Source organism: Peromyscus leucopus, chromosome 8b (assembly GCF_004664715.2).
Source record: "Peromyscus leucopus breed LL Stock chromosome 8b, UCI_PerLeu_2.1, whole genome shotgun sequence".
Lineage (NCBI taxonomy): Eukaryota > Metazoa > Chordata > Mammalia > Rodentia > Cricetidae > Peromyscus > Peromyscus leucopus.
In genome coordinates this window covers 7,555,232-7,784,189 of record NC_051086.1, presented here as the reverse complement: position 1 = coordinate 7,784,189, position 228,958 = coordinate 7,555,232, and the positions used below count along the sequence as shown (strand labels likewise).

General features: G+C 47.9%; 12 protein-coding genes across 23 annotated transcripts; 5 read left to right on the top strand and 7 right to left on the bottom strand.

The window, feature by feature from the left end:
* Positions 1–16,299: 16,299 nt before the first annotated feature.
* Positions 16,300–26,676, top strand: Pgap6 (post-glycosylphosphatidylinositol attachment to proteins 6). 2 transcript variants are annotated; one of them, XM_028893358.2, is made up of 13 exons: positions 16,300–16,433; positions 19,596–19,770; positions 19,846–20,053; positions 20,260–20,387; positions 20,597–20,865; positions 20,960–21,279; positions 21,690–21,780; positions 21,861–21,984; positions 22,212–22,348; positions 23,499–23,677; positions 23,753–23,899; positions 24,948–25,120; positions 25,394–25,485. In XM_028893358.2, exons 1-12 carry the CDS (start codon positions 16,316–16,318, stop codon positions 25,074–25,076), a joined length of 2,025 nt encoding a protein of 674 aa, XP_028749191.1. In that variant the 5' UTR covers positions 16,300–16,315; the 3' UTR covers positions 25,077–25,120; positions 25,394–25,485. The 2 variants fall into 2 exon arrangements, with proteins under 2 accessions (XP_028749191.1, XP_028749190.1); XM_028893357.2 differs by having other exon boundaries at positions 16,301–16,433; positions 25,004–25,120; positions 25,394–26,676.
* Positions 26,677–26,929: 253 nt separating this feature from the next.
* On the top strand, positions 26,930–29,907 carry Mrpl28 (mitochondrial ribosomal protein L28). Its single transcript, XM_028893359.2, has 5 exons — positions 26,930–27,281; positions 28,069–28,221; positions 28,612–28,746; positions 28,831–28,917; positions 29,509–29,907. The coding sequence occupies exons 1-5, from the start codon at positions 26,994–26,996 to the stop codon at positions 29,617–29,619; spliced, it is 774 nt and encodes a 257-aa protein (XP_028749192.1). The 5' UTR covers positions 26,930–26,993; the 3' UTR covers positions 29,620–29,907.
* Positions 29,908–40,929: 11,022 nt separating this feature from the next.
* Positions 40,930–99,651, top strand: Axin1 (axin 1). Of its 2 annotated transcripts, XM_028893317.2 has the most exons (11): positions 40,930–41,280; positions 44,891–45,849; positions 78,693–78,833; positions 85,602–85,698; positions 87,760–87,897; positions 92,693–93,210; positions 93,548–93,718; positions 94,445–94,690; positions 96,581–96,688; positions 98,000–98,167; positions 98,797–99,651. In XM_028893317.2, the coding sequence occupies exons 2-11, from the start codon at positions 44,972–44,974 to the stop codon at positions 98,921–98,923; spliced, it is 2,592 nt and encodes an 863-aa protein (XP_028749150.1). In that variant the 5' UTR covers positions 40,930–41,280; positions 44,891–44,971; the 3' UTR covers positions 98,924–99,651. The 2 variants fall into 2 exon arrangements, with proteins under 2 accessions (XP_028749150.1, XP_028749152.1); XM_028893319.1 differs by lacking the exon at positions 96,581–96,688 and having other exon boundaries at positions 40,931–41,280.
* A 213-nt stretch (positions 99,652–99,864) lies between these two features.
* On the bottom strand, positions 99,865–103,172 carry Pdia2 (protein disulfide isomerase family A member 2). The gene is made up of 11 exons (XM_028893325.2): positions 102,786–103,172; positions 101,948–102,154; positions 101,706–101,839; positions 101,486–101,623; positions 101,302–101,418; positions 101,048–101,173; positions 100,780–100,977; positions 100,570–100,690; positions 100,302–100,483; positions 100,086–100,193; positions 99,865–99,992 (listed from the first exon to the last, which is right to left on the bottom strand). Exons 1-11 carry the CDS (start codon positions 103,156–103,158, stop codon positions 99,948–99,950), a joined length of 1,749 nt encoding a protein of 582 aa, XP_028749158.1. The 5' UTR covers positions 103,159–103,172; the 3' UTR covers positions 99,865–99,947.
* Arhgdig (Rho GDP dissociation inhibitor gamma) lies at positions 103,141–105,299 on the bottom strand. The gene is made up of 6 exons (XM_028893324.1): positions 105,026–105,299; positions 104,154–104,333; positions 103,978–104,061; positions 103,706–103,782; positions 103,566–103,629; positions 103,141–103,492 (listed from the first exon to the last, which is right to left on the bottom strand). Exons 1-6 carry the CDS (start codon positions 105,096–105,098, stop codon positions 103,293–103,295), a joined length of 678 nt encoding a protein of 225 aa, XP_028749157.1. The 5' UTR covers positions 105,099–105,299; the 3' UTR covers positions 103,141–103,292.
* Positions 105,300–106,963: 1,664 nt separating this feature from the next.
* On the top strand, positions 106,964–114,776 carry Rgs11 (regulator of G protein signaling 11). Its single transcript, XM_028893321.2, has 17 exons — positions 106,964–107,042; positions 107,288–107,384; positions 107,455–107,505; positions 107,579–107,685; positions 108,233–108,284; positions 108,394–108,452; positions 108,817–108,893; positions 109,107–109,188; positions 109,766–109,834; positions 110,561–110,584; positions 110,659–110,720; positions 110,817–110,930; positions 111,020–111,135; positions 111,257–111,344; positions 111,426–111,564; positions 113,774–113,856; positions 113,941–114,776. The coding sequence occupies exons 1-17, from the start codon at positions 106,974–106,976 to the stop codon at positions 114,053–114,055; spliced, it is 1,404 nt and encodes a 467-aa protein (XP_028749154.1). The 5' UTR covers positions 106,964–106,973; the 3' UTR covers positions 114,056–114,776.
* A 1,377-nt stretch (positions 114,777–116,153) lies between these two features.
* On the bottom strand, positions 116,154–149,440 carry Fam234a (family with sequence similarity 234 member A). 5 transcript variants are annotated; one of them, XM_037200721.1, is made up of 14 exons: positions 149,242–149,440; positions 130,171–130,278; positions 126,644–126,759; positions 124,193–124,492; positions 121,547–121,663; positions 121,039–121,230; positions 120,187–120,317; positions 119,613–119,745; positions 119,231–119,360; positions 118,671–118,811; positions 118,280–118,355; positions 117,917–118,072; positions 117,358–117,460; positions 116,154–117,275 (listed from the first exon to the last, which is right to left on the bottom strand). In XM_037200721.1, the coding sequence occupies exons 4-14, from the start codon at positions 124,458–124,460 to the stop codon at positions 117,064–117,066; spliced, it is 1,659 nt and encodes a 552-aa protein (XP_037056616.1). In that variant the 5' UTR covers positions 124,461–124,492; positions 126,644–126,759; positions 130,171–130,278; positions 149,242–149,440; the 3' UTR covers positions 116,154–117,063. The 5 variants fall into 5 exon arrangements, with proteins under 5 accessions (XP_037056616.1, XP_028749177.1, XP_028749176.1 ...); XM_028893344.2 differs by lacking the exon at positions 126,644–126,759 and having other exon boundaries at positions 149,226–149,440; XM_028893343.2 differs by lacking the exon at positions 126,644–126,759.
* A 6,380-nt stretch (positions 149,441–155,820) lies between these two features.
* On the top strand, positions 155,821–190,608 carry Luc7l (LUC7 like). Of its 4 annotated transcripts, XM_028893372.2 has the most exons (11): positions 155,923–156,015; positions 156,892–156,962; positions 157,940–158,034; positions 163,920–164,018; positions 173,507–173,617; positions 174,599–174,742; positions 180,514–180,690; positions 182,222–182,310; positions 183,944–183,973; positions 184,564–184,731; positions 186,140–190,608. In XM_028893372.2, exons 4-11 carry the CDS (start codon positions 163,923–163,925, stop codon positions 186,279–186,281), a joined length of 957 nt encoding a protein of 318 aa, XP_028749205.1. In that variant the 5' UTR covers positions 155,923–156,015; positions 156,892–156,962; positions 157,940–158,034; positions 163,920–163,922; the 3' UTR covers positions 186,282–190,608. The 4 variants fall into 4 exon arrangements, with proteins under 4 accessions (XP_028749204.1, XP_028749202.1, XP_028749205.1 ...); XM_028893369.2 differs by lacking the exon at positions 156,892–156,962 and having other exon boundaries at positions 155,823–156,015; XM_028893370.2 differs by lacking the exon at positions 155,923–156,015 and adding an exon at positions 156,410–156,501 and having other exon boundaries at positions 156,892–158,034.
* Positions 190,609–196,739: 6,131 nt separating this feature from the next.
* Positions 196,740–201,982, bottom strand: Hbq1 (hemoglobin subunit theta 1). Of its 3 annotated transcripts, none has more exons than XM_037201276.1 (4): positions 201,820–201,982; positions 201,506–201,710; positions 201,258–201,398; positions 196,740–197,022 (listed from the first exon to the last, which is right to left on the bottom strand). In XM_037201276.1, exons 1-3 carry the CDS (start codon positions 201,912–201,914, stop codon positions 201,270–201,272), a joined length of 429 nt encoding a protein of 142 aa, XP_037057171.1. In that variant the 5' UTR covers positions 201,915–201,982; the 3' UTR covers positions 196,740–197,022; positions 201,258–201,269. The 3 variants fall into 3 exon arrangements, with proteins under 3 accessions (XP_037057171.1, XP_037057172.1, XP_028749207.1); XM_037201277.1 differs by having other exon boundaries at positions 197,006–197,022; positions 201,266–201,398; XM_028893374.2 differs by lacking the exon at positions 196,740–197,022 and having other exon boundaries at positions 201,179–201,398.
* A 2,845-nt stretch (positions 201,983–204,827) lies between these two features.
* Positions 204,828–205,713, bottom strand: LOC114709502 (hemoglobin subunit alpha). The gene is made up of 3 exons (XM_028893375.2): positions 205,554–205,713; positions 205,226–205,430; positions 204,828–205,063 (listed from the first exon to the last, which is right to left on the bottom strand). The coding sequence occupies exons 1-3, from the start codon at positions 205,646–205,648 to the stop codon at positions 204,935–204,937; spliced, it is 429 nt and encodes a 142-aa protein (XP_028749208.1). The 5' UTR covers positions 205,649–205,713; the 3' UTR covers positions 204,828–204,934.
* A 4,600-nt stretch (positions 205,714–210,313) lies between these two features.
* LOC114709493 (hemoglobin subunit alpha) lies at positions 210,314–211,189 on the bottom strand. Its single transcript, XM_028893361.2, has 3 exons — positions 211,037–211,189; positions 210,709–210,913; positions 210,314–210,549 (listed from the first exon to the last, which is right to left on the bottom strand). The coding sequence occupies exons 1-3, from the start codon at positions 211,129–211,131 to the stop codon at positions 210,421–210,423; spliced, it is 429 nt and encodes a 142-aa protein (XP_028749194.1). The 5' UTR covers positions 211,132–211,189; the 3' UTR covers positions 210,314–210,420.
* Positions 211,190–216,443: 5,254 nt separating this feature from the next.
* Hbz (hemoglobin subunit zeta) lies at positions 216,444–218,114 on the bottom strand. Its single transcript, XM_028893342.2, has 3 exons — positions 217,939–218,114; positions 216,790–216,994; positions 216,444–216,680 (listed from the first exon to the last, which is right to left on the bottom strand). The coding sequence occupies exons 1-3, from the start codon at positions 218,031–218,033 to the stop codon at positions 216,552–216,554; spliced, it is 429 nt and encodes a 142-aa protein (XP_028749175.1). The 5' UTR covers positions 218,034–218,114; the 3' UTR covers positions 216,444–216,551.
* Positions 218,115–228,958: the final 10,844 nt, after the last annotated feature.

Below are 228,958 nucleotides of genomic sequence, written 5' to 3'. Positions count from 1 at the left end.
TTCTTCTTGTCGGGCCCAGGTCTCTTCAGTGTCAGGGATAGGCCCAGGCCCACATGTCTTCTTGTAGGGCCCAGGCCGCTTCAGGTTCAGGGGCAGGCCCAGGCCCACATATATCCTAGTTCGGGCCCAGGCATCTTCAGGGTCAGGCATAGGCCCAGGCCCACATGTCTTCTTGTAGGGCCCAGGACTCTTCAGGGTCTGGGGTAGGCCCAGGCCCACATCTATCCTTGTTCGGGCCCAGGCCCACATGTCTTCTTGTTGTGCCCAGGCCGATTCAGCGTCAGGGATAGACCTAGGCCCACATTTCTTCTTGTTGGGCCCAGGCCTCTTCAGGGTCAGGGATAGGCCCAGGCCCACATCTCTTCTTGTAGGGCCCAGGCCTCTTCAGGGTCAGGGATAGGCCCAGGCCCATATCTCTTTTATTGGCCTGGGCCTGTTTAAGTTTATAGATAGGTCTAGGCCCAGATTTCTTCTTCTTTTGGTTTGTGATTCTTCAGCATCAGGGGTAGGCTCAGGCTCACATCTCTCTTCATTTTGTACCTGGGCCAAATACAGCAATATACTTCATGGTGAGGAATCAACTTATCACCACATTGCTTTTTGCATTCTGCTTGGCCTTTCTGGTTCCGGCTCAGGGCTACTCACACTATTTTTTTTAAGTTCCCAAGGCCTCTTTCATATGTGCCGCTGGGACATGTCTATGTATCTTCGCATTTAGGGTCTGGCCATCCTCAGGGTCAAACACACCAGTTTCTTTACAGCTGGTGTAGAGGATAATTCTGAGTTCTTGTATGTCAAAACCTAAGTTTACATTAGTGTTCATATATGGTCATCATTTCTGAAAAAAAGAGAAAAAACAAAACAATAAATAGACTTGTGGATAATTGTAGAGGATAATTTGGTGTTCTTTCTTTCATGGCATGTCATTGACCTGTCCTCAGGGAAACATGCACAGACACAGACATCCAGCCCACCATCCAGATGATACAAATTTACATTATATAAATAGAAAGATGAAATATATAGGGAAGAAAGAGAGTTAGAAAAGACCTTCATGTTGCACAGCTCACTGGCCATGTGGTGGAGATTGCCCATGAACTCATATGGAATGTTTGGTGCTTCTAAGTTGTGAGACCCTCAAGTGAGCCCCATCAAGATATCATGCTGTATTTTCTTCCTGTGGTATTCTTCCATGAAGGAATATTACAGGGCGTTACAATAGAGGCTAGTCCTCTGTGTGTCTTGAGGATGCCTTGCTATTGGAGGCTGTGCAGATCTTCACAAGGTCTCTTTCTCTGATTTGGATATGGTGTCTTGTCCCTGTATGTCATGCATGGCCATGCTCTGTGAGGATCTCTTTCTAGTTCTTGAATCGCATATTTTCTGAAGATCACATCTGTCTTGTCCACCAAAAACCCCTCAGGACTTGGGAGGCAGAGGCAGGCGGATCTCTGTGAGTTAGAGGCCAGCCTGGTCTACAGAGCAAGATCCAGGACAGGCACCAAAACTACACAGAGAAACACTGTCTTGAAAAACCAACCTCCCTCCCCCAAAAAAACAACAACCAAACTAAATCAAACAAAACTCCCAAAACAAAACAAAACAAACAAGACAAAACACCCTCAGACACTGAATTGTGCCTTCAAACCCCCTTTCCAGAAATCCCCCTGCCTACTACATCACTGGTGTGAGGTCACTTTTTCACCTAAAGAATTTTCTGCAGTCACTCACCTGAAATGCATCCCTCCCATATTCTTCTTGGTTCAAATCCCTGCCTACTCTGATTCTGCTGCCCTTAGATATAGGGCGCATGTTTAACCATGACAGTGAACCCTGTGTGAGGTCACAGAGGCCAGGCCTCACTGGGAAATCTCAAAGGCTGTCCAGGCACATGGGTATATTTTGGGCTAGTACTTATGGGAAGTATCTGAAGGCATCTTTTATGACCATTTCATGGGAAGAAGCTCAGACCCATGCCTCCTCTTTCTCTAGGGAATTTTACCCCTGGGAAGAGCAAGTCCATTGGGGATGAGGTGTGCACACTCAGCCCCGATGTGCAAAGTGTAATTCTTGGTTTATCATTTCTGATGCCCTGGTTTTCAGCAAGTTTCTCTCATCATGAAACTTGGAGTGTGCCGTCTCCTGGGCCCTGGGTACCAAACTGATTGATAAATTGTCCTGCAACCTGTTCTCTCGCCACCATTAAACCCAGCTTGAAGTAGGATTGCCCAGAAAGCAGGGTGTCATGAAATTTCTGTACCTGGACGTGCAATGGTAGTCGATGACTTCTGAGAGCGTCACTCACTGGAGAACAGCACAACTGCAGAACTTCATCCTGTCCCAGTCTGCAGCACAGGCTGGGGGTGGCCGTCCCTGGGCCTCATCGTCCCATGAGTTGTGGGTGTCATTCCCTTATTTTGACAATTTCTTGGCACACATCCCACTGATACTGCAACTTTTTTTTACTGCTATAGCACAGGTCCTGTTAGAGGTCACCTCGAGGACCACATTGTGCCCCACACATTACATCCTCCCACTTTTCAGTATATCACACTGTTAATTAGGTCTTCATTCCAGGAATCCTGTATGTATTTTTCCCACCACATAGCCCAAACCTCACTGCACACCTGCAAGCAACTCTTTCTGAATCCCGGCCCACCCCAGTAGACACTGACTTCCCTCACATCAACACCACAGCCTTTACCTTGGCAATGAGCAATTATTATATGAGGTAACAGAGGCTTGACCACACCTCTGTCCAGCTTATTCCTCTGTGCCTGAGTGCAGCATGAGGAACAGCCATGGTTTCCCAAACTGTGCTGAGCACTCTGTCCCAGCACTGTGGAAGGCATTCCCTGTGGTGAGTTCATCTTATGAACAAAGCCTGAATGTAGTGGGTAGCCATTCCAGCTTTGATCTGGAAGTTCCAACCCCCATTGAGGCTTCGGTAACTGTCACGCCTACATGGTGGGGCCGAGAGAGGACCCTGAAGACCCATGATCCGGATGCGCCGGCTTTCTTGGTTCCTGGGCCCTGGACGCTGGAGGTAGACTGAGCAGAGTTCTCCAGAGAACACCGCCGGACTGCGCTACACCTTTCCCAGATCCTGTAAACTATCCCTTCACTTGTGAGTTACCCCACAAAATAAACCTCCCTTTTAACCGCGTGGAGTTGCCTTAATAATTTCACCAATACCTGAACATAAAGTTATCCCGTCTCATATGACAATGTGTATATTGGTAGGGAAGACACGTGACAGCATTCCGTGTCCCCTGTAAGCACTTTCCCACGTATGACATGGACCTGCAGACAGAGCACACACAGGAGCACACACACAAAGTGCAAGTGTCCGTAATCACAGAACTGGAGGGCAGAGTGCTCTCGTGGTGTGTCCTCTGATGGTGACGTTGATGTTTGTTTCCATATTGTGACAGCTGAGGACAAATGAAAACATTGCCACTGCAGGGACTGGAGTCCTCGAGGAAGAGCAGACGACAGTCCCCCTGGTGCTTTTCCTACCTTCCCTGGAGAAGCCATGCATGCTGATCTAATGTGGCCATTCAAACAGGAATGGATCCTTCTTCGTTACCTATGCTGGGTGCTGAGTCCTGGCCTAGAGACACCTGTGCAGCTTCATCTTAAGGCCTCTCTGCCCGGTGAGATGAGGGGTGTCTCTCCCCGTGGTCTTGAGGGACCAGTCCCACTGCTATAAGATGTCTGACCCCTGATCTTTCTAGTTCTTAGGATGAGCTGTCCTCAGGCAGGAACATTTCAATGACCTATGTTTCATTCTCCCCATTTAAGGCCTCAATGAAGAAGTGCCCCACACTGACTGAGTCAGTCACATGATGAATTTCAGGTAGCGTCCATCCCAGAAAACAGCCCAAACTTACCCAGAGACTTGGGCCTGCTTCGAATCCCAGCCCTCCTTGGTGGACTCTGTGTTGCCCTCAGGCAAAGAACACTGATGTTTCTGCAGCAGAGATTTACCTGTGAGGTCACAGAGGCCTCACCTCACTTCATTCTGAGAATCCCAAAGGGCATCCTGGCCTCAGTTACCTCCCAGCTTGGCCCATCCTTAGTCTCTCCCAAACTGTGTCAAGCATCCTTGGAAACACATAGATTGGGAAAGTAGCTGGAAGTGTTTCACGGAGACACCTCCATGGGAATCACTTCCATGCATCTTGTGGCAGCCCTCAATCTCTTCTGAGGTCACTGCATCCTTGAGAGGAGACACACAGTTGACAGTGCTGCTTCCTCATCTCAAATGTCTGAACTCACCCTCCTCTGTCTCAGCATCTCAGATTCTCCACAGGCATCATGGTTTATTGCTGGCACTCACCTGCAAGGTGCCATCTTCTGCGTCTGGCATCTGGCTCCAAATGTAACCATACCTCGTCTCCTATTTTCCCTCTGCACTACTAATCTTTTAGCTTGTGGTGGGTTATTAGCTGAGTGTTTGGCTGCAAGGCCAGTGGCCCTTAGTTTTAGAGGGAACACTATGAAAATATATAGATCAGTAGTGAATAAATACACAGCATTCACGAGCCACAATAGAATGAGTTGCAGACAGAGCCCAGAATGAGGTGTGAGAATCCTGGGAGCACATGCTTTCACTTGTCCTATCCTCAGTGGACCTTCCACCCGAATAACTGTATTTGTGAATAATCATCCTGTCTAGATATGTCTCACACCACTGTCCACATGCACTTGCACTTTATGCAGTGTTGGGAGCCCGTTCTGTTATCCTGCTCTTTCCTGGGACTCTGTCAAGTCCATGCTTCCCCTGTGCAGGGGCTACAGTCTCTCAACCACCAGATTTCCAGTGTTTCTCATGACGGGGTGGTGGGTTTAAAACATGACTGACACCCAACACTGGGGATTGCTGGGCACACATGGCCATGGGGCCACTGTGCATTCTCTGTAGTTATTCAGAATGTGGAAAGTTCAGTGGATAAGTGTGAAATCCTCTGCCTGAATTATGCTGGCTCTCCGTGTGGAGACCAAGTGTCCAGCTTCTGGCATGAGGATGTTTTCGGGGAGTTGCACTGTGTTTTTGCATTCAGATAGGCTCCTATGTTACATGACTCACGAGCATGAGGACCCTGTGAGTGTCATTTGGAGACTGTGGGAAGTCAGAGTGTCTGATGGAAGGACCTCCCTCCCTTCCTCCCCCGCCCCCCGAACCTCTGGAGGAGCATTCCAGGACTGATCAAATACAGTGCATGTGTTGTCTGCTGCCATTCCATTGACCAGAAATTTGTCATGTGTCCTTGGGATCCACCACCAGAAAGGCTGAGATGGAGTCTTGATCTCAAGGGCTTTCTATGTCTCCAACTCCATATTGAAAGTTCTATTTGTTTTTCTTCTGACACATAGTAATTGGACATATTTATAGGGTACAATGTGATACTTCCATTCATGTATGTATTGTATAATGATCAAATCAAGGTAATTAATGTCCATCACTATTAATATCTCAGAACTACTCATGGCTTAAGTTTAGTATCTTAAACTTTTACCCTTTCTTTGTTGTGAGAACTTTGAAAGTTCTTTCCTCTAACTATCTGAAATACAGTGTGTTACTGTTAACTATAGTCATCATGCTGTTGGAGCTCCCAGATGAATGAGGTCACACAGTGTTTGTCTTTTACATATGTATTTATATATTATTACTGCATGTGAGTGTGTATGCTGTGGAATGTCATTCTGTATGCTGTGAATATATGCTGCTCTGATAAATTGGTTGATAAATAAAGCTGGCCAATGGTGAGGCAGAATAAGATTAGGCAGTACATTCCAACTAGAGAGAGAGGAAGGAGAGAGGCAGAGCAGAGGAGACGCTGCCAGCCACTGCCAGAAGAAGCAAGATGTAAAGGTATCAATAAGTCACAAGCCACGTGGCAAAGTATAGATTTAGAGAAATGGGTTAATTTAAGATACAAGATATATAAACCTGCCATGGCCATAGTTTAAAATAATATAAGCCTCTGTGTGTTTACTTGGGTCTGAATGGCTGCAGGACCGCAGGGCCTCAGGAGCTGGGAGGAACACAGAAAAACTTTCAGCTACAGGGCATCCTCTCTGGTGGAATTCTCTATGCTTAGAAGGAAAAACATGCCGGGCAGTGGTGGCACACACCTTTAATCCCAGCACTCAGGAGGCAGAGGCAGGCGGATCTCTGTGAGTTCAAGGCCAGCCTGGTCTACAGAGTGAGATCCAGGACAGGCACCAAAACTACACAGAGAAACCCTGTCTTGAAAAAAAAAAAAAAGAAGAAGGAAAAGCTAGCTCAGTGGTTAAGTGTTGGCTGTGCAACTAAGAGGACCTGAGTTTGTATCCTACCATCCACATACCAGGCCCACTAGAACGTGATGTGTGCCTGTACCCCCAGTGTTCTCTGAAGGTTGCTGGCTGCCAGTGGAGAAATAGAGAATAGGATCATTGAGGGACCCCCCTCCCAACACACACCACAGGAGACTAAATCAGAGAGGGATAGAGTAGAGAACACCCACACCCTTCCCTGTCCTCCACGCTGCCACACAGGTTCATATACCTGCACACAAGCACATATAACATATACACTAACAGGAATTAAGGGGAGAAAGCAATTTTCTTTTTTTTGGTATTTTTTTTCGAGACAGGGATTCTCTATGTAGCTTTGCACCTTTCCTGGAACTCGCTTTGTAGACTAGGCTGGCCTCGAACTCACAGAGATCCACCTGCCTCTGCCTCCGGAGTGCTGGGATTAAAGGCGTGCGCCACCACCGCCTGGCAAGAAAGCAATTTCTAAAAGAAAAAATAATCCGGGGTCAGTGAGCTGACTTGACAGGTGTAGACACTTGCCCCGCAAGCCTGAGTTTGGTCCTCTGACCTTGCACAAAAGTAGAAGAAGAGAACCATCTCCACAGAGTTGTCCTCTGATTGCCGCAGGGACTCCAAGGTACACTCACCCCATCCATGGTGCACATACGCCATATGAGATGATTTTTAAATCAGTTTCGTCATTTGAGCGTATGTGTGTCTGCATCTCTGTGTGTGGGTATGTGTGTGTCAATGCAGATGCCATGGGAGACCAGAGGAGTCTGAGCTCCATGGAACTGGAGTCACAGGCAGTTGTGAGCTGCCCAATGTGAGTTCTGGGAATCGAACTCTGGTCCTCTACAACAGCAGTATGGAGCCATCTCTCCAACCCATAATAAATAATTTTTAAAGTCTGCTTTATTCATCATTATAATGCAAAATATGTACTTCATATTTTCTTGTCAGAAAATGGTCTTTTCTTTATGAAATAATAGACAGTAATTGAGTTTGGAAGAATAAATTTGTTTTAGTAAAATTAAGATTCAGAATTTTGTTTTGTTTTGGAAATCAAGTCTCACACTTATAGCCCAGGCTGGTCTTGAATTCTCAGCAATTCTGCCTCAGCCTCTTGCGTACTATAGTTACAGGCATGAACCAGTACGCCCAGCAAGACTCGGAACTCTTATGCTGGTGAAGTAGAAAAGGCAAAAACGATCAACTACTAGATACTGATTTATTGACATATTTAGTGATGTACTTAAGACACTACTTGCACCACGCATTTGCTAACCTCACTTGCTCTCTGGAACAGGATGACCTGGAGAAAGAGCAAGAGCTGAAACTATGGGTTGTTGCTCTTAACAACTTGCTGAATGCCATCCATGCTTCTATAAAAACATCTCTTGCTAGCCCGCCCTACCTTGTGGCTTTAGAATATAAAATGAGAGTGGAAACTGGACATGGGACCGAGGCCTTCCAGGAGCTGACCCGGCTTCCATCCACCAGTGACATCATCTCTCCTACTCCATAGGTGCTAGGGTGCTTATTCCAGAGATTCCTGGGACACTGAAGAAATTGTTTCTCTTTATGAAACCTAAAGGTCTGGGCAGCCCTGGTATAATTCTAACTCATACTAACAAGTTGGGATACTGTGGAGGGAGACAGAGAAATATCTGCCTCCCCTCCTTCCTTCCGGGTCACCCAGAATAAGCCTGGTGGCCGAGAATATCCCCTGGTCCCCTCACAGGGGCAGTTGGGAGAAAAGCCCCTTCAATTTATTTCCCTCTACAGGGCAGGTTCAGGAGCTGGGAGTCTGCCCTAAAATCAAAGCTCCACAATGCTTCCTCTTGTTATTTGGTTCAAGCCAAACCAGAGAGGTTCTTCTATCCACCCCCTCTCCCTCCTCCCCTCCTTCCCTCCCTCCTCCCTCCTCCCTTCTTTCCTCTCCCTTGATACTGGGGGTTTTGTGCATCCAAAGGAGGAACATTATAACCGAGCTACTTCGTAGCTCTGGATAGGAATCTTTTGTTGTTAAGTTTTTGAAATTTGTACCCAAAGTATAGGTAGTCAGACTGAAGAGCACATTGTCTGGGAAAACAGATACTGTGCTAGGGAGGAGGATCTGAGGGTTTCTAGTCAGCCTGGAAGTAGGGCAAATTCATGTTTTTCAGCAACCAGATCCTCACAATGTAGCAATTATTCCTCTAAAAGATCCATAGATAGAACTAAGAGTTTCATAGAAATTCAGAACATGCCAGGTGTGTGGTGCATACCTATAACCATGTAATTAATGTGGGTATGAGCCTAGGGTCCAGGGTTTGAGCTGAGGGTCTTCTGTCTATGGTTCAGAGTCTTTCCCTGGGGTCTTCTGTCTAGGGGTCTGGGCTCTCTCCCTAGGGTCTTCTGTCAAGGGATTCAGGCTTTTTCCAAGAGGTGAACAGACAACTGCCCACTCCAGAACAGAAGAAGCAAGGACTCAGACAAAGCAAAAGTCAGTGACTGAAGCAAACAGTGAACACTCTTGGGGGGCGGGGGTGTCTCTGGAGCCAAGGGGTCCCTGGGCGGGACTTTCTGTAGAGCCCTGGGCCTCCCCTTTCCTCATTCTCCCTACTTCATTCTCACTTCCCTTTGCCTCTCCCCTCGATCGCTTCATTTCCTCTGCCTGGATGGAGGTGTCAGGGACAGACAACTGAGTTCCAACTGCTCTGTGAGGATGTCCTTACACCTCTGACCTCTTCTTTAACACCCTATTCCCTGCTAATGCCTCACAGTCTCCTCTCTCAGGGTAAGGTTAGACTTGTATCTGAAGGTAAAAGGGCAGTGACTGATCTGTCATCTTCAGGCTGTGTGTGTTGGAATTAGGGGAGGATGGCAGATAAAAGTCCAGGGGCATGGTCATAGTTCCATGTGGACCACCATTTGGTAGTTTAATGACCTCAAAATGCTGAGAGATGAACCTGGTACCACAGCTGAGGACACAAGAACAGAAAATGAGGGCCTTGAAGAGTATAATCAGAAGTCTTAGGAGAGAAGCTGGGCAGTGGTGGCACATGCCTTTAATCCCAGCACTTGGGAGGTAGAGGCAGGCAGATCTCTATGAGAGCCCCCTCCCTGGTCTATAAAGCAAATTCCAGGACTGCCATAGAGAAACCCTGTCTTGAAAGAAAAGAGAAAAGAAAGAAAGAAAGAAAGAAAGAAAGAAAGAAAGAAAGAAAGAAAGAAAGAAAGAAAGAAAACAAAACAAAACAAACAAACAAATAAACCAAAGCATGCAATCCAGGGTCATCAATTCCAGAGTTAGTTACAGATTTGAGAGCAGAGATTGGGAACTAAACCTTGATCATATAGCCACTTAACTTTCATAGAATGATTTGGGTTCTGGTTTCTACTTGTTGGGTGGTATTGTCATACACAGCAGGCACCATTGAGAACTGTCCAGATCCCAACCTTCTTTAGTGAGACTCCAGTTGAGAATCTAACCACGCCAGCCAAGGGAATTAAAGACTGTTAGAGGCTTCCCTGATTCTAAAGCTGTTATGTGTTGTAATTGGACCGTGGTATAGCTATTATTCCATACATTAGTTCTACACTCCCCAAGAACCACCTTCAGGGCTGTGGTTCCTGTTAGAAATAAGTTCTGGGGCTGGAGATATGGCTCAGTGGTTAAGCGCACTAGCTGCCCTTCCAGAGGTCCTGAGTTCAATTCCCAGCACTCACATGGTGGCTCACAACCATCTGTAACGAGATCTGATGCCCTCTTCTGGCCTGCAGGCAAACATGCAGGCAGAACACTGTATACACAATAAATAATCTTAAAAAAAAAAAAAAACCAAAACAAACAAACTAAGTAAGTTCTGGTTGCAAAGAGAAAGTGTCTGGACAAGGCAAACTTTACTCTTGAACCAGAGGGTGTGCTCAGCCAGGTGTTGAGGTGGAGGTGACACACGCCTTAATCCTAGTGGTGGAGGCCAAGGCAAGCTGATCTCTGAGTCGAGACCAGGCCTACAGAGAGGGTTTCAAGACAGCTAGGTCACAGGAAATGAAGGAAGGGGGAAAGGGTCATTGCTCCAAGCCCTCAAGTTCCTGGAATACAGCAGTGGACCCTTATGTAAACAAAGGTTTTATGCGGGGGTGGATTAAAACATTTACACAAAGTCTTACAGAGTGGTGGAAATCAACTGATTTGAATTCCTTATCCTAAGCGCAAGTTTTATAGTATTTGATAGAAAAAACTCTTATTTGATATTTCTTAGGGTTCCCACTATGGTAAGGGTAACAGGCTCTTTTTCTCTTCTTTTCTTTTTTTTTTTCAAGACAGAGTTTTTCTGTGTAGCCCTGGGTGTCATGGTCAAGGACAGCCTCAGACTTGAACTCAGAGATTCATCTGCCTCTGCCAGGATTATAGGGCTGAGATTATAAGCATTCACCACCACCTTGAAGCATCAGGCTCCTTCTTTGACTTCTTGACATAGCTGATTTTTGGGGTTAATCTTCGTGAGGAGATTCCCATGTGGTGTGATAAGGCCCAAGTTGGATCAGACCCCATCAGCCAAAGCAGAGAGGTCCAAACACTGTAACCCAGCACTCAGGAAGTTGAGGCGGGAACAAGAATTTCAAGCCAGCCTGGTTTACATAGTGTTTTGTTTTATATATTGATTTATTTTATATGTATGGGTGTTTTGCATGCATGCAGGTTTGTACACTATGCGTGTATAGTGCCAGATGAGGCCGGAAGGGGGTCAGATCCCCTAGGACTGGATTACAGGTTATGAGTAGCCATGCGGATGCTGAGGATCAAACCAGGTCCTCTGCAAGAGCAGACAGTGCTCTTAACCACCGAGGCACTAAATCTCTCAAGACCCTTACATAATGGTTTTGATAACAATTTGGGCTATAATAGTGAAATTGTCTTTAAAAAAAGGAAAAGAAAGAAAAGATTACAATACATCTCTATTACATCTCTTGGGTCTTTGTAACAGCAGATACTTCTGAGTTTTCTACCTCCTTAGCTCCTGGAGTTTTCTACCACATCTAAGTGTTAGCACATTAATTTTCAAGGGCTGAAGGCTGTAAGAGGCACTTAAAAGCTGTTTAAAAGCTGTTTTTTGCTAAAAAGCATCGATCCCTCCCTTGGACCACAAGGTAACTTAAAAAAAAAAAAAAAAGATGAGAAATCTGGTACTTTTGGCTTTCATTCTGTTTCATTGACCTTGGATTGGATTCTGGTTTCATTACACAGACAGGGTCATCCCTAAACTGTCTCCCTATTTCTTTCCTCTTCAAGGTCAAAGGCCAAAAGAATCATTGTCCTAAGCCTGTAGTCACCTTAGATTCAGACACAGCAAGGCTTTGCTGGCAAGACAGACATCCATTTCTGGATCCTCTTCCCGGTTGTGTATATTGAGGGGGAATTCCTGTTAGAGAATTAAGGGCCACCTGCTGAAGATGAGTACGGGAGTGCCGTCTCAAGACAAGGACAGTTATTTATAACGAAGAAGCTGCATTCTGAGCAGATAATTTTGTTGAGACCGGATTGGTTCCTTTAGGTGAAGATGGTGACTAACAGACCAGACAGTGATTAACAACTTCAAAAATCATCTGAATTTTTAATTACACGTGGCTCACAAATGCCAGTGGAAACAAGAAGAAAGGGTTGGCTGGGGTTACAGGCAATTGTGAGCCACCCAGTATAGGTGCTGGGAACTGAAACTGTGTCCTTTGCAAGAGCGGTACATATCTTAAACATCAGGGCTGACTGTTTCTCCAGCCCCAATGAGCAACTTATCAGAACACATTTCTGTACTAAGATGGCTTAATTATGGACATCTCTTGGTCCCAGTTTGAATTCTTCTATTTATTCCTAAAGTTCATACCAGCACCCTGAAAAATGACCCTGTGGTCACTGGATCCCTTCACCCATTCTATTTAAATTGTCTCTGCTTTTCTTTTTCTTTCTTTCTCTTCTTCTTCTTCTTCTTCTTTTTTTTTTTTTAGGATTTATTTATTTATTATGTATACAGTGTTCTGCCTGCATGTATGCCTGCACATCAGAAGAGGGCACCAGATCTCATTAGGGATAGTTGTGAGTCACCATGTGGTTGCTGGAAATTGAACTCAGGACCTCTGGAAGGGCAGCCAGTGCTCTTAACCTCTGAGCCATCTCTCCAGCCCATCTCTGCTTTTCACCATTATATTATTGTTGTTGTTATTTTGATATAAAGTCTCATTGTGTAGCCCTGGCTGGCCTGAAACTTGCTTTGTAGACCAGGCTAGCCTTGAACTTATGGAGAACTGCTTGCCTTTGTCTCAAGAGTGAGAGGATTAAAGGGATATATCACCATGACCAGCCTTCATCTTTTTTTTTTTTAAGACTTTTTTATTTTATTTTATGTGTATGGCTGTTTTGTCTGGGTGCATGTATGTGTACCAGGTATATGTAGTGTCCAAAGAGGCCAGAAGGCTGTGTCAAATCCTCTGAAACTGGAGTGACAGATGGTTGTGAGCTGACATGTGGGTACTAGAAACTGAACCCAGGACCTCTGCAAGAGCATGAAGCACTTTTAACTTCTGAGTCGTTTCACCGGCTCAATGGCTCGTCTTTTTAAGCTGCTGGAACCAGGGCTTTTGCCTTAAAGTCCTGGTCACAAGGAAGTTCACAGCTCTGCAGAAAACTGCAGTGTGTGTTGACAGAGTACATTTTTGCATTTACGGTTCCCTAACCACAAGTGCAATAGCGCTACATTTCCTGGTAGAGTTCCACCCATTGCTCAGCTGTTACTCAGCAGAGGCCCTTAGACTCCAGTCCAGGGCTGAGCATCCACCCCCAACTCTATAGCCCTTACATGGGCACTGGAGGAAGTTCTGCTGCCTGTTTTCCACCTGTAGTAAGTAAGGCAAAGCAACTCTCCTCCACAGTGACACACTCAGGGAGGGCTTTGGAGTGCACAGAGAGAGATGAGGGGGTTCTGAGCCCAGTCTGGGACAGCCAACAGAACTGACCATATCTGCTGCCCATGAGGACTCTGGGTAACTTCAGCAGGCACTGAGCAGCACACTAAAAACACAGCTCAGCAAAAGTCCCAAGTGACCCCTGTCCCTTTAAACTGAGAGCTGCCTGGGAGTCCCCTGCAGCTGACCTTAGGAGGAACCAGCCTGGATTCCAGAGCAACAAAGGGTCTCCTTGGCTTTGCACAGTGCTTCCTTCCTCTGTGACCAAACCCTTCACCTGCCCTTCTCTGGCATTCAGTGCCTTGCTGCTGGCAGGCGTAGCTCTCCCTTCCCCCTTACTAAGTCAAACATTCAAAAGATAAAAGCAGGTATGGTCCAGTCTTCTGTCCCTAGCCACCTGTTTCCCCTCCCCACGTGCCCAGCAGGGTGGCCAGACGCCAACTCCTTTCACAGACATTCCATAATCTTTGATACATAGACATGAAACATTTTTTAAATTTTTATTTATATGAGAGTGGCCAAAGAGGCCAGGAGGTATCTGATTCCCTGGAGCTGGTTATGAGCCACTCGATGTGGGTGCTGGGCTCTTAACCCATGGCTATCTTTCCAACCCAAGATATGAATTTCCCCACACAATTATTTTTTCCTCCGAGACAAAGCTTTTCTGTGTAGCCTTGCCTATCCTAGAGCTCACCCTGTTGACCAGGCTGGCCTTAAACTCAGAGATTAGCCTGCCTCTGCCTCCTGCTGGGACTTAAAGTATGAGCTACAATGGACCTCCTCCCCCAACCCAGTTTTTACAAAAACAGCTTTCCCACACTGTTCTGCCTCCTTTTGCTAAGCTGAGCTTCTGTATGTGGTAGCCCATTCCCAATCATCACACAGCACTTTACAGTTTTCTTTTTTTTTTCTTTTTTTTTTTGTGGGAGGGGGTTTGTTGAGACAGGCTATCTCTTTGTATCCTTGGCTGTCCTGGAACTCCCTCTGTAAACCAGACTGACCTTGAACTCAGAGATTAGCTAGCCTTCCTACTGCTGGGAAAAGGTGTGGTCCAAGACACCTGGCCATTTCTCATGGAACCACAGTCTACCACAGTTGCATCTGCTGTGGATACTTCAAGATTCTATGTCCGAACTCTAATGACCAATTATAGGTACCAGAATTATAGGTGGGTACGTGACAGCAAACAAACACAGGCAGGACAAACAGAAGAAAGAGAGTCTGGCTGCAGGCAGGCCTTGGCTATTTTCGGAGTCCAGAGGCTCCCTGGAGACATCCCTAATCTGGGCCCCATCTTCCCTGAAAGATCAAGCTTTTTGATCTTTGATTTGTTTGGCAAAAGGATAAAAAAGGCCTCACTGTTTAACACAAGAGGAGGTCTTGTTCTTCTGATTGCATAATGTTTTAGGAATCCTGTAGCACCTTGACCTTTATCATTTTCTGTGAGGAGGCTGGTGATACTGATGTTGGGAGCACCGTTCTATTCCTGGCTGGCTTTGAACCCACAGCAATTTTCTTGTTTCAGCCTGGCCAGTGCTGGGATTTCAGTAGAGAACCGCCACACTCAGCCAGCTTTCATGATTGCCCTTTGAAGAACTGGCTGCAACCTGCCCTGCATAATTTGTAAAAGTATACATATTATATAAATATATATTGTAAATGTTTATATAGATGTTACAAATATTAATTGATATTTATGTATAATGTATACTTATATATATGAATTTTTTCCCCCTAGACAGGGTTTTTTTGTGTAGCCCTGGCTTTCCTGGTACTCTCTCTGTAGATCAGGCTGGCCTTGAACTCACAGAGATCTGCCTGCCTCTGCCTCCCGAGTGCTGAGATTAAAGGCGTGCGCCACCACCAGCTTGTATATATTCTTTAATGCAGTTTTACTTGCTTCATTGGATGCCTACTTAGAAAAGCCTTCTCTTCCTCATGACTACTTCCCTAAGTTCTCTTGTAGGGCTTTTAGTTTGTAACTGTATCTGCAATTTGTTTGGAATATATCCCTTTGCTACCCAGAGTTGTTTGTCCAACACTGACATGAAACTTATTCAATTCTCAGAGGTGCGGAGAGCACCTTCTCTCTTCCATTTAGTCATTTATACTTGTGCGGCAGTGTGTGGTTATGGTGTATGGGGGGGCCTCTGGGCAGCTGGAGATTCGGTTGGGTTCCTCAAGGCAAGGTCAGCGCACATTTTCCTGGGATGCTAATTCTGGCCTACATAGTGTTGGGCTTTATAGTACCCACCCCCATCCCCCCCCCCCCCCCGGTTTAAACATCCTACAGGTTCCAGTTTGCACCTACGCTACTCTGTGTTTCTTCGTTTTGCGTGGCCCCTCTGCTCTGTCCCCATGTCTTAAGTGATTCTGTCTCCTATCCCCAAATGAGTCCCATGTAACTCTTCTGCGTGTCGTCGTCGTTCCCCCCTCCCCGCCCCGCCTTCGACAAGACTACTTTATTCATGAGTCTCATGGTACCTCCTCTACGACCGTTTTCCCCCACCCTCCAATGCCTTGGGACTCCAGTCCGGTGCCCTCTCCTGTCCCGGAAGACCCCTCTGCCCTGAATCCACCCGGGTCCCGTGTGATCCCTCTGCTCAGCATCCCATCTGTGTCCCGCATGACCCTTTTGCCCCGCGTGACCATGACCTGGTATCCCACCTCACCCTGTGCCTCCCACGTGACATCTGCCATCTGTACCCGAAAGTATTCCACAGGACCCTCCATCCTGTGCTTCTCATCCCCTTAAGGTGCGTGATCGGCCATGAATCCGTGTCCCCTCCAAATGCGGCCTTCCTGAGCCCCTGGTGTCCAACTCCCCTCTGGCCAAGGTGACGCGGTCCCGCACCCTTGGGGACCTAGACCGCAGGCCGGCTCCCTGCGGGGCGGGGCGGGGCCTCGGAGGCGGAAGTGCCCGGGGCGCTGTCTGCAGGTCTGGCCGAGCCATGGGAGCTCCGGGCAGAGGCAGCGGCGGTGGCCGCAGAGGCGGCGGGGGCTGCCCAGGCGGGGGCGAGCGGCGCGGGACGCGGGCGGGGTAGCGCGGGCCGAGCGCGGAGCCATGGGCCGGCTTGGGGCCGGGGGCACGGCGCAGGCGGCAGCGGCTGGGCCGCTGCTGTTGCTGCTGCTGCTCCTCGCTCGGCCCCCGCCTGCCGCCGCCGGCGACAGCAAGAAGAGCGGTGAGCCCGCACTGGCCTAAGGCGCCATCCGAGGCGTGGGCCGGGGCCAGGGGGCGGGCGGGGGGTGGGCGCGGGGCGGATTGTGACTCACGAGGGGCACCTGTGTGCTCACCTGGCGCGGCGATGTAGCTGTGTTCTCACTCTTGGTTGCGCCCCCTGCGGGGCGTCCGGGGCTAAAAAATCCCCACGCCCGCTTTTCTGTGCCCGGGCCCGCTGAGTTCGCTCACTTGGAGTGTACCCGTCTGGCCCCTCTCCCCTGTGCTTGGGGGCGCGATTGTGGCACTTAAGAGCTGGGAGGTAGAGGAACTTATCAACGAATAGCTATCGTTTGTTCGGGTAGAAGGGTAGAGCTGGAGAAAGTTGGCCAGACTCTGGACGAGGGGGTCTAGCCAGCATTATATTCCTATTCCAATCCTAGGAAGGTCACTCTTGATTACTGGCTTTGCTTCTCACCGGCTGTACTGCTAGCTGGCCCTAAAGAAGCTTGCTGACCAGAATGAATGTAACGCAAGGGTCCTTCCTCTAGGGGAGTTTTCCAGTTGCTCTTTGCATTTCTGCTCTCTAAGCCGGGACATCTTAGACTGTGGTTTGCTAGACCTTTGGCCATCTTGGCTCTGCTTCAGGCAGGACAGGGATTGACAGTGAAATTGACAGTGAGACGAGACATTTGGACATGGGAAAGATGAGTACCTTTCCTTGTCCAATATTGCCTGAAATTCTCCAGTTCTTTGTGCCACTTGGTGTTCCTTAGACAGTTTCTGACACTGACTCTTTCCACTTCCCGTTTCCAGCCTCCACCCTCCCAACCCCCCACTTCTCTGGATGTTGTTCCTCGGAGCTCTCGTTGCTTTGAGGGCTGTTTCTTCTGGTTTCTGAACTTGGCACAGCTTGAAATGAAAGGCAACGTTCCCTAAAGACCTTCTGATAGATTGTTCCATACCACATCCTGTTTGTTCCTCTTCCATCCCTGTGATTAAGCCTAAGAGAGGGTCATTGGCTAGGTGAGGGCAAGTGGCTCTGTGGCCATGGCTGCTGCTGCTTTTTTTCGAGACAGAGTTCCTCTATGTAACAGTCCCGGCTGTCCTGGAACTCACTTTGTGGACCAGGCTAGCCTCGGAACTCAGAGATCCACCTGCTTCTGCCCACCCACCCACCCCCACAGCCGCCACGACTGCTTCTATCTGTGGGTGGGCAGTATCTCTGACACTTGCTAGGGTTTGGAAAGTGCGGGGCAGGGTGCCTCCACTCAGGTTCCCAGGGAAATCTCAGGGACTTTCTTTTCCCACTCTCTACCCAACTTATGCCCATGGGGGAGGTGTCTGGAGCAGGCAGGAGCTTGTTCATCTGGCCCTCCCCATCCACTGCTTGGGGCTCACCCTGTCATGCCCATTGTCCAGGTCTGATACATTCAACAAAATAACTGGGTGTTTCATCAAGGAAGCCTGGAGGGGTTGTTTAGACATGAGAGTTTGGTACCTGGTCTTAAGGCAACCTTGAGTAGGTCTCGTCTAAGTATCCAAACATCACAGATGTCAGCTCTGTTCCAAGTGTCCTTCCTCACAAAGGCCTTATTCAGGGCAACCCAAGGGCTTTTCCCTTAGCAGGCCAAGTTGCACACTGTAGGGTGACCTCTCTCACCTGGCTTTCTCAGAGGTCACAGTCCTAGGGATGAGGAATCTGCTCTGCCTCAGCTCAGAGAGCAATATTCTGCCTCACAGTTTTTTGTTTTTGTTTTTGTTTTTTTTCTGCTCCGTTATCCTTAGGGCATTTAGCAGCTCCTGGCATTCAGGCCTCAACCTGGGGAATGGGACCTGCAGAGCTTGGAATTCACTGAGGGAGCCTCACTCTGCCCTGCCCCCATGCCAGGCTCCTTTGCAGCTCCCTTAGCCTCCTTCCAGCAGGCTGCTATGTTTTCTCCAGGTGCCTCTGTTGGGAGGAGTCACATGACTGGCGAGAAAGCCAGCTGCTCACCTGACTCCCTCTACCCCCCTCCTGGGGGAACCAGGCAGGCACCATGTTCACGGTGGGGCAAAAGGAGGCTTCCTGAGCGGGAAGGATGCCAACAGTACTGTGTTTCTCTTACAGCACTTTATCACTCATTAACCACAAAGGGACAAGCAGGCTACCTTAGCCTATCCATAGGGACACAGGCATCTAGAGAGGTAAGGGACACCCAAGACCATACAGGCGCAAAGCCTGAGCTGGCACTAGGTATGGGGCAGGAGCTTGTAAGCTGAGGCAGGGCCTGGGCCACGTGGTGCCCTAGTCTGGGGGCTCTGAGTAGTTTATCTGCCTGGTCCTCTGCTTTGTCTTTGTACCACCATGCATGGGTGTGTGCCCCGAGGGCAATTGGAGGTCTCGCCCATTTAGTGGAATAGAGAGGCCACCTGCCCCTTGGTTTTTGTTGTAGTTTTGTTTTGTTTTTTTAGAGACAGGATTTCTCTGTGTAGCCCTAACTGTCCTGAACCTTGCTTTGTAGGCCAGGCTGGCCTCGAACTCACAGGGATCCACCTGCCTCTGCTTCCCAAGCTCTGGAATTAAAGGTGTGCTCCCATCTGTCCCTTGATTCTTATGACTGGGTTCTGGACAGAAGCCCCTCATCATGGTCTTTTTCTGGGTAGGGATCTGGCTGTGTCCTAAGTCATAACAGGTTGGAGAGGCAGCTACCTTCAGGACCAAGCCTCCCTATCTGCCCATGTAGTTAGGAGCCGGTCACAGGTGAGGTGGGAGGGAGGAGCCTTTGCCATGGTCCAGTGGTCAAGGCAGATATCTGCAGGGGTGGGATCTCCTTCCCGACTGCCACAGAGAGAGAGCTCATTGGCCCTGGGTGGGTCCATGTGAAGGTGGTGGGTGCTGGGGGCCACTGGCTTCATTGTTTGCAAGTTGCTGTAGTGTGAGAAGGCAAAGTCCCTGCTGGTGAGTAGGCAGTGGCCATCTAGGGAGAGGAGGCCGTGGGATGACTGCTCATCATTAGGAGAAACTTCTGATTACTGCAGACAATGTCTAGGTGCCGGAAGGCATTTTCCACCTTGGCTAAGATCAAAGTCCGAGTGATGACGTCTAGAGTGGGTCTAAGACTTGATATCTAAGCAGCTTCTGTCTCCTGGGGCCTCATTCTTCCTCTCTGTCCCACCTAGCTGACTTGTTACCTTTTCCTTCTAGAGGCTGGACTGGTGTCTGAGCACTTCTCACAGGCCCCGCAGAAGCTGTCCTTTTACAGCTGGTATGGCAGCACCCGGCTCTTCCACTTCCGAGTGCCCCCAGACACAGTGCTGCTTCGCTGGCTGCTCCATGTGTCCCAGGGCGGTCCCTCATGCACCGACGTAGAAATCACAGTGTAGGTACCCAATATACCCGAGCACCCATGCCTGGCTGAAACCCCATCCCTGACCCTTGACCTGATCTCTTCCAGGCATTTCCGCTATGGCGCCCCTCCTGTCATCAACCCGCTGGGCACTAGCTTTCCCGACAACACCTTGAGCCAGGCCTCTTTCCACATCAGGACATTGTTGAGTACCATGCTACTGGGCAACACCTCTGTCAACATCTCCCACCCGGCCCCTGGGGACTGGTTCGTGGTTGCTCACCTCCCCCCCTCGTCCCAGAAGATCGAGGTGAAGGTGAGGGGCTGACCTCCCGGGATGAAGGCCAAACCCCTTGGTGCATGGAGGACCACCAGACTCTTGTCCACCTCGGGGGCAGACCTTGCTGTGCTCTCAGCTACCTGACTCTGGATTCAACTCTGTCCCCCCATCAAAGATCTTCTCCTTTGGCCTACGTCCCGCATTCTCTGACCCCTATCACCCTCTGCCTTGTTCTCTCCCAGGGCTCTGTTCCTACCTGTGCCTACACCTTCCAGCCGGATATGCTGGCCCTGAGGGTGGTGGAAGTCTCCATCCTAGAGCCCGATGTTCCCCTCTCACAGACACTGCTCTCCCACCCCAGCTACCTCAAGTGAGTGGAGATGGGGAAGTCCAGTCTGTCCTGTAGCCCCAACCTTTGGGTTCAGAGTGGGTGGTGCCGCTATCTCATCCTGCAGGTGAGAAGGCTGGGCCTTAGAGACAGGCTGGGAAGAAAGGCCGGAGACCTTCCTTCCCTAAGCAGATTAGAGGAAGTGAGTTCACAGTATGAGCTAGTGAGTCTGAGTCACCACCTTGCCACAGGATCTTTGTCCCTGAATACACCCAGGAGCTTCGGTTGGAACTGCAGGGCTGTGTGTCCAGTGTGAGCCCCGGCTGCCCAGTGCGTCTCACAGTGGGTGCATCCACCCTGCCTAGAAACTTCCAAAAGGTGCTGAGTTGCACTGGCCTCACTCCAGCCTGCCATTTGCTACTGTCCTCACCACCCTGGGGCCGGTGGCTACAAGTGACAGTTGAGAGCCTGGCAGGACCTCATGTGTCAGTGGTCTTCACTGCTAAAGCCGCCTTTACAGGTGGGCCGCTTGGGAGGGAGGGGTGGACTGGTCCTGCCTAGCTCCCCCAAAACTCCAGGCTTTCCTCTGGCTGAGCCCCTTGTCCTCTTGACAGTGTGCAGGCCATGGAGTGTGACCTTCCATCGTCTTATGCAAAACAACCCAAACCAGAGCTACGACACCTCTGTGGGCCGGCTGCCCCAAAGCCCTGCCCACTGGGGACTGGGCAGGAGTGGAGGGGCAGGCAGTGGCCCCTTCTGTCTTCTGAACTATCCAGTCATGAGAGAAGACACGGACGTGGTGTCTGTACACTTCCAGCCCCTGAATGGGGCCTCCGTGCTGGTGCATTCCAACATACCTTCTGTAATGCAGCTCCGTCTTGACACAGGCATGGACAGCGGGGGCTCTCTCATCATAATCCTGAGGGCTAACCAGGTATCCTCTGGAAGCCCACTGAAGCAGTCTACAGTTGCTTGTGACCTGGGCTTAACTCAGGGTACAGAGTAATTCAGCATTGAGACTGGGGTGGGGTGGCCCTTTCAGTCCATAGAGTGATACCATCAGCATCGGCCAGAAGGGGACCCATGGGAGGATAGAAGGTTTCCTCTAGGGCAGCGCTGCCCCTGTCAGAAGTTATTGTAATTATATCTGTGCAAATAGGCAGGGGACTGGCTAGAACCAGAGACAGCTGAAGGGAAGTCAGGCCGTGATGAACCTTGGGCCAGCAGGAGTCCTCCCACCCCAGCAAAAAATACCCAGCATAACTGAGCTAAAATCCAAGGTGGGCAGGTGAGATCCCTTTTTAGGGGGTGGCGATGGCTAACCTGCCCTATTTCTCCTTCCAGACAGAGGTCACAAATGGCGCCTTGGTAGCAGCTTGTGTGAATGCTGCCTCTCCCTTCCTCGGCTTCAACACCTCACTCAACTGCACCACAGGTATTCTGGGTAGACGGTTTTGGTGGAGAGACTGCCTGGCCCCTCTAGCCACCTCTGACAGGCCCTCCCACCCCACGCAGCCTTCTTCCAGGGCTATCCCATGTTTATGAGTGCCTCCTCTCACGTGGCCAACCTCATCATTCCCTATCCGGAGACAGACAACTGGTACCTCTCCTTGCAGCTTGTGTGCCCTGCGAGTTCTGAGTATGTAGCCTGGGCAACATGCCATGGGCTGGTAGCAATGAAGGGAAGCATCTGTGTGTTTGGAGGGGTTCTCCCTTTCTACCTGCCCGCACCTCACCACAGCACTAGTGGGGAGTGAGTGTTTCAGCTGGTGGAGCCTGGAGGCTGAGCTCTGGGCTTGGGGGTCCTAGTGGTGGGAGTGACCAGCAGAGCTCCACGATCAGCCTTCTCAGGCCCTTCCTTTGCAGGGACTGTGAACAGGCTAAAGCTCATGTGGAGACCATCTTGTATCTGGTGCCCTGTTTGAATGACTGTGGGCCTTATGGCCAGTGCCTCCTGCTCCGCAGATATGGTTATCTGTATGCAGGCTGCAGCTGTAAAGCAGGTGAGAACCATCCTGCAGAGCAGAGCGCCCTCCTGCTCCTCCCCGTGCTCCCCATGCTCCTCATGCTCCCTCCTACTCCTCCTCGTGCTCCCCATGTTCCCTCCTACTCCTCCCCGTGCTCCCCATGCTCCCTCCTTCTCGTGCTCTCCATGCTCCCTCCTACTCCTCCCCATGCTCCCCATGCTCCCTCCTACTCCTCCCCATGCTCCCCATGCTCCCTCCTGCTCCTCCCCGTGCTCCCCATGCTCCCTCTACTCCTCCCCGTGCTCCCCATGCTCCCTCTACTCCTCCCCATGCTCCCCATGCTCCCTCTTACTCCTCCCCATGCTCCCCATGCTTCTCGTGACCTCCCCACACACCCCTCCAAGCATACAGGCACTGAGGCATTTGCAGAGGAGGCCCTGCTGCCTGGCCCTGCCATTGCTTACACCCTGCCTGCCCTTGCTTGACTGCCCATACCCACACAGCCCTACAACTGTTTCCCTTGCCCGGACTTGTCCATGCCTATGCCCAACTGTTCACACTTTCTTTTCATGACTGCATGCTGATCCACATTTTTCATGGCAGTTTCTACATAGTCACACTTGGTCTCATCTGTCCATCCTTCCACATCTGTCCCTACATGTCCGCGTATCTCCATATCTGTCCCTACATGTCCACGTATCTCCATATCTGTCCCTACCAACTCATATCTATTCATCCCTGCCCCTACCTATACATACTTGTTCACATACCTTTCTCCAAGCTCATGCCCGCTCACAGCAGGGTATACTTGCCCACACGTGCCCATATCTACGCACACCTGTCCACCCCTGTTTCCCACTGCCCGTGACTGCCCACACCAGCTGTGCTTATCCTTACCCTCCACACCTGCCCACACCTGCTGTGAGTGCCCGTACTTGACCAGACTTACCCATGTCTACATGCTTCTTCCACATTGGTCCCAACCTGCCCACAGCTGCCCCCCCTTGCCCCTGCCTGCCCACCACTTACCTGTGCCAGTTTCTATCAGAACCAACTTCCTCCTACCACTCCTGCGGATTCCATTAGGCTCGTCTATACAGCCTCCCTCTGGGTGAGGGAGGGGCCGGCAGGTTCAGAAGCCTCCCCTCGGCCTCCAGCACACAGTAGGTGTTGTGTGGCCCCCTAGGCTGGCGCGGGTGGAGCTGTACGGACAACAGCACAGCGCAGACGGTGGCCCAGCAGAAGGCCGCAGCACTGCTGCTCACGCTCAGCAACCTCATGTTCCTGGCCCCCATCGCGGTGTCTGTACAGCGCGCCTTCCTGGTCGAGGCCTCCGTCTACTTTTACACCATGTTCTTCTCCACGGTAGGGCTGGCCCTGATCCCTTCGGGAACCTTGGGTGGGGAGGTCAGGGCTGCTGCTCACTGCTTCGCCTCACAGTTCTACCACGCCTGTGACCAGCCGGGGGAGGCAGTGTTGTGCATCCTCAGCTATGACACGCTTCAGTACTGCGACTTTCTGGGCTCTGGGGCGTCCACCTGGGTGACGATTCTTTGCATGGCCCGTCTGAAGACAATCCTGAAACAGGTGAGTGGCCTCCAATGCCAAGCCTGGGCTCCAGGGAAGCAGAGGCCCTCACATGCAGAATGTGGAGTGGCAAAGAGGGATAAAACAGAAAGGGGCGGGTATCGGGGCTGGAGAGACGGCTCAGTGGTTAAGGGTACTGGCTGCTCTTCCAGATGATCCTGAGTTCAATTCCCAGCACCCACATGGTGGCTCACAACCATCTGTAATGAGATCTGGTGCCCTCTTCTGGCCTGAGGGCATACGTGCAGGCAGAACACTGTATACATAATAAATGAATAAATCTTTAAAAAAAAAACAAACAGAAAGGGGCGGGTATCAAATCTTACATGATAACTAGCCATTCTTGGAGGAAGTCATAGGAAGCTAGGAAGGAAAGGTGTGGTCATCCGAGGGCTCCAGGAAGGCAGATGGGGGTCCAGGACCCTAATCTTAATGAGGAGCCAGACCAGGCCTCCTGAGAAGCCACAACTACGCCCCTGGGTTCCTTGTCCTAGGGCACTCTGGGGACTTACACAGCAGTTGGACAGTGGAGATGACTCTTTGGTGCTTGTGAACTATGTCCTCTGTCTACAGGCTGGGTACTACTTATTAGGGGCATGTTTAGAATCTCTATGATCATATAAAAAAGTAGGCGAGGAAAATTCCAGAGAATCCTGTGGGCTGAACGTTAAGGGTATGAACTTGCAGGCTGTGGGGAGATGTGCTGATGGAGACTCGGGGTATGGGATCCCCTTCAAGGCAGCATCCAAGGCCATCCTGATGGGAGACCCTGGAAGGCTTGGTGTGCAGGGTCATGTGGATGTGTACAACACTGCCCATTAGAAGTGGGTATCATCACCTAGTCCTTAAGGTTCTTCTGTGTTCACCTTCAGACACAGTTAAGGGACTAGAGGGAGGACACTGCCCTCCCAGGTAATTGAGCAGGAATGGTCAAAATCTGCCAATAATTCCAAGAGGAGCTGGCAGATGTGCCAGAATCGTGGGAAACTGATAATGGGTACCTAGCATACCTGGCCACCAGTACCTGTTATGTCTTGTGCCATCACAGGTGATTCTAGCCAAAGGCTCCCATGACCCCACAAACCATCCCTGTGTCTCTGCCAGATCCTGTTTGTCCTGGGCACACTGGTCATCGCCATGTCCTTGCAGATGGATCGCAGAGGCATCTGGAACTTGATGGGGCCCTGCCTCTTTGCCTTTGTGATCATGGCCTCCATGTGGGTAAGGAACAGAGCACATAGGTTCTCCTGTTCAGACTCAGGGAGAAGAGAGCCAGCCCCTTAATTCTGGTTGTGATCCCAGTTTTGCTGGAAGGGCTCCAAAACTCCACATCCGCTCAGAGTCAGTAGAGCCAACCATAGACCCCCAGTATAGCCATGTGCCTGGGGTCTTGGCCATGAGTCCATATGTTGCCTAGATCTAGTTCCCCTTAGCCCCGGGGGAACTGTAGTTGCACTTGGCTGGCGCTGACATTCATGTGGCTGTCCACTCCAGATGTACCGCTGTGGGCACCGGCGTCAGTGTTACCCTACCTCGTGGCAGCGCTGGGTCTTCTACCTCCTGCCTGGCATCTCCATGGCTGCTGTAGGCATCACCATCTATACTTCCATGATGACCAGTGAAAATTACTACTACACGCACAGCATTTGGCACATCCTATTGGCTGGTAGTGCGGCTTTCCTTCTGCCACCACGAGAGGAGCAGGCCGAGTCCTGGCCCTGCTTGCAGAAGTTCCCCTGTCAGTACCAGATCTGCAGGAATGATCGGGATGAGTTGTACACAGTGACATGATGTGGCTGCCTCAAGGACACCGGAGACTCTGATGACCTCTTCGTCTAGCCCCAGCCAGGTTTCCATCTGAATAAAATTGTCCTGCGACCCTTGGCTTCTTTCTCCAGAGGAGAGGACCCCACCCCAAAATCTTTGTGGCTGCTGCCCGTGTCCTCTGTAGGTCTCAGCTGCTTCTACCTGGAGACCATGGGTACCATGTGTGGACAGATCGATATGTTATGGTTGAAGATAGAGATAAGGGATCCCTGTTTTCCCATTCGTTTGTGAAGCTGTGATTTGAGACTTACAAGGCATGGAATCCTGAGTCCACAGAGCCCACTGTCCCTGACAGCATGTACCATCCTGCCTTGGCATGGGGATGCCTTGTTGCTGCAGTTACTGTGGTAGAGTTCAAAAGCTGCTAAGAACCTGGGGTGCCAGGCATTATCCCTCATTCTCTGTTGGAGTCACAGATCGTGGGAAGAGCCCGGAGTAGCAGTCTGCTCAGCTATATGAGGTGTGGCCCCAGAAGGCACACACTGCCCTATAGATGTGCCCTCCTCATCCTAAAGGTCCTAGGCCCTAGTCTAGTGAGCAGTCTTTGTGTTGGCTCTAGGCCCTAGGATGCTGACACCACCCCACCCCCCACCCCCCCCCCCCACCCCCCGACCAGCTGAGGCTTGAGGTGGCTTCTGGAGCCCAATCTTCCTGGTGCCTCCTGGGAGCTCTGAGCTGATTGGTGCAGTGGTGCCCTGTCCCACTATGAGGCCCAACTGCTCTGTGGCCTGGGAGCCTTTTTCTTGGTTTTGTCCAGGATTTGGGCTTTCTGGGCCACTCCCCCAGCTACTGACGCCCTTTATTTGGCCACCAAAGCACACTTCAGCCCCTGAAAGGGGAAACATGTATATACTGTTGGGGGGAGGTGATAAAATGTTAAACTGTTCTATGAAGGCATATTTTTATGTAATTGATGAATTTAATATTCTACAATGATTTTTCAAACCAAATGAGTGTTTTATTTATTTATTTTTTTCTTGCGTCTCTGGAGGGAAAGAGAGTCTAGACTAAGGTTGGTTGTCCCTAACAGGCCTATCAAAGCTTCTGGGGAACCCCTGGGCTGTACTTGGTAGACGGTGCCTTGAACCATTGCATTCTCAGATAATTTTCCACGGTCCCTAAAGAAGGCGGAGTCAAGGGGATTGTTTTAGACGGATAGGCGTTGCTACCAATCGGAAGTGAGCAAAGGTGCACCTTTCGGCGACGCCTTCTGGTTCCGGTTCCGGCAGGCGCGGGCGCACAACTCCGAGAGTTAGAGCGTTGCGAGATGCCTCTGCACAAGTACCCTGTGTACCTGTGGCAGAAGCTGCGGCTGCGGCAAGGCATCTACGCGCGTTTGCCCGCCCACTTCTTGCGCTCGCTGGAAGAAGAACGAACGCCGAGCCCGGTACACTACAAACCTCACGGGGTCAAATTCAAGATCAACCCCAAGAACGGGCAGCGCGAGCGCGTTGAGGATGTACCCATTCCAATTTACTACCCTCCAGAGTCCCAGCAGGGGCTCTGGGGTGGAGAGGGCCTGATTTTGGGCTACAGATATGCCAACAACGACAAGGTGGGTGCGGGCCATCTCGGCGGTTCTGCATGCTCTATTGGGCAGGCTCTGCTCTGGGCGCCGCGGACCGACTGCGTGGTTGACACAAGCGTTCGGTTTACGAAGTATGCTAACAAGTGGAGCAGCGAGGATCTGGAAAACTCCAATGGCAAAGTCTAGTGGGGTCCTGGTCAGGTAGTCATCAAAAGTAAGAATGAAGTGGGGCTGTGATGGAGCAGGGTGATAGAGTGCTTTCCTAGCTTATTTAAGATCTTGGGTTCAAATCCCTAGCACCACAGAGAAAAGAAAGGAAGGATAGATTTGAGGCTCGTGCTGAAGAGGAGGGAGAGGTGAAATCTGGTTGTCACCTGCCAGTTTCTATAAGCCTTTGCCTAATTCTTGTGACAGGACCTTTGCTCCTCCCACATAAAACTGATAAAGGCTGAGATGACGCTTGGATTCAGGCAGCTTCCAAGGTGCAGAGCCTGGAATCGATCATTCTGGTGGAACGCTGCTCCTAGCCAAGCGTTGTGGGAGGAGAGTGTTTCAGGCCTTCCAGGATGCCACTCTCTTGCCTGTGGCTGCTGGGTTTCAGTTGTACCAGCATCTGGAACACATGCCGGCAACATGAGGGCTAGCCTGAGAGAAGCAGACACCTCTGTGGGCATCCAGGTCCAGCGTCCGTGGAGCCTCTGAGGAAGGAAGAGGGCAAACCTCACATAGCCCAGCTCTCAGGAAGATGCTTTGGGGGCCACTTGATCTGTAGGGACATACCCCAGCAGTCAACAGGTCTCTCTTGCACACTCAGCTCTCGGCGAGAGTGAAGAAGGTGTGGAGGCCTCAGCTGTTTACTCGGGAGCTTTACAGTGAAATCCTGGACAAGAAGTTCACTGTGACTGTGACCATGAGGACCCTGGATCTCATTGATGAGGCCTACGGGTTTGACTTCTATATTCTCAAGGCAAGCAGGGGTTAGTGCACTACAGGGTCTTGTCAATCAAGGGAGGTGCAAAACAGCTCTTCATGGGGCGGGGGTGGGAGGGGTGGGGGGAGGCAGTATGTAACACCCAGGGTAGCCATTACAAGGCTTAGCAAAACACAGTGGGACTGAGTGCTCTTTGGTCCAGCCCCAGTGGAAGCTTTTTGCCTTCAGGAGGGTCACTTGTCGTAGCCACTGATTACCCTTCCCTTGGGCTTGACCCACATAGACTTGTATGCTGGTGCTGATCCCAATGCCTGGTCTGCTCTGGTCTCGAATAGGGGTACCAGTTGAAGAGGAACCTACAGGGTCAGCTGAGGGGGTGGGTGGGACCCTGCTGTGGCACCCGGCCCTATGTGAATCTTCTGCCAGACCCCAAAGGAAGACCTGTGTTCCAAGTTTGGCATGGACCTGAAGCGAGGGATGCTTCTGAGGCTTGCTCGCCAGGACCCCCAGCTGCATCCTGATGACCCTGAACGGAGAGCAGCCATCTATGACAAGTACAAGGTGAGAGTTTTCCCCATCCCGCTTGCTGCTGGAGGCTTCTGGCCTGGTCCTGTACCTCACCGAGGCTTTCTGCTGCTTGCTCAGAGTTTTGTCATCCCGGAGGCCGAGGCTGAGTGGGTTGGCCTGACGCTGGAGGAGGCTGTGGAGAAACAGAGACTTCTGGAGGAAAAGGTGAGCACCTGTGAACTGGCCACTGAGGTTGAGTAACGGGGGGCTGCTTTGGAGAGAGACGAGCATTTGGGGACTGCCACACCTAAATACTGCTATACATTTGGTTCCTGCCACTTTGAAGATGCATGGCATTTTTCCTCTCTTGAGGTCCTTCCCTCTTCCCCTGAATGCTTAGGGACCTTTGGCACTAGGTGTTTACTTGGCCACCCAGCATCCCCTAGGATCTTTCTTTTGTGTCTGTGTCCCAGAATAGTCTAGAGCCTGTAGTGGCCGCCAGTATAGGGAAGCCAGAGGAAGGCGTTGTGACTCTTGGTGTCCAAGAGAAAACAATCCTGTTCTGGTGGGTAGGTTCTGCCCTCCGGGATGCCAAGCAGTCTTTTTTTGTTTTTGTTTTGTTTTTGTTTTTCCAAGACTGGGTTTCTCTGTGTAGCCCTGGCTGTCCTGGAACGTAGTCTTATGTGAGTCTGCCCATCCCTGGCTCTTCCAAACCCCGTTTTCTCTCCATGTTTAGCTAGAAACAGCTGGCTACCACCCTCCCTAGAGCTCCATCTCTGGGCTACATTGAGCCTTACCATGACCTCTCCCCTTCAGGACCCTGTACCCCTGTTCAAGGTCTACGTAGAGGAGCTGGTCCAGCGGCTTCAGGAGCAGGCTCTGTCCAGCCCAGCAGTGGTGCAGAAGAGAGCTGGTGACCGCGCCTGACCACCGGGCTCAGCCTCCCCTGTGGGCTTTTAGCACTGTGGACACAGTTGGGGTGGGCACAAGGACACCTGTGGGCAGTGGGCCAACCCTGCTTTGTGTGTGCTGACCACACAGCTCCTGTCGTAGACTTTTCAGAGAACCTTTCTGTGCCAGGACTCTTGGAGGTCTGGAGCAGAGCAGATGCCTGTCCAAGCTGGTCAAGTACTTACAGCATTATAGTTCTTGGGCTGGAATAAGTAAAGTCCGAGGCAGTCTGAGCCACAGTAAAGTGTACTGGTTTGCCTGGGAGTCTGCAATCCTTCTGCGTGTTCTTGGCCTGGTCATTCCCCTGTCACAGAAACCCAGGTGAACGATTTGCACTGTCCAGCTGTAGCCGCCGGCCCTGCTGAGCTGTGGAGGCTGATGTCCCCTTTGTTACTTAACTTCCTTAGAGAAGAGGTCCCTCATGGTTGAGGCATCAAGGGTACAGCAAGATGGAGCATCTTCTCTGCCAGTGTACATTCCTGTTTGTTGTGGAATGTTCTCCAGGGCAGAGGAAGGGAGCCTGGGGCCTGGCTCAGGTCTGTGTAGTATGCCCTGCGGGGCTAAAGCAGAAAAGCTTCCTGAGTCTAGGGCTTCTATCAGCATCTGCCCTGCGATGGGGCCACACGGACTTAAAGGCCATGACTTCAGCACCCCCATCCCTAACTGCTCCCCTCTGCCTTGTGGTTAGGGCCTTGGGGCCTCTTTTGCCCCGAGAGCTAGTGTCTCCGAGGCATCAGCACTGAAACCGATTCCTCTCTCTGGAGAGGACAGGGAGCGTCTCCCTAGCTGTGTGTGGAGGAAGATGAGGTGGTAGTGGGAGCTGAGTTCCCAGAGCCCCACACCTGGCTGGTGTAAAAGGGAACATTAGCTACCTGCTTGACTGGGAACTGGCCTGGCCACAGAGTGTAGGACAGTGGGGTCCTCTGAGGGGGAGCCATAGGAGTGCGCATGCTTGGTTGTGTTTATGATGGCCAATCCCAAGCTGCACAGAGCCATTCTGCCAGCGTGGCAGGGCTCACCCAGATCCCTGAGGATGGGGGCTTGCCTCGGGTGTTCCTCAGGCCTCTCTGTCTGGTCTGGCCTCTCTGCCCCTGCAGGGCATGCGCTGCTCCCGCACTGTGTATAGTTCTTAGGTTCACAATTTTAAATGACTTCTATTCAGTGTGCATGTGTGCTTGCACGTGCCGTGGCATCCGTGTGGAGGTCAGGGGACAACTTGTGGGAGCTGATTCTTTTCCTCTTACCACGTAGGGTCCAGGGATCAAAGTCAGGACAGTAAGCTTAATGGCAAGTGTCTTGACTGGCTCAGCCATCTCGATGACTGTAATTTAAAAAATTTTTTACCAGCCGGGCAGTGGTGGCGCATGCTTTTAATCCCAGCACTTGGGAGGCAGTGGCAGGCGGATCTCTGAGTTCAAGGCCAGCCTGGTCTACAGATCTAGTTCCAGGACAGCCAGGGCTACACAGAGAAACCCTGTCTCAAAAAAATAAATAAATAAATAAATAAATAAATAAATAAATAAATAAATAAATAAATAATTTTTTTTTTTTTAACCTAAAGCAAACAATACTCGGTCATCTATTGCCTTGGTGGACTCACAAGGCTTTGCCTAGTAGTTTAAATCATAGGGTTCCCACATTACTGGCTTTAAATTCGAGTCTTAAATTTAAACCAATCTCTTCCAGGTAGATCCTCGGACCTTATTGGGATGTGTAATAGTTATCCTGACTGTCTGGCTTGGTTCAGCTAGCTACCTGTTTGATTATCTCCTTTCTCACTGCCAAGGCGTGGGTCAAGCAGGACCTGTGCAGAGGTTTTTGTTGTTGTTGTTGCTTATTCTTTTGGAGATGAGGTCCCACTACATAGCCTCGGCTGGCCTTAACCTCCAGATCCTCATGTCCTGTCTCTCCCAAGGTCTGGGATTATAAATGTACACCCTTAGGCTTGGCTAGGTCCTGTAGGATTTCTTGTGTCAGTTTCTTGGGGCCTCAAGAGACCTGTGGCTGCCTGGAGGGTTACAGTCAGAACAGGGCAGGTTGTGGTTCTGGACCAGGGATTGAGGGTTACTGAGAAATTGCTCAGGGTGGCCATTGGTGTGGCTGCCAGTGACAGGTGCTGAGAATGGCCTGAGCAAGTCACTGCTAGTCACTACTGCTGAAATCTGAGGTGGCTTCATTTTCCAGTAGAAGGCCAGGCAGAACTGAGGTATACTCTGGTGTGGCCCTGGCCTCGGTTCACAGAATAGCCCCGTTCTAGTGGAATGTGGTATTTGGTTCTTTGTTCCATCTTCACAAATACAATTTGTTTTTTGTTTTTCGTTTTGGTTTTGGTTTTTTGTTTTTGTTTTGAGACAGGGTCTCACTTTAGCCCAGGAAGGCTTTGAACTTGAGGCAAGCTTAATGCCTCACCCTCTTGAGTTTTGGGATTATAGATGTTAGATGTGAGCCACACCCAACTTCAGAAACATTTTGAGTCAGGAAACTGTGATATTCCATAGTAAATGATTAGCTTATCTCCTCCCCCAGTAAAATGACTCAGGTCAGAGGTAGATCCCAAACAGACCATCCATACACTGTGCTGTCTTCTGGGTATGGTGAGGGGGTCCCAGCTTACAGAGTGGGGGTGGGGTAACACTGAGTGTCTCTGCTCACGCATGCATGCACATACACACTGAGGCAAGCCTGTGTTAATAATCCACACCACACAAGGCATAGGAACTGAGGTGCAAGCTGTGGGCACCTGTCTGGGACATCACTCTCTGCCTGTTTCCTTGCCTGCCGTGAGTCCTAAGCCTCAGTCCACTTCAGCTGCCTTAGCCAGCCTCCCTAGTTCTTTCTGGGCCCCGTGAACCAACCTGTCCATCTGCTGTGTGTCTCAGAGCCTGCACTGGGGGTGTGTACTAAGATCAACCTGCAGAAGGCAGAAAGAACTCCCCGTTTTATGACATTGGTCTGAGGTCAGCCTTAATGTCAGAAGGACTGTCGCCGGCTGTGGTGACAAGGGTGGCAGGCTGTGTCGTTGCTGCTGTGATTCCTCATGGCTGCTCTTCCTGCACACTGGGGCTGGGCAGTGGAGACCTGAGAAGCTGTGACTTCATCATTCCATTTAGAAGTGAGACCAAGGCCCGAACGGGTCTCTGCCACTCACAGGGGAGGTGACATGAGATGGCTTGTAGGCCCAGCCCAGAGCTCTACCTGACTTGTCTGAGAGGCTCACCTATATGCTGAATCCTAAATATAGAGGTATTTAGGGAGGTAGGGTGGGTGGGCAGGCCCTGAGGGGTTGCGCAGGCACCTTTGATCCTGTTCTGAGCTCAGGGAGCCACTAGAGGTCAGCTCTCAGCTCACCCCTCCCTGCACCTGGCAGTCTACCTGCCCTGGTCTGTGCTAACTCCGTGGGGTCCTGGCAGTTTGAACCCTTCCTGCTAACAGAGGTCACCCAGGTCTTCTGTCCATTCTGAGCCATCCTAAGCTGGACCCCTGGGCTGGAAGAGCTCAGCCAGCCGGAGGAGCTCCACGTCCCATCCCCCCTCCAGCTCTCCGGCTACAGCTCACTCCAACCTCTCTAAGTTCACACTGTGCTCTAGAATGGCCCAGGCTGCCATTCCCACCCATACCCTGCCCATGGATGAGACTTGTCCACTGGTGGTCTCCAACATGGTAAGGCGACCCTTCAAGTTGAGGTGCCGTCCTGTGTCAGCAGCTCGGGAGGCACTAGGCCTGGCTAGTGTGAAGCAGTTGAGCCATACTGGGACTGGTCACTGAGTCACCATTTCAAGCTCGAATCCCTGAGACCAGCCTGCTTATTCTCACCTGCTTCTTTGGATGTAAGGACCCCCGGAGCATGTTTCAGGTTCTCTTGGCTCTGTGGTCCCTCTCGTCTTGGCAAGGCACTCTTCATTGGCCACTTAGGTTCCTGGGACATGCCAGGCTCTGGCCTTCTCTAAGGACCTAGAGAATCATACCTGTTCCTGGAAGCCCTGAGGGTGCTTATCAAGACATTATGTCCAGCAGGTGTGCTCTGGTCTGGTCTTTGGAAGGGAGATGCTGTCTGGAACTCTCAGGCCTTTGCAGGGTTCTTGACCAGGCAGTGCTGTTCCCAGGGGCATTTGAACAGACTGGGCTGTTTCTGAATGTCACAGAACTGGGATGTTGGTGGCTTCAAGGTTGCTCAAAGGCCTGTAACCAGGAGGGGCAGTTCATGGAGAGATGACCCATCATACTCTTTTGCTGAGACTCCCTGTTCTTGGTGTATCCTGGAATGTCTTGCTGGGGACTAATGTTAGTTGGCTCTGAAGGTACAGTGTTTTCCAGAAGGCGCTGTACCCAGAGAAGGGTTCCAGAGTTTTGCCAAGTTGGGGACCCAAGTTTCACAGAGAACAGGGCCATACTCAGGGCCATGGGAGGTTCCTGGCATCGAGGACATTACAGTGAGAATGTAGAGTGCTTTGTGAGCAGAGACAATGTTGACGAACTTCCATCCGAGGTAGGCTGAAAGCTTGGCTCTTCTGGCTTGGGGTTGGGTGGGGTTTCTCCCTGTTCTTTCCCCCACTGCCCACCATTCCTCCCTACTCACTGTTTGTCACCAGTGTAGGCCTGGCCTTCAGCCCCTGGGGCAAGCCTGACCTGAAGTCCTTTTTTCAGCAGGGGCTCCAAAGATCATTATTTCTACCTTAGCCAGGAAATCAAGTAGGACATGTTACATCTCAGGAAAGGCCACGAGGTGGACAGAGACCCCCTCACATGGGACATGTATGAAACATACAACAAAAATGTCTAATAGCTAGTGTGGGGCTGGTTACTGTGTAGCCACTGCCAATGCCCCTCCGAAGGGACACTGGCATGGGGCCACGGGCAGCACTGCCTGCGCCCTCCGCAGATAGGAGTGGCTTGGGGGGTGGCGGTGTCTAAAGGGGCTGGTTGCCATGGCTACCATAGGGTTCTGAGGCCCGTCATCTGGTCCCTGCCTCAGCCAATAGGCGGCAGGAGCCAGAGCTGCAGCCTAGAGTCACGCTTCTGCCTCCCAGCCACACAGTGGCCAAGAGCAGGGACCCGCTTCCTGGAGTGGCTGAAAGTGCTCGGACGGACAGCCAAGCCCATCATGGCGGACAGCGGGACAGTGGGGCGCGATCAGGCACTTGGAGCCAGGCAGGTGAGGTAAGCCAGGCGGGTGGCCAGATGGGTGGAAGAATGGGTGGACAGGTGGATGTAGGTGGTCCTTGTAGCCCATTGTTCTTGTGGTTGTGGCCGTGCCCTCAGCCCACCCCACCCTCAGCACACACACACTCTCCCCGCTGAACCTTCACTTTGGATCCTCACCCCACATGGTCCGTAGAAGGGTCAAGGGAGGAGACAAAAGAAAGACTATGAACAGAATGGAGCCACACCACACCACCACGGGCACGAAAACCGCCTTGGTTGGTCTCTCATGTCAGATTCTACACAGAGGCGGCTTCAAAGACCCCCTGACTAGCCCAGGCCCTTGGTGTCCTGACCACCGTGCCTGGGCTCGGCGACAAGCTGCCTCAAGTCGGCACGGTTTAAGGAGCATTTTTTTTTTTTTTTTCAATAAGGGGGGAAAAAAGAAGCAACAGAGAAAAAAAAATGTCCACCTATAACAGGGGGAGCAGCCAGCCCAGATAGATCAGAAGCGCCAAATCCCATTACTCGGGACTTCAGAGCACAGCCCTGCACAGGCAGCTGCGATTAAGAGCTTGTCAATGGAGTCCCCTTCGGAGATCAAAGGGGCATGCCTGTGAGAGTGTGTGTGTGTGTGTGTGTGTGTGTGTACATGTGTGTGCATATGTGTGTGGGAGCACATGCTGTGGGATGACAGAGGAGGGGCCGTGTGCCACAGCACAGAAGAGCCTGGTGTATCACCTGCCTCCTGTGGCCACCCTCCATGTTGCTTCTGTCCTTGCTGCTATGTGTGACATGCGTGGATGCATTGGGGGCCAGGCTGGGCACAGGAGAGGGCTGGTCCCCAATACATCCTCCGGAAGGCAGTCCTGGCTAGATCTAGTTCCCATTTCTGGGCCACCTCCACCCTTTACTTGCATCCTGTCCCTTCCCCAGAGTCCACCCCGAGGAGCCTGTAGGAGCTGGGAAGGCATACTGGGCCATGGGCAACGCTGGGTGTGAGGATGGGCTGTGTCTGGGTATATAACTACTGCAACCAGGTCCCGCTGTCCATAGGCCATGAGCTCTCAGCTGGCCTGGTAAATGCATCCTGGGGGTTGAAAGCTGCTGTCGATGTGATTGGTAGGTTGTTAGGTAAACTCTGAGAAGCAAATCTTTTAATCCACTGTGGCTAATCCAGTGCACTTTTGTTTGCCAAGACAGATTCTGCAGCAACAAAGGGGCTGGAGGGACCCCAGCATACATAATCACATACTTAGAACTTGGCCGCGGCTGCCCACAGGGTTCCTAGGCAGCAGAGAGAGACATCTCAGGACAGCAGTGGAGAGGGTGGGGAGTTGGAGGAGGGGCCTACGTGGGTTGAAGGTGTGGGCCAGTAGCCTCCCTAGGTGACACCTTTTCACCTGTCAGGATGTGCCCTGGCCACCGGCTGGATGGGTGGCTGTCAGTCACTGGAACTGTGCAAGTTTGAGGGGGACAAACTTGAGCTGAGTCAGACAGAAGAAAACCCAGTACCCAATGCAGGGTGCAAGAGTGCCTGGGACACAGGGAGGCTTGTGAAGATGTAATGGGAAGCTCAGAGGGATGACACGTGACATGGGGAGGGAACAGAAGGAGGAAGGTGACGGGGCAGCCGGAGGGCAGGTGTGCCCAGTATAGGAAGAGGAAGTGGCCTGAGGCTGTGTGAGGAAGTATGAATGAACACCTGCAGAGTATCTTCAGGGCCTGGCACACTCACGAGGGAGAACATTACCTCGTCTGGGAAAATGATGCTGAGGTTAGGGAGCACCAGGCTCCTTCCTCTTTCTAAGATGTATACTAGGTCATAGCTGTGGACTTTCTCCAGCTGCCCAGTTTTGTCCATGCAGACTTGTGCATGGAGCACTGAGGGGTCCTCACTTTGTCAAGGACATTCTACTCAGACACAGCAGGTAATCAAGTCGCCAGAGTGACTGGTGTCAATTCCCTCTTGTTCCTGAAGTTCCCTGGTTGGGGGAGGTTTCGGGCTTGGTGGCAGGCTGCCTTCCCCTACTGGGTCCTAGGGCTGGGATATCAAGAAGAGCTAACTCAGACTTCCCACCGTCCATGCCTGACTGCTGACCTTAATCTACTTGCCTGTTACCTTGGTGTCTACATTCCCCCTTTCCCCAGATGCCCCCAGACAAGTCCTGAGGGCTAGAGCCCTTCAGAACAGCAGTGTGATGACACCCCTTTAAACAGTAGGGAGTCAGATCCCAATAGGATGTGGATAGTATCCTGGGAGGGGTTTACTTGTTGGGGTCCACTTGTGTGAAGAGCTGGCCCAGCACCACCTTCATGCCTGTTTACACTACTTTCCTGCCTTCCTGGTTCTTGACTCCTGGAAGCTGCCAGGGAAATGGTGTGCTGGGCCAGGTCTGCTGGATGGAGGACATGGCTGTGGGTACCTCTGGAGTCTTAACCCAGAGGGCACAAGCAGTGACCACATTGTCCATCTCTGAAGAGACCATGCTAGCAAGGCAGAGTAATTCATTCTCTACTCCTCTGGGGATGGGTGCTCCTTACCTGGGAGGGGAGGGCAGATATTCAGCTGACACAGCATTCTGAGCAGGAGCCATCAGAACCTTCCATTGCAGTGGTGGCTGGCATTTAACCCATTATTTAGTGTGTCAACAGTGGTTAACACTGAAGCCACGTCGAACCATATCATTTAGGACATTTGTGCTCCTGTTGGGCAAAATGCAAACAACAAGAGTAAGGCTACATGCTAGCTCAGAACTCTCATCACCCGGACTGATGCAAGGGGAGGAAGAACTTGGGGCCAGGAAAATGGCTCAGCAGGTAAAGGAGCTTGCTGCTGACACTGATGGCCAGAGTTCAATTCCCAGGACCCACATGTGGAAGAAGAAAACCCAAAGTTGCACTTTGACTTCTACCTATGGGCCCTGTCCATCTTATGCATACACACCATAAACAAACAAACAAACAAACAAACAAACATGTCAAGGGTCATGCCAGTGCTAAGGTACAGAGTTCAGGCCTCCTGAGGCCCTGGACTAGAATGAGCACGGGAGCACACAGCTAATGCTGCCCATGAGCAGTTGCATCCTCCAGGGGCTCCCTGGGCAATTATGTTGTTCCTATGGCTTATTATACATTGATGTCAACGGGAAGCTGGCAGCCACTGCAGAGTTGAGGCTTCCATGTGATTGTAATGGTAATGTGACTGTAGCACATCCATGAAGAATAAAGAATGAAGTAAAACTCCTGCTGGGCAACTGGCACCTTCACTCCTGTGTTTCTAGCACTGGGAAAGCTTGGCCAGGAGGATCACAGGTTCAAGGCCAGCCTGAGCTATACAGTGAAACTCCGTTTTGGACGGGATATGGGAGGAACCCTTTGATAATTCAGCTTCCTACCAGGGGCCTGTTTGATTCCTCTTCGATAGGCTCTTATTCCTCCTGCCTTCATAGACACGTTATGTGACACAAACATTAGCATCTGTATTTGTGGCTTTGTGGCTTTGGTCCTCATGGCTGTGTCTCAAACTCCTTGTCCTCCATTAGGCAGAGAGGCCCTGGCCACCCCACCTCTACCCTCAGGCTCCCAACCCCATTCTTAGAAATGGTGGGAAAAGAAGATGTGTGGGATGCGGCAGAGGCCGGGACTGGGCTTATGGCAGGAAAGCCGCTGGCCAACAGAGGGAGGGAACTGGGCCACCCAAGTTCTGAGTATTCTGAGCCACTTTGGGTATAGATGCCTTGTTCCGACCTGGAAACAAACCATTTAAGACCACAAGTCTTCACTCTCTCTACTGAGAACTCAGGTGCCACCCACCACTACCTGCCATACCTTTGCACTGGGTGGCGGGAGGGGGGACAACCAGCCAGAAACTAGCTGAGCCTGAAACTCCCCTCTTCCCCCAGAACTGGGGGTGGTCCCTTCTTGTCCTCTTCCTGAGCTGGGGCATGGACAGTGGCTGTTCATTTCTGTAGCTGGCCTTGTGCTGTGGATTTTCCTAGGTGTCCCACTGGGCCAGACCCTCTGAAACACACACATGCCGGGGTGCCGGATGACCGACTTGATCGCTTTTCATGAATGAACTTCCTCAGCCACAGGGACAAATAAAGGCTGCAAAAAACACTTATGTCAAAGTATTTTTATGTCCATATTGAAGAAAATGATTTCTGTTTATGAGTTTGTTTATTTTAAACCCTTTTGGTTCCTGGGAAGAAGCCCAAGCAAATGCCATGGAAGTCAAGCTGCTAGTGGCGATTCTGGGTGAAGCAAAGCGCGGCACTGCTGTTGTATTTTAAGGCCCCGTGCAGAGGAGGGTACCTGTCTCTCAGAAGCAAGGTTCCCAAGTGCTGTCCTTTCCCCTCACTGCAGGATTCCCCCAAGATCTCTATAATTTAGCCCTTGGTGGAGTTCCCTCCTCTGGTCTGCCCTCCCCGGGTTCCACCCCCTATTTGGATTCTTCCCCCATGGCCACCCCACAGCCCACCTTAGCAGGCTGTTGCATTTCCTCCAGGCTTCCTGATTCCCTTCCTGTCCCTGCAGGGCAGGGGCCCCGAGGAGCTGGAGGCCCGAGGGTCCTATTCTGGTCCCAGGGCTTGGGGATACCCACCACCGTGGGCTAGCAGGAGGATGGACGTGGACTTGATCCCGAGAGCCTGGCCTGGCCGCAGCAGCAGCTCTACAGAATCAAGGCAAGCGTTGGGGCCCCGGTTTGGGAGTGGGGAGGCACTCCAATGGCAAGGCTATCTATGCTCAATCAGTGCCCATAATTGTTTCTTCTAATGATATGAGGCTGAATGGTCTGGGACGGGCTGCAAGGGAGTTTCCAGTGTCCGGGGGCCTTGGGCCCTGGGACTGTTTTAATTGAGTATGTGTGAACATGAAACCTGCTGCTGGGATTTGAATGGGGCTATGTTAGCTTAGCAGTACCACATTGTCTATACCCCAGCTCCCTGCTGGGAGGTTGGGTGATGGGTCTAGGATGGGAAATGGTAGGCTAGGTCACCCTAGTAGCTATAGTTTAAGTGGCCCCTTCTCTACACATAGCAGCACTGAGCATCAGCACTGTGCTAAGTCCTCCCAGAGGCAGGTGGCAGGGTTAGGGTCACCTCAGGCAACTGGTCAGGAAGATGGTCTGTGGGTTCAGAAGTCCTAGGCAAATACAACTGCTTTTGCCTGGGATAAAGGATAAAGGGCCAGGCAACGAGGGTGAACAATGTCCAGGAGAAAGCATGGTGGTGGCATTAGTAACTGGGCAACTGCAGATGCAGGCAGGATAGGGTGGTATGGGGTGACAACAGACGGAGAGGTTCTGAAAGAATGTGGGTACTAGGAGTCCTCGGGCCAGGCTGAGCCCTGGGTGGGTGTGTGCTGAGCCTGGGTTGCAACCACTTGTCAGCAATGGACTGCCTGAGAGATGTGGGGGGCTATGCTGGAGCCCTGATCTACATGGTAGATGACATTCGAGAGGGCAGTAATTCCTTGTGTTCGAATCATTCTCCTTGGGGAGTGGCTGACAGAAGGTTGAGTCGTGAACAATGCCTTTCAATGTGCTGGGCATCTCCGTGCCTGATGCTGTTGTCTTTGTGTCCTGAAGCCTGTGGTGAGGCAACATGGATTTGGCCTGTTGGGCTTGCAGACTCAGGTCCGTAACCTCAGCGAGGGAAGTCTTGGAGACAGCATGTCTGTGTGTTTTGTGTGTGTGGAGGGCATCCGGATACCCAGAAACCTTCAGGACGGCGTCTGCGACCAGGCCTGTCAGTTCAGGCTTGGGCACTCTGTCCTCGGTGCACTGGTCCAGGGCTCGGTGATGGCAGTAGTTGTTGAGCGCGCCCGGGACCAAGTTTCCCAAGCCACCTTTCGGGACAAGCTGTAGTCACCGCCCCATTGGGCGTCCTCCCAGACTAAGTCCCAGCAGCGCTCCAAGCCCGCACCCCGCCTCTACCACAGCAAGACACTGCCTGGCTCCTGTTTCCGACTCGGACTACGGCTGCAGCTCCTCCTCCCAATCAAGATCCCGCCCCTTACTCGTCTTGTCCTCTGCTTCCCGCCCCGTGTTAGAAGCCCCGCCCCACACCGCGGCCCCGCCCACACACCGAGACTCCGCCCACACACCCTCTCCGCCCCACACCGCGGCCCCGCCCCCGCACTTCCGGGCGGCGCCGGCGGGGGCGCTCGGGCCTGGGCTTCAGCGCTCTGGGCTCGGGCTCCCGTCTCAGGGAAGCGCTTGCGGCCGTTGCGGCCGCCGCCGCAGGAGCCCGCTGGGGTCGGGCTGGAGCCTCTTTCCAGAGCGGGCTGGTGAGAGTGAGCAGCCGGGGCTGGCGGCGCTCTGCGGCCTGCCTCGCGCCTTCTCCGGGCCACGGGTTGCTGAGCCGCCGCGATGGGGGTCCCCCAGGGCCGCGCCCCCGCCGTGGCCCGCCCGCCGAGCCGCCGCTGAGCGCATGGGCCTCGCCGGGCCAGGAGCCAGGCCCCGGGCCGCGCCTCCACAGCCGCCGCGCGCTGGTGAGTAGTGGGAGCCGGCGGGCGCGCTCCTGTGGCGCGGAGGCCTGCTGCCCGGGGCTGCGGGAGTAGGCCGCGCTAGGCCGGCGGACCCGGACCCGGAAGAGAGGGGCGCGCGGGTTGCGGGCGGGAGGCGTGTCGGAACGCGGCCCGCGATGTGCGAGGTTGTGCACTGCGCGGGGAGACCAGAGCTCCAAGGGGAAGCTGAGCAGGAGAGATGCAGGCTCCGCAGTATGTGTAGAGGCGTGGGGGCTGCGAGGTATGCTAGGCATATGGGGTGAAGGGCTTTAGAGGCCGGTCTGCCAGGGAAGGGGTGGTAGTAGGGCATGGGGAAGGTAAAGGCCTATGTGAACAGGACGAGGGAGTAAGGAAGTCCAAGGATTCTAAGAGTGATCCTCAGTTGGATGTGTGTCTGCTGAGTGTGGTGTGCTTGCAGTTGTTCATGGGTCTGGGGCACATTTAGGATGTGGGTGAGTTGGTGCTGAGGAGGTGCTGGTGCTAGACTGTGTGTGTCCTCCGAGCGAGATGAGTGAGTGTGTGTGTGTGTGTGTGTGTGTGTGTGTGTGTGTCTCCGTCCTCCCTTTGCGTCATCCCCCAACCGCTGCGAAAAAGTAAAGGAAAGTAGGGATGAGTAAGAGCAAGGAGGGCACTCTGTGACTATGCTGTGGTTTGGCTTGCCAGATACCCGGTTGTCCAGGTGTCCATTTCTTGTCCGGTTGATGCCTTACTTACCCACCTCCCAAACCAAACCAAAACAATCCCCCAAAACCAAAACCCAGAGCTGCACATTTTTAGTTGGCCATGAAGACAATAGAGAGAAAAGAAATCCACCAGCCTTGAGTTTTTCTCAACTCATCTGCAGGGTAATTCTAAGGGTTCTCATTATGTGTGCGCTCCTCCCTTTACTCTCACATGTTCCCTTTACTCAGACTGTTGGAGAACATGGAGTCTAACTTCACCTGAGAGAGCAGTACTAGCTGGTTTCAGTTTTAGTACTTCACTTCAGCGATGAAAAAGTGTATGAAGCACAGGGATTTTGTTTGATTTTTCAGCAGGTGTTGACTTGTCCTACATCTTTCAGAGAAACAAAGTGGGTTATATTGGCTGTTAAAACTTTATGTGATGGGGGACTGTAATGGGTATGAAATGATAGTCCTGACCTTTCAAGAATTTAATCAATGGATAGTTGGTAAAATGCTAGTCATGTTATTGCTTCCACATTCAATCTAAATCATAAGTTTGGAAGTTATGCTTGAGTATAATAAATACATACACACATACCCAGGGCTGTTTGTTTTGACAGTGTCAAAGGGAATTTTAAATATATCAGACTTACATATTACCTTAATGGAGTCACTTTATAGGTGGTAGTTATAGATTTGAGGCCAGATTTGGTGCTATGGGCATTGGACCCTTACTGAATTTTCATAGCCACTTTATGTGTGGTATTTCTGTGTGTGCCTTAAATGCTAGGTATCTTCTGTGAGAGCCCAGGGATTATTGGAAATTGGACTGTTTCAGTGTTAGTTGTGGGAATATTCATGTACTTCCAGGGACAGGTGGCCAGGGATGCAGCCCTTTTTCCTGTGGTGATATCCTAGATAAGAGCATGGTAGACATGATGGCCTGGTGTGCTGCTTCAGACATCCAAGGTCCTTACTTCATGGAGACAGAGCTCCCAGAAAGTGACTGAGGTTAAAGAGGTGTGGGGAAGTCTATGAGCAGCAGGAGACCACAGTCACAGAGGCTGTGACCTTAAGAAACAGGCTGGTCCTGCTGAGGCTGAGATTATAACCTACCTAAGAAGTCATTAGTTGCAGAAATGTCATAATTGTGACCCACCTTTTATTTGTACATGCCTCTTCCTTCTAGCCATTAGTAATCTAGCCATCAGCATTGTGAGCAGGTAGTGTGTATTGTGTGAGAATGAGCATGGGATGGATTTCATGGAAGCCAGAGAAGCACTGTAGAGTGGTGACCAGGGAGAGCCACTCCCTTATTTTTGGTTGTAGATGTACATTGTGTGTTTTTGTTTTGTGACAGGGTTCCTTGTAGCCCAGACTGGTCTGCAACTCTTACGTAGCCAAGAATAACTTTGAATTCCTGATCTCCTGCCTCTCCCTTGGGTCAAAGATGTGCACTACCACTCTCAGTTTTATGCAGTATTGGGGATCTGGGGATGGAACCCAGGCCTTAATCTTGCTAAGGCAACACTACCATCTGAGCTGCATCCCCAGCCCATGACCTTGAATTCTTGATCAAGGTCTTGAACTCTTCCTCACCTTCAAGTGCTGGGATTACCGATCTGTGCCAGTACACTGGCTTTATTTATTTATTGAGACAGGTTCTCATTTTGTAACCTAGGCTAGCTTTGATACCAGATGATCCTTCTGCCTCAGCTTCCTGAGTGCTGGGATTACAGGCATGAACCACCATGCCTGGCTTTTGTTTTAAGGATTTATTTTGTGCCCTGTGGCTTGTTTAGTGTTCTAGACATCCGACTCTGTCATATTCCTCTCTCCAGCTCTCTGTGGGTCCATTTGGGACAAGGCAGGCTGTGTTGCTATCTCCTTTGAATAAGTTGAGAGGCATTGCTAGAGCTCAGGGACTCTGTAAGTTCCCATGGGATGTAACAGAAAGGACCAAAGATCATAGCAGAGGTTCCTATCCAAATATAAACTGGTTTGGTTCCTTTTGCGCATCATACACAGCAACAAAAACTGTAATTCCCTAATCTCTAAGAGTGTAGGTGGTATGGTTTTTATCTGGTAGAGCTAAACCATATTTCCTGTAAGCTTCTTTAGCTAAAAAGCTAAAGTAGTTGTAATTCACTTTTTTCCGTACCTTTTCTGCCTAAGTTCCTAGTCACCATTTGCTATCAGTAAGGGAATCTCCTTCTAAGAGAGAAATTAGCAGCCAAGCACAACTTTCTGGATCTCTGAGGTTGTCTGTGTTGATGATGCACAGATGCCTCTGCATGTGGACTGTGTCTTTCCATTACTGGTCCATGGTATGGAAGGTGTCCCATCAGTTGATCTCTTAGCTGTTGAGAGCTGGAAGGACATCTTGCTATGTGGTTGCTCATGTTAAGAGGCATGTCAAGTATGAGAAGTGATAGAGCAGACAGGTAATACAGAGACTGTTATACTTGAATATGCCCATCCACCTGAGGATCTGTAGTGTGCCTCTTTGTTTCTGAATCTCACAAGGGCAAGTTGAGATAATTGTCTTCATGTGTGAGAGACCAGCTCACTGATGCTGGCAAATGGGAACAGAGACACCTTTCCTTCTTCCAGCTTTCCTGTCCATCGGACAGTCATTTCTTTAGCCAGGATGGGTGATCTTTAGGCCTGACCACTGAAGACATCCCTTGAAGGAGAGATGCCCTCCATGATCCAGGCTTTCACGTAGTGTGAGAGGCATTGTAAAAATTTCCAGAAATTGTCTTAATGATAGAGCAAAACTTCTGGCCAAAATATGTCTCTGCTGGAAGTCTGCACTTAGTCTCTGCTCCAAGTGGGAGTGGGAGGGCATCACTGCACATCTCAAGAGAACCTCTGGTGTTTCCATGGACCACCTTTCCTAATCCTTGTCCTCTTAATGGTTTCAACAGGACAGATTGATTCCCTTGGGAGCTCTAAGTACTGAGGTATTAGGGTGCAGCGCTCATTGTTCACTGACGCAGAGTCCCAAAATGAATGTCCAGGAGCAGGGTTTCCCCTTGGACCTCGGAACAAGTTTCACCGAAGATGCCCCCCGGCCCCCAGTGCCTGGAGAAGAGGGAGAACTGGTATCTACTGATTCAAGGCCTGTCAACCACAATTACTGCTCTGGGAAAAGTGCCAGCACTAAAAGTGAGACCTCGACAGCTACCCCAAGACGTTCAGATCTGGATCTGGGATATGAGCCCGAGGGCAGTGCCTCCCCCACCCCACCATACTTGAGGTGGGCTGAGTCACTGCATTCCTTACTGGATGACCAAGATGGGATCAGCCTGTTCAGGACCTTCCTGAAGCAGGAGGGCTGTGCTGACCTGCTGGACTTCTGGTTTGCCTGCAGTGGCTTCAGGAAGCTTGAGCCCTGTGACTCAAATGAGGAGAAGAGGTTGAAGCTGGCAAGAGCCATCTACCGAAAGTACATCCTGGATAGCAATGGTATTGTGTCCAGACAAACTAAGCCAGCCACTAAGAGCTTCATAAAGGACTGTGTCATGAAGCAGCAGATCGATCCTGCCATGTTTGACCAGGCACAGACAGAAATCCAGTCCACCATGGAAGAGAATACCTACCCTTCCTTCCTTAAGTCTGACATTTATTTGGAATACACAAGGACAGGCTCAGAGAGTCCGAAGGTTTGCAGTGACCAGAGCTCAGGGTCTGGGACAGGGAAGGGCATGTCTGGATATCTGCCCACTTTGAATGAAGATGAAGAATGGAAATGTGACCAAGATGCAGATGAGGATGATGGCCGAGACTCGGTCCCCCCCAGCAGGCTCACCCAGAAGCTGCTATTGGAGACTGCTGCCCCGAGGGCCCCCTCAAGTAGACGGTACAGCGAAGGCAGAGAGCTCAGGTGAGTTCGGCACAAGGTGTCCATTTTCTATACACACCTCGGAGACCTGGCAAAGGAGCAAGGGAAAGGTGGTAACAGGTGGCCTTGTTTTCAACCCCAACTGAAATTTCTGCTGCTGCTGTTGTTGAATTACGGTTCTATTTCCTACTTAGATGCCTTCATACCTGTCATTAGAAACCTTTTTATATTTGCAGAATTGAAAATGCAGTGAACAAGACTTGCTAGGTGTAATCCCACCTACTTGGGAAACTGAGGCAGGAGGATCAAAAATTGTATGTCAGTCTGGGCAACTTTTAAAGACTCAAAATGAAAGGGTGTGGAGGCTTATCAGAGTTCCTTCATAGCATGCTGGAAACCCTCCTTTAGTTCTCTCCTTAGTAACACATGTACTACTAAGCATAGGGCTTGGTGAATTATTAGAAGCATGGAGATTCTTAGAAGTCATACTGTTCAAACTTGACCCTTGAGCACAAAATTCATGTCTTGTTGCATAGAAGGACCTGATCGAAGACAGGGACCCTAACCATTAATAGTGGAAGGGAAATACATTCAAATGCATAGAAAATTTTAATTGCTCTCTTTTTAACTTTGAACTTATTTATTTTATTTTATGTGTATGAGTGTTATATCTATGTATGTATACCATATGTGTGCCTGGTGCCCACAGAAGTCAGAAGAGGGCTTCAGATTCCTTGAGACTGGCATTAACAGACACTTGCAAGCCAGGATGTGGGTACTGGGATTCAAACCCAGGCCCTCTAGGAGAGCAACAAGTGCTCTTAACTGCTAACCCATCTCTCCAAATCCCACTTTCCCACACCTTGCTATTTTAATCAATCTTGGATTCTTCCTGAAGGATGACATCATAGTAGGGAAGTTTCTGTATAGTCAGTTGTTGGAGGGCTCAGAAACTTGTGATGTCTGCTTAGAATTCCAGAATTGGACATTTTCCTTTGTGGTGTGGTCAGCGAATGTCAGCCCAAGGGTGAACTTGAGGAGCAGCAACAGGGCTTTCAAGTGACTGTAGCGTTGAAACTTGTTTCTTCACCTTCCTGTTTAATTTTTCTTTTTACATTTGTGTGTGTGTGTGTGTGTGTGTGTGTGTGTGTGTGTGTGTGTGTGTACACGTGTGTGTACGTGTACACGTGCTTCAAGTGGGGTGGGGTGGGGAGCACTACCCTCAGGCTCACATGTGGCATGTGTATGCATATATGGTAAGAACTACTTGCAGGAGTCACTTCTCTTCTTGTGGGCTCTAGGAGTTGAAAACTCAGTCATAAGGCTTGGTGACAACCTCCTTTACCTGCTAACCTGTCTTGCCAGCCCAAGTTTTACCATTTTTTAAAATTCAGTATTGTGCCGGGCAGTGGTGGCACACGCCTTTAATCCCAGCACTCAGGAGGCAGAGGCAGGTGGATCTCTGTGAGTTTGAGGCCAGCCTGGGCTACAGAGTGAGTTCCAGGAAAGACACAAAGGTGCACAGAGAAACCCTGTCTCAAAAAAAAAAAAAAAAAATTCAGCATCAGTGGTTAGAGGAGGCTCGTTTGGCTGCATCAGTGTTTGTTTTACTTGTGGTCAGAATTTGTGTTTCCTGCTTATTTCCCTAGAGCTGATGACTAGAGACTTAGTTTACCATGAATCTCAACATGAAAACCTTTCCCAGGTGCTGAGATGGTTAGTGTTTAGAACTCTGACTGGTGACTCAGGGATCCAGTGTTATCAAGAAAGTAGGTTCGGGGCTGGAGAGATGGCTCAGAGGTTAAGAGCACTGACTGTTCTTTCAGAGGTCCTGAGTTCAATTCCCAGCAACCACATGGTGGCTCACAACCATCTGTAATGAGATCTGGTGCCCTCTTCTGACCTGTAGTCATACATGCTGTATACAAAATAAATAAATAAATCTTAAAAAAAAAAGAAAAAGAAAGAAAGCAGGTTCATTGAACTATAAAGAAAAGCTACATGAGAGACCTTGTCTTAAAAAAAGAAAAAAAAACAGGGCTGGAGAGATGGCTCAGAGGTTAAGAGCACTGGTTGTTCTTCCAGAGGTCGTGAGTTCAATTCCCAGCAACCACATGGTGGCTCACAGCCATCTGTAATGAGATCTGGTGTCCTCTTCTGGCCTGTAGTCATACATGCTGTATACATAATAAATAAATAAATCTTAAAAAAAAAAAAGATTAAAAAAAATAAATTGTTTCCTGAAGCATTTCATAGTTCTTGATTATGAATAAACATAAAAAAGTTATTTTAAAAAAAAGACAAAAACAAAAAACAATAAAAATTATAGGTATAGCTGGGTTGTGGTGGGGCACGCCTTTGATCCCAGCACTCAGGAGGCAAAGGCTGGTGAATCTCTGAGTTGGAATCCAGCCTGGTCCACAGAGTGAGTTCCAGGACAGAGAAACCCTGTCTTGAAACACACTCCTTCCCCCTCCCCCCAAAAAAAAGTTAAAAAAAAAAAAAGAAAGAAAGAAAAGCACAGTAGTCAGGTGTGGTAGTACACACCTTTTAATCCCAGCTCTCTTGGGAAGTAGAGGCAGGCCAGTCTACAGAGGGAGAAATCGAAACTGGTCACTTAGAAAGCTACAGAACTAACTCTTCTTTAAGTTAAGTGGCACAGTTCAAAGTAGACTGTTGGACTGTATTTTATTCATTGTCATTAGCCACCTGCTATTTACTTAGCAAGATTTCTTTTTTGTTTGTTTGTTTGTTTTTTGAGACAAGGTTTCTCTGTGTATCCCTGGCTGTCCTGGAACTTGTTTTGTAGACCAGCCTAGCCTGACTTTGAACTCAGAGATCCATCTGCCTCCCAAATGCTGGGATTAAAGGTGGTGTGTTACCACCACAGCCCAGCTATTTAGCAGGATTTTAAAGGGTGGTTTTGTTTGTTTGTTTGTTTGTTTTTGGGAGACAGGGTCTCATGCATCCCAGGTTGGCCTAAATTCCCTGTGTAGCTGAGAATGACTTGAACTTCCTTTCCTGTCCTTCAGCCTCTACTCTAGAATTGTGGGATTGCAGGCATGCACTAACAGTTTGTGTAGTGATGAAGACTGAACCGGAAGCTATGGGTATTGACAGATATTACCAACTGAACTACATTCTTAGCACTTGGTTTATTTTTTGAGACAAGATCACTTATAGCCCTCAAATGATAACTTTGAATTATTCATCTTCCACCTTTTAAGTGCTGAGATTATTGGCAAGCTCCACCATACCTCATTTCTAGCATGTTTTTTTTGTTGTTGTTGTTGCCTGTAGTATTTGTTCATGTTTTTTATTTGCAGTGTTAATGATCTAATTCAAGTCCTCATGCATTAGAGGCAAGTGCTTATCAATAAATTACTTCCCTCCAACATTGTAAATTGGACACATTCTGCTTGTCATGCAAGGAGCTGCAGTTAGGAAGCACCAGGCTGAGAATAAGAAAATCCAGTCCATTGGGATTAAATTTTGACTGAATTGACTACTGTTTCATGTGCTTTGAACAGAAATTCAACACCCACCTTCCTTCCTTCCTTCCTTCCTTCCTTCCTTCCTTCCTTCCTTCCTTCCTTCCTTCCTCCCTCCCTCCCTCCCTCCCTCCCTCCCTCCCTCCCTCCCTCCCTGTCTCTCTCCCCTGTCTCTCTTTTCTTTTCTTTTCTTTTCTTTTCTTTTCTTTTCTTTTCTTTTCTTTTCTTTTCCTTCTCTTCTCTTTTTTCTTCCCTCCTCTCCCCTCCCCTCCCCTCCTCTCCTCTCCTCTTCTCTTTTCTTTTCTTTAGAAAGGGTCTCACTATGTAGCCCTGGCAAATTTAGAACTCTGTGGACCAGGTTGCTCTCAAACTCTCAGAGATCTTCCTGCTTCTGCCTCGTGAGTGCTGGTGCTAGAAGCATGTCCTGCCGCACCTGGCTAGCACTTTTCTTTATAGTTCAGTGAACCTGCTTTCTTGACAACCCACTTGGTTGGATCCCTTGTGATGGAGGTTGTTGCCTTTGTGAACTTGTGTTCTAACTACTCTTGTTTACTAGTCTTTCCCATAGCAGTGAAGGAAGGCTATTATAGCCCCTGGCTCATAGTGGGGAACATTGGTGCTGCTATGTCCTACTGGTACCTGAATACTTAGAGCAGTGGTTCTCAACCTGTGGGTCATGACTTCTTGGGTGTTGTCAAATGATCCTTTCACAGGGATCACATAACACTAGCAAAATTACAGTTATAAAGTAGCAATGAAAATAATTCTATGATTAGTGTTCACCATAACAAGGAACTGTAGTAAAGGGTTGCAGCATTAAGAAGGTTTAGAACCACTGGCTTAGAGCCTGATGATGTACTGTTGGGCTTAAGCCAAGTAAGGCCATCTTGTAAGCAAAATGGGGCACTCTACCCAGACAGCATGGCTATTCCCCAGTGGAGCGAGAGGAGTCCTCCAAAGAAAAATTGGGCTGATGGGAATTAGGAAAAGAAAAGTTGATGCTGAATAGATGACTAGCAAGTTTTCACTAGGGAAGGATACCCTGGAACTAACTCTTCCCAGGTGATAACTTAACTTGGATGGCACATTAATGAGATGCAGAGGGCCAGATGTAGTATAGCATGATACCAACAGACTTGAGTCACTGGGCTCCTTGCTTTGTGTCTCTGATTTGGTGCTCTGCTGTGCTTTTGTTGGTGGCCATTCTGCCTTGACAGGATTTGCCATTCCTGTCCTCTGGTGTCAGAGCATGTGCATAGTGATTTTCATATAGATGATTTGATGCTTGGTTCTTTGAAAATTGAGAAGGCATGATGCTCTCAGCTAAAACCAAGAAGACAACGCTACTCGTGAGCTCTTGGGCCTAAAGTGTCCCAGAACGCTTCTTTGGCTTGGGCTTAGATGTCAAAGAACACTTTTGGTATTTGCTTTGCTTCTTCTCAATTTTTTTCTTTCTAATTTACCCCTTTGTAGTGGAGATTGAACCTAAACCACTGAACTATGTACTCAGACCTCTTTTTTTTTTTTTTTTTTTAATTTTGAGATGGGGTACAAGATGGTTCAGGGGTAAAGGCACTTGCCACACATCCTGGCACCTGCGTTTGATCCCTGGGACCTATGTAAAGCTGGAAGGAGAGAACTGAAAGCAGAAGTTGTCTTTTGACCCCTACACACATGGTATACACACCCACCTTCCCAATAATAATAAAAACATCTTTTTAAAGGCTAGAATAAGCCGGGTGGTAGTTGCGCATGTCTTTAATCCTAGCACTCAGGAGATAGAGGCAGGCGGGTCTCTGTAAGTTCGAGGCCAGCGTGGTCTATAGAGCGAGATCCAGGACAGGCACCAAAACTACATAGAGAAACCCTGTCTTGAAAAATAAAAAAAAAAAAAAGGCTAGAATAAATTTAAGACAGTGTCACTGAGTTGCTCAGATGGACATTGAATTTAGTCTCCTAAGCATCTGGGATTACAGGTTTGGACCACCAGGCCCAGCCTCTGTTGATTCTTGGAGAAGATCTTTCTTTTTATTGCCTGTTGTGTGTGAACTTTGGACCTAATTTAGATTGGTTCATTTCCCTCTCTCCCTTCCCAGTGCCCTGAGGAATTGGGCATGTTAGGCTGATGATGTGCCACTGAGCTGCATACATTCTTAGCTTAATTTTTGGTTTTTTAGACAGGGTGTCTCTGTGTAGCCCTGGCTGTCCTGGAAATCCATGCTCTGCAGACCACATTGGCCTCCAACTCAGAGAGCTACCTGCTTCTGCATCCTGAGTGCTGGTATTAAAGGTGTGCATCACCACCATCTGGCAATACCCATAATTTTTATTGGTTTTTTTTTTTTTTTTTTTAAGACAAGGTTTCTCTGTGAAGCTCTGGCTGTCCTGGAACTCACTTTGTAGACCAAGCTGGTCTCCAACTTAGAGGTCCACTTGCCTCTGCCTCCAAGTGCTGGGATTAAAGGCGTGTGCCAACACCACCCAGTCTGTTTTTGTTTCATTGAAGACAAGGTCTCTCATGTAGCCTAGGCTGGCCTAGAACTTGCTGTGTAGCCAAGGTGGTCTTGAACTTTATCTCCTGTCTCCATCTTCCAAATCTTGAGATTTCAGGTATGTGCTACCTTACCTGGCCACTTTTTAAAAATTTTGAGGGGTGTGTGTGTGTGTGTGTGTGTGTGTGTGTGTGTGTATGTATAGGGTGGTGCAGTGCCTACAAAGAGGGAGTTGGATACTCTAGAGGTGGAGTTACAGGATGTTTTGTGGGCTACCTTACTTGGGTGTTGGGAACTGAACTTCAGTCTTCCGCAAGGTCAGCATGGGCTCTTAACCCTGGAGTCATCTTCCTCGTCTCCTTTTTATTTTCTTCTCCCTCCCTTCTCCTTTTCTTTCACAGGTTCTCACCTTATATACCTGGCCAACCTGGAACTCACTGTGTAGACCAGGTTGGCCTCAAACTCACACCTGCCTCTTCTTTCCTGTTGCTGGGATTAAAGGTGTGTGCCACCACATTGGATCCCTTTTTTCTCTTTGAGACAGGGTCTTAACTCTTTTTTAATTTATTTAATTTTATATGCATTGGTATTTTGCCTGCATGTATATCTTTGTGAGGGTGTTGGGTCCCCTGGAACTTGAGTTATAAACAGTTATGTGCTGCCATGTGGGTGCTGGAAATTAAACCTGGGTCCTCTAGAAGGCAGTCAGTGCTCCTAATGCTGAGCCATCTCTCGAGCCTCTTGCCATCTCTCAAGCCCCCCCCCCATCTTACTTTTAGCCAAGTGATCTTGAACTCAGTAATTCTATCTAAGCCTTCCAAGTACTGAGATTATAAGAGTGTGTCTCCATACCCACTTAATAACTGTTTGTTTGTTTGTTGTCTCATTTCATTTATATGTCTTTGTTTGTGTACATGTTCATGTAGCACATATGAAGGTCAGAGTACAGTTTGCAAGAGTCTATTCTCTCTCACCACATGGGTCCTGGGGATTGAACTCAGATTGGTAGCTTTTACCCCTTAGTCTATTCCTCAGAGGCTTGACATCCACAGTGGGTTCTTTGTTGTTGTTGATTTTCATTTTTTAGACTTACTGTTTTATGTGTTTGTGTGTATGAATATATACCACATGTAGGAAGGTGCCCTCAGAGGGTATTGGTTGGATTTCTTAGAACTAGAATTATAGGTGGTTGTGAGCCTGATGTACCGTCTCTACAGCCTCATAGTTTTGTTTTTGGTTTTTTTTTTTTTTTTTTTTTTTTTTTTGGTCTGGTTTTTTTATTTTTTTTTTTTTTAAGATTTATTATGTATACAGCATGTATGACTGCAGGCCAGAAGAGGGCACCAGATCTCATTACGGATGCTTGTGAGCCACCATGTGGTTGCTGGGAATTGAACTCAGGACCTCTGGAAGATCAATCAGTGCTCTTAACCTCTGAGCCAACTCTCCAGCCCCCAGCCTCATAGTTTTTACTTGACAGGTACGAAGTAGGATCCTGGCAATTTGCTGAATAGTTTGTCACTCGGGCCCAGGGGTTTTGACACACTAACTGCAGTTGTGGGTATCACTCTGTTTGGTAGGGGAGCCTGACCCACAAGTGTTATTTGATACTGGTTTGCGTTTCCTGACAGGTCTTAATAAGCAGGACTGAAGTCGGCCTTGCCACTTGGCTGCTGGTTTTAACCCTCAACTTCCCAAATGCTCTCTTTCATTTAGGTTTGCTACCCTTACCATTCTTGCTAGCTGTGTCCTTCCCTGTGCATAGAGAGTCTCCTGGATCTTTTCCTAATGTCTTTCTGGGGCCAGCCCAGTAGTATACTCCTGGTCAGGCTTGGTTGTTGACACCATTGACATTGAGTGGACTTTGGATGCCATTCACAGCAAGAGCAATGTGGTGGCTTGGCTGGGTTCCTGCCACACAGCTCTCTCCACTCAGAAAACGAGATGTTTTAAACATGATGACCAGCCCTTGCTCTCGAGCCCCCTTGGAGTTTGCTTGAGGAACTGTTAGACCTGTCAGTTTCTTGTCTCTTTCTGGTGAAGGCTTAAGAAGTCAACAACAACAAAAACAAAAAAAGAAAGAAGAAAAAAGAAATTGTAAGAGGAAGCACCCAGTAGGTGCATAGTTCTAAAGATTAACTTTGGGTCATGATTTGAGAGAGTTAGAAGCAGGATTGGGGATTTAGTTCAGTGGTAGAGCACTTGCTTAGCAAGTGCAAGGCCCTGGGTTCTGTCCTCAGCTCCGGGAACAAAAAAAGAGAGAGTTAGAAGCTCCAATGAGAACATCTGGTTTCACTTGATCTTAGCCAAAAGGCCAAGAAGCTATGAAAGAACATCTATCTAGTTTCAGAGGAAGGTGTAGACTGCTGAGCCTGAGTTTAAAAACACAGATACAGGATATCTTAGACTGACTTGACCTGTGGTACATCTCTTCATGACTGCTTGTGACAAAAGACAGTTCATACTTTAGTCTGGCCTCTTTGCAGCTCTCCTGTATTCTCTTGCTGTTGCCTTTGAGCATGGGTCTGAGGGGGAGAGCAAGTGCCTGTTGCTTTTCCTAGCATTTTCCAGATGTCTAGCTGGGTCTGTGTAGTGAACTCTTCCTCCCTCCTCCCCCCAGACAGAGTTTCTCAGTGTAACCCTGGCTGTCCTGGAACTCACTCTGTAGACCAGGCTGGCCTCAAACAAGATCTGCCTGGCCTGCCTTTGCCTCTTGAGTGCTGGGATTATGGGCATGGACCACCACTGCTATGAACTTTCATTTCTCATTCAATGACCTCAGAATGAGAAAACTGGAGACCCTTCTAGACAGTCTTAGTATACAGGTTTGGATTATCAGGAGGAGACTCTCAATGGCTGGGTGGCTCCCATATTTCTTCCTGGGTTGCTATTAAGAAATGTCTGGCATGGAGGCTAATGCGTAGCCCTGATGTTTTAAGTTCTCATGGGATGTACACTTTCTCTATTTGATCCAGATCCAAAAAGTTTTTTTTAATAATTTATTTTATGTGAATTTGTGTCAGATCCCCTGGAACTAGAGTTACAGACAGTTGTGAGCTGCCGTGTGGGTGCTGGGAATTAAACCTGGGTCCTCTGAAAGAGCATCCAGTACCCTTAACCAATGAGCCATCTCTCCATCCCCTGATCCTGGAACTCACTTTGTAGAGCAGGCTGGCCTCAAGCTCACAGAGCTCCACCTGCCTCTACCTCCTGAGAGCTGGGATTAAAGGTTTGTGTCACCACGCTCAGCTGACAGTGTATTCTAACTGCTGAGCCATCCCTTCCCTCTCACCCTCGGTTTTGTATGCTGTTATTATTTGTGTGTGCATTCACACAGACTGTGTGTGTGTATATGTGTATGTCAGAGGACAACTTTGTGGAGTTCTTTCTTTCCTTCCAGCCTTATGTGGATCTCAGGGATAGAACCCAGATTGCCAGGCTTGTTCAGTAAGCACCTTGACTCACTGAATCATCTCAGCAGCACTCAAGAACTATTGCGTTTGTGAATATCCAATGAAAAATGTAAAAATTATTTCTGAACTAGTAAGTAGAAGAAGTGCCTTTTCCATTTGAGCTGTTTTGATGTGCTCACACTTTTAATCCCAGGAGAGGCAGAAGGGTCTCTGAGTTAAAGGCCAGCTTGGTCTGCATAGAAAGAGCCTGTCCTTTTTTTTTTTTTAGACAGAGTTTCTCTGTGTAACAGCTTGGCTGCTGCTCTGGAAGTAAGCTTTGTAGACCGGGCTGGCCTCGAACTCACAGAGATCTGCTGCCACTGCCTTCTGAGTGCTGGGATTAAAGGTGTGGGCCACCATGTCTGGCTTGAGAGAGTCTTAAAAGAAAGAGAAGGAGAGAGAAAGTTAGTTTTGTTTGGGACTGGTGAGTTGACTTGGTAGTTAAAAGAGACTGCCTCTGAGCCTGAGGATCTGAATTCAATCCCTGGGAAAGGAGAGAAATGACTTCCATGAGTTGTTCTCTGATATCTGCAAACACATCATAGCACACACTGACCTATATATATAAATACACATCCCCACAAATAAATAAAAATGTAGTAATAAGCCGGGTGGTGGTGGTGGTGGTGGTGGTGGTGGTGGTGGTGGTGGTGGTGGTGGTGGTGGTGGTGGTGCAGCATGCCTTTAATCCCATCACTTGGGAGGCACAGGCAGGTGTATCTCTGTGAGTTCAAGGCCAGCCTGATCTACAGAGCGAGTTCCAGGATAGGCTCAAAAAGCTGCACAGAGAAACCCTGTCTCGAAAAAAACCAAAAAGATTTTTAAAAAAGTAGTAATAAAAAAAGAGTTAGGTTCATGGTGAATTTAGAAACCTGAGCTAAAGCTGGGAGTGGTTGTGGCACATGCCTTTAGTCCCAGTGGATTATGTGAGACCAGCCTGGTTTATAAATGAAGTTCCAGGACAGCCAGGGCTACACAGAGATATCCTGTCTCAAAAAACCAAATAAAGAAAAAAGAGAAAGAGACCGTGGCTTAATAAGCTCACAAACTATATTTTGTGGAATTGATTACCTTCCTACTGTGTTGTGACAGTGGAGGATTTGCAGTACTGTTAAATGGAGTGATGAAATAAGGCCTTGTAGAATGAGGTGTCATAGAGAAGCCATAGATGATGAGTGGGAGGTGCTGAGATTCCCACCAGATACCCGTGGGTTTCAGCCCCTCCTTGGGCATTTAGCCTCCTGAACAGCTTCTGTTAGATACATCTCGGTGGCACATGATTGCAAAGGTAGGATGGGGATGGCACATTGAGGATTCTAACACTAGGTCTTCCTCTGCCCCAACTGGTTCTTTTAAGCCTTTTTATGTCAGAAGGGGCAGGACCATCCTGCCCAGACCCTGCTCGCCCGCCCACATCAGTCGGCAGTGGCCCTGTTCCTATTTCTATGTAGAATAGTGTTTATCTACGTCTCTACTTGCTCTTCTCATTGCTCTTCTGCTGGATCACCACAGGAACCTCCTGACAAAGTTTTGCTTTCCCACTTTCCCTGTTTCAGAGCAGTTCTTTTTTTTTTTTTTTTTTCCCTCTCTCTTGAGACAGAGTTTCTCTGTGTTTTCCTGGCTGCCCTGGAACTTGCTCTGTAGACCAGGCTGGTCTCGAACTCAGAGATCCAACTGCCTCTGCCTCCGAAGTGCTTGGATTGAAGGCGTGCACCCCCACTACCCAGCTGGCAGAGCAGTTCATAAATATACCATCCCTTCTACCAATGCTGCAGAGACTTCCCATGAACCCTAAGGTATCCACCATACTATCTGTACATGTACATGCCTGTCAAGAGGTGGCCTTCCCTGCTTTAGTCATGCAAAGCTGCACAGTCTGACAGAACTCCATGGCATCCACAAAGTACTATGGGTAGAGGTCAGACAGAGAGATGGGGATCAACTTCAGTCCTGAGCTCCCAGGCCTTGTGATGCTAGTACCTGCTGCTGCTTTCGTGGGTTTGTGAATGGGAAGCACTGACAGACAGTATAGGACTGAACGCTTTATGGAGGCCATTGGTGTGGACCATGCTAGCTTGGCTCTTACCCCACAGCAGGGGTTGAAGAGAACAAGGTTTATTATGTATTTGGCACAGGTTGCTGGCATGTATACATTTCATTGTGGCATAAGTATGGTCTCTCCTGGAATTAAACTGTACTTGTAGATCAGATGCCTGGTGACCCTGCCTTTGTGCCAATGTGCAAGTCAAGTCATGAAGATTCAAATTTGGGCTTGGTGTGGTGGAAGCAGAGGCAGGCTCTGAGTTCAAGGCCAGCCTAGTTCTACAGAGCAAGTTTCAGGACAGCCAGGGCTGTTGCACAGAGAAACCCTGTCTTGAAAAAGAAAAAGAGAAGAAAAAAGAAAAGGAAGGAAAGAGGGAGGGAGGAAAGAAAAGGAAAGAAAGAAAGAAAGAAAGAAAGAAAGAAAGAAAGAAAGAAAGAAAGAAAGAAAGAAAAAGAAAGAAAGAAGAAAGAAAGTTTGGCCTGTGCTGTATGGGTCTGTCAATTTTATTACAATCTGGATTTCATATATATTAGTTTACACTGCAGCTCTTGGTTGTAGCTGAGTTGTAGGAGTTGGTTAATCTGATCCTGACAGTTCTTCCTTCAGTCTGTCCAGTCTAAGGCTCTGTGCCCTTGTCAGTTTTGCTACAGTGTATCTCACCAGTAAGAACACACCACTTTGTGGCCATATCCCCCTCTTAGAGTTATGAATTCCAAAATGTATGTGATCTACAGGAACATTCAGGGTGTCTCTTCAGTCACTTCTGTGGGGCAGGCAGTTATCTGACATTAAACATGGATAGCTTCCTACCACTTAACTAGACATTTAGTGCATGGGTCGAAGCCCTAGTCTTCCCCATCCCTACACCCAGATCCCAGCATTCTATAAGTCATTGGTAAGTCTAGAAATGAGTGCTGTTCTTGTTTGGTTGGGTGGCAGTCAGCTCATACTGCATGTCTCTGGCTGGGTGGGTGCTATCCTCATCCCCTGCCAGCCAGGGAAGCTCTGACTACAGTGGACCTCTCTGAGCTCTGTGCTCTTTTAAATAGTATATAATATAAATTTATTTTATTTTTTTTCAGGAGGGTATTGATCTTCTCCAAATTGTTACTAAATACATCTCTAGTCTCCTGGGCATACTTTTCTCAGACAGATGTTCATGCATCTCTATAGAGTGCTAAGTTTCCCTCTGCTGTCTTTTATCAGGGTTATTTCCCCAGGGATGTTCTTTTGTAGTGTTGGCTGTATATGGTCTTTTTTTTTTTTTTTAAACCTTTTTAGAGCTTTATTGGGGGGGGGGAGAAAGGGGGAGAGAGAGAGAAAGAGAGGACAGATGGAAGGAAAGAGAGCGGAAAGAGAAGGGGGTGCACAGAGGGCCCGCCTGCTTTTTAGGCTGGGACGCCGTTGCAGGCTGGTAACGTAATTAAGGACAGAATCCTTACATCCCAGACTTTCACTTATTATAAAAAAAGCAGGTAGATGGGAATAGGGACGTCGTTCCTCTCAAAAACTGCTTCCAGCTGACTTTTGGACATCTGTTGGCTCTTGGAGGAATGGAGAAGTGGAGTCTTTCGAGGTAGACAGGCATTGTGGGATGCTGTCTGTCATCCGTTTGCTCTGGAGACATGTATCCCTCTTGGCTGTGGCTGGGAACTTATTGTTTGACAAGATGCTGGTGACACAGAAAAAAACTTAGAGAAAAGAATCATTATTATTTTATGTTGACATTTATCTGAGGTAGATCCAGCCTGTCCCTATAGATTTTGAAACATGTTAAGCTTTATGAGAGACATATTATTTTAAATAATCTGTCTCTGATAAATAATCTGTTTCCTTTATTAGTTTGGCATCTTTCTCTATTTCTCATATTCTTGAAACAATATGTGTTTATAATTAGAAAGTGGTTTTTTTTCCTTCTGTGTATGTATGTTTGCATGTGTCTGCATACATGTAGAGTCCTGAGATTGATATTGAGAGTCTTAAGTGCTTTTTAATCTTATTCATTGAGGCACGATCTATCAGTTGAAACCAGGGTTTGCCAGTATGGCACTGAGATTATAGGCAGTCTGTTACACCCACTTTATATTTACATGGGCTCTGGGGATCTGAACTTCATTCCTCACTTTTGTGAATAAATGTTTTAACTTTTGAGCCATGTCCCCAGTCCAGAAAAGTATATTATTAAAAAAAAAAATATTGAGAAGACTGAGAGATGGCTTAGTGGTTGAGAGCACTGGTGCTCTTCCAAAGGACTTGGGACCATTTCCCAGCTCCCACAGCTTACAATATCTGTAACTCCCATTTCTAGGGGATCTGATGCCCTCTTCTGGCCTCTGTGAGCACCAGGCATGCACATGATGCTCAGGCATATATGCAGGCAAAATACCCATATACGTGAAATAAAATAAAGTTATTGATTTAGATAGACATGATGCTTTGTAACTTTAATGCCATCCTAGCACTTGGGAGGAGGCTGAGGCAGGAATATTACTTCCTGTTCAAGACCAGTGGATCAACAGAGTGAGACCCTGTCTCAAAAAGGCAAAAATAAACAAACCAAAAAAAAAAAAAAGTCAGGTGGTTGTGGCACATGCCTTTAATCTCAGCACCTGGGAGGCAGAGACAGGTAGATCTCTGTGAATTCGAGGGTGGCCTGGTCTACAAAGTGAGTTCCAGGGCAGTTAGGGCTACACAGAGAAACCAACAAAAGAAAAGAAACGTTACAAAAGCCTTTATTTTATTACATTTGTTATTATTCTTAGCCACTTCTGGAGTTACATGACCATGCATGTGCTGTCAGGTATCAGGCAAAATGTGTAGTCACTCCAGGGCCTTACGCCCTAGCAGCAATCTATGCGCAGCGCAGCTTGGTCAGGTAATCTGTATGCAGTGTGATCACATAATCTAAGTGCATGTGTCTCCCTCTCTCCCCCTCCCCCAACCCCAACACACACAAAGTTTCCCTGTGTAGCCCTGGCTGTCCTGGAACTCATTCTGTTAGATCAGGCTGGTCTTGAACTCAGAGATTAGCCTACCTCTGTCTCTTGAGTTCTGGAATTAAAGGTGTACTCCACCACTGCTCGGCTTTTTTGAGACAGGTTCTTTATTTAGTTTTGACTGTTCTGGAATTTGATAAGTAGCTCAAACTGACCTCAAATTTAGAAATCCTCCTAACTCTGCCTTCCAAGTGCTAGGATTAAAGGTGTGCACCACTACCACCTGGCTTGAAGTTATTTATGTATTTTAACAGCATTAATACAGTATTTATGTGTAAAAAATTTAAGTACTTTTATACATTTAAAAATTAAAATAATTAGACAGGTGTAGTGGTGTATGCCTTTAATCCCAGCACTCTAGGCAGAAGTAGATAGAGCTCTGAGTTCGAGGCCAGCCTGGTCTACAGAGAAACTGTTTCAGAACAAAACAAAAATTTAAAGAATTTACTTGCCAAGGTAGTGAGTGGTATAGGCCTTTAATCTCAGCCCTGGGGAAGCAGAGGCAGTTGGATCTTTGAATTTAAGGCCAGTCTGGTGTACATAGTGAGACCTGTCTCTAAATAAATAATTTAAAAGTAAGGCATTCAGTACTTGAAAAAAGTACAGGGGTGTGTGTGTGTGTGTGTGTGTTTGTGTTTCTCTATGTCTATGTATCTATGTCAGTGAATGATACATGAGTACAGTGCCTGTTGAGGCCTGAGAGTGTCAGATCCTTTGGAGCTAGAGTTATAGGTAGTTGTGAACTATTTAATGTTGGTGCTGGGAACCGACCTTGGGTCTTCTGTAAGAGCAGCGAACACTCTTTAATTGTTAAGCCATTTCTCCAGCCCCTATAAAATGTATATAAACAGTCTAACATGAGTCTGGAGAGATGACTCAGTGATTGAGACCACTGGCAACTCTTACAGAGGATTCTGATTCCTTTCATCACTAGAATAGTAGCTCACAACCTCTGTAACTCCAGTCCCAGGGTATCCACCTCCCATTTCTGGTCTCCACAAACACCAGGCTCTCAAGTAGTACACAAACATACATGCAGGCAGAACACCCATACATATTTTAGAAAATAAAAACAACATACATCAACATTATATTCTTAGAAAAAAATACAAACAGAATATATTAAAAATTTTTGTGGCAATAACTTTAGTTCACACCATGCGAAAAGCAGTACATTAATCAAGATACACAAGCTGTTGTAGGTTCTAAATTGAAGGATTGTTTTTCTTTTTATTTCTCTGTCGAATCCTCAAGCCTGTGACACTTAAAACTTGCTAGCCTTTCTATTGGGAAATAAACTATTTTACAACAATGATAACATATTAATAGACAATTTGTTTAATTATGAATCAGTCGAACTTTGTTCAGCAGTGGCTGAAACTCTTCTCATGTTCTTGTTTTCTTGATAAAACGGTGCTGCCTATTGGCTGCACTGTTTGTATTTGATTCATCCATCAGAGACTGAGTTGAAATTAAGATAGAAGTTGTATTATATGTTGGAATCCATCAGTTCTGAAGAATATGTAAACATGCTACCATGGGTATATACAATTGAATAAAACATCCTGGATAAAAAAAAACCTAATAGTTTTGCTGGGTGGTAGTGGCACATGCCTTTACTCCTAGCCCTGGGGAGGCAGAGGCAGGCAGATCTCTGTGAGTTCAAGACAGCCTGGTTTACAGAGTGAGTTCCAGGATAGCCAGGGCTACACAGCGAAATCCTGTCTCGAAAAACCAACAAAACAGAAAACCAAAAATCCTACCTGATGGTTGTTTATTTGTATATTCTTTAGAAATTCTATTACTACTTTAGAAAGTGTTGCCTTACAGAGTGTTTCTTCTGTATAACTGCACTCTACTGAATGATACTTTTAGATAGAGCACCACTGACCCCCAATAGGTGGGTCCTCTTGCAATTGCTTGAAATCCCATAAGAACTTCCTTTATTCAGACTGGAGTTGGCTGTGCCTTGTAGTCGCCTCATGGTCTGTCTGAAAGAAGTCTTCTACATTTGCAATTCCACCCCCCAGTGGTCAAATCACTGTGGGTCTTTACTGTTTCTGAGACTGCACAAGCAACTTTGATCTTAGATTTTTATTTATTTAGGATGTTTGGTTTTTTGGTTTTTCTTTTTTTTTAAAGATTTTTATTTATTTATTATGTGTACTGAAGAGAGTGCCAGATCTCATTACAGATGGTTGTGAGCCACCATGTGGGTGCTGGGAATTGAACTCAGGACCTCTGGAAGAGCAGTTTGTGCTCTTAACCTCTGAGCCATCTCTCTAGCCACTGGTTTTTGGTTTTTCAAGACAGAGTTTCTCTGTGTAACAGCCCTGGCTGTCCTGGAACTCAATTTATAGACCAGGCTGGCCTTGAACTCACAGAGATCTGCCTGCCTCTGCCTCCCAAGTGCTGGGATTAAAGGCGTGTGCCATCACCTAAATTTTTTTCATTAAAAAAATTACTATTTTATGTGTATGGGTGTTTTGCCTACATCTATGTATATGCACCATGTACATGCCTGGTGCCTTCAGAGGCCAGAGAGGACATTAGATCCCCTGAACTGGAGTTACAGATGATATTAGTACCATGTCATACAGAGGCCATGTCAGTGCTGGGAATGTAACCCCTGGGTCTCTGGAAGAGTGCTTTAACCTCTTAACCATTTCTCTAGGCCCTGAGATTTCAAATTTTTATTATTTATTTTAAATTGTGTGTATATATGTGTACGCTCCCAAGGAGGTCTAAGATTTCAGATCTCTATAGCTAGAGTTAGAGGTGGTTTTGATCCACTTGACATGGGTACTGGATATAGACTCCAGTCCTCTGCAAGAGCAGTAAGAGCTCTTCACTGCTAAGCCATCTTTCTGGCAAGCCTCCCTGCCCAATGTTTTAAAATTTAATTTAATGTATATGGCTGTTTTACCTGTATGTATGTATGTATGTATGTATGTATGTAAGTATGTATGTATGCTCATATGATCTGTGAGTGTCTGGTACTTTTGGAGACCTAAGACCATCAGATTCCCCTGGAACTGGAGTTATGGACTGTTTTTTTTTTTTTTTTTTTTACAATTGGATGTCGAATGCCGTTTATTGAAAGAGGGAAGAAACCTTAAATACGTACAGGCTTACAGCACAAATGGAGGAACCCCCGGAGGGCAGAAGTTCGCTGTCAATGGTCCACATTCCAGACTCAATGTTCTATATTCTTGCATCTAAGTAGTTAATGCCCAAAATGCAGGATACACAACAAGGAACTTCCCTTAAGCATTCAGAAGGGTGGATACTGGCAGGGAATCTGAATAGGGAGGACATCTGATCAAGGTCAAGCAAGCAAGGCTGCAGCCACTCCCTATGGACTGTTTTTAATTGCCACGTGGGTGCTGGGAATTGACCCTTGGTTCTTTGTAAGAAGAACTTACAAAGTCTTCTTACTTTGTAAGAAGAATCTTAACTGCTGAGCCATTTTCCCAGCTTCTTTGTGAATCCTTCTTACACTCTTTACCAATTTGAAGTATACTGTACAGTGTTGTGCTGCCTTGGTTTGTGGTAGTGGGTGTGGTGTTCAGTATTGTAGTTCTGGGCAGTGTCAGCAGTTTGGATGGTCCTGGATGCTGTGTTCCTGAGACGCTGTATTATGGTGTGCTATGCTCAATGCTGTGGTGCTGCAGTGTGGTTGAATGTTGAGATACTGCTGGGTGTTGGGCTAGTAGTATGTGTGATATTATTGATATTCCTGTGTGTAATTGACAAACAGTCTTTGTGGAGCCTACTTGAGTAGGGTTTAATTGGGTGGCATGTCTCTCATTTGGTGCATTATGCTTTTTATGTTGGAGTTGATCTAAACTAGTAACCCATTCTGTGGCTATGACTTCTTTCCCAGGATGGTTTTTATTTGAGACAGTCTTGCTATGTAGCCCAGATTAGCCTGGGACTCAAGGTGTGATCCAGGCTGGCCTCAAACTCAACAGAGATCCTCTTGCTTCTACCTACTGAGTACTGATGGTATTACAGGTGTCAGCTACCACACTTGGCTTTCTTGTTTTCCTTTAAGGTGCTGGGTATTGAATCTGGGGCTGTATACATGGTAAGTAGGCACTCTACCACTGAGCTATATGCCTACCTTACTACCTTAGGATATCTTTGAATGTGTTTTTTGTTGTTAGTGTTCTCTCATAATATTGAAGGCTTTTCCCTCTGAAGCTTCTCTCACTGTGAAGAAGAAACTTGTGTTTCAGTTATGAGTTGTTTTGATAATTTCTTCTTTCTGATGTCTTTTTTTTTTAAACTTTTGTTCTTTTCATCATTATTTTTTCAATTTGGAGTTTCAATTGTGAATTATCGATCTTAGACCCTATGAAATGATGCCCTCCACCCCTTTTTTTGAGGTAGTGTCTTATTATGTGGCCCTGGCTTGCCTGAAACTCACTGTGTATCCCAGGCTGGCCTTAGCGTTCCAGCAGTCATCCTCTCTCTGCCTCTGGAATACTGGAATTACAAGTGTGCACCACAACATCTGGACTTTAAGACATTTGTTTAAACATGAGAATTCAGAGGAAAAGACATGTGAACTAGTCAGTTAGAGAAGGTCAGGTGTGATCCCCATGAAACATAAAGTTGGTGGTGGAAGGTCATTTGTCATAGAAGTTCATTATGAGGTGCCTGTGAGTGAGAAATGGCATCCCTCTCAGGAACATAGTGTTCTGTGAAGTAGGTTTTCCTACATGAGACACAACTGAGGTCTTGGTTTGTATGTGTGTGCTTCCCATTCTTCTACAACTCAGGGTTTCTTACCTGATCCTTTTGAGGACCTTTTCTCATCATAAGAAAATTGGACCTGGCCATGGTGTTGCACAGATTTAATCCAGCAGTGGGGAGGCAGAGGCAGCAAATCTTTTATGAGGCCAGCCTGATGTGCATAGCAAGTTCCAGGTCAGTCAAGGCTACGTGAGAAAGAAGGAAAGAAAGAAAATTGGTTTCTTCCCTGCAGTAGACTATTTTCCGGCCACCAGAGGCCAAGGTAAAGAGTACACATGCCCTCAGAAAAACAGAAACTAGGACAGAGCCCATTGAGTCCATAATACTCTCCATTTAAAAGTGTTGTTTCTTGGCTGGGCGGTGGTGGCGTACACCTTTAACCCCAGCACTCAGCACTCAGGAGGCAGAGCCAGGTGGATCTCTGTGAATTCCAGGCAGAGTAAGATCCAGGACAGCCAGGGCTACACAGAGAAACGCTGTCTTGAAAAACCAAAAAAAAAAAAAAAAAAAAAAAAAAAGTGTTGTTTCTTTATTTCTTTGTTGTGTGTGTGTGTGTGTGTGTGTATGTATGTATGTATACTGTGTGCATGCATGATTTGTATGTATGTTCAGATGTACCTGTGGGATCAGAGGTTGTCAGGTGTCTTCTCTAGATATATTAAAGCAGGTTCTCTCACTCAAACCCAACGGTTGCTGGTTCTACTAGTGCTTGCTCCACTCCCCAAGCACTAAGATTATGGGGGGGACACACCCCATCCACCTAGCATTTATGTGGCTATTAGGTATGAGGACTAGAGACCCCCTACTTTAATAAGAGCACCACAGACTCAGCAGTGAAAGCAGGCGGTTTTATAACCTTACAAAGTTAGGTGTCAGTGTCAGCTCAGAGTGGAGGGCGAGCTGATTGATTGCAGAGAACAGTTTTTTATAACCCTAAACATAGGTCCCTTCCTCTTTTTCCTCTAAGTAATCAGAGTACATCTTAATGTCATCTGCCATTTGCCATCTACATTTTTCTGTTTTCAACAGAGGTCATGGATGGATTCATCTCTATGTTTTACATCCTGTTTTTTGTTTGTTTTGGTTTTTCTCCTTTCTTTCTTTCTTTCTTTCTTTCTTTCTTTCTTTCTTTCTTTCTTTCTTTCTTTCTTTCTTTCTTTCTTTCTTTCTTTCTTTCCTTCCTTCTTTCTTTCCCTTCCTTCCTTCCTTCCTTCCTTCCTCCCTTTCTTTTTTTTTTTTTTTTTTTTTTTTTTTGATTTTTCGAGACAGGGTTTCTCTGTCATTTTGGTGCCTGTCCTGGATCTCGCTCGGTAGACCAGGCTGGACTCAAACTCACAGGGATCCGCCTGGCTCTGCCTCCTGAGTGCTGGGATTAAAGGCATGCTCCACCACCGCCCGGCTTGTTTTGGTTTTTCAAGACAGGGTCTCTCTGTATGTCCATGGCTGTCCTGGAACTCTCTGTAGTCCAGGCTGTCCTCGAGATCCATCTGTCTATGCCTCCTGAGTGCTGGGATTAAAGGCATACCTGGCCATCCTGTTTATTTTAAAGCTTATCAGACACATGACTTTGTCACATCTGTAGACAAACTTAGCTTTTAATAGTTTTATACTTTAAATGTCTAGTTTAGGTGAGGGGTAAGCTAAACAGATGGGTAAAAAAGTGTAGCTAAATTAGCAGAAAGGATCTGGTGTTTTTTATGAGTATCTGAACCTAAGCTGGCTCAAGATGCTTTTGGGTGTATGTATGTATACCACACATTTAAAGGAGCCTTGGAGGTCAGAAGAAGGTGTTGGATCCCCTGGAACAGGAGTGGTTGTGAGCTGCCATATGGATGGTAGGAACCAAACCCAGGTTCTCTGTAAGAACAGTGAGCGCTTTTAACCCCTGAGCCATCTCTCCAGTCCTGGTTTTTTTTTTTTTTTTTTTTTTTTTTTAGTTTCTTAGGTGGGGATCTGAACTCAGTTCCTTAAATGCTAAGCACTTTACACTGAGCTGGCTCCGTAGTGCCTATAAATACATTTTGACCTTGACTAAGTTCATAAGTGTGAAGTGTTGACAGTTTTCACAAGTTCTGTAACACACACACACACACACACACACACACACACACACACACACACACAGCCTTCCTTAAGGTAAATGTGCTGGATGAAGATACCGCATCTGAGAGTTCTTCATGGCTGTCTTTGGGTTAATGGTGGATACAGACTTCCCTCTACATCTTGAAGAAGCATAAGAATGAACACAGGTTGGGTGTGGTAGCATACACCTTTAATCCCAGCACTAGAAGGCAGAGACAGGTGGATCTCTGAATTCAAAGCCAGCCAGGTCTAATGAGTGAGTGAGAACCTGACTTAAAAAAAATAAAACAAGGGCTGGAGAGATGGCTCAGAGGTTAAGAGCACTGGCTGTTCTTCCAGAGGTCCTGAGTTCAATTCCCAGCAACCACATGGTGGCTCATAACCATCTAGAATGAGATCTGGTGCCCTCTTCTGGTCTGAAGGGATATGTGCAAGCAAAAGCAGAACATTGTATACATAATAAATAAGTCTTAAAAAAAAAAATAAAACAAGAGGGGCTGGAGAAATGACTCTGGTTAAGAGCACCAGCTGCTCTTCCAGAGGACCTGGGTTCAATTCCCTGTACTCACATGGCATCTCACAACTGTCTTTGACTCCAGTTCCAGGGCATCTGACACCCTCACATAGACATACATGCAAGCAAAACATAAAAAGTAAAACAAGGCAGCCAGGCAGTGCTGGCACACACCTTTAATCCCAGCACTTAGGAGGCGGAGGCAGGTGGATCTATGTGAGTTGGAAGCCAGTCTGGTCTACAGAGCGAGTTCCAGGACAGCCAGGGCTACACAGAGAAACCCTGTCTCAAAAAAACAAAACAAAAAATAAATAAATTAATAATAATAATAATAAACAAAAAAAGATGGCCACAGCTCCTACATGCACCTCAAAGTTGAAGCTATTGCTACTTTACAGTGCTTATTTCACTGTCTTGAGTTTATGAAGAATTGGCATGTCTTTGGAACTGACAGTCCTCTGAAATATCTGCTAATTAGGTCATGGCTAGAGTGAGGGCTGACATTTCCACACAACATTATTTATCACATGACACCTTCCCCCTCTTAAGACAAGACCTTGCTACCCTCCTGCCTCAGCCTCCTGTGTGCTGAGATTATATGTTTACATCAACACTCAGCTATTCTACTTTTTTGAAATTCCACTATTTAAACCTCACTTCATTAATTAGAGTGTTTCCTTTTCAGATTTGTGTATGCCTATAGAAGTATTCTGAAACCATTTGTATGAGTTCAGGCTTTCAAGTGAGGACCTTAAAGGACTCTGATGGAAGCTGTACAGTCACTTAGGTGTAAGCAGAAAGGAAAGAGTTTTAGGACTTCACAGCTTTTGAGCCCTGACTAGCAAGTCCCATGTGTGGCTGTGCAGAGCTTTCTCATTCAAATTCCTCCTTGCATACTTTTTACTTTGATGTGTTAAGAGATACATAGAAGACATGGATTTGCTGCAGAAAAGAAAAAGCAAAAGTAACAGAGGTGTCTATCCTTAGCACCTAGAGATAACAATGTATGGCCTAGATTCCTCTAGATTCTTAGTACATACATAGTCTAGTTTTTAATTCAGTGATTTTAAAATCTGTAGTATCCACTACATATATTTTTTATCAGTTTATTTATTTGTGTATGTGTGTACATGTACACATGTGTCATGCATTGTCCATAATGTGGCATCAGAGAACAACATCAGAGAAAGTCAGTTCTTTCCTGCTATTGTGTCCAGTGATTGAACAGATTGGGCATCAGGCTTTACCTTCTAAGCTATCTTGCTTGCTCTTTAGCAGTTACTTTAAACATTTGCTGATTTGATTAACACTGGAATGTGTAGAAATTGGGGTGGAGAGGACATGATGTCAGACATGGCTCCCACTTACCCCCTTTCTCTTCCGTAGAGCCTGGTAGAATCACCAGTACTTGGGCCCTGTGGATCTGTTGTTGTTCTGACTTGAGAATCTTTTGCACATTTGTGTTATTTAGCTGTTAGCAGTAGCCAACCTCACCCTTTTCTCCTTCCAACTGATGCGTGGGATACTGGGCCAGAGATAGTGTAGTCTACATTGAGATTGAGATTCTTCTGTATTGCATGCTGAACCCTTCCCCATGCGTTGTGAGAAATCCTACAGAGAAGCTACTATTGTTCTTCCCTTCTTCCTTTCCTTTTTAAATTTTAGATAGGGTCTTTTCATGAAACTGTAGCTGGCCTGGAACGCACTACGTAGACCAGGCTGGCATTAGCCCACAGAGATCATCCTGCCTCTGCCTCCCAAGTGTTGGGAGGCCTGCACTACCACACTTGGCTGACCGTTGTCATTTCTGCTTTACAATGAGGAAGTGGTGACTTGATGGTAATAGGAAATTTGGCCAGAATTCTTCAAGGTCACTTCTGTTGGCAAGTGTAATCGTCTCATCTGCTGCATTTGCAGAATATGTAGGACATGTACCTCTTTACCCCTATTCCTTGATTTCACCTCTAAAGAACATTTGTGTGTGCTGTTGAAAGTGGGTGCATCAGCAATCATAAGAATAAACATAATGCCTGCTAGAGAGTAAACCCACGTGGCCAACTCCTAAGCAGACCAGAAAGGCTTATCCTCATCCACTTGATTATTTATTCTCTCATCTTTTCATGTCTTAATATCATGTGGGGTTCATAGAGCTTCAGTTAGGTGGTACCCAGCTCAGTTAAGCTGCAAAGTGGATCCACAATGAATGACAGGCTGCTCCAGTTTCTAATGTCACCTGCACCTGCCTCCAAGGCTTCTAATATCTGACTGATATACTTACTGGTGGAGGGTGCTGGTGACTGTGATCCCCACAGGTGGAGGTAGAGGCCGAATTCCTGATTTTACATGATGGAAATGAGATTGTGATAGCTGCTGGTGACTGGTGTGTACTGCATTTCACGGGATGTTCTTTTTCCTTGAGGTACAGAGGTGAGGTTCTTGTTCTTTAAGTAGCTGTGTTTACACAGTGTGGATCTTCTTTGTGGGCCAGTGTTTTGCATTTTATACAGATGGTAATTTAGATGAGATGTTCCCTCTCACTCTTTTAGTACCGTCTTCACTGGTTCTTCTGTACTTCTGAAACCTAGTGTGAGAAGATACAACTCTTGGAAGAGGAGTTATCTTGGGAAACTAGTCTCTTGTCTCCAAAGTGAATGTGGAGTGAAAAATACATTGGTGGCCCTGTCATGGTGATCTAATGAGATGGACACAATCAGAACCCAGACATGTCACTGCCATCCATGCGTGGGTATGCATCATAACATGGATGGATGGCAGTTGTTATCCATGGGTAGACCAGATCAGGATATCAACAGCATACTCTTTTTTTTTTTTTTTTGGTTTTTTGAGACCAGGTTTCTCTCTATATCCTTTTTGGTTTTCTTGAGACAGGGTTTCTCTGTGTAACTCTGGCTATCCTGGAACTCATTTTTTTAGACCAGGCTGGTCTCGAACTCACAGAGATCCTCCTGCCTCTGTCTCCCAAGTGCTGAGAGTAAGGCTTGCATTGGTGGCATGCTATCATTCATGAGTGGACAGTTTAGGACATTAATGATATGCTGTGATGCCATCTGTTCTTGTATGGCAGTTCCCTTCATCTATCTGGGACTCTGGATATAGGACCTAAGACTAAGTGTTATTTCTTTGTAGTGGTGGGGCCACAGCTTATCTGAGTCATTGTATGGAGATCAGCAGGGTGGGCTTGTGTCACCCATCTGGGAAAGGACTGAATTCAGCTCTATGAAGTTAATGGTTCTGCACCTGGAAGTAAAGTGCTCATTACTTCTGGATGTGCACCTTATATGTGCTGTTTGCTGTTCTGAGGGCAAGATACAGACTGGTGTTGATGGTAGGAATGCAGCTGAGGGTAGTCTCTTACCAAAGTATAGATCTAGGTTCAGGCAGGAGTTAGTCTATAAATGATGAAGTTCAGGGGCAGGTCTGGAGACAGTAGCCTGTAGGTAGTGGAGCATGGTCAGTCTACTTGCCTGTTCCCTATTTGGCTTCAAGGCTGGCTTCTGCACTGTGCCAAGAGATGGTCCTCACCAATGCTGTCTGAGCCACAGGGATGTCACAAAGAGCCAACAATTACTGGAGGAACGCATCCAGTTTGAGTTGAGTATCTTGAAAATAGGTAGCCAAAGACACAGGACTTGGAGGTGGGAGTCCTAAGAGTTAGACAGACCATCCCCTCCCGCCCACAGTCATCTGTTCAACCGAGTATGACCCACCTAGTTTAATACAGATTTGCCACTAGGCACCAGGGTAAGGAGCTGGAACAGTAGGAACAAGCCCTTCGAGAGAATACATTTGCTGGCTCTTGGCCTCTGCCCATTTTGGGCAAAAAGTTTAGCCTGGCAGGAATCAACTGAAGCAGAATTCTGGCCAAGGCTGTTGGGAGAGGAGCTCAAGGCCTCTAACTCTTAGGAGTATTCCATCACCTGCTGCAACAAATTGAAGCCAGTATAGCCCTATACCTGTGGGTATTAGGTTGCTTCCTCAGGAGATTCGGGCAGAGTCAGGTGATCACTGTCAGCACTGGAGAGAAGAAAGAAAGAACAAAAACAAAACAACAAAATCCAGTGCTTCACGCTGGGCCGGGTAGTTTAGACGTCTTAGGAGACTGAGGCAGAAGGATAAATGTGAGTTTGAGGCCAGTTTGGGCTGCATAGTGAAGCCTTGTCTCAATCTCTTCATATGTCTAAATCCCTGGCACTAAGCCACATCCCAGCCCTGCCTTTTTTTTTTTTTTTTTGAGATTCCCCCCCCACCCCTTTTCCCCAAGACAGGGTTTCTCTGTGTAGATTTTGGGGCCTGTCCTGGAACTCACTTTGTAGACCAGGCTGGCCTCGAACCACAGAGATTCACCTGCCTCTGCCTCCCAAATGCTGGGATTAAAGGCGTGCACCCCCACTGGCCAGGCCATGAGATGGGGCTCTCTTTATAGTCCTGGCTATCCTGGAACTCATTGTGTAGACCAGACTGGCCTTGAAGAGACACATCCTCCTGTCTGTGTCTCTTGAATGCTGTGATTAAAGTCATATGCCACCATGCCCAGCTCATCCTTGACTTTTTATGTCTGTGCTGTGGGTGATTACACTCAAGTCCTCGTGCTTGCACAGCAGTCATTTATAACTGAGCTATCTCCCTAGCCCCAAGATAAGTATTTTCATTGACTCGTGTTGTAAAATTTCCTATAGGAAGCCTGAAGGACTTTTAGATACCAAGTAGATTCTAGCTGGGAGACAAATGAACCAGGGATTGAGATGCCATAGCAATGTCGACTGTGGATTTGGTTTCCAGAACCCATCTCACGCAGTTCATAACTATTTGTACCTTCAGTTTCAGGAGATACAATACCCTCTTCTGGCCTCTGAAGGCACCAGGCATACACACGATACATATGCATGCATATATGAGTACATATGGGTCCACTCTGGGGCAGCTACTGGTGACCAGAGTACCTCTCACAACGATCTGAATGCCAGCTAATATTTGGTGTTTTAGGGGTGGGAAAGAAGCACTGAGTATCCAGGAGACCAGGGTCGTATGACAGGGCATGTCGCTGAACCGAAGTGGGCAGAGGCCAAGTGAGTAGAATGCTGTAGCATCGCTGTGGCTCAGACTGAAAACATCCAGGAGCTACAGGAGTTGACTTGGTGTGAAGTGTGAAATGTAACTCAAAGTTATCTCCTTGTGCCTCTGCATGTCTGGGTGCCATAGCATCATTTATTGAAAAGACTGACTTTTCTCCATCAATTTGTTTTCGTACTTGTCAGGAATAAGTTGGGCATGTTTGCATGGATCCCATTGGGTTTTTGTTTTTTTTTTTTTTTTTGGTTTTTCGAGACAGGGTTTCTCTGTGTAGCTTTGAGCCTTTTCCTGGAACTCACTTAGTAGCCCAGGCTGGCCTCGAACTCACAGAGATCCGCCTGGCTCTACCTCCCGAGTGCTGGGATTAAAGGCGTGCGCCACCGCCGCCCGGCCCCCATTGGGTTTTTATTTTGAGAACTTTGAAAAGTGCAGAGAGCTGACTATGGTGATACACACCTGCACCCCCCCCCCACACACACACATAGGTGGTTTAGAACTTTAAAGGTCATCCTTGGTTACAAAGCAAATTTGTGGTCAGCCTGGGCTACATAAAATCCTATGTTTAAAAAACCCCCAAAATAGCAGGGTAGTGGTGGTGCACGCCTTTAATCCCCTTTAATCCTAGTACTCAGGAAGCAGCAGCAGGCAAATCTCTGAGTTTGAGGCCAGCCTGGTCTACAGAGAATTCCAGGACAGTCAGGTTACACAGAGAAATCTTGTCTTAAACAAAACAAAACCCAACAAAATAAAAAAAATAAACAGGAAGGAAAAAAGCTGTAGAAATTTGAAAACGGTGTTTGAGGAGCCTCGTGTTCCTTTGTGTCTTTGCAGATTCACAGGTGCATGCGCATACTGTTTTCAGGCATACCCAGTCCTCTTTTTGGTTCCTAGCTGTTCTGGGGATGGTCCTTCCACCTCTCTGTGACATTCTCTCTTACACATCATTGACAGAGCATTCCTTATCACATCAGCCAAATGTTGTGTCTGTTTTCAGTAGAACAGTTAGATGGCTGACAGATTGATTCCTCAGAGTCCGTGCTCATGTGTAGAAGTTTTAGATGGTGTGGGCAACTGGTAGCTCCCCTCCTTTTGTTCTGTCATCTAAGTTGTTCTTTCCTTTCTTACTCTTTGGACCTTAGGAATTGTATATATAGTAGACATGTTGTTCATTGAATTGTGTATAACACAGACTTACCACATATGTAAAATACACACACTGGACTGCGGAAAGGGGAGGGAGGTCGGGAGGACGTACACTAGGCTGTGGAGTGGGATGGGAGGCAGTTGAGTATGCTCAGGAGTTCTCCACCCTGCTGGACTGTTGGATGTGGCTGTTATTGAACAGGACAGTGTTGACAGACCAAATTAGAAAGCAAAGAAGTTTAAAATTTAATCTTTTTTTCCTTATACTTTTTTTCTTTTTCTTCTCTCTCTCTCTCTCTCTCTCCTCCCCCCCCCCCCCCCCCGTTTGCTTTTAGAGACAGAATTTCTCTGTGCTGCTTTGGAGCCTGTCCTGGAACTCATTCTGTAGACCAGACTGGCCTCAAACTCACAGAGATCTGCTTGCCTTTGCCTCCAAGTGCTAGGATTAAAAGTGTGTGCCACCACTGCCTTGCATACTTTTCTTTTTTTAAAGACAGGGTCTCATTATTTATTCTGGCTAGCCTGGAACTCTGAATATAGACCATGCAGGTCTCCCTCAATTTGTAGTAATTCTCCTATATCACCCTTTTCTTGACTTGCATTACAGTCATGTCCCACCATGTGGCTTATATTCTTAGTAGTTACAGCCAAATTCAAGAATAATTTATTATTAAGCAACATTCTGAGTTCTACTTCTGTGGTTGTGTGGTAGTGACAGTGTTGGTTGACATAACTGTGCTGATTTTAAACTTGGAGGATAATAGTGTTTTGAAAAAAATGTTTCTGCACACTTCAGCAAAGAGCATAAAGTCTTAGACTGACCCACAGTCACATATGGGGGTAAGGGACTGACCCAGATATCATGACAGATACTTGGTGCTGATTCCAAGCAACTGGCAGCCTCTTGGCAATTAGCATACACCCCAGGTTGAAGTTGCTGGTCTTGCCTTTCCCTGACCAGCCATGACCCATTAGTGCCCAGTGCAAATAATCTGGGGCTGCAGTGTGTAGTCAGAATGCTGTCTGACCAATGGCTTCATTTTCCCACCACTGTGGTTCCCTCCTGTGTATCCTTGCACTTCAGTAATGAGAAGGGTGTTGGGATGCACTGCTCTTTCCTTCCTTTCTGAGTTTAGATGCTGGGCCTTCTGAAGTGCAAAGGCAAAGGATCAAGGTGTGCCTTTTAAGGTCGAATGCTGGCTGTCAGGCCCAGCTGATAGCCCACATATCCTAGGGGGAAATAGTTTGGGATTCTGAGATGCCCACCCAGTCACATCTTGTTGAAGGGCCCTTGCACAATTGATGGAGTTAGAATTTTCTGTAAGTTTCTGTTCACCTGGTACATGGATGTCCAAAAGGAGGCCTTTTCCTTAGAATTGATTTTGGTTTTCCTTCTCCTACACCAAGTGTATGGTCCAGAGTCCTTGGCAGTCAAGCACAGTCTGAGGCTTATTGCTCAATGGGAAGGGCTCTCACCCTACGATCCAGGGTTCAAACAGCTGAACCTCTCAAATGGCCCCATCCTTGTTATTTCCTAAATTACTGACGTTAGGTGCTGTAGTAGTGCTATTGGGGGCCATCACTGTAAAGCACTGGTGGCCTGGCACTCTCTCGGTGGTTCTCAACCTGTGGGTTGCGACCCATTTGACAAACTTCTGTCTCCAAAAATATTTACATTACGATTCATAACAGTAGCAAAATTACAGTTGTGAGTAACAATGAAAGTAATTTTATGGTTAGGGGTCACCACAACATGAGGAACTTTATTAAAGGGTTGCAGCGTTAGGAAGGTGAGAACCACAGCTCTATATAGACCTAGAATTCACCTTTGCCTCCCATATGCTGAAGTTAAAGGGGTTCACCACCATGCTCAGCTGAGAGCCATCTTTAGAGAAGAGAATTGGCAGGAGAGATCCTACAGACCCATGGTTCTCAGCCTTCCTGATGCTGCCACCCTTTAATACAGTTCCTCATGGTGTGACCCCATCCATAAAATTATTTTCATTGCTACTTCATAACTGCAATTTTGCTACTATTAGGAGTTGGATGTAAATATCTGATAGGCAGGATATCTGGTAGGGGACCCCTGTGGAAGGGTCATTTGACCCCCAAAGGGATTACCACCCACAGGTGGAGAAGAATCACTGCTACAGATGTACAACTGCTACAGGGTTGTCCCTCAGCACAGCAGTGTAGACTCCAGATTCCCTGTGTTAAAAGTGAGGTGAGGATGTGGCCAAGAGTAGCATTTAAACCACCGATTATGTAGTGTTTAGTGCTAACAACTGGCTGTCCATTGTGGGTCAGGGGATCAGCTAGATTTTATGTGTGTATATATATCCAATTCAGATAAAGATCAAAAAATTAAAACAACTGTTAGAAGCCAGGGAGGTTCTCATGAAAGGGAAAGCCAGGGAGTTTGTCATGAAAGTTTGAGGCCCTGAGTTTGATTCCCAGCGTACATATAAAAAGCCAGATGTAATAATCAACACTGGAGAGTTGGAGACAGGATCCTTGGGACTGGCTGACTAGCTAGCCTAGCCTTATCATCAAGCCTCAGGTTCCAATGAGAAACCCTGTCTCAAAAAATAAGATGGATAGTCTCCTGAAGAACACCCTCAAGGTTGACCTCTGGCTTCCACTTGCACCTACATAAACGTGTAAACACACACACACACACACACACACACACACACACACACACACACACACACACACCTGAAGCCTGGGTGGTAACACACAGATGTAATCCCAGAGTTTGAGGCGCTAAGGCGGTAGGAATGTGAATTTGAGGCCAACCTGAACTACATAGTGAGACTGTCCTTAAAACACAGGCAGAGCCGGGCAGTGGTGGCGCACGCCTTTAATCCCAGCACTCGGGAGGCAGAGCCAGGCGGATCTCTGTGAGTTCGAGGCCAGTTTGGTCTACAAAGCGAGTTCCAGGAAAGGCGCAAAGCTACACAGAGAAACCCTGTCTCGAAAAACAAAAAAACAAAAACAAACAAACAAAAAAAACCACTAGCAGAAAATTATGGAAGCTGGGTATGATAAATCCTGTACTTGGGAAAGCAGAGGCGAGATCACTGCAAGTTCAAGACCAGCCAGAGCTAAATCTCTGCCCCAAAAAAAATCTTTTAATGGAACAAAATGTTTATAACCTAAAATGAAAAGGTCTGTCTGTGCACAATACAAAAAGTTATAAGGGACCAGGTACGGTGGTACAGTCCTATTATCCCAACTACTCAGGAAGACTGAGGCAGGATCATGCATTCAAGGGATCAGAACAAAAAGGGTCTTGAATGTAAGAAAAAGTATATTTGGGCTGGAGAGATGTCTCAACAGTTAAGAACACTGGCTCTTCTTCCAGAGGACCTGAGTTCAATTCCCAGCACCCACATGGCAGCTCACAATTGTCTATAACTCCAGTTCCAGGGAATCCTACATCCTCACACAGATATACATGCAGACAAAACATCAGTGCACATAAAATAAATTATTTTTTGAAAAAAGAAAATGTTTAAGAAGAAAATATTTTGCATAAATATATTATATAGCTAGACACTAATATATATGTATATTAATAGTAAAATATTTGGAGGGCTAGAGAGATGGTTCAGTGGTTAAGAGCACTAGCTGCCATTGCAGAGGACCCTGGTTCCATTCCTAGCACCTAAACATCAACTCACAACTGTCTATAACTCCAGCTCCAGGAGATCCAGTGCCCTCCTCTGGCTTTCATGGGCACCAGACATGCATATAGTAGTACACTTACATGCATGTAGGCCAAACACTCATACACATAAATATTTTTTGTTTGTTTCTGTTTTTTGAAACAGGGTTTCTCTGTGTAACCCTGGCTATTCTGGAACTAGCTCTGTAGACCAGGCTGGCCTTGAACTCATAGAGATCCACCAATCTCTGCCTCCCAAGTACTTGGATAAAAGGGGTGCGGAACCATCACTCAGCAATCTTTTGTTTTGAGACAGAGTCTTTCTTTGTAGCCCTGGCTGGCAAGAAGCTCACTGTGTTGACCAGGCTGGCTCCAGACTCAGAAGAAGTCCACTTCTGCCTCCCGAGTTCTGGGTTTAAAGGCACATGTCACTCTGCCCAGCTAAAATACTTTTTTTTTTTTTAATTTGAAAACTTGTATAAATTTATAATCACCTAGTAGGCAAGGACCAAATGCTATAAAGAGATGAAGGGAAAAACAAAGGACAAATTCCCAAAAGTGCCCTTAGAAAAAATACAGATTAAGGATCTTGGTTTTTGGGCAATTGTATAGCAACAACTGGACTCTGTTACTCCTAGTAGTGGGGCTTTAACCTACCTCCCCATACCTACCCAGCAGCAGATTTCATCTGTGTGTTATGTCCATGGGGTATCATGATGCCTGGAGCCCAGGAACCTGAGTTAGAGTCCTGGTGGCTCTGGCTGGCTGCTCCAGAAATACCTATTGGGTTGGGCCAGAAGTGGGTTACTTTGTAGCTGTAACAAGGATCATGAATCCTTTCTATTGGTGCTCTTCAGGAGAAAGATGGAGCATTGTCTGCTTCCTAAATGATACTCTATGTATGTATGCTTAAATGCCTTTCAAAAAAGTAGGAAACATCTGGAAAGATGCCCAGAGCTTAGACCCTCTTTAATTCTTTCCCTTCAAACTGGGAAGAATGGAATGAGGAGAGGAGCAAGGAGATGGAGACACATGACTTTTCTGCTCTGTTTTTCTCTGAATTTCTCCTGTGATTATCCAGATAACTCTAACAGTGTATATTAAAATAGGAGAATATTGCTGCCACTCATGAGCTTTTCTTATTCACAGGTATGGATCTTGGAGGGAGCCCGTCAACCCTTACTATGTCAACTCTGGCTATGCCCTGGCCCCAGCCACCAGCGCCAATGACAGTGAACAGCAGAGCCTGTCCAGTGATGCTGACACCCTATCCCTTACGGACAGTAGTGTGTAAGTCCCATGCTTGCTGGCTGTATGCTTTGGTGCTTTTTGCTGGTCCTTACTGGCTGATTCTCTTAATGCTTGACCTGACTGTCCTAAGGAACAAAAACAAAGCTGGGCATGGTAGCATGCATATATTTGTAAGCCCAGCACCTACGAAGCTGAAGCAGATGAATTGCCGTGAATACCACGCCAGCCTGGTCTATAGAATGAGACTGTCAAAACAAAAACCCTAAAGAAAGAGGTCTGACTGCCCTTGAGTTACGATATCCTTCAAAACCTAGCCCAAGGGCCAAGGTATAATTGAGTGAAGGCCCTGGTTTTAGTTCCTAGCACAACAGCAAAATTGTTTAAAAATCCTGGAACAGAATCCAAGCTAGAGTTGACGTTTGCGTTAGCTCCTTCTCTTGGAGGCCAAGATTATCTGCAGCTTTTTAGAGCAGAGGACTCAAGAGTTAGAGCTACTAGCCAGAAACTGGAGGTTCATTTTCTCCTAACCACAGAGGATGGGTTTCACTGGGAAGACAGGCACAGGGAATAGTCAGACAGGCAGTCTTCTCTCCAGGGCAGGGCAGGAGACAGTCCATCAGACTGCATAAATGTGTTTCTTGCCCATGTTGTTCTGCCCTGAACCTTTTTATAATACAGAATCTTGATATATCATGAGTATCCCTGGGGAGCCAGGGAGCCTGGGTTCTGTGCTAAGACCAGTTCCCTGAGTGCCTAAATTCCAAGCCATGGAGGCAGATCTGAGCCTCCACTTCCCTGATACTGTGATCTCAATTAGGAGCTTGTTTTGTTTGATGTAATCACATTCCTAGAAGCTCTTGTGGGAGTGAATCTGTCCCACGAACCACCTCCTGCCAGTGGCTTTTTGGAACTCAGGTGCATATTAAATAATTGTAATTGAATGGCATAAAACATTTTGTTGAATTGACCAGCCTGGAGTTTTTTTTGAGTTCTTAGTCATGCTTAGTCTGAGTTTACCCCCACGCCTGGAGCTTCCTTTAAAAGCAGCCTAGTGTTGAAGTGAGTCTTTGCTCATTACCAGTGACCAGAACAATCCTAATTGCCCCTATAAGTCTCTTATTTCATGATTGCACAGGATCCCCAGCAGGATTCTTGGTCCAGCTCACCAGTTCTGCCCTGCCTGTGTGTCTCTTTGAAAAGTGAAAATCTGGGAAATTGGTGAAGAGAGCTCCCCACTGGTGGATCTGGGATGTGTGTGTGTGTAGAAGCCAGAGGTCAATACTGGGTGTTTTCTATTGTTGCTCTCCTCCTTATTTAAAATTAAAAAAATATATTTATTTCATCCAGGTGTAGTGGCACACTCCTTTAATCCTAGCCCCTGGGAGGCAGAAGCAGGTGGATCTCTGTGAGTTTGAGGCCAGCCTGATCTACAGAGCGAGTTCCAGGACAACCAGAGATACATAATGAGACCTTGTCTTTAAACAAGAAAAAATAAGCCGGGCAGTGGTGGCGCACGCCTTTAATCCCAGCACTCGGGAGGCAGAGGCAGGTGGATCTCTGAGTTCGAGGCCAGCCTGGGCTACAGAGTGAGTTCCAGGAAAGGCACCAAAGCCACACAGAGAAACCCTGTCTCAAAATAAATAAATGAATGAATACATACATACATACATACATACATACATACACACACACACACACACACACACACACACACACACACATTGTTTTATATGTTTTACCTGTGTGTTTTGTTTTTTTTCCGGGGGTGGGGGCGTTGGTTTTTGTTGTTTTCTCTTTTGGGTTTTTTTTTGGGGGGTGTGTTAGGGTTTTTGTTTTGTTTGTTCATTTGGTTGGTTGGTTGGGTTTTTTGTTTGTTTGTTTTTTGTTTTTGTTTTTTTGGGTTTTTTGATGTTTTGGTTTTTCGAGACAGGGTTGGTTTCTCTGTGTAACAGCTCTGGCTGTCCTAGAACTCGATTTGTAGACCAGGCTGCCCTTGAACTCACAGAGATCTGCCTGCCTCTGTCCTAGAATTAAGGCATGCGCTACCACTGCCTAGCTTGAATGTATGTATTTGTACCGTGTGTGTGTGTGTGTGTGTGTGTGTGTGTGTGTGTGTGTGTGTGTGTGTGTTGCCCTGGAGAGCAGATGAGGGTGTCAGATCCCCTAGACCTCGAGTTATAGTCGTTTTTGAGCTACTGTGTGGATTGTCGGTCCTCTAGAAGAATAAGTGCTCTTAACCACAGGGCTGACTCCACAGCTCCCTAAAATTAAAAAAAAAAAATTATTATATTGTGTGTGTGCTATTTCACAGGTAGAGGTCAGAGGGCAACTGTAGAGTGTTGGTTTTCTCCTGTTACCTTGTAGGTCAGGGATTGAATTTAGATCATCAAGCCTGCACACCTGTTTTACTCCAAGGGGCCTCTAGCCACTGAGCAATCTTACACTGAACCAGGAGGTCACTGACCATTGAGCACCAGGGACTTTCCAGTGCTAGGATTATAGGCATACACCACCGAGCCCAGTTTTGTTTTGTCTTGTAAGTAGATGCCGGGGAATTATGTTGTTGTAGCAAACTGAGCCAGCTCCCCACTGATGGATCTAAACCACTCTTTTTTGTGTAGTTGTGGTTTTGCTTTTTATTTTCATTGATATAAGTTAGCGTTTTTTAGAGAAACTTAGTAAGCACCACATCACATAATGTGGTTACAGTGTCATCTCATTCCTGTGTTCTAATCTAGATGCTTCAATCACTTTTTACTAAAAAAAAAAATCTGTTTAAACATATGCACCACTATCTTGAAGACACAACCGTTAGCAGGTTACCAAATGGAATGGCTTAATTATAAAGGAGGAGAATAGTCCCTAAATATTTTAGACAGTTCACAGATATTGAGTAACACTGATACCAACAGGAGCCATTTTTTCTGTTAGCCCTGGCTGTCCTGGAGCTCACTCTGTAGACCAGTCTGGCCTCTCAGAGATCTGCCTGCCTCTCCCTCCTGAGTACTAGGATTAAAGGTGTGCACTATCACCCACTGGAGCCAGTTTCTAATTACTGATTATATAAAAAGTCTTTTTTTTTTTGAGACAGGGTTTCTCTGTGTAGCTTTGCGCATTTCCTGGATCTCACTCTGTAGACCAGGCTGGCCTCGAACTCACAAAGATCCACCTGGCTCTGCCTCTGGAGTGCTGGGATTAAAGGCGTGCGCCACCACCGCCCAGCCTATAGAAAAGTCTTAAGGCTACAAGGAATAGCTTTCAAAGCACTTATTATAGCTGCTTTGGGACCGTGGCCTTTCTAATTGCATGCTAACTGACCAACCCTAGAATGTAATTTCTTTTTAAGTAACATATTTTTAAAGCAACCATGTATTTTAAAAAGTAAGCTTATTTATTTTTTTTAAAACAAGCTTATTAAAGAATTATTTTTGCTATTATTGTTCACTGCTGTGTCCAAAATCATGCCTATTAATGAGGGGCTTAATACCTGTTAAATGAGTAAATTCCACACTGACCTTGCTAAAGTATTTGTTACAGGCATTATTTTAAAAATATGGTTTAGCTACAGTCATATTAATTGATAATTAACTCAGCAATTACAAACAAGTTTGAGCTGGGACCGTGGTAGTACATGCCTTTAATCCCAGCACTAGGGAGGCAGAGGCAGGGCTACACAGAGAAACCCTGTGTTGGGAAAAAGAAAGTTGAAGCACATGATACTATTTTAGGAAGGTAGAGCATTTACAAGAAAATAAAGCTAGGGGCTGGAGAGATGGCTGAGTGGTTAAGAGCACCTGCTCCTCTTCCAGTGACCCCAGGTTCAATTCCCAGCACCCACATGACAGCTCACAACTGTCTGTAACTCCAGTTCCAGGGGATCCTGCATCCTCCCACAGACATACATGCAGGCAAAACACCAATACATGTAAAATACCAATGCATGTAAAATAAAAATAAATAAATTGGAAAGGCTAGAAGTTTGAAATTTTGCTGTTGGAAATTCTGTCTTTATTCAAGAAGTCTGTAGTAATTTTTAAGACTCACTCTAGAAGCCGAATTAACATCTCAGCTAACCAATCAGGCTGTGAGGTATAGCAGTTCCAGGTCAGAAGGACAGAGCCAGAGATTCAGCCAGCAGGAGCAGTATTTTGGAAGCCCGTTTGTCCAGGACTGAGATGTTTCATCCTGATTCTGTTCCCTCCTTCCATGTCCACACCAGCTTCTCTGTCAGCCCAGCTGAACCACTTGCCAAGCACTCTCCTCCATCTCCCTCTCACCACACTTAATTGAATGTAGTTTTAGAGGATGGTTCCTCTTTATGTTCCTGTTTGTAGTTGTTTGTTTTGTTTTTTGGAGACCAGGTCTTTCTATATGGCCCTAGCTATCCTGGAACTCACTATGTAGCCCAGGCTGGCCTCACCAAGATCTGCCTGCCTCGGCCTCCTGAGTGCTGGGATTAAAGGCATGAGCCACCACCCCCAGCTTGTACCAGTTTTGTAGCTGGTTCTTTTCATCTGCCTGCCCTTAAACATTCTTCCAACACTTGACTTTTAAAAATAGAGTATGCCATCTCCTGCTGCTCAGAACCCAATTTGGCCAGTGCCGTGGGGGCATATATGTTGGGCTGTTTTCGCTTTTCTACTCTAATAATCATGTGGTAGTGACACCAGATGGCCTTTGTCTCTTTGGGTTTTGTTATATCTGAGGGATGTCTCGTTTTGTTCTCTTTTAATTAATTAATTTTGAGACTGGGTCTTACTCTATAGCCCTTGCTGACCCGGAACTCACTATATAGACCAAGCTGGCTTTGAATTTAGAGATCCACCTGCCTCTGCCTCCTTAGTGCTAGGATTAAAGGGGTGTGCCACCACACTTGGCTTGCTTTAGTTTTGAATCTTTGAATGTTGGCATTTTCAGCAACGCTTTTTTAAAGTTCCTAGAATTCTTTGTGACATCTCATTTTCAGAGTGGTTGCCAGTCACAGCCTCATCAGAAAAAGACAGCAGGCTGTATCTGTATCTGTAGCAACTGATCCTCCTCATCCCATAGAATTGATGAGGCTTAACCTCCACCATAGTTTTTTTTTTTTGCAACCTCTGAATATTTTCTTAAGAAAATGACACATTATCCAAACAGAGAAACTTAAAATACATGTAGATGGTTTTGTTTTAGGGTAAGATAGAGCCTTATGTAAACAAGGCTGGCCAAGGTTATAGGTATGTACCACTCTACCCAGTTAATGCAGTGCTGGGTTAGACCCATGGCTTTGTACATGCTAGGCAAGCACTGTCAACTGAGCTATGTCCACAGCCCCAAGCATAGGCAGTTTTTCTTTGACAATCTGTTCATCTTAGATTTTATTGGGAGACTTAAGAATTTGGGATACAAAACTACCACATATATTTGAACATACATCTGAGGCAAAAAATGAAATGATACTTCACACTGTATCTGCTGGTGTAGCTCACGAGTTTCTCACATTGGAGCCACAGTTGGATCACACAACTGTTCAACAAGGTGTTTCCTAGTATGCCACCTATCCTTAAATGTAGATTTTAAGGACAAGTCTAAGCCCCAGAGGCTGGGGATTTTAAAGTGTTTGTCTAAGTATAGAAAAAAAATATGTTTCAGCTGTTGGCTTTAGGCCACCTACTATCTTGAGTGCCCGGGAACCCAAGTCATATGCATTTTAAATTCCCATTCCTCTATCCTCTATGTCCCCTTTGCATTTATAAAAGGAAAAACACGGTAATACTACCCTCTTGCCCAGGCACACCACGCACCTGGGCAGGTTGCCAGGGCAATCCTCCCCTGATTGGGGCTGTCTTTTCCTCCTGCCAAGGAGGACAGTTGGGGTTCCACTGTCCTTGGTGCTTCCTATCTCCTCCAGAGGGGCAGGGTACAGAGACCACACACCTTAATTGCCCTGTGTGGACTCTTTGATTAGCAAGGTAATTTAAAAACACATCCCATTCGGCATGGAGATTGCAGTCCCCCCCCCCCCCCCACACACACACCTGTTTTCATGTAACTAGAGAGCTGTAGTGAGAGGACCCAGCACTTTCATTAGTCAGCCTGGCTTTTCTCAGTTGCTAGTTCCATTTGCTGCCGTGATTGATTCCTAGAACAGCTTCCAGAACCATGGGATGGAGGCTGGGCAGTTTCACAAGGTGTTGGATATGGCATCTATCTTGAATGAGCAAGAAAGCGCCTGGCCTTTTAGTGACCTTAGTCCTTGGATTTATAGCTACCAAAGGCTGGTTTTAGTTTGCCTTACATGTTTGTTTCACTCTTCTAAAAGACTCACAGTGGCCTGAGTTCAGTCCCCAGAATTTACGTGGTAGAAGTTGTCCTCTGGCCTCCACATATGTGCTGTGGCACATGTACTCATCCATATACATGCACAAACTATATACATGGTGTGTGTGTGTGTGTGTGGGTGTGTGTGTGTGTAATAAAAATTCTTCTAATGTGAAAATGATCAAACTTTCAGACTTTGTAGACTCAGAGATACATAAATTAAGGGCAGCTGATCTTTGTTGAAATGTTGAATAAGTAGTAACTGGAAGAACATTCCATGGCTGAGATCCTGGGCTTTGTTATCATATATGAGTTTTGTGTGTGTGTCATGAAGTGCATGTAAGTAATCTGTGCCTGTGCATATGTAGTCCCAGGTACACAGGCACATGAGATGATACGATATGGATATCGTTGCTATCAGTAATGACCATGGGCTGAAAAGTGTATGGTGTTCTGCTGTACCTTATTTTCTGCATGAGCTCATGGCTATATTTTTTGTCTATTCAGGGATGGAATTCCTCCATACAGGATCCGTAAGCAGCACCGAAGGGAGATGCAGGAGAGTGTCCAAGTCAACGGGCGGGTGCCTCTACCTCACATTCCTGTAAGTACCACCCATTCTGCAGCGCCCACCGAGCCTTCTCTCCAGGTGTGCCTAACTGCTTTTCTACACGGAGTTGGCCACCACGGCACCAGTCAGTGGAGAGGCATTTTGGTGGGCTTTCTAGGACCACAGCTTACCACTGGGCACAGCAGACAGTCTGAGTGATGTTGGGGTAAGAGATAACCATCACAGTAGCTAGTCTAGAGATAGCTCCCAAGCCTAGGCTTCCTAAGCTCAGTAACAGGAAGTGTCCTCCAGGTAGCACCCTCCCTTCACTGCATGGTTTCCCTGTGGATGGAAAGTAGTTCTGAGATGATGGATTTCGACTTTGAATCAGCTCTGGACATTGCAAGTCACCTGACCCTAGGGTATGGTTAGATATCCATTCACATGCTTTACTACTCAAGAGATTCAAGGAACTTGTCATTTTTTGTGGCTGAGCAATGGGTGCTGCCATGTGACCATCTTGGCTCAGAAGCTGCCTCAACTTTGCCTCTTGGGTAATAACAGTAGCTATTCCTGAGCCTGGAATACAAGGTTTTGTTGACTCCATGTTTGAGCAAGGATTGATAGCTCTCCCTATGTGCAGTGACCAAAGGTGACACATGAACAATTATCATTCCTTCTGGCACACAGGCTTTGGGCAGAAAGACTTCTAGGGGAGCTTGTGTTGTCCTCTACCCTCCACCCGTGCCTGTGTAGGGAGGATGGGTGCTTCAGAACATCACACGGGCATCAGCATTTCTTTTGATTTGTTTTATTGTTATTTTGAGACGGCAACTATGTAGCTCTGGTTTACCTTTAGCTCACTGTGGTGTAGACCAGAGTGACCCTGAACTCACATAGATCCGACTGTCTCTACCACCTGGGTGCTGGGATAAAGGTATGCACTGTCATGACCAGCCTCATCAGAATTTCTTAGTTGGAGTCTCTTAACTTTTTGACTGAACCTTTAATTCCCACATTAGGAAAGATACATCTATGGTTGGAAAATCATGTTTATTCTGTATATCATGCATTTTGTGTCTTCCATTGTGTAACAGAGCCTAGAGTCCCAACCCTCCTGAGTACAATCCTACCCTGATTACGCTCAGCCATACATCAGCACCAGGCACTGCTCTATTCAGGAGCTTCGAACAGGTGTAAGCCTTGGGAATGCTGTGGGTTAGGCTACTTCAGGACCACAAGTCCATCCTAGGAGTTTCTAGTGGCTGATGCTGTGCTTACAACTCTTGATTCTGTGTTCCTAGTGCTGTTTGCACTGAGCCTCAGGCATTCCCCACCTTATGTCATGAATGTTTCTCTGACAAGTTAGGAGTAGGCCGGGCAGTGGTGGCACACGCCTTTAGTCCCAGCACTTGGGAGGCAGAGCCAGGCAGGTCTTTGTGAGTTCAAGGTCATCCTGGTCTACAGAGTGAGATCCAGGACCAGCACCAAAACTACACAGAGAAATTTGTCTTGGGGGAGGGTGGTCGGGACAAGTTGGGAGTATTCAGTGTAGAGCATGTTGGCCAAGGTACTGACCACCGTCTGTCTGGGTGCATGTACACACATTCAGTCAGGGGTGCCACAGCCTGTGCATACCAGGACCCTGCCCAGCTCCCCAGTAATAGAGTTGTGAGTGGCTAGAGAGAAGTCCACATCTTCAAGTCAGTGCTCAGGGAAGGAGAAAAGGGAGTCAGTGAGGTTGCTAGTGTCCCATTAAAAGGAAACCATAAACACCTGCTTTAAAACAGCTGTAACCAGCAAGGTTACTTAGTGAATAAATAAACCTGCCTCCAAACTTGACCTGCGTTCTATCTCTAGAACCTACCTGGTAAAAGGGGAGAACAGAACCAGCTCCTGCAAGTTGTCCTCTGATCTTTACATATGTGCCATGGTGCACATATCCACCATGTGCGTGCACACGGACTCAGACAAACAAATGTATGAAACTTTAAAATCGTACGATCGAGGTTTCCTGTTACATCCTCTCACTAGAAGGCTGTCACCATGCTGCTCTGTAAAGGGTGCAGGAATGGCCTGTGAGGCAGCTCTACTGACTGCGGCGTCTCTCTCCAGCGCACTTACCGAATGCCAAAGGAGATCCGGGTAGAACCACAGAAATTTGCTGAAGAGCTTATTCACCGTTTAGAGGCTGTCCAGCGCACTCGAGAGGCTGAAGAGAAGCTGGAGGAACGGCTGAAGCGTGTACGGATGGTAAGTGAACTGACTATATGCTAGGACCATGTCTAGGCCACTGTTTGCTATGGCGTGGAAGTCCTGCATTTAGGGTAGCCTCCATTCTGACTCGGCCCGCTTGTCACTGTGTTTCTGTGTTCCACCTGCCCTTCTGTTCAGTACCTTCTTCCTCTCTGTTTTGCTGCTAACTGAGCCTAGTGCATCCCCCATCCCCTTTTCCTGCCAGCAGATGCCTGGGAGGAAGCTGACAAAATGGCTGTGTGGCTAACCTTGGCAGGTGGCAGGAACTGAGCTAAGGCACAGGTCAGGCTTCTACTCGCTTAGGGAACACTACAGACTATAGTCGCTATAATGGCTCCCTTGGAGCTCATTTTGGTTCATTGAGAAACCACTGTTTTGTTTGGTTGGTATGGTTTTTTTGAGACAGGGTTTCTTTTTGTAGTTCTGGCTGTCCTAGAACAAGTCACTCTGTAGACCAGGATGGCTTCAAACTCAGAGATCCACCTGCCTCTGCCTCCCAGGTGCTGGGATTAAAGGTATGCTGCACCACCACCACCACCACCACCACCACCACCTGGCTGAGAAACCACTGTTTTTGTACATTTTTTTCTGTGCTGCTATAGAAAGGCTTTCTTTATGTAGCCATGGCCCTCATACATGTGCCCTTCATTCTGCAGTGTTTTATGATAACAATTTAACACTGGCAAATTCAAGCCCGCCCTCCCTCCCGTCCTCTTTCCTTTCTATGACAGGGTCTTGCTGTAGCTTGGCTGACCTGGTATTCACTATGCAGCTCAGGATGGTCTCTTGCAGCAATACTCTTATTTCAGCCTCCCAGGTGCTGGCTTACAGTGTGCGCCACTGTCTGGCTAAGATCACACATTTTTATTTATATAAGTTTTCATACTTAAAAGTTCAAAAGTATAATGTTCCTCTGTGGAGTTATTTCTCTGTTGCTTACCTGATGTTTTTATTTATTTGACATGTGGAAGAACCCAGCCCTCTTAAAACTCAAAGCCCCAGTCCAGGCCCAGCCTTTCCCTCTTAGGCTCCCTAGGTGAACTGTGAGCATTGTCTGAGGGCTCCATCCTTAGCAGCAGGGCCCACATACCACTCTAGACACGGGGCTCATGGTGGTACCAGCTGTAATCTTTACAGACTGGAGGCTGAGATTAAAAACAAATAGGGGCTGGAGAGATGACTCAGCAGTTAAGAGTATTTCTTGTTCTTGTAGAGAACTAGGTTTGGTTCTCAGAATCCACATGGTGACTCACAGTCATCTGACATTCTCTTCTGACTTCTGCAGGTACCAGGTATTCACATGGTACACATACATACAGGCAAACTACTCTTACATTAAAGTAAAGATAAATAAATCTTTTCTTGTCTGTTTGCTTTTCTTTCTTTCTTTCTTTCTCTCTCTCTCTCTCTCTCTCCCCCTCCTCCCTCCCTTCTTTCTTTCTTTTTTTTTTTTGGTTTTTCAGGACAGGGTTTTTCTGTGTAGCTTTGGAGCCTGTCCTGGAACTCACTCTTTAGCCCAGGCTAGCCTCAAACTCACAGAGATCCACCTGCCTCTGCCTCCCAAGTGCTGGAATTAAAGGTGTGCGCCACCACCGCCCGGCCTGTTTGTTTTTTAAGACACGGTTTCTCTGTAGCCCTGGATGTCCTGGAATTCATTCTGTAGACCAGGCTGGCCTCAGACTCACAGAGATCTGCCTGCCTCTTCTGGGACTAAAGTTGTGCACCACCACCACCCGGCTAAAGATAAATAAGTCTTTAAAAAAAAAAAAAAAAAAAAAAAGCTGGGCAGTGGTGGCACATGCCTTTAACCCCAGCACTCAGGAAGCAGAGGCAGGGTGATATCTGTGAGTTCAGAGAGAGTTTTAGGACAGCCAGAAATACACAGAGAAACCTTGTTTCAAAAAAAATAAAAAACAAAAGCAAAACAAAAACCAAAAAAAGATAGTGGAACTTTCCAAGGAGTTTGTGTAAAAATATTTTAAGATGAATGGTCTCTTATGCGTGCGCGTGCGCGCACGTGCGCGCGCACACACACACACACATTCTGTCTGTCTGTCTGTCTGTCTCTCTCTCTCTCTCTCAAATTGTTTTGTCACTTGAGACCAGCATTCTCTCCTGTCCCTTTTGGTAGCTGGAGAGATGTTCATTAGACTGGGAGGCAGCCTTTCCTGTATTGGAATGGCCATCCACCAGCTAGCCATTGCGTGATGGCCAGCATTGTGGCATTACCCACCATGCAACGCTGGTGGACTATAGTGAGACATCACACTATGGGCCTACTGTGACCTAGAGTAGCACCTTGTTGCATAGGGCACCCCATGTTGTTTAGTCAAGCATCTGGTGGGCAGTGAAACTATGCAGACTGAAGCCAACCATCTTCTGGGCCACACAGCTTTAGCATTCTGATAGTATTTATCTAAGAAAAATGTGGAGCCATATTGACATGAAACACGGAGCTTTTCTCAGGTGCTAAGTCCTGATTTTTTAGCCTGTGATGATCTAAATCACCATCTTCATCTGTGTAGCAGAATGTTTCACAGTTACTGCCTCTCTTGAGGGTGTCCCTATGGATATCACAAATGCCTGAAAAATGGGCTCCTCAAAGTTGTTTGTTTTTGCTCTTTTGGGGAGTTCCGCCACCCAGCTACCAAGTAAATCACACACGGAGACTTATTCTTAATTATAAATGTCTGGCCTTACCTTGCCTTGTTGCTAGCTAGCTTTACTTAAAATATCCCATCTAGCTTTTGCCTTTTGGCTTTTACCTTTCTCTGTTTCTGTATACCTTTCATTATTTCTTACTCCGTGGCTTGCTATGTAACTGCTTGGCTGGCCTCTGATGTCCTCCTTCTTCTCTGGCTACTCCTTCCCAGATTTCTCCTTGTATTATTTCTCTCTGCCTGCCAGCCCCACCTATCCTTTCTCCTGCCTCGCCATTGGCTGTTCAGCTCTTTATTAGACCATCAGATGTTTTAAACAGGCAAAGTAACACAGCTTCACAGAGTTAAACAAATACAACATAAACAAAAGTAACACACTTTAAAATAATATTTCCCAACACATTAAGAAACTCACTTGTCCCAAGGCTGGCATGCACATCCTGTCCCAGTTCACCTGAACAGCAGCTCCTGGTCCATTCCCAAAGGAGCTAACACCAGTTCAAGGCAGGGGTTAGTGATATCCTGATGTCTGAGCCTTACAGCTCCCTCAGCTCTGTGGAGTGCCAGCTGTGGCCAGATAGGAAGGCTCGGTCCATAGTAGCAAGGAGGGCAACAGGTATAAAGAGTGTCCCTGGAGCTAATACTCCAGCTCTCAAGAAGAGAGACTAGGTCAGTGCCAAGGCTGAGAACAGTGATATTACTTTTTTGACTTAACAGAGAACACTAAATGAAAAACCCTGAGTGATTCTCTTATATCAGCTCAGATAATAATCGGTGGCTAGAGGGCCTCTAGCTCAGATGGGCTGCCATGTACGCACTAGCTTTATTTGTGCTCTCACCAGCCTGTCCTGAGCTGTCTCCTGTTGGGTGGATGGCCATGCAACTACAGACATAGAATTTTGTGGCTTGTATGCATCGATACATTTACTGTAGATTTTACTCCTTTTTGTACAGGATTAATCACCCATTTTTTAAAAAAAATATTTTTAATTGCAAAACCAAGGAAATAGAAGTCCTGAGAAGGTCTGGAATAATGGGCAGACTCATGAAGACTGGAGTTCAGATCCCAGTACCCTTGGAACAAGCTGGGTGTCTACATAGGCCTGTAACCCCAGCTAGCAGGGGGAAGGGTAGAAACAGAGGCTCACCACAAATCCTACAGTTTAATTGTTACATATGAGGAACTGGTGAGACAAGCTGGGTCGGCCTTGTGTGACAGTGCACGCCTTTAATCCCAGCACTCAGGAGGTAGAGGCAGGCGAGTCTCTGTGAGTTCAAGGACAGCGAGGTGTACAAAGCAAGTTCCAGGACAGCCAAGGCTAAACAGAAACCCTGTCTCAGAAAACCAAAAGAAAGTAAGAAAAGCTAGGTCTTGGTCCAAGGTAGTCCCATGGTTTTATAAATTTCCCTTCCTTCTTTCACCTTAGGGAATATGGCATCAAAACCTGAAGCAGGGCCAGTGAGATGACTGAGTGGTTAAAGGCACTTGCTGCCAAGGCTGAGGACCTGAGTTCTGTCCTTCAGACTCATAGTGTAGAAGGAAAGAACTGACTTCCACAACTCTGACCTCTACTAGTGCACCACACAAGACAAATGAACGAATGAATGAATGAATAATGTAATTTTAAGAAACTCAAAAGGGAGAATATTAACTGAGAGAACATGGCGGACAGCAGTAGTGCATGCCTTTTATTCCAGCAGAGATCCCAGGCAGAGGCAAATGGATCTCTATGAGTTGAGTCCAGCCTGATCTACATAGTGAGTTCCAGGATAGCCAAGGCTGCCCAAAGAAACCCTGTTTTGAAAAACGGGGGGGGGGGGGCACAAAAACCTTCATTGAGAGACATAAAACTAGATCCATGCAGAGCCTTCTCGGTGGCTGCAACTGACACCAGACCCTTCATCCCCTCAGCCTGTTTTTGCTCTGCCTGATAAGAACAGGTGTGATGGAATCTGTTCAGGTTCCCAGGACCTTTTGAGATTCAAGCACAGAGTATCCAGGAGTCAACACCTCTCCTTGACATGGCTACACTGCAGCAGTCAGAAAAGTGCTGGGCTTGACTGTCAGCACTGTGCCTCCCCTCCAGGTCTGTCCTCATTCTTGTTCTGACAGTGCTGCTGTTTCTCCACAGGAAGAAGAAGGGGAGGATGGTGAGCTGCCTTCTGGCCCCATGGCAAGTCACAAGCTGCCTTCTGTCCCAGCCTGGCACCATTTCCCACCCCGCTATGTGGATATGGGCTGCTCCGGACTGCGGGATGCTCATGAGGAGAATCCTGAAAGCATCCTGGATGAGCATGTGCAAAGGGTCATGAGGACACCTGGCTGCCAGTCACCTGGTCCAGGCCACCGCTCTCCTGACAGTGGGCATGTACCCAAGACTGCAGTACTAGGGGGTGTAGCCTCCGGGCATGGGAAGCACGTTCCTAAGTTGGGGTTGAAGCTGGATACAGCTGGCCTGCACCACCATAGGCACGTCCACCACCATGTTCACCATAATTCAGCTAGACCCAAGGAGCAAATGGAGGCTGAAGCTGCCCGCAGGGTCCAGAGCAGCTTCTCTTGGGGCCCAGAAACACATGGTCATGCCAAGCCTCGCAGCTATTCAGAGAGCACAGGCACCACCCCCAGTGCTGGGGACGTGGCCTTTGGGTGAGTTGACCCAGCCCTCCAATGTGTCCTTGTTTCAAAGTCATAGGCCAGAGGGGCTATGGCCCTATGATGACCTGGTTCTCCCCAATAAAAGTCATATGACACCAGCGGCAGGGGCCAGACAGGCTCCAAGCATTGCTATGACTGGGTGAGGAGGGGCTGTGGGTTTATCTTGGGCTCTGGTCAGCATGACTTCCCCACCATATTAAAACAAACTCCAGACAGCTGACCTTCACAGAGCCCACTGCCTTCACGATGGGTTACAGGTCTCCTGTTGGGCTTGAGGGTTAGGAAACAGCTAGGAGGGCCAGAGTGACCTCATGTCTTGATCTCACAGTGGTAAAGCTAGTGCACCCTCCAAAAGAAACACCAAGAAGGCTGAATCTGGGAAGAATGCCAGTGCTGAGGTTCCCAATACCACAGAGGATGCAGAGAAGAACCAGAAGATCATGCAGTGGATCATTGAGGGTGAGAAGGAGATCAGCAGACACCGGAAGACAGGCCACGGGTAAGTGCACTGCAGAGGCCTGGCCCAGAGCAGCTGGCCACCTGTCTTCTTGTCGCCAGCACCCTTGCTTTTAGCTTCAGGGTCAGATGACTCTAAGTCCCTGTCACCTATGAACTTACATAAATGGCAGCTGTGGGAGAGCCTTCTGTCTTTTTATGCCTACTTTTCAATCCTAAGGATTCCGGGCTACTCAGCCTCAACGTGACCTCCCTGGATATCTATCATCCATCTTGTCTCATATTGCAGTGTGTTTGTACACATTCCTGGCTCCACAGGGGGCAGGTGCCATCCCTGTGGTCCTCTGTATGACCTATTTCTGAGCAAAGTAGGGGAGTCTAGGACTGAGGCAGGTCCGTTTCCTCAGTCCCAGATGACCCTAATGTGCTGCCTGCTCACTCCCTGCCCCAAGATACTCTGGGACACACATGGTAGCAGGAGAGAACCCTTACACAGACTCTGGTACATGTATATATATATATTCTCACACAAAATAAATATAATGTAATAAAATTTTCAAAATGTAAGGAAGGTCTAGAATGCAGCTCAGTGACAGCACAGCATGAGCAAATCCCTGGTTCAACCTCAAATCACACACAAAAAGAACAATCTTCAAGGGAAGGGTGTATGTGTGTGGGAGCAGAGAGGCCCACATGACTCCTGTAGTTGGGTGTGTTCACACTTGGTTGCTTCCACTGCTCATGGAGTCACTTGTCTTTGTTCTACAAGGTCTTCTGGGATGAGGAAGCAGCAGGCCCATGAGAGCTCCAGGCCCTTGTCCATTGAGCGTCCTGGGGCCGTGCACCCCTGGGTCAGTGCTCAGCTCCGGAACTCTGTCCAGCCTTCTCATCTTTTCATCCAAGATCCCACAATGCCACCCAATCCAGCCCCTAACCCCCTGACCCAGCTGGAAGAAGCCCGCAGGCGTTTAGAGGAAGAGGAGAAGAGAGCCAACAAGTTGCCCTCCAAGCAGAGGTAGGCTCCTGTGGTATAGGTGACCTTACATGGCTCTAAGGCCTGAAGAAGGCCCTTGTGGGAAGACAGCCATTCTGGGCTGTTTTTCCACTGAGAACCACAGAGGTAGCCCTGCTGCAGGACAGAGGGCTATGAGGTGAATGTTCTGATGGCTAACAGCTTTTGGGCATGCCCAGCAAAGTGGTGGATATCCCGACCGTCTCTGGTGACAGCCGACAAAGCACGGCCACAGGGAGATAATAGACAACTCCAAAGCACAGGCAGTTATAGGACTTGTCTGGAGGGACCATGATTCCAACCTCTCTCCTGTCTTCCTCAATCTCAAGAACATCATCATCAGTCCCTTCACCACCACAGTTCAGCAAGCCTATTCTATCCCTTTGGGGAGTATGTTCTGCCCAAACTCAAGAGATTTTTCTTTGGGTAGCAGTATTCTTGGAGCCAGAACATGCCTTCTCTGACCCTTTTAATTTTGCTTTGAATCAGTTGCCTGGACATTCTGGCTTATTGGAATTCCCAGATGGGTAATAGTCTCCATGAGGGCTTAGGATCTGTTTCTTACCCAGTCCCTGGAACCATGGTCACACAAAGGCCACTATTGCCCTTTGAAACTATCAGCTCCTTTATTCAGTTTGGGTTGTGTAGATTCTGGCGTTTGACCTCACTTCTGAGGGTCCTCTCTCCCTGGGATGCTACAACTCATGACTGGCAGACTCTGCACTTACGGTCTCTAACAGGATCAGGCATTAGTTGCCCTGGAAGCTTAGACATGTTCCTGGTCCCTGAAAGTCTCCTCAGACCAGTACCAGGCTCTGAGCCTATACTACCTTTGGTTCCAAAAGAAGTTACAGCTACCTTGAACAGAAAGAACCCCTTTGCCACCTGCTGTAAGCTGTGTTATGTGCTTGTGCTGCCTGTTCTGTGTAGGAAGTGTTCCTCCTGGAGCTGAAATACTGCACGTATCTGGTAAGGCTCTGAGGAAGTGGAGCAGGATGTCATTTGGGATCTACCAGGACTGATGCCCTCACTGGGCTAGGCAGGGTGCTCTCAGAAGCACAGTGTTCCTAGGAGGCAAGATTTTCTTGTAGAGCAGGGTACTTTGTGAGTTAGGATTCTCTTGTGACACAGAGGTTGCATCTATTCATCCTACCATTACCTGGCAAGCCCCACATGATGGCAACAGCTGTGGTTTTCTCCTGGCCAGTAGCATCAGCTAAACCCCTCTGGTTTCTGTTTGATGAGAACACCATCACTACACACACATACACATATCAGGTCTTAGCTGGTGTCTCAAGTCTTCATGTGTGAGGAAATTGAATGTATTGAGGCTATTTCTGGAACTTTTTGAACAAATGTAGCTGTATGGGGTGAAAGCCTCAGGCTTTGGCAGGCTCTGTTAAGGTAGACCAGAATAAAGTTACTATCGGGGACCCATAGTGGCATACCCAGGTAGAGGATTTGCTTGGAAAGGCTCTGCTTTGGGGAGATCCTAGAACATGCCTCAGTCATGGCAACAACAGCCCCCCAAGGTACAGTATGCCAGAACCACTGCTACTGTCCATGTCTGATATCCGCATCATCTTCCGGAAGTTCATGATGAATCTGTGTAGAAAGAGCCACATCCCTGGGAGATGTCCTGGCAGGCCCTCTCCAAGAACCTCTAGCCTGGAGCAGACATCTGAGCAGGGGGTGAAGAGCACAGTTCTCCAGAGTGTACTCCAGAGAACAGACCAGACTGGCATTGACACCGTGTCTAGACACTCAGGGCAGGGCCTCTGATGATCTGTGAGTGGGAGTTACTGCAGCTGGTTCCTGCTGCTCACCCTGTCTGTGCACACTGTGCACAACACTGGCTGAGCCCCATCCTCTTTGATGCGGGTTGTTCCCTAGGTATGTGCAGGCAGTCATGCAGCGGGGACGCACCTGTGTCAGGCCAGCATGTGCTCCGGTGCTGAGTGTGGTACCAGCCGTGTCGGACTTGGAACTCTCCGAGACAGAGTACGTGCGCCCTGTGGGTCCTCCTGGTTCTGCCCATCCCAGCTCAGGCCAAATCCCAAAGTGGAGCACCTGTTTGATAGGCTTTGTCACTGAGCCAGGAAGCGTCGGGCTGGAGGAAGGCCTGCTGGAGCTTCTCCCTGCTGTCTCCCAATAGAGATCATGCCTGTTCAGTGTAGTGGCATGAGCACTAGGTCTGAGTGTGGTCCTACACGCACTACAGCTTGCCTTTCATTTTGTCTTGACTCTCCTGAGCTGCTAAGCTCGGTCTGGGGACTGGTGGGTCTACCACCATTCTACACAGGGTCAGGTCCACAGTCTTAGTCTTCTTGAAATAGCAGCGGGAGCTTGAGCCAACTTTATAGTAGGATCTGGTTGGTGTGACTACAGCCAGAACTTAGGCTCTGCACCTCCCCCTGCCACAACCACATGTAGGTCAGGGACATTTCTAACCTGCCCTTCCTGTGCTTTTACTCAAGACAGAAAGATGAGGATCCCCCTTGGACCTTGCTGCTGACCCAGTCCAAGCTCCATTATACCCAGGTCATAAGAGAGAGTATCCTGAGTCTGGGGCCTCTGCAGATGGCCTTCCAGTTATTCTGGAGAAGTAGGTCTCCGTAGATTCAACCCCCAGAGAGCTTTGAAAGCCCATTGCTAGAAGAAGGTCCAAGAACCTGGACAAATCACACAGCCAGAATGGCCCATGTATCTTACTCGACCAAGGAAAAGCACCCATGTGGCCATGGGTGAGGCCAGCTATTGAAGCTTCTGGGGTGATTGAAAGGTACAGGAACACAGGAGCAGACTCAGAGCAGCTACACAGCACCCTGCGGACCTGGGCAAGAAACAGCTCAGGCCTCCTGTTTGCTTTGGAGATTGTGGCCGGCCTGGTCCTAGGGACACTTCCTTTCCAGATCATGCAGCTCTGACTGGTCCATCCTCGAGACTTATGGAAGTTTAGAGAGGTTGGGACTTGTCAGGATCTAGAGACCACCCCCCCTTACAACCTTGGAGATTGGACTTTGTGAGCCGAGGGCCTAGCCTGGTCATTGTGGGTGTCTGTGCCCACTTTGCATGATCTGGAGGAAAGTGCTTCTCTTAGAGCTAGACCTGTAGCTTATTTCCTAGTGAGTGGTTCACACAGTACTGGTACCCAGATTTCTGGTAGGTGGGTGGCAGGGCCTTTGAATACCACATTGCTGAGTGAAGAACTGACCCTGGGATGTCTTGTCCTCTGTTGGTAGATGGTACCTATGAGGTGCTCTGTGTGACCTTGGCCCGAGCCCACTAATTACCACTCTGTTTCTGTCCCAGGACAAAATCACAGAGGAAAGCAGGTGGCGGGAGCGCACCACCGTGTGACAGCATCGTTGTGGCCTACTACTTCTGTGGGGAACCCATCCCCTACCGGACCCTGGTGAGGGGCCGTGCTGTCACCCTGGGCCAGTTCAAGGAGCTGCTAACCAAGAAGGGGAGCTACAGGTGAGAGAGAAGCCGCAGCCCTCGAGCGGACTTGCCCAGCATGCTATTGGTTCAGTGTAGAAGGAAAGTTTTCTGTCCACTTGTCTTTTATCTTCCCCTTCACCCCACTTCTCTCAGCCATGATGCTGCTTACTACTCTATTTGGGGTACATCAGGATTGGGTGGCATCAGGACCCAAAGCTGGACTGGCCCTCTGTTCTAGGCTGAGACCTCTGTCTCCCTTCATGTCAACCAACTCAAAAACTTCAATAGGAGATTACGGATACCTGAGTGACAAGAGAGCCTGTTAACCCTACTGGTGTCAGCCCATGTGGATGGCAGAGCTGGGGCCCCCAAACCCCTGCTCTTCCTGAATCAGAAGCTGATCAGCAACCTCCACACCTACCAGAAGCCAGGGTTAGAGCTCCCAGGGGCTTTGTAGCGATTCTCAACATGCTATCAATATTAACTCAGCCTTTGAGTGCTCCCAGCTCTACCCCAAGGATGGCTACTGCCCAGCAGGCACCAGCCAGGATCCTGGCTGGGGCAAGCCTGCCCTGCAGGGTAGTAGGACTTCCAGGGGTTCCAGGACAGGCATTCTTCTCCTGGAGGTGGCTTTTCTTACTGTCTCTACAATTTTCTCTCCCTAGATACTACTTTAAGAAAGTGAGTGACGAGTTTGACTGTGGTGTGGTATTTGAAGAAGTGCGGGAGGATGAGGCAGTCTTGCCTGTCTTTGAAGAGAAGATCATCGGCAAGGTGGAAAAGGTGGACTGAGCACTGGGCAGCACACTCAGAGTGCACCATCACTAAGGTGCACAGGCATCAGCCAGTGGGCAGCCTTGTCCTTGGGAGCCTGATGTGGGCAACAGCACAGGATTGTGTCACAAGCTCTTGTGGGGGGGAGGGCTCAGGTGTCTGCCATACCTCTGTCCCTCTGTGTCTGGGAAAGGAGGGGGGTTCCTACTGAGTGGTTCCATGGGTTTCTCTGTTTTGCTTTTCAAAAGGAAAGCCCCACCTACCCCCACCTTACTCCCTGAAGCAATACCAGGAGCCATCTCATGACCCTCAGCAGCTCTTGCTTTTGAATGCAGACTGACCCAGGGATACCTTTACCTGGGCTTGTATCCCAGTGTCCTCTTCTCCCTCTGGGACCTATCTACTGCACCTGGTTGGGCTCAGGCCCAGGAGCAGGGGATCCTGTGGGGGCCTCTGTATATTGTACATGTCACACCGAGTGCCTTCAACATAGCTGTCTCTTGCCTGCCACTGTGTGAATCTGGCGGCTGAGTACCTCAGGCCCCTTTGCCTGTCTCCAGCCACCAGCTTGGTTCAGCAGGGTGGTGGGGGGTCTGGTCCCTTCTAAGTGTCCATGTAAATATGTATATTTCTCAGGCCAGGGCTAGCAGGGGGTACCCTGAGCCCATTTTTCATGCGATGACTTGTACAATTATCTTTTCAAAGGTACTTGGATAATAATGAAATAAAACAGTTTTTGAACCTGCCTTGGGTGTGTGATATACTATCTGCTGCCCTCCAGCCAAGCAGTGAAGGAGGCAGGCTGGCCTCTGTATGTGTTGCCCATTCTTGCCCAGGCAAGCCCCAAAGTCAGGAGCACAAGAAAAAGGTCAGGCCCCATAAGGTGCTGAGTTAGAAGCAAGTACCAGGGGCTAAGCTAGGCAGACCAGCAGCCAGCCCTGCTCATGAACCACACAAAGTCTGGGAAAACATTTTTATTCATAGCACATGTCTCCCTCCAGCAACTGAGGACACCACTCCCTGGAATGCAGTGTCCAAATGGCTACAGCTCCTCCTTGGACCCCACGGTGGAATTGGCTTTTATTTCCTAGAAAGGATCACAGAAGCCCAGCTCAGACCTGCCTCAGCCCACTCTGCTGGGAGAGAACGTACTGAGAGGCTAGTATCCTGAATGGAGTACCACGGGGATGGAGACTGTAGGCTCCTTGGGCTCCTCAGGCAGGTCACCTCCACTGTCCAGGAACTTGGAGAATGTCTCTAGGTCCCTGGTGCTTTTGTATTCTATCACCTGAGGAGAAAGAGAAGGACCTGAGGGCATGCTCCCCAGCCACAGCCGGATACTAGCCGAGCCAGCTTTGGAGCAGTAGTACACTCCCTACCCCATCCACTGCTTCACCTTCCGGTCTGGCCCCGCAGGGAAGAACTTGAGGGTGGGATAGCCATGCACAGAGAAGGCCTCCAGCTCATTAGCTGTAGCATCCAACTCGGCGATGACAATGTCCTCACGATCCCTGTACTTCTCTGCCAGTGCCTCCCAGGCTGGAGCCATCTCCTTGCAGTGGCTGCACCATGGGGCATCTGAGGGAGGAGTCAGGCTTGGCTCGCTGACATCCCACCACCACCCACCACCAGCAGCCTGCCACCTTCCCCTCTTCAGCACTCACAGAACTTGACAAACACATTCTTGGTTTCATCAAAAGCCACCTGTTCAAAATTCTTGCCCACGAGAGTCTTGACTGGTCGCTGATCCCAGTCAGGGGGTATCTCCTGGCTCAGGAGGTAGGGCTGGAGAAGCAAGCAGTCCTCCACTGGGGTCCTGTGTAGGGCCAGGGTCCTAGGACTGCTGCTCCTTCCTCCCTCTAAGAACTACAGACCTTGACTTCCCCATGGAGGACTGCCTGGCAGAAGGCAGCCACAGAAGCTGCAGTGATGGGCACCACATCTGTAGGTGCATACTTCTTGGTGGTCTCAATATTGATCAGGCGCAGGGTTGGGGCTTCCTCAGCCTTGAGCCCAAAATAATTCAGCACATGGCCGTTGTCAGCGGCCACATCCACCATCACGAACAACACCTACCAAAAGTCATACCAAGTTGGGGTCTCCCTTAGCCCTACCACTCCTCCCCCTGGGCCCCCCCAGTACCTGCCCCCGGAATGGGGGAGCTGCCTCCCTGAAGTCTGTCAGCAGCTCCCTGTGCTGAGCTAGTGTCTGGTTCACAAACAGCAGCAGGTGGTTGAGGATCTTGGCTGCAAAGATCTTAGGTGATGTCTGGAGGGATAGGAAACCCATGACTTCCACTGGGCCTCTGTTCGAGGGCCCCCAGCCCAAGGTCCCCAAGCCTCCCACTTCTGAGGGTCCCTCCACCCTACCTCACTGTGACCTGTAGCTTTACTTGCCTGCATGTTGAACTCTGTGACCAGGTGCATGCTATGTGTGATGAGGAAGCGGGACAGGTCCCCTAGGTCCAGGCCAGTGTCCTTGTCTACCGGGAAGTCGGCCCGACCCTCATCAAACTGGACACCAGCAAAGTTAGTAGGAGCTATGGCCCTGACCCCAACCCTGTCCTTAACCCCAACCTACCTTCTTGAAAAGGACCACAGTATCCTTGGTGAGGCCAAACTTCTGAAAGAGCTGTGGCTGGTCAGTGACGCCAAAGGTTATGTCCAGGGCATCCTTCGCTAAGGCCAGGAAGGTGGCCACATCCTCTGCCTGTAGGTCCTACAGACCCAGCCCCCTGAGAATGATGGGTGCCACCAGTACTGTTCCCACAGCCTGTCTACCCCCCAATCCCCCAGTTTACCTGAAAGAAACCAATGGCCACCACATCCTGTTTGGCTATCAGTGCCTGGACACCTTCCTCATCTTCCAGACGTGTGGCACTGGACCCCACTCGCCGTCTCAGCCACTCAGCAATGTCCTCAGCCTTCTTGGGCCCTGCAGAGATGTCTCTATTTCAAATGGACTGGACTCCTGCCCCATCCCTAGGCCACACCCACTCCACACCTGTGCCCTTGCCCACCCCCAGCCCTACCCACCTCATACCTACGTATTCTTCAGGGTCTGTGCGGTTCCCATTCTGGAAGAACTTGAGCGTAGGGTACCCTACCACGCCAAACTCCTTGGTCAGCTCTGGTTCCGCAGGCCCATCCACCTTGGCCAAGGTGACCGCAGCTGACTCAGCTGCCAGCAGGGCAGCCGCCTTGCTGTACTCAGGAGCTAGTGCCTTGCAGTGACCACACCAGGGAGCATCTGGGGGATGAGGCTGTGAGTGCACCAGTCCTCAACAACCCCAGCTGCAGCCCAGGTCCAACAGGAAGCACGTTCTGTTCACACCCTCCTTCAGGACCACCCTAGGCGTTGATCACAACCACACCTGGGTGCCAGACCCCAGACAACCCTTAGAGCCCAGAGTCAGTGAGGTTTGAGAGAGTTTGGAAAGAATCCTGCTTCCTCACTCCAGGGCCACACAGAGCTGCTTTCTGAAGCCTACCAGCTAAGAATGGCTTGGACATTCGTAAAGGGTTGTAAGGAATTGCAGACACATATGTGATAGGACGCTGCATAGGCCACCCAACCTGGACACTGCCTTCACAGAAGAACCAGTGACCAGCTGTTTGGAACAGCGGCCCCAAAGGTGGTAACATCAGCATGTGGCCATGTTGACAGCAGGGGGGTTATGGGCATCCACATGTCCTTCCAGCCATACCACTCCTGCCCACTCAGACTAGACCACCACCAAGCCCAGCTCCACATCAGGGCCTCCTGTCCAGGCACCCTCTCAGGGACACAGGGTGCCCACAAGAAGGCCAGGTCTAGGAGGTAGACGCCGCAACCCGCAGGCTAGCACCATGGTCCCCAAACTGCTGGTCCAGGCACTCACAGAACTCCACCATCAGGGCTCGATGCTCCTGGAGTGCCAGGCTCAGGTTGTGGTGGCTCAGGACCAAGATCCCATCCTCCTTGGGGACTTCTTCCCCAGGGGACTCCTCGGGGAGTGCCTCTGAGGGACCCTCGGGCTCCTGTCCTTGTCCCCATGGACCTGAGAAACCCAGCAGGAGCAGCAACACTGGCAGCAGCAGATCCTCCATGGCGTGCTGGGCCCTGGAGGCTGGAGTAGATAAAGGGATCGGGGACCAAGCAGCAACAGCCACGTGGCACCTGGCTGGGTCTCGGGGAAGATAAAGCCTGAAAGGCCCCTCGGGGGCGGAGATAGGCAGAAAGAGGCAACACAGGGCAGCGAGACAGGGTAACATTTAATGGGCACCAGGCAGGGAGGCAGGACACAGCAGAGTGGGGGGACATCAGGTCACCAACTGGGGGGGTCTGGGGAATGCTTGCAGGTCCTTCTGCAACTGACAGAAACTGGGAACACAGGCCCCAAGTAGGTTCAGTCCTTCCAGTCCTGGCAGACATGGAGGCACCACTCCCAGGACAGGTGGTCAAGCCTGTCATCATCGGTGAAGAGGGACCTGACCACGTAGAGGCCACGTGCCAATGCGCCCCTTGGTGCTTCCTCCACTGTCGTCACAAATTCATACTCCTGGGCCCTGGGACCATAGCTGCCCACCATGAAGATGGCCTTGTCCACTGTGGGAAGGAAGGTCATCAGGAACCACCCCTCCGCCCTCCCTTCCCAGCCCCAGGCTGCCCTCCATCTCACCACGTAGTCCCCGACGATAGGTGTGATGCAGACATCTGAGGCCACTGACAATCTCCTTGTTGACCTGGGGGAAGGAGAATGTTAAGGGCCTTCTCTGGAAGGCTGGGACATGGCTGGCTCCCTCCTGCAGCTGCCCTCACCTTGAAGGTGATCTTCACCTTGTATTCAATGCCCTCCTTCAGGACAAACACCTGGTTTTTCAGTGCAGCCAGGTCTCCTGTTAGAGAAAGGACAGGTGCACTCTAAATTTCCAGGATGCACAAGACCCTGCCTGCCCCAGGAAGATCTCTGCAGGGACTGGTGGTGCCCGTGAAGTCTGTGTCAATACACCCAAGGAACTAGGCTTCGGCACGGGGTCCTAGGATTGTCCTCATCCAAAGGAGGGCTGCGCTCTGCAGAGGGGGTTGGTTACCTGTGAGGTCCATGATGATAGGCCTTGGAGCCTGATCCGACAGCAATGTCAGCCTAGTCACCTGCACGTTGGGCAGGCTGGGGTCTGAGGAGAAACAGCATCCACAGGGTGCCCTGCTGACCCCATCTTCCCCTCCCCCTGCTTGCAGCCCTCCACATCCAGGCCCCAGGCCATACCCGTAATGAGTGGCAGGGGCCCCAGCAGTGCCTGCTTGTACTTGACCAGGCTCATGTCCTCAGGGTCCAGCTGCCAGATTGCCAGCATGCTCTTCTTCCCAGGGGCCTGGTACTCTGGTACAGTTTCGTCCAGCACTTCTTCTGATGGGATCGGCTCCCCCTCCTTGTCAGCCAGGAGGACTGGGGAGTCGGGGAAGGTGTGTAAGCACCTGCCACCTGCTGACCCTGGCATTCAAGTGCTGAGCTGGGACCCACACTCTCAACCAGTTGTGCCTCCCACTGCCCAGTGGAGCTAAAGAAAGCAGAGGAGCTGTCACGGACACGCAGTGGCCCCTAAGTCCCTAGAAGTCCCTAGGCTTGGTCTCTTCAGGAGGGGCTCTAGTGACTAAGAGAGATTTCTAAGAGACCCTAGGGAGACCAATTTGTTTCTGGTCAGCTTACAGGCCACTGCTTAAAGAGTAGTGGCCCTGGGGTACTCCAGGGGCTCCCCAGCTCTGTGCTCTTCCCATCATGTCCTAGGCCCCTCCGGTGGTGCCCTGAACTAGGGGTCTCCATAGCCCCTTTGGGTGTCTTAGCCAGAGGTCTCACTGAGATGCTGCTCACTGCCCTCCAACCTTAGGATTGCCTCTCACCGGAAGGAGCCCCAGCCCCACCTACGGGAGAGGCCGCAGCCTTCAGGCTGGACACACTCCTTTCCTCCTGGCTTCCCTTCCCCAGAAGGGTCTGCGTGGACTGAAGTCCCACGCCCGGCCAGAATCCACGCCACGAGGTCCCCACGAGCCCCCAAAGTTGCCGCGGGGACTGACCCCCAACCGCGCCGCTCCCTTGCTGCCCCCCGGCGCACGTGGCCGCCTCCCGGCCGGGCCACTCACCTCGGGCGCACAGCGCCAGCCGGAGCAGCTCCAGCAGCTGCGCCCCCAGCTCGCACGCGTCCAGGCCCAGCATGGTAGCCGCGGCCCGCCGCGGAGCCGCCGCCCGCTCGGCTCAGCCCCGGCGCGACTGCGGTGAGCTCATCCCGGCCGGGAGCGCCCCCCGCGCCCAGCGCCGCGCCCGCGCCGCGCGCCCCCAGCCGCTCCGCGGACCCCGCGCAGCCCGCAGAGACGCGCGTGTCGTCCGCACCGCGCCGGAACCCCGTCGTCCCTGCCGCGCCCCGCGCCGGGACGCGTCGCCAGGGACCCAGCGCCGCCCCACCCCCACGGGGAGTCGGGTCCCCCGGGATCTCCTAGGCGGGGCGTGCTGGCCAGAGACGCCAAGTGGAACAGGTGCGACACCCCCACGTCCCTGGACTCCCATTATCAGCAGGCGGCGCAGGGCACACCTGGAGCCCCGCAACCCTCCACCTGCTCCCTCCTTCTTGTCTGGGCAAAGGGGACTCCTGGGGCCTATCAGCCTCCAGCTGGGCCACACCCTGTTGGTTCTGGGCACCCACACACTGAAGTGCAGTCTGGGCCGTACAGACTCAAGGATCCCTTTAAGCTTACTGGTGCAGACTGAATGTGGGGTTGGGGGAATGTGTCTGGGGGACCTGAGACCCAGACAATTTTGCAGGTTCCTATGACTGGGCAAAGAAAAGATACTGAAGAAACAGAAAGTGGGCTCTGAGAGATGTCTTAATCTTGACATCCAAAGGAGACCTAGGGATGGGAGGGGATGTTGGTTAGCCAAGGCAGGTGGCAGGTGAGCCCGGCCTTCAGCTGAGGACAGCAGGACCAAAGGCCTGGATCTGAGTCAGGAAGTCGGTGCAGCACAGTGTCTTTCTTTTCCGGGAATAACCAGGGATCATATCCACATTTGCTTTTCTGAGTAGCAGGTGACTGTTAAGGCTGAGGCATTGGGCTAGTGGCCACACTGACCCATTCATTACCTTTCCAAAGCAAGACCCTGCAAGGAGGCCCAGGAAGCCAGGGAGACCCACCCCTGCCCTGCAGGAAGTGTGTAGTGTTAGGTACGAAAATTACTTGTCCTTAGCTGGGGATAGCTTCAGCTGCCTGCAGCCTGAAACCTCCATAGATGCCTACTCATCCAGGGAGGGCGGATGGCCTTTGGTGAAGTAGGGGGCAGGAGAAGGTTGGGATCTACGGGTGATGTAACATATCTAGCCAGGACACCCCTCCACCCCCCTGATTTATTGGAATCAACTCAAATGACATGTTGAAGGTTCCTGGTCTCAGTAAGGCCAGTTCTCCCTCCTTTGGCTCCCAGCATTCCTTGGGTGGGGAAGAGAAAGAGGGTACCCTATCCTCAGGAAAGAAGAAACGACCCAGTCATGCCTTTTATAAACGGTCAGTAACCCTGTCAGTGAGGGCTATATCATACCATCCTATGGCTCCACACAGGCCATACATGGTGCCACATGTTTGAAAAGATACTCTTGGGCCAGCCAGACTACAACCTTGACCCCACATCCCTGACTCTGCTGGCCCTTGCCCTCCTTAAGGGCCCATGGATGGAGTAGTGGCGACCAAGACCCTATACCACTATTCCCAACCTGGTCCACCTGGCCACAGGCTCCTCTGCTGGAGTCCTCCATCCCTTCTAGGCTTCATCCTTTCTTACTGTCTCCACCCTGATGAAAACCTATCCTTTTCCAGAGCTTTGGTGACATGTCCCATCTCCAAGACCAAGCCCTGAGGTAGGTAGCCACCAGACCAAGGCAGGTTCCTCTGCTTGGCAGGCATCTGAGGTTTCAGGCTGCCCCCACGGCAGGCTATCACAAGTCACAGTTCCGGTGACTTGGTCGTGCAGCAACCTGTGCTCACACGGTTAACCTTGGCGGGAGGGGCTGGCAAGGGGCGGGGCGTCTCCTCTCGGACATCCGCCATGGCCACGGCTGCCGGCTGCACACCCCACGGCGGGTGCTCCCGCACGCAGAGGCCACATCTCAGCAAGGTGGGTCCTCGGCCTGTGGGCATAGGGTTTGGACAGGAGAAGGGGCGTGGGACGCTGCAGGTGAGGGGCGTGAACAGCACTGGGGAGACCCGGGAAAGCACTGGGAGTTCAGAATGACAGCACTGGGTGGCCCTGGTCCAGGCCTTTGCTGCCCCGGTTTGTTATCCCCGCGCGGTGGCCTGGGGAATCTGCGGGCAAGTGCGCACGATCTGAGTTGCTCCCCCACCTCCTGCGCTCGCTCTCAGATGGAACGGGTGGTCGTGAGTATGCAGGACCCCGACCAGGGCGTGAAGATGAGGAGCCAGCGCCTTTTGATCACCGTTATTCCCCACGCGGTAGCGGGTGAGGCTCGTGGACACCCTGGGGGGAGCAGGGCGCCGCGGTCTCCGCCCACTTCGCCTCTCCCGTGCAGGCAGAGACCTCGTGGAATGGCTGGTCCAGAAGTTCTGCATCTCGGAGGAGGGTGAGAGTCCAGGCGCCCCGCGGCTTGGGGCGGGGTTGGGCGCTAGAAGAGCGCTCACTTTTCTTCTTCTCAGAGGCCCTGCACCTGGGCACACTACTGGCGAAGCACGGCTACATCTACCCACTGCGTGAGTCCCGAGACTTGACGCTCCGGCCGGATGAGACGCCCTACAGGTTCCAGGTCAGGCAAGCCCAGGGTAGCAGGGTGCACCCCCACCAGGGGAGGGGTGGAGCTAACTGGGGTCCGAGCGGGATGTTGTGACACACTGGACCGGACCCGCACCCTCCCGCAAAAGATCTGGACAGAGGCAAGCCTGGAGAGCTTCAACTCTCTGGGGCTGCAGCAGACATGCAAAGGGCAATGTGCGGAGCATTCAGGAGTCCGGCAGCAGGTCCCAGCTGTGTGGTGATAGGAGCCCTGCACCTCAATGTGTGTCTAGGCCACCCCAAGCTCAGACTGTGACCACATCCTTGGATTATCAGGCTCCACTTCTTCCCCAGTCAGCTGGGGAGGCAATCAGAGTCACGGAAGTAGTCCCTTTATAGGACCCCAAGTGACAATCTGGCCTCAGTTCCAGGTAGAAAGAATGGGCAGTGGTCAGCTGGAGCTTCCAGATGAGGATGCACCCTCTGACCAACCATAGTTAGGAGCCAGATGGTGGGGGGTGCGGGGTACCTGGGAGAGAGATGAGAAGGTCTTGGACTTCATTTTCCCTGCACAACACAAGACACCCTACTTCTGGACAAGCACTCTGTGGCCAGCTGCTGAGCTGGACTATGGTGAGTGGGGTGGATATAAATCCGGTCTGGGAATTGGTGGTTCCAGGGCAATGAATGCCACAGGGTTTGGACACTGATGGCCCCTCTGCGTTATCTCCTATCCTTACAGCCATCTACCTGGCTAAGAAGAACATCCAGAAACAAGGGGCCCTGGTGGACTATGAGAAGGTGGGACCTCCATCAGGCTAAGTCCAGCACAGACTCACCCCTTGACCCACAGCATACTGTCTAGACCGCTAGATAACAAGTACCCCTACTCAGCCCTGCAGTCTCACTGGGAAGGCCCCCATACCTCCAAGGGAGGCTTAGGGTTCCCAGAAGGATGAGGCAGCCCCTGTTTAGAATCTTATGGGGTGAGCTGGTTTCTGTACCAGGTGGGGGCACACACACACACACACACACACACACACACACACACACACACACACCATTAACTCCCTGCAGTGTCCCTGGGAGCTGGGGTCCATGTTCCAGAGCTAGGCTGGTGTGAGGGTCACCCACTTTACCCACCAGATACTCTGCTGCCTTCCAGGAACATTATGCCCAGCTGCACAAGAAGATCAACCATGCATGGGATCTAGTAGTGATGCAGGCTCGAGAGCAGCTGCGGTGAGACACAGACCACAGCTGGTGGGACACTGAGCTCGGGATGCTCGGGATGCTCCTCGGGATGCTCCTCGGGATGCTCAGGATGGCGAGCTGGGCACCAGCAGCCCTGAGGCCAAGAACATCCCATCACAGGCTCCACTGCCTGCCCATGGCCAAGTGTGGGGAGTGCTGTGGTAGTACCAGCTTCCTCTCACCTCTGCCTACTCCTCCCAGGGCAGCTAAGCAGCGCCGGAAGGGAGACAGGCTGGTGATTTCGTGTCAGGAGCAGACATACTGGCTGGTGAACAAGCCCCCTGTGAGTCCTCGTGTGGTGAGGGCAGAGGGGGCTCCCTGGCTGTCAAAAGGGGTCTGTGTGTGTTGCTAAAAATACTCTCTCAAAACTGCCTGCTTAAGGATATGGTACATTTCAGGGTCTGGGAAGGATATGGTGCATTTCAGGGTCTGGGAAGGATATGGCGCATTTCAGGATCTGGGTGGGTGCCAGGAAGTTTGTTTCTTGGTTGAGAATGCATAGGTGAGATGGTGAGGCCTGAGGCTGCCTCTAGTCCCAGACCACAGAACAAGCCAGCTTCACTATGTGTATGGGAGACACAAAGAGCTAAGGCAGGACCTGAGGGTCCCAGGAGGCAAGGTGGGGCCTGAGCCAGCTACAGCACAGGGGCTGGGTTTCAGGGGGCATCGCCTGGGAAACTGAGGTCCTAGCACATGCCTCAAGGTCTGATTACGATCTGAGGGGACCACCCTGAGTCGGGGTAGGGAGAGAGATGGAGTTCAAGGCCAGATCCAGACTCAGTTTCCACACCAAAGAGTAAAGGGTATTGAAGTCCGTCGGGGTACAGGGCTTAGCACGCCATCTCATCGTCTTTCCGTAGCCTGGGGCGCCGAACATTCTGGAGCAGGGTCCTGAGAAGGGCTCTTGCAACTCCAGTCGACTGCAGATGGTAAGCACCTCATATTCCGCCCCAGCACCCCGCTGCCTGCTGCGTTCACACGTGCCCTTCCACTCACCGCACGCACTTCAGAGTTCATTGGACCGCTCATCCATCCATCCGTCCTTTGATCCACCTAAATGCGCCTGAGGCGGCCACTCTGAGGTCCCTAGTTTGCGCTGTGCCTGGTCTCAGTGCCTCCTGCACTCCACCTCAGGCTCCCTTAGTAACTCTTGTCCTCCTCCTTTCTTCCACCTGCCGACTTGGGTGCAAGTAAGTGGTGGTCCTGGGGGTGGGTGGGAGGCCCCTCCCCCAGGCTGAAACAGCACCAGAAACCCAGGGAGGGGAAATAATGACAAGCAAGGCTATGGCGTGGGGCCCTGGGCCCGCAGGTACCTCCCTCCAAAGCCTCTGGTAACATCCAAACTGGAGAAGGTGGGACCCAGGAAACAGGCCCTAGCTAATGCAGCGCAGGGGGCAGTATGACAGGTTAGTAACGAGTGAAGAATTTTCTAGGTAGCCTGGAGAACTGTAGGGTGTTATAGACATCTTCAGAGTCTCCAGATACAGGCTGTCAGAGGCTTCCCCTGGGGGCTCCAAAAGTTGGGCTGCAAGTCGGAGCCATTCTTTGCTACATCCTGGTGGAGCAAGGTCTCAGCCCTAGGTGGGGCATAGGGGGATTCCTGAACCCCAGAAGGCTACTTTGTAACTCAAGCCACCTGTGTCTTCCAGACCTAGAGCTCGGATTTCTACAAGTGTGAGGTAGGTCCTAGAAACTTGCGGGTTAGGGATGCCCATCCCCCAGCACAGGTCCTGACTCAGCTCTGGTGTCCTAGATCGAGCGCTTCAGGAAGGCGTTGGTCAGGAACCGGGTGAAGTCCTCTGTCTGCCTCGAGGCGTGAGTGAGGGGCAGCGAGAGACCCTTCCCAACCCAGACCCTTTAGAGAGCCTCTTGTCCCTAAGGCCACCCTGCACTGGCCCCTGGAACCCCCAGGTACCTGAAGTTCAGCAGCCAGCATGGCCCGCACGATCCCATCATGTCAGGGTGCCTGCCCAGCAACCCTTGGATCACGGACGATGTCACCTACTGGGCCATGAATGCGCCCACGTAAGCCCTGGGTGTTTGGGCGGCACTGTGCAGCGCTCCCCGACTTACCGGTAGCAGGATCAGCAGCCCACTCACCCCTCCCCTTCCAGGGTGGCTGCGCCCACAAAGCTGCGTGTTGAGCGATGGGGTTTCAGCTTCCGGGAGCTCCTGGATGACCCCGTGGGGCGTGGCCACTTCATGGATTTTCTGCAGAAGGAGTTCAGCGGTGAGAAGGCCCTATAGGCACCCCCAAGGGAGGGAGGCCACTGCCTGGACCCTGTCCCAGGCTTTCTCTAGCCTGCTCAGTGCGAACCCGCAACCCTGCCTGATTGCTGCCCTGGCTTCAGCGGAAAACCTCAGCTTCTGGGAGGCATGCGAGGAACTGCGCTTTGGCGGGCAGGCCCAGGTCCCTGAGCTGGTGGATGCTGTCTATCAGTAAGTGTGTGGAAGTGGAAACTAGTTGGCCATCGCTCAGACCCCAGCACATAGGCCTTCTCTGTACCATCCGTATCCCAGGCAGTTCCTAGCCCCTGGAGCTGCCCGCTGGATCAACATTGACAGCCGGACGATGGAGTGGACCCTGGAGGGGCTTCGCCAGCCGCACCGCTATGTCCTCGACGCAGCCCAGCTGCATATTTACATGCTCATGAAGAAGGTGGGCACATCCCGGTGTCCTCGCCAGCACAGCCCTCCCTAATCTGCTTTCGGTTCTGTTGGGTTTTGTCTGTTTGGCTCCATAAGGAGTGAGCATGGCCACTGCCAATCACGGCCCTGGTTTAGTGAACCAGTGTGGTGGTGTTCAGACCCCACCATTGCCTACTGTCTCTTGACTGGGCTGTCTATTCCCTACCCCACCCGTTTGTGTACCCTCTGGTCATCTAGTGGTACAGATGGAGTCAAAGCGGGATTCTTTACACTACTGCTCAGTTTTAAAACAATTAGCTGGATCCTTAGTGTTTGTTCAGTGGTTAGCAAGGTTTTTTAGTTTGTCTGAGTCAAGGTCTCATTTTTTTGTTTGTTTTTTCGAGACAGGGTTTCTCTGTGTTGTTTTGGTCCTGGATCTCGCTCTGTAGACCAGGCTGGCCTCGAACTCACAAAGATCCACCTGGCTCTGCCTCCCAAGTGCTGGGATTAAAGCCGTGCACCGCCACTACCCAGCCTGAGTCAGGGTCTCACTCTAAAATTTCTAACTATGTATAAATGTCCAGGCTGGCCTTTGACTTGCAGGTGAGCCTCCTGCCTCAGCCTCTTGATGTTATTTAATTTTTTATTTTATTTTATTTTTTTGGTTTTTCAAGACAGGGTCTCTCTGTGTAGCTTTGTGCCTTTCCTAGAACTCACTTTGTAGACCAGGCTGTCCTCAAACTCACAGAGATCTGCCTGCCTCCAGAGTGCTGGGATTAAAGGCATGCACCACCACCGCCCAGCTTGATATTATTTAATACCATAATAAATTCGTAGATATCTTAGGGCATGGTGTCAAAAACCTTTAATCCCAGCACTAGGGTCAGAGGCAAGTGGATCTCTGTGAGTTCAAGGCCAGCCTGGTCTACAGAGTGAGATCCTGTCTCAAACTAAAAATAATAGGTTTCAACATATTTGGTAAGTTTTAAACCACAACAGTTGACCATCATTGTCATTACAGCCAGTCTCCTGTAGTTCATACTGGCCTTGAATTTGCTATGGATGACTTTGAACTCCGATCCTCCTGTTTCCACCCCAGAGTGCTTGGATTTCAGACATGCATCATCACACCATTAAAAAATATTGTTTTCTCAAAAAAAAAAATGAAACAAGCAAACAAACAAAAACTAAAAAACAAACAACAACAAAAAAAAAAAAAAAAAAAAAAAACCAGGATTGGTGTCTTTTTTTATCCCAGCACTTGGAAGGCAGAGGCAGGCAGATCTCTAGGATTTCTGAGTTTGAGGTCAGCCTGGTCTATAGAGTGAGTTCCAGGACAGCCAGAACTACACCAAGAGACCCTGTCTCAAAAACAAAACAAAACAACCCAGCAAAACAACAACAACAAAAAGGTATTGTTAAGAATGGGTCTTCCTATGTTCCTTAGCTGTGATCTGTGACTTCTCCCATGTGGACTCAAGCTGACACTCTTGGCCTGGTCATCTTAATGTCACATCCTGTGACTCCCCAGCCCTTGTTGGCCTCCTGCTTTCTGGTGTGTGTGTGTGTGTGTGTGTGTGTGTGTGTGTGTGTGTGTGTGTGTGTTTTGAGACAGGGTCTCTCTATATAGCCCAGGCTGTCCTGCAACTCACTCTGTAGACCAAATTGGCCTTGAACTCAGAGAGATCCACCTGCCTCTATCTCCTGAGTACTGGGATTAAAGGTGTGTGCCACTACACTTGGCCTTAGTGTGAGTTTTTGTAGGGTTTCTCTATTTTTCTAACAAGCTCTGCTCTTTGAAGGATGATTATTTATTTTATAATCTCACTATGTAGCCCAGGCTATCCATGAGCTCATGATCCTCCTCTCTTTGCCTCCCAAATATTGGGAGGTGTGATGCAAACCATGAAGCCTGGTCTGCTGTACAGTTAAAACTCGGCATCCTCGCCCTGCCTCTGTAGAGGTGGAGACACTGACTCCTCAGCCCTGGCTGAGAGGTGCTTGGCTCATCCCTGTGTGTGTGAACACGGCACCTCTTGCCTGTGTTTTACAGTCTGGTGCTCCCACCAGATGGGTGCCATGTCTCTTTAGGTCTTGGTTTGGGCTAGTGTTGGATGGTCGTGTCCCCTCCACCCCCAGTCCCCAGTCTTGCTTGGCCTATGAGCAGAAGGTAACCCCAGCAATGCCTGGCTGGACCTGGCTAGGAAGTGAAGGGTCAGACTGGACACTGTTTCCTGCAGGACTCCTACCCGAGGTTCCTGAAGTCTGACATATACAAGGGCCTGCTGGAGGAAGCTGTGATCCCGCTGGAGACCAAGCGCCGGTGAGCCATGCCAGTGCCCTATATGCGCTGAGCAGGGAAGACCCTGCAGAGCAGACCAGGCCCTCAGCACTTTCTCGTCCCCAGGGCATTTCCATTCTTGCGGAAGCCTCTGCACTCAAGTCCCAGCCCTGCTCTTCAGTCTACCCCTGGAGAGCCTCCAGCAACCAGCACCCCTGCAGGTGGCAATGGGGAGGAGTAGATGGATCTTTCGGGTCACCTCAGCTTACCATCACCTGCCTGACACCCTGTGCTTACCATCACCTGCCTGACACCCTGTGGAGTCATGCTGTCCTGGATACTGGTCCCCGAGCACTGGTGTCTCCTGTGTAGAGATCCCAGCCTTGCTATGAGGGCCCTGAGTCTCCACTAAAATCCCCACACACCCCCTTAGAAGAGACTGGTCCAGCCACTGATTCCTAGCAAGGATATTTCATTGACTAAGCCTTACCAGGACAGGACTTGTTCCGGAAAGGTAAAACAAGGTCCTCAAAGTTCCTGGTACTCTGTAGTCAGAAGTAGGTGGTCACCTCATTTCTAGAATATCAAGTCTTTGACACATCAAGAGATATTGGTCTCTGGCCATGCCGTCCCATTGAGGATGGCTCCACCGCTGTGTAGGTCCCTTATTCTGCCGAAGCTAAACCCAGTGGCTTCTCAGTAGACTGTATCTGCAGGCACCACATTCACCGCTATCCACAGCATCTCTTCCACCTGTCTTACCAGATCTGAGAAAGGCAGTTCCTCTTGTTTTCCTCACTGTGGTGCTCCTGGGTCCCTTAGGTCTTTGCCAAGGAACAGTCTCCCTAACCGGGCTGTCCTCTGTGCCACCTCCTTCTGCCATGCAGCTCCCAGGCGGGCTGCTCTCCAGTCTCTCCTCACAACTCATTTCTACAGAAATAAAAGATTCGGGTCCTGACTTAGTCCGTTCTCCTGTGGGTCCAGCTTGGCCCAAGTCCATGGCTCGAGTATCTGTGACACAAGGCATGGGTGGCGTGCAGTATGAGTGGCGTGTGTGTGCATGCCGAGTGTGATGTGCGGCATCTGTGGTGTGTCTGTTGGTGTGTGTGAAGAGGCTGGGAGCAGCTCGGGAGTGTGGTTCCGGTAAACATGTAGCCACCATGGGTCTGGCAGGATGGCTCAGTGGGTAAAGGCTCTTGCTGTCAAGCCTGACAACCTGAGTTCCGTCCCCGGGACCCACATGGTTGAGAGAACTGACGCCCACCAATTGTCCTCTGACTTCCAGGCACACCCCTACCCCAAATAAACAAATGTATTGTTTAAGTGGCTCCCGTGGAGGGGCCTGTCCTGTCTGGGCTGCTGAGTGGCCCGGTCCTCTCAGTCCTTCGGTGGCCGCAGCCTACAGACCTGAGGGCCTTGGTCTTTGGAGGAAACACATGAGTGTGTGAGTGCAACAGAAAGCCAGAACCTTGTCAAAGAAGCTGTGAGCAGACAGGATGCTACCATCTGTCCAGTGTCCCCTGGAGCAGCTGTGCCCAGCTGCAGGAGAGATGACCCAAAGCAAGCCCCGGGACCCTGAGAAACCTTGGGCAGGCTAGAGGGGCAACTGGTCCCTTAATGACCATAAACAGGTCACCGTCCTCAGCAGCCACCAGGTGGCCTTCAGGGAGGGAGCACAACCCAGACTGGCTCTGAGTAGTGGCTGCCCTTGGACCCTGTACCCCCATCCTGTGCCGTGGAGAGCCCGTCTCCTGAACTCTGGAGGCAGACCCTTCTCCTCCACTACCCTTCCTTCTCAGAGGGATGTGTATGCTGAGTTACCTTTACTTCTCAGGGTTGAGGGACCCACTTTCTGCCTTGAAAACGCCTACCCATCAACCTCAGCCCTCAGGTTGACACCTCAGGCTTTTGCGCACGAGATTTTTGTACATGTGCAGTTAGGAGAACAAGTTCATGTTTAGCAAACTCCAAAGGGTTCTCAGAAGGACTGATGCTCTCGGGTCAAGCCCTGAAACCCTTCCAGGTTCTGCGCAGAGACAGTTAGAGCTCACCTGACCTTCCATTTCACTGCTCTGCATAACAGAACACAAAGGACATGATCCTAGGGTAGGGATGCCTGTAAGACAGCAGGAGCCTCTGCCCTGGTGATCATCCTAGAGGCTGTTCGAGAAGACTACAGGCTTGTTCCTATCGGGCAGGTCTGTGTAAGCTCTCATCTCCTCAAGTCTCCTCTTAACCTTGCCTTGGAGCCCTGGCATTCCTGGCAATGACTTAGAATTACCCCCCCGCCCCCCATTTATGGCAGGCAGAGAGACATCCAGACAGATTGCAAGCTCACGCTGGGCTACTGGGGCTTTCCCCCATCAGTGCAAATCATTTATTGTGTTGTTTTTCATGGTGGCTAGGGTCGTGGGACTGCTTTGGCTACAGAGCTAGGGATCTGGGCAGAGCTGCTCTGTTGCCCTTGGGCCTCAGGAGCAACAAGGCACAAAGTGAGACCTGCATCAGGTAAGCACCAGAGAGTAGGAAAAGGGGCGTGCCTGCTGTGCTGGGGGGGGGGGGATGGGGAGGTAGGGGGTGGTGGCGCAGGGACTTGTGTGCAGACAGCAGGTCCAGTGTACTGAGGGAAGAGACAGAGTCAGCGTGTATTCTACAGGCCCCTCAAGTGCACCCCCAGGCTCCACTGCAGGCCCCTTCTGCTGGCAAAGCTCTCGCTGCTCACTTTCCAGGAGACATGCTCCCTTCTGCTTTGGGAGAGCAGCTTCAGGGCCTCAGGTTCCGGGCGCAGCCCTGAGGCTGCCCAGGGCCCACCACCCTCTGAGCTCCATGACTCCCGAGAGACAGTGCAGACGAAGGGAGAGCCGGGCCGGAAGGGAGGGACGGACGTCACAGGCAGGGGTCGGGAGCACCCCACAGCAGCGGCTTCTCCAGTGGAGAGAGAGAGGGGAAGGAGGCACTAAGTGGGGGGGCTTCCTGAAGGACTGGCTCGGCCCATACTGGCCCAGGGAGGCCTATTGGCCTTGACCAGGTCACATGGGCCACACAGTGAGACCTTTGACGGAGGACATGGTATAGGCAGGAGATTGGAGGTGTTCATCCTTGGGAATAGCTGGTAAGGCCATAGCTCCCAGAGGACCAGAATCACCAGGGCAAACAGTGAGGTCGGCGTGGAGGCTGAGGGTAGGCCAGCTTTCCAGGAGGCTTTGTTTTCACAGTTGGAGTCTTTCCATGTGCCCCAGGTACCACCACCTACAATTCACTCCGATACCGTAGTCGGGAGAACCGGTCCCGGATAGCCTGGTCGCTGTCTGAGCTGCCTTCACCCAGGTGGACCACTCGACTGCCTGGGACAAGGTCTCGAACTTTGTGTTTGATCACAGAGACCAGGCCAGGCATGTCTGAGCTTGCTGGGCCCGTCAGGAGCACATAGGCAGCGTGGCGGCTTGGTTCAAACAGGATCGCTGTAGGGAACGACAGTCAGTACTGCTCAGGACTAGCCGGAGGGAGAGAACTAGGTCGGGGAAGACCTGGACCCAAGCTCACCATCGAAGGCCACGATGTTGGCAGACACGTTGGCTAGCTCCAGCAGGATGCCAGGCAGGGTGGGGTGGAACATGTACAGGCTGTGCTGCGTGTCTTGGGGATCCTAAAGTGAGAACAGCGGTGTGCCTCACTCACCTGTTACACCTGGGCCACAGCTCCATCTCAGTGGGCCCTGGAACTCCTGGTCCCTTCCTGGGCAGCCCTAGGTTACCTTCAAAAGCTGTTAACTAAGTACCTTGTTTAGAGTGATGTCTACCAGGGTCCCCCAGAAGGCTACCTCTTGTTCTATGAACACTTGTTAGGCCCTACATCCACCCCCTGAACCTGGTCCTTCCTGGTGTTCGTCAGCACCTGCTCTCGCTATAACCTCCAAGATCCTTCTCCTGTAGCCCTAAGGCACTTCAGGATACTTCCCCCTTGTACCCCCTCACTACAGTTCTGCTCTCCACTCAGTGGACTTGTGGTGGTCTAGGCCCTGGCAGCTTCCAGGGGATCTGGGTCCGGCCCCTCTCGCCCCGGATCCTAACACAGGGTACTCCCTGAACATGTGACCACGTACCATGTCATTGGTGCTGACAAGCTCATGGAGGCCCCAGAAGAAGAAGGCTGAGCGGTGGTCTGCCGTCATCAGGCTTGTGGATGGTGGGCCCCCAGGCAGGCTTGGGAGGGGCTGGCTCCACAGCACAGATCCAGTACTGAGGTCCAAAAGTAGGATCTGGGGAGGGAGGGAGGGCACACACTGGCAGACGGCCTCAGCTTGCACAGGAATGTGTAGCTCAGCCATGCTAGCCACAAAGGCTGCTCTCTGTGCCATCTGCCCATCTGAGGGCAGCAGTCTGGGGCTCAGCACTGTCTGCTTTCACAGTCTGCCATCAGCCACGGACAAGGTAGTCTCCCAGTCCACACAGGAAGCCCAGCCTACCTTCCTATCAATGCTGGTTCCATTTTCAATGACCACAGCCAAGGTGTCTGGTTTGTAGTGGCCAAGGATGGGTTTTCTGGAAAGATTAAGGAAGAAGACCTCACAGAATGTCTTGGTACAGGGATACAAGATGAAATTTCCATGGCCACATGCTTCTGGATTGGATGGGGCTACCCACATCTGGACCCAGGATGAGGGGCTGGTACCTGTGACCAGCAGCTTCAGCAGACCCTCCAGGGACAAAGGACAGATCCAAAGACAGACAGGAGGCCTCCAGCGGAAGTACACAGGCCTTCCAGTCCATTGTCTATCCTCCCTGCCCGCCAGCAGGACAGGCTGAGGTCCTGAGCAGGCGTGTATCCCCACTCCAATTCAGCATCAACTGACATACCTGAGAACCTGAGTTGCACCAAGGGTCCACCTGGGCATCAGATCTTGTCCATCCAACAACATACAGGCCTCGGAGCTCACAAGGAGCACGTCCTGGCCAGCTTTCCCTGGGACATTCATCAGGTAGCGAATTGCTCCAGAGCTAGACAAGAAGAGTGGAGGCGGTGGGGGTTGGGGGGCGGTGGGATATGGGTCTTTGAGATGAGCCCCTCACCAAGACAGGCCTGTTGGGGCTACTTCCCCCAGGCCCCCTGGTATAGCCTCATGTTTCTTAGTTCCCTAGCCTGAAAGTTTAAATGAGATGCTGTTAGTGGATCAAGGATGATCTCCCCATACATTATTTTTCTCTACTACTGGGGGATGAAAGCCTGGGACTCATTTGTGCTGGCCAAGCACTCTCTCACTGAGCCACCCCAGCCTTCTCAATTCTTACTCTGCTTTTGCTTGTTCATTTCTCATTTCCAAAGAGATGCTGTCCTCACAGTACTGCAAGGCCACAGTCTGGCTGTCCTGTGCTCCGCACGAGGCTGTCCCTAACTGAGGCCCGTGTGTCAGACAAACCTGTGCAGAAGCCTCCGGTGAGCAGAGCTATTGAGCAGGGTTTCCCAGTAGGAGTCTTCCTTGAACTGGCCATCTCTCCCAGTGAATCTCTCACAGAGACCCTTCACAGAGAAGCCGCAGAGGGCGCTTGCTATTCCAAACACAGAAGGACACTGTCACCATGGGGACCAGGAGCCTCCATCAGTCCCACGGCTGGAACCACGTTGTGCCACACCCGGTCCAGCCCTTGGGCTTCCTGATTGTTGACTAGGTGTCAGCTCATGAACAGGAGTGGCCCCAAGGTGGCCAGTCACCCAATTTCTCCGCATGCCCAGAATCCAGTGTTCTGCCTAGCATCACTTCAGGAGAGAAGCCCATCCCAAGAACGTGGCACCCAACATACCACACGGCAGGAGAATATAGTGAGCACCCGTTCTGGTCACGTGGAGGAGGGCGCCACCGTCTCCATCCACACCAAGGCTGCCTCTGTGGCCGATCTGGTCCCCGGTGCTGCCGGAATAGATGGCCCCGCTGACCTGTGGTGACAAAGGGCAGTAGGGAAGCGACAGGCCCCGCTCTGCGGGAGGGCAAGGGGAACTCCGGGGAGCTGCAGGGGAGAGGGTGGTCAACACTCTTTGGGTCTGGGGGAAATGTACTTTGAGGAGGGTGACCAACAGGGAGCATGGGTAACTGTGTTGCCCAGCCTGCCCGGGAGGCATGGTAGCTGGAGGCCATGGTAGCTGCAGGCTCACGCCAACCCACACATACGCCATGTACATTCTGCCACTCATGGGAAAAGCCAGCAAGCTCCTGTAGAGATGGAGCCTCCCAGGATGTTGCGTGTGTGGACCTCAGCGTAGAGCCCTGGGAGAATCCTTGCTGGGTGGCCACACAAATTCTCTCTTGGGAGAAGTGGATGAGGAAGAAGAGAAGGGGGGCTATGAGGTAAGTGGGTACTTGAGAACTATGCTGATCACCTCCTGGCCCTCCCGGGCGAGGATCAGTAGGTCTGGGGCACCGTCACCATTGATGTCAGGCACCTGGAGCAGAGGGCTCAAGATGGAAGCGTTCCCGCCTAAACTGCTGGAGTGGCTCCACAGGGTTTCCCCTAAAACCAAACACACAGTGGCTCCAAATCCCCTTCTTGACAGACAATGGTAGACTCACGTGAGGGCGCCCATCCTTGGGACCCTGAGGCCACTTAGATACAGGAGTGTGTACAAGTGGCCTGAAATGTCGGCGAACAAGCACAGTACACCCGAGGGAGAAGACGCTAGACAACGGTCTCTTCACAAAGCAGCTGGCCCAACGGCTCGTGCCTGTGATCTCAGCATTTGGGAGGAGCACACAGGAGGCTTGCTGCGAGTGGGGGGCCAGCCTGGGCTACATAAGTTCCCGGTCAGTCTGGGCTGTATGGTACGACCTTGCAAAAAAACTGCAACATCAGTGAGAGCAGGGAGATGGCTGGATGGTTACAGCACTCGCCACACAAGCGTGATCCCTGAAACTCTCATGGAAACTGGGTGGGCGTGCCTTTCCTCCTCTGGCCTGTTCTATTAAGGCTCGGAGACTTGTTCTAGGAGTAGAGGCCCATCAGTAGGCTCAGTCCAGCCCTCTACGCCACAGGAGCCCAGGCTGCTCCCCCAAAGCAGGTGACACTAGTGGTCTCGGTTAGCATCCATAGCAAGATGCAAACCGTGGGGAGTGAGGACACAGCGGCACCATGGCGGAGCAGCTGCTACCACTGGCCTACCCAGCCAGCAGCCCCCAGGGGAGCGCCAGGGCTGACCCCTCCAGTGAGAACCACTGACCTTTGCCAGAGGGCTGACCTGTGAATAAGTTGATGGCGACGGAAGAACCTAGACTTCCCACGAGGATACAGGCAGAAGCCGCCTCACTGTCTGACTGTGGAGGCACGGCGCACTTCGCAAGGGCGACGTCTTGGGCTACCGGCCTCTCCCAGAGCACGCTGCCATTGGCCCCTGACACAGCAGCCACAAAGGCACAGGGAGCAGAAAGGCCTGGAAGGTAGGGGTGGCAGCCACTCGGTCAGTCTCAGATAATGTTCTGCCACCTCCTGTCTCCCTTACTCTGTGCCTCAGCCACATGACTCAGCCCATTTCCTTTATTATCCCCATAGACCCGAGTCTCCCGGGACACTGGTGTTGGCCCCAGGTAGAGCGAGGGAACTGAGAGCATTACCTAGCCTATTCTATTACAGGAAAAAAGGACAGGATGGTTTCCTGAATTCCCTCCATTCGTATGCCCCAAATGAGATGGTGAGCCTGGACAAAGAGCCCTCTTCCCACGGGGACCACCTTGTTAGACAGGAATTACCTTCATCGGCACAGGATCTGGTGAAATTGTTACTGCTGTTGGTGTTTTTATAAAGAAAGAGAACGTCCTGGATCCTGTCCCTGTTTATGTCTCTCATAGCCAGAAATTCATACGGGACTGAAAAAGAAAGTCACAGACTGTGCTCCAGGGGCCATCTGTCTTGGGGAAGGTCAGGTTGAATGCTCTGAGTGGCTTGGTGCTACCACTGTACAAGCTGCCACTGTGAGGTGCCCTGCTCCCCCCAGTAAGAACAGGATCTTCATCACTAGGACAAGCAGTTTCTTCAGAGGCATGCAGAGATCTCTGTGAGTTTGAGGCTAGCCTGATCTACATAGAGAGTTCCAGGAGAGCTAGGGTTACAAAGAAAGACCTTGTCTCAATAAACAAACAAACAAACAATAAATAAATAAATAAATTTTAACATCTGTTCAGAAGAGAATCCTCCAAGATCAAGACCAGCATGGGATTCAGGCAGCCATATTCCATTCTTATAAGGTCCAGTATTTCCTTCCATCAAGGGCTCAAATGAGAAGCTCTAAGCTTAAAACCAAACTATGAGGATGAAGTTGGACATTTATCATATTCAAAAGCTCAAAATGGATCAGACTCCTAGACACAACTAAAACTATAAAATACAGGCTAGGTGTGGTGGCGCACACCTTTAATCCCAGCACTCAGGAGGTAATGGCAGGTGGACCTCTGTGAGTTTGAGGCCAGCCTGGTCTACAGAGCAAGTTCCAGGACAACCAGGGCTATGCAGAGAAGCCCTGTCTCAAAAACCCCAAAACAGGACAAACAAGCAAACAAACAAAGCAGGTACAGGATTTCAGGGCCCTCTCTCCTAAGATGTACAAGTGATGACCAGACACATGAGAAGCCTTCAGCATCACTGGACACCAGAACTGGGAGCAGGAGTTAGGATGAGTTCACAGCCGCAGCTACAGAACAAGTCTGAGGCCAGCCTGGGCAACACAGCAGATCCCAGGCCAGCAACAGTTCCACAGCCAGAGCCTGTCTAAAAAGTAATGTCTGGAGCAAGTACACTGGCTGCTCTTCCCAAGGACCCGGGTTCAATTCCTAGCACCCACATGGTAGCTCACAACTGTGTCTGTGACTCTAGTTCCAGGGGCTCCAATGTCCTCTTCTTTTTTGTTGTTGTTGCTGTTTGTTTTTTGTTTTTGTTTTTTAGACAAGGTTCTCTGTGTAGCTTTGCGCCTTTTCCTGGAACTCGCTATGTAGACCAGGCTGGCCTCGAACTCACAGAGATTCGCCTGCCTCTGCCTCCCGGTGCCACCACCGCCCGGCCAATGTCCTCTTCTAATGTGCATGGGCACTAGGCATGCATGTGTATGCACACACACCTGCAAGCAAAACACCCATCTACATAAATCAAATCTGAAAGAAAATTTTAAACCTCATAAAAAAAAAATCAAACAAAAACCAAATAGCAGGGTTAGGGATTTAGCTCAGTGGTAGAGCGCCCAAGGCCCTGGGTTCAATCCTTGGCTCCAAAAAAAAAAAAAAAAAAAAAAAAAAAAAAAATAGCTGGAGATACAGCCAGGTTGTCAGTCTTTGCCTGGCACATACGCAACCCAGGGTTCACTCTCTGGCACTACATGGTCAGGCACAGTGACCAAAACAAACGAGCAGATGGACACATCACCTCCAACCCATCTGGACGGATGCTTGGGAAGCAAAAATGGAAGTAAGTGTCGGCAGACAGGAACCCTAGCACTGACAGTAGGAGCGATGAACCGGAACTTAATTCATTTCCAAAGTCCCTTTACAACAAAAGGAAAGTGAGAAACCCTGTCTTGAGAAACAAACAAAAAGAAGGAAAGAAAGAACAAGACTTGGGCTGGAGAGATGGCTCAGTGGTTAAGAGCACGGGCTGCTCTTCCAGAGGTCCTGAGTTCAATTCCCAGCACCCACATGGTGGCCCACAACCATCTGTAATGAGATCTGGTGCCCTCTTCTGGTGTGCAGACCTAACAGAAAACAGAGCACTCATGAACACAAATAAATAAATCTTAAAAAAAAAAAGAAAAGAAAAGAAAAGAAAAGAAAACAAGACTTGGGGAACTGGAGATGTAGCTCAGGTGGTAGACTTCTCCCGTGCCACATGAAACCAGGTGTGGTGGCACACTCCTGTAATGCTAGCAGCTGGGGTGTGAGTCAGGAGTTCAAGACCAGCCCAGCTACACAGTGTGTCTGAAGTCATCCTGAGGTGAGAACTTGTCTCTAAATAGATAAATAATAAATCTAATTAAAAAAGGAAAAGCTTTCCAGTTGCTTTTCATAAAGGTTAATTTCATGGGACAGAAATAACGTGTGGTTTGGTTTAGCTTTCCCACCAGGAGCACCTCTGGGCGCCTCCACATCTGCTGTGCAGTTCCCCTCAGCTGACGGGCCTTCGCTAACCTCTCGGGCAGTTGGTGTGTTTCACTGAACTGTTTCCATTTAGTAGCCTACAAGTCTGCTTTTGCTCTCTTACCAGAGCAGTCCTTCCAGTTCCAAAAGGCTCTTGAAATCTCCAAGTTCTGAGGTAAACCTGGCAGCCCTACTCAGGGCTGACCGTCAAAGACCACCAGACTCCCGTACGTAACAGTCCTGCCCCAGAGGCCTCTGGGACCCTCCAGGGCTCACCTGCAGTGTTGTAGTCAAGCCTCCACATCCCCTGAGACAAAGGTCGGTCTGGACATGGGATGATGAAAGAGACGACAAACACCACAAAGAGACAGATAAACAAGGAAAGGAAGAACGCCACCGTGCGGCATCGGGACAGTCGAGACTGCAGAGGCTTGCTCTTCAAGTTCTCTTCATCCTTCGATTGGTTCCCCAGGTTTTCCTGTGACTTTCTGTCCTCATTCTTCAAGGGGTGGATTTCAGCTTCTAAATCCTTGTTATCCGTCATTCTGAGCTCATTCCAGAGCTTAATTATGGTCACTGCACAAGATAAGAAACGGGTAAGGTCAGCCGTGAGCTGTTACATATGCAAATCATATTGCTTTCTTTTCTGACAACATAAAACAAATTCTTAACTAGCTATCCTCATTGTACATGTCTGAATGCATACATGCCCCAGCACATGTAGGGTCAGAGGACAAGTGTGGAGTCAGTTCTCTTCTCCCTTAATGGGATCCAGGCGACTAAACTCAGGGTATCAGGCTTGCACAACCTCTCTACTCTCTGAACGGCCTCATCGATCCTGCATTGTTCTTTGTTTTGAGATAAGACCTCTGTCTTAGGGCTGCTATTGCTGTGATGAAACTCCATGACCAAAGTAGCTTGGGGAGGACAGGTTTATTCGGCTAACACTCACATTGTAGTCCATTATCGAGAGATGTCAGGACAGGAACTCAAACAGGGCCAGCACCTGGACGCAGGAGCCGATGCAGAGGCCAAGGAGGGGTACTGCTAACTGGTTTCCTCATCATGGCTTGCTCAACCTGCTTTCTTTTTTTTTTCTTTTTTTAAAATAATTATTTATTTATTTATTTATTTATTTATTATCTATACAGAAGAGGGCACCAGATCTTATTATAGATGGTTGTGAGCCACCATGTGGGTGCTGGGAATTGAACTCAGGACCTCTGGAAGAGCAGTTGGTGCTCTTAACCTCTGAGCCATCTCTCCAGACCCAGCCTGCTTTCTTATAGAACCCACGACCCAGCCCAGCAATGCCCCTGCCCACAATGGCTGGGCCCTCCCCCATCAATCACTAATTAAGGAAATGCCCCACAGGCTTGCCTACAGCCTGATCTTATGGAGGCATTTTCTTAATAGAGGCTCCCTCCTCTCCAGTGACTCTAGCTTTTGTCAAGTTGACATAAACTAGCCAGATGATCCCTTGTCAACTTGAGACACAAACACATCACTGTTAAGTCACAACCTTTCTTTTCTTTTTCATCCCCCCCAAATTACACACTAATAAAAAACATCACAATATAAGACATTTTATAAACTTAAAAAGCCCCACAGCTTTACAAATTCAAACATTTAAAAAATTGTCTCTTTAAAAATATCCAACCTCAGCTGGGTGGTGGTGGTGCATGCCTTTAATCCCAGCAGTAGGGAGGCAGAGGCAGGTGGATCTCTGTGAGTTTGAGGCCAGCCTGGTCTACAGAGTGAGTTCCAGGACAGCCAGGGACACACAGAGAAACCCTGTCTTGAAAAACAAAACGAAAAGAGGGAAGAACCAGGGCACAGTCACAATCTGAACAAAGTAAAGCTAAACTCCCAATAGTGTATAAATAACTCAACGTCCAATATCTGGGATCCACTCATGATCTTCTAAGCCAGTGGGTCCTCAACCTTCCTAAAGCTGCAACCCTTTAATACAGTTCCTCATGTCGTGGTGACCTCAACCATAAATCCTTTTTGCTGCTACTTCATAACTGTAATTTTGCTGCTGTTATAAATCATAATGTAAATATCTGATATGTAGGATAACTGCTATGTGACCCCTGTGAAAACTGAGAACCACTGTTCCGGGCTCCTCCAAAGGGCTTGGGTCACTTCTCTGGCTCCGCCCTCTGCAGCGCACACAGCTTGTCTTCTAAGCTCGGGCAGGCTCCACTCCACTGCTGCTGCTGTTCTGGAGGGTTCTTGGTGGTCACACATGGTACTGGCATCTCCAAAATGCTGGGGTCTTCTGTGGCAACTGGGCTGCACTTTTACCAATAGCCTCTTCTGGGCTCTTTTCATGGTGCCAAGCCTCACCTTCTCTGCATGACCCTTCAGTCCTGGGCCTTTAACTGCTACGGAGGCTGCGCCTTCACCAGCGGCCTCTTCTGGCCTATCACAGTGCCAAGCCTCAGCTGCCCTCCATAACCCAGTCATGCCTTCAAAACCTGTACCGCCTCAGTGGCTTTCTTACCCCCACCCCAGACAGGGTTTTTCTCCCCCGCCCCCACAGACAGGGTTTTTCTCCCCCACCCCCTCCAGACAGGGTTTCTCTGTGTAATCGTCCTGGCTGTCCTGGAACTCACTCTGTAGCCGAGGCTGACCTTGAACTGAGAGATCCGCCTGCCTCTGCCTCCCAAGCACTAAGTCTTCAGTGACTCTTAACATTACCAAGTTAGCATGAGGTACAACCTTGGGTGCTTCTGGAACACAGCTTCTGTGTGCTAACTCTGAGGTAACACTTTCCAGAAAACTTCACATCAGTGACGCTGGTCTCTTCTTAATCACCACCAGTTTCTCAGCTCCAGCTGGCCAGCATCAATTGTCCCAGTAAAACAAAGATTTCATTTTAGTGCTTCTGGTCTCTTGGTAATCACAGCTCCAATTTCTCAGCCCCAGCTGACCAGACACCACAGAGTCTTCACATGCAAGTCTCTGCTTCCCTCTGAAACTTCACAGGCCAGGCCTCCATCATCCACACTGCTCTCAACACTCTTACCTTCCAGGCTCCCACAGAACATCCCACTGAGCTCTTAACACTCAATGGCTGTTCTAGCCCAAAGTTCCAAAGGCCTTCCACAATCCTTCCAAAAACTTGATCATGTTTGTCTCAGCAATAACCTACAGTCTCCAAATGTAGCTCTGAACCTCACTTAGGTAGACCAGACTGGCCTTGAGTTTACAGAGAGCTGCCTGCCTCAGCCTCCCAAAAGCTGGGAGGGATTACAGATGGCGTTCCCCACCATGCTCAGTTTGTGTTCTGATTCTTAGGCACTTGGTGACAGTTGTCACTGTGGACCACCAGCCCAAGAAGAACGACATCAATGTGTGGAGTGTCCACCAACACCCGCTACTTAAGACGACTTCTAAACAACAGGAAAAGGCAAAAACTCGTACAAAATCAGCAGCCGGTACATTCTTCCTCTAACACACAGTGCTTCGCCAGGGCACCTGGTGACCAGAACTGAGGACACCAGAGTCATGTGCTACTATTCATTAACCAAGCCCCACCTGCTCATATGTCAGGCACACAGATGGGAAAGGGTGTGTGTGAAAGGCTGATGCGGCCAACGTTCTCACAAATGGACTCCCAAGGGATCTGTGGCAAGGCAGTTTTCTCTGAATTGAAACAGTCTCTCCAGGAGGGAGTGGGAGGCAGAGTGGAACCCTGAAAGATTCTGGAAGGACCCTTGCCAGCTTTACAGAAAGAGTAAACAGCCCTTGGGAGGCGGCCTGCTAGGGAGCTTCCAGCTGCTTTCAGGGCGTCTCTGCTCCCTTAAGTGACCCCTCACCCACATTCTTTTTTTTTTTTTTGGAGCTGAGGGCCTTGTGCTTGCTAGGCCAGCGCTCTACCACTGAGCTAAATCCCCAACCCCCTCACCCACATTCTTCTTGTCTGGGGGGTTTAGGTGGAAGCCCCACCTGGGCCCCACCTCTCTCTCTCCCCCCCCCCGCCCCGCCCCTGAAAAAGCCCACCAAGCAGTGGCTCCACCCCTGGAGGGTATTTGAGGTCTGGCTCATAGACTTCACCTCTGGTCTCCTCGTGGTTCCGCCCTCCCCCGGGCTCACCCAGTCCTGCTCAGGTTAAGCCTGCCTTACTAATTTGGCCTGACCTGATTTCGGCGGAGGTCCTCACTACCGGGGTACGGAGACTTCAGTAACCCCGATAAAAATTCATCGATTCATCAAGTTGGACTTTGTTCTGTCATGGGTGAGTGGACGTCTCCTCAGGAAAAGTCTGCCACATAAGATCTAGACTCCAATTTCAAAGAAACTTTTTTTTTTTAGACAGGTTCTGGCTGGCTGGGAACTTATTATGGGAGACTAGGTTTACCCTGAACTCACAGAGCTCCACCTGCCTGTGCCTCCCCAGTGCCAATTTAAAATGGTGGTGCACACATTCAAGAGACAGAGGCAGGTGGATCTCTGAGTTCGAGACCAGCCTGGTCTACAGAACTATTTACAGGACAGCCAGGGATACACAGAGAAACCCTGTTTGGGACAAACAAACAAACAGACAAAATCTTAAGTGAAAGTATGTTCTGGAGGTACAGTCCTAAGCATGTGTGACCTGGGATAATGGTCTGAACTAAGCTTCCTCACTAGTAAAAGAGGCGCATCTACTTTAGAAGACAATAAAAATGTTTGCTTATTTACTCTGAAACAGCATATTAAATGGCGTTGGTTAGGTTCAAACTGTTAAATAGTTAAGGGTGTAAGGGTGACCTTGAACTCCTGAACCTGCTTTGTCTACCTCCCAGTGCTAGGATAACATGTGTGTCAGGTATGTATCTTAGAAGACTGAAGATTAAGTTATCATACATATAAAGAGATGATGCCACAGGGGGCTGGAGAGGTGGCTCAGAGGTTAAGCGCACTGGCTGCTCTCGCAGACGTCCTGAGTTCAATTCCCAGCAACCACATGGTGGCTCACAACCATCTGTAATGAGATCTGATGCCCTCTTCTGGCCTGCAGGCACACATGCAGTACAGAACACTGTATACATAATAAATAAATAAATCTTTAAAAAAAAAAAAAGAGAGATGCCACAGAACCTGGCCCACAGTAGCACTGGCTTACTGCTACCACTACTAAATAATATAAATAATATAAAATATTTGTAATATTTTATACTACTAAATCTACTCACATAAAGCCACCTCTCCAGCCCATGTTTTTCTGTTGTTTTTATATGTATTGGCATTTTGCCTGCATGTATGTCTGTGTGAAGGTGTCAGATTTTGTAGTTATAGACAGTTGTTAGCTGCCATGTGGGTGCTGGGAATTGAACCCGAGTCCTCTGGAAGAGCAGTCGATGCTCTTAACCACTAAGCCATCTCTCCAGCCCTTTGTTTTTGTTTTTTGAGGTAGGGTCTAAGTATGCAACTCAGGTTGGCCTTGGGCCCACACCCTCCTCAGTTCGGGGCTACAGTCACGAGACATTGTTATATTTTTTTTTTGCCACAAGCAAAATCTGTGTATATTCTCTTGAGTACTGAGCCATGAGTTCTCACTTCTCGAAGGTCAGAAGAGGTATTCCTATCAAAGGTAATGAGTTGGACACAAGGAAAATCAAACACTGAGTCATGCCAGGCACCTCATTAAGCCCAAGCACCTGAGCCAGGTGGGGCGGCACAGCAGGGCTGTGTGGAAAAGATAACCAGGGGAAAAGTCAGCAAATGCACCTGGCGGGGGTGGGGGGGAGGGTGTGTGTGTGTGGGGGGGGTGTTAACAGCAAGGTCCCCGGGGGAGGTCAGGGCCTGGAGAAAAGCCAAGCTTCATCAAGTCCAGCACCACAAACACAAGGAAGAAACATCTGAAATGTTTAAAGCATGATTGTTCTTGGCAAAGCAAGAAGCACAGAATGAGAAGCTAATGTTTTAGAGTCTATCTTTAAAGCTCCGGAAGTCTTACACTCCAGGCAGGAAACTGCAGCCTGAGCCTGGCCGCCATCATCACCAGTCAGAAGCCAGAGCATCTTTTGGTGCACCCAAAGCTCCACATTCCAGGTCAGGCATGGTGGCTCACACCTGTGACACGGGCATTTGGGAGGCAGAGGTAGGAGGACTGTCCTGGGAGAAGGCCAGACTGAGCTACAGAACAATACCCTGTCTCAAAAACAACAACAAAAACCTTCACAGATTGGGCATCAGGCAGGGTCCTAGGAGTTTGGAAACATGGCCCATCTGTCCTTAAGGTCCACATTTCCCAGACCTACCTGATGTCAGTGCACCTGAGGGCCTGTTCAATAGAAGCTTCTGGCCAGCTGCTGGGGCATCTGATCATTGGTCTTGAAGGGTCTTCGTCTCCAAAAGCCCAAGCAGACCTAAGGGGTTGTAAAGCCTTCAGTAAATGCATTTCATGTCACCAATGACAGCAGCCAGTCCTGCCACATCTATCCACACTAGAGCCACTGGGAATCTTACACAATCCTGATCCCATACCCCATACTGTCTAATAATTGCCCCTCAGGCTGGGTCTGAGTCAGGATCATGATTAATGTTCTTCTAGAGATTCCCAGGAGCAGCCAGATGGAGGACTGTGGAGAACCTGCCCTTGTTTGTCCACACCCATTAGCCACTACTAATTTCACTACCATAGTTCATCCAACCGGAGGATGGCTACAGTTCTCCTCACTCCAAAGTGGAAACTCAGCTCCTTACTGACAACCAGGAGAGGTGTGCAGAGAAAGAGAACACTTCCCTGAATCAGCTCACCAAAGGTGAATCTGGGTTTCTTCTTTTTGGCAATTCTCAGGAAATTCAGTTGATCTAAGTACAGTTCTCAAGCTACTAAACTATATTGTTCGTGTGTGTGTGTGTGTGTGTGTGTGTGTGTGTGTGTGTGTGTGTGTGTGGCATACAACTAGCCATGGCACTCAAACACTGAGCTACAGCATCGTCTTTCTTTTCCTTTATCTTTTTTTTTTTGAGTTGGTGGTAGTTTTGAGACAGGGTCTCACTGTAAAATCCTGACTGGCCTGAATATCATTATATAGGCCAGGCTGGCCTCAAACTCACAGAGATTCATCTACCATTGCCTTCTGGGTGCTGGGTTAAAGGCAGGTGCCACCACATCTGGCATTCTTTTTTTTTTTTTTGAGACAAAGTCTCACATAGCCCAGGGTGGTCTTGAACTCACTATATAGCCAGAGGTGATCTTGAACTTATCTTCCTGCACCCACTCACCAAGTGCTGGGAACACAGGAGTGGCTGCCATGTGCAGCCTATGCAGTTAGAGGTCTAGCCCAGGATCCATGTCTGCTGGGTGTGTGCTCTATCACCTACGTTACATCCCCAGCTCCTGTCCTCCTTTTCTTAACCATCCTCAGATTCCTAAACCACGTGGACACCTCAAGCTAAGAGCAAAGGACCATGCAAAACACTATCAGTAGCCAGGCGGTGGTGGCGCAGGCCTTTAAACCCAGCACTTGGGAGGCAGAAGCAGGTGGACCTTAGTGAGTTCCAGGCCAGCCAGGACTGTTACACAGAGAAACCCTGTCTTGAAAAAAAACAAAACAAAACACTGTCAGTATAGCTTGGCTTCTATTTATTTATTTTCATTTTTGAAACTGGCATAAGGGGTTCAGCACTTAAAAGTGCTGCTATTCAATCCTGAGGACTGAGTTCGGATCTGAGCGCCCACAGTGGGTGGATCATGTTGCCTATAAGTCCATCTCTCTGGGGTTGACTCTCTCCTGGCCTCCATCTGCATCTACACGCATGTGTTCACACATTCACATAGATACACACACACACACACACACACACACACACACACACACACACACACACACGCACAGAAATACAATCAATCTTTTAAAACATCACTAATATGTGGACATGGCGGCACACTCCTATAATCTAGTACTTGGGAGGTAGAGGAAAGGAGAGCAGAACTCACGGTCACCTTTAGCTACATGTTAGGTTTGAGGCCAGGCTGGGTTACATGCATCCTGCTTCCAAAACAAAACAAAACAGTAATAAATATATTTAATACAATCTTTGGAAGGCCAAAAGGGGCAAATCTTAGGAGCGGAAGCATGTACCAGCTTCTTCCTGTCCTCTGCACTGGCAAGCACATCTCCAGAAAAGCTACTCTATAAATGTGGCCAGGCAAACAAAAGCTGGTCTGGGGCACAAGGAAAAGTCAAAATAAGCAGAGCAGCTACGCTACAAAGATGATTTCTCAAAATTAAAGGAATGGTAACCTATTATTATGCTTAGATGTTCATTCATTCATTGTGGGTGCACATGTACGTGCCCATGTGTGAGTTCAAAGGACAACTTGCAGGAGTTGGTTCTTTCATTCATGCTCGTTCCCAGCAGGACTGAATTCAGGTCAATCAGCTAAGCAGCAAGAGCCCTCCCCACAGCCATTTCATCCCCCTGAGAGTGGTAAACAGTTCATACCCTTCATGATTTACTGTACGAAATCACACCAAATGGGACATCGTTGGCAGGAATGGAGCACTACTATTTTCTGTGACTGGTTTTTGTTGCTGTTTTGAGACATGGCTTCTTGTAGCCCAGGATGGCCTCAAACTCACCATGCGATCAAAGATGGCCTTCAACTCTAGCATTGGGAGTACAGGTGTATACCACTATGCCTGGGCATTTTGTTTGGTTTGGTTGGTTTTGGATTGAGACAGGATCTCACTATGCAGCCCGGGCTGGCTTGAAACTTGTGATCTTCCTGGCTCTGCCTCCCAAGCACCAGGATTATAGGTATACATTACTCCGCTGGCAAGTCATCTGTCTGTTGATTTGGAGAGCCCAGTGAAAGAAAAAACACTGTGCACAGAGGCTGCCCTCTCCGCCACTGACGTAGAAGTAGCAAGTGGACACTCTGAATGCTCCTGAGTACCAGGCTAGTACCACATGTCATCAGGGCACATGTGGAGGTCAGGGAACAACGTGTGGGAGTCAGTTCTTGCCTTGTATCTTGAAGGTTGAGGGGACTAAACTCAGGTCTTTAGACCAGCATATACCTTTACCTGCTAAGCCATCTCTTCAGTCCTTGGGGGCTTATGCTCTCATGCACAGGGAAGAATGATATTAGACAAGTGATTAAAAAAGCCAGTCTCCATGGTTAGAAGCAAAGCAACCCAGCTGACATGACTTGATCAAACAAGCTCCAGTTCTGCATGGGTGCTGGGCTGGGCTGTCTGGAGGAGCCCAGGCCAGCAGGCCCAAAGCAGCCCTGAGGAGGGCCTCAGAGGACCTGAGAGGAACCAGCTGGGAGTGGCATGTTTGGGATGCCACCATTCTAAGTGGAGAAGCAAGGGTTTCTGAAAATGTGAAACAGTTACTAAGATGCTTATGAAGAACAGACTGAATGAGGATACAATTTTAGTTTAAAAATTGTCAGTCAAGGGGCTGGAGAGATAGCTCAGCGGTTAAGAGCACTGGCTGTTCTTCCAGAGGTCCTTAGTTCAATTCCCAGCACCCACATGGTGGCTCACAACCATCTGTAATGAGATCTAGTGCCCTCTTCTGGCCTGAAGGGACACATGCAGGCAGAACACTGTATATGTAATAAATAAATCTTTAAAAAAAAAAAATTGTCAGTCAAAGGCCGGGTGGTGGTGGTGGCGGCGGCGGCGGCGGCGGTGGCGGCGGCGACGGCGGCGGCGGACACCTTTAATCCCAGCACTTGGGAGGCAGAGCCAGGTGGATCTCTGTGAATTTGAGGCCAGCCTGGGCTACAGAGTGAGATCCAGTACAGGCACCAAAACTACACAGAGAAACCCTGTCTCAAAAAAACAAAACAAAAAACCAAACAAACAAAAAAATTTCAGTCAAGTTGGGTGTGGTGCACACCTGTAATCCCAGCACCTGGAAGGTAAAGACAGGAGGATAAGGACTTCAAAGTCAGCCCCTCTACAATTGAGCCGAGATTAAATGTGAATGTGTATATGTGAGAGAGAGAGAGAAAGAGAGAGAAACGGAGACAGAGAGAGAGAGATTTGTGATATATGTGAAACATAGGGTCTCACTCTGAAGCCCAGGCTGGCCTGGAACCCACAGAGATCTGCCAGTCTCTGCCTCTCCTGGGATTAAAGGCACTTGGGACAACAGGTACTCACTACTAGGCCTTGTTGAGTAACTTCTGTTTATTTATTTAGTCGTCTTCTTCCTTTTTAGCACTAAAGATGCTGTGATGGCTACTCTTGGTTGTCAAGTTGACTAGATCTAGAGTGAACTACAATCCAGAAATGGAGGGCACCCCTGGGAGAGATTTTCTGCTTGGTTCGAAGTGGGTGAATCCACTTCATGTCTGGATCTTTGAGGTAGGAAGACACACACACCTTTGATCCGGATTTAAGACCAGAGATACACCTTTATTATGAGCCACACCCTTCTGCTGGACGTCTACATAAGGACTTGGAAGAAGGAGGACGGTTTTCTCCTTGCCTGCTTGCCCTCACCTTGCCAGCACATCCATTCCTTCACTGGCATTGGAGCCTGCTTCTTCAGGATTCCAGCTGAGACACCCAGCCTTGTGGACTGAGCTACTGCTGGATTCTCGGACTTTCCATTCACAGCCGGCCATTGTTGGATTAGCTGCGCTGCAGCCTGTAAGTCATTCAATAAATCCCCTTTATAGATTTTATTCCATACGTTGTGACTCTAGAGAGCCCCGACTTCATACAGATGCCTTCTCATCAGGAAGAGGTGACTTAACCAAAAGAGGGAAGTGGAACTAGAGAATAAGAAAAGTGTTTTATTTTGGCAAACACAAAGGCATCTACCACAGTCGTCAGAGCTCCTCAGGAGGCGGAGGCAGGAGGATTGCTGGAGAAGTTTGGAGCCAGCCAGAACAATGAGAGAGCCTGCCTCAAAAATTCACTCAGAGGGCTAAGGTCTGTGGAAGGGGCTTCAGGTGCCATTTCCAGCCTTGAAGGGAGATTAGGCTTGCAAGCAGGAACAACGGGAAGAGCCAAAGAAACAGGGAGGGAAGCTGAGTGGAAAGGTCCCCTGGCAACAGGTAGAATTAAGAAACCTGGCAAAAAGTCAAGTCCTCCTTGTACCTGAGATGATGGTGACTCTTCTGCATCTTCAGAAACACCTAGCTTCCCTACATAATGAAGTGTTATCTCGGTGCTTGCTGCACATTGTAATAAAAAAAAAATCGATCAAGGGCGGAGGATGTAGCTTAACTGATAGGGTGTTTGCCTATATGCATGAGTCCCTGGGTTAGATCCCAGCAGCACTTGCACTGGGCACGGCAGTACATGCCTGTAATCCAGTGAGACACGCAAAAGGATCCGAAGTTCAATGTCGCTGGGCTGTGGTGGTACACACCTTTAACCCCAGCACTCGGGAGACAGAGGCAGGCAGATCTGTGAGTTCGAGGCCAGCCTGGTCCATAGAACAAGTTCCAGGACAGGCTCCAAAGTTACACAGAGAAACTCTGTTTCAAAAAAGAAAGAAAAAGGAAAAGAAAGAAAAAGAAAGACAGAAAGAGGTTCAGTGTCATGCTCATCTATACAGCAGGTTTAAAGCCAGGCTGGCTATACCAGATACCATCTCAAAAGGAGGAGAAAAAAAATAGGGGTGGCTAGAGGGCTCATCTGGTGAAGACACTTGCCACTAAGTGTCTTTACAATTTGAATTTGATTGCTGGGCCCCACACAGTGGAAGGAGAGGGACCACTGCTGCACACTGTCCTCTGACCTCCACACTGTACTGTGGCACATGCACACCAACACACACATACCAATAAATAAATGGAATAGGGGCTGGCGAGATGGCTCAGCGGTTAAAGAGCACTGGCTGCTCTTCCAGAGGACCCAGGTTCAATTCCCAGCAACCACATGGCAGCTCACAGCTGTCTGTAATTCAAGTTCCAGGAGCTCCGACACCTTCACACAGACATACACGCAGGCAAAACAGAAATGCGCATGAAAGATAAACAAGCAAATAAATAAATGTGATAAAAGTATCAGGCTGTCCTGGAACTCGCTCTGTAGACCAGGCTGGCCTTGAACTCACAGAGATCCGCCTGCCTCTGCCTCCTGAGTGCTGGGACTAAAGGCGTGTGCCTCTACGTTCCATATGCATAAGGCACAGGGCAAGTGTGACAGTCAGGAGACCTCCTGGATTAGGGTTCTCCTCCAACTGAGGGCTCTGGGGACTGAACTCAGCCCTCAGGCTTGTACAGCAAGCACTCTTCTTACTTCCTGAGCCACTTCAACAACCATATTTATAATTAAAAAATTTTAAGCGCTAGGCATTGAACTCCAGGTCTCTAACACTAGATATTCTGCTGCCGAGCCACAGCACACACTCATTTTCTTTTTCTTTCTTCCTTTCTTTTGAGGCAAGGCTCACAAGGTAGCCTGGGAATCCACCGGACCAGGAGACCTGGGACCTAGGGGCAAGCTTGATATAAGGGATGTGGGGCTGGAGAGTGAGGACACCCATTTTATTTATTTGTGATACTAAGAGACTGGCTTCCTGCATAGGAGCCAAATGATCTCCGCTGATCATTTAATTTTTTTTTTAAATAAATAAGAGATGGATCCATGGTTAAGAGCATCACCGATTGCTCTCCAGAGGACCTAGGTTCAATCCCTAACACCCACATGCTGGCTCACAACCATCTGTAACTCCAGTCCCAGGAGATCAGATGCCCTCTTCTGGTCTCCATAGGCACTGCATGCATGTTGTGCACAGGCATACATGCAGGCAAAACACCCATACACAATAAAATAAAACAGAAATTTAAAAGAGCTATATAAATGAATAAATCAATGATGACCCAGACAATGCATGTCTGTAATCCTAGTGATTGAAGGGTGGAGGTAAAACGATCAGGAATTCAACATCAACATCATCTTTACGTAGCAGGTCTGTACGTGAGACCTTGCCTCAGGGAAACAAAGGGAGGGGAGGGGGAGAGAGCATGCATGCCGCACACACTGCAAGTGTAGCTTGGAGAAAGAGACAGACTACATGTTTAGCATGCTGTAACCCATAGTCGTAACCCTGTTGTGACCTCCAAAAAGAAAAAGAGTGATGATTCTCTGTTTCTCAGCTTCCATCTGGGGGCTGAGGCAAATGTGAGCACAGTCACAGTAACATGAATGCCGTGCTGGAGCGCTTTGGAATACCGGCATTCCTGAAAACTATTTGTGAGCAGCCTTGTAAACAAAACCCAAGAACTCTACCTACACACTTCATCATCAGTTATTCCAGCACTCCACAAGGCATCTGCCATGGAAGCATTGGTAAGGCTGCTGGAACATGATAAGCAGCTTTCCCAATAAATCCTGATTTGACAGAAAGAGGATTAAAGATTCACTGTAGTCAAGATTGTGGGATAAAATGGCTGTAGGAAGTGTAGAAATGCCCCCCCCCACGGCTCCCCCCCCTCTGCCCCCCACCCCCACAGGGTTTCTCTGTATCCTTGGCTGTCCTGGAACTCATTATGTAGACCAGGCTGGCATTGAACTCACAGAGATCCACCTGCCTCTGCCTCCCAAGTTCTAGGATAAAAGAGAACTGTGTTTTCTAAAAGTAGAAAAAATTATTATAATCTCTTTAATGAAGATTGAGGGTTTTTTTTGTTTTTTTGGTTTTTTGGTTTTTTTTTTAAGATTATGTTGTGTGCTTGAATGCAGGCATGTGCATGCTATGGAGCCTGTGTGGAGGTTAGAAGCAACTTTTTGTTTTGTTTTTTCAAGACAGGGTCTCTGGTTCTGGAACTCTCTCTATAGACTAGGCTGGCCATGAACTCACAGAGATCCTCCTGTCTCTGCCTCCCGAGTGCTGGGATTAAAGGTGTGCACCACCATCGCCCAGTTGAAGGCAATTTTTTTTTTTTTTTTTTTTGAGACAGGGTTTCTCTGTGTAGCCCTGGCTGTCCTGGAACTCACTTTGTAGACCAGGCTGGCCTCGAACTCAGAGACTCACCTACCTCTGCCTCCCAAGTGCCGGGATTAAAGGTGTGTGCAACCACTAATGGGTGAAAAGACAATTTTTAAGAGACGGCTCAATGGTGAAGGGCACTTGATGCTCTTGTATAGAACCCAAGTTCTGTTCCTAGCACCCATATGGTACTTAACAACTATACCTCCAGTTCCAGGGGATCCAATACCTTCTTCTGGCCCCCTTGGGCACTGCATGCATGTGGGTCACAGACACACATGCAGGAAAAACACTCAAACACATAATTTTTTTTAAAGTTTTAAGTTATATTTTATGTATATGAGTGTTTTGACTGCGTGTGTGTGTGTGTGTGTGTGTGTGTGTGTGTGTGTGTGTGTGTGCCTCACATACCCTTGGAGGCCAGAAGACGGTGTTGGGTCCCTTGGAACTGGATTCAGAGGGTTGCAGACTGCCATGTGGGTGCTGGGAATCAAACCTGAGTCTTCTGGTAGAGCATCTGGTGCTTTGAACCACTCAGCCATCTCTCTAGTCTTTTTTTTTTCCCCCTAATTAAAAAACAAAAACAGAAATAAAACAAAAAAGGAGTTCTCTCCTACTGTGACTTCCAGAGATTGAACTCAGGTCACGTGGCTTATAGGGCAAGTCCTTTCACCTGCTAAGCGATCTTTTTTCTTTTTCTTTTTAGAAATAAAGGTGCTCTTGGAGACGGGCAGTGGTGGAGCACACCTTTAATCCTAGCACTCTCTGAGTTTGAGGCCAGCCTGGGCTATAGATAAAGTTCTAGGACAGCCAAGGTTACACAAAGAAACTCTGCCTTGAAAAACCAAAAATAAAAAACAAAGATCAATCAATCAATCAATAAAGGCGCTCCTGTAAGTCAGACTAGTCTGGAATTGCCTGTATAGTTAAGGGTGACCATGAGCTCCTGATCCTCCTAAGAGCTGTGATTAAAGGCACACCCACTGTGCCCTGATGAACTTTCCATTTCTAAATACTGTCTTCAGAGAACATTGTATGAGTGGATCACAGTATGTGAACTTTGAAGTTGGTTTTTTCCACTCAGTATAATGAGGGCCACCCAAGTTGTGACGGGTATTAGCATCTCCTCTTAGAGCTGAGCAGCCAGCCCATGGTGTGGATGCTAAGGTTTACTCAGACATGCACTGAAGGATAGGTGAGGTGTTTCTACTTTAAGCCATTACAAAATAGCATATATAAACATGTCAAACCCGGGTTTCTAAGTTCTGAAGAACTAGCCACGTGGTCACAGGCCTCCTGACACCTCACTGTTGGCCATGCCCAAAGGCCACAGTCCTCATCCCAGACAAAGGCTGGCTTCACAGGCCTGTTTTTATACTGGAGTCCACAACAAATGATTCACAGAAGGGAGATAGTAAATTCTACCTGGGATGTCTTCAGAAATTTGAAGGCTTCCCATGGAAAGTAGCCAGTAGACAGAAACCTTGGGAGGTACTCAAGGGTAAAGGAAAAGGACTTCAGAATGGGTAGGATGGTCCAGTGGGTAAAGGTGCCAGCTGTGTAAGCCATGTGCCGGGAGAACTGAGTTCAATCCCCGGAAGTGAAAGGAAAGAAGAACTGACCTCACAAAACTTGTTTTCTGACCTCCACGGGTGAGCCATGGCACATATGCTCCCTACACACACACACACACACACACACACACACACACACACACACACACACCACACACACACACACCACACACACACACACACACACACACTAAATAACAAGAACTTAACTTGTCTTCTAGTTATTTATTTATTTGTAATTTATGTATATTGGTGTTTTGCCTGCATGTATGTCTTGGTGAGGGTGTCAGATCCTCTGGAACTGGAATTATAGACAGTTGTGAGCTGCCAAGTGGGTACTGGGAATTGAACCCAGGTCTTTTGGAAGAACAGTCAGTGCTCTTAACCTCTGAGCCATTTCTCCAGCCCCATCTTCTAATTATTAACAGATTTCCAAAGCTTAAAAGTCTTTTTAAAAAGATTTCTTTATTTTATGTGTATGAGTGTCTGTCTGAATATATATGTGCACCATGGAGTGGGAGCCCATGGAGATCAAAAGAGGGTGTCAGACTCTTTGGAACCGGAGTTACAGACAGTTGTGAGTTCTGGGAACTGAACCTGGGTCCTCTGCAAGAGCAACAAGAGCTCTTTCTTGTTTGCTTATTTGAGATAGGGTCTCACTATGTAGACCTGGCTATCCTGGAACTTGCTCTGTAGACCAGGTTGGCCTTGAATTCACATAGATCTGCCTGCCTTTGCTGGGGTTAAAAGTATATACCACCACATCTGGATTTATCATAGAAATTAAAAAGTAACGAAGATAAATACTTTATAAAAGATACTGTGACTTTTTAAAAATTTTATGTGGGTAAGTATTTTGCCTGTATGTATGTTTATATACCACATGCTTGCCTGATGCCCGCAGAGACTAGAAGAGGGCACTGGATCCCCTGGAACTGGAGTTACAATGGTGGTGAGCAGCCATGTGGGTTCTGGGAACCGAACCCAGGTCCTCTGCAAGAACAGCAAGTGTTCTTCATCACTGAGCCATCGCTCCAGCCCCACTGACATCTTTCTTTATAGGCTTCTGTTCTGACAGAAAACTGAAGAACCACGCACTGGGGAAGACTGTAGGCCCAAATCAAATCAAATGTCTCATTTATCCATAAAACGCACCTGAGCCAGACAGGAGCGACGACAGCCTCCTTCTCCCTCAGTAAAGACAATGTCCTATGCCTGGCCCTCGGTCCCGGGAATGGCAGCCTGCACTCAGGCTTGAGGGGAGAACTAGGCGGCTCCACCGGGCGTCTGCTGCTGCAGAGTAATGGTCAGGGACAATTCTGCCTTTTCAGCCCGGGCCAAGGGGTGGGTATATCAGGGCAGGGAGTGTCTCTTCTGAGGTGCAAACTGGCATCCTGATGGTGAGGCTGGGCACCTCAGAATCACCTAGAGTGAAGCTTTACGCAGTCAGACATGCACAGAGACAGGGCATGTAAAGGCTGGCGGGCTGACGAAACCGAGTTGGCCTCCGATTAACACCCACTGTGCAACAAACACCTTCCTGTGTAAGATAAACCCCCCAGTCTTGAGAGACATTATCAGCCAAGCACAGCGGAGTCAAGACAACACTACACTATTTTTACAACATCTTTTGAATGCATCATTAGTTCAAAATAAAACATGAAATAAAAAAGTAAAGAAACCCCTTAACAAAAGGAGGTGGAGTCAGAGGTTCATACAAGTTCAGGAGGAAGAACCAGCTCCCTGGGCGCCTCGGCCAACGCCTCCAAGCCCCCAGTCCTATGAAGCTGTTTTGCTCCAAAGACAGGAACCTTTTGTTTTGCTTTGCTTGTGGATGGAAGAATACCATTGATGGAGGAGTTCCTCAGTAACTCAGGGACATACTCCAAGAACAGCCTCGCCGCCGCCGGCCTGCTGCAACTCTGGTTCAGAATAATTACTGGCGTCTCGAAAGCCACCCTCTGCAATCACTTCCCTCTTCGGAGTGGCTAAAAATCATACAGTCTAACTCCTCAATGAGAGCTCTAAATACTCAGAGCAGAGAGCAAAGGCCGCAGTTCACCGAGGATCACTTAGGCCAGACCATGGTGACAGCCTAAACACCACAGGGACAGATGGTCCGTCCTTTTACTGCTAAGCACCCTCCACATAGGGTTTAATGCCTCGATGCAGAATGGGTGGGTGCAGGCTTAACTTAAGGAAAGTCTTTGAAAAATTAAAATGACTGTTGAGAAATTCCTTCACAGCACCCATAGAATCCCTAGGAAAGACATTCTGGGGACTCTGCTCAGACATCAACAAATAGAAGTAGTTACTAAAGGCCCCAAGAGCAACAAATCAAAGCCAGGCAGTTTCTATTTCCCTCAGCTTGCTAACCGGCAGCATGAGACTTTGCTCATCACTGCCAGAAAGGTATTAATGTTTTCCTTTGCTGTGGTCATTAAAAATACCTGGAGTAACAAAGCTTCCCAAGGCCTGGCTGCCAAGAAAACCTGTTATGGATTCCAGGCCAGGGAAACTGAACCAGGCACTGTCCCTGACACACTGCAATATCTATACTAACAACCAGAGTCAGGACATTGGTTGTTAGGAAAACAAGACCAGGCATGGTGGTAAACTATTGTAATCCAAGCACTTGGGAGATGGAGGCAGGAAGCATGGAGGATCAGGGTCAGCCTTGGCTACATAACAAGTCCAGGGACAGACAGAGCTACATGAGACCCTACCTACATTAAAAGTAAGACATAAACCCCAAAAGAATTCCAGTTTAGGATTAGGACCAAATTTCTAAAATAGCCCTAAACATCCTTCTGGCACTTTTAATTATGTATTTTTGCAAAGCAGCAATTACAAAATCAAAATATCATCCAACTCAGAAAGTTCTGAAGATGCTGTCTTGTGTAGTATTGAATATTTGACCTAACTTTATTTATTGAGACAGAGTCTCTACCTTACTCTGGCTGTACTGGAACTTGATCTGTAGACCAGGTTAGCCTCAAACTAAGAAATCCTCCTGCCCCTGCTTTCCAACCACTGGGATTAACGGTGTGTGGCACCACAGCCAGCCTCAGCCTAGCTTTAATTCTTGGTAAAGATAAACAAGCATATCAATCTCACTAGTATGCAAATCTGCCTTCATTTTTTTTTTTCCCCTGGAGCTGAGGACTGAACCCAGGGCCTTGCGCTTGCTAGGCAAGCGCTCTACCACTGAGCTAACTCCCCAACCCTGCCTTCATTTTCAATAAGTGGTAAAATTACATGTAAACCAAAAAATTGTTTGAAAGTAAAATTCTTAGTAATTTATTGTTAGGGCTGGAGAGATGGCTCAGCAGTTAAGAGCACTTGTTGCTATTCCAGAGGACCCAGGTTCCATTACTAGCACCCATATGACAGCTCACAAATCTGTAACTCCAGTTCCAAGGGATCCAACTCCCTCTTCTGACCTCCATGGGCACCAGGAACTCATGTGGTACCCAAACAAACACACAGAAAAAGCACTCATATACATGAAATAAATAAATCTAAAAAAAAATGTGGAGAACTGAGAAAGATACCTGCTGTCAATTTAGCCTCCCAATGCACACTCATGAACATGTACAAATACACACACACACACACACACACACACACATTCACCACACATGCACACACAGAAGTTTTGCAGCACCAGGGCTTGGGCATTTAAACTCGGGCTTATGCGTACCAGACAAGCAAGCATCTAATAGGCCACCCCCCCAACCGTATGATATCATCGTGGGGGAGGGGCAAAACACGATAGCTTAAAGCAAGATAATTCCTATGATGGTTTTTCAAGCAGATTATTCCCTGGCATCACAGACTATCAGGAAACTAGACACTCAGTCACTGTTCAATCTCAAGTCCATGGGGCTGCCACACCTGTCCCCAAGTAGGACACAGGCTATCATGACCTGAGTAAAAATGTTGATTGAGGGGAAGAACAATAAAATTGTGCAACAGCTTGTGTAGCTCCTAAACACAGTGGCTGTAGAAAGGAAATAAAACATGCTTCCCCTTTCCCCGAGGGCTCTGAATTTCTGAGTCACAGACAACTGGAAATAAAAATGAATCTGATTCTGTTTGCTTCATAGTTATGGGAGGCTTGAAATCCCCAGGACAGACAGCAAATAACTGGCAATTCTACCGATCTCTGAAAGCAAAGGGTCATATGGACAGATACCTACACACAAACTGTATACACACACACACACACACACACACACACACACACACACATCCCCAGCCCCTGAGTAAAGGTCCAAACGCTATGGTATGTGTTTTATTGTGCATGGGTGTACATGCACATGGAGACAGGTCAACACTGGAGTCTGTCTTCTGAGGATCCAAACTCATGTTCTCATGCTTTCATAGCAAGTATTTTGCTGGCTAAGCCACCTCCCAAGTCCCCTCTTCCTTTTTTGTCCAGGCTGGCTTGGAACTTAACCCAAATTCCTGATCCTTCTGCCCCTACCCGCCAAGTGCTGGAATTACAGGCCTACACCATCATGCTAAATGCCAACACTCTTTTAAGCAAAATTTCAGGAATAAAGGAGGTCAGGCAAAAAGACCTAACATTCAAAATTAAGCACTCATCTAAAACACAGTGTATACATGTGTGTTTGTGTACCATACTCATGCCTGGTACCCACAGAAACCAGAAAAGAGCATTAGATGCCCTGTAACTGGAGTTACAAACTGCTATGAGCTGCCATATAGGTGCTGGGAATCAAAATCCTTGTTAGAGAAGCCTGTGCTCTTAACTGCTGAGCCATCTGACCCATGAGCCATCATTATCTCCAGCTTCCGTCTTTTTTTTTGGGGGGCGGGGGGTTCTGAGACAGGGTTTCTCTGTGTAGTTTTGGTTGGTCTGGAACTCTGTAGACCAGACTTGGCCTTGAACTAACAGAGATCCGCCTGCCTGTGTATACACACACACACACACACACACACACACACACACACACACACACAATCTGGGCGTGACCGTACACATCCGTAACTGAAGGACTCAGGAGGCTAAGGCAGGGCATCAAAGGAGCTGAAATTCAGCCTGGGCTATATAGTAAGATCCTGTCTTAAAAACAAAAACAAGCTGGGGGTGGTCTCGAACACATTTAATTTCAGCAGTTGGGAGGCAGAGGCAGGTGGATCTCTGAGTTCAAGGCTGGCCTCAAACTTATAAGAGTTCTAGAACAGCCATGACCACATAGAGAAATCCTGTTTCAAAACCGCCCATCCCCGCAAAAAAGAACAAAAGAATGTCTTATACACTGCATGGCCTGCTCCACCTCCAAGACTGGTCCCTGTACTCTAAGTGCATTCAAATATGAGATGCTTGAGACAGACACCCAAAACAATCAACCCGGCAGCACTGGGTTTTCTAGCTGAGCCAAGCAGATAGGAGACAAAGATGGTTACAGTGTTCAGTTGTTTACAGGGAACAACTATTGACTCTCCACAAAGTACAATCCCAACACAAAGACCAGAGCCACAATAATTTCTCAAAAGGGAACAAATTTTAAGGTCATGGTCCCCTGACTAAGACAAGAAGTATCACAGCACATAGAGACCACATTCAGCTCAGAAGAAAAACCATCTCAGATAAGTCTTATAGCCCAAGAAATTAACATTTTTTCCCCCTGAAGTCTAGATTAGACTTATTTCCTGCAATTCCCCTATAAATCAGTGTTATTTGTTTTCATCCCTACATTTAGTAAGGGGATTATTAAGATAAATTAGAACTCTAATTTTGCATTAATTTACTTGAAGCTTTGCATCAATTTACTTATCAATTTTTTTGTTGTTTGTTTCCGGTTTTGTTTGTTTGTTGGTTGGTTTGGTTTTTGACACAGGGTCTCATTTACCCAGGCTGGCCTTCAACTTGTTATATGGCTGAGACTGACTTTGAACTTCCGATTCTTGGGCCTGTGCCTCCCAAATGTTAAGATTATAGGCTTGTGCCACCGTGCCTGACTACACCATTTCTTAAAACTTTCATAATGTATATATCTATACATTCACAAAAGTGGAGAACACCAGCTCTGTGAATCAGCTACCACGACTGAGTGCGGTCAACATATAACCAGCAGTTTTCACCTATGAACTAACACACTTCTCCTGCATGTTCAACCTATGATCACTCTCAAATATAACTCCACTTCACAGATAAATCACATGACAGTAAACTGTCAGCATTTACTTTCCGGTCACTTAGTTAGGCGTCTTTGTGTATATTATATCCTAACAACCTAAGTTCCATCGAGGAGTTTACACATAAGAATGGGAACACGTCGCACCAAGTGTGTGGGTTTCAAGATCAATTTTGAGTGAGATACATGGTAAATTTGGGGACACTTAAGAAACCCTGCAGATTCTAACTCATCTATCTTGTCAATCTAGCCCCCCCCTCTTAAAATTTTGATTTCATTTTATTTTATTTAATGTGTGTGTATATGTGTGTGGGCACATGCATGCCATAGACAGCACATGTGGAGGCCAGAGGACAACTTGCAGGAGTTGGCTCTCTCCTTACACTATGTGAGACTTAGGGATCAAACTCACAGATCCTCAGGCTTGGTGGCAGGTGTCTGAACCATCTCAACAGCCCTAGGCTGTCTTCATGGTGACCACTTAGGTTGTATTTTAAAACTTCTCACAGTGATTTCTGGAGCACTCTCAAATGTTCCAAAAATATCTCCTGGTCATGTTACAATTCTAGAATGACTCATCACCACTTCAGAACAAAGTCAACACCTTGGTTAACTCCAGGTCTGTCAGTCATCCCCCCCCCCCCCATCTCATATCCACTCTCTGTCCCCATCACACTGCTGCTCTGCGCTTGTCCCTTCCTCTGCCAATCTCCGACTTCTTCCTACTGTGTCTGTAAAGCCCAGGTGTGCCCCAAATCCACGGGGACACTTTCCGTGATGCTTTACACCACTGTGGCTTAGGGTGCCCCTCACACCGCTCTGGGTTCTCTTGACGGATATTTCCAGAAATTTAAAAACACACACTTATTGTTACTGCTTCCCCACTCCCCACCCAAGGACAAAGCAGAGTGGTGGCTGGCAGAAAATAGACATAAGCTGGCTGGAGAGATGGCTCAGCGGTTAAGAGCATTGACTGCTCTTGCAGAGGTCCTGAGTTCAATTCCCAGCAACCACATGGTGGCTCACAACCATCTGTAATGAGATCTGGTGCCCTCTTCTGGCCTGTAGTCATACATGCTGTATACATAGTAAATAAATAAATCTTTTAAAAAAAATAGACATAAGCATGCACATGTCTGAATAAATGTCTAATCCTTAGGATGATCATCAGCCTCTCTCGGGAGAGTCACTTACTAACTTGTGTGTCCATGAATCATTTTTTTAAAAAAGAAACCTATAGCTTGCAGGATCAGGTGACTTTAAATGCCAACTATAAACATAGGATGTCACTCAGATGTGACAGCACCTGTACCTTCTTTCTACCACTATGACCGTGCTTTTCTCTAGTAAGGCCACTTCAATTTTCTTTATTCCTTTCTTTTTTTTTTTTTTTTTTTTTTTTTTTTGGTTTTTTGAGACAGAGTTTCTCTGTATAGCTTTGGAGACTGTCCTGGAACTCACTCTGTAGCCCAGGTTGGCCTCAAACTCAGAGATTCTCCTGCCTCTGCCTCCCCAGCACTGGGATTAAAGGCGTGGACCACCACCACGGCCCAGAGACCACTTCCGTTTTCTACAGGGAAATCTGTTTTCCCAAGTGCTCAACATCATCCTGAGGGCTGGACACTTCCTTTCCTCAGAAAAGCCCCATTCAGAGACCAACTGACTGTCCTTCTCACAGACATTAAAGCTCATGTGAACGTTAGGTGTAGAATGGGTGTGGGTAGTAGCATGGTTTTAAAATATAATCACAAGGGACTAGAGGGTTGGCTCAGAGGATAAGAGCATTTGCTGCTCTTGCAGAAGCCCCAGATTCAATCCCCAGCACCCACATGGCAGTTCACAAACATCTGTAACTCCACTTCTGGAGAAGCCAACATCCTCTTCTGACCTCCACAGGCACCAAGCATGCTCATGGTGCACAAACATACATACAGGCATAACAGTCATACGCATAAAATTAATTCTAAAAAAAAAAAACATATTCACAACCTGGACATAGTAGTGCATTTCTGAAGCCCTCTTATTTAAAAGAGCAAAGAGCCTCAGCACAAGTTTGAGGTCAGCCTGGTCGACATCATGAGTTCCAGGCCAGCCAGGAATACAACGCAAAACTTGACTCAAAAAACTCCATTCCCAAAAAAAGAGTTGGGGAGCTGGGGTGACAGTTCATACAGTGGGGTTCTGGGGGACTGGAGACAAGAGGATCCTGGAACCCATATGGTAGAGGGGGAGACCCTGCTCCTCCAAGTTGTATTTGCTGACACAGGTACGTACACCTGCACACGCACTTGCATGCACACACACAAAGTTCACAGACTCTTTGCTGTGCCTACTCCCTTTGCACTTAGTAATACAAAAGGAATGTGGAGGGGGTGTTAGACTTCCAAAACTGGGTCATAAAAAGTACAGTGGTTTCTATCACCCCACTTCCCTTACAGAGAACTCCGATGAGGGAGGACAGCTACCAACAGAAAACAAGAAAGATTCAGGAGGCATCAAGGACTTCTGCCACTGGTCTTTGGAGTTTAGCTATTTTGGATTTAGATCCCCCAACCTAGTGAGAGGCACTGGGCCATCATCACCTAGGTGGACTACACCTGATTTCCAACCCACAGAAAGTGCTGAAATCACAAAGGTTGTTTTATTTTGTTCATTTATTTGGAGAAGACCTCATATTGTAGCCCAGGCTGACCTCAAACTCAGAATTCTTCTGTCTCAGCTTGAACTCCTGGATTACAAGTATGCACCACCACACCTACCATAAACACTGTTTTGTTTTTTGGTTGTTTGTTTTTTTTTTTTTTTTTTTTTTTTTTGGTGTGTGTGTGTTTGTGTTTTGTTTTGTTTTGGTTTGGTTTTTCAAGAAAGGGTTTCTCTGTGTAGCTTAGCAGCCTGTCCTGGAACTCACTCTGTAGCCCAGGCTGGCCTCCAACTCACAGAGATCCACTTGCCTCTGCCTCCCCAGTGCTGGGATTAAAGGCTACCACCACCCGGAGCCTAAGCATTGTTTTAATCCATTAAATTTTGTGTTTCTTTGTTACAAAACAACATTGCCTCAATGGAAGGAGGAGTAAGAAAAATGCCACTACAGAAGAAACCACAGTCCAGCACTTGAGAGGCCGAGGCAGGAAGACTGCTGCCAGTTCAAGGCATCAGGAGAAGGCGGTGATCGCATTGAAAGAACAAACAGCGGAGAGAAGAGCTGTGAGGGTGGAGGACGAAGACATCCCCATCACCACTCATGACCATACCCACCTCACCTGCCTTGGCCCTGAACTTGAAGAATATGAACTGAGTATCACTGATGTTTCATTTGCGGGGCCCAAAGAGCCCTGGTGAGAGCGACAGAATTTAAGAAACTGCACGAGATTAGCAGATGTCCACTTGAGCCCAGGGTCCCTCGGGTAGGTCACCCCCTGTCGCTCTGGGTCAGCACTTGCGCCCTCCAGGGAACAGACATGGATAAGCACAGATTTGCTTTGGCGAGTTCGGCGCGCTCGAGGGTGCCAGGCCCCAGGAATGACCCTGCTACTCTGGGACCTCAGGCCGGGCTGTGCTCCGCTCTCCAGGTGGCCAGACCCGCTCCAAGCCCCCACCAGCTCCTTGTGGTCAAACGCAGGGGGCTTCGGCCCGAGCGAGGTCGCGCGTGAGAGTTACCTAGTTAGCTCCTGACCTGCTCTCAGACGCGTCGGCGAGATCCTGCTCCTCAGCAAGTGGTCCAGGAGGATTGCCAAGGCTGGCTCAACTGCGGTCGCTGGAGTCCGGAATCCACATTCTCAAGGTGCCGGGGTGGAGAGCGACAGAGTAGGAGAACAGACTGCGCCGGACAGTAGCGCCCCTCCCCGGCCCGCCCGGGCCCGCCCCGGCCTGGAGGGCAGAGTGCCACGCCCCCACAGAGCCCGCCCTAGACCTGCCCTGCAGCAGGCCCCGCCCCAAAGAGGCTGGTGGCCCCTCCTTGGCCCCGCCCCGCTAGCGCTGTGCGTCACTTCCTGTCGGCGGAAGGGACGTCCTAAAGCGACCTGAGTCAATTGCTTAGCAACACTAATGCCGCGTCCGGTGTTCCTCTTTTACAGCAAAGAGCCGGCTAGTACAGGAGCCGAGCATTTTGGTATGGTAAGGCTGTGATAGCCTGGACCTCATGTTGCAATACTGACCCCAGAAAACTGTGAAGGGAGGCATCAGTCACCTGAACCAGCAAGAGAAACTCTCTAAGGTTTCTTTTTTCTAGACTGCATATCATTCCATGCACTTGCTGTCCACGCAATTTTCTTCCCTTTACGCACACGCACTCACGCACAGACACGGAGTGAAGGTCAGAGGACAACTTTGCATAGTTGGTTCTCTTCTTCTGCCTTTATGTGGGTTCTTGGGATCAAACTTAGGTTACAAGGCTTGCACAATGGCATGGCAAGGACCTTTACCCACTGAGTCTTCTCACCAGATCTCTTGTTTTTGAGACAGGGTCTGATAGAGCTCAGGCTGGCTTTGAACTTTAAAATCCTTATTCTGAACTATACCTCCCTAGTAGTGTGATTACAGGCATGTGCCATTACAATGGTTTTATACAGTGCTGTAATCTAACCCAGGGCTTTGTATTTGGTAGGTATGCACTCTACCGATTCAGGTATAACACTAGCTTCTGTTTTTTTTTTTTTGGAAGGTGGAGTTCTCATTTACTCAGATTGGCCTTGCGTTTTTTTATTTTATTATTTATTTATTTATTTATTTATTTTGAGACAAGGTTTTTCTCTGTAGCTTGGGCTGACCTAGAACTTGCTTCATAGACCAGGCTGGCCTCGAACTCAGAGATCTGCCTACTTCTGCCTCCTGAATGCTGGGATTAAAAGCATGCGCCACCACTGCCTGACTGGCCTTGCATTTTTTATATGTATCTAAGGCTAGCCTTGAATTCCTGGTTTTCCTGCCTCCATCTTTCATTTGCTGGGATTACAGGCCGGCAACACTACAGTTACTGATTTTGGGGGGGGGGGTACTGGGAGCTAAACCCATGTCCCAGTGCATGTTAGACAAAAATATTCTGTCACTGAGCTATATCCCCAGCCCTCGATACACTTAAAATTGTTAATCTGCTTATTGTTGATGGTGCAGCCTCATTCTGACTATGTATAATTGTTTGGATGAGGGAGAGCTGTCTTGCCAGAGTTTGCTCCTCCTAGGATCTGTTCAAGTAGAAAGGTTTAAGATAATGATTAATATGTGCCTTCAGTTAATGTAAGGAGATAGACAGACATAAAAGGAAGGCAAAATACTAGGTTCTTATCCTACTTTTTATTTACCCTGTGGGCCCAAGTGAGGAGTCAAAACATTTTAGCAAGAACAGCTGATACAGGCTTGTTGCAGTATGGACCTAAGTGTCACTGTTCCTAAGTATCTTGTTGCTCAAATTTGTCAAAAAATTTGTTTAGTTGTTTGATTTTATTCTTTTTTTAAATACACACACACACACACACACACACACACACACACACACACACAGAGTGTTCTGCCTGTGTGTTTGCCTGCAGGCCGTAAGAGGGCACCAGATTTTATTACGGATGGCTGTGAGCCACCATATGGTTCCTGGGAATTGAACTCAGGACCTCTGGAAGAGCAGCCAGTACTCTTAAAGGCTGAGCCATCTTTCCAGTCCTTATTCTTATTTTTAAAATATTTTATTCTTAGTTTTGTGTATGTCAGGGGCGGGTATATGTATGTGACTGCAAGTGCCTCTGAGACCCAGTGAGGTTGTCAAATTTCTTGGAGCTAGGGTTACAGGAAGTTGTGAGCTGCTGGACATGGGTTCTGGGAACTAAACTCTGGTCCTCTGCAAGAGCAGTAGCTCTCTTTACCATGTCTTCATACTCTTGTTTGGTTTTGAAACTGACTGGTGATTCGCCAACACAAAGACATGGCTCTTGCCTGGAAGGGGATAAGAGGTGGTTTATTCTTGAGTCAAATATGCAAGTGACCATGGCACAAAAACCTAGAATCAGTTACCTTGTTGTTGTTTTTGTCTTTTTTGTTATTTTGTCTTTTTTTTTTTTTCAGAGCTGAGGACCGAACCCAGGGCTACCACTGAGCTAAGTCCCCAACCCCAAGAACCTAGAATCAGGTTGCTCCCTGTCTTAGTTAGGGTTCTATTGCTGTGAAGAGACCCATGAACACAGCAGCTCTTATAAATGAAAACATTTAATTGGGACTGTGTGAGAGCTAAAATTACATTTTAAGTTTTAATTAGTATGTCTTAGAGATCCATGAAACAAAAAAAATGCCTCTGATCTATAAGCCCCTTGCCCAAGGACAGATAGTTCCTGAAATTCTGGAGGCTATTGTTTATGGGAGATAACAAGCCATATGTTTTCACTCCCTTTGTTTGACTCATCTGCACCAGATGTGCTTGAACACATGTGGGCAGGAGGTTCACAGGTAGGAAAAAGGCCAGGATTATGCTTGCCCCTGATTGGACCTGACAGGAAATACTTAAGCCTCTGCAAAACTTGATTCGAGGCCATCTTCTGGAAACCCAGAGATGGACCTGGCCAGAGCTCTTCCATCTGGCCAGTATTTAACTTAAGCTTGCTTCAAATTTGACTTTAAATTGGGGTAGTAGTCTTATTCTCAACCAGTGGGATTAACAGCTGGTTTACAGTTTAAAGGTTTAATCCATTATCATTGTGGTGGAGAACATGGCAATGTGCAGGCAGACATGGGGCTAGAGACATAGCTGAGACTTCTACATTTGGACTTTCAGGCAGCAAAAAAAGCAAGTATGACATCATCCTGGCTTGAGCATCTGAGACCTTAAAGCCCGCCCCCAATGACATACTTCTTCCAACAACACCTCACCTATTCCAACAAGGTCACACCTCCTAATAGTATCACTCCCTATGAGCCTATGGGGGCCATTTTTTTTTTTTCAAACCACCATGTCCCAACATTCCTGCTGAATACCATTTCCCAACCTGGGAAAGGTTTTATGAAGTTTTAATTTTTATTTGTTTTTCTTTTTGGACAGGGTTTCTCTACATAACTCCAGCTATACTGGAACTCACTCTGTAGACCAGACTGGCCTTGAATTCACAGATGTAGTTGGAATTTTCTTTGAGCTGCCAACCAGCTCCCAAATAAAGACACAGAGACTTATTATTAATTATGAATGCTTGGCCTTAGCTTAGGCTTGTTCCCTAGCTCTTTTAACTTAATTTAACCTGTTTCTATTCATCTACATTTTTCTCTTGGGGCTTTTTACCTTTCTTTCCTTCTGTATGTCCTACTTTCCTGCTTCCTCCATGTCTGTCTCTTTGGCCCATGGCGTCTCCCTGGCCTCTTTTTCTTTTTTCTTTCAAGTCTAAATTCCTCCTACTTACTCTCCCTGCCTGGAAGTCTCACCCACACCTCCTCCCTCACTATTGGCTGGTCAGCTTTTTATTAGACCAATCAGGTGCCTTAGGCAGGCAAGGTAAAACAGCAACACATCTTTATATAATTAAACAAATGCAACACATCTTTACACAGTTAAACAAATATTTCCCAACACATCTGCCTGCTTCTGCCCCCTGCGTGCTGGGACTGAAGGCAGACATACCTGGCTCATGAAATTTTTATACTTACAGAAAAAAAAATAAAGCCATAAACTGAGACATATATGGTTCACTATGTAGCCTTGTTTGGCCTGTGGCCCTGGCTAACCTGTAATTCCCTACGTAAGTCAGGCTGGTTTCTAACTCACAGAGACTCATCTATAGGTAAAACTCAGATGTAGGAAATGAATAATACTAAGAGGACTAAAGATAGATAGCTCATGATAATTAGGCTCTAGATCAGCAACATTCTAACACCCCATATTCAGGAAGCTCTTTTTTTTTCTTTTTTTCTTCCTTCTTTTCTTTCCTCCCTCCCTCCTTTTTTCCCTTCTTCCCTTCCTTCCTCCTTTCCTTCCTTCCTTCTTTTCTTTCTTTTTAGACAAGGGCACATGTAGTCCAGGCTAGCCTTGAACTCACTATGTAGCTCAAAATGAACTTGAACTTTTTATTCTCCCAATTACTGTAATAACATGTGAACACCTCCCTGCCTGGTTTTATGCTGCACTGGGGATGGAACCCAGAGCACTCTAAGCAAGCAGCACTCTACCAACGGAGCCACATCCTCAGTCCCTCCCTTTTTCCCCTTCATACAGTCATAATCAGTGAACCAGCTTTGTAGAATCTTTAGCATAGGTGTGGGCTTTTTCTGGAAACTTCAATTCACATCATCTATCATCTCCTAATGTAAGATCAGACTGGGACATCCTCATTGACAGACCAGAGCACAAAATGATAAATCAGCCATGCCTTTGGAGAAAAAAAAGTTCAGTGAGAGACAAGAGAAGAAATATCACTATCAGAACCGAGCCATTTGTGTCATCCCTCTCAAAAGCAAGTGAGGAGAGCCCAGGGAAATCATTAACAAGGGAGCTGTAGCTTGGAGAAATGGCTCAGAGGTTAAGAACACTTGCTGTTCTTGCTCAGGATTCACTTTTGGTTTCCAGCACCCACATGGCAGCCCACAAACATTTGTAACTCCAGTTACAAAAAGGGAATTGGTGCTGTAGAATAGTATTTTAAGATGTGTTACGTTTGGCCGGGCAGTGGTGGCACACACCTTTAATCCCAGCACTCAGGAGGCAGAGCCAGGCCGATCTCTGGGAGTTCAAGGCCAGCCTGGGCTCCAGAGTGAGTTCTAGGACAGGTGCAAAGTGAGATCCAAGACAGGCTGCAAAACTACACACAGAAACCCTGTCTGGGGGTGGGGGATATGTGTAACATTTGTTTATGCTGTGGAATATTTGTTTAATGATGCAAAGATGTGTTACATTCTTTTATGTTGCATTTGTTTAATTCTGTGAAACTTTGGTACTTCGCCTGTCTAAAACACCTGATGGCCAATAGTGAGGCAGGAGAAAGGATAGGCAGGGCTGGCAGGCAGAGAGAATAGGGAGGAAAGAAAAAAGAGCAAGAGATAAAGAAGAGGATGCCAGGGGCCAGCCACCCACACAGCCAGCCATGGAATAAGAGTGAAAGTAAGATATACAAAAGAAAAGGAAAAAGCCCAGAGGCAAAAGGTAAATGGGATAATTGAAAGTTAAGAAAAGCTAACAAGAAACAAGCCAAGCTAAAGTCGGGCATTTATAATTAAGATTAAACCTCCTTGTGTGATTTATTTGGGAGCTGGGAGGTGGGCCTCGCAAAAGAGCAAAACAACCAATAATTGGAATATATAATAATGCAAATATTGTACTTTTTTTATTTTTTGAGACAGGGTTTCTCTGTGTAGCCCTGGCTGTCCTGGAACTCACACTGTAGACCAGACTGGCCTCAAACTCAGTCACAGAAATCCACCTGCCTCTGCCTCCCGAGGACTGGGATTAAAGGTGTGTGCCACTACCACCTGGTCAAATATTGTACTATTATGAGTCTGTGTGAAATGGAAACTCCAACAAACAGAGACCACATAAACATTCAGAAAGAGAGAGGACTCTTTAATAAACATATGGGTTAGTTCCTCAAAAAGGTCTAGTCTCATACTGGAAATTTTTACAGCTTATATAGGGTAAGCAGCATTGTCACAAATTTGTCTACCATACTAGGGTGATCTTTTCATTCATGTTCCAAAAGAAATCCTTTAGCTTGAACTTTATGGATCCAAACCCTACCTCCTGAGATTATAGGCATGAATCACATCACTCAGTTTAGTATATTTTATTTGTTTCCATGAAAGTCTCATTAGAAAATAGAATTTGGGAGCTTAAGAGATGGCTCAGCGGTTAAGAGCATCTGGCTGCTCTTCCGGAGGTCCTGAGTTCAATTCCTAGCAACCACATGGTGGCTCACAATCATCTATCTGTCCTCTTCTGGCCTTCAGGCATACATGCAGACAGAACCCTCTATACATACTAAATAAATAAACTTAAAGAAAGGTTTAGGACCGGGCGGTGGTGGTGCACGCCTTTAATGCCAGCACTCGGGAGGCAGAGCCAGGTGGATCTCTGTGAGTTGGAGGCCAGCCTGGGCTACTGAGTTCCAGGAAAGGCGCAAAGCTACACTGAGAAACCCTGTCTCAACAAAAACAAAAAAGAAAGGTTTAGGGACTACGGTGAAATCAGGGTCGGAGTTTCAATCCCGTCTCTAGGTCAATTTGTGACTCCCCCTACCCCACCCAGCGACTCTGGGTGTCCCAAACTACATTTCCCGGCAGGCCCTGCATCAACGTCGACGAACTTCCTCCCAGCATTCCCCGCGGCGGGAAAGCGCCGAGCGGGCTTCAGGCCGACAGACCACCTTTTGCTGCCGCTGTTCCCCTGCTGCCGTTGACTTGTGAGGAGCTTCGCGGCCGTCCCCACTGGCCACCATGTCCGCCCAGGCGCAGATGCGGGCCCTGCTGGACCAACTCATGGGCACTGCTCGGGACGGTGAGTCTGAGCGGCCGTCCAGGCGCTGGGCGGGGGCGGGAGCAAGGCGAGGCCGCCTGGCAGCCTGAGGCGAGGGCCGTGACAGTATGCGCCTGCGCGGGGCGCCATTCCTTTTCCCCCGCTCGCCGACCCCAGGCGCTGGGCCTTTGTCTGATCCGCTTGGCTTGCGAGGCTGCTGCGGCCGCCGTGTCCTTCTCGTCCCGGCGGTCTCCTCCCTGAGAGTCCGATCCGACTGTGGGGCTTTATCCCCCTCCCATTTTCCGTCATGCGACTTCCTCTTGGTCGGCACCGCGGCTCGGCGCCGCCCGGCATACTGGAGCTTCGGCGAAGGGCTGGAACCAGCGCGGGCTCCTGGGCGCTGGCTGCCGAGTGGCAGAATTCCTCTGATACTCCTCGGAGGAGAGGCGACCCCCGAGGAGCTGGACGGGTTTCGAAAACTCTTGCTCCGTACGGTTACAAGGGGAGCCGTAAATGAGCATTTCTAACGTGGGTTCCTCCGTGTACTTTCCTAGTCTTCCCACCCTCATTTCCCAGCCTCACAAACCAGCCTTGGTTTAGTCAGCTCTTGGCATTCGTTAGGTAGGTGGTTCTGTAGGGAGGCGTGCAAGATCATGGTGGTGTCTCAGGAGAAACCAGTTGCATCCTAGCAAAGCTAGATCCCTGCTGTGGTTTTGTGTTTTCATTTTTACTAAAGTAATGAAGTTGTAATTTCACACTGGCACATTTCGCAGGGCTGTGCAGATTCTTTGCACCTTATTTCATAGGTCAATAAGTGCTTTTAGCTTTCTTTGTATGTTGAGTTGCTTTTGAATTGCTTCCCATATTTTTATTTCATACAAACTGAACAATTGTGGCCCCTCTATTTTATTTATAAAGGTTCAGTGTATCTTTGCCTGCCTACATCAATCTGCAAGGGAGTTGCAGAAAAGCCTCATGTTCATCGAGCCGTGAGTCACAACCAATTTCTAAGCTGTTATAACAAAAAAGTGTTTGCTTTTTTTCCACAAGTAACTTTAAAAGTGTAGTTTAGAAAGAAAACATTTTCAGTAAAAAGACACTACATTAATCCTGGATGCTTGCAAATCCTGAAATATATTCCTCCTTGACTATTACACAGCACTGTGTCCTATACACAGATTAGCCTTAAAATTTGTCACATACCACTTTGCCTTTACTTTTATGTATCATTCCCCCTGACTTCCTTACTGCAGGTGTGGGCAAGAAAACTTTTCCTTTAAAACTTTTCAACAGCGGGCATAAAATTCTGCAGCTGAGTTCTTGAAGAATGCAGATGGGTACAGTATGTGTTGGAGTTCACAGTGTGTATTGACTAACCTGATTCTTTTTTGCTTTCTTTGGTATTGTCTTGTTAAAAGTGACTCCCAGGTGCCAACTTCCATTTTTAAGGGTGGGGATAAAAGGGGAATAAGAAGAAAAGGTCTAGAGATATTGAACAGTTAGTGATAGAGCCTGAAAGCTTTCTCCTTATTGCAGTTTTTGATAAACCACTGCCTATAATTGACTACAACAAAAAGATTAATAAATAGCTTTGCTTGGTGGAAATGACCAGCTCTAAGTCATATGTGGTAGATTCATGGCACTCTGATTACATAGGTCTTAGTGTCTCATTGCCCATATGTGTATTTGGGCTGGTGCCTTTTGTTGGTGCTCACTCTTACTTCTAACTCCTTGACTTAATGATGGAGTTAGATGTGATTAAGTGTGCGGCTTCATAAAATACTTAGCTTAAAACAAATCTGTATTCCTTTCCAGTTGTAAATATCTTTAGATCAGTTTCTTAGTGTATGTGATGGAGAGAATACAGAAATGCTAGTCTGCAAATCATCCAGGTGTATTGTTGTGCCACGTAGCCTTGTGTAGTTAATGAGATAATACTTTATTTAAAACTACAAATGAATTTCAGGAGATGAAACCAGACAGAGGGTCAAGTTTACAGATGACCGTGTCTGCAAGAGTCACCTTCTGGATTGCTGCCCCCATGACATCCTTGCTGGGACGGTAGGTGCATTCCAGAGTCTTATGGATTACTCAGACGGGGTGGGACAGTAGATGTGAGAATTTTCTTTACCCCAAGAGTAATATTTTTTAAAATTACATAATAGGGGGCTGGAGAGATGGCTCAGAGGTTAAGAGCACTGACTGCTCTTCCAGAGGTCCTGAGTTCAATTCCCAACAACCACATGGTGGCTCACAACCATCTGTAATGAGATCTGGTATCCTCTTCTGACCTGTAGTCATACATGCTGTATACAAAATAAATAAATAAATCTTTTAAAAAAAATTACATAATAGGGGCTAGAGAGGTAGCTCAGTGGTTAAGAACATTTGTTGCTCTTGTGGAAGACCGGTGTTTGATTCCCAGTACCCACATCTGTAACTCTATTCCAGGAGATCTGACACCCACTTCTGAACTCTTCAGTAACTACATTCATATGCATATACCCATACATAGGCACATGCTATACATCATTTTAAAATAGTAAAAATAAGCCTTAAAAATTAAATAATTTAATGTTTAAAAACACAACTTTTGTTGGTCAGTGGTGGCGGCATGCCTTTAATCCCAGCACTCGGGAGGCAGAGCCAGGCGGATCTCTGTGAGTTTGAGGCCAGCCTGGGCTACCAAGTGAGCTCCAGGAAAGGCGCAAAGCTACACCGAGAAACCCTGTCTCAAAAAACCAAAAAAAAAAACAACAAAAAACCACAACTTTTAGGATTAGAATTGCTGAAACACTCACTTTATCCTGTGTATAAAGAATTACATGGCTGGAGAGATGGCTCAGTGGTTAAGAGCACTCACTGGTTGTCTTTCTAGAGGACCCAGGTTCAATTCCTAGGACTCATTCAGCAGTTCACAACTGTCTTAACTCCAGTCCTAGGGGATTTGACACCCTCTTGGGGTCTCTTCAAGACCATCCATGTACATAGTATACAGACATACATGCAGGCAAAATATCCATACATGTAAAAATAAAATAAAAAGGAATGTAAACAAATTGCAGGAGAATTGGTGCCCATCTTTTATCTTAAAAAAAAAAAAAAGTTCTTGGTGCATGAGCTGGCTTTCCGGAGCCCATTGCCTATGATGGGGATCCTTGCTCAGCCTTGATGCAGTGGGGAGGGGCTGCCTTAACTGAATGTACCAGGCTTTGCTGACTCCCGTAGTAACCCATACCTTTTTGGAGGAAGGGTTGAGGCGGGGGAACAGGAGGAGGGATGGGAGGGGAATCTGTGGTTGATAACGTAGATTGAGTGGGAAAATTAATTTTTTTTGGTTTTTCGAGACAGTTTCTTTGTATAGCTTTGCGCCTTTCCTGGAACTCCCTTTGGAGACCAGGCTGGCCTCGAACTCACAGAGATCCGCCTGCCTCTGCCTCCCAAGTGCTGGGATTAAAGGTGTGTGCCACCACCGCCTGTCAGAAAATTTCTTAAATAAAAAAAAAATAGTTGAGTATTTCACACACATACAATGTATTTTAGTCACAATCATCCCTCCACTCCCCCCCCCCTTTTTTTTTTTTTTTTGGATTTTCGAGACAGGGTTTCTCCATGTAGTTTTGGTTCCTGTCCTGGAGCTCGCTCTGTAGCCCAGGCTAGCCTCGAACTCACAGAGATCTGCCTACCTCTGCCTCCCAAGTGCTGGGATTAAAGGCTTAGTATGCCACCACCACCTGGCTTTGTTTGTTTGTTTGTTTGTTTGTTTTCAAGACAAGGTTTCACAGTGTGGCCTGACTGTCCTGAAACTTACTCTGTAGACTAGGCTGGGCTCAAGCACACAGAGATCCATCTTCCTCTGCCTCCCGAGTGCTGGTATTAAAGGCTTGTGCCACTGCTGCCCAGCTCATTCCTCCAGTGTTAGTAGATTTGTTTTTGAGGGTTTCATGGCACACTCGGAGTGGGGGCTGTGGGGGAAGTGAATGTTTTTCAAGTAGAGTTCCATTTAGCATGCAAAATTTGTTGCTCTTCAAATTATAGATTGTTGGTAGAGCTTTTGAGTTATGAAACATTTCAGTATAAAATCTGTAGCAGGTTTTTTTTGAAAATTTGGTTGATCTTGTTTAATTTCAAGTTGGATGTATGTTAGGCTTTTATTCTGGCATGATATATTTTTTTTTTCATTTTTTTCTAGCATGATATTTTCATCAGTACACATACACACTTAATTTTATTTGTGTGTAGGCCTGAGTACATGTCTACAGAGGGCAGAGAAATGCATTGGATCCTCTGGGATTGGAATTATAAGTGGTTATGAATCTTTTTGATATGGTTGCCAGGAACTGAATCCAGGTTTCTGAAAGACCAGCAAATGCTTTTAATTATAGAACCATGTTTTCTTTTTTTTGTCAAAGATTTATTTATTTATTTGTTTATGTGAGTGCTGTATATGCACGTATGTCTTTATGCTAGAAGAGAACATCAAATCCCACTACAGATAATTGTGAGCCTTGTGGTTGCTGGGAACTGAATACTGGACCTCTGGAAGAGCAGCCAGTGCTCTTAATCGCTGAGCCATCTATCTAGCCACTCCCGCTTCATGTTTTTAGTCCCTGTTTTTTTTTTTTTTTTTTAAGTTTGTGTGTATGTGTGTGTCTGTCTGTCTGTCTGTTCATATAAGTACCAAGGTGTTTGTGTATAAGTCAGGATTATTTATTTATTTATTTATTATGTATACAGTGTTCTATCTACATGCCAGAAGAGAGCACAGGATCTCATTATAGATGGTTCTGAGCTGCCATGTGATTTCTGGGAATTGAACTCAGGACCTCTAGAAGAGCAGCTAGTGCTCTTAACCTCTGAGCCATCTCTCCAGCACCTGGAGGGATGATTCTTTCCACACTATTGGATCTGGGGGTTGAATTCAGATTATCAAGTGACTTTTCTTGCTGAGTCTTTACAGCCCCTAGTATAAAATAATTGAGGATTACCTTGATTGCATAGTTTTTCAACTCAAGAAATCTGTACTGTCAAATACCTGTAGTCTCTGAACAGTACAAATAAAAATGCTAGTTTTGTAGAATGTGCTTTCATTTTAAATTAAGTAAGACTATAAACAATGGAGAAAATCATCTTTATTTCAGCTACTTAGAGTGAAAAATCTTACAGAGGACCAGTTTAAGGCTTCACAACTATTATGAAGAATGTAAACCAACCACTGATTATATGACTATACGTGTGCCAAAGAAAACATTTCATGGTGAATCATGGATTTAAAAAAAATGTATTATTGTATTTATGCATGTATGTGTTCATGCACTCAAGCAGAGGCCAGAGGATAGTGACTGTTGTCCTATTATCACTAGTCACCTAATCCCTTGAGACAGAGGGGTTTTTTTTAGATTAATTTAAATTATGTATACAGTGTTCCGTCTGCATGTGTGCTTGTAGGCCAGAAGAGAATACCAGATCTCTCCACGGATGGTTGTAAGCCACCATGTGGTTGCTGGGAATTCAACTCACGACCTCTGGAAGAGCAGTCAGTGCTCTTAACTGCTGAGCCATCTCTCCAGCCCCCAGAGTCTTTTTTTTTTTTTTTTTTTGAGACAGGATTTCTCCGTGTAGCCCTGGCTGTCCTGGGACTTGCTCTGTAGACCAGGCTGGCCTCCAACTCACAGAGATCTGCCTGCCTCTGCCTCCTGAGTGCTGGGATTAAAAGTGTGCCACACCACTGCCTGGCAAGACAGAGAGCTTTACTGAGCCTGGAGCTCATTGTACCCAGAGCTTATGGAGTTCTGGCTGTGTGGACAGCCAGTAAAACAGCATCAAATCCTCCTCCACTTTCCCCCAGTGCTGTGGTTACAGATAGATGTTGCAGTGCCTGCATAATTAAATGGGTGATGGGTTCTGAACATTCATGTTTGAGCAGCAAGCATGTGTTCTTACTGACTTAGCCATCTCCCCAGCCAACCCTGCCCACTTTTTTGTGTATGAGTCAAGGTCATATGCTGACCTCAAAATCACTATACAGTTGAATCTGGGCCCGAACTCCTGATCTTCCTATCTCTCATAGTGATTTTGTTAACATGCCCTCTGACTTGATGCCATAAGTTTCAGGGTAAAAATTTCCTGTTGCTATTTAGACCACCAGAGCAGGAGATACCTGCACAGTCCTGTACTCAGGATTTATATAAGCATTACAAACTCCAGTGTAGTTGCTATACATGTGCTTAGAATACATAATAATACATTGTAGCCAGTCTTATTGACAATATATCACTTTTGATAAAACCTCTAATTTCTCTCTCTTTTTTTTTTAAGATTTATTTATTTATTATGTATACAGTGTTCGCCTGCATATATCCCTTCAGGTCAGAAGAGGGTACCAGGTCTCATTGTAGATGGTTGTGAGCCACTATGTAGTTGCTGGGAATTGAACTCAGGACCTCTGGAAGAACAGCCAGCCAGTGCTCTTAACCTTTGAGCCATCTCTCCAGCCCAAAACCTCTTATTTCACACCTAAATTATATTATATTTATTTATATTGGGCACCTAAATTATAAATCTGGGCTGTTAATGATTAGGAGGATATTTATTTTATGTGTATGCATGTTTTGCCTGGATATATATTTATGTGCAACACTTGTGTTGGGTGCCCTTGGAGGTCAGAAGAGGTATCAGATACCCTGGGACTAAAGTTATGAATGGTTGTGGGACATCAAAAGAATAAGAGGATGCTTACTGTGGGCTCTGATTTAGCCTGTTCTTTATTCCCTTTAGTAAACAAAGATTTATAATACAGTTATCAAAACCTGATTTCTTTGTTACCACCCCCCACCCCCCCCCCCCCCCACACACACTTGTTTTTGGAGACAAGGTCTCTCTATGTAGATCAGGATGCTTCCTCACAGAGATCCACTTGCCTCTGCCTCCTAAGCAATGAGATTAGAGGTGGATTACTTTTCTAGCATGGAGCATCTTGACTAGTACTGCCTAGAAACTTGATACAGTGAACTGTATTCTTGCCCTTACCAATCCCATATCTTGCCTTCCTCTTTATTGGATGCTTGGGATAATGGAAAAATAAAAGTAAAATTGGCAAAGGCTAATACTTCTTTTTTTTTCTTTTTTTTTTTTTGAGACCGGGTCTCTATATAGCCCTGGAACACAGAGTTTCCTCAAGTGCTGGGATTAAAGAAATGCACCATCATGCCCACTAGTTTCTTTTCTGTTCTTTTTTTTTTTGAGCTGAGGATAGAACCCAGGGCCTTGCACTTGCTAGGGAAGTGCTCTACCACTGAACTAAATTCCCAACCTATCCACTAATTTCTTACCTTCTGACTTCTGAAGGCATCAGGCAAAATACTTACAAATATAAAATAAATAAATTTTTTTTAAATTTTTTTTTTTTTTTTTTTTTAACGAGACAGGATTTCTCTGTGTGGCCCTGGCTGTCCTGGAACTCACTCTGTAGACCAGGTTGGCCTCGAGCTCAGGATCCACCTGCCTCAGCCACCTGAGTTCTGGGATTAAAGGTGTGTGCCACCACTCCCCAGCTAAATAAAAGGTTACATGTTGTTTCTTTTTTGCTTATGACATGGTCTCCTGTTGCCTGGGCTGACCCAGAACTTACTACGTTGCTGAAGATGACCTTTCATTCCTGACCCGCCCACCTTTTACCAAGGACTCCAGTTACAGAAATGTGCCTAGCTTCATTTCTTTTGTTGGAAATGGGCTATGTAGCCCACGTTGGCCTTGAATTTACTATCCTGTTGCCACTCAGCCTCTTAAAGTTTTGAGATTATTAGCATATGCCATTATATTTGGTCCATTTCTTAATTTATTATCTATAAAACTTGTTTATTTCAGTGAAAGTTGATATGCTAAATTTTAATTACATGCTTTCTAGAATGAGTGTTAATGTTTTTCTTTTTTTTAATTTCCCACAGCGCATGGATTTAGGAGAATGTACCAAAATCCACGACTTGGCCCTCCGAGCAGATTATGAGATTGCAAGTAAAGAAAGAGACCTGTTTTTTGAATTAGATGTAAGTCTTTTTAGATGTTTGTTTATCTGTGCTGCAAAATATCAATCACTACTGAAAGCAGTGTAATGTTTGTAAGTTACAAAGCAAAATAATTAAATAAGCACTTATTAAGAATCTTAATTTCTGGAACACAGCAGATGCCATCTTATATTCATGTGATTCTCAATTTATTACTGTAATGAATTTCATGTTTGCTTTTTTATGTGTTGCATATAGCTCATGCTGGTAGCACATGCTATGTAGCCAAGGATAATCTTGAACTCCTGAGCCTCTTCCCTCTGAGTGCTGTGAGCCATGTGCCATCATGGTAGATTTATGTAGTGTTGGCAGTTGAACTCAGAGCCTCATGCATGTTAGGAAAAAATTTTTTCTTTTAATTTTTATTTTATTTTATTTTTTATTTATTTTTTATTTATTTTTTTTTTTTTTGTTTTTCGAGACAGGGTTTCTCTGTGTAGCTTTGTGCCTTTTCCTGGAACTCACTTGGTAGCCCAGGCTGGCCTCGAACTCACAGAGATCCGCCTGCCTCTGCCTCCCGAGTGCTGGGATTAAAGGCGTGCGCCACCACCGCCGGCTTTTATTTTATTTTTTGCCTAATGTCATTTATTGAAGGAGGGAGGTCTTAAATACAGGCTTACAGCACAGTGGGAGAACCCCAGAGGGCAGAAGTTCCCTAGGATGTTTTGCAATCTTGCATCTAAGCTGTTAACGCCCATTATGCAGGATACACAGACAAGGACTTTCCCTTAAGCATTCAGGAGGGTCAAACCGGCAAGGAATTAGCATAGGGAGGATATCAAGGTCAAGGTCAACAGTTACCCAAAACGGGGCCAGGGCCCTACAGGTCCCCCTTTACTATAAAATGAGCTTCTGACTTAGGTTGCGTGGGATATCAGCAGGTCACCTGTGTAGTTCTGGTGCCTGTCCTGGATCTTGCTCTGTAGACCATGCTGGCCTGTAACTCACAGAGATTCACCTGGCTCTGCCTCCCTACTGCTGGGATTAAAGGCATGCGCCACCACCGCCCTATTTCTTTATAAGACAAAAGTGGATACATTGATTATGTTCCTGGCACTTACCAGCCCCTAGGGACCTTTTTGTTTTTTTGAGACAGGGTTTCTCTGTGTAGCTTTGGAGCCTGTCCTGGAACTCACTCTAGCCCAGGCTGGCCTGGAACTCACAGAGATCCGCCTGACTCTGTCTCCCAAGTGCTGGGATTAAAGGCGTGCGCCACCATCGCCCAGCCCCCCCTTTTTTTTTATTGTGTGTACAGTGTTCTGTCTGCATGTTTGCCTGCATGACAGAAGAGGGTATCATCTCATTATAGATGGTTGTGATCCACCATGTGGTTTTGGGGGATTGAACTCAAGACCTGGAAGAACAGTCAGTGCTTTTAACCTCTGAGCCATCTCTCCAGCCCCCTCCTGAGGTCTTAAGCTCAATTCCCAGCAGCTACATGGTAGCTCACAACTACCTGCAATGAGATCTGGTGCCCTCTTCTGACATGCAGGCAAAACACTGTATATGTAATAAATAAAGAAATGTTGCCAGATGGTGGTGGCGCACGCCTTTAATCCCAGCACTCCGTAGGAAGAGCCAGGCAGATCTCTGTGAGCTCGAGGCCAGCCTGGTCTACAGAGCGAGATCCAGGACAGCCAGGGCTATACAGAAAAACCCTGTCTTGGTGGGAGGGAGGGGGGAGATAGTGTTCTGGGCTGGAGAGATGGCTCAGTAGTTAAGAGCACTGATTGCTCTTCCAGAGGTCCTGAATTCAATTCCCAGCAACCACGTGGTGACTCACAACAATCTGTAATGAGATCTGGTGCCATCTTCTGGCCTGCAGGGACACATGCAGGCAGAACATTGTATATATAATAAATAAATAAATCTTTTAAAAAAAATCTTAAAAAGAAAAAATATTTCAAGGAGGCTGACAAATTGGATTAATGGGTAAAGAGGCTTGCTGTCAGGCCTGACAACTTGAGTTCACTCACTAGAGCCTACATTGTGGAAGGAAAAAACTCCCTTAAGATGTCCTTTGACCTCCACGTGTGGCATATGCATTCCCCACAACACACACATACAAACACAAAATTAAAAATATTAGCACGTCAGGGATTCCCACATCTGTGGATGGGAAAAATAGGAGAAATGACAGCCAACAGAGGCATATTTTCCCTTGTAAGATATGTAAATTTTAGAACCTAATGTATAGTTTTGTGACTGAGTATTTTAGAGATTTTGAAAGAGAATAGGGCTGAAGTATTTTCAAGTAAACATAACTGAGTTCATGATTGTGTTAACTTTTTATAATCATTTTATGTTGTAAATGTATGTGTTAGATACCTTTTTTGTTTTTCAGTAGAAAAGTTAGATATAATATTGACGTGTAAAATAATCTTGTAAACTAAGACAAATTATTTGAAATATGTACAGGGATGCTCTTACTTCCTCTCTCCTTTTTTTTTTTTTTTTTTTTCGAGACAGGGTTTCTCTGTGTAGTCCTGGAGCTCGATCTGTAGACCAAGCTGGCCTGGAACTCACAGAGATCCACCTGGCTCTGCCTTCTGAGTGCATGGGATCAAAGGCCTGTGCCACCACCGCCTGGCTAATTTTCTTTACATATAAAATTCTTTCTCTTTTGAGATAGTATTTCATGTAGCTCAGGCTTGGTGTAACTAAGTTCTCATCCTCTCCCTCTGCTTCCCACCAGGTTGGATTTATGTCACGGTTGGGATGAAACCCAGGGCTTTGTGCCTAATAGGCAAGCATTCTACTTACTGGGCTATATCCCCAGCAGGTATTGAACAATTTTTAAATATTTAATGTATTTATTTTTTAGACAGGATCTCATTGTAGCCCTGGCTGGGCATGAATTCAGATCCTTCTGTCTCTGCTAGGATTTAAGATATGTTTCACCAGGCTCAGGAATTTTTTTTTAGATTGAAATTTACTTATTTTGGGCACTAGAGAGATGATTTAGCAGTGGAAAATGCTGGTTGTTCTAGAGGACCTGGCTTTGTTTCCCAGCACCTGCAGGATGGCTCACAACTGTTCATAACTCTAATCCCAGGGGAGCTGATGCCCTCTTGGCTGTTGCCAGCACAGTACACATGGGGTATGTAGACATACATACAGGCAAAATATTCATAAAATTTTTTTAAATTTAATTTTGAGATAGGGATTATAGGTGTGTGCTTCTATAACAAGCTCTCCCTGCCACCTTTTTTTTTTTTTTTTTTGAGACAGGGTCCTTAACCTAACATAGTACTGGTTCTCTTGGAACTCACTATTGTAGACTAGGCTGCCCTCAGACTCACAAAAGACCTACCTGCCTTTTCCTCCTGAGTGCTGGAATTTAAGACAGCACCACCACTCTTGACTATACCAAGCATTTTAATGAGTGCTGGGGATTGAACTCCGGTCCCCATGCTTGTATGGCAAACACTTAACTAAGCCATCTCTTCAACCTCTGGAGTTGGTATTTTAATGAATTTTACTAAGTAGTTCAGTTTTGTATTAAACTCAAAAATCTTGCCTCAGTGAGAGGATTATAGGCATGTACCACCAAGCGAGCTCCTTGAGTAGATATTTTATATGACTTTGGGAACTTATATCTTTTATAAATTTAAAATATTGATATCCTTTGGGTTACTTCTAAAGAATTGTTAAAAATTGCTCATCATTTTCTAAAGGTAGAGCCTGCTTAGTGGTAGAGCATTTGCATAGCTTGTGGAAGGTCCTGGGTTTGATCTCTAGCACCTTCAGAAGAAAAGAGAAGGGGACGGAGTGGTGGTGGTGGCACATGACTTTAATCCCAGCACTAGGGATGCAGAGACGGGCAGATCTCTGTGAGTTCAAGACCAGCTTGATCTACAGAGTGAGTTCCAGGACAGCCAGGACTACACAGAGAAACTCTTTCTTGAAAAACAAAAAGCAAACGAAAAAGAAAAAGAGAAGTGGGGGGAGGGAGGGTGAGAGGGAGAAAAGGAAATTGCTCAAAAGAAATACTTGTGTGTAGGCCGAGCGGGTGGCGCACGCCTTTAATCCCAGCACTCAGGAGGCAGAGCCCGGCTGATCTCTGTGAGTTCAAGGCCAGCCTGGGCTACATAATGAGTTCTAGGACAGGCGCAAAGCTACACAGAAAAATCCTGTTTTCGGGGGGAAAAAAAAAGAGAAAGAAAGATACTTGTGTGAGAAGTATGAGATTGTATGACTGTATGAGCTGTTTACTGGGTCATTTTCAATTAGTGAAGAAGTAGTAATAAAACATCTATTTATAGGAGGGATTAAGGACATTGGTGTTGAGAACTGGTTTAATGGGACAGGAGAGATGTCTCAGAGGTTAGAGCGCATACTCCTCTTGCAGAAGACTGGAGCTTGGTTCCTATCAAGCACGTTGAATGGCTCACAACTGCCTGTAACTCCAGCCCCAGGAGACCCACTGCCCTCTCTGGACTCCATGGATACCTACACTCATGTGCATATCTACATACAGACATGAACATATATACATAATTAAAAAATAAAAAATAAAAATACTTGTTTACTACTGTGCAGCAGAAGAGCATAGATTTTGGATATGATGTGAGTTGGAGGTGAGCTCAATTGAGTCCTGTTCTCATGTGGGGCCTCTAGCTCCACTGTCCACCCTTCCCTCCCAAGTAATATACACACAAAGCACTTTTTTTTTTTTTTTTTTTGGTTTTTCGAGACAGGGTTTCTCTGTGTAGCTTTGCCTCTGTGTAGCTTTGCGCCTTTCCTGGAACTCGCTTTGGAGACCAGGCTGGCCTCGAACTCACAGAGATCCGCCTGGCTCTGCCTCCCGAGTGCTGGGATTAAAGGCGTGCGCCACCACCGCCCGGCCACAAAGCACTTTTAAAAAGATTTTATTTTGCTGGGCAGTTGGTGGCACATGCCTTTAATCCCAGCACTCAGGAGGTAGAGGTAGGCGGATCTCTGTGAGTTCAAGGCCAGCCTGGGCTACCAAGTGAGTCCCAGGAAAGGCGCAAAACTACACAGAGAAACCCTGTCTCGGAAAAAAAAAAAAAAAAAAAATTTATTTTATATATGTGTATGTGTCTGTATGTGGATATGTGTATATGAGTTAAGGTGCCTGAGGAAGCCAGAGATACCAGATCCCTTTGGAGTTGGAATTACATACAGTTGTGAGTCACCTGACAAACTTGGGTCTTATTCAAGAACAGCTTTGGTTTTTAACCACTGGGCCACCTGGCCAGTCCCACAAAGCACTTTTTTGGTTCTCATTAGTGATAATGTATTTCTAAATTGAGGAATGCATAGCTTGTCTGTAAAAACACATGCCTTCCTTGTCCTCTGGAGACAGCCAAAGCATCAGGTTAATATTACTGCTGCAAACATACCTTGGTTAATATCCTTTTAGCCATATTTCAGAGTAGTTCCCAGAAGGAGCATGTCCTTGTGATTCTCTATGCTAGCAAAAGAAAAAAAAACACAAACAAAAACAGGTGTGGATGTTGCATTCATAGAAACTTTCTAGAATGATGTCACAGGTAAATTCAAACATTGTATATAAGTTCTCACTATAAATTCTTTCTTTTTTTTTTTTTTTGGTGGTTGTTATTTGATACAAGGTTTTGCAATGTAGCTGTGGCTGTTGTGATTCTCACTAGGTAGACCAGGTTGGCCTCCAACTCACAGGAGATCTGCATGAGTCTATACCTGGGATTTGAGGAGTATGTTACCATGCCCAACTTACCTTTAAAAAGTTTTTTTGTTTTGTTTTGTTTTTTTTTCGAGACAGGGTTTCTCTGTAGTTTTGGTGCCTGTCCTGGATCTCGCTCTGTAGACCAGGCTGGCCTCAAACTCTATAATAGAGATCCACCTGGCTCTGCCTCCCGAGTGCTGGCATTAAAGGTGTGTGCTATTGCCACCTGGCTCCTTCTTTTTGAGGGGGGAGGTGGCAGGGTTCATGTAGCCAAGGCTAGTTTCAAACTTTCTTTGTAGCTATGGATTAACTCTTGCTCTGAAGTGCTGAAATTATAGACATTTGCCTGAAGTTATGTAGATATTTTTCTAGAAGAATACTAAAACTGAGAATGTTCACCTATAATCCCAGCACTCAGGAGGCTAAGGCAAGAAGTTTGTTATTTAAGACTGGCATAGCAAAGTGTAGAGCTAGCAAGGCTATATAATATAACCCTGTTTTCTGTTCTCCCCAAAACAAAACAACCTAAAATCTAAAGCAAGTTACTTGAATTACTGGTGCTTTCCTTTTTTATTCTTTAAATTTTTTAATGTTTATTTTAATGTGTATGAATACTTCTCTTGCATGTATATCTGTGGACCACATGCATATCTGGTCTCCACGAAAGCCAGACAAGGGATTGGATCCCCTAGGACTGGAGTTAAATGGTTATGAACTGCCATGAGTGTGCTGGAGTTCTCTGGAAGAACAGCCAGTGCTCTTACCCATTTGACTCATCTCTTCAGCGCGTGTGTCTCCCTTTCCCTCCCTTTTTTTCCTTTAGACAGGGTCTCTCTCCCCCCCCACCCCCAAGTCAGGGTTTTACTGTGTAGTCCTGGCTGTCCTGGAACTCCCTATGTAGATCAGGCTGGCCTTGATCCTCCTGCCTCTGCCTCCCGTGTGCTGGGATTAAAGGCGTGTGCCATCACTGCCCCGGCACTAGAGAGGGCCTTATATAGCCTAGGATGACCTATGTATAGTCAGTGCTGGCCTTCACCTTCTCATCTTCCTCATTCTCTCTCTGATGCTGGGATTAAAAATGTGTAGCACTATACTTGCTCTAGTTTGCTCCCTCTTCTTTTTTAAAAAACAGTTCTGGGAATTGAACTTAACCTTTACACATACGAGGCAACACTTCATTGGTGAAGTGTTTTTACTCTGTCCTGTGGCCTCGTTTGTAGGCTCGAAGTTTGGAAGGAAGAGAGCATAGAGTTATCTGGGCATCATGTAGGGCTGAATATGCCTGGATTCTCTTAGAAACTGGTTTCGTAGTACCGCCCTATGAGGCCACTGTAGACATTCTAGTAAGTGATAGATTGTGATTAGAAGTTTTTGCCAGTGGTGGTAGTACACACCTTTAATCCCAACACTTGGGGGTCAGAGAGGGAGGCGGATCTCTCATGTTTAAGACCAGTCTGGTTTTACGTAGTGAGTTCCAGGACAGACTGGGCTACACAGAGAAACCCTGTCTTGAAAACCCCCGTCTAGAAAAAAAAAAAAAAAAAAAGGAATCTGAGTTTGGACTCATCTTTTTCTATCATTTAAGTTTGTCATTGTCATTGTAAGTTTGTCACTTCAAACACTTTGAAAGGAAAGAGAGAGGCAGCAAAACAGACTTGCTTTATAAAGAGTATGCCTGTTAGAAGTCACTGCATGACCTGGGTTACTTGTTTTGTTGTGTTACCATTTATTTTTTAGATTTTCAGACATTTGAGTCTATTACCATTGGACCAAGAATGCTTAAGATAGAGGCATTTTAGTTGATAAAGGTGTGGCTCTGCATGACTCTTATGAGTGGTTCATTGATCTGCCCTACATGTACAATGCCGAGTATACAGTAGGGGAGGGGAGCACTGCTTGAGTGGACTTGGGCACCTCAGGATCCTGTATTGGGAGCTGTTACTCTGGGTAAGGACAGGTGACCAGCTCTTCATCTTTCCAGAAATACAGCTTACAGTAGCAAACAACGTAGGCCACATCTTCTCTTTCCTTCTCTCCTCCTCCCCTTCCTCTCTCCCTCTCTCCCTTCTTCCGCCTTCCCTCCCCTCTCGCCTTCCCTCCCCTCTCGTCCCCTCCCCGCCCTCCCCCTCCCTCCCCCTCCTTTCCCCCTCCCTCCCTCCCTCCCTCCCTCCCTCCCTCCCTCCCTCCCTCCCTCCCTTCCTTCCTTCCTTCCTTCCTGTTTGGAGATAGAGCCTCACAGTGTATTTATCCTTGGCTGTCCTGGAACTCACTGATCCCCCTGCCCCCGCCTCCCAAGTGCTGGGATTAAAGGTGTTGGCTACCACTTCCGGCTGTCTCTTACCATTTTATAGAGTTCTAGGAATCAGATTCAGTCTTAATACTTCCATGCTGCACTTTCCCTCTACATGTGAGTTGCCTCTCATTATTCTACACTATAGCCTCAAACTGGCCTCTAACTCATAATAATCCTCCTGCCTCAGCCTCCTACTGTCTGCCTATGGAGACCAAACGACAACCTTGGTTGTTTTCTGTAGGTGCTGCCCACTGTGGATTTTTGTTGTTTCTTTTTATTTTTTTAACTTTTATTTGCTAGTATTTATATGAACACACACTTGTGGGAATAGGTTTTCCTCTTTCCATCATGTGGGTTCCAAAGAACTGAACTCAGATTAATCAGGTTTGGTCTCCAGTGCCCTTACCCACTGAACTGTCTCATATCTTAACAGCCCCTCACATTGTTATTTGAGACATTGTCTCTCAGTGGCCTAGGATGTACCAGCTAGATCAGATTGGCTGATTGAGAAGCCCAAGAGATCCACCTATCCCTACCTCCCCAGTGCTGGGATTGTAAGGCTCACTGCCATGTGTAGACTTTTGAGGGATTGAACTCAGGTCCTTAATGATTAAGCAATTCCCTCAGTCCACTTTCTTGGTAATGTTACAGAGAATTGGAGATTCTTCTACAAATTTTGGGAATAAGTAAATCAGATAGTCATTTGGTTAAGATGATTAAAATTATGTTAACTAAGCCGGGCGGTGGTGGCGCACGCCTTTAATCCCAGCACTCGGGAGGCAGAGCCAGGCGGATCTCTGTGAGTTCGAGGCCAGCCTGGGCTACTAAGTGAGTTTCAGGAAAAGGCACAAAACTACACAGAGAAACCCTGTCTTGAAACCCCCCCCCCAAAAAAAAATTATGTTAACTATCATAATATATTTGCAAGCAGAGTATCAGCTCATGTTATCACTATAAATGCCAATAGCAGAGATAGGGATTGCAATTTAATTTTTTTTACTTTTTATTTTTTATGAAACCAGGTCTCAAATGTAACCCTGGTTGGCCTGGAACTCACAGAGATGTGCCTGTCTCTTCCTCCTTAGTGGTGGGATTAGGGGTATGTATCTGCCTAATATACAGAGGGAGTATTTCAGGCCCACAAGGGCCACATAGTTTGACCCTGTCTCAAAACAGAAGAACAAAACATATATATAGGTGCCAAGACAATGTATTATTGGCAGAGTGTGGTGTACACACCTGTCATCCAGCACTTTGGAGGCTAAGGCAAGAAAATTGTGAGTTCAAGGCCAGTCTGGAGTACATAGCAAGTTTTGGGCCAGCCTGGTCTATGGGACTTTGTCTAGAGAAATAGGTCTGCAGATGTAATTCAGTAGAGTGCCTTCCTAGTGTACTTGTGGTCTTGGGTTTAATCTCCAGCACTAATCTAAAAGCTCAGTGGCAATGTAACCAGTGGCAATAAATCTATGAAATGTTGATCATAGCTCTCTGCTTTTCCCAAACTAGGCGATGGATCACTTAGAGTCCTTCATTGCAGAGTGTGATCGGAGAACTGAACTTGCCAAGAAGCGTTTGGCAGAAACACAGGAGGAGATCAGTGCAGAAGTTTCTGCAAAGGTATATTAAGTGACTGGTATAACTAACTTTTTGTCTCACCCTCACACTATTTGGGGATGCTGGGTAGATAGTGTTTTCTGCCTTGGCTGTTCCCAGTGGATATGGTCTGTGATAAGTATTTGTGTGTCATAGGAGCGAGCTTCCCTCCCTTCCTTTTTTCCCCTTGAACTCAGAGATTAGTCTGCCTCTTGAATGCTGGGATTAAAAGCATGCACCACCATGCCCAGCACAGAAGCATTTCTTAGGTTATATGCACTTACTAATTAAAAGAAGATGCTAGTGTGCTGAGAAGTCCAAGTAACAAGGTATTTTGCTTGCAACCTAAGTTTTGTGTGTTAAACATTGACATTTTACTACCCATGCCCAGAAGACATAAAGTCATGTCACTTGTAAAGTGAGTGGCATGTACTCCATTGCAAAACAAAAACAGCATGTAATAGAGCACATGGTAATGGCAGTAAAAATGTCAAAGTTTTGTTCTGAAATGGTCTTTTGTGGTTTAGGCTGGTGAGAATGATCTTGGACTCCTGACATCCCCACCCCAAGCTTTCATCTAAAAGTTGGATTATAGGCCAATGGTTACATTGCCACTGAGCTTTTAGTCTTTTTTTGTTTGTTTGTTTTTTGTTTTTTGAGACAGGGTGTCTATGTGTAGCTTTGTACCTTTCCTGGATCTCGCTGGTCAGCTTTCAAGGCTGACCTCGAACTCACAAAGATCTGCCTGCCTCAGCCTCCCGAGTGCTGGGATTAAAGGCGCGCACCACCACCACCACCACCACCACCACCACCACCACCACCACCACCACCACGGCCCGGCAAGCTTTTAGTCTTTAAGATATATGTGTGACTGAGTCTGGATCTGAAGGTGTTCTTTTATTTTCAGAGGAATAAGCCAGGCATGCATCAAGAAGAGAAACACTTGTTTTCTTTGTAACTCCAAGTATTGATGTTTGGTGCTTTTATCTGATTCTCTTTCTTTAGGCAGAAAAAGTACATGAGTTGAATGAAGAAATAGGAAAGCTCCTTGCTAAAGCAGAGCAGCTGGGAGCTGAAGGAAATGTGGATGAGTCCCAGAAGATCCTTATGGAAGTGGAGAAAGTTCGTACAAAGAAAAAAGAAGCAGAGGTTGGTTGTTCATTGTTTTTGAGATACGGTTTCTTTATATAACCCTGGTGGTTCTAGAACTTGGTTTGCAGATGAGGCTGTTCTTAAACTCACAAAGATTTTCTTGCTTCTCCCTCCCAGGTGCTAGGATTAAAGGCATGTACCACCATGTCTGTCTGTCTGTCTGTCTGTCTGTCTCTCTCTCTCTCTCTCTCTCTCTCTCTCTCTCTGTGTTTCTCAACATTTTATTTATTTTCTTTTATGTGTATCAGTGTTTTGCTTACATGTATGTGTACTATGTGCATGTGTTCGTGTCTGGTGCCCCAGGAGACCAAAAGAGGTGATTGATTCCTCTAGAACTGGAATTACCTATGTTTGTAAGCTGCCATATGCGTGCTGGGAACCAAACCCAGGTTTTCTGGAATAGCAGAATTATTCTTTTTTTGTCCCCCATCCCCAAAACAGGATTTCTCTGCATAATAGCCCTAGCAGTTGTCCTGGAATTCACTCTGTAGACCAGGTTGGCCTTAAACTCACAGAATCCTCCTGCCTCTGCCTCTTGAGTGCTGGAATTCTAAAGGTGTATGCCACCACTGCCAGGCTTTTTTTTTTTTTTTCCTAAAAAAAAAAACATGGTCTTACTTTATAGTCTTGGCTGACCTGCTGACCTAGAACTCACTGTGTAACTAAAACCAAAGCTGGACTGTAATTTAAAATAACCCTTCTACCTCAGCCTCTCAGTTATAGATGTGAGCCATTATGCCCAGCTAAGAAATGTCTTAAGATAAGGGAAGTATTAGTATTCAGGCAAGGTGGACACACCTATTATCCCAGTCCTTGGGGTGGGACATGAGGATCAGGATTTCAAAACCAGCCTTGGCTACATAGTGAGTTTGGGGCCAATCTGGGCTACAACAAGAAAAGTGGTGATAGGGAAGTGATACTAATTCAGTAATGTTGACCATTTGGACTAATGTTAAGCCATGTCTATGTTCTTTTTATTCCAAATAATAATCTTCGTGACTGACTGTGTTTCCAAGTTCACAGGTAGGTACAGAAATTTCCAAATGATCCTCTACAGCTCTCCCATTGTCAGCAACCCCCAACAGAGTGGTATGTTTGTTACCATCAATATACCTAAATTTAGACATCATTGTTACCCTAAAGCTCACAGTTTACTTTTAGTATTATATGTTCTGTGGACTTGAGAAAGTTAAAAGAACCTGTATCCATCTTTTATATAGCTTACATAGACATTTGTGTAGCATGAATCTTAATTGGTCTTAATAAAAACCAGAAGTCAGATATAGGGGTCAATGCTGAAAGATCAGTGAGACAAAAGAGCAAGTCATAGCCACTACCTCTTACCTTGACAACTCCTCAACCTGAAAGAGAGTGAGCTCCTGTCTCCTCCCGCCTTATCTTTCTCTCTGCTCAGCCATCATTTACTGTTCCCACCTCCCTAGGGCTGGGATCAAAGGTGTGTGCCACCACTACCTGGCTCTTTTTTTCTTTTTAGACTGGATCAATCTTTTGTAGCACAAGGTGGCCTTCAACTCACAGAAATCCATCTGCCTCTGCCGCCACAGTGCTGGGATTAAAAGTGTGTGCTACCACTGTCTGGCCCCTGTGGCTAACTAGTGGCTTAGCTCCGTACTCTGATTTTATAGGCAAGCTTTATTTGTTAGATCACAAACAAAATATTACCACACATTTGCTCCTAGAACTCCTTTCTGATCCACCTCTTGGGTTGTGTGTGTATGTGTACAGTGTCCATGAAGGCTAAAAGAGGGTGTCAGATCCCCCAGACAGTTGTAAGCTGTCGGGTGGGTGCTTTTAGCTGCTGAACCATCTCTCTAGGCCCTAATCCTCCCATTGATTTGATGAAGATAGATTCATAAGAGAGACAAAATTAGAGAGAGATGACTTTGAGATGGTCTATAGGTAGATTGGGGGTATCCTGGAAAGCCATAGCTTAGGCCTTTGAGAAAGTGAGGTTATTAAAAACAGCAAGTCCAGGGGTGGGGAAGTGATGAGAAAATGGTGTGTATGTGCATGACTGGTGTCTGCTTTACTTTTAGATATTATTGTGCGTCTGGTTTTTATTTATAGCTAACCTGCATAGTGCCAGGGTTTTGTTGGGTGTTAAAGCAATGCTCATTGAACCCAGTAGCAGGAAAAGAAGGTTGAGACCATCAGCATTATGCGTTTCTGTTCTCCAAAAGTGACTGGAATTAAAGTTGGCAGCAAAGGTCAGATATAGGCAGAACAGGATAGTTCTGATCTAATGCCTCATCTCCCCAGTAGACACTTAACCCACTTTTACTTGATGGTGACATCACTGTGTCATCTAGCCTTATTTAATTGCTTAGCTTAAAAGACAAAAGAGATTTATAACACAGCTGAGATGCCTAGATAGAATTACCCTAAAAGACTGCAACCAGTGCTTGGACTGTACTCTATACAGAAGCACCATGAGTATGACAGATGGAGGTGATTGTATGCCTCAGGTACCTTCTGGTGCCAAGTACTCCCTAGGCTAGAGAGGAGGGATCTCTGCATCCTTCTTGATTACAGTATACAGGCACAGTATGCCTCAAACCCTGGTAGAGGAGCAGGTACTAGTAGCTCCTCAATGGTTCAGGGATTCAGAGGCAACTGTGGGTTGCTGTTTTTACTGCACTCATTTACACATCATACACACACACACAAACACACACACACACACAAACACACACACACAATAACCCCCAATTAAAAGAAAACATGTAAGAAATAATACAGAGAGAGATCCTGTTGTCCTTTTGTAGTCACTGATCTCTGGTGATTAGGTGTAGTGTACTCAATGGCTCTTCATTTCGATAACTGATTTTAAGAAAATGATATCCATACCATATATTCCAGTATTCAGATAGTGAGACAGGAGGGTCTGGCATTCCAGGCCAGCCTAGCCTAAATAATGAGAATATTATTTTTTTAATATATATAGATGTTTTGCTTACATGTGTTTTTGGATACCATGTGCCTGCTGAGACATGAAGAGGGCATTGAATCTCCTGGGGCTGGATGGTTGTGGGTGCTGGGAATATAACCTGGGTTCTCTGGAAGAGCAGCTAGTGCTCTTAACTACTGAGCCATATGTCTAGCCCTAAAGAGGGTCTATTAAAGTGAGAAATACATGGAGTCTGCTTTAACGGCAAGAAATTTATTAGGAATGAAACTCACTACAGCATGGGAGATTTATCGTAGGGTCCTGGAAAACTGAGCTATGATCCAAGCTGTTCTTCCACCTTTTCCTGTATCAACATCCAAAAACCATGAGGGGAGAAGGTGTGATTTTTTTTTTTTTTTTTTTGTTTTTTTGTTTTTTTCGAGACAGGGTTTCTCTGTGTAGCTTTGCGCCTTTCCTGGAGCTCACTTGGTAGCCCAGGCTGGCCTCGAACTCACAGAGCTCCACCTGGCTCTGCCTCCCGAGTGCTGGGATTAAAGGCGTGCGCCACCACCGCCCGGCCCGAGAAGGTGTGATTCTTATGTGCATCCCAAGTCTTAGGGGTCTGAGATGCCACGCTCCATGGGCTTGTAATTCAAGGTCATAGGCAGGTGGAGCAGTTAACTGCTGCCTCTCTAGGGACTGTGCTTCAAGGTCATAGTACAGCTACCCACTACAGTCTATAGTCTATATTACCCATGTGTATAGTCCCGTAGGACAGGTTGGAGGATCACATCAGTTCATGAGTTCTTTCTGTGAAAGACTATGATGTAGAAGTGTAAGCCAAATAAAACAAACTCTTTACTCCCCAACTTGCTTTTGGTCTTGGTGTTTCATATAGCAATAATAACCCTAACTAATTAGTAATAGTAACTAAGACAAGATCTTATTCACTGTATTGCTACAGGCTTTATCTACACAAAATATTTACTGAGTTTCTCAGTTCTTGGTGGTGACTTTGTTTTTGTTTTCTTTTTTTTGAGTTAGGGTTTCTCTGTGTGACAGCTCTGGCTGTCCTGGAACTTGCTTTTATACCAGGCTGTCTTCTAACTCAAAGAGCTCCACCTGCCTCTGCCTCTGGAGTGCTGGGATTAAAGATAGGCGCAACCAACCGCCCAGCTGGTTCTTAATACATGGTGGCACAGGGGCACATTTACTTGGAAGAATTCCTGGGTAATGGTGCATACATAGATGATCTTTCTTGTGTGGTTGGTTTGTTTTTGTTTTTATACAGTGTCTCACTTTGTAGGTCCTGCTGGCCTGGAACTCACAATGTAGACCAGGCTGATTTTGTTCTCACAGAGATCTGCTTACCTCTGCCTCTACCTCCTAAGTGCTCTGATTAACATAAATCAGATCATGTTAGGATTATCATAACCAGCAGTATATGAGACTGTATTTATTTTAGCTTGAATTTCCTAGGGAATGTTCTAAATGTATGAATTAATGGAAGCAGTTACATTGACATTCAAGCCTTCCCTTTCAAAGTGAACAAAGAAGGGAGTAGTAGCCCACACCTTTAATCTCCATGAGTTCCAGCTGTTAGGGCTATGGAAGTGTGATCAGTCTGCAAAAAAATAGGACAGAGGAGTGGTTTTCTTCAGTATGGATTTTGCAGCAGTGTTCTGACTGGGGTGCATGTACTAGTAGCAGTATGCCAGGCCTCTTTGCTTTTGTTTGATGTATTTTGCTTTGGGCAGAATGAGAGATTTTTCTATAAACATTTTAGTGTTTCTGGAGGATGCATATTATGTGTTGGGTACTTTTCAGGTGTCAATGATTTGGCCTTTCAGATTATCTTTTAGACCTGCATTAGATATTTATTTCCTGGATATCAGGACACAATTATGACTGCTAGTTTTTGTTTACTATGTGTGTGAGTATATGCATGTGAGTGTAAATGGTTGAGGGGGGCTAGAGACATTGGATCTCCCTTGAGTTAGAATTACTGGAGGTTGTGAACTGCCTGACTTGGGTGCTGGGAATTGAACTCAGGTCTTCTGCATGAGCAGTGTACAATCTGTTTTTTTTTTTTTTTCCTCTTTGAGACAGTTTTCTCTGTAGCTTTGGAGGCTTTCCTGGAACTCACTCTGAAACCCAGGCTGGCCTTGAACTCACAGAGATCCACCTGCCTCTGCATCCCAAGGGCTAGGATCAAAGGCGTGCGCCACCACTGTCCGGTGAGCAGTATATTCTTAAGAGCCATCTCTCCAGCCCTATTTTTGTTTGTTTGTTCTTTTTCAAGTTAAAAAATTATTTATATGGGTGTTTTGCCTATATGTATGGACTCATTGCATGTGTTTAGTGCTCCAGAAGAAATCCTGTAACTGGAGTCATAGATGATCATTAATCCTCATGTGGATGCTGAGGACCAAACCCAGGGCCTCTGAAAGAGGAACAAGTACTCTTAACTGCTGAGCCATCATCTCTCTCCAGCCCCAGTTTTTGTTGACTTTTGAAGTCTTCTCTTCCCTGCTCATCTCAACAGTCATTCTTATGTTTTGAACATTCAAAACATTCTAATGGAGACTGTTTTGAATGTTCCTTGTTGCTTTTGATAAGACATAAATGTTAGGTTTTGTTAATACTTTTATTTTCTCTCAAAACTGTTTCTCTGTGTAGCTCTGGCTGTCGTAGAACTCAGAAAACTGCCTCCCTCTAAATGTTTGTTCTTTTAAAATAAACAGTGAAATTGAAGTTCTCAACGTACCTAAAGGTGAACAATCCAGTTTTCAACATGTAGTAAAATGTGACAGTTCTGAGATACCTCAGCTTTATCTTTTTTTCCCTCCTCCCCCCTTAGGAAGAATACAGAAATTCCATGCCTGCATCCAGTTTTCAACAACAAAAACTCCGCGTCTGTGAGGTTTGTTCAGCTTACCTTGGTCTCCATGACAATGACCGACGTCTTGCAGATCACTTCGGGGGCAAGTTACATTTGGGGTTCATTCAGATCCGAGAGAAGCTTGATCAGTTGAGGGTATGTTAATACATTCTTTCTGGAGACCCCTTTAGAGTCTTATGTCTTGTAGTCACCTTTAGTTTTTTCTTTTCTTTTTTTTCTTTTTCTTTTGGTTTTTTGAGACAGGATTTCTCTGTGTAGCAGCTCTGGCTGCTCTGGAGCTCACTTTGTAGACTAGGCTAGGGATTAAAGGCATGAGCCACCACCACCATGCAATCATCTGTCATCTGTACTCTTTCTTTTCTTTTTGTTATTTTGTCTTTTTTTGTCCCCCATCTCCCCCCCCCCCCCCAGGCTAAGGACGAAACCCAGGGCCTAGCACTCTACCATTGAGCTAAATCCCCAACCCCTCCTTTTTTTTCCCCTTTCTTTTTTTTTTTAATGTGTACCATGTTCTGCCTGCATGTATGCCTACAGGCCAGAAGAAGGCACCAGATCTCATTAGAGATGGTTGTGAGCCACCATGTGGTGGCAGGGAATTGAACTCAGGACCTCTGGAAGAGCAGCCAATGCTTTTAACCGCTGAGCCATCTCTCCAGAAAGAGTACAGATGAGGGCTTATCGGAAGTTCAGAATTCTAAGATCATCTCCCAGTTTAAGGTCCATGTGTTGTGTTGAAACTTGGCCTCGACAAAAATATTTGCTTCTATTTTCCCAGTAGTATTTTATGTACTACATTACATCTTTTGCAGGTCTGAGTTTGATTTCCTTGTCATGTGAGGTGACTGGTAGGAGTGGGGAAGAAAGTGATGCCACACCTAGGGATCTGTTCTCAATCAGACCAGCTGTGGGGAAATTTGAAAAGGAACTTTGCAGCTGACTATCCTGTGTGCCTAGCTCAGATGAGGGATGACCATAGTTGGAGGTGTTGAGTTTTTTGGGACAGCTTACCTGGGCCTTGCTGTGTCCTCTCATCTAGAGGGTACTTGCTTTACTCACTGGGCAAGGAGATTTTTTCATGCTATCTCAGCTTTAAGCAGGAAAGACTGGTGAGTTTTTGTATTAAGGGGTGTGACGTATTCCCCCATTCAGGACTTTGTTTCATTCACTGTGCCCAGATGATGTATTACAGGGTTTTTGTTACTTTAGTGGTGGGTTGTAAAGGTACTTAACACTTTTCAGCTATCTCAAGTTGATGCTGATTTGGTGGGAAAGTGTATCCAGAGCCTTCTGTTGCCTTTAGGATCAAGCCTGATGAATTGAATGTGCAATTTTGCTAATGTTGTCATAGCACTTACCACATTAAAAGTGAGCTACTTCTGGCTACCTTGGGTGTATGTGATCTGACTCAGTGTTTCTTTTCTTTTTCTAAAATGCTTGTAGAGAACCTATAGGATGAACAACTAACTCTGTGGCTTGGTTTGAAGCATTGTGATCAATTACCTGTGACTTAGAAGTTCAGCCCACCCCTGTGTAATTTGTCACCAAATGTATAGAATAATTGTAAAGATTTTTTCATTTGTTCTCTTGTTAGTTAAAAAATGAATAGAATATTGTTTCCTAAAAGTTGTTGCTTTTCCTTTATTTTCCCATTTTTTCATTTATTTAGAAAACTGTGGCTGAAAAGCAGGAGAAGAGAAATCAGGATCGCTTGAGGAGAAGAGAGGAGAGAGAACGAGAGGAGCGGCTAAGCAGGAGGTAAGTAGACCATCCTCAGGAAGTGTTGTTTGCTGTGTTGTGACCTGGAGTTGTCAGTGTTTGCCACATACAGAATCAGCCCCTATTTATTTATTTATTTTGAGATGAGGTGTCTTAGTTGGGGTTTTTATTGCTGTAAAGAGACACTGTGACCAAGGTAACTCTTATAAAGGAAAACATTTGATTGTGGTAGCTCGCTTACAGTTGAGAGGTTTAGTCCATTATTGTCGTGGTGGGAAGGAAGGCAGCATGCGGGCAGAAGGAGCTGCGGGTTCTTACACCTTACCCACAGGCAATAAAAAGTAGTGGTCTGAGACCCTGGGTCTGAGACCCTGGGTGGTAGCTTGAGCATAGGAGACCTCAAAGCCCATCCCTACAGTGACACACTTCCTGCAACACGGCCACACCTACTCCAACAAGGCCTAATACATCCTAATAGTGCCACTCCCTTTGGGGACACCACATAGGTTTTCACTATGTAATCCAGGCTGGCCTAGAATTTGTAAAGATGTGCCTGCCTCTGCCTTCCAATAGCAGATTAGAGCAGGTGCCGTTTGTTTTTGTTTTTCAAGACAGGGGTTCTTTGTCTTGACTTGGCTGTCTTGAAACGAGCTTTATAGGCTGCCAGGCTGGCTTCAAACTCACAACTTCACCTGTCTCTGCCTTCTGGGTACTGGGATTAAAGGCATGTGCCACCATTGCCCATCCATCCTTGAACCCCACAAAGCCAGCTCCTTTGACAGCTGGGGATGGAGCTTTTAGCAAATAGGGAGTGCAAAAGTGGATCTGTTGCTGGTAGCTAAGCTGCACGCAGTCTCGGCAGTACATTTTTGTAGGGAACTCATCAGCTTTCGACTGAAGGTGTGGAGCCTTTGTATGGGCTTTGTGGTTTTTTTGATTGGTCACGTGGGACCACTGGGCAGACTTTCCCATAAGATATGTGGTTGGAATATGTTCCTGCCCATTGAATAAAAGTATAAAAGTATAAAAGCAAAAGCCCCCACACCAGTGAGGTACTAGATACTAATGGAGTTTGGAAGCAGGAAGAGTGTGGGTGGTGTGGTCTAGGCTAAGCTATTAGGGTTAGAACTGACTGACTGGACTTGGAGTTATGTGAGGAGAAGGAATAAAGCTGGCCTTGTGGTTTCTTTTCTTTGCTTTTTGGTGTTTTTGGAACAGATTTTTTTTCTGTATATTCTTCCTGGCTGTCATGAAACTTGTTCTGTAGACTCAGGGATCTGCCTGTCTTTCTTTCTGTACTGGGACTAAAGGTGTGCACTTCCACGCACAGCTGGCCTCTTGGTTTCTAATCTGGAATTGTTCCTTAACTAGGATAGCAAAGATGGAACCAGGAATAGTAGGTAGAATTTGGCTATATTCAATTTGAGATGCCTGAGAAGTATTCAGGTAGATGTGTTGGATTTAATTTGAGTTCAAAGAAGAGATCAGAGCCAGAAATAACCATGCTATGCTCTTTCAAAGGACACCTTTTTTTGTTTTGATAGTATCTCACGAGTTGCTTTGACTGGCCTAGAACTGTGTAGACCAGGCTGGCTTCAGAGTCAGGGATCCATCTGCCTCTATCTAGCTCCTGGGTGGTAGGATTAAAGATGTTTTTTATTTTCCTGTTTAGGTCTGGATCAAGAACCCGAGATCGCAGGAGGTAGGTTTCCAGATCCAACACAAGATTCTCAGGTTGAATGCTTTTTTTATGCAGAAACATTTAATAATTGGTGTTTACAGCTCCACAACTTTGGTAAGCAAGGCTGACTTGTGAAGAGCATAGGAATTGGTTAGGGCTTAGCACAATAGAAACTGCTCCTCCCTCCTCTCCTCTCCCCTCCCCAGGCCTGTAGACCAACTAGGAGTGTCCAATTGGTTCGAAGCAGGTTTTCTCTGTGTATCCCTGGCTGTTCTGGGACTGACTTTGTAGACCAGGCTGGCCTCAATTTTAGAGACTTACCTACTTGCCTCTGCCTCCTGAGTATTGTGATTAAAGGCATGCCCCATTACACCTGGCCAAGTCCTATGCTTTCAAGAGACATTATCTAGGGGACAGGTTTGGCCATCAGATTAATTCAGGGGAGTCTTTAGTCCCAAATTGTAAATTTGTAGGAGGAAAGAGAGAAATCCCAGGAAAGCTGAAGGCCAAAAGATACTAAGAGGGGGAAGAATGGGGACAGACCTTCGAAATATTGACCTTAGTGATATTGAAATATTGACCTTACTCTCAAAATCATTTGGGTTTTCCAGGTCACGATCCCGGGATCGGCGACGGAGGCGATCTAGATCTACCTCCCGAGAGCGGCGAAAGTTTTCCCGTTCCAGGTCCCGAGATAGACACCGGCGCCATCGCAGTCGTTCCCGGAGCCATAGCCGGGGTCACCACCGGGCTTCCAGGGACCGGAGTGCAAAATACAAGTAACTACTCTGACTTCCTCAGTAGCTGCAGCCAGGAGCAAGCCCTTTCTCTTTGTGTTCCCAAGTCTGCTGGGGTCTGTCATGCTGGCCTTTTGGCCACTACATCTGGTAGGGACAAGGTTGGGCTTGTGGAGAGGCAGGATCTGGGTGGCTAGCACCCTGTGTTGGTGCCCTAAGGAATAGAGAGTGGCACCCAGTGCTTGGAATAGTGTAGGGCTGAATAGCTCTCCCATGGCCCTCTGTGCCGCACTGCGCTTGGCTGGGCTCTGTGTCCTTTAACTTGGTAAAGAGCAGCTAAGGTTTTTGTCTTGAACAGGTCCTGCTTAATTACCTCTCCTGTAACTTTGTTTTTGTTTCATTTTGAGACAGGCCCTCACTTTGTAACCTAGGTTGTCTTGAACTCAAGATCCTCCTGCTTCAGCTTCCCGAGTGCTGAAATGAAAAGTGTATACCACCATGCTTGACTTATGTGGTTTTCCATTCTGTCTTTTTCCATTGTCTTTACATACTGGGTCATATTCCACAAGCATAACTTTATTGTATTCCCATTTGCTTTGTTTCTGTTAAACACTGAAGACTTTCTTTATTAAAAATCTTTTCTTTTTATTTATTTATTTTTTAAGATTTATTTTTATTATGTGTGTGTGTTAATGTTTTATGTCACAAATGTTAGTGTATGTTGTGTGCGCGCGGTGTGTGTGTGTGTGTGTGTGTGTGTGTGTGTGTGTGTGTGTGTGTACTGAAGGACAAAAAAGAGTCTTGAATCCTCTGGAGCTAGAGTTACTGGTGATTCTGACACCCAACATGGGTGTTGGGAAATGAGTGTGGTCCTCCACAAGAGCATCATATTCTGACCTATCTCTCCAGCCCCTTAAACCTTTCAAATGTTACTTTTTATCAGTTACTTTTGAGACCAAATCTCACTCTGTAGCCCAGGCTGGCCTCAGACCTAATCTCTCCTGTCTCACCCTCCTAAGTGTGAGATTACAGGTATAAGCCACCATCCACAGCTGAAAGGATTACTTTTCTTTGTTTGTTTTAATGATTTTCTGTGTGATTAGTTAAGACACCAGATGCAGTCAGGCTTGGCTGTCTTCTGATCTGTTCAGAGGCACCTGAGGCAGCAGGGATGGTGCACACCCTTTAATCTAGTACTGGGGAAGCAGAGGCAGGCGGATCTCTTGGGGTTAAGGCCTGGTCTACAGAGTGAGTTCTAAGACAGCTGAGGCTACTCAGAGAAACCCTGTCTTGAACTCTCCCCTCACACCCCTGACAAAAAAAGGCACTTGAGTGTGGTGGGGGCATGGCCTTCTCTAGTCCAGGGTTGAGGGTCTACTTTACTGGATCCTGTGCAGCCAGCCAGAAGGAGATGGTAGCCTCTGCTGAGCCTCTGGTTCCACTTTCCCAGGTTCTCCAGGGAGCGCTCATTGAGAGAGGAATCGTGGGAATACGGGCGGAGTGAGCGAGGGCCCACTGACTGGAGGTTGGAGAGCTCCAATGGCAAGACTGCATCGCGGAGGTCGGAGGAGAAGGAGGCTGGCGAGATCTGAACCTGGCTCTGGCACTGTAAATAGTCTAACAAAACATTCAGCACAGCCTAAATTACCCTTTATATTTGCTGGATATAACTCATCTTTTGTAGTTAAAATTTCTATTGTTTGGCCCTAGCTGTGAGTTTCTAGAGTTGTTCAGAGCTGCTCCTGTGTTTGGGGTTATGTTGTATAGGAACAAATAAATTTGGCGGCTGCCTCCTGACAGCTGTGTTGGGGTGTCTGCTGTCCTCTACTCTAGAGGCACTTAACTAGGATCCTGCACCTGTGGAGATAAAGGCTGGTGCTGCCATTACCTTAGGAAACTGACCAAATATCTGACCACTAACTTTTGGTATCCTATGTGCCAGGGCACTCCCAACACACTTAACTGAGCCAGATGTATGTGGCTTCCCTGCCTGGCTCACACTCTGCATCTCAGTTGCTCGTCTCCTCTCAATGCAAACCCTAGAGCAGACTCTGGGTGAGAGGGGCAGCCATATTACAAACTCATTTTCTTAGGGAGAGCTATAGCTATTGAAACCTTAGCTTAGGTGAGCACATTGCAGTTCCACTTTGTTACTTAGGTGGAATAAAGACATAGATGACCCCTACCTGCCAATCAGGAGGTCCTTGGGAGAGGGTTGCAGCTTAGGTCAGGTATCTTGGGTGGTTTATACTCGGGGTAGGCTTATTGTTAACCCCTGAGCATATGTTGTTGCTCACAGAGGATCAATGCCTTCAGATCAAAGTGAAGCCGAAATAGAAAAGATAACTGAAGTGTCTTCCCTTCACTTGTCCTGGGGGGGTTAGAGTTTGTTTTCAGAGGGACCTGTAGTTGGTTGTGTTAAACATAAAAGCCCCCGCTCTATGCCATGCTTGTTAAGGTTTAGGTGCTGTCTTGAGCTGTAGGTTTGATGGCCACACATAGGATCTTGAGATCTTGTAGTGTGGCTCCTGGTGCTGCCCCAGGCTCCCTTTTATGGAGGATGTGTGTGGGTACCTGCAGTGTTGATGGTGAAACAGGCTTTCCCTGGTCAACTGTCTCCATAGGAAAGGAGGTGGGGTGGGATATCCCTGAAGGACCCACTGGGGCTCAGTGCTGTGCACAGGTGCCATGTGTAGGTTTCATCTCTAGCCCCTTGGCCTCCAGGTGGGACTCAATTTAGCTTTGCTCTGCTCTCTTCCTGGAATAAGGCCTCTACCTGGTCCCAGGTGAACATTTTGACTAGTTGTGTACTCATTTTGCTTCCTGGACTCTTTAGGGACATAACTGGACAGTCCTCCTCAGAGTCAGCATTATGTCTGGTTTGAATTCTTTCTGTACTTTTTCTGTCTAGATATAAATTTGAATGTGGAGAAACAGCTGTTTTATCGGGGTGTAAAGTTACTGGAAACATTTCTGTACCGTGGCCTGTGGTACCCTCAGAGGATAATTCCTAGGCTCATGTGGCATACTGCAGCTACTGAGGTACAGTAGGCAGACCTCCTGCTTAGGTAGCATCCTTTGGGTGGTCAGGGTCCCTAGAGTTGCAGAAAGGCCACTTGTTTAGTCTCTTGTGGAGGATGTTCTTACCAAAGGCAGTGTAGCATTTGTTTGTTTGGAAGGACAGTCTTGCCTTGTTACCCAGGCTGTTGAACTTCGGGCTGAAGATTCTTGTCTCTGTCTCCAAGTAGCTGGCACTAATGACTGTGCCAACACATCTGGATGGTTTGTTTTATTGTCCTTTTCTTTTTCTTTCTTTCTTTCTTTTTTTTTTTTTTCTTCTAGACAGGGTTTCTCTGTAGCCCCGGCTGTCCTGGAACTCACTCTGTAGAACCAGCTGGCCTCGACCTCAGAGGTCTGCCTACCTCTGCCTTCTGATGTTTTGTTTTCTTAATTGGAGTTTTCATGGAGAAAGGGAACTAGAAGAACAGATAACCATAAATCTGTTGTGTGTGTTTGTTGGTGGCTCAGGCCATTGTGTAAGAAGTTATGGGATCTACCATCTGCAACCTGAGGGACCAGGACAGGTGCCAATTAGATTCCAGCCCCAAGAACTGGGAGAGCCAGTAGTTTTCATCCTGGCCTTTTGTGAGGCCGACTAATCAGGACCACCCACAGGCTAGGGTACAGAGGAGCAGATATGCCCTTCCTGGACACTGTTGTTCTTTGCAGGCCCTTGGTGATAGCACTGCATTGGGCAGGACAGTCCTAACTCTGGCTTGTGATGCTAATGCTTCTCCAATCCACCCTGTGTTTTCCCATGTCATGTAGTGTGTGTTGTGCATGTGCTCTGAGAGATGACTTCACACACAGGACGTAGTTTGTCTTATGTTGAATAAGAACTGAAGGACATACTCATATGTATGGGATATATAGCAAATGGGGCAGCAGATTAAAATCAGGTTCTGCAATGACCATGATTGATTATTAGGCAAGAAGAAAGCATTACCTTCTCTCTGAAAACAGGGTTTGGTAGCTCCTGGTCCCTTTGTCTACATGATAAGCACTAGGGCCTAGGGACGCAATCCTGGGTCTAGAGTCTGGCAACATTGGGCTTTTACCACAAGCCTTCCTGATATTGGAAGTTATTTTTGTCTTGTCTCATATAGGTCAGCCTTGTGCCAATAGGTGGCACTGTCCCAGTTTTGGAGACTGTTTTAGATGTCCTAGGCACCTAAGCTATCTATCAGCACCCACAGCCCTATACACCCACCTTCCTACAGGGAGGGGTGGGCCTATCAGTGAATTAGGCCCCGCCCATGTGGATCTGAAAACAGTCAGGAGGATGAACATGAAGCATCCATAGAGAGTATCTAACCATGACTACTCCTGCAGTTAGAGGACCTGCGGTACTGTAATTCTCTGAGGGATAAAAGTGGCAGGTATTTGCCCAGGATGGCCAAATCAGGCCTCAGTATTTGTGATGAATAACCCTAGGCCTGCCACGCTCGAGACCTCTTGAATCTCCTAATGTTCCATGGTCATTTTAATAGGCAAAAGGCTCGAACTTCATCATATTATCTTGGGGATCTGTGACTCTTGGACCTTGACCCGTGCATCGGGAGGGTGGTAGGCCCTTAGTACTCAGGAGACATGAGAGAGAGAGGAGATGTAGGATATGCCCCTTGGAGGACCCATCTCCAGTTTAACAATACTTGGAAGCCAGCACCTAAATGTTGTGGCTCAGGAACATCACTGTCGAGGCCCACTTGGTGTGCCAGACATCCAGAGTAGGGCCAGGCAAAGGCCAACAGGCTGACATCGGCCCAGGAGCTGAAGGAGCGGTTGCTTACCTTGATGGGGCCTCTCCAGAGGGTCAGTCTGTCAGCCACCGGGCTATGGGCTGTAATCGGCAGTCTGTGAGCTCTGGTTTCCAGTTTGCCATGACCTGAGAACCTTAAGTTTTCTTGGGCTCCCAAGCCTCAGATTTTTCATACCTGGCATATATTATTAGAATACATGGAATTTTAATGTGTGTTCTATCCTTGTCAGTGTCTTCTGCCTCCTGAGTCGTTAACACACTTCCTTGGGTCTGCTTACTAATAAAATGAACATAATTACTTCTCAGATAAGTAAATGGACAGCTGTTAGGTGTGTGACTCCTAGCACATGTTCCTTTCAGAACAGTGATATTTATGGAATGCCCATGATGTATTCCAGTGATAGCAAAATACAGTAAAGCTTCATATAACAAACGACTATTACAGCCATTTCTGATGTGTGTAAGTCAGTGATGTTTATGTATCCACAGTGTTGTGCAGTCATCACTGTTAGTAAGTTGCAGGATGTTATCATCCAGACAGAAACTCCAGCCCACTAGCTAAAACCATCCAGCTCCTTCTGAAGCTCCTGGCAACCAGGAGTCTGTTTTCTGTCCCTATAGTTTGCTCATTTGGATATTTCACAAACAGATTCATTCACTGTATGGTCTTTGGTGTACTGGCTTCTACTCAAGGTGTCTGCAAAATTCAGTGGCATGATATAATCTCCTTATATTTATGGGTGAAGAATATTCCATTCTAAGTGTGAACTACATGTTATTTACTTTTACTCTTGATGGTTAATCTGATCAACTCAATGGGTTTTAGAATCACCATGAAAACACCCCGAGTGTGTCTGTGAAGGTGTTTCCAGAGGTTTCGGTGAGAAAACCCACCCAGATATAGGCTGCACTGTCCTAAACTCCGGGGTCCTAGATTGAATAAAAAGGAGGGAAAAGAGCTGAGCACCAGCTGTCATCTCTGCTTCCTGACTGCAGATGCAGTGCGACCAGCTGCCTTAAGTTCCTGCAACCATGACTTCCCCCCACCAGGACTGTACCCTTATACTGTGAACCAAAATAAAGCTCCTTCCCTCGGCTGATCTCGTCAGCTATTCTGTCTAAGACCTACTCATCTTCATCACCTCCTGATGCTTAGTGTGCTGCTGCTGGCTCCTGGATTATCACTGATGGTCTGCGGTGGCTGTTTTCCAAAGATGTCTCGTGTGCCCAGGGAAGAAGACACTGCTGTTGTTGCCCAGAATTCCTAACAACCCTTGAGTTGGGTTCATTCCTACCCAGACTTAATTTTGTCTTTTTCTTATCAGAGTCTCACTATACAGCTCTTGAAATCACAGAGGTCTGCTTGTCTCAACCCAGGGCATATAGGAGGGCTGGAGATGTGATACCAAACCTGATACATCAAACCCAGGGTCTGCTCTGCAAGGTAGATGTATATCTAGGAGAGCATTTCGTTATGCCTTCCAGCTCTATTGACCTGTTTACACCTAGGTGGGTGCTAAGCTGGGCCAATTCTTGAGTATTTGTCTAAAGGTAGCAGGAGAGAAGGAAACTGTATTCCAGCAAATTCATGTTGAACCTGGTGGGAAGCCCAGGGTAGGAGTGAACCCAGCCAAGTACTGCAGGACAAGAGTCTGTCCACAAACCCTGGGCAGACTCTGCTTGGCCCCTCTTCCCCTCCCTCTGCTTCCCCTTCTCTTTGCTCCTGCTCTTGTCTGGCCTTCTGCCTCAGCACAGGGGACCTAAGTCCCAGGCTAGGGATGTGTCCCCCTAGACACCTAGAGGCGCTGCTATGCATTGTGACCTCTTTGGGCACCATATAGCAGATACCCTGCATACCAGATAGTTACATTAGAAATCACAGCAGTAGCAAAATTACATTGATGAAGTAGCAACAAAATAATTTCTTGTCACCACAACTCGAGGAACTGTATTAGAGGGTCACAGCGTGGGAAGGTTGAGAACCACTGCTTAGGTCCTGGTGGCTTCCCACACCAATCCCAGCACCTTTGCATGTGCAGACAAGCCAGGGACACAGGCTTCTTCCTACTTAGGCTTTATTCAAAGACCAAGAGGTACAGGTGCGAGGGAGGGGGAGGGCCTGGCCAGAAGGCAAGCCTGGCAGGAGGCAGCCCTGAGGCTCCAGCTTAACGGTACTTGGAGGTCAGCAGGTCGCTCAGAGCAGACAGGGCACCGGGCAGGTCATCGAGGTTGTCTGCAGCGGTGACCTTCACGCCTTGGCCCTTGACCTGGGCAGAGCCGTGGCTCACATCAAAGTGAGGGAAGTAGGTCTTGGTGGTGGGGAAGCTACCGAACATCCTGTGGGAGGAAGAGTTGAGGTCACAGGACAGCACAGGTAGGGGCTGCCTGCCCTTTGAACACCAGATCTGCTTTGGATCCCATGGTCCTTACAGAGCAGAGGCCCCCGTCTCCTCCCTAGAGCCTCCGCGCCATATTCAGCACCATGGCCGCCAATCTTACTCCAGACAGTCTTGACGTTGGCCTTGTCCTCCGCAGAGAGCACCATGATGATTCCTTCCTGAGTCTGTGAGAATCAGAAGTGTGTTGGATCTGCAGCTAGTTGAATTTACATACCTGCTGCGCCTGGGCCACGCCCTCGGGTCGGCCCTCATTGGCTGGCTAGGGCGGTGCGCTGCAGAGCAAGGCCGGCAGGGGGCGCGCTGGTCCTTAGAGGCGGCGATCGGCCTCCACCTGGGATGGTGGGGTGGGGAGGAGGGAATCCTCATCACCCTCAGGGGTGCTTCTTGCCCCTTCCTTTGTCTCCAGTGATGGTGTTTGGGAAGAAGTAAGGGTCCCAGTGCCTTGGGCAGAGAAGGAAGTCGCTCAGAGCAGCCTGAGCAGTGCCCATCCCCCTCCACCTTGCCCTGGGTCCCAGCTTCTCACTCTCCTTCCTAACCCACACACTCCCTGCTCTGACTGGCCCCACACCCTTCTGGAAACAAGAAGGGTAAGATGCTAGGGACCCACAGAGGAGCCCTCTCCCTGTCTTCTCTCCCTTCTCCCCTCTCTCTTCCCTGTGTCTAATCTCTGCTCTCCTGGATCCTCTTTCTTTTCTTTTCTTCCCCCTAGCTCTCCCTTTCCTCCTTTTGTGTGGACAGGTTTTGCTGGGTTGTCCAGGCTGGCCTGGAATCCTTTGGCTCAAGTGAACCTCCTGGCTCAGCCTCCTAAGAGCAGGGAACTGCAGGGGCGGGCCAGCAGACTCCCTGACTTCATCTTAGCTGCCCAGTGCTCCCAGTGCTCCCATGGATGAAAAGGAAAAGTACCAAGAGCTGGTTTTGGTGTCACTGGTGGGGAACCTCGGGGACTGGCAGGCTGAGCCCAGGAATCCAAGGTCAGCCTCTGCAGAGAGAGACCTCATCTTTGTTATAGGTAGCAAACAATAGCAAAGAAGCTGGAGATGTAACTGGATGGCAGAATGTTTACCTAGTGTGAGGAAGGTTCTGGATTCAGTCCCAGCACTGCAAAAATAGATGTATGATAAAACAGCATGAGGCAGGGGTCAATGGAAGCTCCTGGGCTCAGTTCCAACTTCTGTGACTTGGATTGAGGGAGACAGAGCAGAGGGACTAACTTCCCAACTGGAATCACAAAATGTGACTGAAGTCCAAATGGCTGTCTATTTCTTCTTTCTCTCTTTTCTCTCATTCGTTCTGATTTTTCTCTCGTCCCCCTCCATCCCTCCCTCTGTTTTTTTTTCCGTGTGTGTGTGTATGTGTGTGTGTGTGTGTGTGTGTGTGTGTGTGTGTGTGTGTGTACAGTTAGTTCTGCTGTGATGTTTGTTTTGTGCTTAGCTGGTATATATGGGTCAAGTGATATTTCAAAAGAAGTGGCATATATTCTTAGGACTTTCCTTCTCCAGCTCCTGAGATGACTTCTTGAAGGCCAGTCCTCCCCAGAGGCCTTGATCAGAGACATTTCTGCTCCTTTTACTCTTGCTAGCCTCCCCCACTGCAGCTGCAGAAAGACCTCTGCCGCAAGACAGTAGGACCATGCTCTCTGTTGACATGTCAGGGACACAGACAACTGAGATGTACACAGATTTTATTCAGACCAAGAGGTTCCAGTGTAAGACAGGAAGGAGGGCCTGGTCATGGACTCAGAGGATGATGACTGTGCTGAAGTCTGGGGATACAGTATTTAGAGATCAGCTCTGTACTCACAGCAGCAAAAAGCTTGTGGGTGGAGCTGTTCTGACCCCAACCTTAGATTCAGGTGCTTCCTCCTCTTTCCTGTCCCCTCCCCCCAGGCAGGCATCTGTCTGGTAAGACTTGAGGGTCCCACTACCTGGGGCACAGACATCATCCTTTTGCAGAACTGCCCAGCAGCATGCTTCCTCTCTTTCCTACCCTGCACCTCTTGCTTCTGCCCCAGCCCCAGCCTCAGCTTCATCCTGGCTGTGAGGACAAGACAGATAAGATGCTGGGGAGGTTAGAGACATTCCATGGCCAGAGCCCAGGGCTCTCTACCTATTCTGTTTCAGTCTCTCCTCCCTGAGACCCTGAAAGGGTAAGTCTTAGTCTTAAGGAGCACAAAAGCAGCCAAATTCCTCTCCTCTCCTCTCTCTCCTCTCCTCTCCTCTCCTCTCCTCTCCTCTCCTCTCCTCTCCTCTTCCCTTCTCTCTTCTCCTCTCCTCTCCCCTCCCCTCCCTGCTCTCCTCAGCTCCCCTCCCCCTCCCCTCCTCCCCTCTCCTCTCCTCTCCTCTCTTCTCCTCTCCTCTCCTCTCCCCTCCCCTACTCTCCTCTTCCCTTCCCTTCTCTCATCTCCTTTCCTGCCCTCTCCTCTCCCTCCTCCTGTTCTTTCTCCCCTCCTCCACACTCCTTCCTCCCTTCTCTCCTCCTCCCTTCCTCTATCCCTCTTTCCATCCAGATGTTCTTTGTTTAGACTTACTGAGGACTTTGGGCTCAGTCCCAAACTTTACTTCAGCCCTCTCTGGGTGGAGAGATATGACAGAGACTCTCTGCCACTGATAACACAAGAGGGTGTGGAAGCTTGGGTGGACTTAAGCTTTTATCTTATGTGTTTTCCTGCATATAAGTAAAAATGAGGTGGCTGCAGAGACAGCTCAGCAGTGAAGAGAGCTTGCTGCCCTTCCAGAGGACCTGAGTGTGCTTCCCAGCAGCCCTGTGAGGTGGGGCACCACCTGTAACTCCGGCTCCAGTTTCTCGGGGTTCATCACCCTCTCTGACTCCTGTAGGTATCTGCACCCTTGGCACACGCGCAGGCATGCATCCTCACCACTGAAAATACCAAATAAATCTTTAAAGAAATAAAAATGAGTAGGCTGTGAGGGAACCAAGTCCACAGGGGAGAGGAAGAATGAACTGCCCAGGTACTCAGCAGTCCTCGCCCAGAAGCCACTGAATGTGGTACTTGCCACCCTCCTCAAGCTGTATCCACTGCAACATACACTGGCACCTTCGGCGAAAGGCCTGGCAACCTTGATGAAGTTCCAGAACACAGTACCCAGTCAGACAGTCAAAGATGCCAGCCCGAAGCCAGTGGCCTCAGACCGAGGACAGGAGAGTTCCTGGCTGCTGCTAACAGCCAGGGAAGCAGAGGGCAACCCCTCAGTGGAGGCTTCTCTAGTGAGCCCAGTGTTCAGACTCCTGTAGAGCACCTGCATCTGGCTGCAGCCTGCTGCTTAGCTGTCTGTCCTGCTAGACTGCAGCTACACAAGCCATCCTCCCCCAGCCTGTGTTTGCACAAGCAAGTCAGGGATGGAGTACACAAACATGTATTCAGTGTTCACGTTGGTTTTTTAAAGACGGGGTCTCACTGGCCTGGAACGTGCTCTGCAGACCACGCTGGTCTTGAACTGACAGAGATCTCTCTGCTTTTGCCTCTGGAGTGCTCTGATGAAGAACATGTGATACCATACCTGCCCCTACATATTCACTTATGATAAGGTTTTTGTCTTGTGTTATTTGTTCTTGTGGTACTTTTTACTATTATTTAGAGATTTATTTTTTTAATTTATTTATTTTTATTTTATGTGCATTGGTGTTTTGGTCTGGGTGTCAGGTGCCCTGGAACTGGAATTACAGACAGTTCTGAGTTGCCATGTGTATGCTGGGAATTGAATCAAGGTCCTCTGAAAGAAGAGCAGAGCAGTCAGTGCTTCTAGCCACTGAACCAGAGGCAAGGTGGATCTCTGTGAGTTCGAGGCCAGCCCGGGCTACAGAGTGAGTTCCAGGAAAAGGCACCAAAGCTACACAGAGAAACCCTGTCTCGAAAAAAAAAAAAAAAAAAAAAAAAAACAATAAAAAAATAAAAATATAAATGTAATTCGCCCCTAAACTCCCATAATCTCATAGAGAGTGGCACTATTAGGAGGTGTGGCTTCGTTGGGGTGGGCATGAGCTTGTTGAATGACGTGTCTCACTGTGGGGCAGGCTTTGGGGTTACCTATGCTCAGGGTACCGTCTAGTGTCTCAGTGAACTTCCTGTTGCTGTCTGATCAAGATGTAACGAGCACCACATCTGCCTGCATGCTGCTCTGCTCCCTGCCATGATGATAATGGGCTGAACTGTAAACGAGGGCCCCCAACTGAATGTTTTCTCTACAAGCATTGCCATGGTCATTGAGTCTCTTTTCAGCAATAGAAACCCTGACTAAGATGGCTGGAATGGTGGTGCAAAGTTTAAATCCCAGCACGTGGAGTACAGAGGCAAGCAGATCTTAGTGAGTGAGTTCAAGGCCAGCCCAGTCCTCCAGGACAGCCAGGCAGTTATAGAGAGAAATCCTATCCTACAGATGAGGCTTCATAGATGGCTCAGCTGTTTGAGCAATTGTTGCTGTTTCAGAGAACCTGAGTTCAATTTCTAGCACCTACGAGGTGGCTCACAACCATCTGTAACTGTAGTTCCATATGGGGATCTGACACCCCCTTCTGACCTCCATGGTCACCAGGCATAACTGCAGTGCACAGACACATGCAGGTAAAACATTCATCCACAGAAAAACATTCAAAATCTCTTTAAAGGATTTTTTGTCTTTTTTTTTTTTTTTTTTTTTTTTTGAGATAAGGTTTCTCTGTTTTAACAGCCCTGACTATCTTGGAACTTGTTCTGTACACCAGACTGGCCTCAAACTCAGAGAGCCTCCTGCCTCTCTCTGCCTCCTGAGTATGAGGATTAAAGGTGTGTGCCACCATCGCACGGCATTTAAAGTATTTTTTTTTATTTTTATTTCTGTATATATTTCTGTACCCCTGTGTGAAGTGTCCATGGAAGCCAGAGGTATCCATCCTCACTCCAGCTAGACTTTCAGGCTCTTGAGAGCTGCCTGAGAAATGCCTGGGTCCTGGGTAAGAACAGAACATTTCACAATTTCTAACCCATCACTTTAGCCTTATTTGTTGATTTCTTTATTTTTAATTTTGAGGCAAAGCCTCATCACGAGCCCCCGCTGCCCTGGTGTTGTCTTTGTAGAATATGCTAGTCTTGAACTTGCAGAAATCCACCAGCTTCTGTCTCTGGAGTATTGAAGTTAAAAAACATATTCCAACACACATCATCCTGTGGCTTTTTTGTTGTTGTTGTTTTAAAATTTGTGACAGCCAGAGCTGCAGAGATGGCTCCGTGTTTAGGAGCCCTGGTTGCTTTCCACAGGACCTGGATTTGATTTCCTGAACACATGCAGCAACTCACAACTATCTGAATCTCTAGTTCCAGGAGATCCAACACTCTCTTCTTGCCTCCGAGGACACTGCATACACATGATATATAGCAAACACAGAAAACACTTATACAAGTAAAAATAAAATTATCTATCTATCTATCTATCTATCTATCTATCTATCTATCTATCATCTATCTCTCTATCTAGCTATAGCTGGGCATAGAGGCACACACTGCTAATTCTAGTGCTGGGAGACAGACACAGGTGGGTCTCTATGGGGTTGAAGCCAGTCAGGTCTATATGATGAATTCCAGGTCAGCCAGAGCTAATTATAAGAAATATGTATCAGTCTAAGTGTTTGCCTGTGCACATGTGAATGCAGGCACCTATGGAGTCCAGAAGAGGGCATGGGATCCATCCCTTTGAAGCTGGAATTATAGGTGATTATTGGCCAGATGATATTCAGTTCTGGGAGCTGAACCCAGGTCCTCTGCTCTACATGCTCTTTACTGCTGAACCATCTCTCCAACCCCCTCTTCTGCTATTTTGACTCTACATGAGTATCTAAGACCAGGTTTGTGGTACAGACAGAACTGTATCTATCTGTAGATGAGTTCAGACACCTGCTGATTTTGGATGTATTTGGTTTCTTAGTAACCCCCTACTGCTTGTTAGGAATCTCAGTTAACCATATTTTATTCAGTAAACTGTATGTGTGTCAATCATTTGTGGAGTCTCTTGGTACCATGCCAGTTCCTAGGGATACTCTGTATTTATATGTCCCTGGAAAAACCACACTCCAGCCTTAGTGTCTGAAAATGGAAACAGTCAGCTGGGTCCCAGTGCTGGGGACCTTGAACTCATGAGATGTAGCAAGAAGGAAAGATACTGTGCTTTGGGTTTCCTAAAAGTACCCTGTGCTGACCAAGGTGCTCTGCTTGTGGGGTCAGTGTACTGGTAGGTCCTAGACTCATCTGGCTGGCAAGGGCACGAGTCAGAGAGTATTTCTGGCACCTGCCTCTGCATGTTCAACAGTCTAGTTTGGGGTTGTGAGCCTAGCCTATATAATAGCTGTGGAATATTGTAGCTAGAGGTTTTCTCCAGTCCCACCCGGCCCCATGGTCCCATACCTATTTATAAAATAATGACTCAGAGGCGTATATTAAATACCAACTGGATGGCTTATGGCAGTGTTCTTGCTAGCTAGCTCTTTGATCTTAAATGAACCCCTTTCTATTTATCTATGTCCGTGGCTTTGCCTGTGACCCATTACATGTTGCTCCTCGGAAGGCAGTTCGGTGTCTCCTTCCACTTTGCTTTCTCCTCTCACTATCTCTCTTGGATATTCCTGCCTGGCTCCACCCTCCCCTGCCATAGACCAGTGCAGCTTTATTACTAACCAATGGGAACAGCATATATTCACAGCATACAGAAAGACATCCCACAGCAGAACATTCCCTTACTCTGTGTGAATATATGTCACTGTGATTGGTTTAATAAAGAAGCTGACTGGCTAATAGCTGAACAAGATAAAGTTAGGCAGGAGAGCCAAACAGAATGCTAGGAAGAAGGGCGACGTTGGAGGAGTCACCAGCAGATGCCATGCTGAGAAAAGGTACCAAGGCATGTGGCACAGCATAGATAAGAAATGTGGGTTAATTTAAATGTAAGAGACAGCTAAAAACAAGCCTGAGCTATTGCCCCAGCATTTACAATTTATATTACGTCTCTGTGTAGGTTATTTGGGAACTGGCATGCAGGAAAGAAATATCTGCCAACAAATAGATGAGCTAAATGTACAGCCAACAGTCTATTTTTATTTTTAATTTGCTTTATGTTTGTTTCTTATTTTGTGCTATTAAAGATCAAACCTTTACCTATGTAATACAGGGGCCCTATTCCTGAGCTCTATCTCTAGTCCTGCCTTTTGGTTTTGAATGTGTTTGTTTGTCGTCGTTTTTTTTTTTTCCAAGACAGGGGTTTCTCTGTGTAGTTTTGGTGCCTGTCTTGGATCTTGCCCTGTAGACCAGGCTGGCCTAGAACTCACAGAGATCCACCTGGCCTGGAACTCACAGGGATCCACCTGGCCTGGAACTCACAGAGATCCACCTGGCTCTGCCTTCTGAGTGCTGGGATTAAAGGCATGCGCCACCACTGCCCGGTGTTGTTGTTGATGGTGAGTGTGTTATTATACATCTCAGACAGTCTTTGAACCTAAGATTTCCCTGCCTCAGATACAGAAATAGCTGGGATCCAAGTTAGTGCCACCACAAACTATTGTTCTGTTTGGTCTGTGGCTGTAGGTTTAGCTGGTATAGGTCAGTCCTCCTGTTTCTTTACAGCATGGAAAGTCCTAGGATTTGCCACCTGCAACCTGGGAGGCCAGGAACCTTGTGCCAGTGCCAGTCAGTCCCATGGGAACCTAAAGGACCACAATCCAGGGGGGCCAATGATCTTCATACTGCACCCCAGTCAGCGTGCCCAGAGGCCAGGACACAAGGACATGGATGTCCAGGTTAGGAAAAGAAGACCCTTTTCTTCCTTCCAGGCCCCTGGTGGATGGGCGATCTCCAGTATTGTGCAGAGGAAGTGTCTCTCTGGATGCTAGTTCATTTTTTGGACCTTCCCAGACACTCTGGAAACAAGGCTTTATCAGCCACCTGAGTGCACCTAGCCCAGTCGGCCCTGTGTGTGACCAACCATAACACGTCTCTGGTGGGCTTTTCTCTATGTAGTCCCACTCTGCCAGTGTTTACACCATGTCACAGGAAGTGTGGGTCGTGCATGTGCCTTGGGAGACGAATTCACAGTTTCTTCTATTTGTTCATACAGGACACAGTTTGCCTTATGTCAGAGAAGAACTGCAAGACTGTCTAACGAATGTTCAGACACGTTCCTTAGCCTAAGATGTAGCCAATGGGTAGTAGGTTAAAATCAGGTTTCAGCCATAAACATGATTGATCTTAGGTAGCCCGAAGAATTGACTGTCCCCCTCTCTTAAGACCAGTGAAGGCAGGGTTGGCAGTCCCCTGTCACTTTTCTACATGACAGGCTTTAGTGCTGGAATCACCTCATTAAAGAAATTGAGTCTTGCATAGACTGCTTTAGGCACAGCCTCACTGATGCTTGAAATCCCCAGAATACATACTCACATACCGTGGGCATGGCTGGTCTGGGCAGGTAGAAGTTCAACGACTGTGAATTTCTCTGGGACAGTACCCAGTGTGTCCTGGACACCCACTGGCATCCTCATTCAGCTGTGTACCCCATGCATGGCTCCAGGCAGGGGACTGCCTTGCAATTGGACCAGGCTCTGAGCAGAGTCTGGAGAAACACAGGAAGCCCAAGGGAGGGTGACGGCTGGGGAAGAGGTTGTTTTGAGCATTGTCACTTATGCTGACCTGTGACCTTTGTACCTGTCACCCTTCTGCGAGACAAAAGCTACCATTCCACAGCAACGGATGTGGCCAAGGCTAAAGGCATGGATTTGTAACTCTGTGCCCTAGACGTCCACAGTGGAGATGGCCTGAGGCTCCTCTGGTGTCTGGGGACATATGGAGGTCCTAGGACAGGTCCTCCAGCTGCAGGTGGTACTCTTGTTACCACCCAGCTCTTTGCCCTTTGCATTGTATTCTACAGAACCTTTCTTCCTGTTCTAAAGATTGAATTTATTCACTCCCTGCCCAGACTTGTCCTGCCAGCTACACTTTCTACAGCTCAGAGAACTTTGGCATGCAGGAGGCCTCCCTTCTCACCTCCAGCATAGAAAACAAAGGGTTGAATTAAAATAAAAAGCGTCTCTGTGGAGCCAGGTGTGAGCCATGTAAGCCTTGTAATCCATGTGCTGGTAGGTGGGCGTGGGGGATGGGAGGTGGGTTGGAGATGGGGGTGGAAACAGAAGGCCCAGTAAGTTCAAGACCAACGTAGTCTATATTATGGATTTGAGAGCCCAGCCCGGGTTACATAAGACAAAGAAAACCATCTCAAAACAAAAAACTAAACCAAAACGAAATAAAGGAACTCTCAGAGGAGTTCTGTGACTCCAGCTCAGCTGCACTTCCCGCCTCTCGGGACCTTGCTTTGGGATACTAGGATACATCCTCAGCGATATTTGGAGACCAGTGCCGAAGTCACAAGGCCCAGAAACTTGTCCAGAGAGGCGTGCATCTTTGGGCTGAAGTCTCCAGGATAATGCCGGGCAAGAGTCACCAGCAGACAGTGGTTGAAGAACTGAAGGAAGAGAGAGAAACGCCCCCCCCCGCCTTTCATTTATCTCTCCCCAACAGACACCCAACCTGAAGGGACCCGCGTCAGCAGCAACCACAAATGCAGCTCACCTGAAAGTTAGCGGGTTCCACACGGAGCTTGTGAGCATGCAGATCGCTGAGAGCTGACAGAGAACCAGGCAGGTCGTCCAGGTGGTGGGCAGCGAGAGTCAGTGCACCGGCCACCTTTTGGCCATGGGCTTTAACCTGGCTAGAGCCGGGACTCAGGTCCATGTGCGGGAAGTAGGTTTTGGTGGAGGGGAAAGCCACGAAGGTCCTGTGGGAAGACTGAGTTGGGTGCATCCGGAACGGGAGGTATAGAGAGCCCGCCTTCGCCTCGCCGTCCATTGGAAGGTGAGCCCGAGGGCGCCAGACTGGGTCCATACCTCTCCAAGGCCTCGGTCGCGTAGATTCCAACGTTGCTGCTCATCTTCTTCCATAGCGCGAGAACCAGCGCACGGTCGCTCTGGGACAGAGCCATCTTCTCTGTGCTGTGGCTTTGCGCTCTACTTCCCGGCTGTGTGCAAAGATGCTCGGAAACCCAGGGTGCCGCCAGGGGGCGCTGCAGCGTTCCAGGTCGCCTGGGTGTTCACAAATTCATGTTCAATTTGGGCTTCAACCCTTTGTCTCTCTGATCCCGAAAGCCTCAAGTTTTTCGTGTTTAGTGTATGGACAATGGTATCTAATATGTACTACTAACCGTATTACAATGGGTTTTAGTGTGCATTTTGGCACGCTGATTTATCCTGCCCTCTTAGTCCTTAGGATATTTCATAGGCGTTTTTTTTCTCACTCACTATTGAAAAGGATTGCTTCTTCTTGGTTTGCCCTCCAGGAGCGCATAACCATACTTGGTTCTGTCTTTATTTTTTCCTGGATCATGTCTCTTTTCATTAAATCTCACATAGTTCAATTTACATTTAAAGGAGCTGGAGAGATGGCCTAACAATTAAGAGCACTGGCTGTTTTTCCAGAGAACCTGGGTTTGATTCCCAGGACACACAAGGCAGCTCACAATATTGGTAAATCCAGGTCCAGTGGATCCAATCCTTTTCCTCCACAGTCATACAAGTGGTACACAGACACTCATAAAGTCAAAACACCCATACTATAAGATAAAATTAAAGAAATTTAAATCTACATTAAAAATCCCTTTTAAACTGGGTGTGGTGGCAGAGGCACAGGTTAATCCCAGCACCCAGGATTCAGAGGCAAAGGGATCTCTGTGAGTTCAAGACCATTCCGGTCTACATAGGGAATTCCAGGCCAGCCAGAGCTACACAATGAGACCCTGACTCTATCCTCCCCCCAAATCCTCATGCACACAAAATCTCTTTTAATAAATTCCATATCTGCTTCAAAAATATATTCTTTGCCGGGCAGTGGTGGCACACACCTTTAATCCCAGGACTCGGGAGGCAGAGGCCAGCCTGATCTACAGAGCGAGATCCAGGACAGGCACCAAAACTAAACAGAGAAACGCTGCCTTGAAAAAAACAAAACAAATATATATATTCTTGGAATTATGATAATTAAGTGGATGAGAAATACTATATGCCTGGATCCAAGGACAAGTTTCTTTGGGGAGAGTAACCTTATGGATGCCTACAAAGTATCTCAATGATGATAGCAAGAAGCAGGGATGCACTCCCTTGGTGCTCTGGGGCATACTACACTAAAGATTTTCTTTCTCTCTCTGTCTCTCTGTCTCTGTGTGTGTGTGTGTGTGTGTTGTGAATATGCTTTACCACCCAAGTTCTGGGATTACAGACATATGCCACAAAGCCCTAGTATTTTAGCTATCTTTGATGTGTACAAATCAGTTACATTTTGTCCATTCACAATGTTATCACAGTACCCACTTACAGAAGTTTTTCCTCACCTAAATAGAGCCTCTCATCCACTAGCCATAACTATCCAACCCACTGCCAAAGCCCCTGCCAACCTGGAGGGTGCTTACTGTCACTATAGATTTGCTCCTTTTTGATATTTTACAAACATGAAATCATGCACTGTGTGGTCTTTGCTGTGTTGGCTTCTTCCATTCAACAGTTTTTTTTAAGGATCAGTCACATAGTATAAGCAATTTACTTTTTTTGTGTCAATGGCTGAAGAATAGTCTATTGTGAGGGGCAAATGTAGTTCAGCTGGTAGAATGTTTGCCATTTAATATGTGCATATGTACACAAGTATATATGTGCACATGTATGTGTGTATGTATACAATATGTGTGTATGTATGTATGTATGTATGTATGTATGTACATATCCAGCCCTGAGTTCAATTCCCAAGCCCTGCGCTAACTGGGCATGGAGACACATCTGAAATCTTAGCACTCAGGAGTTAGAAGCAAGAGGATCAGGAGCTCAGGGTCATCCTGGGCTACATAAATTGTTGGTGCCCAGCCTGGGCTACATGAAGACCTATGTAAAAGAATAGAAAGGAAGGAAGGAAGAGAGAAAGAAAGAAAGAGAGAGAGAGAGAAAAGAAAGGAAGGAAGAAAGAAAGAAAGAAAAAGAAAAGAAAGAGAAAAAATAAAGGAAGACAGACAGAAAGGTTGAAAGATAGAAAGGGACAGCAGACATTTTTGGATGTATGCCCCCTGTTGCCTACCCACATGCTCCTGTGATCTCTCTCCATTTTGAGCTGTTTTCTAGTAGAGCCCACACTAAAGTACAAGCCGTATTAGGGACATCACTGCCTGAGATGGCCTGTGATAGGAACTCTCAAAACATGATCGTTTGATTCAGGGAGGAAGACAGAGCTGTCAGTGGAGGCTTGGGGTGGATGAGCCAAGCCCTCTGCTGCCCCAGGCTCAGCATGCTCTGCAGGGAGAAGGTGCGAGCGAGCGTGCGTGCGTGCGTGCGTGCGTGCGTGTTGAAAGGTAGCAGGAGAGAAGAAAACTGTATTCCAGCAAATTCATGTTGAACCTGGTGGGAAGCCCAGGGTAGGAGTGAACCCAGCCAAGTACTGCAGGACAAGAGGCTGTCCACAAACCTTGGGCAGTCGACTCTGCTTGGCCCCTCTTCCCCTCCCTCTGCTTTCCCTTCTCATTGCTCCTGCTCTTGTCTGGCCTTCTGCCTCAGCACAGGGGACCTAAGTCCCAGGCTAGGGATGTGTCCCCTTAGACACCTAGAGGCGCTGCTATGCATTGTGACCTCTTTGGGCACCGTATAGCAGATACCCTGCATACCAGATAGTTACATTAGAAATCACAGCAGTAGCAAAATTACATTGATGAAGTAGCAACAAAATAATTTCTTGTCACCACAACTCGAGGAACTGTATTAGAGGGTCACAGCGTGGGAAAGTTGAGAACCACTGCTTAGGTCCTGGTGGCTTCCCACACCAGTCCCAGCACCTTTGCATGTGCAGACAAGCCAGGGACACAGGCTTCTTCCTACTTAGGCTTTATTCAAAGACCAAGAGGTACAGGTGCGAGGGAGGGGGAGGGCCTGGCCAGAAGGCAAGCCTGGCAGGAGGCAGCCCTGAGGCTCCAGCTTAACGGTACTTGGAGGTCAGCACGGTGCTCACAGAGGCAAGGAATTTGTCCAGAGAAGCATGCACCGCGGGGGTGAAATCAGCAGGGTGGTGGGCGGCCAGGGTCACCAGCAGGCAGTGGCTCAGGAGCTGTGGAGACAGGAAGGGTGAGTGCGTGGCAGTAGACGCCTAGCTGTCTGGGCTTCCTTTCTCACTGGGTTCCCTGCCCTGGGCATGAGGGGCCCCACGCCCTCCCTGCGGGTTCCAGATCCTGCTGCCCTGTCCCCGCCGCCGTCAGGCCCCAGCACACACCTTGAAGTTGACAGGGTCCACACGCAGCTTGTGAGCGTGCAGGTCGCTCAGAGCAGACAGGGCACCGGGCAGGTCATCCAGGTGGCTAGCTGCGGTGGCCAGGGCGGCGGCGACCTTCTCGCCGTGGGCCTTGACCTGGGCAGAGCCGTGACTCACATCAAAGTGAGGGAAGTAGGTCTTGGTGGTGGGGAAGCTACCGAACATCCTGTGGGAAGAAGGTGGGAGTAGAGGCGGTCACAGGACAGCACAGGTAGGGGCTGCCTGCCCTTTGAACACCAGATCTGCTTTGGATCCCGTGGTCCTTACAGAGCGGAGGTCCGGGTCTCACCTCTCTAGAGCCTCCGCGCCATATTCAGCACCGTGGCCGCCAATCTTGCTCCAGGCAGTCTTGACGTTGGCCTTGTCCTCCGCAGAGAGCACCATGATGATTCCTTTCTGAGTCTGTGAGAATCAGAAGTGTGTTGGACCTGCAGCAAGTTGCACTTATATACGTGCGGCACCTGGGGGGCCGCCCTCGGGTCGGCCCTCATTGGCTGGCTAGGGCGGTGCGCTGCAGAGCAAGGCCGGCAGGGGGCGCGCGGGTTCTTGGAGGCGGCGATCGGCCACCACCGGGGACGGTGGGGTGGGGAGGAGGGAATCCTCATCACCCTCAGGGGTGCTTCTCGCCCCTTCTTTTGTCTCCAGTGATGGTGTTTGGGGAGAAGTAAGGGTCCCAGTGCCTTGGGCAGAGAAGGAAGTCGCTCAGAGCAGCCTGAGCAGTGCCCATCCCCCTCCACCTTGCCCTGGGTCCCAGCTTCTCACTCTCCTTCCTAACCCACACACTCCCTGCTCTGGCTGGCCCCACACTCTTCTGGAAACAAGAAGGGTAAGATGCTAGGGACCCACAGAGGAGCCCTCTCCCTGTCTTCTCTCCCTTCTCCCCTCTCTCTTCCCTGTGTCTAATCTCTGCTCTCCTGGATCCTCTTTCTTTTCTTTTCTTTTCTTCCCCCTAGCTCTCCCTTTCCTCCTTTTGTGTGGACAGGTTTTGCTGGGTTGTCCAGGCTGGCCTGGAATCCTTTGGCTCAAGTGAACCTCCTGGCTCAGCCTCCTAAGAGCAGGGAACTGCAGGGGCGGGCCAGCAGACTCCCTGACTTCATCTTAGCTGCCCAGTGCTCCCATGGATGAAAAGGAAAAGTACCAAGAGCTGGTTTTGGTGTCACTGGTGGGGAACCTCGGGGACTGGCAGGCTGAGCCCAGGAATCCAAGGTCAGCCTCTGCAGAGAGAGAGACCTCATCTTTGTTATAGGTAGCAAACAATAGCAAAGAAGCTGGAGATGTAACTGGATGGCAGAATGTTTACCTAGTGTGAGGAAGGTTCTGGATTCAGTCCCAGCTCTGCAAAAATAGATGTATGATAAAACAGCATGAGGCGGTGGTCAGTGGAAGCTCCTGGGCTCAGTTCCAACTTCTGTGACTTGGCTTGAGGGAGAGAGAGCAGAGGGACAAACTTCCCAACTGGAGTCACAAAACGTGACTGAAGTCCAAATGGCTGTCTATTTCTTCTTTCTCTCTTTTCTCTCATTCGTTTTGATTTTCTCTCTTCCCCCTCCATCCCTCCCTCTGTTTTTTCCCACGTGTGTGTGTGTGTGTGTGTGTGTGTGTGTGTGTGTGTGTACAGTTGTTCTGCTGTGATGTTTGTTTTGTGCTTAGCTGGTATGGGTCAAGTGATATTTCAAAAGAAGTGGCATATATTCTTAGGACTTTCCTTCTCCAGCTCCTGAGATGACTTCCTGAAGGCCAGTCCTCCCCAGAGGCCTTGATCAGAGACATCTCTGCACCTTTTACTCTTGCTGTTCTCCCCCACTGCAGCTGCAGAAAGACCTCTGCCGCAGGACAGTAGGACCATGCTCTCTGTTAATATGTCAGGGACACAGACAACTGAGATGTACACAGATTTTATTCAGACCAAGAGGTTCCAGTGTAAGACAGGAAGGAGGGCCTGGTCATGGATTCAGAAGATGATGGCTGTGCTGAAGTCTGGGGTTACAGTATTTGGAGGTCAGCTCTGTACTCACAGCAGCAAAAAGCTTGTGGGTGGAGCTGTTCTGACCCCAACCTTAGATTCAGGTGCTTCCTCCTCTTTCCTGCTCCCCTCCTCCCAGGCAGGCATCTATCTGGTAGGGTCCCACTACCTGAGGCACAGACATCATCCTTTTGCAGAACTGCCCAGCAGCATGCTTCCTCTCTTTCCTACCCTGCACCTCTTTTTCTGCCCCAGCCGCAGCCTCAGCTTCATCCTGGCTCTGAGGACAAGACAGATAAGATGCTGGGGAGGTTAGAGACATTCCATGGCCAGAGCCCAGGGCTCTCTACCTATTCTGTTTCAGTCTCTCCTCCCTGAGACCCTTAAAGGGTAAGTCTTAGTCTTAAGGAGCACAAAAGCTGCCAAATTCCTCTCCTCTCCTCTCCTCTCTTCTCCTCTCCTCTCCTCTCCTCTCCTCTCCTCTCCTCTCCTCTCCCCTTCTCTCTTCTCCCTTCTCCCCTCCCTGCTCTCCTCAGCTCTCCTCCCCCTCCCCTTCTGCCCTCTCCTCTTCCTCCTCCTGTTCTTTCTCCCCTCCTCCACACTCCTTCCTCCCTTCTCTCCTCCTCCCTTCCTCTATCCCTCTTTCCATCCAGATGTGTCTTTGTTTAGACTTACTGAGGACTTTGGGCTCAGTCCCAAACTTTACTTCAGCCCTCTCTGGGTGGAGAGATATGACAGAGACTCTCTGCCATTGATAACACAAGAGGGTGTGGAAGCTTGGGTGGACTTAAGCTTTTATCTTATGTGTTTTCCTGCATATAAGTAAAAATGAGGTGGCTGCAGAGACAGCTCAGCAGTGAAGAGAGCTTGCTGCCCTTCCAGAGGACCTGAGTGTGCTTCCCAGCAGCCCTGTGAGGTGGGGCACCACCTGTAACTCCGGCTCCAGTTTCTCGGGGTTCATCACCCTCTCAATGATGTATCTCAATGATGATAGCAAGAAGCAGGGATGCACTCCCTTGGTGCTCTGGGGCATACTACACTAAAGATTTTCTTTCTCTCTCTGTCTCTCTCTGTGTGTGTGTGTGTGTGTGTGTGTGTGTGTGTGTTGTGAATATGCTTTACCACCCAAGTTCTGGGATTACAGACATATGCCACAAAGCCCTGAGTATTTTAGGTATCTTTGATGTGTACAAATCAGTTACATTTTGTCCATTCACAATGTTATCACAGTACCCACTTACAGAAGTTTTTCCTCACCTAAATAGAGCCTCCCATCCACTAGCCATAACTATCCAACCCACTGCCAAAGCCTCTGCCAACCTGGAGGGTGCTTACTGTCACTATAGATTTGCTATTTTTGATATTTTACAAACATGAAATCATGCACTGTGTGGTCTTTGCTGTGGTGACTTCTTCCATTCAACAGTTTTTTTTAAGGATCAGTCACATAGTATAAGCAATTTACTTTTTTTGTGTCAATGGCTGAAGAATAGTCTATTGTGAGGGGCAAATGTAGTTCAGCTGGTAGAATGTTTGCCATTTAATATGTGCATATGTACACATGTATATATGTGCACATGTATGTGTGTATGTATACAATATGTGTGTATGTATGTGTGTATGTATGTATGTATGTACATATCCAGCCCTGAGTTCAATTCCAAGCCCTGCGCTAACTGGGCATGGAGACACATCTGAAATCTTAGCACTCAGGAGTTAGAAGCAAGAGGATCAGGAGCTCAGGGTCATCCTGGGCTACATAAATTGTTGGTGCCCAGCCTGGGCTACATGAAGACCTATGTGAACAAAAAGGAAGGAAGGAAGGAAGAGAGAAAGAAAGAGAGAGAGAGAGAGAGAGAGAGAGAGAGAGAGAGAGAGAGAGAGAGAGAGAAGAGGAAGAGAAAAAATAAAGGAAGACAGACAGACAGAAAGGTTGAAAGATAGAAAGGGACAGCAGACATTTTTGGATGTATGCCCCCTGTTGCCTACCCACATGCTCCTGTGATCTCTCTCCATTTTGAGCTGTTTTCTAGTAGAGCCCACACTAAAGTACAAGCCGTATTAGGGACATCACTGCCTGAGATGGCCTGTGATAGGAACTCTCAAAACATGATCGTTTGATTCAGGGAGGAAGACAGAGCTGTCAGTGGGGGCTTGGGGTGGATGAGCCAAGCCCTCTGCTGCCCCAGGCTCAGCATGCTCTGTAGGGAGAAGGCGTGCGTGCGTGCGTGCGTGCGTGCGTGTAGGAATTCGGTTATGCCTCTTGTCTTTACCCTGGAGAGGGGCGTCAGTGCAGGATAGGTAAATGAGTGCCAAGGCTGCCCGAAAGACTGAGTGAGTCCTCAGCTCTTGATGGCCCTTGGACATTAGTGTTCAAAGAGTGGCACGAGGTGTGGCACCCTCGTACAGGGGCTTGGTGTCCGCAGTTGCACCGTTCACCCCCAGTTTCACTCATGCTTCTGGGTGAAAGAGGAGTCAGTGTCACTCTGAAAAAAGGAGGACTGCAACAGACATCTGTTGGGGAGCCCTAGAAATTCTGGTCGAGTGTGTGTGTGTGTGTGTGTGTGTGTTGAAAGGTAGCAGGAGAGAAGAAAACTGTATTCCAGCAAATTCATGTTGAACCTGGTGGGAAGCCCAGGGTAGGAGTGAACCCCGCCAAGTACTGCAGGACAAGAGGCTGTCCACAAACCCTGGGCAGTCGACTCTGCTTGGCCCCTCTTCCCCTCCCTCTGCTTCCCCTTCTCTTTGCTCCTGCTCTTGTCTGGCCTTCTGCCTCAGCACAGGGGACCTAAGTCCCAGGCTAGGGATGTGTCCCCCTAGACACCTAGAGGCGCTGCTATGCATTGTGACCTCTTTGGGCACCGTATAGCAGATACCCTGCATACCAGATAGTTACATTAGAAATCACAGCAGTAGCAAAATTACATTGATGAAGTAGCAACAAAATAATTTCTTGTCACCACAACTCGAGGAACTGTATTAGAGGGTCACAGCATGGGAAGGTTGAGAACCACTGCTTAGGTCCTGGTGGCTTCCCACACCAGTCCCAGCACCTTTGCATGTGCAGACAAGCCAGGGACACAGGCTTCTTCCTACTTAGGCTTTATTCAAAGACCAAGAGGTACAGGTGCGAGGGAGGGGGAGGGCCTGGCCAGAAGGCAAGCCTGGCAGGAGGCAGCCCTGAGGCTCCAGCTTAACGGTACTTGGAGGTCAGCACGGTGCTCACAGAGGCAAGGAATTTGTCCAGAGAAGCATGCACCGCGGGGGTGAAATCAGCAGGGTGGTGGGCGGCCAGGGTCACCAGCAGGCAGTGGCTCAGGAGCTGTGGAGACAGGAAGGGTGAGTGCGTGGCAGTAGACGCCTAGCTGTCTGGGCTTCCTTTCTCACTGGGTTCCCTGCCCTGGGCATGAGGGGCCCCACGCCCTCCCTGCGGGTCCCAGATCCTGCTCCCCAGTCCCCGCCGCCGTCAGGCCCAGCACACCTTGAAGTTGACAGGGTCCACACGCAGCTTGTGAGCGTGCAGGTCGCTCAGAGCAGACAGGGCACCGGGCAGGTCATCCAGGTGGCTAGCTGCGGTGGCCAGGGCGGCGGCGACCTTTGCGCCGTGGCTCTTGACCTGGGCAGAGCCGTGGCTCACATCAAAGTGAGGGAAGTAGGTCTTGGTGGTGGGGAAGCTACCGAACATCCTGTGGGAAGAAGGTGGGAGTTGAGGCGGTCACAGGACAGCACAGGTAGGGGCTGCCTGCCCTCTGAACACCAGATCTGCTTTGGATCCCGTGGTCCTTACAGAGCAGAGGCCCCCGTCTCACCTCTCTAGAGCCTCCGCGCCATAGTCAGCACCATGGCCGCCAATCTTGCTCCAGGCAGTCTTGACGTTGGCCTTGTCCTCCGCAGAGAGCACCATGATGATTCCTTCCTGAGTCTGTGAGAATCAGAAGTGTGTTGGACCTGCAGCAAGTTGCACTTAAATACGTGCGGCACCTGGGCCACGCCCTCGGGTCGGCCCTCATTGGCTGGCTAGGGCGGTGCGCTGCAGAGCAAGGCCGGCAGGGGGCGCGCTGGTCCTTGGAGGCGGCGAGCGGCCTCCAGCGGGGACGGTGGGGTGGGGAGGAGGGAATCCTCATCACCCTCTGGGGTGCTTCTCGCCCCTTCCTTTGTCTCCAGTGATGGTGTTTGGGAAGAAGTAAGGGTCCCAGTGCCTTGGGCAGAGAAGGAAGTCGCTCAGAGCAGCCTGAGCAGTGCCCATCCCCCTCCACCTTGCCCTGGGTCCCAGCTTCTCACTCTCCTTCCTAACCCACACACTCCCTGCTCTGACTGGCCCCACACCCTTCTGGAAACAAGAAGGGTAAGATGCTAGGGACCCACAGAGGAGCCCTCTCCCTGTCTTCTCTCCCTTCTCCCCTCTTCCCTGTGTCTAATCTCTGCTCTCCTGGATCCTCTTTCTTTTCTTTTCTTCCCCCTAGTTCTCCCTTTCCTCCTTTTGTGTGGACAGGTTTTGCTGGGTTGTCCAGGCTGGCCTGGAATCCTTTGGCTCAAGTGAACCTCCTGGCTCAGCCTCCTAAGAGCAGGGAACTGCAGGGGCGGGCCAGCAGACTCCCTGACTTCATCCTAGCTGCCCAGTGCTCCCATGGATGAAAAGGAAAAGTACCAAGAGCTGGTTTTGGTGTCACTGGTGGGGAACCTCGGGGACTGGCAGGCTGAGCCCAGGAATCCAAGGTCAGCCTCTGCAGAGAGAGACCTCATCTTTGTTATAGGTAGCAAACAATAGCAAAGAAGCTGGAGATGTAACTGGATGGCAGAATGTTTACCTAGTGTGAGGAAGGTTCTGGATTCAGTGCCAGCACTGCAAAAATAGATGTATGATAAAACAGCATGAGGCGGTGGTCAATGGAAGCTCCTGGGCTCAGTTCCAACTTCTGTGACTTGGCTTGAGGGAGACAGAGCAGAGGGACTAACTTCCCAACTGGAATCACAAAAAGTGTCTGAAGTCCAAATGGCTGTCCATTTCTTCTTTCTCTCTTTTCTCTCCTCCATCCATCCATCCTTCCTTCCTTCCTTTCTTTTTCTTTTCTTCCTTTCACTACTTTTATTCTCCTTTTCCTTCTTTGATTTTTTTTTTCTTTCTGAGTCTTGGGACAGGTGTTCGTGTAGCTCATCTGGCCTCGATACCTCATATTTCTCAGCCTGGATGAGAATTTTTTTCTTTCTGTGCTTCCACTTATCTTGAACTTAAGACCTTCCTGCTTCCACCTCTCACGTTTTGGGGTTACAGTTTGCACCATAACACGTAGCTTAGTTTTTTTCAAGCTGAGCCTGGCCTTGAATTGGTTATTTTAACTCTGCCTCAGCCTCTGTAGTAGCTGGGACCACTACCCTGAAGATGTGATCTGCGGTGATCTGTGTTGTATGTTTCGCTGGTATGGGTCAATGACATTTCCCAGGAGGCAGCACATCTGGGACTTTCCCCCTGGGACAGTTGGCTTTTCCCAGGCTATGGGAATGGTTCAGAGCCCTTCTCTCCAGATGTTCACACTGGCTCCCCTTCCCCATTGCAGCTGCAGAAAAGGTCCTTTTACCAAGTCAGTAGAATCGTAGTCACTGCTGACATGTCGGTGACACAGAGACCCCAGACACATAGGTTACCATGCAGACAGATTTTATTTAGCCCAGGGCATGCAGATGTGGAAAGGAAGGAGGGCTTAACAGGGCAGGGTTCGGACCCCAAGGTTCTGGGTTAATGGTATCTGGAGGCTAGCTTCTTGCCTCAAGGAGCTTCATTTTCTGGAACCCATGGGGTCAGTTTCAAGTGTTGAGGACCACCCCCCTTTATCTTTCTGAGCCCTGCCTGCTTGCTGACTTTGAAGTTGGCCTGGGACACACACAGCTGGTGGACACGTAGTCCGCTCAGAGCCTACAAGGTAGTAGGGGTGTTGTTCATTTGGTCCACTGCATGACTCAGCACAGGAGCTACCTCCTTGCCTTGGGTCCTGACCTGGACAGAGTCAGGGTTCTGGTTGTCCTCAGGGGAGTAGGTCCTGAGGAAGCTGTTAAACAGCCTGTGAAGAGAAGCGGTGGCGGTGGGCGAAGGGGACTGGGAAAGGTTAGGGGAAGTTTAGTTAGGGACTGTAAGCAGGACTGATGGGTGGCTTTTGGTGTCCAACCCAGGAGTCAGAGCAGGGGAGAAGGCAGAAGATTCCTCATCTCTTCAGGGTCTCCTAACAATAGTCAGCCTTATGCCTTTCTACCTTGTCCCAGATAGCCCCGATGTCGGCCTTATCATCAACAGAGAGAACCATGGTGCGCTCTTTCTGAGTCTGTGTCCCAACCAGAACTACTGGATCTGGGGAGCATTGTGCATTTATGTACAGTGTTCAGGAGATGGATGAGGGTGTGTACTGTGGTAGGGTGTGAGTGCAGCCAGGTTCCTGGGCTCAGCTCATTCATCTAGGGAAGAACCTTACTGGGAACGTGCAGATGGGAGGGGTTAGGGCTTGCTTTGAGTCTCACAGTACTGTGTAGGCAGAGACCAGGCTCTGTATGTCGTAAACCACGGTATCTGGTGGTTCTTGCACAGTTTCTAGAAGCTGCTGAATGCACAATCCATCCTTATGTGGACCAGACCTAGGCTTTATTTGTTTGTTTGTTTATTGTGTGTGTGCCATGGTACATGTGTGGAAGTAGAGAACAACTTGTGGGATGCATTCTTTCCTTCTACCATGTCAGTCGTGGGGATCTTACTTAGGTCCTCAGGCTTCATGGCAAGGGCTTTACTGACTGATGCAATTCACTGGCCATGTAATCATATATTCTATCTTCTATCATGTTTTCCCAAGGACTAAAGCTGTTATGGGCCCATGTAGCAAAGGATGGTGTGTGCTAACTTCCCTTCCTCTCTCTGCTCAGCTGGTGTTCAGGCAATTCAGGGTAACAGGTCCTCAGCACCAGCTACTGGAAGAGTTCAGAGAGGCATGGATAGGACATCCCTTTTCAGATCTGGCACTGCACCAGACCGGGTCTAGTGCTCCCTACACTATGGGGTGTCATCCTGGAGACCAAATGTATTCAGTGTTTACAAAGCCTCAGAATCATGTTCTCTTTAGTTTTTGTTCTTTGCCAACAAACCACGGGAGCCCTGTGATTTTTGCTCCTCAGTCAACTTGAGAGGGTTGAAACATCATGTGGGAAAGAGCCCCAAAGTTTAAGTATCCAGGATGGGGTGGGGAGCTACTGTCTGGTATCCACCATGCACTGCGATCTCAAATTAATTTGAAAAACCTAGTGAGTTCATGATTGTCTGCTTGACAGCTCATACATGCACAGAATCAACCAGCTTGTCAATGTGATCTCTCGGCCACAATGTGGCCACCAACAATCCCCAACTCTCCCCATGCTATGAGGTTCAGAGGAAGGGGCAACCTGTTCCAGGTCAAAGATTGTTGCAGAGAGAGCATGTTAGGAAGGAACAGGAGTGGAAAGGAACAGAGGTGAAGCCTGGACCTGCCCATCTTTACCAGGCTTCAGGTTATACACTTGATCCCAGGGGTTGGTTCCGTCTTTGTTTGCAGACGTCCAGGGATTGGCTGCTGAAGTCCCGGCAAAGGAGGAGGTGAAGGGAGAACGGATGCATGAGAAGACATAGATCTGCTTTGGGGATGCTATGACACGCCTTGGTGCCAGATTTGACTTGGAAAAGAACACACTCCCCTGCCCGCATCCAAGCTCTCTCTCTCTGCCCGTGGCACTCAGCGGCATAGGAGGACAAGTCTGAATGGACATTTACGAATTCCAGGGGACTATCTGAGGGATACTGAATTTCTTTGTCCTTCGATGGGGATGTAACCCTTCTAGTTCTCCAAAATGTCATACACCATTTTGAAGCCTCTGTAAACACAGACTGAGGCCAGCGACTTAGCAGTACTTTTCAGTTAGCTCCACACAACTTGTCCCCCTCTGCCTGCATGTCCATAGTGAACTAACCCTGCAGATGGGAAGTCAGTACCACCCTGAAACACTGGATTAGCAGTTTTAGGAAAAGGGACGAGTCAGCCATTCAGCCACAGTAGCTTCTGCTGAACACACCCAGCTGTGCTCTGGACCCTTATGTGGGCCGGATAAGCTCACAGGAACGTTGGTAGGGTCTACCTGAAGCACCAGAGCCAGTCAGATCTGCAGACGAGTGGTCCAGATGCTGCACAGGACATAGCTGTGAGCATGCGCTGTCCGAAGCTCAGCGCCTCTCTGACCCGCATTTATTTAGTTGCGGGAAATCTTGGGGTACAGCATGAATAGCTGCCTCAGCAGGCAGGGCAACCGTGTGGTTCCCACTAACCCTTGCACTTCATTTAGCGCCCCGGGAAAGATCAGGTGAGCCCCGTGCCCCATCCCTGACATGGTAAGGTGGAGGGCTAAGATCTGACTGAAGACCTGCGTGGGCTGGTCCTGGGTTGCTTCCTAGAGGCCCTGGAGACCCCGCCACTTCCACCCGAGAAACAGTTGCGCCTCTAAGCGTGCCTGGTGGTGGGTGGTCAGGTGCAATGTGGCCGCACTGCTGGGTGCTGAGTTTAGTACAGTCGTGGAGGTCTCAGGGGGCCACGCGCCCTGCCTCTTCATCAGAGTCCCCCACCCCACCCCCACCCCCAGATCGCCCTGACCCGCTGAGCTCAGTAGCAACGCAGAGCCCTCCGCCTGTCCACAGAAACATGCCCGGAGTGAGGCCTGAGGACGGGGCTTCTGGCTCGGCTCAATCCTGTGGTGGGTGTCTTCGTTTTGAACCCTCAGAACCTGTAATGACTCCTAAGAAGCCAGTTACTGCTCTGTCAGGAGGGAGCCAGAAAGAATCCAGCCAGGAAATCATCCGTTCCTTTAAGGACAGGGACACCCCCCTCCCCCCAGCTGCTAGGGCGGCGGGAGCTGTGATGTCAGACTTTGGGGAATTCCTGACACCCACCACCACTCTGTGCGAAGCGATTTGGGAGGGAGGAGAAGCCCAGCTGCACATCTGACCGAGGACCCGCGTGGGATGGCCCTGGGATGCTCTGCTTCCTGCGTGCAGTGACTCTGGGGGTTCTTAAGCGCAAGACCCTCCCCCAACCACCCCAGGGATGCCCTTCAGGCAGTGTGTGGCACGAGGATCCACAGCGTTCCTGGAAGCCCCTGTGCATCCCGTAGCGTCCCCATTCCCGTTTCCCTCAGAGAATGAGAACACAGGACCAGTTATTTCTATTTTCAACCATTTATTGGGGGCTACTGGAAAGACCCGAGGGAGGGTTCAGTGAAGGGGAGGAGAAGGGTCGTAGCCCATCTTGGGGGTCGTGGCGCTGGCGCTTAGCGGTACTTCTCAGTCAGGATGGAAGACAGGATAGACATGAACTTGTCCCAGGCTTCGTGGACCTCAGCGGTGAAGTCGGCCGGGAAGCGTGAGGCCAGGGTGACCAGCAGACAGTGAGACAGGAGCTGCGGAGTTGGAGAGAGAAATTCAGTGCACAGTGCAGCGGAGACCTCACCTGCTTTCCTGCTTTGTGTCCTTCCCTGCTGATCTCCCTCTCCATTCTCACAAACCCACCTTAAAGTTGACCGGGTCCACACGCAGGATGTAGGCATGCAGCTCGCTCAGCTTGGTCAGAGCACTCGAGAGGTTGTCGATGTTCTTAACCGCGTCGCCTACAGCAGCCAGGATCTTGGAGCCGTGGACACGCAGCTGTTGCGACCCATGGTGCAGGTCGAAGTGCGGGAAATAGGTCTTCGTCTGGGGGTAGCTACAGAAGAGCCTGGGGGTCGGGAGAAAGCGTTAGTTTTGTGGGTGTTCGTTAGGCGGAGGGCTAGGACCCTGGCGCTTGCTTTGGGCTCAAAATTTAAGGGGTACACAAAGACGTACCACACAGAAAAACCAAAACAAAACAGTATTTTACGCAGTATTTAAAGAAATGAAATTAAGAGCTGGAGAGATGGCTCAGCGGTTAAGAGGACTGACTGTTCTTCCAGAGGACCCAGGTTCAGTTCCCAGCACCCTTGTGGCAGCTCACAACTGTCTGTAACTCCAGTTCCAGCGTTTCTGACACCATCACACAGATACACATGCAGGCAAAACACCAATGAACACAAAATGAAATATTGAAATTAAGTGCAAAAAATGTACATCAAATAATACAAAACACAAAACAAAAAGTGGTCTAGAGAGATGGCTCAGTGGGTATTCTTCAAGAGCACTGCCTGCCCTTGAAGAGAACTTAGAACCTTCTGTAACTAAGGTGCAAGGGAATCTGATGCCTACACACCCACCCACACAATAAATAAATATTAAAAAAAAACCCCAAGATTGATGTTGCTATTTCCTGTTGCACCAGGCTCCACTGTATCTGCTCACTGCCTGCCCCTCTTTCTTTCTTTCATCCATTCATTCCTATTCATTCAACAAAGACTTGAGAAGCCCTGTGGAGGACTCTGGCCAGGGCTGTGAATACCAGTCCACCTCCTCTAGCAGCTCATGGGCCCGCCTGGACCCGCTCTTTACAAGCACCTGCTCTCACAGTCCCTTCTGGCCAGCCACTCTTCACCATGTTTACCTCATCGTCTCAGTCCTTACCATCCTCACCACCCCCTCCTCACGGCCCCTTCTAAGTGGCTTCTCCCCACGAACTTCTCCTTGTCATTCCCTTTTTACTGATCCCTGGCTTCTCACTTGGTTACTCAAGCCCCCGGTGCCTGGACTTACCTCTCCAGAGTCTCGGTGCCGATGGCCTCAACCTGCGGAGCCATCTTGTCCCACATGGACATGATGATAGCTCTCTCATTCTTCATCAGAGACATGGTGGTGGTGGTGAGTGTTGGAGGCTGTGCTGGAGCTGAATGCACTCAGGGCTGGCCTGACGGTGTTTGTCCCCAGTGTCCCTTATATACACAAAGTTGGGGCCTGCCTGGCTGTGACCACTGGCTGGGAGAGGGGAGGGGGCTTGCAGGGTGGGGCCTGTTATCAGACACAGCAACAATGGGAATCAGGGCCTGGTGGGACTTGGAGGTCAAGCGCTATCGCTCATGCCCACTCCCCTGCGTCTAAAGGGGGTGGGTGGGGTGTTGGTCTAGTCCTGCACAGAATCCAGGAGAGATAGGGGCCCAGCCATGTCAGGAGGTCATTCCTTGTGTCCAGATCTGTACTGTCCCTACTCATTTCAGAATCTCAAATTGCTTGTGCCACCCGTGTCCCCTAGTTCCCTGACTCTTGGGTTTCCTCCAAGGAAGTAGTAGGCCCTCTCTCTCAGCACTGAGGGAAGAGGATGGGAATCTGCTCCCACCAGGAGGTGACAAGTTAATCAGAGAAAATCATCAGTTTGCCCCATAGCCCTCCATAGCAACCAGTGTCTGGTGAAACATATGATTCTTTTAATTTATCTTAATATGCAGTGAAGTTGATTTGCTCATTGTCCTCTGAATTGACACGTATATAGATTTATGTAACCAAGTCACAATCAGGATATAGACTAGCCCCGCCAATCCGGAAACCCCCACAGCCACCCATTTGCTGTCTCATCTTCCTCTTGCTCCCGACCTAAGCCATGCTAATCCATCTTTTTCAAAAAATTGTGTGACTGGAATCATATAGTGTTATATCATTTAAGACTGGCTTCTTTCATCTTGCCAACTGTTTTGTGGCTTCATCTGCAGTATCAGCCGTTGGCTACTTTTTATTTTATGATGTAAATATGCAGCAGTTTATCCTTTCTTTCACTGAAGGACTTTTGGACAGTTTCTAGTGTGGGGTTATTACAAAACAAAGACGCTTTGAACATTCATAGAGAAGTCTGTGCATGAACATAGGTTTCTATTTCCCTATCCCTGTGTGTAGATGTATCTATATCCAGGAGCAGATGTGCTGGCATTTGCAAAATGCATCTTTAACTTATAAGAAATGACACTGTTTTCATGAGTATCTTTGCTGTTTTGTTTTCCTGTGTGTATCATTGCCAGAGTTTTTGAATCTTAGTGTTTTGACAGGTAAATAGTGATGTAACATCATGGCTGAGAACTGTATTTCTCTGACGGCCAGTGATGTGGAAGATCTCTTCATGTGGCTATTTGCCACCCATATGTTATCTACAGTAGCCTCTTTGCTCAAGTACTCTGTCCACGTTTAAACTAGGCTGCTTTCTTACTAGGCTTATGGGCAGTCTGTGTACAGTTTGGGTGCGTTTCTTTTTGTCTGATATGTTGTTTGCAAATGCTTCCCATCAGTTTTTTTACTTTTTAATTTCATCTTTCAATTTTTTCCATTTATCATTTGTTTATTTTGTGTGAAGGGGCATGCATGTGCCACAACACGTGTGTGGAAGTCAGGGGACAGCTAGCTCACATTGTTAAGAGGTGCTAAGTGCCTCTACCCACTTAGTGAGACAACTCACCCAGCCCTCAGTTCATCTTAGGAAAGTTTTGTAGAACCTAAGTTTGAATTTTATGCAATCTAATTTATCAAGCTCCTCTTTTAGAACTCATTCTTTTGGGCTGTGGTGCACGTCTTTAATCTCAGCACTCAAGAGGCAGAGGCAGATGCATCTTGGTGAACCTGAGGGCAACCTAGTCTAAATAGTGAGTTCCAGGCCAGCCAGGGCTACATAGTGAGACCCTATCTCAAAATTAAATTAAATTAAGTGGAAGAAAGAATTTATTTTTTGAGACAGAGTCTCACTATTGTAGCCTTGGCTGTCCTGGAACTTGCTATGTAGACCAGGCTGGCTTATAGAGACCCACCTGCCTCTACCTCCCTAGTGCTGGGATTAAAGGTATGGGCCACCACACCCAGTTTAAGAAAGAATTCTTAAGAATTCACTGCCTATCCACAAAACACAAAGATTTGTAGTCTATATTTTCTTCTAAAAGTGTCATAGTTTGTTTTGTGTTTGTACAGATGGTTCATTTTGAGATCATTTTTGTTTGAGGTATAAGGGTCAGGCCTCTGTTAATTACTTTTGGCCATGACATCTGTTCCACAGTTAATTGTTGCAAAGACTCTAAGTTCTCTAATAGATTCGCTTTTCACACTTATTGGTACAAATTTAATTGGCTAGGCTGGGGATATGTGCTTGCCTAGCTTGTGTGGGGCCCTGGACTCGATCCTTAGGCTTACACAACCTGTCCTCATGTCCCCGTCCCCCCCCCCGCCCCGCCCCGTGCTAATTAGCTATCACTTCTCTGCATCTTTGCCAAGAGGGAGTGTAAACATTAATTAGCCATATTTTATTACATTTCATTTCTTGTGTGTGCATGTGCCATGGCATATAACTGGAGGTCAGAGGACAACTTTGAGAGTCAGGTCTTGTCTTCTACCATGTGGATCCTAGGGATGAGACTCTGGTCATCAGGCTTGGTTGCAAGCACCTTTATCCACTAAGCCAACTTGCTGGCCCAAATTAGCCATATTTTTATAAGACAGTTTCTGGACTCCATTCTGTCCCACTGACATTGTCTTGATTACTACAGATTTATAGTAAGTCTTGGGTAATATCCCACAGATTGAGAAAGATAATTTTTATTCACTAATTGAGTTTTAGTTTTTTTAATTTTACTTTTTTGGTTTTTCAAGACAGGGTTTCTCTGTGTAGCCCTGGTTGTCCAGGAATTTGCTCTGTAGACCAGGCTGGCCTTAAACTCAGTGATCCCCCTGCCTCTGCTTCCTGAGTACTGGGATTAAAGGCATGAAGTCATGTGCAGCCACTACTGAGCTTTTTTTTTTTTTTTTTTTTTTTTTTTTTTTTTTTTTTTTTTAGAAAGAGAGGGTCTTGCTATGTAGTTTAGGCTGGTCATGAATTTGTGATCCTCCTGTCTCCATTACTCAAGTGCTGGGATTAGAGGTGTGTGCCACATGCCTGATAAAAAATATTTGACAATCATATGTCTAATAAAGAACTTATCTAAACTAAGAGACTTGGCGACAGCTCAGTAGTGGAGCCCATGCTTAGCATGAACAAGGCAATGAGTTTATTCCATATACCAAAACTAAAGCAAAATCAAAATTTGATTTTGAAACAGTTTCTCTGCATAGCTTTGGCTCTTCTGGAACTGGCTCTGTAGATCAGGCTGGCCTCAAACTCAGAGATCCGCCTGCCTCTGCCTCCCGAGTGCTGGGACTAAAGGTGTGCGCCACCACTGCCTGGCAAAAGTTATCCAAAATATATATTTTAAAATTATACCTTAAACAGAAAGAGACAAGTAATTTTAAAAAGGGGAAAAATTGATCAGCAGTATTGAAACTTTCTAAAACTGGCTATTTTTACTTGGCAAAGCACCCTGGAGATTCATCTGCTGTATCAGCAGGTTCCCCTTCCTTCCTTTTTTATTTATATTTATTGTTTTTATTTATTTATATGTATACATCTGTGTAACGCACACCATGTGCAGAGGCCTGACAGCACCAGATCCCCTGGAGTTCAGAGTTACAGACGAGCACCTGACATGGGTACAGGGAAACCAAACTTGGATCCTTTGGAAGAGGAGCAAGTGCTCTTAACCACTGAGCCACCTCTCCAGTACCTCTGCTCTCTCTCTCTCTCCTTTTTTACCCCCTTTTTGCTTGTTTTTTTTTTTTTTTTTTTTTTTTTTTAAGATTTACTTATTTATTATGTACACAGAAGAGAGCACCAGATCTCATTACAGATGGTTGTGAGCCACCATGTGGGTGCTGGGAACTGAACTCAGGACAGTCAGTGCTCTTAACCTCTGAGCCATCTCTCCAGCCCACTTGTTTGGTTTTTGAGACAAGGTTTCTCTGGGTAGCTCTGACTGTTCTGGAACTTGTTCTGTACACCAGACCTGCCTCTGTCTGCTGAGTGCTGGGACTAAAAGCATGGGCTTTTATTTCTTGATGTGAATGTACAATAGTTTATCTTTCCATTAACTAATGGGTTTTTGACTGTTTCTTCAAAGAAGATATACAGAACCAGGCATGATGATGACTGCCTATGATCCCAGCGTTTGACAGGCTAAGACATGTACATTGTCACAAATTTGAGGCTGGGCTACATAGTGAGTTCCTCAAGCTATCCTGAACTAGAGTGTGAGACATTGTATCAAAAACAGACAGACAAACACTGTAGGTATACCACTTCATAGTTACCAGGATGGTCATAATTAAAAACACAAAATAGGACTGGAGACATGGCTCAGCGGTTAAAAGCACTGACTGTTATTCCAGAGGTCCTGAGTTCAATTCCCAGCACCCACATGGTGGCTCACAACCATCTGTAATGAGATCTGGCTCCCTCTTCTGTGTACATAATAAATAAATAAATCTTAAAAAAAAAACACACACACACAAAATAAAGCCAGGGGAAGGCAGAAGACTTTAGTTCCAGCACTCAGGAGGCAGAGACAAGTAGATCTCTGAGGAGTTCCAGGCAAGCCTGGGCTATAGAGTGAGTTCCAGGACAACCAGGGCTACACAGAGAAACCCTATCTTGAAAAACAAACAAACAAAAGAGACAAAATAAAGATGCTAGTGAAGATTTAAAGAAACTAGAATCTTGATAAAATGCAGTAGGGTGAGATAAAATGGTGCACACTAGAAAGCAGTTTGGCAGTTCCTTAAAAAGTAAAAGGTAGGTGCAGGGTAAGGTGACGCATACCTTTAATTCCAGCACCTGGGATGCAGAGGCAGAAAGATCTGTTGGTGTGAAGCCAGTCTGGTCTACACAGGGAGTCCCAGGACAGCCAGGGCTATGTAGAGAAATCCCGTCTCTAAATTAAATAATTAAATAAATAAATGAACATACAAATAAATAAATAAATAGAAGTTAAAGGTGTTAGCGTATGGTCGGTCTTGCTGTTCCTTTACTGCATATACACTCAAGAGAAATGAAGCATATGTATAAAATAACAATGGGAGTATGTTCATAGCAACACCATCACTTTTTGTTTTTGTGAACTGTGGGTTTTTGAGACAGGGTTCCACTGTGTAGCCCTGGCTGTTCTACAACTCGCTCTGTAGCCCAGGCTGGCCTCGAACTCACAGAGATCTGCCTGCCTCTGCCTCCCGAGTGCTGGAATTCGGCCTCTTTTGGGTTTAGAACAGCCAATAAACCACAGGAAGACAGTTCTCTAGGCTGCTCTTGAAACCAACAGCTGTAGTATAACCAACTGCTGGTCTCCAGTCAGGGCTAGCGTAATGATATTATTGATCATAGTCCAAAGTGGAAACAACCCAAATCTCCCTTTTTCTCCCTCACTGATTTCTCTACTCCAACTCTGACAGAGTCTCATGTATCCCAGGCTAGCCTCAAACTTCCTAGGTAGCCACAGATGACCTCTGAATTTTTTGATCCTTCTGCCTCTACCTCTTGAGTGCTGGGATTACAGGCATGTGCCACCACACTCAGTTTATGCGGTGCTGGGAATTGAACCCGAGGCTTCATGCATGCTAGGCAAGCTCTCTACCAACTGAGCTCCACCTCTTGCCCTGGCACATGGCCTTCAAAGTCAGAAAAAGAACACTGGACTTTTCCAAATAGCTGGTCAATTTTTTATTTAACTTTTATTTTATGTGCATTGGTGTCAGACCCCCCTGGAACAGGACTTATAGACAGTTGTGAGCTGCTGCCATGTGGGTCCTGAGAATTGAACCTGGGGCCTCTGGGAGAGCAGTCAGTGCACTTAACTGCTGAGCCGTCTCTCCCTCCAGCCCTATAGTTGGTCAGTTTATATTTCCCCTGGTGTGTGAGTTTCCCTCCCAAACATCTCACCCTGTTGGTCTTCTAGTCTCTTCTAACTTAGTCTTTCTGGTTTGGAGTACAGTGATTTCTCTTGTGGTTGCCTGGTGGTGAGTGAGGCTGTGTCCTTTTCATAACTTCCCTGGCTGCTGGATTTCCTCTTCCTGAAGTGGCGCTATCTAAGTGGCGCTCGTTCTCCCATTGTGCTGTTCTCACTGATGTGTCAGAATTTGACAAATATTCTGGGTACATTTCCTTGTCAGTCTTACCGTGTTTCATCACCCTCCTTCCCCTGCAAATCGACCTCGGGCCTTGCCCATGCTAGGTAGACGCTCTGCATTGAGACACATCTCCACCTCTGCCTCATTTTTTCCCCCTGAGACAGGGTTTCTCTGTGTAGCTTTGGTGCTGTCCTGGATCTTGCTCTGTAGCCCTGGCTGGCCTCGAACTCACAGAAATCCACCTGGCTTTGCCTCCCAAGTGCTGGGATTAAAGATGTGCGCCACCACCGCCCGCTCAGCTCTGCCTCATTCTGACAAGTAACAGTGACAGTGTCTAACCTTAAGCTGTGAGTGGTGGCACACAGTTGTAATACTAAGTTTTGTGGAGGCTGAAGCTGGAGGATTGCTGTGAGTTTGAGGTCAGGCTGAGCTTTATAGTGTGTTCCAGGACAGAGAGCTTGTCTCAAAGAAGAAGGGAAAAAAAATAAAGAAGTTGGTAATTTTTTTTTTAGACTGGTCTCGAACTCACAGAGACCTGTCTGCCTCTGCCTCCCAAGTGCTGGGATTAAAGGCGTGCGCCACCACCGCCCGGCAATAAGTTTGTAATTTTGACATAGTCAATTTGTGAATTTGTTGACCTGTTGGAAAAATGTCATATCTTTCTATTTGAAATACCCTGAGGCTGGAAACACCTTAGATGCCCATCAATGTATGACAGACAAATTATAGTTAGGATATTTCCCTGCAATGAGACACTGTTTAGCCATAAAAATGAAGTGATGATACACACTGCAACATGGAAAAACCTTGGAAACATTATAGAGAGTGAGATTGACCTAGTTGTGCATGTGATTCCATGTCCAGTAACTGAAGAGGCAGATCTGAGGAGAGTGGATGACCGTCATCAGGCCCGGGGAGAGGGGAGAGGGGAAATGGGTGCTTATAGGAAGATCTCTTTGCGGGGAGATGACGACATTCTAGAACTAGAGAGAGGTGGTTGTACACTATCATGAATGTACAAAATGCTACTGACTGTTTACCTTTAAAACGTTATGTTATTATTTTTGTATTTAAAAAATAATTTTTTTCTTATTTACTGTTTGTGGGGGCGGGGCACTGTGGCACGCCACGGTGAATGTGTGGAGCCAGAGCACGTGGGAATCGGCTCCTTCCACCGTGTTGCTCTCTGGGATGGAACTCAGGTCGCCAGACTTGGTGACAAGTCCTTGACCCACTAAAACATCTCACTGGCCCCGTTTCTTGTTTGTTTTTTTCTGAGTTAAGGTCTTGCTATGTCAACCCAACTCCCTGGGGACTTGCTATGCAGGCCACCGTGGTACTGAACTTGCAGCGACCCTCTAGTCTTTACCTCCTGAGTGTTACAGGCATGTACCACCATGCTTGACAGCTTTGTGTATTTTTTGAGACAGATCCTCACTATGTAGTCCAGACTAGCTCAGAACTCACTACGAAGCCAAGGGAGTGAAAATCATCACTTCCTGCTTTGACCTCTGGAATGCCGGGGTTGCTGATATGTGCCACCATGCCTTGCTGCCCATGTTATTTTTCACTTGTTCACTTTTTAAACATTTTTTTTGGGCAGGTAGGGTTTTGTGTGTTTTGAACTTCTGATTCTCCAGTCTCAAGTCAAATCAGAATATAAAATATATAAAATAAAGTTAAATAAAGAGTAGCTGGTTGGGAATTGATCTACCTCAAGACCCAGCCATACCACTCTTGGGCATATACCCAAGGAATGCTCAATCATACCACAAAGATACATGCTCAACTATGTTCATAGCAGCACTATTTGTAATAGCCAGAACCTGGAAACAACCTAGATGCCCGTCAACTGAAGAATGGATTAAGAAAATGTTGTACATATCCACAATGGAGTACTACTCAGCAGAGAAAAACAGTGACAGCATGAAATTTGCAGGCAAATGGATGGAACTAGAAAATATCATCCTGAGTGAGGTAACCCAGACCCAGAAGGACAAACATGGTATGTACTCACTCATAAGTGGATACTAGATATAAAGCAAAGAACAATCAGACTGCAAACCACAGAACCAGGGAGGCGATATAGCGGGGGGGGGGGGGGCACCCAAGGATGACTGTGGCTTATAATAAGTTTTGGTTTTATTCAATCACTGGGCAAGCCTCAGTGAAACATTTCACTATTAGGATAAGAATTTGTACTGTATCAAGCTGATAATAGAAAAAAGAAAAAAAAAAAAGAGTAGCTGGATACGGTGGCACACACCTTTAATCCCAGCACTCAGGAGGCATGTCTCTGAGTTCATGTGGCCAGCTTGATCTACATAGTGAATTTCAGGACAACTAGAACTATGTAGAGAGACCCTGTTCCAAAACAAAACAAACAAACAAGAATAAAAGCATGTCCAAATGTCAGGATTAAGAGAGATTCTACGTATACTTTTAAAAGCTTTGCAATGCCGTCGTGTGTATTTGCAACAGCTTGTACTGGGTTGCTTTTGTGTGACGTACGACCACTGACATTTGTCAAGTGCTTTCTAAGGTCCTCACATGGCACCAAACTCTCTGTGTTGAGTCAGCAGCCCTCATTGGCACTCTGTAAGGGCAGTTCTCTCGTCACTGGGATTTGTTTTAACATAAGGAAATAGAAGCTCAGGGAGGTTATAAATGTGCCTGTAGTTCCAGCGGAAGGGGGATCTCGCTGCACGGTGTGGGCTGGGCTGCTGACTGCACAGAGGCCGATCTTGGTCTCTCCCCCTGTGGACACAAAGAGCCCAGGCCTGGGCAGAGTCCAGGATGCTGAAGCAGCTGATCTGCGGTCAGAACTGCAAGCTCCAGGCACATTCTGAGTTTGAGTAGCTGGGCTGAGATGCCTGCCTGGTTAATCGAGCCGAAGACCAGGCTGGGGATCTGTAGAACACACCCCCACCCCCAAAGGTGACCGTGGGAGGCAAGTTAACCTTGTGAGTTCAGTTTCACCATTTAAACCTCTATGGTGAAGTGGACTTAACTTCCATGTCAGTGTGATGAGGGGTCACCTCTAGCCACAAGAATTCAGGACATGGCATTTAAAATTATCCTTTTGCTGTTCTAGGCAAGTGGCTAGAGGCCCTTGGAGAGGCAGGAACACCCAGTGGAGAAGGTGGCTCCCAGATAGTGTCTGTGAACCCCACCCAGCCCTCTGACTGACCAAGTGACAGAATTGATAAGGTCTAACATCCATGTGGTCTCCCACTCTGCACAAGGGAGACCCTGGGGGTAGGGTGGGGACCAAGGGTCCAAAGTTCCAGTTTCTTCTTCTATAAAGGAGGTTATGACACCACATTATTTAAAATTGAAATGAGGACTTGTGGGGCTGGAGGGATGACTCACTGGTTAGAAACATTGGCTGCTCTTCCAGAGGACCTAGGTTCAATTTCCAGCACCCACATGGCAGCTCACAATTGTCTGTAACTCCAGTTCCAGTGGAACTGACTTCCTCACACAGACATGCAGGCTAGACACCAATGCACATAAAAAATAAAAATGAGGACTTGCTTCTTTAACCCAGCAGTCAGACTCGCCTCTTTAACCCAGCAGTCAGTCAGAGGCTATGCCCTGCAGAGCTGAGGCTAGTCCTGGTGTTTCACTGAACAGTTTCAAATCCTACTCTTGGTGAAAAAGCTGGGGTCCACAGTGGCGTTCCTGGTCCACAGTTGACAGTGTGGCCTTAAGTTCTGATTTCTGTGATAGCTGATGGCGTTTCTTAGCAATGGACAATTTGAGGGTTGAGATGATGCACCTGAGGAGTCTGGGCTCTCCTCTCCAGTGCTGTCAGTATTGGGTAGGGAGGCCTGGGAGGGAATAACCAGAACGTTGTAGAATGGAATCTGGTACTAGAGTTAGCAGTGGTAGACAAGATCGAGCCCAGGGCTTTGTGCATAACAGCCATGTGCTTACCACTAAGCAACATCTACAGCCTTCTCATTCCTTCTTGAGAGGTCTCACTGAGTTGCCCAGGCTGGCTTTAACTTTCTTCCCCCCTACCTTAGTCTCTCTAGTAGCTGGAAACACCAGTCTCCACCAAGCCTAGCTGTCACTGTTGATTGCATAGAAAAGTAAACTATGAATGCTCCTCTGAAGGTGGCTGGCAAAAAGTGGGTCCTAAGATCGCTAACTGGGGAAACACTGGGCTCCTTCATTTAGGCCCTTCCGATCCCAGAGATGACCACTGGAGTCCCAAGGTCCTGACTAATGAAGTAACCTGGACCACAGTCCTTCCTGGCCCGAGTGCCTGGGCGGGCACCTAGTCTCTGTGGGAAGGGACCACGATACCTTTTAGCCATCCCCAGGTGCCCAGTCCCATATCCCCATCTGCTTCCTTCCCAGTCTCACTTCCCCTGTCTCCTGATTTCCGGTTTAGGTCTAAGGGCCCTGCTGGGAAACACGGAGATGGCAGTAACATTATACAACACTCAAAACAAACAAGATTGGGATAAAGGCTTGCAAAATGAGTAAGAGGATACCATTCCTTTCACAGAACACGCCCAAACCATCAAAGGGCAATAGTAATTGTCATTCTCAGACACTGGCAAGTAATCAAATGACACCTTATCTCTGAGTAACAGTTGGAAAAAATAGAAAAAGCAGTAAGACTATTTTTTTTGCCTTTATAAAATTTGGGAAACAATTAAAATAAATTAGTGCTCCTTGGTTATATGATGCCCAGACTGGTATGAACCCGACCTCTATCCCTCCCACTCCCAGACATGGTTTCTCGGTGTAGCCCTGGCTGTCATGGAGCTCATTCTGCAGCCCAGGCTGGCCTCGAACTAAATCAACC

Bases quoted from the DNA above. Each gene is read 5' to 3' on its own strand.
- Axin1 (XM_028893317.2), top strand. From the start codon at position 44,972: ATGAATGTCCAGGAGCAGGGTTTCCCCTTGGACCTCGGAACAAGTTTC. The intron at 78,834-85,601 runs GTAAGTCCCATG...TTGTCTATTCAG, and splicing joins TCCCTTACGGACAGTAGTGT to GGATGGAATTCCTCCATACA. The intron at 96,689-97,999 runs GTACGTGCGCCC...TTTCTGTCCCAG, and splicing joins TTGGAACTCTCCGAGACAGA to GACAAAATCACAGAGGAAAG.
- Arhgdig (XM_028893324.1), bottom strand. From the start codon at position 105,098: ATGCTGGGCCTGGACGCGTGCGAGCTGGGGGCGCAGCTGCTGGAGCTG. The intron at 104,334-105,025 runs GTGAGTGGCCCG...CCGACTCCCCAG, and splicing joins GCTGGCGCTGTGCGCCCGAG to TCCTCCTGGCTGACAAGGAG. The intron at 103,493-103,565 runs GTGAGATGGAGG...TCCTTCCCACAG, and splicing joins CTATCGTCGGGGACTACGTG to TGGACAAGGCCATCTTCATG.
- Pgap6 (XM_028893357.2), top strand. From the start codon at position 16,316: ATGGGCCGGCTTGGGGCCGGGGGCACGGCGCAGGCGGCAGCGGCTGGG. The intron at 16,434-19,595 runs GTGAGCCCGCAC...TTTTCCTTCTAG, and splicing joins CGGCGACAGCAAGAAGAGCG to AGGCTGGACTGGTGTCTGAG. The intron at 21,985-22,211 runs GTATGTAGCCTG...CTTCCTTTGCAG, and splicing joins GTGTGCCCTGCGAGTTCTGA to GGACTGTGAACAGGCTAAAG.
- LOC114709493 (XM_028893361.2), bottom strand. From the start codon at position 211,131: ATGGTGCTCTCTGCGGAGGACAAGGCCAACGTCAAGACTGCCTGGAGC. The intron at 210,914-211,036 runs GTGAGACGGGGG...TTCTTCCCACAG, and splicing joins GGCGCGGAGGCTCTAGAGAG to GATGTTCGGTAGCTTCCCCA. The intron at 210,550-210,708 runs GTGTGCTGGGCC...CTGTCTCCACAG, and splicing joins TGGACCCTGTCAACTTCAAG to CTCCTGAGCCACTGCCTGCT.
- Rgs11 (XM_028893321.2), top strand. From the start codon at position 106,974: ATGGCCACGGCTGCCGGCTGCACACCCCACGGCGGGTGCTCCCGCACG. The intron at 108,285-108,393 runs GTGAGTGGGGTG...CTATCCTTACAG, and splicing joins AGCTGCTGAGCTGGACTATG to CCATCTACCTGGCTAAGAAG. The intron at 108,894-109,106 runs GTGAGACACAGA...TACTCCTCCCAG, and splicing joins CAGGCTCGAGAGCAGCTGCG to GGCAGCTAAGCAGCGCCGGA.
- Mrpl28 (XM_028893359.2), top strand. From the start codon at position 26,994: ATGCCTCTGCACAAGTACCCTGTGTACCTGTGGCAGAAGCTGCGGCTG. The intron at 28,222-28,611 runs GCAAGCAGGGGT...ATCTTCTGCCAG, and splicing joins TTGACTTCTATATTCTCAAG to ACCCCAAAGGAAGACCTGTG. The intron at 28,747-28,830 runs GTGAGAGTTTTC...CTGCTTGCTCAG, and splicing joins CCATCTATGACAAGTACAAG to AGTTTTGTCATCCCGGAGGC.
- Pdia2 (XM_028893325.2), bottom strand. From the start codon at position 103,158: ATGTTACCCTGTCTCGCTGCCCTGTGTTGCCTCTTTCTGCCTATCTCC. The intron at 102,155-102,785 runs GTGAGTGCCTGG...CTCATCCCCCAG, and splicing joins AGCCCTGATGGTGGAGTTCT to ATGCTCCCTGGTGTGGTCAC. The intron at 101,840-101,947 runs GTATGAGGTGGG...ACATCTCTGCAG, and splicing joins AGACCCTGAAGAATACGTAG to GGCCCAAGAAGGCTGAGGAC.
- Fam234a (XM_028893344.2), bottom strand. From the start codon at position 124,460: ATGACGGATAACAAGGATTTAGAAGCTGAAATCCACCCCTTGAAGAAT. The intron at 117,461-117,916 runs GTACGTGGTCAC...TTCTCACTTTAG, and splicing joins TTGTCAGCACCAATGACATG to GATCCCCAAGACACGCAGCA. The intron at 117,276-117,357 runs GTGAGCTTGGGT...CGTTCCCTACAG, and splicing joins CAACATCGTGGCCTTCGATG to CGATCCTGTTTGAACCAAGC.
- Luc7l (XM_028893369.2), top strand. From the start codon at position 155,955: ATGTCCGCCCAGGCGCAGATGCGGGCCCTGCTGGACCAACTCATGGGC. The intron at 158,035-163,919 runs GTAGGTGCATTC...AATTTCCCACAG, and splicing joins ATGACATCCTTGCTGGGACG to CGCATGGATTTAGGAGAATG. The intron at 164,019-173,506 runs GTAAGTCTTTTT...TTCCCAAACTAG, and splicing joins ACCTGTTTTTTGAATTAGAT to GCGATGGATCACTTAGAGTC.
- Hbq1 (XM_037201276.1), bottom strand. From the start codon at position 201,914: ATGGCTCTGTCCCAGAGCGACCGTGCGCTGGTTCTCGCGCTATGGAAG. The intron at 201,711-201,819 runs GTATGGACCCAG...GTCTTCCCACAG, and splicing joins GCGACCGAGGCCTTGGAGAG to GACCTTCGTGGCTTTCCCCT. The intron at 201,399-201,505 runs GTGAGCTGCATT...CTCTTCCTTCAG, and splicing joins TGGAACCCGCTAACTTTCAG to TTCTTCAACCACTGTCTGCT.
- LOC114709502 (XM_028893375.2), bottom strand. From the start codon at position 205,648: ATGGTGCTCTCTGCGGAGGACAAGGCCAACGTCAAGACTGCCTGGAGC. The intron at 205,431-205,553 runs GTGAGACCCGGA...TTCTTCCCACAG, and splicing joins GGCGCGGAGGCTCTAGAGAG to GATGTTCGGTAGCTTCCCCA. The intron at 205,064-205,225 runs GTGTGTGCTGGG...CTGTCTCCACAG, and splicing joins TGGACCCTGTCAACTTCAAG to CTCCTGAGCCACTGCCTGCT.
- Hbz (XM_028893342.2), bottom strand. From the start codon at position 218,033: ATGTCTCTGATGAAGAATGAGAGAGCTATCATCATGTCCATGTGGGAC. The intron at 216,995-217,938 runs GTAAGTCCAGGC...CCCGACCCCCAG, and splicing joins GGCACCGAGACTCTGGAGAG to GCTCTTCTGTAGCTACCCCC. The intron at 216,681-216,789 runs GTGGGTTTGTGA...CCAACTCCGCAG, and splicing joins TGGACCCGGTCAACTTTAAG to CTCCTGTCTCACTGTCTGCT.